Source organism: Rousettus aegyptiacus, unplaced genomic scaffold (assembly GCF_014176215.1).
Source record: "Rousettus aegyptiacus isolate mRouAeg1 unplaced genomic scaffold, mRouAeg1.p scaffold_m13_p_5, whole genome shotgun sequence".
Classification (NCBI taxonomy): domain Eukaryota; kingdom Metazoa; phylum Chordata; class Mammalia; order Chiroptera; family Pteropodidae; genus Rousettus; species Rousettus aegyptiacus.
Genome location: NW_023416308.1, coordinates 107236689 through 107525046, shown reverse-complemented (window position 1 = coordinate 107525046; position 288358 = coordinate 107236689). Strand labels below are relative to the sequence as shown.

The 288358-nt window shown below is 48.4% G+C and overlaps 2 protein-coding genes and 2 long non-coding RNA genes across 12 annotated transcripts; 3 read left to right on the top strand and 1 right to left on the bottom strand.

The window, feature by feature from the left end:
• The first annotated feature begins 110597 nt into the window (after window positions 1–110597).
• Window positions 110598–149862, top strand: SYT13 (synaptotagmin 13). The gene is made up of 6 exons (XM_016146807.2): window positions 110598–110818; window positions 135803–136028; window positions 138544–138678; window positions 140141–140442; window positions 144236–144365; window positions 146243–149862. The coding sequence occupies exons 1-6, from the start codon at window positions 110636–110638 to the stop codon at window positions 146545–146547; spliced, it is 1281 nt and encodes a 426-aa protein (XP_016002293.2). The 5' UTR covers window positions 110598–110635; the 3' UTR covers window positions 146548–149862.
• Window positions 149863–159620: 9758 nt separating this feature from the next.
• Window positions 159621–241837, bottom strand: PRDM11 (PR/SET domain 11). 6 transcript variants are annotated; one of them, XM_016146811.2, is made up of 8 exons: window positions 241534–241837; window positions 206460–206584; window positions 206002–206105; window positions 205142–205404; window positions 184533–184600; window positions 169421–169608; window positions 164831–165457; window positions 159621–163687 (listed from the first exon to the last, which is right to left on the bottom strand). In XM_016146811.2, the coding sequence occupies exons 2-8, from the start codon at window positions 206576–206578 to the stop codon at window positions 161523–161525; spliced, it is 3534 nt and encodes a 1177-aa protein (XP_016002297.2). In that variant the 5' UTR covers window positions 206579–206584; window positions 241534–241837; the 3' UTR covers window positions 159621–161522. The 6 variants fall into 6 exon arrangements, with proteins under 6 accessions (XP_016002297.2, XP_016002298.2, XP_016002295.2 ...); XM_016146812.2 differs by lacking the exon at window positions 241534–241837 and adding an exon at window positions 207699–207750; XM_016146810.2 differs by lacking the exon at window positions 241534–241837 and adding an exon at window positions 207181–207684 and having other exon boundaries at window positions 161523–163687.
• A 4188-nt stretch (window positions 241838–246025) lies between these two features.
• Window positions 246026–248071, top strand: LOC118602821. The gene is made up of 3 exons (XR_004950839.1): window positions 246026–246072; window positions 246171–246395; window positions 247831–248071. It is a non-coding gene; the product is annotated as an uncharacterized LOC118602821 (long non-coding RNA).
• Window positions 248072–269923: 21852 nt separating this feature from the next.
• On the top strand, window positions 269924–285583 carry LOC107511880. 4 transcript variants are annotated; one of them, XR_004951039.1, is made up of 4 exons: window positions 269924–270099; window positions 275208–275323; window positions 276251–278325; window positions 280454–285583. It is a non-coding gene; the product is annotated as an uncharacterized LOC107511880 (long non-coding RNA). The 4 variants fall into 4 exon arrangements; XR_001597150.2 differs by having other exon boundaries at window positions 275208–276379; window positions 276739–278325; XR_004951038.1 differs by having other exon boundaries at window positions 275208–276960; window positions 277689–278325.
• The last annotated feature ends 2775 nt before the right edge of the window (window positions 285584–288358 follow it).

Here is a 288358-nt window from a genome sequence, read left to right as displayed (position 1 = left end):
TATTCTTTTTCATCAGTAAAATGGGGATGATGTTGACTCTCTGGGAAGACCATTGTGATGATTAAACAATGCAACGTGGGTGGCGCATAACAGGCACAGTATACCTGGTCCTTTCACTGCTCCAAAAATAATCCCAGAGTCTCAGATCTGTGACCATTACTCCAGCAGATAAATCGTTCCGTAAAATAAATGCATTAAGTGCCTTCCTAGACACTTAATGAAGATTATTGGAGTTTGAGAAATAAAGTATGGATGCTGGGTGGCAGCTAGGTTCACTCACTGGGCAATAACTATCAATCCTAATGATATTGGAACTAACAGATGAGCATTTAACATGTGACAGGGACTGTACAAGCGCTTTATATACATTAATTCATTTAGTCTTGGCAACAACACTGTGAGATTGATGTTATTCTTTTCCTCCTTCTACAGAAGAAGAAACTGAGGCCCAGAGAGGTTGAGCAACATGCAGTTATACAGCTGGTTAGTGGTAGGGCTGGGAGTCAAACTTGACTGGCTTCGTGCCACAGCCAGGACTCTGAGCCTCAAGGCCATACTGCCTAGAAATGGCTTGTTCCACTTTTCCAATTTGAAGGCATTTACATCGCGAACTGTGCTGCAGAAATACACCTTGCTGAGCCTCTCTCTGAATGGTTACGGCAGTCTTAGGAGACCAGGACTACTATTTCCATCTTAGAGATGAGGAAACCGAGATAACAGTGAAGGCAAGAATCTTTTCCAAGGTGACACAGGGTGGATGGTGGAGTTGAGATTCGAGTTTTGGCAGAGCCCGTCCTTAACTATAACGTGGGTTATTACAAGTGGGGGATGGTGCAGGTGCATGCGTTTTAGAAACTGCCCAGGTATAGTCCTGGGATGGCAATTAATCTTCAAGCAGCATAATTTGATTCCAGGACACCATGCAGTGCAGCTGCTCAGACGTCACAGCTCTCCCTACTCCCAGGAGCCCCCATAAGATGCTCCTCAGTGCCCCCAGCTCCTCCTGCCTGTCACTCAGCATCATGGTCTTCCTCCCCGCACCAGAGGCTCCTCATGGGGCAGGACTCAGCCTCTTGGGTTCAGGGGCCCCCAGCAAGTCCTCAATAAAATTCAGGGGAACTCGATAAAATTCGGAGAACTCGAAAGGGAAAAACGACATCTCTGTTCACTGATCTTAACTGAAATCGAGCACTTCCTTAGTTGTACGTCGCCCATAGAAATAACAGATAAATTCTTATTATATCATGTGGTTGCAGAAGCCTCTAAAGACCGTTTACACCTATCACCACTTCGAAGTTATGGTGTTTATTAGACCTGCCTCCAGATCTCATTATTTAATGCCTTAATAAAGAAGCTCACATATGGCTAAATTATAAATTTGTGTTTTTAATATTTCGATACTATTTTTAATATAATTAGTGCACTTTTCAATCCTATATATTTTTATTGCATGAATTGAAAAACAGTATTCCCAGAGGAGTCTATAGGCTTCATCAGATTTCCAGAGAGTCCCTGGCTCATGAAACATTTATAGCAATCCTTTGAGGTAGGACTCTATTAGTGTCTTGTATAATTCCTATTTTATAGAAGAGGTAACTCAGGCACAGAGAGGTCAAGAACACTGCCCAAGGACAAACAGAAAGTATGTAAATGAAGAGCCAGGATTTGAATCTAAGGCGATCTAGACCAGAGCCTACCCTCTCCGCCAGCACGCCGGTCCGGCCTCCTTGGCTACCTCGCAGGCCTCCAGACCATTTCTCCATCTGGCACTTTCTTGACTGAAATGTAATTGATGCTTCATCATTTGGTTCTCCCCAGAGGACTCCAGCACCTTGAGGGCTGGGACTGGTCTTATTTCTCTCTGAATCCCTAGTATGGAACCTAGTGCTGAGCCTAGAAAATCTTCCAAAAAACTGTTTTCAAATGAATAGTGTCTCCAATCCATAATGCCTTATACTTTGTGCAAAGATCCTTTTTTCCTGGCAGAATTTTTACAGCACTTAAGGAAAAAAACAAAAACAAACAAACAAACAAAAAAAACCCAAACCGAATAATTTGTCCACATTTTATAATGGCATTTGTACAGTCATGCGTTTTTATAGTGCTTTTGATGTTTCCAAGAATTTTTTATTCCTTTGACTTGACCTGGAGTGTAAATTAGTGAGGACAGGAATGAGGCGTTTCGTTTTGCAGAGAAGTAAACGAAGGCTCCAGGCAGTTGGTTTCTGATGGCAGATCCCGGGGGAGGCCTGGGTTCCAGTCCTGCTCTACCACCCTCTGGCTGACGTTGCGCAAAAGCCTCACGTCTCGGAGCCCAGCGGCCTCATCCATAGAACTGGGACAGTAATAGCCACCTTATGGAATTGTTAACAGGATTGCATAAGAAGATGTGTGCTGTTCAGAAAAAGTTCCTGGTACATCGTAAGGATGCAGCACTCTATAGCTCTTTCCCAATATCAGTGGGAGGATATTATTATGGCGTTAGTATTGTCACAGGGCTAATGCGATTGAGACAGCGTGCTGCAGCGGCATTAGAACTGGATTCCGATTCCGACGCAGCCACACACCTGGAGGAAGACCCTTTGTTCTCTTGCCCATGGTTTCCTGATCTTCAAAACAAGGGGTTGGGGACGGGATCAGGACTCAGGGCTCAGAACCCCTTCACATGAAAGTATGTGTGGAATCAATCTACAAAGCATAAGTAGAGCTGCCCAGTTTAGAGACAGAAGAGACCCCTCACCCTTCACCCTTGGGGCACTGCTTAAAGACAGCTGGGACAGCCGGTTTAGTGAGAGGTCAGCATCAGAGAGTGAGGGTCAGATTAGACCTGTAGCCTTGTCTCGTTTGGTGTGAGGAGTTAAAATAAAAGGTGTATGCGAGGAGGCAGAGTTAGTGGCTTTCAGTGTCTTTAGAAGGGGTTTTGCTCCGGACAGTAACCCAGCTGGATCCATGTTCAAGCTTCCCCGACCCCATGCTTGAAGCGTTTAATGTTTAAGGAGAGTTGGGATCTCCTCCGCTCATCCTCCACCCACCCCCACACCTGACCTGTTTCCTTCTTTCCTCTGACTGAATCTCTTATGATTATAAGCCTTAAAGATTCCTTGTAGCATAGCATTGGTACAAAAGGCTGATGACGCAGGGCCTCTTTGCCAAGGGGTCTCCCTTGGGAGCCAAGTAATGATCAGAGCTGGTGGAGGCCCCTCCCACAGACGCATCCATGGGCCCCATATAAATGGCCTCTGGTGCTTTATACTGTTAACCATGACAAGGGAGCCTAGAACCTTAGGAGAGAAGATAGTGGGTCAGCTCAGGCCATAACGATGCCAAGGAAAACCCATTGAGCAGATCTTCTTCTCCAAATGACTTTCCTCATGTTAAATTGCCTTCTATTATTGCTGGGAAAAGGGTTTTTCAAAGAGGTTAACACGCATTGTAATGAATATGGTGTAATAACGTTCCTTGTATCAAATTAAAATTCTAAGAGTGCCACATGAAACAAGGGCATTATGAACATCCAACATTATGTATTATTATTATCGGACGGTTTGATTGCCCTACATACTGGGAATAAAAGAAACGTCTCCAAGTTCTGCATTTGAATTGGCAAGCATCACCCTCAGAATGAGAATCTGGGCAGACCAGGAGCACGCCCACCTGGCTAAGCATGGACCTGGGATATTAAGAATTAGCCTTATGATAAAGCAGAAGGATAACGGGACTGACAGCAGCACTGGTTTCGTGGAAGCAGCAGAAAAAGAGGGGCGTGTATGAATTTGGATTCCAGTGGCTCTGTCCCTGTGCTGTGTGACTTTAGGGGGGTCACCTCACCTTTTGGAGCCTCCATGTCTCTCCACCCTGTTACTTAGTCCTGGTTAAGGACTGTTGTGTCGTAGAGCAGTTACAAGGATAAATTGAGATTATAGATGCGAAGGCACTTCATAAACTCTAATGAGCTATTGAAGTCTGGGGATCGAAGATAACCAAAAGGTCTTTATGTTGAGTTCTTCCCTATTCCCACCCCTTCCCCACTTCTGAAACCCAACTACCCTCTATAATATTTAATAATAGTAACCCACATTTTTTTAAACAATTGCTAAAGGCCAGGTATGATTTCACTCAGCTCTGCTATAACTTTATGTGGTGAGTATTGTTATTAACTCCATTTTATAGAGTAGGAAACAGAGGGTGAAAATGGCTCATTGGGTGCCCAAGGCCACAGGACTGGTAAGTGGCAGGGATTTAAATCCAAGACTTTCTGACTCTAAAACCTCTCAGTTCTTATGCTATATTTACCTCTAAAATATGCCTGGCAAGCTGCTTCCAAACTGTGCTTGAACACCTCCAGGAATGAGGGGCTCGTTTATACCCCATATCCCTGCCCTCACAATGAGTGCTCTCCCCCGACACATGAAACATCATTACGGTGATATTATTATCTGTAAAATAAAGCAATTGGAGTAAATATTCTCTTAAGGTCCATTCCAGAAACATCATTTTAAGAGCACCAGCCTTTACAGACAAATCCAACCTGGCTACAGAAGAAAGGATTAAAAATCTCTATATGAAAATGGACCATAGTGAGTAAGAGGTGTGTATGAATGGGGGCAATTAATCCTCTTTTGCCAACCGTTATATATAAAAAAAAAAACATTCGCTGGAGAGGAGGCATTTATTCCCTGCAGACACATGGTGCGATTTTGAAATATCTCCACAGAAGGAAAGATGACTGAGGAAATACAAATCTATTAAATGTGCAGGGCTAAAGAAAAAGGGGCTTCCATAAAAGGATCTCTAAACCGTATCAAAGGCTTCTGAGGTCAGAGAGGGCTGTCAGAATACTACCAATTAGAGCTAAATGGGAAAGCGGCTTAAATCTCAAAATTAAAGATGAAGAGCTGCAATTAACCTGTCTTCTAACAGAAAACATAGCCCTTAATGCTCAGCGTAATTTAATATTTCAAAATTATGACCACAAGCATCTAAGGCTCCTGCTCAACAATATAAAACAGACAATAAAAGTCTCAGTGGGCCTTTGGATATCATGGGTGAGATGGCGTAGGAATAATGCCAGTACGGGGTGACTCTGAAGTCACAATGACTGGACTGGCACAGGCACAGTTAGAGCTCCCCTCAGGACACGAGTCTGCAAGGCTCAGCACTGTTTTCCAAAGACCCATTCTCTGGCCAGCGGGAACCATTTGATTTGTGTTTTGTGGGCTTTAATAGGGTGGATTATGCTGATGTGAAGGGAAAAAAAAAAAAAAACACCCAGGCCACGCTTAGAGGGTGCACTGTAAAGCAGTGTTTCTCAACCTTGGGGAGCTTGGAAAACGCCTCACCCCTGGGCCTTCGCACAGACCAGAAGGCCAGGGCATCTGGATCTTTTAAAGCTCCCCAATTAATTCTCACTGGCACCTAGGGCTGAGAACTGCTGCTCCAAAAGATTGTGGGCTCAACAAGGAAGAGAATGTGGATGTTTGGAATATGGTCAAGTCTTGATGAGACTGGAATCAACAGGATGCTACCTGACCTGCTGGCGGTGAGCGGGGCAGATGACAAAGCGGGTGCAGGAGCACAGGGAGCCGAACAGGGCAACCACGTAGCGCTTGGCCCCTGGCAAAGTCTCGTAGGCTTTTTACACCAGGAGTTTGGAACCGAGGGCCGAGAATCCGGGTTTCCGTGCCGGCGTTGAAGATTTGTGGACTCACCAAACATGCGAGGTCCCTTTCGACTGTTGGCCTTTTCTACGAAGAATGGAGCTGAAGTGCCCTTCTAGAGCCTCCAAATCCTCTCTCTGGCCCTGATCCAGCTTCCCCTTCATTCTCCATGACTCTTCTCCCATCGCCTGGGTGACAATGTGGGGCACGGGGAAGGTCACCAGCTCCGCAGACAGATGACTTGATGCCCAGAGGCACCACTTACTGAATGATCTCGAGCAAGAAGTTCTCTTGGTGAGCTTGCTCTGTTTCTTGTCTACAGAATGCAGATAATAATAGGACCCGCAGATGAGGTTAAACAGGAGGGAGAAAGGGACAACCAAAGAGACTGGGGATAGAGACACTGTGACTCCCCCTGGAGCAGAGAGGCCTGTCACCAGCATCAGGGGCCTCAAGGAAGCCACATGAGCGCTGAGTTTCCCTTCCCATTACTGTATGTAAGGACCACTGGAGATGGGGTCAGAGGTCGCTGATGAAGCATTCAATCTGGAGTGATACCCACTTGTGCCCAGCGACTGTGCAGGCCTCTTCCAACCCACCCCAAATGGCCACGTCCAAGTCCAACAGTCTAGGACACTTGTAAACCTTGCCCCGACCAGAAGGAGGGGGCTCTGGGCCTCCAGAGTGATGGTGGTGGCATGAAGAAGAAGACCACGCCCTGACCGAGGTCAGACCTTAAAAAGGAAAGAAGCAACGTGAAACCTCCCATCTCGCAAGACAGCTGGGGAACATGGCAATAACGCCCTGAGTGCCCAGCAATTCTGTGGGCTGGAGCTTTGCTGTCACAGCCCCAGCCCTCCTCCTCCCGAGTTTCTCGTGGCCGGGCTCCAGGGGCCTCTCCGATGCCCCGGCCGTCCTCCTCTTGCCCACAGCCCTCCACGCTCGTCTCTGTAAAAGCGCTGTCCACACTGCCTTATGCTCACGCCTGTGGCCTGTTCTCTCCTGTGCACGGTGCCCCTTCGAGGACGGGGCCTGCTCTTTCTTGCATCTGCCTCCCCTTGTCGGTGCACAGCATGTCCCCGCAGGCTCTCAGCAAGCTGTGGCTGGCTGCATGGATCGTGCTTCCTGCTAGTCAGCTGGGCCCGCTGGTGTGATCACCTTGATCTGCGGGATACGTGAAATCCAACACCTGGACTGGCCCCTGTGAACTCCCCTTCCCAACGTGTCCCCCACCTCACTAAATAACAGGCTTCTCCAGCCATCCTGGCCCCGCCACAGTCAATAGCTGTGGGTCTTAGGTAAGTCACTGAACTCCTCGGAGCCTTAGTTTCCCCATCTATAAAAGGGGACAATCACCCTTGCCTCACAAAGTCAGTCGACGATATCATAAGCTGCCGTTTAGAAGGAAACTAACACGGGGCCTGGTGACAGGAAGCCAGAAGTCACTGGTTTCCCGTTGGGGGTCTTCTCTTCCAAATTGTCAAAGCATATGGCTTTCATTCGGCCCCACTGGTTTCCCTCTTCCAGTTTTTAGGTAGTATAGGGCTCCAGCTCTATCCCTCTCCTGACCCCTTTCACTGTGAGTGGGATGCGAACCAAACTAGGTCTCCTATAGGTGTCCCAGGACCCTTGTCAGAGGGATGTCAATTTCTCCACAGGACCCCTCTGAAGAGTGAGGACTCTTTGCCTCCTCGCTGTCACCTTGCCAGGAAAGACTGGTGTCGTAGAAGGGTACCCAGGGGAGGGGACACTTGGGAGGAACCTAAAACTGGTGCTGGTGGTAGTTGGGTGTCCCCCACCTTGCTCTGGATCCCAGCAAAGACCCTGAGGACCTCTGAGCTGCACCCCCAGTGGCTAAAATCGCTCCTTTACAGAAACAGTTTTCACAGACAAAACCAGAACAGTAACTTGGAGTGGTTTTAGGTCAGAGAACCAAACACTCAGAACGGTACAAAGCAGTTCTGCTCCAGAGAGCATGGAAGGAAGACACTAGATCCCCTTCTCCCCCCGCCTTCCCCCAAAGCAAGACATAAGCAGCTTGGATGTTCCAGGGCTTGGCCACATCAGCCGTTAATGGAGGGGCTGCTTCTGCCGCCTGTAACCCTAAGACACAAAAGGACCCAAAACTCAACACGGTGTTTTTCCGATTCCCAGGGTATGATGACCCTCAAGGGTTTGTTTTTCCCTTCACAAATCTAGTCTGTCCTCCTGGCAATGCAGAGAGGTGGGTGAACATGATTCTTTGCTTTGTTTTCTAGATGACTAGGTGGAGGCTCAGATCGTAAAGAAACTCGAGTCTGGTCACCCACCTAGTGAGTGCTGGGCTGGGATTTGAACCCCTCTCACCACCAACTGGAAACTTTCCCATTGCGTCCTAGAGTTCTGGGGGTTCCGGGGAGGGGGAGGTTGGGAGTTGTAGGAACGAAGAGCCAGCAGGATTTGGGCTTATTCTACTTCTCTTTCACTGGCTGTAGCGGTTGCACGCACAGAGCAGAACACTTGAAGGGCTGTGTAGAAAGCATGGGATAGGAGGAGACTAGAAACACTTGTACATGGGTTAAGTTCTGTTCTTGTTACATTGGAGATATTTGTTCCTCTTACATATCAATTGAGTTTCCACATAAGATTTCATTTAAAGAAAGGGATAAACAGCTTAAAAATAATTGGAAATCAGTGCACCAAACCAAGTCAGTCTGCTCCCTCTGCCTACTAGATTGGTTTGTGATGAGGCGGTTTTCCCTGCAGAAATGTAACAACGAAATTTACAATTCTGGCGTGAGGCTGCAGGGCAGAGGAGAATGCCAGCACCAGGGGGTTGGGGGCAATGCCTCTTTGCTGAATTTGAATTTATTACCTTTAGTTATTAAAAATTGGGCATCAGCCCCCTTGATATTAGCAAGATTCAAGCATCCACTTTCCAAGACAAAGCTCCGATGAAGGTTTTGTAAGATTTGGGCTCCAGGGTGTGACCCTCCAGGCAGGTCAGCCCCTGTTCCCATGCCAGTGTCTCTGACCTCCAGGCGGGGCTGGGGCCGGGACTGGCACTGGCCGGCAGACCGCCTCGGAGCCCTGTCTCTCAGGCCCTGGGTAATGGGGTTTTCCCTCACCCAGGCAAAACACGTCAGACTTGGGCATCTCGGGTCAGCCTCGGACAGACGATCTGGCAAGGCAACTTCAGAGAGAGGCGGAAGCTTTGGGAAGCCTCTGAAGTTGCTCAGACAGCTGCAGAAGCTAAAACAGCAATTTCCTCTTGGTGGCTGGACATGGTGTTCTCAGAGGAACACGTGGTCCCCAGGTGCTCATGGGCAGCCCCTGTCATTCCTGACCTTTCCTGCTGCTTTGCCTGCTCAGAGCCAGAGCAGTCCTGCTTAAGAGCAGGCGATTTACACAGTAGCAAGGGCCAAGGCCAGGGCCACTGGGATGAGTAAGACATAGTCCATCCTTCTAGGGAGCAAAGGACGTGCCAAGAACCTTGGCGTCACCAGCGGGAGTTCTGGAAGTAATGACTATGGTGGCCACTATACTATATTGAGGACTTACTACGTTCTAAGCACTCTATGCTCATTACCTCATTGAATGATCATTACTATCTAATGTAAGGTGAGTCTTGTTTCTAGCTCCATTTAAAAGATGAGGAAACTGAGGTTCAGAGAGGTTTAATCAAACAGTAAGTGGCGGAGCAGAGACTTGAACCCGAGTCAGCCGCCCAAGCCTTTACTTTTGACCAAGCTCCACTGTTTAGACCTTTATGCCTGGGCTCCTGCCTTAGTTTACCTATACCATACATTCTCAGAGGGGGGCAATATCGCCCCCTCCCCAAGGGGCAACACTTGATTTTTTAGGGAGTGGCCAAAAATCTGACTTTTTATGTGTAAAGCACACTACAGATATATAGCATATCTGTAATAATAAAATTTGTGTGTGTGTGTGTGTGGGGGGGAGATGCAATTAAGGAAAAGTGCCTGGAAAACATAGCAGGTGCTCAGTAAATAGTCAATCCCCTCTTCGCTGCACACTGGAGCCAAATGTGAATCGGTCTCGTTGGAAGCTTTTGTGCACAAGCCCAATCTTTGCCTAGTCCCACCTAGCTTCAGTCTCAGTCCTCTGGCCCTTGATGCCAAGGCCCTGGTGGGCTCCATGTCTGAGTCTGTGCCCATTAAAATCCAAGTTTAAACCCCAACATCCCTGTTCCTTCTTGGAAGCCTCAATCCCTCCCTCTTTCCCTCAGAGGTGCCTGTTGGGACTTGTTACAGGTTAAACAGGTACAGGCTTAGCTCAGCTCAAATGAAACTTGAACACTTCGGGTCATTGTTGTCAATTCTCCCAACACAGGGAAAGAGGTAATTGTCAATTAACAAGCCCATCAACTGAGGCAGGAGGAAAATCAATAACACGGACCAATACAGAGTGTTCTAATGCCAGTCAGGATTCCAGGAGCAGGCGCCTTTCAAATAGGTACATGGAGTAATTGGCTTCTCCCTTGTGACCTGTCCTGCGGACTCTACAACTCTCCAATTAACATGTACCGTTGACAGACACACAATTATTTGGGTTCGCTGTGCCCCAGCCAGTGTTTGTTCAATCAGAACTTGCAAATACATGGAAGGTGCACAGAATAGCAAATGCGGGCTGGCTGTGGGGGGAGCCAAACAGTGAGTGGGTCTTAAAGAAACCCTGGACATGGACTCGCTTTTCCAGAAAGCTGTCCTGGGTCTCAGCTCAGATGCTGGGCAAAAGCCTTGTTCTGGCCAGCCCCTGACTGGGCCTGTCTCCGTCTTCACTGAGGAACTCAGAAGATGCTGGCTTTGGCTTGGCCAGTGCTATCCCCCACAATCTATCAGAGAGAAAGGGACCATTCCCTATCCTGTCTCATTCAAGTCAAGAAATAACTGCAGCCCTTACATAAAAGGGTCCTTCTGCCTGGAAGGCCATTTCTCATCTCTTCCACGTAGATCATTCTGACCCATTCATGTCGGCCTCTGAATCCTCAGGTGTTCTTCCCAGTCCTCTCCAGGTTGGGTCAAGGGCCCTTTCTCATGCATCCATGGCACTCTGGGCTCGTTCCTCCTTAGCACCTACAACCTCGAGTTACCTCCCTGGTTCATCTCCCAGTTTCCCTCACAAAAGAGTAAGCCCTTTGATATCAGGGACTAAGTACCATTTATTTTTAAACATCAGCACTTAGCATAGAAGGTGTATAGTAAGTTATTGTTGGATGGATGGATGGATGGATGGATGGATGATGGATGAATAGGTAGATGGATGGATGGATGGATGATGGATGGATAGGTAGGTAGTATAAAAAAGAGTAGGTAAGTGGATGGATGGATTTGTGGGTATCTGGAAGAACAGGTAGGAAAATGGGTGACTGGTTGGGAATGAAGATGAATGAGAAGGTAGAGAATAAGTGGGGAATAGATAAGTGTTGGGTGGATTGAGAGGAAGAGTAGACGAATGGTGGGTAGAAGGATGGGAAAAAAGACTGCTGGGGTGTTGGATGGATGATTGTGGGTACGTATTTGGAAGGCTATTTAGCATGGTGGTTAGGATTATAGGCTATGGAGCCAGATGTCTTGGGTTGAGTCTTGACTTTGGTATTTCCTGGCTGCGTGACCATGGGCAAATGGCTCATTCCCTCTGGGACTTTGTTTTCTTATCTGTAAAGTGGAAATAATAATAGAATTTCCTATAAGTTTATTGTGAGGACAAAATTATACCTTGCTGCTTATACCCTTTCCAGCCCCCACCTCACTGAGTCAGAGGGTTTAATGGAAGGGAATCCAGAGGCCACGTCCTTTGTCATTAGAGAAGCTGAAGCACAAAGCAGCGAGGCGACCAGCCCCAGTTTTTATAACCAGGAGCAGCAGCACTTGGATGACGCATCTATCCATCCACGTGTACATGCACATGACTCATTCAGCACACACTTATGCGCACCTGCTGGGTGCCAGGCACTATGCTACATCCTGGGGTTACAGCTGTGATTAAGACAAACTATTCCTGTTCTCTGAAACCTCACCAACCTCTAGAGAAGACGGCCATATTTGAATAATTTGCTTTAGTGAAATGTGTACAAATAAAGAAATTAAATGAACTAAAATGAAAACTGTGAGAGCTGTGAGGGAGACATTCATAGTGCCGGGAGGGTGGGGGTGGGGGCGAGGGGTCAGAGACTGCTCCAAGGAGGAGCTGACTTTGAAGGTGTGGCCAGAAGGAGACTCCTCTAAAACAAATAACAAACAGAACTGTAATAGGAAAAAAGACTCCTTTCAAAACAGCAAGTCAACCTGAAAGTTACTTAGGAATAAACCTAGCAAAAGATGTGCCTGATTTTTTTATGGAGAAATTTATAAAGCATTACGGAGGAAATAAAATAAACACTGGGCAGACTGAGAGGACAAGGAGAAATGAGGAGGGAGAGAAGGCGAGAGGCTTCCAGTGCCCATGCCAGGGTCACTCTGTATGGACTGAGCTAAAGTCAATGGAAAAAGCAAAGAACAATTTGGATTCTGGGCTCTGGGCACTTGAGTAAGAGTTTCTTTCTGGTAATGGGCTGTACTTTCATGCTCACTTGTTACAAGCATAGCTAATGCACATGTAATTTTGTAAGCAGCTTTTTACCCACTTAACAACATAGCATGGATATTTCCCATGTCATTAAATAGTTCTTGGTAAAAATATATATATAAAGAATGATTCTCCATGATAGATAAGCATGGGTGTTTCCCCTACTTTAGAAACGAGAACAGAGAAGGGCGGGGAAGAAAGCCAACGTTTATGCAACATCTACTACATTTAATTCTCACACTTATACAGAGGTGCAGACTTTTCCATTCCTTTTGCAAATGAGAGCATGGGGATATGCAAGTTTCGGCTGCTCATTCATAGGACTGAGACTCAAACCTGGGTTTCTCAGGGTCTTGGCTCTGTGCTGCTTCTGAGAACTGTTAGTGGGGACACCTATACCTGTTCTCCCTTGTTTCCTCAATGCTCTGTGGAAGGATATTTGTCCAACCATTCAACACATGGATGCCGAGTGCCCGCTCTGCCTGGCATCGTGCTAGAACTTGGGAGGCAGCGGGGAATGAAACCAAGATCCTGCCTTAGTTTCCTAGTGCTGATACAACAAATTACCGTAGGCTTGGCAGCTGGAAACAGGGAAAATTTATTGTCTCACAGATCTGGAGGCCAGCAGTCTGAAATCAAGGTGTTGGCAGGGCCTTACTCCCTCTGAAGGCTCCAGGGGAGAGTCCTTCATTACATCTTCCAGCTTCTGGTGGCTCCTGGCTCTCCTTGATTTGAGTCAGCATCACTCTGCTTCCTGCCTCCATCTTCGCATGACCCATGTCTTTGCGTCTCAAACCTCTCTCTCTCTCTTCTCTGAAGTGGCACCATTTATTGGATTTAGGGTCCACTCTAAGTCCGGGATAATCTCGAGACCCTTAATTTAATTATATCTACTTAGACTATTTCCAGATAAGCTCAAATCACAGCCACAGAGGGTCAGGATCTGCACATATTTTTTTGTGGGGAGGTTGAGCGGGGAAGGACACGATTCAACCCATTACACTGACCCACATTGGAGTGGAGGAAGATAAACATATAACACGTTAGACGGTAATAAGCGCTACACCCAAGGGTGGGGGGAAGGACAGAAAGAAGTGGGAGCGCGTGGGGGCGGGCACTGGAGCTCCAAGTGGGAGGCTCACGGAAGGCCTCGTTTAAGCGAAGGTAACATTTAAGCAAAGATGCGAGGGAGGTGACAGAAAAAGCCATGTAGGTATCTGCACGAAAAGTGTTCCAGGGAGAGAATACGGCAAGTTGAAAGAGCCTCGAGGAGGGAGTGTGCCTGCAAATAACCAAGCCTGGAGAAGAGAAGGAGGGAGTGAGTGCAGGTAGCGACCAGAGACCAGACGGGATCTGGGAAAGCCTTGTGGAGCAGTTTCTCCAAGTGAAGTGGGGGCCTCTGGAGGGCTTGGAGTCGAGAAGTGAGTATGATGGAGGAATGAAAGCTGCCGTGTGGAGGCCAGTGGGGAGGCAACTGCGAAAATCCCAGCCAGGCATGTTGCCTTGGACCATGGAGGCAGCAGCGGAGGCGGGGAGGGTTGGTGGCATTCTGGGTACATTTGGGAGCTCAACAGGATTTCCTGATGGATGTGAAATGTGAAAAAGAAGGGAGACGTGCTGGATAACAGCAAGGTGTTCGGTCTGGGCAACAGGAAGGACGGAGTCGCCGTTGACGAAGTTCGAGAAGGCTGTGGGGGAAGGGTGGGGGTGGTAGAATTATGGGAAAGATAAAGAATTGAGTTTTGGCCGTGCCGGGTGTGAGATGTCAATTATAAGGAGATGCTGGTTGGGCAGTTGGATGTGAGTCTGGGGTTTGGGGCAAGGTCTGAGCTGGACATGAAAATGTGGGAGTTGTCAGCATAGAGACGCTATTTAAAATCACGAGTGGAGTAAATCTAGATAGAAAAGAGGCCTACGGAATAACTTTTACAAAGGATACCCCAACATTAAGAGATTAAAGAGGGGAATCAACCAAAAAAACCTGGGGTGGGGCAGGGCATGACCAGCGAGGCGGCAAGAAAACCAGGGAAGCAAGGCATCTTGGAAACCAGGTGAAGAGTGATTTAAAAAGGAAGCGGCGGCCGAGCATGTCAAATGCCGCTGTCGGGCCAAGTAAGATGAGCGCGGAGGGGTGACTGCGTGTCCTTGGGGACAGCGGTTCCTCTGGAGTGGTGGAGATGGGAGTGGACCCGACTGGGATTAAAGAGAGCGGGAGCTGAGAAACTGGAGGGACTCACGGAGACGACTTTAATGGGCGTCTTGCTGTAAAGGGGAAGAGAAACGTGCAGTGGCTCTGGGGAAGATAACGGGGTCCAGAGGTGTCTGAGAACTTTCCCGGAAGAAGAGATAACAGCATGTTCGTATGCCGATGGACTGGCACAGTAGAGAGGGGAAACTGGCGACACGGGATAAAATAGAGAAAAATCTCTGGATGATGCGCTCTGGGGTCCAGAGTGTCTGGATCCGGAGCACAGGGCTGGGGAGGACTTAGACTCAAGGACAGTCCATCTGCTAAGAGGAGGGACGGCCGAGAACCTGGGCATAAGTGCTAGAAAGCAGGGATAAGGGTGGGCAGGAGCTTGTGGAAAGTCTCCTCCATCTTCTTCTATATTCTAAGTAAACCAAAGAAAGGCCTTAGGCTGAGGGCGGAGACGGAGGAGGAAGCGCTAGAGGTCTGTGGCCAGGGGCGAAGGCAGGTCTGGGAGAGGAGAGAGTGGCCGTGCTGGGGAAAATAACACGATTGGAGGCAGCGTTAGGGGCTCGCCTGAGAGAAGTTCGCTCGGTGCTCCTTAAAACCGTACGTGAACAAATGAACGATTTTGAGCTCCATGCGGGCAAGAAGCTCTCTCTTTGGTTACCGTTGTGCTATGTTCCTACACGGAGCGTGGCACTTAATACATGCTTATTGACGAATGAATGAATGAACGAACGAACGAACGAGAGTGTGATCAGCAAAGGAAGGGGTTGTCTGGACTGTCTGAGCGTGTTTCTCTTTCAGCCACCGTAATCCGCTTCTCTTGGGACACGGAGTGAGACCCCGGGCAGCTGCGAGACCACGGCACTAGCCATATTGCGGGAAGTTAATTAACTCCAGGGTGTTTCACCTTCTGTTCTCAGCAGTGGAAAGCAAACCCCTGTTCCTGACAACCTCGATTAGCTCCCGCTTTCCTTGGACTCCCCCACCCTGACTGGAAGTCTGCTGCTGAGGTCTTCAGGCCACGGCTCCTCTCCTCTCGGGAGGTAAGATAGCCTGGATTTCCAGGAAGCCTTCCTGCCCTTTCAGACCCGACAGGCGCTCCCTGAGCTGGGTGTTACAAGGACAGCAGCAAGATGACCCCTCTCAAGCCACTCGAGCTGGTCAGTCTGGACAGCGAGGCGCTGCCCTGGGCTCGCTCCAAAGCGCAGGCTCCCAGCCCTGCCCACCGCACCGCCCCCCCCCCCCACACACCTACTGCCACAGGCCTCTTCATCCTGCAAGAAGCCCCTCTCCCGGGCTCATCTCTAAAACGAGACCGATAATGCCTTTCCCATTACAAAGGCTACAAAACAAGGCAGAACAGCTACTATTTATTGAGCAGTAACGATATGCCCAGCACTTTACACCATCTTCAACCTCCACAGCAGTTCTATGAGACAGGTATCATTAGTCCCATTTATAAATGGGGAAGCAGGTTCGAACAGGTGCGTGAACTTGCCCTTGGGCACTCAGCTGGTAAATGGCAGATCAAGGGTTTGAACCCGGGTCTGTGTGACTCCGAGGTAGCTTTCCCTCTGTACCTAGCACATAGAGGGGTTTTTTTTTTTCTCTTCTATTAAGTATACCAGCAATGATAATCTCAGGCAAAAAGGGTGAAGTGGTTTTTGTTTTTGTTTTTGTTTTTTTTACTAAACTGCTCCCCGCCCCCCCCCCAACCCGCCTCCACTCAGAAGGTATTGGGAGGGCTTTGTAAAGGAGGGAAGGGGGCATTTGAACTGGGAATTTAGAAGCCACTGAAGGCCTTGGAGGAAGAAAGAGATGTGATCAGGAATCAAATCGAAAGAGGGGAGAACAGGTGGTAAGGGAGGCCAGCTGGGAGGCTACTACCCTGACTGGCTGCTGTCATAGCCCAGGCAGAGATGAGGAGACAAGGAGTCAAACTGCAAACAGGCCAGCAAAAGGCACGGAGGGCAGGCCCTTGTGCTCAGCTGCCTTTTGGTTGGTAAGCCGAACCATTTTTATAAGGCAGCTGGAAGCGCTCTTGGGCAATCTCATCTTGAATGGCTGCATTTCATTATAATTTAAGTCTTTCTCAGTCTTCGTCAAAGAATATGAGTGTCTTGAAAAAGAGAAGAATCTTTTTCCTCAGGTGAGGGGAAAACACACCAGAGCTTTCTCTTCTAATATAAACTAGACAAGAAGATGCAGCTGAACTTGGCAGCGCCTGCTGGGGCACGCTAATAGACTCGACGAGAAGAGAATTGTACAGACAGCTCCAGAGGGTGGTGGGGCAGAGGGAGAAAGAGGCCCCAGGACTGCCCGCCCCAGGTGGGCTTACAGGGAGCAGGGATCAGGGTCGCAGCAGAAGCAGACATGGGGCTGGGATGGGCTCGGCTTCTCATCTGACTGGAAGCTTCTCTGCCTGGAGACTAAAGAGATAAGACCCCTTTCCCCAGCATCCTTCCTGGTTGCTTCTCAGTGATCCCGTTAATTGTGGAGGCTCTGGGGCTGGAATGGAATTCATAGCGTTTCCTGCATGGGAGCTCTCAGTGGAGGAGGAAGTGACCTAGAAACATTTAGCCGGAGGAGAAAAAAGAAAAAAGAAAAAAAAAGAAACCCACGCAGGTCTGAAACTCCCACCAGAGGCTGGGAAGGGGTTGGGGGCTATTCTGTGAATGTGCATGTTTTAAAATATTTTCTCAGGCAATTAGACGTCCCATGGAACACTTGGCTTATAAGAAGGTGCTGTGCTTTTATGAAATCAGGTTATTTTCCTTCTGCCTTTAATAAAAACCAGCACTGGTCTCTGACTCACAGGCTCAAAACAGCCTTCGCTGGTTACAGAGGCTGGGATTTCAGCGATGGCACAGGCTGGAACTGTTCTCAAATAGGAAATCGAACACTGGAGACAGAGAAGGGGAGGGAGAGGCCCCGGGGCGGGGGGAGGGGCGGGGGGGGAGGAAGAAGCAGAGCAGGAAATAAATGCCGAGTTAATGCTCAGCAAGGGCTTCATGGCTGGCACCCCCAAAACACTACTCAGATCCAAGGGTGAGGGAGCGGGGGTTCTTGATTCCCCACCGGCAGCCCTTTGTCCCATGCCAGCCAACCCTCTGCACCGCGAGGCTGCTCATCCCAGCTTCTGTCAGAACTCCTGAGTCTCCAGCAGATGCCCTGTCACGCTGAGCGGAGGCTGTTACCTCCGCAGGCAGGGCGTGGTCACTCGGAGTTGATAATGTGGCTGCAAGGCCGCAGGTCAGCTGGGGCCTAGAGGCAGGGCTGGGGGTTGGGGGAGAGCCCCAGAAAAGGCCAGAGGTGGCTTCTAAGAGAAGGTGTTCTCTGTTCCATCTTCTTTTCTCTCTCTCTCTCTCTCTCTCTCTCTCTCTCTTGCTTTGTCTCCCTCTTTCTATCTTCCTTTGAGTCTCTGGCTCTTTTTATCTCATTATCTCTCTCATTCTTTGTCCCCTTCCTTCTTTCTCTGTCTGAATCTTTTATTCTCTTAAGAAAAATGGCTGAACTTGTTAAGCCAGAGATCAAACACGCCAACAGGCTGCATGTGAAGAAGGGAACACTGCTTTAACTTCTGGCCTCTCTTTCTTTGCGACTCAGTGGGACCTCATGGAGGGGACAGGCAGGGAGGGGGTGGAGTGTGGGTGAGAAAATCAATGAAACCATGTCATTTTCTGGCCCGATAACAGGGGCTGGAGGGGCAAGAAGCACAGGGAAATCCAATAAGGGCCAGGGACTTGCTCTGACCAGGGTGCTCTGGACGACTGGTGAGGCTGCCACCCCACAGGAAACGGGTCTCTTAAAGGCTACAATGTCCTAGCGAGTCAAAGGCTCTGAAGCTGCTGCCTAACATCCAGCCGGTTCCCTCTGCCATTGCTCGAAGTGAAGTGAGGCATCTCTAGAGGGCGGGGACAAGTACAGCAGACCCCTGAGCTAGGGGCATTAGGAATGCCATTTCGTTGAATCCTCCTAGCAGCCCTGTGAGGGGTATTATCCTCATCTGAAAAGTAAGTGAGACTCGGACAGGGCACAGAATGTGTCCGATGCACCCGGCCGGGAGGAGCAGGGCCAACTCACTGGCCTGTGCTTTTCCAAGTGGTTTTTATTCCTGAAGCAGATGGAAACGTGGCCCATGGCACGCTCAAAGTAAAAGTGATCAGATGAGGATGCGTTTTCTTAAAAAAGAGGCTCAGGCCTGCGCCCATAGGTGACAATGGAAGGAAGAGGGGAGAGGGTGGGGTATGAGCCTGTGGAAGGAAACTGCCCTCCGGAGTTTGCTTTTTAGATGTAGGTCCAGGATGCAGCTCACTGGCCTGTCCATTTGAGAGATGGAAATATTCCGTTGCTCTGAGGAAAGGGGAGGGGAAGGAGGAAAGGACAGACAGACAGAGAGACAGACAGAAGCACAATTTCCCCACTAGCTCTCTCCCGCCCCTGGAATGCTGGCCCATGGGCAGCTAAGAACATTTATCGAGCCTACTGTGTGCCTGTGTGCTTCTCACCATTAGAACAGCCCCGTCCTTATTTTACAGAGGAGTAAACTGAGGCACAGAGAGTTAAGCAATTTGCTCAGGATCACACAACTAGTAAGTGGATGAGCCAGGGCCTTCACCCCTTCTATCTTCCCTGGCCCCAGGCTTGGTGTGCGCGTGGAGCTGGGGGCACTGCGGTCAGCGTGGGGGGACACAGCACCCAATCCACTCAGCTCTGAGGCTGGTTGGGAGCAGTGGAGGCTGAACCAGGCCCTGCCACTGGGAAAGGAAGAGACGAATGACACAGCCCCAGCTGCCCCCTTCCCAGCACCCTGCCCACTTGGCGAAGTGTCATTTGTAATAGAAGCAGGCCTGTGTCAGCCGCCTCCCCGTCAGCTTGCTGAGCAGACCGCAACAAGCATCTTCTCCAAGGAGTGTGACGGAGGCTGAGCATGGAGGTACAGCAGGCTGAGCAGAGAGGCAGGTGTGGCAGCTGCGTGTGGAGGGGTCTGGGGTGGGTAGGGACCCAGGGAGTCTGTGCTATGGCTCCTGACCGAGGGCTGTACACCCTTACACCCTGCTCTAGAATGTACTTTGGCCCCAGCATTATTGGCTGGAGGTAGAGGTGAGGGCTTCAATGGTGCCACCTGGACAGGCCCTGCGGGGCAGAGAGTGTCGTCTTTGTGAGAGGAGGACAGGGTACAGGCAAGTCAGCAGGGCTTGCTTCTTGCACCAACATGTGAGCTATGAGCCGACATAGGACCATGAAACATTCATGTGACGTAATAGCACTCGCCACTTGGCTTCGATATGAACCCGTCCCACAGAACAAACGCTCACCTCCGAGGTAAGCCAAGGTAAGCCACCTGCATTCAACTCTCACACGTTTCTAAGAACAAAACTGGGACATGTGCTCCTTTTTTTTTTTTTTTTTTTGATGTTTGATATTTGATGTTATTTATCTAACCCATGACTAATATGTGATTTTCACCTATGTTAAAAAAGCGTTTGAGCCATTTTTATTTTTTTTTAAACCAGGAGATTTATATCCAAATCAGAAGGCCTGGCTTTCCCAATTCCAACTGAGCTTCACCAGCTGGCACTGAGTGGGGCACCCCATCCAAGTAGGGCAGGGGTCTGCTGGCTGACCATGAACTCTGCCCTGCCCACTTTTCTCATTCCCACTGCCCGCTTGGCCTATAAGCCACAGGGTTTGGAACCTGGGTGTGGCACATGCCTGTGGCCCCCCATAGCAAGCTCCTACTGGTCCTTGTCAAACACTCGGCAACTTCTCAGCTAAGAAAAGGGCGAAGGCAGCCTGATATAAGCAGGGAAGACTTATCTTGGGTCTGCCTGTCACTGCCCGTCTGCAGATGACAGATGATGTATTTCTCCAAGGGACACCCAGACTGAACATGCAGATCCTGTCATGGTGGCAAATGGAGTCCCCGTGGCCTGCTTCTGAGCTGCCAGGGAAGCCTCTTGACCCGTCCATCATACTTAGAGAGTCAGGCTAGGCTGTCCTGGGGTTTCACAGCCAGGCTGGCCCTCTGCAGTGGTTGCCGTGGGAACCAGACCTGGGGCTGGGCTGAAGAAGGCGGGGTCTTAGCCCTGCACAGGTCTCATCTCCTTTTTCAGTTGTTCAAGGAGTGTTTGCAGAGCACCTGTAATGTGCCGGGCCTTGCATGAGTTGCAAAGAAGAGACTAAGATTCAGTCCCTTGCCTTAAGAAATCCACAGTTCAGGGAAGAGATAAGGACAGACCACACATGACCTCCTATCCTGGCTGGCTTTCTAGTTCAAGGTCAGGGAGAGGCCCCAACTAATGCTAAGGGTTGAGGAGAGCCCTTTGGCTGAGGCGAAATCAAGGAGGTTTCACGGGAAACATGGCTTTTGAATTGGGCCTTGAAATGTTTCCATAGAGAGTAGGGGTCAGAGAGGGTGTTTGGGCTGGGGGTGGGCTGGGGGTGGGGAGGAGGCAGTGGGCTCCAGGGCCTATAGGAGCCTGTTCAAAGGGGTTGACCCGCACGACTTGTTAACGTGGCTGCTACTTCCTCAATGGTCAAACAAAAATGGGGAAGATTGGGTTGATTTCGGGGGCAGCGCAGAGAATACAGGATCGTCCAAATTTATTTATCCGCAGGCTCTTTTTGTGCCCTCTCCCTTTTATTTGCAACAGGGGGTGGGGGGGGGTGGGGGCGGAGCACTCCTTGGGCTGGGGAGGGGGTGGCAGAGGAGGGATGGGCAAAAGCCTGGAAGGGAGGCAAAGCCAGGTGGTGCAGAACCTCAAGTGCCAGGTAACAGCTTTTCTCAGCAGGTAATGGAAACAGGAACGTTTCTGGGCAGAAAGTGGCATTATCAGGTTTGCTAACATTTAGAAAGATCGGGGGGGGGGGTGCTGCTTAAAGAGGATGGAGAGGAAGAGTGGGGGGGGGGTGAAGGCGCAGGGGATAAGGAAGAAGGAGGCTCAGCCCTGGAGCAGCCAGAGGAGGTGAGAATGACAAAGCAGGTGGCTGGGGATGTGGAGAGGAGCCACAGGAGGAGAAGCACTTGCCGGCATCTCTGTGGGGCACCAGAACCCCGCTGGTTTTCCTCAGGGAGGAAAGTGGCCAGCGGTTCCCTTACCAGGAACGTGGGGTGTTCTGAGGATCTGAGAAGGCTGCCCGCCCACGTAGGAGAGCCCCTCCCAAAGGGCAGGAATGACCCTTGTTCTCCGCAGGAGCAGAAGGACTCCTGAGCTATGTGTACTTGACCTTCTTCTGTGCCTTTATCTCTTCAACTAAAATGGAGTAGGGACAAGCCATCAGTTCTGTGAGGATCAAGAATACCTATGTAGATACTCAGGAAAAGTTGTTTCCGTAGGGCTTAGGCTAGTAGCTTCTAAGGTTCTGCAGTCAGGCAGAGTGGGGCTCAAACCCTACCTTTGCTCTGTGCTAACTGCTTTGATCAAGTCACCTGACCTTTCTAAGCCTCAGCCTCCTCATCTGAAAATGGGCTAATGATAGTATTCCGCTGGGGAGTGGTAAGGATTAAGTGAGAGATTGTACTGTATGAGGTACGAGTGCCTAACACAGTAAGTGCTCAATAAATATTAGCTATTATTAATTTTAATACTAATGGGGTTTTATACTATTTGTAATAAAAGTCCAATTTCGATTTCTATTACAGAACTTTAAAGTGCAGTTTTATTGCTGTCAGGTGCATACAGTGACCCCTATTGGGCTACTACAATATTGGCAGATTCTTTGGGGAGGCAGATTTTTTGGGGGCTGTCTTTAGTCCATTCAGGCTGCCATAACTGAATACCTCAGACTGCATGGCTGATAAACAATGGAAGTTTTTTTTATCTTTTTATCTCATAGCTCTGGAGGCTGGAGAATCCAAGGTCAAGGTGCTAGCAGATTCAGAGTCTAGCGAGGGACCCCTTCCTGGTTCATACTGGGTACCTTCTAGCTTTAACCTCACATGGGGTAGGGGGACAGGCTCGTTTATAAGGGCTCTAGTTGCATTCATGAGGGTTCAGCCCTCATGACCTAATCACCTTCCACAGACCCCACCTCCGAGCACAATCCCAATGGGTTTAGGATTCAACACGTGATGGGGGACGGGGCACGAACACTCAGTTCATAGCAGGCGCCTGCGTTAATCCCTGGATAATAATGACTTACAATTAATGACACATTCCTGTATCTTAAAAGCTGCTTCTCAAGTACTTGAAAGAGTTTCTCCAGTTACACAATCCCCAGAGCCATTAGGATGTGGACCCTGATGCTTATTTGCTGACCCAGTCTTTTTACTGAGCAGCACGGCCAAGGTCCAGGTCAGACGCAGTCATCACCAGCCAGGAATGAAAGGCAGTCAGGAGAGGGGCTGAGGAGGGGCCCACCCACTGATAGCATCACTCAGAGGAAGGGGCAGACAGAGGTCTGGGGAACCCCAACAGCCTAATCCTGGCCGTTGAGCTCATGGCTCAAGAGTCATGGCTCCACTCTCGTGGTGATAAAAGCCCAGGCACCTGGAGTCTCCTGCTAGCCAAGCCTCCAGCCACCTGCTTCCGATGACCTGCAGCCTGCTGCAGCAGTTAGTTTTCTACCAGAGTCCGTTTTTGCTTCCCTCCAGAGTGGTGAAGTTGAAGGCAGGCACCCAGCAGCCCAGCTAGACTACACTTTCTGGCCTTCTGTGCAAGTAGGTCGAATTCTTGCCAATTGGATGTCAGTAAAATTGATGCGTGCTTTGAGACAGAGCCTTTAAGACAATGGACCCATCTCCTCCTTGATCTCTTCCCCACCTCCACCTGCCAGGACATGGCTGAGACCCGGCTTCACCCATGAACAGATCTATAATACCCTAGGAAATGTGGAGAAACAAGATGAACCCGAGTGAGGAGGTCTATATACCCAAAGCGATGACACAAAAAGAGAAATTTCTTTGTTATTTTTTCATGGAACTGGATTTGGGGGAGGAGTCTTCTGTATTACAGCAGCTTAGCTTCCCCTAACTAATAGTTCTAATGAATATGACAGAAGAGAATAAGAAGGTGGAAGAAAAGTCACTTTTGAATCTAGAACCGTTGGTTCCCCTTCTGTAAAACAGAGGTAACATCTAGTATTATCAATTTACATATCTGACATTTTGCATTGAGCTTCCACTATATGTCCAGCATGAGAGAAGGGCTAAGGATACAAAGAAATAGAAAACAACAATAATATTCCAGCTCCCCGACCCATCCCAGTGGAGCCTCAGTGAAACGTCCCGGCCCACCTCCTCCCGTCTCACCGCGCACCTGTGTTCCCGCTTCGCTGGGTCGACACCCTCTTCCTGAACAGGCGGTGAGCTTTCGTGTTGCTTCCCTTTGCTCACGCTTTGCCCTCTGCCTGCAGTATCCTTTCCCTTCTTCCTCACTGGCGAAACACTCTTCATTCGTCTAGATTTCCTCTGTGGCAGGGTGAGCTCTTCCTCACTGGATCATGTCACCAGGAAGGCGCACAGCCCTCTGGTATCTGTTTGGGCTCTTCAGTGTGTCCTATTAACTTCGAATGCCCGTCACTGAGCACAAGGGCTGGTAAAGAGCGAGCTCTCAAAAACGTTCATTCGGCAAATGCTGACCAGGCCCCACACCAAGGACAAGAGACGTGGCAGTGAAAAAGACACATACTTTTGCCCTCGGGCAGCTTATATTCTAGTGGGGAAAACAGACATTAAACAAACACACATATAAGCAAATATGTAATTACACATAGTGATGAACGATGTAAGGAAATGAACAAGGCATAGTGCTAGAGCACCTTGGATGGACAGCTGCCTTTAGAAGGGAGATCAGGGCTGGCCTCCCGGAGGAAGTGCCACTTCAGCTGAAACGTCAAGGGGGTGGGCTGTAGGAGGATGAAGGAGGTTGTCTGGGGGTGGGGATGGTGCTCCAGGCAGAACGTACAGTATGTGCAAATTCTCAGAGATAGGAAGGAGCTCCATGTGTGGTTATAGAATACAGAGTGGAAGGGATGGCAGGAGATGGGGCGGGGCAGTGTAAGAATTCAGGGTTTTATCTCCTGAGCACCAGGCAGCTACGTAAGGGCTTTAGGTAGAGGACTGACCTGATGTGGTTTCCATAAGCAGCGGGGCGGGGGCGGAGGGAGATACTGCAATAGTCCAGGCCCTACGTGGTGGAGCCTGAGACTCAGAGGTGGTAGTGGGGAAGGAGAGAGATGGGCCGGGACGGGTCGTGGAAGTAAGACTAAGGTTCTAGAGGTGGGAGTTTAGGGAGATGGGAGATTCAAAGTGGATTCCTGTAGGTTTCTGAAAGAAGGGAAGGTAGGGTGCAAGAGAAGAATGAAGAAGGGAAGCGGGCCTGTGTCTTTAAGAAGCGCATCTGGAAACCACTCGGAGCCGTAACTGGTGGTGGGTAAGGGAAGTCGAATGACTGGGCAGAGCTTGCAAGGGAACGAAACCATCGTCCCTTTAAATAAGCGCTTCCACAGCAGAACGAGGGAGAATAGAATTTGTTAAAGACACGCCTATAAAGAATGGAAGCAACCTGCACATCCATCAGTAGGGGGCTCGTTAAATACATTAAGGGGCCTCTCTAAACAGACTACTGTGCAATCGTATCAAAGAACAAAGAAACTCGATGTGGATGGATAAGAGTCTTTCTCCAGCATACACTGTGAAAAAGCAAGGCATAGCCGGTGGGTATAGTATGTGACCATTTGTACTGGAAGGAGGAAAATACACAAATACAAATATACACACACATAATATGAATATAATTTCTTCTTGAATGTAAATAAACAGTCTCTGGGAAGCACACGAGAAGCAGAGAACATCGGTTGCCTCCAGGAAGGAGAACAAGAAGAGACTTCTCACTCTATATCCTTTTGTGCCTTTTAGATCTTCAACCATGAGAATAAACTGACTGATTAATAATTATTATTAAAGAATATATTTCGGCTTAAAGATCGACCAGATTTGGGGGAGAGCTGAACACGCGAAGGCCGTCAGGGAAGACTTCCACCCACTCTGATGAGCTCCACCACCCACTCCATCCCCTTCCTATCCCAACTTCCATGCCCTCCCCTACCCTGGTCCCGGAAGGCAGCGATGAGCTGGGGGACCCCTGGCTCTTTGTCTTCATGTCCTATAAAACCAGGTGTGACATAGGACTAAGGCACCAGTTGCGGGTTTCTACAGTTTTGATTGTTGCTCTTCAAATTGATTTTTTTTCCTTGAAATCACCTAATATACAGAAAACATATGGTCAGTTCCACAGCAACAAATAGCCTAAATCAACCCCCTCCAAGGTCAGAATTCCAAGCCAAATAGTTTCTGCTGAAAACAGCTTCATGTGTCACCCATAAGGGGCAGCCTTTCTTGCATCCTTGAGGATCTAGAGCCTGGTGGACCCAGGGAGCATCCAGCCACTGCTGGGGAAAGAGAGCCAGAAGGAGGCCCCTGAATTCTGCACATGGGTAGCTCCTAACGGACCCGTAATGGGCCCCTGTGCATGGGGTGAGGCACGAGATGGTAGAGAGAAACATATGACATTATTTGCAGGACCCAAAGCTAAATGAAAAGGAAAGCATTAGTGTTAGCTCAAAACGTATAGCGATTTCAAGATGCAAACAGTAGAACATTAAACCAGACAGAGGACCCTTCTGAGCACAGGGCCCTGTGTGACTGACTGCACAGGTCACACACCGTGAAGCAGGTCCTGCAACCAACCTTCAGCGTAGACAACCCAGGCAAGGCTCAGATGATGTTGAGAGACATCTAAGGTCACAGGGCACCGTAGTGGAGGCACTAGGATTTGAACCCAGCTAGAGCCCATGCTCCTTGCACAACACTGCCCTCTATCAATAGCGATAGCCAACACGGCTGCTCACTTCACTGAAGGCCCAGTCCTATTACCTGTGGATTCATTTAATGCACGCGACCACCAGCTATGTATTATTATTATCCCCATTACACAGATAAGGACAGAAGCACAGAGAAGTTCATTAACTTATCCAAGGACACACAGCTAGCGAGTGACAGAACAAGGGTTCTCCCCCAGATGCTCTGACTCCTAAAATCTACTCTCATCTCCATAGTCTCCCTGGAGAGGTGGTTCAAGGGACTGACATCAACCCCGCCAACCAGAGCAGACAGGTCAGACTTGGGAGCAGAGGGGAAAGGCCAAGAAAGGGTTTTACTGTGACCAGTTTCTAGGTTTGTCCGGGACAACTCAGGAAGTTCTGCCTCATCATAGGCCTGTGGAGCAGGTCCCGTACCCTCTATAGGAACACAGGCACGCCACCCACCTCCTCAATGATAGCCTCAGGCTGATGGGACAGCAGCCAAAGCAGAGGAGGAAACAAATAACAGAAAATACCAATAGAAGCTTGAATGTTAGCTTCTCGCCCCAGATCTTCCCTCCCATAAGGACGGGCAGTGACTAACACCAAGGGGAAAAAATCCCCACCGCAGAGCCTCCCACAAGGAGCGCCCCCATGCAATGAACCCACAAGCAAGCCCAGTCCGCAGCCACCTGCGGGGGGGGGGGGGGCCCTGCCAGGGCGATGAGACTCTGAAGTGGAGGTGAGGAGGAGGGGTTGGCACCTGGTGGCTTAGGGCAGGAAACTGGCATTTTGTGCCTGTGGTTAGTGGGGAAAGAATGTACTTTCGTTGGAGGCACAGTGGACCCTAGAGAGGCAAGAATGAGACTGACTTTAAATCCTCACTCCTTCTCATCTTAGTTCCATGGGAGCCCTGTGCGAAAGTGTTTAACCACACAGTTTGTTGTATCCTTACATAAACCTTAAGAGATATAACTCTGTTGTTATTCCCATTTTATTGACTGGGAGGCTGAAACTCTGAAACGGTAAGTAATTTGTTCAGGAACCACCAGATGACAAGGGCCAGAGCTAAGATCCTCAGACAGGTCTGGCCAACTCCAATGCCTGAGTGGATAGCCATTATGTTACCCAACGATGCTAGGTAACCGGAGTAATTCCCATTTCTGCATCTAAAATGAAGACGGAGTTGCTAAGCAAACCACGTGGAATGGTGTTAATGTTAAAACGGAACCTATAAGTGGAGTTCCTAGCACAGCAGCTGGTACATAGTAAGTGCTCAAGAAATGAGCTGCATAAAAGAGCCAGCTTGGCTTCAGGACTCTCACACCTCCCATATCAAGTGTGAATCCGGTTGTAGCTAGCAAGCTGTATGATTTTTAAATTTATTTTATTTTTTTTTATCTCAGACACCCAGAGTTTGGACCTTACAATTCAGCACATTAATGGATGTAAATGAGATGCAAATTAAGATGTTCCCAAATAAACAGGAAACCAAATATCTCCTCTCCTTTTTCTGGAGATGAAGGGGATGGGCTCTCTCAGAAGACAATCCTGTGCGCGTGTCTGGCTGATTTATCAGTCACCACCAGTTCTCCCAAATGATGGCATCTCTGAACACTTAACCACGGCCAAAGTGATTTCACGGGCTGGATTCTGGGGACTCCTTCTCCCTCTGTGGGCCTTCAGGAGCCGGGTCCTCACAGGTCTTGAGAAAACCCACTCAGAAAACTTGGTGAAATTAACTCTTGCTCAGGACTCAGTAACTGAGATTAGCTCCAAGTAGGAGCCCTACCAGAAGCATCCATGTGACAGCAGAAATTATGACAATCCTGGCTATAGATACAGCTCTGTGTGCTGTGATGAGGCGCAGAGGGGCAGGGTGCTAACGACACATGAATGCCTACAGGTGACATACACAGCTAAACCAGGTGGGTGGAAGGAAACATCAAGGCAGCCCAAGGATGCTAAGTGGCGATGGACCCTCAGCATCTGGGAAGCACAGGGGCTGGGGCTCATGGGCTTCTTATTTATAAAACCTCTAACATAAGTGCTTGCCAACCTTTCCTGGGGTCACGGACGCTCTGAAGTCATGATAAATCCAAGTGCAAAGAAAAGCCATGGTGTTAGAAGATATTTGCAACTCAAATAACTGCAGAGAATTGGTGTCTAGAATATGGTCAAATAATAAAAACAAAAAATAAACCCTATGTGAATCAATCAATTAAAAACATAAAATTCAGTGGGAAAATGGGCATTAAATTTAAACTGGACCTTACAGAAGGGAAACTCTAATGCAATATATAAAGTGCTCAGTCTTGCTAATCATCAAAGAAATGCAAATTCAATAACGTTACCAATCCGCGCACACAGAAATGAAAATGCCTGACAATATCAACACTGTTAAGCTGCGGTGGACCTGGAACTCTTGGCCGCCGCTGATGAGAGTGTAAATTGGTATAGAAACAGTCTGGAAAATGATTTGGCACCGTCTGGTACAGCTGCATGTGCACATACTCCATGATCCTACAATCCCCCTCCCAATTATTTTCCTTAGAGAAACTCTTGCATGCAGATAACAGAATGTCCACAGAACACTGATCATAAAAATCAAATCCTGAAACAAGCCCGAATGTTCAGAACCCGGGTAGCAGTGTGTAAAGTAAGACTATAAAGCCGAGGAAAGGAACAAAACCTCAGGTTGGCACTCAACAGGGACAGATCTCAAAGCGAGGTACTGTGTTACTCGGGAAGCAAGTCCGAATATTTGCAGCATAAATTTGTCAGTAGTTCAAAAACAAGCACAACCAAACAATACGTTGTTTAGGAATAGGTTCATAGGTGGGGAAACTATAAAGAGAGCAAGAGAAAGGTGGTTTTAAAAAGTTAGGATAGTAGATTAAAAATCTGGGAGGAGGAGGAGATACGATCATAGAGGGGCCACCAGGGCACCCAAGACGTTGTCGGCGTCCTGTTTCTCAATCAGGACTGGCACACAAACGTTTGTTTCATTATTTTTTATATCGTACGGTACATTTTATATACTCTTCTTTGTGTATATTTCATAAGAGAATAAGCATGAAAAAAAAATAAATCGATCTTCCTTCTTTCTGCCATTAAAAAAAAATCTGATGAAATTTACATACCCTACTTCCAGAACAATTAAAAAAACATCCAAAAGGCCCATTTAAATGCAGAGGGCGCACAAACCCTTTAGAGAGGCTTTGTAGGAAGAGCTCATACAGTTGCTACAGTCTACAGTCGATCCATACCCTCATTATCCCTGGACGTGAGCAGTCACTTTGAATCCTTCAGGAAGTGCTGTGGCTCAGGGACCAGTATGGAGAGGAATGTCTCGGTGCTGTCAGAACCGAGCCAGCATACCTAGAGAGGAGCTCTCCACATCTGCACGGCACCCCCACAGCCAACCTCAACCCCCGCCCTCCCTTCCTGGTGGAGCATTTCCAGCTCCAGGGTGACAGCTTTGACCAGCACCCCTAATTGCGGGGCCTTCTGCAACCCCCGCAAAGGCTCAGTCCTTTGGGAAAGAGAGAAGTAAGGAAACACCAGAAGGTAGCTAATTGCTTGTGTTACAAACAGTAATCTTGCTTTTTAAACCTTACGAGGATAATGATCTGTTTTTGGTGTATTAAGGCTTAATTGTTTAAGTGAGAGAATCAAAACCAACTTCGAAACAGGGGAGCCTAGAAGCAGAATGCACATCCTGGAGAAGCAATGTGGTGAGGCGGGAACAGAAGACCCACCATGTGGCTTGGGGAAACCACTTCCTCCCTCTGGGCCTCAGTTGCCCATCTGTTCAGTGGAGGAGTAGCTTTCTAGAAGGTACCTAAGTCATCCCCAGCTCTGACATCCCAGGGATCTGACTACCAACTTCATTCTCTCCTTTCTGGAATTGTGACATGAACAGCCCTCCTCGCCACAGTCCAGTGCCTGATACATGGTAGATGCCCGACTAATAAAATTGTTGACTCGAACTATACCTGTTCTGGTTTCTTCACAGGACCTATCATGGCTGTGAGCCCTTAACTGGCCCTCAATATTGCTTTACTCATCTATACAACGAGGAGTGCCGTACAGGGCCAATGTGAGAATTAGATAAAATATGTGAAAGCTCATGCCCAGGGCCTAGCACACGTCTGGTTCCATCTAGTTGGTTCCATCTTTCCTCAAACTTCTTCACTGGTCACCTGAAATAGTGCTTCTCTTCTGGCTGGGCCTCTCTCTCCCCCAGCACACACAGAGCAGCCGCTCCATCTGCAGAACTGACCACCATCCCACCGGATGGCCAGGCTGTACGGCAGGCAGACCCTGATGCTGGCCAATTACTCTGGATGGCCAGGAACTCAGGGCGCAAATGGAATGCTAAGCCTCTCCAGCCCGGGAGCCCTGAGAGCCTCTGTTTGTTAGACACCAGTCCTAAACAACTACTTCCAAGCCCTCCTGCCTCCTCCCTCGGGCCAAGGCCACACATAGTAAGTCAAAAGTGAGGGCAATTCTGACTGGAGAGTGATTCTGTTAAGGTGTTGGCTTTAAAGAAGGCCAGACGTAGGGGAGAAGGACAGAGAGAGAAGAGAGGAAGGAGGAGGAAGGTAAAGAGAGACACGACGTGAGACGACACACAGATGATGCCGTATTAAAGTGTCCGCTCGGAACCTGTATGATTTTATTAACCAATGGCACCCCAATACATTTAATCTGAAAAAGAAAACAAAAGAATTTTAGGGACTTTAAAACCGACATTTAGGAAACAAGAAAACAAAACTGTTATTCTAAATAGGTTACAATTCTAAAATAAATCCGGAGGATTCACACACACACACACACACACACACACACACACACACACACGTGCATGCACAAAGAGAGGAAAGAAAAGAAAGCGGGGAGGGAGATGAGAGCATAGGAAGAGAAAAGGATGATTTCAGGTCCTGGCAGTGTGAACTGTGGATAAATTTCCTTTGTAGGAGCGGCCTGCCTTGGCCTGGATCAAGGAGGCTGGGGTCAGAGTGTGACTCCCACGGGCCGATTGTTGGCTGAGGCTGCCACTGCTTCTCCCACACTGCAGGGGAGACACACATTCAATCTCTGGCATGCAGACTGCCGAAGGCCCGGGTCCAGGGCTCAGAATGGGAATGGCAAAGGGAGGCTGCCGCTTCCCTACAGTACAGGTCTCAGCTGCTGCCAGGTGGCTTCCCCACACAAGCCTGGAGCGGTAACTGGGACACTGTCACCGGGGGCACTGCACTGTCCCTTGAGATTTCCTTACGTCCCACCTCGACCTCTGTAAACAGTCTCTTTATTAAATTCTCCTCAAGCCGAGCCATCTGTGTCCTGCTGGGACCCACCTGAAACAAACACATAGTTTGTGATCCTCAAGTCAGCCCTGCCTCCCAGTTATGCTATTTCCAGATAAGAAAAGTGCAGCCCAGACGCTCAGAGAGGGGAAGTGACTTGTCCAAGGTCGCGCAGCTGGTAACGGAGGAGTTGGGATTAGAATCTGCATCTGCTGGGCTCCAAAATCTGGCATCTTCACTTGGGTTTTCTAGTGGCGGGGGGGCAGGGAGGGGGAGCTGGACCAGGCTGGGTGTCAGAGAGCTCCCAAGTTAACACTGTCACCACCTACCTGGGTTTTCACTAAACTGGAATCTCAGAGGCAGCCAGGAAACTGCCTTCCTTACCCTCCAAAGTCCTGTCACTCCCTTCCGTCAAAATACCTCCATCAAGCCTTTCCTTCATCCTTCATCCCCATTGCCGGTGCCCTGGGTCAGACCCTCCCTCCTCCCCTCCTTCCCTCCTGCCAGGCCATGGCCAAAGCCCCCCCGGCTGGCCTCCTGCCTCCATCAGCCTCACTACAGTTTGGGGTGGGGGGGTGCAAGGTCTTTCCGGAATGCCCACCTAACAATGACATTCCTTTCTAGAATCTGTCTCCGCCTCCTCACTGTCTATGAGATAAAGTCCAAACTCCTTGGCATCAGAACCCTTCCCAGCCTGGCCTCTGCGGGCCTCCCCCAGCCAGTCTGCTCACCACCCCCGCATGGCAGCCACTGCAACGTTTGCAGTTAGGCACGTGCCCTCCTCTTTCTTGCCTCCTGGTCTTTGCTTAGCCTTTCTTCTCTACCTGGAGGCGCCCTTCTTGAGCCCTCTCTTCCCAGTAAACTCCCACTTATCTTTCAGGATCAAGCTGAATGAAGCATGATTAAGGGGGTGCATCTCCTTAGTCCCTGCCCACACCTCCCCTGCCCCGACACACAGAGACCATGTCTCCCGTTGTTACTCCCCCACCCCACCCCGAACCTTTGTCCCTGTCTGTGGTGTGTGTGACATTTTTTCCTGCTGCCTCAAATCCCTCAGAGAGTGAATCATGGCAATAAGCTGAAAATAAACCGCGTTTCTCTTTCCTGGCATCATAACTGCTATTGTGCCTTTCTCGCTTGCCGTTCCATGAATATTGAGGGCAAGGGTACACCTTTATTCTCTATGTTGCCAGGCCAGAGATCAGGGCCTGGTCCCCAGCAGTGCTCAGTACATCCTGCTGATGAGCCACTAAGATAAATGATCCCTAACTAAATGAATGAGGAGCCTTCGGACCTGGGGCTGCTGTGTGGCCTGGGGCAAGTTGCTGAACCTCTCTGTGCTCCTTTCCTTCCCCTGACGTCTGTGTAGTCAGATCTGTCTCTTGCTCATAAACATTTAACCATCCCTTTTCTCCCCCTCCCCAGAGCCCAAGCCCTCTTCCAAACGCTAAAGCACTTTGTATTTTGTGTTTATCCAGAGCTTTCTTTGAAATTCTCCTCTTCGAGTTTCCCTAAGTCCTTCTGCAGTTGATTTATTGGCGCTCAGAGGAGACCGCGTTGGATCACAGAGGTGCCGCTGGCAGAGCCTCGGAGCCCCCACGCGTGCCCATGTGAGCTCTCTCACCCATAAAGGACGCTGGCTCGGAAGCAGTCAGGCTGGGCTGAGAGAACACACTGGCCTTCTCGGCACCCCCAGGAAGGGGACCCTGACTGCCCCGGAAACCCAGCTTGGAGGATCCTGGACAGCACTGTGCCCCCTTCACAGAGTCATCAAGCAGGGTTTGGGGCAACGAGCATCACTCTGCTCTCCTGAGGGGCGGGCCTTCCCTGCCTCCCCTGGCCTGCCAGTAAAGACGCTCCCCCTCCCCGAGATGGACATTATCTAGAAGCAAGGCTGTGTGAAATATCAGGCTGGTGGAGGACACCCCCTGGGACGACCTGGCCTCCCCAGTCGCCTCATTATAGCAAGCTTTCCCACGCACTGCCTCCGATTCACAGAGCCAGGAAGCTGGGAAGCCAACCGCTTACAGTAACACGGCTTATGATTTATGGTTATGATTACGATTCCTTTCTTTCTCTATCTTTTTTTTTTTTTTTCCAAAACATCTGATTTAACGCAGAAAATTCTATCCAGAGGAGCTGTGGGCTGTAAAAATGCAATTGCGGGGGAAAAATGTCGCTAATGGTCTCTACTAGTAACACGAAGATCAGTTCTCAGGGCTGTAACTGGGGCTTCTCAGGAACTGGCCTGTGACCTTTCTGCCAGTGCCTGAAAGAGACCTCAGCTCAGCCCCAGCCTGGAAATGCAGCTCCAGAAGCCCGAGCCTCCCTTGAAGGCCTGCCTAGCAGAGGTTCTAGAGCTGAAAGGCAGCGCCCCCCCCCCTCAACCAACTATGCCTCCCATCACCTCCAGGCCCCACCTGGCCCACCCTGGCAGAGATGGGTGGGGCAGGGACCCTAGACTGGGGGCCAACAGCCGGCAGCTGGCAGCAGCTTGCTTCCGGGGCTTTCAAACGCACCTTTTTTTTTTTTTTCTCAATTACAAGGTTAATAACCCGACACAGAGGTGTTTTCAGCTTCTCTAACTTCCATGAGCAGTGTTGGATAATGGGAGGCCTGCTGGGTTGCGCCCAGAGCGCCCGAGTCAGGGACTTGCTGCGTGAGCCCCGGCAAGTCCCTCTCCCCCCAGGTTTGCGTCTCTGTAAAACGAGGAAGTAGGACAAGATCCCAGGGGATTCCAAGCCAGCAGGACCGGCGGTAGTCTGCCACTTCTCTCTTTGCTGGAATGTAAGCTCTAAGGGGGCAGGATTCTCTTACCTGCTATGTGCCCAACACCTGAGGCAGTCACTCAAAGAATATTTAATGTATGAATTCCACAGAGCGGCAAACCGATGCCGTGAAGGTTCAGGGGCAGAGGTTCCAGAAGGAACTCAGAGCAACTGAGAGCCCCAGCTCAGGCGAGTCCTTTTCCAGGGCTCCTCTTCCACCCCACCTCCCACCACCACCTCCACAACCTCCTCCTTCTTGCTCAAAGAAAAGTCACATTCCTGAGGCTGATGCTCTCAACCCCAGGTTGGCCAGAGGGGTTGATTCCCCAAGATTCCTGCCTCCCACATCCTGACAAAACAAGTAGGCCTGGCCTGGGTCTCAGGCCCCAGGAGCCACTGCCCCCCTTTAGAGAGGCTCAGCCCTGATTTTGGGGGTTGGGTGCTCCAAGCCCACATCTGGATAGGCCTCTCAAAGCTCTGGCTGCTGCAGCAAGCAGAAAAACAAGAAGACAGTTTCCAAAAACCAAATCTTTGCCTTTGATGGGTTGAAGATCAGAATGCATAAACAGATTAAGGAGATCTCTAGCCAAAGGAAGTTATGAGACAAGGAGTCTTGACTGATGGGTATTAAGCGTCCTGCTGCCCAACGATGAAGTTTGAAGGCGCTGCAGTGACCTCAGGGGCTAAAGAGGAGAAAAGAGGACCCAGCAGTGTTCTCCAGATCCAGCTAGTCTTTTCCTCTCCCCCCTCCCCGCCCCACCCTCCCACTCCCGACCCCCACCCCCAACTTCCAGGCATCACTTGGCAGAGGAGGCTCAGGCTCTCTCTTCAGTCCAGGCCTCTCTCTGGAGCTCTCTGGTAAATTAAATACCTGTCCCTCCTGCTCCTCCCTGCAATGTGTCCAAAATCAAACTGGACATCACCACTCAAACCTGGTCCTCCAGGGGCCTCAAGACTAGGCTTTGGGGTGTCCTCATAGGCTCTTCCCTCGCTCTCATTCCTTGCTTCCAATCTTCTGTGAAGCCCCGTGGATTCATCTCTCTTAATCACCCTCAATCTTCCCCCTCCCCTCCATCACACTGGCCTTGCCCCTGTCTGGGCTCTGTCGCCCCTCTCCTGAGAAACTTCCTGTCAAGGGTTCCTCAGTGGCCTCCCTGCCCCCAGTATGACTCGCTCAGCAACGAAGGGCAGACCTTCAGCTGAGACGCTGTTTCGAGGGGAATGAGATCGTGAGTGGGGAGTCTACCGAGGCCGAGAGGACAGTACCCAAAGGAGGGAGCGAGGCAGGAAGGTGGGCTTGCTCTTCACAGCCATGGTGAGACGAGATTGGAGAGACAAGAAGCGGAGGATGAAGGAGGAACTCTCAGAGGCCCCTCCTGACAGCCGCCGGTGGGCCCACCTCAGACAAGTTGCTCCCTGGAGACTCAGGCCAGCAGGGCTGCTACTGGCCAGAGTCTAAACAGCTCCTTCCCTAAGCACACACGGGGGAAGAGATGAGAGGTTAGAATTTATCAAGCATTTACAGGGCCTGGGGACTCTGAGGATGTGGAAGCTCAGAGAGGTTGCGAAACATTCCAAGGTCAGATTGTAGGTAGTAGAGGCCAGATTCAGAACGACGTTTCTTTAATTCTCGTTCACTGCATATTTGAAGTAGCTACTTCAAATACAGTTTCTTCACCTTCAAATACAGAAATGATGATGATGATGATGATGATGATGATGATAATTCTGCCATCTCAAGGCGGTTATGGGGATCAAATATGATGATGGATATGTAAGTTACGGCCAAGAGCATGAAAGCAAGTGCTCGGTGAGGGACCTGGAGCCTAACCCTGGTCTGGAGGTCTCAAAGCTTACCTGACACTGCAGTTCCTCCCGCCATGACCACCACATCACTGACCCCATCTTTTAGGCAAACCACATAATAGGAGGAAAGTGGCAGAGCCCTAGGAATTGAGACTCCTGCCTCACAGGCTTCTAGGGTCTAGGGCGGGGTGACGACTCAGAGCAAAAAGCTGGAAGCAGTAGCAACTCTACAGATAACACGAGGGAGGGCTGGTCGTAGGCCCGTTCCTTCGGTCTGGGAGGGGGCATACACCATGCCTGTGGCTGACATTTTCTAGACCACCTGGTCCACCCAGCGGAGACGATCTGTACCTTCCTCGGCCCTCAGGCAGGGAGGGCCGGGGACCATCCGAGGCCTGGGAGCCAGTGTGCAATTTTACAAATCGCAGAATGAGAAAGGGTGCCGCCTCATCCCTGCATTCCGAGAAACAATCTGGTCTTTGCAACAACCAGTTGTTCATGACCGTAGAAAAGTGTACTGCTGGAGACACCATAATTTAGCGTGCTGCAACAAGGGAAACGCTTATGACAGGGCAGCGAGGGAACAGCGCAGACAGCAAAATGGCACATTCATTCTGGCGACACCTACTTAATAGCCTACCCACTCTGGAAGGGAATCGGCCAACGTAAAAGCTGTTTTACAGGCGGTTCTTTTCCAGGGTTCTTCAATGTTATTGCTGCACTGTGTTTTGGCTTTTGTGTTTAAATTGTGTTTTGGACCTTCCCGAAGCTGTAACAACCTTTCAGCCTCCTTCGCAAACTGCGAAAGTAACTTCTGGGGAAGAGGAGGCGAAAAGGGGGCCGAGGTGGGTTTCAGGAGGGAAGCAACCCGTAAAGAAGTGAATAGATGCGTAAATTGGTGAGAACTCGGCCACATCCTGTTTGCGCCTGGTGAGCTGGGGGTGAGAGGATTGTCAGGGAGAGGGCAGCTCTATCCCCAACCAGGCTCCGCAGATGTCACGGTGCCAGGGACAGTGCAGGGACCTCTGTGGGGTCGGCCTTGTTACTGGTGGCTTACCTGTGTCAGGGGCACAGGCTGTGTAAAGCCAGAGCCCTGCCTAATTGCTTTTCATTTTAAAATCCTGCTAAATACTAAAGGAATCTCCCACCATCATTCATTCCCAAACTACTCACTCCAGTGGCTCAGGGAGAGGAGGAGACACCTTCCCCTCAGGAGAGAAAATCACATTTCTGTAGAGGGTGCCTTCAGGACTCTGAAAGGGGCGGGCGTGGCCCCTCACTCCAGGATCCCAGAGCTTGGTCCAGCACCTGAGGCCAAGTCTTGACCCTGAACTAGAGGTTGAGTGGCTCAAGACAGCAGGCAAGTCTCCTCTGGGATGAGACAACCTGGCATCAAGTCCTAGCTCCTACAAGTCTCACCTGTAAAATGGGGCTGCTAGTCCCTGGCCTGCCCACCTCCCAGGATCCTCGCGGGGCTGTGGGATAGGAGCGTGGGTGTGAAAGTGCTTTGGCGGTGGTTAAAACCTGGGTGTTGTTTGTCCCTATGTGACTGGCAGGCTCCGCTTGCCGAATATCACAGTGTTTGTGGAATCCGCACCAGTCCAATGCACGTGGCTCCGGATTCTAGCTTGTCTCCCTCCACCGGGGAGGTGTCCTGGCAAAGGCTGCCAGCAATCTGGGCTGATAGAAAGAAACAGAGTCTTTTGGGAGGAAGGATGGATCATCGACCACCATAAATAAACAACTAAAAATGTCATTCCGAGCACTCCTTCTGTGCCATGCGCTTTACAGTCACTGTCTTTGCTACTCTTCACCACAGCCCCAAACACTGTGCTTTCGTAGACAGAGACATTGAGGCACAGAGTGATTAAGGGCACACACCTGAGATGGACTGACTCTGGCGGGCACACCCTCCACCACTAGGCAAATCGCCTCTCTGTTTTGGCGGCAGCCCCCGTGACCCACGGGGAAGAGGGCATCTCTATTGCTCTATCTCTTCAAGGAGAGTTCGAAGATCAAAGAGGCTCTGGGGCAGATGTGGCCACTGTATCAGTTGTTGCTGCATAGCAAACCATCCCCCAAATTAGTGGATTAAAAATAATAGCCCGTTATTATCTATTGCGCGCAACCTACAGTGTAGCGGGGTGATTCTTCTATTCCCATGGCGAGGTGTAGGTTGGCGGTCGGCTCTGCTGATCTTGGCTGTGGGCTGGTCTGGGATGCCTTGTGACAAAGGCAGAGGAGCAAGAGGGACAGGCAAGCTTTGCTCTCCTCAAGTTTGCTGCTGTTCTATTGCCTGAAGTAAGTGACAGGGCCAAGCCAGAATCAGCATGGTAGACATTATCCAAGGGCCAGGATACAGGGAGGCACGAAAAACTGGGGCCACTATTATCATCAGCCACCGCAGCCCTGTTGATAGACTCTGTCTCTGCCGATTCTATGAGACCATCCAGGGAAGGGTCACGGGGATCCCAAGGAAGCTTGCCCAGTCTCCCAGACGATGCCCTTATAAGCAGGGGGAATCTTTCTGTTTCACAAAGAGCCGGTGCCTTTATTCATCTGCAGGACAACCCCGAGAGGTTGGACCAGGAGGCTCTGTCACAGGTGAAGAGACCAAAGCTGACAAATGAATGGTTAGTCATAAGGCTAGAAAGTGGTCAAATCTGGTCACTCATTCATTCCACAAACATGGACTCAGTGCTTACTCGGTGCCACGCACAGTCCAGGGTGCAAGGGCAGTAGGGTTGATTGAGACCCACTCCTGGCCACTGAGGAGCCTGGGACCCTTGCCAAGAACCTTCCCTTGGGCAGCATGGAACCCTTTCCAAAGCCTCTCACATTCACTCTGACGTGCAGTTCCCACCACAGCCGTGGGAGGTGGGCGGGCTTGGGCATTTCTCCCTGTTTACAAATCACAATGCTGCTTGCCTGGGGTCACATGGCAAGGTGCATGGCTGAGTCCGGACTAAAACCCGGGTCTCCTGAAGCCCACGTGGACATTTTTCAGAACACCAGCCTCCTGATTAGCCTAATTCCAAAGATCCTTTTTAAAAAAAAAAAAAAGACCTTCAAAGAAGTCCTGTTCCCCTCAACCTGTGCCTGCGCTTTCTCGGGCCCCAGTCTCGGGCCCCGGTCCCCGTCTCGCTGCAGGATTCTGTGTACCCCTCCGCCCTCGCCATTCACTGGCTCTCATTCTACTGGCGACACAGCCTGCCGGAGAGAGGGAGGCACTGCCGCGCGGATGGGGTTAACTTTCCAGAGTCTCTTATAAATATTTCATGGAAAATATCTGCTGAGATAACCCCAGACTGTTGATGTCGACATTATTGCACCTGCACATTTTAATTGGTCCAAGAGAGCTGGCCCATAATTGGTGCCTGGAAATTGGCACAAACCTGACTTGGTTGTAAAAGGGAAAATTGGGCTCTCCAGAGAAGTTGGTGTTTTAACTCCTACGTGGCAGAGGGATGAGGAAGGTTGGGTGTGAGTCTGATAGGGAGAGGGGAAGAGGGGCAGGCCGCCTGCCCACAATGTGCTGAGCCCCCAGGCTAATTGAGCCAATCACTCTGCTTCCTCTGGAGGAGGAAAGGGGGCCCGCTGGGCTGAACACCTGGGAGGCAGGTGAGTCGGCTTGGGGGCACAGGCTTCAGGGCAGGGCGTCTTAACCTTTGCTGTGCCCTGACCTCATGACTATTTGTTAAAGACTGTGGACTTCTTCTCAGAAAACCGTCTTTAAGTGTATGAAATATGCAAAATTATAAAACAAGTGAATTATAGTTTAGAAAAACAGTTATCAAAACATCTTAAATTGGGCTACAGCCGCGTATGTGCTTCTCGCTAATGCATTAAATTACAAGACCTAAAGTCAGGTCTAATAACTGCTATAATTTCAAAAGAGTGATGAGTACACACGATATTTCAAGATCTCTGCCACAACTGTGAGATGAAAATATCTGTGATTTCGATTGGTGACAAAGTCACAGCTGTTGCTAATATAACTGTGGTGTGTTGCTTACATTCACACTTGAAGGAAATGCTAAATTTCAGCTAGAGGTGAATGAACATCGGGTTGCGTTTCTCTCCCACCCGAGTTCATAGACGCTACGTTAAGGATCTTGGCCTCAGAGCCTGACAGCTCCCATGTTTACTAGCTGGGAGGCCTTGGCTGCCCCAGCCTTGGTTTCTTCATCTGCAAAACGGGCTTTGGAGGACGGCTGAGTTGGCTTTTAACGCTGCTGTGCTGCTTGGGTGTGCCTTGAGAAAGTGACCTGACCTCACTAAGCCTCACTTTACTCATTTTATAATACCTCTATTTTAGGCTGTCCTGGGTGGGGCTTGGGTGAGACAGTGCAGGCAGAGGGCCCAGCAGAGATGTGCAACATATGGTAACCCACTGCAACCCCAAGGGCGAACCTGCTGCGTCGGCATCCAGCCCGGGCTGCCCAGTGTGGCAGGCGGATGTGGTGCGCACCGACCGTCCCGGCCTCTGAAAGCTTCCTGCCACTGCCCAGACTAAGAGGGCCCTGGAACTCTAAGACACATCATCTCCAGGCTGGGCTTGCTCTGGGACGCTTTCAAGTCGTCAAACGACTGCGATGAGGAAGCCAGGCATAGGCCCACGTGGCGACTGGCGTGCCCCAGCCTTAGATGGAAGTGCCACCTTTAGGATTGTACATAAATTTCCAGCTCTCGCACAGCATGTGCCATGGGGTCACCTCCTCTTCCATGCTCTGTGTGGCTGAAGGGCCTCTTGTGCAGGCATCGGGCCTCACCCTGACTCTGTGCTAGTGGTGGGGGTGGGGGTGGGGAGGCAGGACAGTCCTCAAGAGAGGTAAGTAAGGTGGGGGCAGCAGCTGACCTTTGCCTCACTGGCTCTCTCTGAGCTTCATCTAGACACAGAAGGTAGAAGGGCATCTCCTGTTTTGGAGCATCAGGAATGGTTGCCATGGCTACCTCCCTGTTCTGATTCCCGCCCAGCACAAGTACCCCCTGTCCTTGATTGGCAGCTGTAGCTCTGAGCAGCAGCCCCTCCCTGTCCTCCTCTGCTCAAAGATGTAAAGGCATCCACAGCCCCCCTTGTAAGCTAACACTTTCCTTCCCCTGATCCTGGGGGAGCCATCATTTCCCAAGAGACTTCCCCTGGCACATGCTGTGGGCCCTGGGGGGTGCCATCACCTCATTTCAGAGGCATGTAGGCCCCATTAGTATATAAGTGAGCAGAGAGATGGTGCCTCAGGGGAGCCAGGGCTATGGGAAGTTGCTGTGGGAACTGACTTGGGCAGGTGGGAATATCTGAGCACATCCTACAGGCCCACACTGGGTAATTGGAAGTGGGGGAGGAGGAGGCCAATGGCCCTTCTACCTGATAGCATTCCCTGCCCCTGTCCCAGCCCAGCCCCTGCCGCTGCACCTGTCCCTGCTTTGACCCTGCCCCTGCCCTGTCTCTGCCCCAGCCCCAGCCCCAGCCCTTGCCCCTGCCACTGCCCCAGGCCTCTGGGCCTTGGCAGGCTCCTGCTCCTCAGTCCTCACAGCCCCTCTGGAAGGAGGAAAAGGAGGAACCAACGCCTGCTCTGTGCCAGGCACAGTGTCTTTCTTCAGGACCTGCTCATACCACCTCACAGTGACTCTCCGAGGTGAAAAGTATGCTGTTTGAGTCCAATTTTACAAACAGGAAACTGAGGCTCAGTGAAGTTAAGTGATTTGCTTAAGGTCATGGAGCTAGAAGTGGAAGCACCAGAATTCAAATCCAGGCATCCCTGCTCTTGAAGCCTCCCTGAACCGTGGAATTCCCACCCTGAACCTGATCCCCAGCAGCCCACCTACCAGTTACTGAGATGCGTCTTGGTGCCGGCCACTGTCTGGGCTCCAAGGGCATCACACTACAGAAGTGGGGAATGAGGCTTAGCAAGGTTATATTGCAAGCCCAATGTCACACAGCTAGTGAGGAGTGGGACTTTAACCTGGATTATCTGTCTCCAAAAACAGTGACCTTAATTCAATTTGATAAATACTAATTGAGCACTTACTATGTGCCCAGCCTTGACTTAGTGGGGCCACAGCAGTAAATAAAACCAAGACATCCAACCCCTGGTCATGGAGCTTACCTTCTAGTTGGGGGAACAGATAAAAACAATAGACAAAAGGTAAATCACCTACACTAGAAGGTGATGAGTGCTAGGGGAAGAGTAAAGGTGGGCGGGCAAGCCCAGAGTGGGGAAGAAGGGGACAGGCATGAAACAGGGCAGACAGGGAGGCCCCAGTGTAAAGGTGACATTCTAGCAAAGACTTAAAGCAGGTGAAGAAGTGAGCCAGGTGAATAGCAGTCCCTGGCACATAATAGGTGCTTAATAGGTGTTTGCCAAAGAATGAACTAACCCTGAGACCCGCATGGCAGGTGGGAATTGCGTGCTGTCCGGAAATGCTAACGGTTACTACGTATTAGCACTGATATGTGCCCACGCTCCGCTTGGCATTTTCTGGACTTTACTCACATGGCTTATTCCTTTATGGTGCATGTAGATATGATATTCTCTGCTCAATACTATTTGTGGACTAAAAGGAATGCAGGTGAGAATGGAGTGCCTGGCTTGAGATGAGCCCCGGCGTTCACGCCTCCCCCAAGATGGCTCAGTTCTGCTCTCTCTGGGACTTTTGACGTTTCTGTAAGGGAGAAAACTGCCAACCACAGAGATTCATGCTGGGCTAAGACCTGTGGGCAAGCCACACAGTCTGGGGGCAGGGTGGGGATGGGGGTTTTGGCTTTGTGGTTGGGAGCTAATCAAGGGGCTGGGCCTCTGGCTCTGAAAAAAACAAAAACAAAAACCAGAGACCCAGGTGCCCTTCAGGTTGGTGGGCATTTCCGCACAGCCTGGCTCACTGCTGAGAGGCCAGCAGAGATGGTATTTTTGAGGTCAATGCCCAGCGAGATTTGGGGGGGTGGTTGGAACATTATCAGTAGACTTGGCTCGCAGGGGAAATCCTGACGGTGCTATAAAAACGTAAACTGTGCTTTCCTATAATTAGATACATATTTATTTAAAAAGGTTATAATTTCCTACTGGTTTGCTACTTGATAAACACAGAGGTTTTTTGTTTTTTGTTTTTTTTCTTAACTGCAGCTCAGAAAAAAAACAAATCCAGGTTTGGACGTGAATAGGAGTGTCATGATGATCCCAGGCAGCAGTTTTCCTCCAAACCCCAACAAACCCAAGAGCAAGATGTGAGTTGGGCCGCACAAGATGTGGGGGGCAGGGGAGCAGAGGGCGAGAGGGAGGACTTGCCGAGTACTGCTAAAAACTGGAGTGACATAATTACTGCCCTGCAATTCCTGTCTTTGGGCTTCCACACATGCACCACCCTTGGCCTAGAATGCCTCTCCATAGCTGCATCTTTAAATCCTACCTATCACTGTATGGCTGAAATGCCACCTCCTCCAGGAAACCACTCTGGATCCTGGCTCTTGGCAGAGCTCTCTCCCACAGCCTGGACTACTCTAAGGCGGTTGCCACAGGGCATTGTAGTTACTTGATGTTAAGTTGAACTGTGTCCCCTCTCAAAAAGATAAGTTGAAGTTCTAATCCCTGTTTCCTGTGAATGTGACCTTATTTGAATATTGGGTCTTTGCAGAAGTAATTAGTTAAGAGGGTACCATACTCATTAGGGCAGACCCTAATCCAATACAACTGGTGTCTTCATAAGAAAAGAAGAGACATAGAGATGGACACATGTGGAGAATGACATGTGACAAGAGAGGCAGAGACTGGAGTGATGGAGCTGCAAGCCAAGGAAGGCCCGGATTGATGGCCACCAGAGGCTAGGAAGAGGCAAGGTAGGGTTCTACCCAGAGTCTCAGAGGGCGCGTGGCCGTGCTGATACCTTGATTTCAGACTTCCAGCCTCCAGAACTATGAGAGAATAAATTTTTATTGTTTTAATCCACTCAGTTCATGGTACTTTCTTTCAGCAGTTATAGGAAACTAACCTATTGGGGGACAGGCCTTTTGTCCTTCTGAGAGAAAGTCCCTTAGTTACCACAGTGTCTGGCCACAGTATAGATGCTCAATAAATACTTATTAATAAGAGAAAGGTGGCTGGATGGTCAGTCCATGGAGAGGAGGATTCACATCTGGCTGGTCTTTGTGTCCCCAAATTGCTTAGTGTGGACTGAAGCACTGTCTTAGTTTATGTCTCTATGGCATCCGGTCTGGATTACCACAGTAGACTCCCAACTGATCTCCCTGCCTCCTCTCTTGACTTCCAGCCACTTCCTCAAGTTTTGCTGAACTCTTAGGTCATCCCAAAGTGATCTGACTTCCCAATCCCTTTGCCTTTGTCGTGCGCTTGGCCTAGGGTACCCCCGCTTCCTTGGCCACCAAGCAAACTCCCAGCATCCTTCAAGCTTCAGTTCCAACCTTCGCTTCTCACTCGCTTTCCTGAACTGCCGCCCATCCTTCCTGGTGGTAAGGTCAGTTTCCTGCTCTGCGCTCCCTGCAGTTTCTGTGTATCCTGTTTCTAGGACAGCTCCTAGCCATCTGAAGGATGGTTATTTGTTTACTTGTCTGTCTGCCTGCTGGCCTATTAGTATTTGAGGTGAAAGACCCTTGATTTCTCACGTCCATGTCCTGCTGCTTTCCAGCAGAGGAGAAGCTGGTGGATGCCTGAGAGATGACTCAGGGGATGAATCCGGGCTGAACGTCGAGGAGGAATGGTCCATCCTTATCTTAGGGGGCTTGTTAGATGATTTCCACATTTGCCTGATGCCCTTCCAGGGCCCAGGGTTGCAAAAGACCAGGCAACTTGTGGGGAGACCCAGTGGAAGAGCCAGAAGGGGCTTTTGAGCAGCTTTCTTGGTTTGTTCACAGGTCTGAGATAAGGGACCCAAGATCAGAGGAAAGGAAGAGGCTTGTCCCAGGTTATATTACTCATATGGAGGCACATGTCTCCCCCTCTACCCACTAAGCCCAAAGATTTGACTACAGCCTTGGGTCTATTTACTTAATAAGGCTCTTCAGCATTAGGGGCTAGAATTGAGATTTGATGGGGAAAACAGGAGGGAGAAGAGTATCAAGATCTTCAGGAGGAGGTGAGAGCTTAGATTTACAGCACCTGCTATGTGCCAGGCCCCAGGTGAGCTGCTCTGACACTTTATCTGGAATTCTCAGTACAACCCAGTTGGGAGGCACTATTTACAACTAAAGGAACAGAAGTTCGGCTGGTCAAGCTGGGATTCGAACTTGAGCCTGCCTGACCCAAAGTCTATGGACTTTCTATTACATTACGATGGCTCCTCCATGAAGGGCACCAGAACCAAGGTCAGATCTTGGTCTCGGAGGGAGCCAGTCCAAAAGGGCAGCAAACCCTATGTTTTCCCAGGTGTCTGGAGAACATCCTGTAGTTTGTGTTTTTCAACATGGAAGAGAAAGCTCTGGAGTCCCCAGGCTCTTAAAGAAACCCCTCCTTCCAGTGGAGCAGTTATGGCAAGAGGAAGGAGAATAAGGACCCAGGCTGGGGGCTCAGACTTGGAGGATTCCATCTACAGGGTGATGTGGCTAACGTAAGAGCCCAAAGGCCACATTAATAGGTGTGGAGTGTCCAGAAGGAGAGAGGTGATTTCTCTGTCAGGCCTTGCAGGGACCAAAAAAAGTCTGAGTAGAGTTCACTCCTGAGACCTCACATTGAGAGAGACATTGCCTGGTGAGGGCCCTGGGGATTTTGAGCCCAGAGAAGACCCAGAAGGAAATGAGAACCGTCATCAATGCCTCAAGGGCTCTCCAGTGGATGAGTAATTATACAGATTCCTTCTGGTTCTAAGAGCCGGAGCAAGGACCAGCAGCTGGAAGGCACAGGAAGGCAGATTTTACATCTCTCCTCTTAAAACACGAGGGGCTCCTTCAGAGGGGGTAAGGCTGCCATCACAGGAGACATTCACGTGAGATGATAAAAAGATGAGTTGGCATGAAATTATGGGTTCGACCAGGTGCCTCATCCTCGAGAGATGATGAGAATGTCTGGCTTCGGGAGAGGCTCATTGCTCCACTCTCATTCTGAAATTTTCTATGGCAATACATTAATTACTTGCTAAAAATTCAAATGCCCTCCTCTTTTGAATCAGGAATTTCTTTTTATAGTGGTGGGGGGCGGGGGGTGTCTAAAAATCTGCATTTAAAGTTGATTCTGATATACAACCAAGTTTGAAAATCTTTGAGGTCACAGGGGGCAGCAACGTCTGTCAACCCCTTCCCCCAATCTCCATTATAGAGATGCTCAGTGCCTCCCACTCAGCCCCACAGCCCCAGGCCCAGGCCTGAACTACTGCAGGCCAAGAGGCCTTGACAAGTGGAGGCAGAGGTTACATTCCATCATGACCCTCTGGTGAAGCAGGAACTAAGTCTTGATATTATCTGGCTTAGAATAGGGGTAGGAAAAAGTACCCCTGAGGTCTGAGATATTTCTCTGTTATGTTTGCCAGTAACAGGGTATGAAGGTTAATTTCATGTGTCAACTTGGCTGAACCATGGTGCCCAGATATGTGGTCAAACATCATTCTGGATATTTCTGCGAAGGTGTTTTCAGAGTATATTAATATTTAAATGGGTGGGCTTTGAGCAGAATGTCCTATGTAATGTGAGTGGGCCTCATCCAATCAGTTGAAGGCCTGAATAGAACAAAAAACTGACCTCTTCCAAGCAAGAGGGAATTCTGAGGCAGATGGCTTTGGACTTGAACTAAAGCATTGGCTCTTTTCTGGGCCACTCTAGCCTATTGGCCCATCCTGCAGATTTTGGACTTGCCAGCCTCCATAATTGTGCGAACCAATTCCTTTAAATAAATCTATTACACACACACTGTTGGTTCTGCTTCTCTGGAGAACCATGATCAATACACAGGGAGACAAAGCAAGGCAATCGATAGAGGAATCTCTTGCAGCCGAGCTCTCTGGGCACCAGGAACCAGCAGGCATAAAGGAGGCATGGAGAATATGAAAGCTCATGCTGACAAGCCATTCCCCTCTGCTCTGAAGTCAGGTTCAGAAACTCAAGAGTGCTGGCAGGTGGGGAGATGCACACAACGTTCCTCAGAACATTTTGGGAAATGAAGAAAGAGTTGAGCCAGACACCCAGTAATTGGGGATCCAGTGAATGGGCTGTAACAGCTGATTGTGAGAGCAGCCCTTAACCTGTCTGGACCCAGAAGGGGATGCAGAAAAATGGGGGATGGAGGGAGGGAACCACCAGAGAACCTGGAAAAACTACATAGCGATGGAGACCCATAGAGGCCAGCTCCTAAATTGCCATGAGAATGAAGGTGAAGAAGGTTCATAGAGAATGTTCTCAAACCTTTGAGATCTCAGACTCCTGAACCAAAGAGACCCAGAGGGTCCTCCAGTCCAGCCCTCTGCCTCCAGACTGTGCAGCTGGCAGCCCTGACAGAGTGATCTTTGTACTTGGAATATTTGCAAAGAATATCAGGGAGGGAAGGAGAAATAGAGGGAAAGACAGAGAAAGGAGGGTCGTCCTGTGGCATAAGGATGATAACCTTAGTAGCTTTTGAGCACCTGGTGGGTGCCAGGCACTGAGCTAAGAGATCTCCACGCATCATCTCATTGAATATGGACAATGATAATACACAGGGGGTACTGTTACTATGCCCACTATACAGATGAGGAAACTAAAGTACTAGTGAAGTAACTTACACAGGCAGAAAGTGGTGGAACTGAAATTTATCCCCAGATATGCCTGATTTCAAAGACTTCATTCTTAACCACTAAGGAAAAAGGAAGAAAAGGGGATGTAAGAGATAGAAAGAATATAATCCTGCCATTTGATGATAAGGAAGCAGGCCCAGGGAGGACAAAGAACTTTCTTGGCTTCTGGTGGCCGGTGGTGCGGACTTGATGTAGAAGTGGTCAGTGAGGAGGCTGGGTGCCGGGTCCACCATGGAAGGCTGCGAAGCTGCATCAGGGGCAAGCAGGAAAGGACACAGGGAAAGGCCCAGGCCCGGCTGGCCCACCAACCCCAGCGAGTGGGTCCTCAGGCCCTGGAGAAGGACTCCTGCTAAACCTACCCCTCCCCTCCCCACAATGCTGGCATTCCGCCTTTAATGTTCTTTTGGCTTTCTCCTCGAAATACAAACACTCCAAGGAGGCATGGCACATTGGGGATCAGCTTGAACACCTTCATGGGTGCATCTATCTCGTGACTTTTCCAAAAGTCTGGCACCTAGAAGTAGAAAATAATTGACCTAATTTCAGGCTACACCACTGCATAAGTTGCAGACGGTAAGTCTGAGGAAGATCCAGAGAGAGAGCAGGCCTTGGGAGGAGGGAAAAAAGAAGGAAAGAGCTGCTAGATCCACCTGGAGCTATCCCCCGGGCTCCTCAGATTAGCATCTGGCATTTCCGAAATCTTTCCTTCCCAGACCTGATCCTCCTCCTTAGCCAATGGTGCTGAAATTCTGGAAACCATCCCGAATTTGCCCTCTTCCTCATTCACCTGGTCAAAAACTGTGACCTGCCAATTCTGCCTCCTAGATGGATCTCTAATCCTTCCACTTCTCATTCTTGCACTGCTCCCACTGAGACCCAGCCATTATCTCTCACCTGGACCAATGCTACTGCCTCCTACCTGTTCTCCCAACCATCCATTTTTCACTCAGCAGCCCAAGTTGATTTTTTAAAATATAGGTTTAGTCAGGTCCCGCGCCTCTTAAAGACCTGTCCATGCCTCTCCATTGCCTTCAGAAGAAAGTCCAAACTGATAAACAGCGTTTATTAGGCCCTCTGTGATCTGACAGGTACCCACTTGCCTGATCCCGCTTCCTGCCACCTCCCCACTCCAGCCACCTAAGCTCTTTGAGGCTCCCTCCCTGAGAGCTGCTCTCCCATACCTCACTGGATTTGCACAAGCATGCCACTATCCTAAATTGCTCCGTCTTCCTTATCCCCTTTCCCTTCTGCAGAATTCATTCTGTAAGACATAAGCCAGGGATCATCACCTCTGGGAAGTCTCCCTGCGTCTCCCCTCATTACCTCTGCCCCAGGCGGATGCCACAGCCTCTTGGCATCAAAGACCGTCTGCACACGTCTCTACACTGTTTTAATTATGTGTTGCCTTGTCCATCTCTGCTAGACTGTGAGCATGTCAGCTCTTTAAGAACAGAAATTGTATCTCTCTCATCACCAGTGACTAGCTCTGGGCTTGCCATGTAATTACGGTCCGATGAGTATCTCTGGAATGAAAGCAGATATATAAGCAGCCATAATGCCAGGTAGAAGGTGGTGAGAGATGGTATAATGAGAGATACAGAGAGGGGGCGGGGGTTGAATCTAAGTGTTTCAGGAACTGCTGGCCTTGGAGAGGGGTCCTAAAGCATGGGTAGGGTTTTGACTAGTAGAAATGGGGAAGACAAGAGGCAGCGTGAGGGCTCCGCCAGTCATTTGTATAAACACACTGCAGATGTTGGCATTGCAGGCTCACAAACAGACTTTAGCACCCAGTCCACTGGGGACTCCGATGTTTCACTTCCAACCACGATAGTAGCAGATCCAGGTCTCCGGAGCAGACTTTCTTTGGGGCTACTGGAAGAAGAAATAGATTTGGACATTTTAAATAGCTTGGCCAGCTTCTCCATTGTTCTGATTTGCCTTTATTCACTGTGCAGCTTGTTCCCACTCAAACAGCTGCTCTTTCCCATTTCCTCATTTTATTTTCTGTGGACCCAAGGCCTGCAAGTAGCTAAGGAAACCTGAGTCTCGGAGGAGCGAGGCCAAGCCTTCCCTGCTGCTTCCTGAGCCCCTCTGTTCTTTGGGGCTGTGTGGAGACTGGTGAGGAGACAAGTTTCTGTGCTAAGAAGAGTATTTAGATGTGTTGACAAGATCTCTATAGTAACCAAGAACTTGAAAAAGTATCGCCAGAAAAGTACAGACTAGAAGGCGTATTTTATCCCAAATTGGTCCCAAATTGGTCAGTCAGAAAGCTGGCCCGTGGGCTGGGGGCTTAGCGTGCATATGTGCAATTAGAAGCCAGGCAATCGACAATCGTGCCCCTCGGCTGACTGGCGCTGGGAGCTTAGCTAAGCACGGAGGCTCACCTGGTGCCCGTGAGCACAGGATAGAGAGATTTGCCTTGTTGGCAATTCAATCATGCTTTTGATCAAAGATCAAAAAATAAAAACAAAACCAGCAACAAAAACAGAGAAGAAAAATGAATTAAGGCAAAATGGTCAAGTTGGGGGGGGGGCGGGTACTTGTGGTATCTGAGAAACTAAAGCTCACTGTTTCTGGAACCCACTCTTGGGGGCAAGAAAGGGATGAGTGAAGAAGGTGAGAAAAAGGGAGGGAAGAAGGGAGAGAGGGTGGGACATTTCTGGAGCACTTACTTGCTAAACACCAACTTTTGCCTAAATTGGGACACCAAAGGGCAGAGTGATTAAGAGTGGGGTCCCAGAACCAGTCTACCTGGGTTCAAAGCCTGGCACTGTCTTCTCCAATTTTGTGTCCTTGGGCTCTGCTCAACCATTCTGAGCCTGTTTCCTCAGCAGTAAAATACAAGTCGTTATGAAGATTAATTGAGCAAATGCATAAAGTTTAGAACCCAACCTGGCACATAGTACATGTTCATTAAGTGTGGGTTTTTATTATATTAACTTATTGAGTTTTCACAATAAGCTATGAAGTGCATGCTTTCATTCTCCTTGGTTCTCAGATAAGGAAAAAAAGCTCAGAGAGAGCAATTCCCTGCCCAGGCACCCAGCTGGTAAGAGCCAGGGACAGGGTCAACTCCAAGTTGGACTGTCCCCTTACGCCTGGATGCCCGTGGTAGGAGCCTACTCCACCTCTGACGATGGGTGATGACCAAACTGATCCAGGCTCCTGAGCTGTCAGTCCTATAATGAAGGCTCCACCTACCTCTGAAACATGACCCCCACATGATGGGTTTCATGGAATAGAATAGACTTCCCTCAATGAACCCCTCACTCTATTCTCCTCGCAGATGTAGGAATCATGGGCCAGAAGGGACCAAACAGCATCCTGTGGTCCTCCCTTCTTACCTGGGATGACAGAGTAATAGGCTGGGAGTCAGCAGATCTGTCACTAGCCTAGTGGGTGACCTTAGGTAAGTTACTTTCCCCATCTCTATAATGAAGGCCTTGGGGTCAACCATCCTGAGCTCTCTGAGATTCTGAGTTTACAATTCTGAGGGTCAGCGTGTCATGTCTCACATATTAAGATGAAAAAGTAAGCTTCTCAGCCGGCTGACCACATGAGAAGTGATAACCCATCCATCAAGTGCCCGTTTAGCACATGCTGTACATTCGATGGGCTTTGAGAAAATTTGGGAGAGCAGAGAGGTAACCACTGTTGACACACTCCAAGCTCGACGCCTCCATACACAAGAGCTCGCTTAATGCTTACAGCAGGCAGGTGCCATAGGCGCTGTTTGTGATCCCGGTTTACAAAGGAGGCACCCGAGACCCAGGGAAGTCAGTTCGAACCAATAGAAATGGCCTTTGAATCCAAGTATTTCTGACTCTAAATCTATGCTTGTCACAAGATTCCAAGCAAACAAGAAATTCCAAGCAAACAAATGATTTCCTTTATTTGTTCTTTTTAAAAAGCGCCTGGCCTTTCAGAAGCTGCTCTCCCACAAGATCTCTTCCACCTGCAAAGCAGGAACCGAGATCCAGTTCGACTTTACAACTCCAAACCCCGGTTGTCCTGGAGCCACACAAAGTCTAATTGTGGTCTGCAAAGCCCACGTCGGAATCTTTAGCACATGGCTGGCTGCTGCCTTCTGAAGCCAGCCAAGCCGGAGCCTGCCCGGGGGCAGAAGGATCATTTCCCTGGCGGCCCAGAACCCACTCCCCAACATGTTTCCCATCTCCCACGGTTGTGCCCTATCCAGGGCTCTTCTCTGCATGCAGTTCACTGACTATCCAGCACCGACAGTGTCTGTGTGCGTCTGGCCTGGTGCTCTGTGCAGCAGGAGGAGCCACAGCCCCTTCCTGCCCGAGGAAGTGCAGCGCCCACCATCTTCCAGGAAGAGATGGGGGCTTTGGAGTCGGGCATATCTGGCCCCCAGCCTGGCTCTCTGCCCTTTGTTAATCCTGGCCAGTCACCCCGCCTCTCTAGGCTTCAGCTTTTGTATTATAAAAGTCGGATAATATTTCTTCTAAGGGTTATATACAGATTAATAAGCACATTGCTTTAGATCAGGTTTCGTGGAAGCACCAAAGGGGCTGCTGGGAGTGGAGTGAGATACAGGTGGTGAGGGGCGGGCCCTGGGCACCCCACCTGTCCCTACCAGCGCCCCTCGGGGCCAGTTTATATGGCTGGGTTCCGCCTGTGATTTTGGATGGAGGAAAGGCTGTGCAGCTGAAAGAAAGTCTAAGACTAGCTGTGCTCGTTATTTTGGGACTCAGCGGACACATAATAAATGTTAGCATTTTACTCTTTTCTTCTTGTCCCCTATTATTCTCTCCCCCGGCTTCTGTATTGGATGGCTCAGCTAAAAACCAAACCCAAATAAATGGAGCGAAGGCAGCAGGAACAGCGCAGAGTGCTTTCAAAATATCAAGTGAATCACTGGGGTGTGGAGTCCACAGTGGGAGCTGGGGGCTCAAGGAGGCTGTGACCCAAACACAACATATCATGTCGCAGACTCAGGGGCAGCTCCACACCCAGGGCCCCCTGCGTGCGATGAGCACCAGAAAACAAGTCTCCCAGGAAACCCGGGCACAGGCTCCAGCTCCCTGCCACTCACAGCAGGCTTTCCCCCTCTCCCCGCACTCCTGAAGGGAGGATGCAAAGGGAAGCAGAGCTCTGAAGTTGTCTGAAGGGGCCCCAGGAGGCGGAGAGGCCTGATTAGGCTAACTCGGCTGTTTCCTGCAAATGAGCGGAGCCTGCTGGACTGTGAGGGCCCCCAGAAGGAACAGAACCTGCTATCCATGCTGCCCAGTTTCCACGGATAGTTTCAAAACACAGACCTGCTCGGGAGCAGCTTGTCAATTGGAGCCACAGCGCCACCTTCAGGTTAACTTTCACCTTGCATTCCCCTGCAAAAACACCGGCTGCAGGTAATATGCCGGGCGCTTAAAGCAAATCCACTAAACCTGAGAGATGCTCTGTGCTGATGTGCTCCGACAGATGAGCTTGGGGTGGAGAGAGAAAGGTCGTTGCTAACAAGCGCATTGCAACCAGGCTTGTCAGAGTCATGCTCCAGGTAGAAAATGGCAGAGCTGGAAGCCAATCCTCCATCTTAGAGATGGGGAAACTGAGGCTCAGAGACCTGTCCACAGTGGCATAGTGGGATGCAGGTAGAGCTAAGAGCAGGCTCTTGAAGCATCCATGCCTCTGGAATTGGATGGGTGTTCACCTGTTAATTCCACAATAACTTACTATGTAAGAGACAACCACCATGAGCCTGCAACACTCACTAGAGTGGATCCCTCTCAGAAATGCCAGGAGATGCGGCTGAGTTTAGAGGCTGCAGCTGCAGATGGGAAAAAGAACATGGGCTCCATGAAGCCTGAGGAGAGGCCTCTGCTCTCACCGTGCATGTGAAGGGATCTCGTTCCCATTGCTCACTGAATGGATGCTCCTACGTTAGGATGATTTGTGTGTCCCTTTGTCTAGATGAGGACTTCTGGCCAAAGACCAGACTTTATGCTTCCTTATGTCTCCAAAACTCAGCCAGAGATAGGCACAGAGCAGGTAGGCGCAGAAAATGATGGCTGATAGATGGATGAACGGGTGGGTTGGAAGTGAGGTAAGTCCAGGGGGTGGGGTCTCACCCTTCACATCCTTTATATTTTAGGACATAAAGGAAACATACATCTAAGAGCGTCCACTACCATGCCAAAGGCAAAACAGCTCACTGTAAACAGGCACGTGAAAGGAGTGGTGCGTCGGCATCAGCCGTCGGCCCCTTCCTCCCGACCACTTCTTTCTCCTGGTTTCCCAGGGAACCTGTTGGAACTCAGACAGTGGTTCTCGAGGTATAGTTCCTGGACTTCCTATACCCGAATCACCTGGAGAGTTCATTAAAACACAGGTTCCGGGACCCTGCCCTCAGAGGTTCCCACTCAGTGACTCCGGGGTAGGGCCTAGGAAACCTGCATTTTCAATCAGCACAACTCGAGTGATTCTGATGCATAGGCAAGTTTGGCAAACGCTCACTGAAGAGGAATGGCATACGGGGACATGCTGGAAATTGCCTTTGCTGACTGGTCCATGCGGAGAGGCTGAAGAATTGACTCAAAGTCTCGGAGATATTAAATGGCAGAAAGGACCTGTTGAGTCCTCACACACGTAGAAGCCCAGAGAGAAGGCAGGGCCTCTAACTGCCCCCGCCCCCACAGCATCAGGAGGCTGGCACGCTCCCTGAAAAAATGGCCCTCCCCTGCTCCACAAGCTGCAGCGAGCAGGGCCTGCCTTGTGCTCCCGTCCCCTCACGAAGCCCAAAGTGGCCAGGCTTACTGAGTGTTTACCAGGGCAGAGGAGCCAGCAGCTGTTTCCAGTGTCTGTTTCTACCTAAACACGGCTCTCGCTCCCAAACATAGGCTCTGCCAGACGTTACCAGACCTGGAACACTAGCCCCAGTTATGTTCTGGCTGGAAAGGGCTCAAGGGTGATGACGGGACCAGAAGGTCGTTCTGGACCGTGGAGCAGCCAAACATCCTGGCAACCAGGGGTGGGCAAGCAGCTCTTCCGGGCCAGCTGGTGAGCTCCTGGAATGAGGAGAAAGGGCCCATTGGAAGGCAAAAACAAAAAACAAACAAACAAAAATACAGCATCACCCAGACCCTCGCTTGTCCTTGTGAGCCAACAGTCACATACGGGCCCTTTTGTTGAGCACCTACTATGTGCCGGGGCCTACATTTGGTGCCTTACTATTTTGGTTCAATGTCATGATAACCTCAAGAGACAGGTAATATCACTATGCCTGTTTCACAGATAAGAAAACTAAGATCCAGAAAGATAAAGCGATTTGCCCAAAACCCAAGCTGGCCAGACTAGGCCCGGAGTCAGAACTTGAATCTGGGCTTCTCCGCTTTTTCCAGGCTTCTTTGCTTCAGGCTGAGCTGCCCCTCACGCGCCCCAGGCTGTCTGATCTCCCTGCCTCTGCCCACGCTTATTCCCCAACACCGAATGCCTTGGCCCCCAACCGCTCCTGAGCATAATCATTCTGGTTCTTCAGACCCAAGTCATAGTCCTCTTCTTTCCCACAGCCCCTCTGAGTCCCACCTCCCATCGGGACGGAGAAGTTAATCACTATGTTCCCACAGCACATGGCTTGGGCTGGTGTTTAGCCTCCTTTTTCTCTGCCTTATAATTGTTGATTTCCATGACAATCCCCCTAAATCTCAACCTCCAACACCCCGCCTCCCCAGCACACCATACCCCTGCCCACCACACCCTGCCTCCAGTGCCTAACTCGGGCTTTGAGGCTATGCTTTTGGTGCACTGCACAAGTCCACGACCCACGTAGACTGAGTACTAAATGAATTCACCCACCACTCCCTGGCCAGTGGCTGCTAGTCAGTACTGAGGGCACATGGTCTCTTCGCCTAATGGAAGAGCACTGAATTCTCAGCTACAAGACCCGGGTCTGAGGCTTGGTTCTGAAATTTATTGATTGTGGGACTTTGGCTAAGTCACTCAGGTTCCATCTGAAGAATGAGTGTGTGGACAAAATAGATGATTTCTATGTCCCACTTACCGTGCACTGAATGGGGCATCCTATATCAGGCATTTGCATCTTTATCAAGGATCTAATCTGCCGAGCCCTCGGAGGGCCTGCGGAGTGCCTGCCTGCGGGACACTGAGGCAGGCTCAGCTGGAGCAGGGGCTCTGACAGGGTGTGAGAAGAGACGAATTTGGGTGGGTTGGTTGAAGGGACCCAGAGATGCCAGGAAAGGAAAGCGGACCTGATTTTATTTATACACTAGGGAGCAGACAGGGTTGAGGCCGCCCACCTGGCACTGGCGAGGGCGGGCGGAGGTGATGGAAAGGGAACCCAGCCCTGAGACACCACTCAGAAGCCCGCTTGCTGTAAGAAGCCTGGCCGTCATGGGATGAGGTTCTGCGCCAGTACGAGTGGCAGCAGGGTTGAGAAAGGAGAAGTTCTGGAAACATCTCAAAAGAAGAATCTCTAGGATGCAGTGATCCCAGCATGCATGAGCGAGGGAAAAGCGAAGCGAAGGTGGCCCAAAGGTTGGATCCCGCAGTGGTGATGTCTGGACAGTGATGGACAGATACAGAGGAAAAGGCTGAGAGCCTAGGAGCCTAGTACTGAGGGGAGAGGGATAGGGGGAGGGACAGGGAAAAGAAGACCTGGATTCCAGGTTCCGTTACTGCCCTTACCTTGAGCAGGTCACTGGTTCACTCTGAGCCTCTTTTGCCATCAATGAAATGGGGGGAGGGAAGAATCCTGCCTGCCTGACATGGACGTTGCAAGGCGTTCCTACATTAACATGAGTAAGGTGCCTGTACAGGGTAAGCCTCAGAAATGCTGACTATTAAAATGGCTATGAGTTTGCAATCAATTTCTACTCTACAGTGTAATAATAATAGCTACCATTTATTGATCACCTGCCATGTGCCAGGCACTGTGATAAGCAACCTGTTTATACTTATGATTTGATTTCTTCCTCACGACAATTCTATAATTTTGTGGACCGTAACACTGAAAATGAGAGCAATCAGGCAAACTTTCCTAAGAAAGTGTACAGCTGGTAATTAGCATTCACCTCCAACAGCATTTAATGGGCACCTAGCGGGTACCGGGCACCGGATGGAACACAAAGGGGTCTAAAACCTGGCTTTGGCCTTCGAGGCTCCTGATGACAGCTACCAGCCGACAGAGGAATGGGCCTCTTTGAGCTATTTGTTCTGGAGCTCCATTTTCTCTGCTGCGAATGTTGATAGACGGGACAAATATCTTCTGGCTTGACTGTCTGAGAGCTGGGCACTGGGAAAGGATGTCAAGCCTCGAAGCCATTGTTCTCGATCAGACGCTGCACCCGCCCGCCCTCCTTTCGTCCAACTTTGCTGGGTGCTATTATTCAGCTCCGAGCCATCACCGGGAGCTGCAAAGCAGTTAATTACAGAAGTATAATCCCCTTCTTCACAAGGAGCTGATCTTCTAGGGTTGTGAGAAGATAAGATTTATGCCTCTTTCAATTCCTTTATTCTCTCATCAACATAGATTCATATTTCAGTTTCCCACATCGGAAACAAAAAGGAAACCCGCTCAGCCCACTGCTGCCTGAGAGAGATAAATTAGGCTACACAAAGAGCCAGTCCTATAAACTCAATTTCTTTTCCTTCCTTTCATGTTTGTGATTATAAACAGAGTCAAGGGCAGTTGAAATATATCCCTCTGCCTGCCTGCCTGCCTTGTCCTGCTCAAAGAGAGGAGGCAAACGCAGTGAGAACAGCCCATGTGGTATCATGGAAAAGATACGCCTCCCCCCCCCCACCACCCTCCAATCCAACGCCGACCCAGTGAGCGGATCAGATAGAAGGACCTTTGTCTCCTGCCATTCTCTGGTCACAAAATTGTTTCAAAAAGGCCACAAAGAGGAGCTGGATGCTGTGCTGCTGTGAATGCTTTCATTTTCTTGATGGCAACGCGTGAGATGCTATTTGCTCAAAAGAAAAAGCCTTATGATTTGGCAGCCTGTGCCAGGGCCCCCGGCCAGTTTCAGAAGTGTGTGGACATGGGTCGCCAGCAGATCAGACTACAGAACAAGGCCAATTTTAGCAGCTCTGAGGAGCAGATTCCAGGCTCTTTGGAGAGAAAAGACCCACTTATTGGGGACTGTGAGCCCCCGTGAAATGATATTATCCTCCTACAGAGGACTCGGGATGGTCGTTTTGATTATTGTCACTGCTGTTCAACTGCTTTGGTTACTTTTTGGGGCTTCGCTGGTATTATTAACTGTCAAAAGTTCTATTGACAAATGAGGATCAAGGGACCACAGAAATAAACTGGCTTGCCTGAGGAAACAGAGCAAATTTGTGGCAGAACTGGGAACAACAAAAGGTCTGATGATAACAAGCAATTGGGTACTTACCGCAAAGTGCCAAGGCGCTGTGCTAGGCGTTATAGTATGTCATCTTCCTAGCAAGAAATAAGCATTAAGAAATAAGCATTATTGAGCCTTACAGGTAAGGAAAGTGAGGCTCAGAGGAGGACGCACACTTGCTGGAACTCACATAGGCAGTAGCCAGCTCCCAGAGCCCCTGCACTGAGCTGCCGTGCAATGCCACCTCCCCAGGGACTCCTCCTTCCACCGCGACTCTCCTTGGAGGCTTTTTTGCAACTTTTTCTTGGGGGAAGGGAAAATCTAATTTTTGAAAGATAATGAGGAAAGGGAGAAAAAGGAAGAGAAGATACTGAATATAAGAGCCAAGTGGGCCTCTGTAATCAAATGTCATCCCACAAGATATAAGACAACCTTCTTTAATAGACTTTGAGATTCAATTATCCCTTTAAATTTCCAGAAGACTTGTCATTGTCTAAATCATTTTCTCTCCCCCCCCCCACTGGAAACACACCTTTATTAACAAATTGAATATAAAACAAATCATGTTTGAAAGTTGCACAGCTTCTGAGTCATCTTCTCAAAAGACGTCCGCCTCAGCATTGCTCAGCAAGGTTTATAAAAGCCTTGGGCACTGCGTCCAGTTCAAGGCCTGGGACCTGTCTCACAGGTTAGGAAGCGCACGCTGACGCCGAAGCTGGATCCACCTTTTCCACTCTGTGCTTTCAAAGGCCGTTCTTCTCACTGCTCCTGGCCACCCTCTCTCAAGCCCTCGGAGGAAGCAGCGCGCTTGACTCCGCCTGGATCATTACAGTTATTTTTTTCTGCAAGCCTTTCCAAGTGTGATATCACAGGTGCACATGTCGACACAGAGTTTTCTAATAGCTGCCAGAGGAAGGACGTGCCCAGCCCAGCCCTGCTGTCCGAGGAAGCTGGGCTTTCCCACGGAGGCTGTACCAGCCTCGCTGGGAGACAAAACCCAACCCTGCACAGGGCCCGCCGACAAACCGGCTCCTAAACCTCACTCCTCATTCCACTTCTCTCTGCTACTTTTTCTTTTTTTTAACTTTCCTTCTTTTTTCCAGTTACGAAAGTAACACATCCTCGTTGCAACATATTATTCAGTAGAGTTGTATAAAGTGAAGGTTTCCTCATGCTTCTCTGACCCAAATCCACATTCCTGAGTGAGCCCGAATTACCAGCAGCCTGATGTGTGTCCTCCCACGAATTTCTTTTGGTTCATGTAGACATTAAAGTTTCCCCTAATTCTGATTTGTGCCCACCCCTCTCCATTTTCTATACAAATACGGGATCAAAACATCCATGCTTCCCTACAACTTGCTATTTAAAATTAACACAATTGCATGGACATCTTTTTAGGTCAGTCAAGAGATGTTGGACTCGTTCAGTTTAGTTACATTGCAGGCATGAGAGTACGTATTTTGACTGCACTGTAACTCTCCAAACCACCCTATGCCCTTCACTCTTCTGAATATCAAATTATACCACACCTGACCCCTCATATCTATGAAAGCCAAGGTTTCCCTCTATTTATACACTCTATCTCTGGCAAGGCCCTTTCTAGGCTGACACAGCCTTGGGGAGAGAACCCCTTACTCATATGATGTTCCCCAAAGCAGCCCCTGCCAAGATAGTCCCGGCCTTTCAGGCAAGTCTCAGAAAGACTTGTAAAAGCAGGCTTCGCTGCCATGAATTCCGGACTTCCTTCTGGCCATGTAAAAAGAACATAAAGCATAACTAAACCCTTAAGACGTCACAAACAGGCATGCAGAAATATTATGCGTAATTCTAGGCATAAACCCAATACCCGCCAGAAAGGCTTAAGAAAACAATCCTTGAGAACACAAAAAGACATTGTTTCCCAAAGAAAGACTTATATAATTCTGCCGCTGCATTCTATCAGAGAGGAATGAGGATCGAAGTGCAGACAGACTGCAGAAGATTTCTGTGCTCATTTAAACTGAATGCTAAAACACCCTGGGTCTGAAACGTTTCAAAACTGGAAATAAATTCTTCAAGGCAATCTGCTTTTCTAGAGCTTTTAAGGAAGTCACGTTCAAACAGTTTTAGAAATCAAAATGAAATCTCACAAACTGTATTAAGAGTGCGCATCCTTCAGAATTAGTTATTCCATTTCTAGGGTTCCATCCTAAAGAAATAATCAGCGAAGCCAGCGATGATACACATAAAAGAATGTTTATCCCAGCATAACTTATAATTTTGAAAACAGAAAACAAGCTAAATGGTCTACAACAGGGATATGTAATAGCACACGGACTATTTAAAAAGATATTAGCAAAATGTTGACTATTAAGAATAAATGCTTATATTACAATGTTAAGTTAAAAAGAGAGAGATAAAATTGTATATTAAAACTGCATCAAAATATTCATAGAAAACACTGGGATGAAATACGCCAACATATTAATAGTGGTTTTCTCTAAATGGTAGAACCACGTGTTACGTTTCTTGCTCTTTTACTTTTCTGTGATTTATAAATTTTCTAAAATGAGCTTATATTAATTTTCATAATGGAGTAAATTCAATAGCCTTAAACCACATATAAAAGATAGAACTGTCCCATTTTTAGGATCTGGGATTGGTATATATAAGAGATGGAAGGATATAAGGCCAAGGATCGTTTGGGTTGGGGGGAGTGACAGAGAAAATCCTCACTCTTCGGCATCTTTGAGAGCGTGGGTCATATAACGCAATACCTTCAGCAGAACAGCAAGCGCACAGAGACAGCTTAATAACTTCAAGTTGACGACACCGTCAATGCACCTACTTTGTGCCAGGCCCTTGGAGCAATGACCAACTTTGTGTCCATCGTTGCATATGACTTGTAGCACATCAGATTAGCTTTGTCTTCCTTCCGTTGTTTTCAGAAAGGCAAACAAAAAGAACAATGAACAAGTTGAGATTTGCGGTAGATGTCAAGAAAGAATATATTGGAAGTAGCCCCAGGATCTTCAACTATGCTAAGCATGTGGTTTTTTTTTTTTCACTAGGAGTAGCTCTGGGGGAAAAATGCAGCCAGGTAGTTAAACTAATTAAGGCTTGCAATTACCCTGCTCTGTTTTGAAAGTTCTTGACTGATGGGTGCTCTCAGCAGAACCAGTAAACGGTTATTAATCCATTTGTTCAACAAAAATTTATTGAATACCTACTATGTGTTAGTGCTATTCCAGAAGCTGGGATAATGCAGTGAATCAAAGTCCTTCCTCTGACGGCACTTACATTTTAGTGCAGGAATAGGCGATAAATAAAAATAGACTAGTAGCAGCCAGGTCATGATCACTGTTATGGAAAAAAATAAATAAAGTAGACTAAGGGAATAGAGTGACAAGAGATAGAGTATTAAGAAAAGTCCTCCCCAAGGAAGCGATGTTTGAACAGAGAGCTGAACAAACTGACCGAGCGACATGAATATCTAGAGCAGTGGTGTCTACGTTGAAAGAACAAGGGCAAAGGCCCTGAGTCAGAAGGTGCAGCAAGTAAACCGATCTGGCTAGAGCACTGTGAGCAAGGAGGAGAATGGGTGGAAACTGAAGTCAGGGATGGAGCCAGCAGCTAGACCATGCAGGGCCTTTCAGGACGTGGTAAGGGGCCGTTGGATGGTTTCGGGATGGGGAGTAAATAATCTAAAAAGATTACTCTTGCTACCATGTGTGTGGGAGGTAAACATATAAATAAGAATTTGGACTAGGGCGCTGTGGCAGAAACCCAGTGTAAGCTGATGGTGGAGATGGTGAGTAGTAGGATTCAAGACATATTTTGAAGATAGAGGTCACAGGATTTGGGGATAGACTAAAATGTGAGCAAGAGCAAAAAAAGCATCAGGGAAAATTCTGAGGTCTTTGGCTTAAGAAACTGAGTAAGCAATGGTGCTATTTGATGACATGGGACCACTGAGGGAGGAGTGGGTGTTTTGTTTTGCTTTAAGGGGCATCGTGGATGCCGTTGGTACCCAGCCCACATCTCTCAGGCCTTACCAAATCTGTGCACACTGGTTGGTTCTACCTGCCAGTATTTGCATCTCTTTGCCTGGGATCTTTCTCCCAAGCTGCAGAAACCACTCTGTGTACCCAGCACACCTCACAGGAGCAGCCCTCAATCACTGACACTCGGAAGTTGGTGTGTAGATAACCCAGGCCCCTCCCCCAGGTGGGATGGGACGAACGTTTTGACATGTGTGCTCTACACCATTTCCCAGGGTTCGCCAGGGGAATTAAACTCCAATCCCCCCAGTAGCAGCTAGCTTGATAATACATCCTTTATTGGCCTTTTCCCCTTTCCAGCTCATTCTTTCCAATTCCCTACCAATGGTTCCTGCACCTTCTCAATAAATTACCTACGCCTGAATTCTTGACTCTGGTTCTGATCTGGGGGAGTCTAAACTGAGACAGGAAAAACAATAATATCTTCCAATTCCTCATACTCCATTCTTCTTCAGCCTTCTAATCTCATCTGGCCATTCTTTCTCACTGCCTCTACCAGAACAATGGTAGCGGGGTCACGATAATCAGTGAACCTCAGTCACACGTGGTAGGGACAAAATGGAGCAATTTGGATTACCAACTGATCTCCCCATCCTGATCCCCAAGCCTGCTGACGGTCAGTTTGCCTTTTCTTTTCCACTGAGCATAGCCACCCCACCTTGCCATCTCATTTTCAAAACCAGCACGGAATGGAAAGAACAATGATCTGAGAGCATCTAGGGAGATGTCAAAACGCAAGAGGCAGGAAAATGACAAACCTTTTCTTTCCTCTCCTTCACTGGACAGTTCAGCAAATGCCCTGCGACATGAAGGCCAAGACTATTAGCAGCAGCATCAAATGCTATTTATTCAGCACTGACTCTGGGAAGAACTAAACTCTCTCATCAAAAGCCAAGGGGCAGAGAGACCTGACTTGCCATATGCCATATCTCTTAGGGAGGGCATGCTTGTTTATACCGTAGCATTTCATATGTCACAAATGATTCAGAATCATCACTTTCCACTTTCCTTCTGTTGACGTGGATCGACTGTGGGCGGGGGCAGTTACAAAAAGCAAAAGCTGTGCAAAGATCATTTGGTTTGAGCAAAAAAAAAAAAAGAAAATGCTTGCTTCAAATGAACTGCTGTCAGCATCTGCCAGGCACAATGTAAATATGATCATGTTTTCTATAAATGGGAAGACAACAGCACACAGTCTTGTTGGTGGTGAGGATGCTGACTCTGTAGCTCTGGCATACCAAAGAGGTACCGAAGACTGGGCACAGGCTTCAGAATCAGGAGGATCTAGGATCCAACTCCATGTTAGCCATTTCCTAGTTGGTGAATTTGGGCATGTTATTGAGCCTCTTTGAGCCTTGGTATCCTCATGAGCTAAGTGGAGAGAATTTGCCCATTTCATAGGGTGCCTGGGATGAATAAAGGCCAACAGCAAGCAGAGCAAGCATGCCGTATATGTTAGTTCCCTTCTCTAGTTAACTATTTGTAGCTGAAGACAACCGAACAAGTCCAGCCTGACTCAGTAAAGACCTGAGAAAAATCAGCTCAGTGATTCTCAAGGCAGGGGAATTGCAACTTGGAAAAAAAGGATGACAGCCATGAGTAAAGGTTCTTCTGTGCCTCTTCTAAAGGCCTCCTGTGCTGTAATATGAGCTGTTCTTAAACATGTGTCTTATATGTCTGCATCAGCACTGATTATAGTGCTTTGCACATAGTAGGGGAGAGAGCTTGGTGCTGTGGAAATTGCACACACACTTTTGAGTTAGACAGGCTTGAGTTAAAGTCCAACTTCTGCCACTTGCCTTGGGGCAACTTACTTCCTAAAGCCTCAGGATCCTTATCTGTAAAATGGGTAATAATATCTACATTAGAGTGTTATGCATGTGCACTGAGATAACAGATGGAGAGCCTAATACAGTGCCTGGCAAACTACAGACACTCCAAAAATGTTAGCCCCAATTAACAAATGTTTGCTGACTGAACTCATGCATAAAAAGAACCCCGCTCAATGAGCAGTGTACACTCCTGTCTCTACAATAGAAACATGCCATATCACATTTTCCTTTATGGTTATTGAGATGTAGCCACAGTTTTGTTTTGTTTTGTTTTTTAATAGTGGCAAAGGTTTCTTCCAGTTTGGACTCTGTGCAGCATAATCATAGCAAATTCTGGTTTGTTCTTGGGATGTATATGGAACACTGCCCACCTCTATCTGAACATTTTTTTTAATCTTTCTCTGTCTGACTTAAATACTTTCTAGGTTCATCACAGCAATATCTTTTTCCATCCCCTTCCTTTTCATATGATTGGGTCTTGTTTTCTTATCCTTTTAGCCACTCTATCCCTTGGTCACAAATAATACTGAGGGAGTCTCACGGCCTCTCCCCTCAAATATATTGATTAAAAATGGATCCTCCACTTCGCAGTAAAAAAAAAACCAACAAACACCACTTATACTAAGTGATCAAGGTCAACATCGCCAGTGACAGACCTATTGGCACTATGTACCCCCTAGTATGGTACACTGGGGAAGACACATCACTTCTGTGGTTCTCTGTCAGAAACTTCAAAACCCCAGCCTAATCGTGAGAAAACATCAGGCAAATCCAAACTGAGGGTAAGTCTATAAAATAACTGACCACCACTCTTCGAAAGTGTCAAGGTCGTGAAAGACAAGGAAATAACAAGGAACCGGTACAGACTGGAGGAGTCTAAGGGGCCATGAAAGCCAAATGCAATGTGGGACACTGAATTGGATCTGAGTAAGGTTTGCCATTGAAGTTTTTTTTTTTTTTTTTTTTTTTTTTTCATGTCAAAGGCAACTTTGAAGGGGAAAAGGATTGACAAAGTTCCAACGGTGGGGCACGTGGGAGAGAGAAGGCTAACCCCAGGAATTTGACTGACCAGTTGGAGGTGAGACAGGTTTAGGAAAGCATTAAACCTGAGCACCAAAGGTGCACTTTCTCTCCTTTTCCCTATGCCCTCAAATCTAACCGAGAGTTAGAGAATAAATCTGAGCCACTTGGGTACAATCTCATAGCAGTAAGATATGCTTTTGATATTCTCATTGGTTCTCAATATAAAGATTAGATGGCATAATATGCTAAAGTGCTTTTTAGACAAAATATGTCATTTAAGTGGAATTGCCATATTGGGATGTAGCCTTAGGTTCGAGGCTGTCCAAAAAGTAAGCTCCTGGCTCCTCAGGGAAGAGGGGACCCCACATACATAATTTCAGTTAAGTTTGAGTTTTAGTTACGCAGCAGTCTGAGCTAGGTTCTCACTTTATATTTGAGGAGGACCAGGGCCCATGGAAGGAAAGTTGCTCAGGCCTACCCCATGGGGTGATTTGACAGAGCCACTACAGGATGCCATGCTGTCTTCTCCACACTGCTAGTATTTACTGCAGCCTTGTTATCCTGGCCAAGAATGAGGCCAGCTTACAATTATTACACTGAAGTCAACACACAGGCCCCAGACTCTTTTGACACTAAAGGCTAAGCATCTCTACCAGTAAAGTGTTCAGTGAGATGCAGGTATGGAGCAAACATTGCGAGTCAGTATTCTTTAGGCCAGATTGTGACTATATGTGTATAGACACATGCTTGTGCAAATTTTAGGATTTCTAGAATATATTCGTAGAGTTGTACTATCTAATTTCCATTTTTTTCCACTGTCCCCTTGCCCAGCCTCCCCAGTGTTTCTCTTGCCTCCCTCCATTCTGTATCCTTGTCCACGTGTCATGCTTTAGGGTCCACTCTATGTGATATTTGGTCCCCTGACCTTTCCCAGCCTTTTTGTTTTGGTGTACCTCAGACGAGAAATGGCCTTGGTGCCAAAAGAATCTATTCATTCATGTATTTATTCATTCATGCATTGGAGACTATTTGGGGCCCTGGGGATATGGTAACCCACAAGAAAGACAAGAATTTCAATTTCACGGAGTTTGCATATTAGTGGGAGGAGATAGTCAATACACAAAGGAAGAAAGATACAAGAAAACAGCAATAATGAGGAGGGTTGTGGTAAAACTGAATCCGGATGATGCAATAGGGAGTAACAGAAGGCTACTTCAGCTTGGGTGGCAAAGGAAAGGCCTGTTGGAGGAGGTAACATTTAAGTTTAGATGCAAACAAGAGAGATCCAGCTCTGAATATATCTGAGGAAAGAGGGTTCCAGGTAAAGGGAATAACGAGCGTAAGGGCCCAAAGCAAATCCAAACTGGGCAGATTGAAGGCAGTGTGGCAGCTCATAGTGAGTGGAGGAGCAGAGAGTGCAGATGAATCCAGATTCATGCAGTATCTTGTAGGGCTCAGCAACTGGTGTGGGAAGACAATCAGTGGTTCTAAATAGAGCAGTTATGGAATCTAAGGGTTTAAACAAATATTTTGGCTGTTGCGTGGAGAACAGACTAGAGGTGGTAGAAATGGGTCATGAGGTTAGAAGCAGGAAGAACAGATTAAGAGGGGGTTGCAGTTAACTAGGTAAAGGATGACGTTGCCTGGGTTAGGGCGGTAGAGATGAAAATAGTAGGTGGATTTTGGATATGTTCTAGAAGAAAAGCTAACAGAGCTGTTGATGGACAAACTGTGGGGAATGAGAGAAACAAGGAGTCGAGATCGCTCCTGGGTTTCTGCCTTGAGCACACCGATGTGTGCTGGTGCCACTGAATGCAATAAGGAACCCTGGGAGAGAAAGAGGTTGGAGGTGGGAAATGGAGAGTTTTACTTTAGACATGTTAAGTTTGAGATATTTATTAATAAACTGACCGAAGCCCCCTTCTAATGCTTTATATGTATCACCAAAGGACTATGAGATCTCAGACATTGCCTTCCTTTTCAATTTCTTGGTAAACAGGAACAAAGAGAAAGATAACTGAATAAAATATGCAGTCCTTTGTAAAACACTTGTATGTTCAGAGGTTTGGTAGTAGAGCCACATCCTTCCTGGGCAGGCATAAGTAGCCAATCAATCACCGTGTCACACTAAGCAATTGTTCAGGGGGTAAATTAATTAAAAATTTAATTCCATGATTTTCATCTTAATCTCTTTTCCCCATTAGCTTCAATCGATGCCCATGAATACAATTCAGCAGAACTTTTCATTTAGATAAATGAGCAGGGTACCTAATTAGTCTGTTTGTTATGAACCAATTGATAACAAAAATTATGCTAATTACTAGAAACCATTTTATTATCAAACAAAATGTCCTTTCTGTTACACTTGCCAACTGTTCCAACTTGCTTCTCTTAACTTTCAGAAATCAAGTTGTAGTGTGATGTGCAGGTCAACTGCACTTGAGAAATGTCTGCTCACCCTTGCCTTGCATCATAATACAAGCAATAGTGAAGGGCTTCTGCCGCACCCTGCGAAAAATAAAATAATTTTTAAAGAAATCGAGCCAGAAGCCACTTAAAACAATTAAGCAAAACTAAATGTGGGGATGTGAGAACCGGCTTGAGGAAGGGCAACCTTTTTAGCTTGTTCCAATGCCAAGGTGGTGGCTCACTAGGTCTCTGGAATCAAGGGACATTCATTTGGTGACCGTTTTTCTCAACATCTATGGTAAAGTTTCTACTGTTTTCAAGTCCCACAGCACCTCTAAGGATGCCCAAATCCTTAAGTTCCTTCGGTAAAAGTGATCTTCATTTTACAAACTAAAATCAATGGCTCTGGACTCCTGCAGCCTTTTCAACACCTCCAACAGTGCTCCACTTGGGTTTTCATTGCCATTTCAAAAAAAGTGTGAGAAGAGTGAAGAATAGGCCTATCATCAATGAAACCCAATAAAGAGTTCTCATGCTGGACATGGCCTCAAAAACAGGAAAAGAGTTTACCATATAGTCCCATATAGGTAGTGTGGCTGGGCACACTTTATAGGTAAAACTTAAAGGAAAAGAAACCTGTTTTCGGGCCGCAGAGACCTGAATACAAACACATTTTATGGCTGAGCAAGTCCTGGCTTCTAAGATCAATGTCTCTGCCCACACATTGCATCTGCCACTTCCAACGGCCCAATAAGGATCAGTTCTGGGGTGGGTTTTCAACACAAACTTATCTGACCTGCCTCCCATCACCTCTGGCCTACGTCCCTCACCTCTCCTCCCACCCCTCCCCTTAGACACCTGGACAGCCCTTCCCCTCGGCCCCTCCCCCCTCACCAAGACGCCTCTGTGGGTAGAGCCTCCCGGCCGCTCTGCCAGGCTGTGCTGGAGCAGAGACAAGAACAGGGTCTAGGAAAGGTGCAGACACTCCCCAAATTTTTAGCTTCCAAGAGAGGAAGTGACCTAACTCCGCAACGGAAGCAGAGGTTGAGAGAGGCTCCAGTGCATCGCCATGTTGTGTGTGGCCGATAGATGTTACTGCCCTGAGACTCTGAGTTCCAGACTCACCAACCTTCCTCCTTCCTCCTTCCCTCCCTCCCTCCTTCTCCCTCTCTCCCTCATCCTCCGTCTCCTCTTTCTCTTTCTCTCTCTGTCGTTCTCTCGTTCTGTTGTTCTAACAAGTATTACTGACCTCACTAGGTGCCAGGTACTGTGCTATGCACCAGAACCTATTGAACAGGACCCACAGGGAGCTTTCTCTCTAGACATTCAAACTGCCTGGCCATGGATGGACCCTGAAGGACTAACCACAGGGTACTCGCTGCGGTTTGAAGCGTGAGGCCCATGAAGCATGTGAGCCATCTTGCTTTGGGAGTATCCTCAGAGGCTTGTTGAACTTCGGTTACTTGGGCTAGGGAGCAGCATGGTGAATAGTAGAGGGAGGGTTGGAGAGATAGTTGGGAGGTAGGTGGTGGTGGATTGGATGTGTGAACCGTGTAGAGTTGGGCGACTGCCTGGTCTCGGCTGATAGCTGGATGGATGGTGGGGTAGCACATACTGGAAGGAAACACAGAAGGAAGAAGAAATCTGTAGGAAGTTTGATTTTAGACCTGTCGAGTCTGTGGGGCCCCCTAGAGGAGAAGCTCAGCAGGGATGTGCCTGTTTGGATCTCTTAGGTGAGAAGCCTGAGCTAGAAGTGTGTGTGTCTTAGATTTGTGTATGGGGGTGGGGATGGGGCAGAAGCATGGGAAAGAGTACCTGGCGGCGAGAATACCACTTGGGAAAGAGGCTCAGAATGGTCTGAAGAGCTTCCCTCCTTAAGGGAGAGGAAGAAGAGCAGGTAGTCATCGGAGAAAAACGAGGAGAACATAGTATTTTAGGAGAAAAGGAAAGAGTGCCTCAAGGAAGAGTGGTCAACTGGGTCAATTTTCCTAAAAAATTAGGTGAAAACAGAAATGCCATGAGTAAACAAGCATTGCTTTTAGCTAGAGTAGGTTCATTAGGATGGTGGGGAGGAGGCCAACTTGGGATGATGAGAAAATGGAGACAAATGAGCATAGGCAGGCCTTCCAGATGTTGCCTATGGGGAAAAAAAATAAAAAGGATACTAGAAGGAAGATGTTAATGTATCTTTATCACTTAAGATTGGAGAGACATACACTTGCTTAAATATTGAGGAGGAGAGCCAGGGACTTTGGGTCTTCATCGGCCCACGACCAAATTGACCCATCCCCAAGAGCAGTTTATGAGAACCGTTCTTAAGAAGGCAGGAAAGGAGGAGAAGGTATGCAGAGCACGTGAGGTGGAGGGGGTGGCCTCAGGTAGTAACTCTGGGAAAGGAAGGAAGGTGGGGTGGAGGCAGGCACAGAGAGATTCTTAGGGCCTATGATGTTGAGGAGGTTGTGCATTTCATAAATCTGGGTGGGGGGGGGGCCCTGTTGTTTGCAGTGTCATCTTAATTTTGAATAGTAATCATGACTATTTCCTGGCAGATGGTAGTAAAGAGCCTTGAGGGAAGGATGCTTCTTTCTAATTCACATGCAGTGGCCATAGCAGATATGAGTAGTGGAATTTTAGTGCTGGAAGTTGAGGTACTTCCTCTCTCATGGTGTGTATTCTGCTTGGAAAAAGGAGATGAGCTCATTGAAAGAAGGGAATGGTGTGTCTGAGAGGCTTGCGGACAGTGGAGGAGGTATGCATAATTGTTGCAGCTGAGGAGAACGCAACGAAGAAAAAGCAGATTTTAGCCATGTAGATTTCAGACAAGTGAGGTCTGTTTGGACAATGGATGAATCACCAATGTTCATATTATCTCATTGTATTGAGGCATTTCTAGTAAACAGAAGTAGCTTTATGCCTCTGGTATAATGGCTTGGCGGGCATATTGGGGTAGTCTAAGCTTTACTGATCATTTTGTTTCCCACTGCAAACTTGTTTTTCATTTATATTGAAGAACAGTAGGATGCTGCCACTATTTATAGGGAAAGAGAGAGAGAGAGAGAGAGAGAGAGAGAGAGAGAGAGAATGTGTGTGTGTGTGTGTGTGTGTGTGTGTGTGTGTGTGTGTGAGAAAGTGGAACCAGAGGCAACATTTTAAGAAATGCATCAGAAATTCTGCTTCCAGGAAGATGGAATACATGTACTTTCCATTTTTCTCCCACAAAGTACAACTAAAAACTCTAAACATTAGATATACAATAAATGTAAAAAGACTCTGAAGGGTGGAGAGAAGGCAATGACTAGAAATGTTGGGACCCCAAAGCAGCATGGCGACAAGATATCTGGGTTTTCTTTTTGTATCATGTGTCCCAGACTTGGAGGTGAAGAAGCCAGTAACCCAGAAATGCTAAGGGATATAGACACCCCCCTCCCCTAAAAAAGTGTATGATTCCAATTATATAAAATTCTAGACAATTCAAACTAATCGATTGTGACAAAAATCAAACCAGTGATCACCTGGGAATGGGGGAAAGGTAAGAAAAGTTAGAATAGAAAGATTATGAAAGGGCACAAAAGGAATCTTTTGGGGGTGATGGATGTATTCATTATCTTGATTGTGGTGATGATTTCATGACTGTACACGTATGCCAAAATTTACCAAATGGTACATTGCTAAATGTTCAGCTTATTATAGGTCACTTAAAGCTTCAAAAAGAACTCACTGCTGACCCCCATCCACTCATCACCTTTGTCATGAGCATTTGTGGCAGGTTCGCCCCCTCTCCCGTGTGCCTTCCGATCCAATTGTCCTCCATTTTTCAGATGGAAGTACCAGGAAACTGAATTTGATGTTTATCATTCCCATGCATGATTTTCTATTTTACTATGTAAATCGTTCTCTGTAAACATATGACACTTTTCATAAATGGAATATTCTGTAACTTGCTTTCTTTGTTTGACATTATGAATAAATTAGTTAACTTTAACAAAATGTCAGGGCAAGTAGTAGTATTACCATTTTACAAATGGAGAAACTGAGGCTCGCCACGATGAGGTAAGTTGCCCAAGATGAGCAATGAAGCCAGAACCGAACCAAGTGTGACCTAAGTCAAAGTCAGAGTTTCGAAAAGCAACCACGGGTCCTGCAGCGGGCAGCGAGCTCTCCCATGGTCACGCTTTCTGGTCCTGCCATGAGCGGCGCCCTTCCCGGCCGTTTGCGCTTCTGAACCTCTCCGATTTGCCTGGCACTCAGGTTGGGTTGGGCCCCTCCTTGCCATACCCAGCTATGCTTGCACCAGAATCAGAGCCCAACCCCTACACCCTGCTTTTTGCTTGTTTGGCTTGGTTCTTCCTGCCCTAAGCAACCCCACCCCTCTTTGCCTGCTTGGAGTTCTTAATCTCTGTTATGCCAGGTACCCCTTTGGCGGACTGGTGAAGCCTCTGGGCACCTCAGAATAATACTTTAAAATGCTTGTGAGACATAAGATTGTAGTTATATTGAAAAAGTAATATCAAATCATTTTTTAAGTTGTGAGAGTAATATATACGCTTCCTTATTGATGCCTTATGTAACAAGTTCTAGCAGTGGGTTTAATAACCCATTTTGAATGAGCACAAGCCTAGACTTTATTTCAACATACTGACAACAACTAGAATGTGATATATAAGTACCTGATTTCTATTGATGACGACAGGGACCGATAACCTGACTATGGTTTGTTCTACTTTCCAAGTGGAAGTGTTAAATTTCACTTAAAAGTTGGTGAACATTAATTTATTTTTTCTCATTCAAGTTCACAGACCCCCTGAATTCCCGCCATGGACACGTTAGGGGGCCATGGAGCCCAGAATAAAAGGCCCTGGACTCGCACCTCAACAGAGAGCAGAGCCATGAGGTGAAGGATCTTGGAAGCTGCTGGTTTTGCAGCCAGACAGAAAGCTGATCCCAGGGCCCTGGGTTTTATGTTAAAGACGGTTGTCTCTCCACGTCCCTGATCAAGAGCTGCAGCAGGGCCCCTGCACTTCTTAACAGTCGAGGAGCGTCCAAAACAGATGCCCGATAAGAATAACTCGTATTTCTTAGATTTAGGACAGAGCATGATATCAAAGGCCTGAGTAAGGCTTTGCAAATTTTCAGTTGTCAGTGATCTAGTCTCATTCTGCGGGGGCATTTGTTACAGATACATTTTTTTCCAAAGACGATTATTTTATGGCTTAATGTGAAAGTAACCCCCCAGCAGACTGCCCCTGCTTTCACAAAGCCCCCGGCCAGGACCCCTCTGGTTCCTGGCCTCAAAGAACACCTTTCAGCTTGCCAGGAGCCCGCGGGGTCTGCTTTCAACAGATGAGCACTGTGTTTTGTCATTTGTGAGGCTCACCGAGTTTGCAGTCCTGCTTTCCATCTCCCTGTGGTTCAATTAACCGCTGACAATTCCTTCCAGCGTGGCAGGGCCCCAGGCCCTCTTCTCTCGGCCTCATTATTTTATGTATTTTGAAATACTGGCTTTTTAAGTTAAAGGTCAGTTTTACTACTGTTTTTGGTGAGAGAGGGAAGCATACTTGTTCTTGGTAGGAAAATTAGAAAGTACAGAGGAGGAAAAACCTCCAACGCTGCGGTACCAAATTGGACCCTATCAGTGGTACCCGAAAATTTCAGCTCTTTGTCTTTGTCAGCGTTTGGTATTTTGTCACTTTCCTTGTAGCCATTATCTTTAAATTTGCATCGCATGTGTGTATTAGTCCTTTGGCATCCTCTTTTCAAAATACCTGTTCAAATCTTCCACACTTTTTTTTTTTAATTAATCTGTATGTATTCCTATTTCCTTATGATTTGCAGAGATTTGTTAGAAGTCCTGAATATATAACAGTATGATAATATTCCTTTGTCAGGTAGGTATATGAATTGCAAATATTTTTTTCCAAATCTGTGGTTTGCCTGTCGCTTTCTTAATCCTGTCTTTTAATGAACAAAAGATCTTAATTGAAATAAAGTCCAATTTTTTTTTTCCTTTGGGGCTGGTGTTACTGTTAGAGTTTTTAAAGAACGCATGTGGCAGCCACACTGAAGTTGGGCTGCATTGGTGCAGTTTTGTTCTGTGTATCATGTTCTGCGTATCATGTTCTGCGTAGACCTTGTGTTGCTCAAAGGTATAGTGTTCAGAGCAGCTTTGTTCAATAAGCAGATAATGCAATTCACACGGGCAATTAAAAATTTCCTAGTCGCCACATTTAAGAAAAGCAAAGCAAAGCAAAACAAAATAACCCAATCCAAGTGAACTTAACTTCTTTTTGGTGGTATATTTAATTTGATCCAATATATTTTGGAACCCTGGTCATTTCAATATTTAAAATTTTTTTCTTGTTTCAGTTTTAAATTCAAATTTTACATAACAAGTCACGTGAAGCCTCATTACAAATGCTTAGTAGCCAGTAGTGGACAGCACAGGTTGGGAGGTTGACAAAGAGCTCTGCAGGCAAATGCCCTAGGTTCCAATATGACCCTGTCACTTAATAATAATATTAGTTAACATCTGTGGGCTGTGCTTCCATATCAGGCTCTGTGCAGAAGAATAAAGATACCGAGTACTTAAGGCATACCAGGTCCTATGCATGCATTACCTCCTTTAATCCTTATGAAGGTAATATTCTTATAAAGTAATATTCTTATCATCTGTGGTGGCTAATTTTACATGTGAACTTGGCTAGGCTAAAGCACTCAGTTGCTTTGCCCAAAAACCAGCATAGATGTTGCCATTCTTTAGATATGATCAACATTTAGACCAGCAGACTGGATGAGGCGACCCTCCGCAACGTGGGTGGTCTTCATCTAATCAGATGAAGGTCTTAAAAGAAAAGACTGAGATTCCTCAAAGAGGAATTTTGCCTCCAGACTGCCTTTTGATTTAAGACTAAAACATTGACTCCTGCTGGAATTTCCAAACTGCTTGCCAGTCCTGCAAATTTTATATTTTCCAGACCCCATAATTACGTGAATAAATTCCTTAAAATTAATCTCTTTCTCTCACTCTCTTCATACACACACACACACACATACACATATACATATACACACACATATATACATATATACACACACACATACACACATACTATATATATATAATATATATTATATGTATACACACACGTATATATATACACACAGGCACATATGACACACATGTAGGATGTATATCTTATTGATTCTGTTTCTCCGGAGAACCTTGATATACCACCCATCCTAACTGTCCTCAGCAGGGAAACTGAGGCGGCCTGGCTCCAGAGTCCATACTCTTAACTCTTCTGCTGTTTCCAGCCATTCAAAAAACTGCTTAACGTCTCTAGGTTTCAGGTTTTTTTATTGGTAAACTAAGACAAATAATAGTACCTACACGGAAGGGTTGTTGTGATGAATGGTCAAGATAATATAACTCATCCAACACATGGTAAGTACTCAATAAACATTATTGCTATTCGTTGATGCCTTCCATCTTAAAACACTGAGCAGGACTTATTACTGGTTGCATTGTAGACATCAAAGAATTAAAAAGAAGGACAAAGTTTAGAAAATGTACTATATTATACTTATTAATGATCTTTATTACAGACTCTTTGAGAATAAATTTTGCCATGCCCATGTTAATAAACATTGTCATTTTTTTTTCCCAAGGCGTCCCTACCATGTGCCCAGTGTTCAAATTCCATCATCCATTAAAACCCTGACATTAACCCTACTGGGAAGGTGCCATTGTCATTTCCCAGTCCACAGATAAAAAACTGAGGCTCTGGGTGACTTGAGAAACTCACTCAGCTTCTAAATGACAATCAGGAAAATAATTCTTCATGACCTTCATATCATCAAACCATCAGGTTATTTGTTTTCTTTATTCTTTATGAAACGGTGTGTACATGAATAGAAATTAACATCAAGTCCTTGTGGGGAAATTGAAAACTTAATCATCCCTGCTTTCTCATTTTTATCTGCTGCTGGATGCACGCCTTGTAATTCGGCTTTGAGACTGTCATATAATCTCATAATGTTTTTTGCTTTGCAATTTTGTGCCGGTAATCCTAAGGAGGATTTTTCATATTATTGTGTATGATCAAAATTGAATGTAGCTTGTAAAAAATGAATTGTTAATAATGGAGATAGCCTTGTGTTCTTTGAAAATATTTGCTGTTAGATGAAAAGAGACTTCAAATGTCAATATATTTCATTTTGTTGGTTCCCCCCCCTTCATTCTTGTATTTTTTTCCTCATACATTTCAAATTGCTGTAATCCACAGATTAATTTTAAGGCATTTCTTTGAGTTATGTTCATAAATGTCAGATTATTTTTGCATGTTTTAATTCGTTTTTCTCCTTCATTCTCCTTTCTTTAATGTCAGTACTGTATAAATCCAGTTTAATATGACTTTCATTTGTGAGGCTTAACATAGAAATCATTGTAAGACTGGACCAAACCTCCTTCTGTTTTTCAATAATTATCTTTTTTCTGTCAAAATGAACCAAATGAACCAAGCCCTCTAGTCTGAGGATTTGCTAAAAAAAAAAAAAAAAAAAAAAGTCCAAAAATAGAAATCAAAGCCCAGGCAGTGAGCTCAGATTGTATGTAAGGGCTCCTTTATCTTTGCACCCACACTTCTGTGAAGTGTCTTCCGTAAGCTGGTTATGCTGGATATGGAAGTGAAAGTGTGTGTTCTTGAGCGGTAACTCTACCATGTTTATTCTGGGGTGGATACTGCAATAGTTCTTGACCTCAAGGTCTTTAACTCCTGAGCCCTGGTACTTCTATGTACATGATTTTTTTGCCCAGCATAATTATATTGGGTTATTTTAAATAATATACACTCTAATTTATATTGTTTGTAACTGGACCATTAACAGATGAATTTCGTTGAAAGGGCCGTGTAATGACCTAGAATGTTATTAAATGGCACACGCTCCCCTGAGTGTAGATAGCCCCTCTCTCTTTTCGTGATCGCTTACCTTTCTCTCATTTTTACGATTGATGCTTTGCCCTGCTTCCAATAGCGAAGAGAAGACAGCGGCAGAACTAAGGACAGCGAGCTCCGGAGCATGTGGATTTATTATGCTCATATTACAATCTATACATATTCATTAAGCTCCTGCTATGTGCAAAGCTTTGCTCTAGACCCTGTGTGTGAAGATCAGCACATTCCCCCTGAGGATTCATCCCTGAGGTATAATTTACCACTATTTTTCCTGATGTTAGTTAAGCAGTGTACATCCATCGAGCCTTAAAAAACGTGCATATCCTTTAATCAGGTAATTCTACCTTTAGAAAAGTAACTTAGGTAAGTAAATGAGAATGTGGGTAAATATTGAGCTAGAAGGATATTCGTCACAGTTGTTTAGAATAATGAAAATTAGGATGGTCCAAGAGTAAAGGGTGGATAAATTAGGGTGTCTGTGTGTCCATACAGGGGGAGATTACATAGCCATTAATAATGAGATTGTAGATTGTTGACACTGAAAAACATTAATTATATATTGCAGTGTGAGGATGACTACATGACCATATCGCACTCGTAGGAAAAAGGCCAGATGGACACTGAGCAAATGTGAAGAGTAGCTTTCGTAGTATAGTAGAAGCATAGGTGTATTTTTATTTTCTTCTCTTTGCTTCCCTCATGTGCACTTTCTAACTTTTCTCCAGAGAGTCGGTGTTACTTTTGAAACCAGAGCATTCTATAAAAGTTATTTTTAATAAAAGATGAATTAGAGAGTCTGTCCATGGGCCATTACAGGCTGTGCAGGAAGGATGCACTCTGGTGGACATTCAGTGTTCATGGAGCCACTCCAGATGCACAGAGCCACTCTGCTGTGACCCACTGTCCTCCCTCATTAGCCCTTCCTGCCCTGCCCGTGGATGTGTGTCCAAGCTTCAGAGAGCCACACGCTCCTTCTTGCTCCCTGAAAGTTATAGAACAGCCAGCTCAGCACTGGCCCCGACAAGCCTGAATTTGCTTTTCCTCCTGCCACAAGAAACCTCGCATCTTGGTGTCTGACTCTGGCCTCCTGAACCTGGCCTTAGCAAACCTCTACCAGGCAAGATCTGGTTCTTGAAACTTCGAAACTCTGAGCCTGAAAGGGACATAGAAAACATCAACTCTGGAATATGAGATCATCATGGCTCTCTGTCACCTCCAGAGCAACATGACTTTGGGCTTGGCCACATGACTTGCTTTGATCAATGAATATGACATGACACTAATTAGTGAAGATGACATGGTCATACCCTTGAACTGTGTTTGCACGTTGGGCCTATCTTTATGCCCCAGTGATTGCCATAAGAAGACATGCTCCAAATAGACATCACCCCTTCACCTGGGCACCAAGGTGAGACCACTGGCCCAAGGAAGATGGAGCAGATCTGAACCCAACCTGTAACCTGCACAAACTGGAACCTGGAGCCAGGAGTTCAGCTCAGCCCAGTCAAGTAACAGATGACCCAGTCACCATGAGTATGAAAATAAAGGATTTTAATTTTAAGCCACCGAGTTTTGTGGTGGTTGTTATGCAGCATTGTTATAGAAATAGCTGACTTATACTGTTTCCTCTCTTCTTTCTTTCTCATTTCTTTCTCATTTCCTTCCAAAAATATTTGAGCAGCGACTATGTGCCAAGACTTATGCTAGGGTCTGGAGATACTATAACAGTGTATAGACAATCTAATTTTCATAACAACCCTGTGTAATAGGTCTTATCGCAGTCATCTGTGTTCTACAGGTAAATCACCAGTGTGAGGCCACAGAGCCAGCACGTGGCAGAGCTGGAGGTGAAATCCAGGCAAATTGGCTCCAGAATCCCAGCGCACACCCATTCTACTCCTGGCCTCTTGTGGTCACTCCGATTCATCAGTGCCGTCTCAGGAGGGAAGGATCCCAGCCTGCGGATTGGCTGTGACCATGGAAGAAATAACATGCATAAAGTAGGCTGTCAAGAGGTGGCTCCCTCCCATTCCCTCCACCTCTCCTTAAGTTTTCAGAGATTTACCTTCATCAATATGATTATATAGGGCAGGAGTTGGTAAAATACCTTCTGCAGGCCAAATCCACCCACAACCTATTTTTGTATGGCCCACAGTTAAAAATGGCTTTTACATTTTCAAATAGTTGGAAAACGAACAAAAGTAAACATTTTTGACACCTGAAAATTATATGAGATTCAATTTTTTAATTTTTTTTTTAAAAACAGACTTTAATTTTGGATCAGTTTTAAGTTCACAGAAAAATTGAGCAGAAAGTACAGAGAATTTCCATACACCCACTTCCCACTACCACTCCAATTTCTTCTATTATTATCTTGCATTAGCTGGGTACACTTGTTAAAAGAGATGAGCCAACACTGAGACATTATTATTAACTGCAGTCCATAGTTCACATTAGAGTCTACTCTTTATGGGTTCTGGCGAATATATAATGACATGTATGCACTATTATAGTGCAATACAAAACAGTTTCACTGTCCTAAAAATTCTCTACATGAGTGTGTAAGGTCCACCTATTCGGCCCTCTCTTCTTCCCCCCAAATCCCCGACGTCCACTGATCTTTTACTATCTCCATAGTTTTACTTTTTCTAGAATGTCATCTAGTTGGAATTATGCAATAGATAGGCTTTTCAGATTGACCTCTTTCAATCATAATGTGCATGTAAATTTCCTTTATGTGTGTATTTCTGCGGTTAGTTAGCTCAACTCTTTTTATTGCTGAATAATATTCCACTGTCTGGATATACCACAGTTTGTTTATTCACCTACTAAAGAACATCTTGGTTGTTTCCAAGTTTTAGCAATTATGAATAAGGCTGCCATAAATCTTCGTCTGCAAGTTCTATGCGCAAATTTTCAACTCATTTGGCTAAATAACAAAAAATGCAAATGCTAGATCATGTGGTAAGTGTGTGTTTAGTTTTGTTAGAAACTGTCAAATGCTGGCAAAGTGGCCATACCATTTTGCATTCCCATCAGCAATAATTGAGAATTCTTATTGTTCCACATTTTTGCCAGCATTTGGTTCTCGTCAGTGTTTTGGATTTTAGCCATTTCTAGTAGGTGCATAGTGGTATCTCATTGTTGTTTTAATTTGCAGTTCCCTAATTACATATGAAATTGATCATTTTTTATGTGCTTACTACCATCTGTATATTTTCTTTGGTGAGATGACTGTCCAGATCTTTTGCTCATTTTTTAAATTGGGTTGTTTGTTTCTTTATTGTTGAGTTTTAAGAGTTCTTTATATATTTTGGAAATAAATTCCTTTATCAGATGTATTTTGCAAATATTTTCCACCGTTTGTGGCTTGTCTTTTCCTTCTCTTAGCAGTGAACTTCAAATTTTAGCATCCACAAAAAAAATTTATTGGAATACAGACATGCTCATTCGTTTACTCATTGCCTATGGCTAATTTCATGCTGTAACAACAGAGTTGTGACAGAACCCAAAAGCCAGAAAACCTAAAACTTCCAGAAAGTTTCTTGACCCTTGATTTAAGGCGTCATCTCCATTCCGTCCTTAATGAGCCTGTCATTCCCAGAAAAGCAGTTCTCATGAGAAAAAAATTACCAACTTCTGGAGTTGCCAAGTTGAAGTGTGTCGAATTGTGGCCTACCAGGCCACTTTCTTTTTCTTTTGTACGATTATTCTTTCGTGACTTGTTTTTGACTCCGGAAGCCCTTTCTCAAGTCCCTGTGCATGGAGGGAGGACCGGTGGGGCAGCCTGAGCTGTCCCGCCTTTGCAGTTACCTACCTGTTCCCCTGACTCTGCGTGGGTCCAGCCTAGTGTCTCTCCCTTCCCCAGGTAGGGCTCCTGGAGCCACGCCTTCCGCTGTAAGGAGTTGATGGCCCCCTAGAGGTGAATCCTTGTTATTACAGCGATGTCAATTCTGACGGCAGGCTAGCCAGCTTTTCCTGTCATTCTCTGCTAAACCAGCCCTCACCACCTGCCCACTTTTGTGTTTGGGATTGGTTTTCCCTCCAAAGTTTTGAGGATCGCATGCTGCACATTTCTCTCATCCTACTCTCTCCTCCCAACAACAGTAATCAATTCCAGCATGGGGATGTCAGATAATTGAAACACACTCTGTGACATTTACATTTTTCAATTTCTACATAGCTGCCAGTCTGATTCCCCCTCCCCATATTTTTTGACTTTTCATTTTTTTTTTCATGCCTTTAACATTTGGTCCTATGTTTTTTTCTTTCTCCAAATAAATGAAAAGAATGTACATCTAGAAAAACATAGGCAGATATACGCTCTTTTTCTTGCTAAATTTTTGCTCTAACTATAATGGCGTGACAACAAGTGAAGAGAAACAGAGAGACTTACACACTCCGTCTGGTCTTTCCTCTCCTGCCAGTTATTTTTGATGGCTTGGCATTTGAAGTAAATCAGTTCTTTCCTAACAAGCAACTTCTGCATCCCACAGAGCATGGATACTCAGGCAGGCCATAGCCTGCCTGGTTCCTGGGTGTTAATAAAATAATAAGTATTACTTATGGAGCACTTACTTATTATGTGCCAGGACTTTTCTAAGTATTTTCTATTTAGAGGCGCCGAAAAGAAGGCAAGCCAGGTGGCTTTCTGCCTTGTCCTGCCTTCCCTTAGCATAGCTAAACTAATAGGTTGATCAGCCCAGGCTCTGAAATCAGGTGGAAGCAAGTAAGGATGAGAAGTGGGTGTCCTATAGGCCACTGATTCCAGAAGGTCGTGTCAGAGGGCAGAGTGCAAGAAGCCTTAACTGACTGAGCTTGAGAAAATCTGACCTTGACATTGTGCCTCAATTAGCAAGATTAAATTTCTATCCCCAGGGGAGATGGGTTTTGAGAGTTCGGTTTTGTTGGTGAGAAATCGATGGGCTCTAAAACATATGCTTGCTGAATAAGAGAAAACATCTACGATATTCTTCGTAGAATATTTGAGCAATCCAGAATGTTAGCTAACATATGGTGAGGATGTGCTACATGCCAGGCACCAATCACACGTTTTGTGTGGGGTTTAGGCCTTAGTTGCAGATAACAGAGCCCACATTAGCAAGTTCACATCGAAAGAAATCTAGTAAAGTTTATTTATTAGGAACCTCATGGACACTCTAACAGGACCAAAGAATCAAGCTTGAATGCTTCTCAGGCTCAGAACAGTTGGGCAACTCTGGGTCAACAGAACCCTAAAAAAAAGCCTCGATTCACTGTAAAACTGTTCTAACAGAAGGCGCTGCTTCTGACACCCGCCAATAGCCACCCCATGGTGTTTGAGGCTAAATGTAAAAATTCCTCCCCATTTCCCCAGAAGATCTAGCAACTGTGCCTCTGTGCTTTCCAAAAGGTCCAGTCGACCTGCCTGTGGTCCAGTCTCCCAGCCCGCGGCCACCTCTTGCACTGCTCACTTCCACGTCTGAGCCGTGAGGGAGTGCCAAGGATCGGTGGAAACCAGGCCATGTGCCCGTACCCGGTAGCTGCAAAGTAGTCTGAGGCACTGGGTTTCCAGCTTCCCAGCTTTGATAGTACAGAAAGGCAGTCTGGAGGGGAACGGAAAGGTGCCAAGTCAGTCACACATGCACTAAAATGTCCATTTGCCAGGTGAAGAAACAGGTGCAGAGGAATTTCATCTTTTAATTCTCTTTGAATCTTGATGGCCAGGAATGAGCCCCACCCCTCCTTTTTGGGGAAACTAGAATTCACTTCCCTGTTTTCTCTTAGCATACAAAAAACCCAGGTATAGCATGTTCAAAAAGCATCCTCAATAAGGAAACACACCCCAAGATCAAAAAGAGTTCAAGGACATTCCTTCATCTCAGAAGCACTGTAGCCTGACATCTCTTCTGCATTTTCTAAGTTACCATCTGCTTTCTGAATAGAGCATGTATATTAAAACTTTGTTCCTCTCTTGGGACCTCTGACCCATTTTTTATTTGCCGTGTGAATTCTTTTGGCTTTCTTTCCATTCTTATGATGTTTTCCTTTGTGTCTGTAACTGAAACTCCCAATCTTTCTAGCAAGAAGGAGGCTACAGTTTCTGATTAAAGTTCTTATGAAATTGCTTCTCAATTCGCCTACAAAATTGTCCCCATTTGATACTTGAAGCTATGTTTCTTCTTCTAGTAGCTCTAGAGACCGATAGCAGCATGGCAGGATGCATTTCCACCAGAACAATGTAAGAGTTTGACCTTTCTCTCAGAGGCCAAACAGGACTTCAGTCTAACCATCCTGGTGAACCTTTAATCTGTCTTGATTCAACCATGAGCAGGCTTGACTGACAGATGCCCCAAAAATTCTCCTGTTTCCTGTTACTCCTCCTCCTTCTTGGACATGTGGGCAGAGTGGGGCTTTCATTAAGGATTGACATTGAAACACATCATTAAGAGCAAGGCCTCAAACCAAGCAAAACTCAAAGAAGGTTTCGATAAAAAAAAAAATCCTCAATAAAGGAAACCACTCACAAGTACATTTTAAGTTCTTGTGGGTTCAAGTCAACAAAGAGTATTCAAATTTCAGTTCTAAGAAAGATCATACAACTGGAAACTAAAGATGCTATTTGTGCAAGAGGTTTTAGAGATTTGGGCCGATGTAATGTCCTCTGTCTCCTTTCTTCCCTAACATAACTATGGTTTTGTTTTTGCCATTTGCCCAAATCTGTTCATCTTAGGAAAGATGGGTCCTCAGCAGCACCACTGGGCTAAGACAATAGTTTGATCCCATCTCAGTGTCTGGTTCTGGGTTTGCCATGTGACTTAGGTGTGGCGAATGGGATAGAAGAAGCCTCCGATAGGGCTTCTGGGAAATACATTCTACCTGGATAAAAGTCCCATGGCAAGAGAAAGTCTTTTCTCTCTTCTTCCTGTCTCGAATGCTGATTGTGACTCATGGACCTGAGACTGCCATCTTGTGACCAGGAAGAATTGCAGGGATGTAGACCCAGAGTTCGGTCGTTTTGAACTTATTTTTATTGGTTAAGTCAGGGGCCAGGATCAGGAAGCTTTTTCTGTAAATGGCGAGATGGTAAATATTTTGTTTCCCAAGCCAAATACTCTTTGCCTTTGTGATGTGAAAGCAGTCATAGACAATACATAAACGACTCAGCATGGCCGAGTTCCAATAGAACTTGATTTATAGACACCGAAATTTGAATTTAACGTAATTTTCACATGTCAGGAAACATCAAGAAATTCTTTTGATTTTTTTTCTTAGCTCGTGAGCTGTGCAAAAACAGCTGGCAAAGCAGATTTGGCCCCTGGGTTGTCGCTGTCACTGGGTTTTCACTTACTGGAAGCTGAGTGACTTCTAGATGGTTTTGTCTTCCAACCTTCCATTTCTCAAACGAAGAAGCTGAGATCCAGAGAGGTGACGCTGTCAGTGCTAATAAATCTAGACCCCAAGGTGCTCGGCTCCAAGTCCGGGATGTTCCCAGCACACAGCACTGCTTCCTGCTCATTCACACACAATCTATGATTTTTTTTTTAAGGCTGTGACACATTTCTTTATGTATGTGATTGCATTTCATTCACACAAAATATATCGAGAGCCAAGAGGGCACTAATTTATATTGAGGACCTACCACATGCCAGGCACTTGACCTTATTTAATTTCATAAAAGCGAGGGAGATGTTATAGTGCCCCTGTCACATGTGAGGCTGTGGAGGCTCTGAGAGGGCTTCGTCATGCCTAGATTCCCCCCCCCTCCCCCCCGGAGTAGATGGGCACGGGTCTCACTCAGCCTTTCCTGCCGCATCTCGCGGGGTGTACCCTAATGACGAAGACGTGGCTCCTTTGCTTTGGCCACTGACTATGTTCAAGGAAACCCTGGAAGACAACACAAAGACATTTCCTTTTCTTTCTAAACTTTTATTCTGCTGTGAAGTGGGCTGCTTTTTACCAGTTTTAGTGGCGCTAGAAACAAGACCAAAAGATTCAATACAGCGACATTCATCACTGAGGCCACTAGAGGGCAGCAAGAGGCCTTTACAAAGCAGCTTCGCTGCCTTTTCTCTCTGGTTCTGTTGGGACGTTTATAGGAACATCAGGGGAAGAATATGGTTCAGCTTCTTATTCCAACATCTTCACTTTTGTGATGGGAAAAAATGGTATCCCACAGGTTCGGGTTGCTTCTCTAGGATCAGACACCGGATATCGTTAAGTCGATAAACATTTAAATATTCATTAGGCCACGCGGGGTCAGAGCAGAGGTGGAGACGTGCCACTGCGGTCAGGGAAGGCGCTGTCCCTGCCTCCACGGAGCTTGCAGTCCGGCGGAGCACGCGGACGACGAGGAGTTACCGAATCAACTAAGTTATCGGCGATCGCGGGGGGGGGGGGGGGGGGGGGGCGGGTGGAGGGGAGAGAGAGGGAGGGCCAGGAACAAGAAATGTGCGCAAGTGGCATTTACCCCACGACTGAAAGTGAAAAGCAACCAAGCTTTCAAGGCGCTGAGAACAAAAATTCCAGGAATAAGGGGAAAAAAGCAAGAGGATAAGGGCTTGACTTGTGCTGGACCTGCCAGACCAGCAGAGTGGCTGCATTGAGTCCAGAAAGGACAGAGAGGCGATGATTCAAGGACACGATAATGACCATGTACTGGACATTCCCTAGGTGCCAAGCACTGTGCTGGGTGCACTTTCTCACCGCACCACCACTGCAAATCTACGGCTTGCATAGTATTGTTATCCCCCTTTTACAGCCTCAGAGGGGTTAAGCCACTTGGCCAAGGCCACACAGCCTGCAAGGGGCCTAACTGGGATTTGAACCACAGTCTGTTTGACTCCCGGACCCAGGCTCACACTCACTATCCCAAACAAAGGTAGAATGAAGATTAGAAAGAACCCTGGGATCCTGTCTCCTGGCTGGGACTCTCTTCTCTTTGCCCTACAGAAAAGCATCTTTTCACTGTCAGCTCCTGGGCGTGGGGGCAGGGGAGAAGGCAGAAGTTAAACATTAGAAAGGAAAAGCTTTGCTAGAGATTATCGAAGGCCAGGATGAGGTTCTCCAAAACTCACATCAGCGACTGTCCCCTTTCAAATACGGTGTTCGGTGTTCGTGAGAACAAACAGCCCTCTGACCATAAACACAGACTCCTGAGAAGCAGAGGAAGGACACCTGGTGTGTGGGCACACTGCCTTGGAGCCTAGAGAAGTCAGGTGGCTGCCTCTGGGCACTGAGCTGACATCCCAGTGCCCCTGGGGAATGTGTAAAATTGCATGCACGGGCAAAATCCGCCCCAGATCTACCTAGTGGAGTCACCTTCCTGACTGTTGACAAGTGAAGCAGGTGTCCTGGATGACTCAGGCCCACCGGCGTTGTCGGCTGTGGTGGTGGGGGGGGGGGACGCTTCGGGAGGAGAGAGGTGCAGAGCAGAGCGAGCTGGGTCTCCTCCCCCGGCCCAGCTCCCAGGCTCCCTCCCGCGCCCAGGAGCCTGCGGCAGCACACCGGGTGCGGGTGCGTCAGTGCGTCGGTCTCGCTGCCGCTTCCCCCGCTAAACCGCTGCAACCTTCGGGGCACAGCCTCGTCATCCCACAGCCGCCGGCGACACCTTCCCCAGAGCTCCGTGTCTCCTTGCTCTCCTCTCATTCTTTCCTAGAATCTGCACGACAGAGCTTACTAATTTTTTCAGCAGGACAAAATCACAGCATTTGGAGTTAGAAAACCGAGGCTTGAGTGCCTGGCCCTACCTTAGGCACATCATCGCATCTCTCTGAGCTACTCTTAGCCAGGCCCAGGGCTCACTCAGGGTAGCAGTGGTGAACAGGTCTTACCACCCCAAAAGCTACCATTTCAATGTCTGCATCCAGAAAATGAGTATCATAACAGTTACCTCTCCAGCGGGCTGGAAACGTGATGCAAAATTACACACACAGGAGCTGCTTGTAAATGTGAACGCGCCATCTAACTTTTTTTTCCCCAATGGTTTCTCCACGGCTGCCTTGTTTTCCGCATCTGCAAAATGGGGGTAGGACTGTTCACTTATTTCCAGTCCGTTCCAGCAGTCTAGCAGAGCAGAGGCAGCTCAGGCCCCAGCTGGGAGCGCAGTCTCTGGGGCCATTGTGTCTGGTTTTTCACCCTGGTGCTGCCTTTTCCTGCCTTGGGGGCCCTGCGCAAGCTGTCTGAGCTCCGTGCCTCAGTTTTCTCATCTACGAAATGGGAGACGATGACAGGGTCCACGTCCCAGTGCGGTGGAGGGACATTTCGTTTCCTAGGACTGCTGTAACACATTCCCATAAACTGAGCAGCTAACAACAGAAAGGTATTCTCTCACGGTTCTGGAGGTCAGAAGACCAAAATTAAGGTCTCGGCAGAGCTGTGGACCTTCTGAAGACTCTAAAAGAGAATCCTTCCTTGCTCTTCCAACTCCTGGTGGTTCCCGGGGCTCCTTGGCTTGTGGCTGGGTCACTCCAACCTCTGCCCCTGTCTTCACACGGCCTTCTTCATGTGTCTGTCCTCTGTGGGTCTTTTATAAGGACTCTGGGCACTGGATATTGGCCCTTCTGGATAATCCAGGATGATTTCGAGTCCTTAACTTAATCATATCTGCAGAGACCCTTTTTGTCCCAAGTAGGTCACATTCACAGTTCATCCCCAGGGATTAGGACATGGGCATGGCATTTGGGGGCCACCATTCACCCATTACAACCAAATAATGCCTGCACGGAGCATGCTCAGCACAGAGGCAAGAACATTGGAAGCACTCAGATGACAAGTGCATCTCTGGTGTGCATCTTGAGGTTGTGTCTGAGGTTAAACTGTGGGGACTTGTTTGACACAAGAACAGAAACCAAAGTGTAGAAAGATGGGTCACACTTCCCTTCAGGCCTCCCGGCTGGTGGCCCAACTTGACACACAGCATTTCCCAACATGAACAAACCTGTTTCAGCCTTGAGACTCCCCAAGTTCTCTCTGTTCTGAACATACTTTTTGCAGAAACTTCCAATTATTGCAAAGTCTGCATTCTGCATCACTAAAATTAGACTCAAGGTGTCCATTGGTCAGAGGCTGAGGAAAGTAAGTTATAAAGCAGCCCACCTGGCGGGAGGGGGTAAAATGGCAACCAAGGCGGTCTTGATGGGTCATCTCGTTAGGCCTCAGGCCGAAGTCAGCTTGGCCTCATCAAGTAATGTTGGGCACCAGGTCTAAAGGTCAAGGTAGTGTTTCACTGAAAAGAAAGGAGACGGGTTTCACTCCCAGAGCAAGTTCTGTGGCTGGGCTGGGTGGGGTGTGTACACGTGCCAGGGGTGCATCTCACTGAAGGCAGAATAAGAAAAAAACCGAACGCCCTGGGCCTGAGGAGGGCAGAGGGGCCGGTGGAGGCGCGTCTGGGATCCCGACTCTACCACAGTGCCGTGGAAAGAGAGAGGACAGCCGCTCTGGTTCTGACCCCAAGGGACCTTGTGGCCACTCAGAGCCTCGATGTTCTCAGCTGTCGAATGGGGGTCACAGCAGGAAACACTCCTGAGGGACTCGGTGCGGTGGGCTACATACGCAGGGCCAAATGGTGTCTATTGTTATTCCTGCCGCTAGCAGAAGGGCCGAGCTGGAGCTGCCTGCGTCTGGGGTGGAGATGAAGCGGACTGGGCTCCTCCGCGTGAAGCTCACAGCATGCCTGAAAGCCCAGGCGGGACTTTAGCGCCAACTGGGAGGATGCGTTCTCAAGCCCCTTAAAGCGCCTTCTTTCCTGACTGGAGGTAAATCAGAAGAGTGATATTTCACGACTGTTGTGAGACCCTATTTTTACTCCTAGTGGTTGAGGTCCTTGTGGGAAGTGTCATTTGAGTTGTGATGGCATTATGGTGTCGATGTCATTGTCCCTGGGCTGATGGGGCTGGGTCGTTGCCCAGGGATGGAGAACATGTCCAGGATCCCCCAGCTCTGTGCAGATCTGCTCAGCAGGAAGGAAAACCCACGCCCCTCTCCTTACCACACCAGCTTCCGGAAACCCGGATCCCCAGTCCCGCAGTCCCCCGAGGCCAACCTCAGCCGATCTTGGTTTTATTTCAGAAGAAGCTATTTGCTCACCTGGCTGAAGGGAGACTTGTGAGTTAAGAAGGCAATATCATTTTAATAGCTCTCTATTGTTCCGTGGGCTCAGAATGACTGCTGGTTTCCATGTCTGGAGAACTGCTCTCCTGCCTCACAGCATGATTATTCTTTTAAAGTTGGTTAGTGCAAATCACCCTCACAGCCACCCGTTAGGTTTATGGCAGTAAACCTGCAGGGCCTCTACCACAAAGGGAACATCTTAAAACAACGAAGAGGGAAAGAAGAGCAATACACAGGAAAGGCCATCAGACTGATGTTCAACCTCTCTACAACCCTAATGGAAAGAGAAGACAGTTGAAGAGTGTCTTAAAGGTGCTGAGAGAAATAACTGTGAACGTGGAGTCCTGCAATCAGTGATCTTTCAAGTACAAAATCAAAAAAAGAAAAGAGATCACTTGCTCCCAACAGACTCCCTCTCTCACCAAAAGAGTAGAGAGAGTCTTACATCTTCCTTTCTGATTTGGATGCCTTTTATTTCTTTTTCATGATGAATCATTCTGGCTAGAATTTCCAGTACAATATCGAATAGCAGTGGTAAAGTGGTAATCCTTGTCTTGTACCTGTTCTTAAGGGAAAAGTTTTCAGTCTTTCACCATCGAGGATGATGTTAGCTGTGGGTTTTTCATATTATTGTATAATATGGTGTATTACATTAATTGATCGTCTCATATTGAACCATTTTTGAATTGCTGGGGTAAATCCCCTTTGGTCATGGGTGTATAATCCTTTAAATATGCAATTGGTTTTGGTTTGCTACTATCTGGGTAAGAATTTTTACATCTATATTCATTAATGATATTGATCCTTTCTTTACTTGTGGTGTCTTTGGCTTTGCTATGAAGATAATGTTGGCCTCGTGTAATGAGTTAAAGAAATTCCCTCTTTTTTGATGTTTTGGGAAGATTTGTACCCTGAAGATGAAATGCATTGCTGAAAAATGTTAGAGACCTAAGTCAATGGAAAGATGCCCTGTGTTCGTGGATTGGAAGACTTAATATTGTTAAAGTGGCAATAATCCCAAATGATGTACAGATTCCGAGTCCAAAATCTCAGGTGCCTTTTTGGCAGAAATGAAAAAGCTTATCCTAAAATTCATGTAGAATTGCAAGAGCCCCAAATAGTTAAGCAATTTTGAAAAGAACAAAGTTGGGGAACTCAGACTTACTGAATTCAAAACTTATCCCAAAGCTACAATAACAAAAGCAAAGCTACAATAACAAAAGTGTGGTTCTGCCATAAGGATAGGCATGTAGGTTAATGGGATAGAACTGAGAGTCTAGAATTAAACTGGGTTTCCAAGAAGGTTCCAAGACTATTCAATGGAAGACAAATAGTCTCTTTAATAACTAGTGTTGTCACAACTGGATGTGCACATGAAATAAAATAAAGTTGGACTTCTACTTTATACCATACATAAAAATGAACTCGAAATGGATCAAACCTGACTATAAGAACTGAAACTACAAAACTCTTGGAAGAAAGTACAGGAATAGTATCTTCATAACATTTGACTTTGCAATGATTTCATAGATATGACATCAAAATCGCAAGTAACAAAATAAGAAAATTAGTAATTTTATAAAAATTAAAAATTTTTGTGCATCCAAGGAGACTATCAAGAAAGTGAAGACAACTCCAGAATTGAAAAAAAAATATTTACAAATCATATATCTGAGGGTCTAGCATACAGAATCTGTTAAGAACTCATACAAATCAACACACCCCCCTCAAAAATAAAACCTAATTTAAAAATGGGCAAAGGACTTGAATAGACATATCTACAAAGATATACAAAGAATCAACAATCACATGAAAAGATGCACAATGTTGTTATTTACTCAAGAAATGCAAATCAAAACTGCAACGAGATACCACTTTACACCCACTAGGACAGTAAAATTAATAAAACAAGAAAATAGTAAGTGTTGGAAAGAATGTGGAGAAATTGCATCACTCATAGTTGCTAGTTGGGTTATAGAATGGTACAACCACTGTGCTTACCAGTTTAGCAGTTCCTCAATAAGTTAAACATAGAATTATTATCTGACTCAGCATTTCCATTCTTAGGTTTATACCCCCAAATAATTGATAATAGATGTTTAAACAAAACCTGTGCACAAATTTTATAGCAGTGTTATTCATAAGAGCAAAAAGAAAGAAACGACCCTAATGTCCATCAACTGATGAATGGATAAAATCAATGTAGGATATCCATGCAATGAATATTTAGCTTTAAAAAAGAATGAAGTACTGATACATGATACGACGTGGGTAAACCTCAAAGACATCACGCTGCCTGAAAGAAGCCAAACATTAAAGCCACATATTGTATAATTCCATTTATTTGAAATATCCAGCATAGGCAAATCCACAGAGACAAAGGCAGATCAGTGGGTGCCATGTTCCAGGTGGGGAGACAGGAGGGATGGCGGGTGATTGGTAATGGGCGCAAGTTTGCTTTTTCGGGAAAAGAAAAAGTTCTGGAGTGACGTGGTTGTGACAGCTACACAACATTGTGAATGTACTTAATGCCACTGACTGTGCACTTTAAAATGGTACATTTTGTTATATTTACTTCACTAAATAGTTTTCCGATAACTGAATCAAATACTTAAAAATATTTTTCTTTAATTTATGCATCCACATTGACATAACTGGTTCATGTCTTTCGGAGGAATGATTTGACTTTGAAACAAAAGCATATTGGTTTCAAAGCTGTGCTCAAGTTAAACAAATTCAGTAACTCTTGTGTCAACTTGCTATTATTAACTGAATTCCAAGAAGTAGTGCATACTCTAAATTTATCATTATCAACAAAGTGTTCTTCATATTTTTTTTGTGCAACCCTACCCACACCTACAGCTGTACAAAGTTTCAGAGAGGACAGACAGGCTAAGCCAGTCTTGGGGGTGGGTCCACTGTATTTACTCATTTTGACAAGCCCATGGGTGGTTTTTTTGTTTTTTTGTTTTTTTTTTTTACTTTTCCCTTTTGTTATTATTTTCAATGACTGCACTATAAAATATAAAGTATTTTAAAAATAGGATATATGAGCAGGTGCAAATAAAGGAAGCCAGAACTGAGGGAAGCATGCAAGTTCCCTCTGCCACCTTTGTCATTTTTTCAAAGGCAACACAGGTATTCATAAGAGCTGGAACTAGGCCCTGAACTTCTCTAAGCCTGAGCTTCTGGGATACTATAAACCTCTACCCCAAACAGGGCAGAGATAGAAGATGCCATTCTCCTAGCAACTCTACGCAAGAATATGTACCTTTCATTCTGAGAAACAGAGACTTCCCTCCTCAGAGGATGTACTATAGCAGGAGACTAATAGATTTTCTCTAAGTGAGTTGACACTTAGAACCTTTCCCCTAGGAAGGGTGGGGAAGGACTTTCTGGCTGAGAGAAACAAAACAAAACAAAACAAAACAAAACAAAACAAAACAAAACAAAACAAAACACCTCTTCAAAGACAGAGGCCAGGCTGTGCTGGGGACCATTGAGCGCTGGAAGTCTATGGTTTTACGGAGCATTTGAGACCACAGAGGATGAACCCCACAAAATTTCCAGCTGTTCCTCCAGCCAGTGCCCATGCGGGTGTTGAATTTCAGTCAAGGTGAGAGACTGTCCCTTGTTCCAGGCCCCCAAGGAAGGGCACCCTGCTGGCCCTAATCTGGGGTACAGGAGAGGGAAGTAGGAATGAGAGTAAAGAGGAAGGTGACCCTGGGATGGACTTGAGCTTGAAGTAGGGCTGGAATTTGCACAAGGTTCCAGGGAAACTCCTATCTCAGTAAAATAGAAAAAACAGCTAATTAAACCCAATGAAAGTAGGAAGGAAGTAATAAAGACAAAATCGGAAATAAACACAATAGAAAGCAAACACGCTAAATAGAGAAATCGATTCAGCCTAAAATTGTTTCTTTGAAAAGATTAGCAAAATGTATAAACCTCTAGCAAAATTGATGAAGAACAAAGGGAGAAAACATAAATTATTATAAGAGACAAAAAGGAGGACATTGTTACAGATTTTATAGACCTTAAAATATATAAAGAAGACATTATGAGTAACTATTTGAACCAATTTTTAAAATCTTTGTAAAATGGGACAAGTGTTTTTTAAAAAGTGATGGACCTGCCAAATTACCAAAGGAATAAATAGAAAAATTGAATTGTTCTGTATCTGTTAAATAAATTGAATTGATTAATAATAGGCTTCCCAGAAAGGAAACTCTGGGCTCAGATGATGTCATGAGAGAATTCTTTCATAGGTTTAGGGAGAAAATAATAGCAATCTTACATACATTCTTCTGGAGAACAGAAAAAGAGGGTGACATTTCCCAACTCATTTTATGACACCAAATAAACTTTGCTACCAAAACTTAAAAAGGATATTACAGATTTAAAAAAAACCAAACTATAGTGAATTTTTTTAAAACTTAGATGCAAAAGTAAAATATTTTTAAATAGCAAAAAGTCAAATACAGCAATATATAAAAAGAACAACACATCATAGACAAGAGATCTCCATTCCAGGTACACAAGTTTGCTTTAACATTTAAATATCAATGCCATTCAAAATATTGATGTGCCATTAATCACATTGATAGATCAAAGGAGGAAAAAGCCATATGACCGCCTTGACAGACGCATCAAAAATTGTCTGATAAATATCAATACCCATTCGTAATAATAAAAAAAAAATTCTTAGCAAACTAGAATGAAAAGCAACTTCCTTAACCTACAGAGAACATTATATTTAATGGGGAATTTTTGAAAGCTTTCTCCTCTAAGATTGGGTATAAGACAAGGATGTATGCTATAATCTCTTCTATCCAACATTGCATTGTATTCAACATTATGCTAATGATATAAGAAAAGTAAATGAAATAAATTATGTGAATATTGGAAAGGAAGAAATGAAACATTGTTTGTAAATGATATGATTGTGTTTGTAGATAACGCTAAAGAATCTATAGTTAAATTGTTAGAATGAATTAGTAAGTTTAGTAAGATTATTGGATTCAAAGCCAATAGGAAAACTCAATTATATTTCTACGAACTAGTAATAACAGACAGAAAACAAAAATTTTAAAGCGAAACCTTTTAGGGTAGCACCATAGAACATCAAATATCAAGGCATAAATTTAATAAAAGGCATGCAAAACCTTTTCATTGAAAACCATAAAACATTATGGACATAAATTAAAGAAGATATAAATATTGCTAAGATGTTCGCTTTTCCCAACTTGATCCACAGACATGTGAGAAGGTGCTCATTTTCTATCAGTTATCAGGAAATGGAGAATAAAAGCACAATGAGAAACTATAGCTCACTTACCAGAATGACCCAAATTAAAAAGACAATACTCAATGGATCGACCCAAACATTTACACATTGCTAGTGGGAGAACAAATTGATAAAACGACTTGGAAAACTGGCGGTATCTACTAGAGCTGAACACACACCTATCCAAAGACCTACAATTCCCTTCCTAGGTATATGTATATGTTCACCAGGAGATATGTACAAGGATATTATCAACAACACTATTAATAAGAGCAAAATATAGAAAACAACCCAAATACCACCATTAATATATGTAAATAAATTGTGGAGGATTCATGCACTACGGGATATTATCCAGCAGTAAGAATAAGTGAACACTCTTGCTATACACAATAGTGTTGATGAAGTTCATGACATAATGCTTATTGAAAGAAACCAAAACGAGAATTGAGGGGATAGAGAACATTGTTCTAGATTGGGAAAGACTAAAGAGCCTTAAAGCCAAATGCAGCGGGTAGAATCTGATTGTATTTCAGATCTTTTAAAAAAGCTATATCATATATTTTGAGGATATTGGAGAAGTTTAAGTATAGACTGTGTGTTGGATGAAGTTATTGAATTAATATCAATATTCTTAGGTGTGGCAATAGCGATGAGGTGGAATAGGGAAATATCCTGTTCTTGGGATGTGTGTGCTGAAGTGTTTAGTGATGAATACCATGATGTTTGAAGCTCACCTTTGAATGGTTTGGTGAAAGGAGTGTGTGTGTGTGTGTGTGTGTGTGTGTGTGTGTGTGTGTGTGTGTGTATTAATACAGAGAGAGATGGAACCAGAGTAGCAAAACGTTAACAGTTGGTAAATACAGGTAAGAAGGTGCATGAGTAGCCATCAAATCATTTTTTAAGTTTTCTAGGAGCTTGAATTTTTTTCTAAAGAAAGTAGAAAAAAAATAAATGTAATACTTATCAATTATAGAAAAAATGCTTAAAATAAAACATAAAGAAAGAAAAAAATTAGAAAGTCCAAATAGACTTTTTATGGTTATAATTTAAAAATAAACTACATTAGTAGAACAGAATATGTTATCTGTCTTCATTCAGTATTGAATTGAAGGTTCTAGACACACAGTAATAAAAGAAAAAGAAATAAAATAAAGATTGAACAAGAAGAAACAAAATTACCTACATAGAAAATCCAAGATAATCTACAGACAAATTATTAGAACCAAGAACCTTTGGCCGAGATTGCCACATATAAGATCAATTAGCAAAATAAAATGCATTTCTATATCCTAGCACAAAAGAGATAGAAAAAGTAATTTTAAAAAGATTCCTTTTATAATAACAATAAAAATAAGTAAGCAAAAAATAAATTTTGTAAAAGATTTACAAGTTGCTTTATCCAGCAACTAGTAAGACTTTATTAAAAAACATTAAAGGAAACCACAGTAATGAAAAGATAAGAGATGTTCATGTCTGGTAAGATTTGACATCATAAATATGTCAATTTCCTCCAGATTAACTTCTAAATGCGATTCAATTTCAATCATAATCTTCAAAAGGGTTTTGATTATACTTGACAAATGGATTCTAAAAATGTGTATGGAAGAGCAAGAATAGCTAAGACAATTTTGAAGTTAGTAGAGTTTGTCCTGGCAAGTATTAAGATTTCATATAAAGCCATATAATTAAGATCGTGTGGTATGGATGCAAGAATAAAAATATGGATCAATAGGACAGAACAGTGAACCCAGAAAAATGTATGGAAGCTTTATATTCCCACGTGAACATAAGAGGTGACATTGTAAGTCAATATGGGTTAGTCGATTAACCAATTATCTTAATGAAATAAATGAAATTAGCTCCCTACCTCCAACTGAACACATAAATAGATCCCAGATGGATTAATGACTTAAATGTAAAAAAAGTTTAAAACTTCTAGAATAAAATATAGAAGAATATCTTTTTTGACTTCAGAGTTGGAGTTGTTTTCTTAAAACACAAAAAGGTATGAGCCATGAAAGAAAAAAATGACAAATGACTATCTTAACATTTAAAATATTTGTGTACTAAACGCATCATAAACAAAGTTCACTGGTCATCCTTTATTCATTCTCAGAACATTGGACAAAGAAGACTCTGTCCAATGTTCTGAGAATGAATAAAGGATGACCAACTTTCTCCAACTTTCTCCTTGACAGGTATTAAACTGGGGCTCGTCCAAGGTCACCAGGAGGCTCCTGACTGCCCGTTCAGTGTACCCTTCACTGCACACAAAATCTCCTCTATTGTATCCCCAGAGAATGTATTCCAAGAAATGATATTCCATATTCAAGACACCTGTCTGTCTCAGAAACCCAGTGGGTTCTACATGGCTCAGGCTCCTGCTCTTTCTTTGCCTTTTTTTCTTTCCTCCATCTTTCTTCCTCAGAAAGGCACTGAGCACCTGGACCAGGCCTAGCACAGTGTTTGGTGCCTGGAGATGTAGGAATGAACAACATATGCTCATGTCCTTAAGGTAAACTCAACCCAGCAGAGAAAGGCAGGTAAGTTGTAACGAGCACCTAAGCCAGTCTTCTTGTTTGAGGTGGATGGCATCCCACCCCATATGAGAGCACAAAATTGCTCTGACTTCACTGGAGGCCACGGTAGAGGGGCCTGGCACAGGAGCCAGGGGCCCTGAGAAAGAGGATTAAGGTGTGGGCCACACTTCTGAGCCCTTTCACCCCCATAGCCTGAGCAAGGCATAGTCAACAGGTGAGGCTTTGTTGGGGATGGTGGCTCCTGCCGTTCCCTTGCCCTGAGATGGGCCCGCTTAAGCTTCGAGTGGGGAGAAGAAGAGGTTGCCGCCCCTCTTTCAAAGCCAAACTCACTGAGCCCTTGAGACCACCAGCTCCCAGCACAGAGCCCCGGCCTGTCCTTAGGGACAGCCTACCCCTCTGGCCACTGCTCAGTGAACAAGCCAGGCCTGTCAAGACCATAACTGAGGAGGAGCAGGTCAGAGGAACCAGGGTGTGGGGATGAAAGGGAGAGAACTGCTGTCCAGGGGGCCTGTGCTTTATTATGCTCATTAACCAGCACCAGAGGCACCAGGCAGGAGTAGGGCCTGGTGACCAGGGGGTGTTTACGGGGCTGTGACAAACTGTTACTTTGCAGCTGGGGGTGCAGGCAGGAAATCAAGGGTTTTATGGCTCACGAAATGTCAATAACAATTAAATTTAGTTGGAGATTCCATAGCCCTCCACAGGCCTGAAGCGCTAAACTAACGTTAAGTAAGAGAGTAAACCATCCCACCTTCCTCTTGGAGAAGCCCCCGTGCCAGATACTCGAACCTAAGTTCCTTACAGTGGGGGCAGGAGGCCCAAGTCACTTCAGTTTAGTTCAGTTATGTTTTGTCCCCCCAAGGAAACAAAGGTTTAGTGATTCTTTTGCCTAGAGTGAAAAAAGCCTACCCCACCAAAGGGGCTAACTAAAAGGATAGATCACTACAATATTAATTGCTTGCATGTTATAGATTTTTACAGTTTTTAAAGGGTGGTCATAGTCGGCCTTTCACTGGGCTTTCATTACAACCCTTGAGGGAGGCGGGGATCGTCACACTCATACGGATGAGGAAATTGGGGTTCAAAAGGTGGAGGAACTTGCCAAAGTCAAGAAGTAACTGGTTCGTTATGTTATTTTGGGACTCTTTTTGGTTGCAAATCATAGCATATTTTTGCAAGCTGGACAAGTCAAGGGAAAGAGAACGTAGGAAGGTAGTGGCCGGTGAACCAAGGGTTGTGCTCACGTCGGGCAAGGCTGAATCCTGGAACTGCTGTTTCTGAGTCTTCGTCTCTGGGCCCTTCTCTCCTCTGAGGGCTTGTGTCTCAGGCAGACCCCCTCCTCATGGTGGCCCCTGGCAAGTACAGATGTGAATAATTCTTAGTGCCATAAGTCCCAATTGGAAGAGCTTCTTTCCCCCTTTGGTCCTAATAGAAGTCCCAGGATTGAATCTCATTGGACCGAATGGCCAGTGGGATGGAGTATGCTGACTGTCCAGGTCTGTGCTGTGGCCACTCAGGAGGCTGGAGGGCTCTGCGACCTGACATTTGGAGTCTCCCTGTGAAAAGACCGGCTCCTTGCCCTGTGACAGTGAGACCAGGGTCGCCAGTTAAAGTTCCTCATAAGTTTTTTATTGCTTTATCTTATACAATGAGTGAGCCCCACGGTAAGAAAGAAAGAAAGAAAAAAACAACTTTGCAACTTGGGAGGAAAAATGTATAATAAATAAACGGTAAAACTGACTCTAAAGGAAATGGAGCTGGTTCAGGTAAAAAAGCAGTAGTTTTCAAAACTTCTGCAGAAAGCTTTGAGAAGATGGTACAGCCAAGTAAACCAATACTACTTGCTATGAAGATAGAACAAAGAGCTCTCAAAAAGTAGAAGGATGACTGGCAAAATGAAAAATTCAATTAAAGGGTTGAAATGTGAAGTCAAGGAAATCTCCCAGAAGGTAGAACAAAAAAAGACAAAGAGATAGAAAATATGATAAAAACAAGACACATGAAAGATTGATCCAGGAGGCATGATATCTGACAAGTAGGAGTTCCAGAAAGAGAATTGGGAAGATGAAGAGAACAAAAGCCTTCCCCAGGGCTAAGGACACAAGTACTTAGATCGAAAGGGCCCACAGAATGCCCAGCGCGATGAATGGAAAGAGCCCCACACACACTGTGGTGAAATTTCTAAACACCGAATATAAAGAGCAGTTCTTAGAAACTTCCAGAGAGAAACCAAAAAAACTGGCCAAAGGAATAAAACTCAGACTGGCATCAGAAACACTGGACCATAGGAGAAGAAAAAGAGCTTAGTCTTTTAAATTGTGAGAGAAAACAATTTCCAATCTAAAATTCTGTGCCCAACCGGTCAATTGAGTTTAATAGAGTCTGAAAGTAAAGGAAAAGACATTTTCAGATTTACCAGATCTAAGAACATTTGCCTCCCACACTTATCATCTGAGGAAGTTACTTGAGGATGTGCCTCAGCAAATAAAGTTCTCTTTCTTGGACTAAATGAAGAAAGAGAAAAATATGATACACAATCTATGAAAGTGATTAAGGAAGATTCCAGAATTACAGCTACGAGAGTAGACCTGGACAAATAGAGATTTCAGAGATATTATATATTCAGAGAATTTGGTACTACATCAAAGAATATGACAAGTAATCAGTGCACAGTAAAAGTGAGGCAATGACCCATACAAGAACTTAAGGAATATAAAAACCCTGAAAGGTTTAATATAAAGGGGAAGGAAATGAACTCAGAGCCAGACTGCCTGAATTTATGAAATTCAGCTCTGGAACTTATCTGCTGTGTGATTTCACACAACCTTCCCTGTGCCTCAGTTTACTTATCTGTATGACAAGGATGGCATTAACACATCATAGGATTGTTGCACACATTACACCAATTAATATATGTAAAGTAATTTATGCCAGGTCTGTCATTTAGTAAGAGCTCAGTGAATTTTAGCCATTATTGCTATTATGAGATGTTCTAAAAGAATCTACTTTGGGATGAAGCCAACCAATCAAAATAAAGAACCCACAACTGGCAAAACTGCAGAGATTATTGTGTCCATTTAATTGTAGAACAAAGGTACTAGTTATGGTCATGTTAACTACCTTAACAAACACAGCGAAGGTTTATAAGGGCTCAGACATGATAGAAGTTAATTTCTGGATCACATAAATTCCAGCTGTCCTCTCATTGGTGGTTCACGGTGCAAGTATCTGCCATCTCGCAGCCCCACAGTGCTCGGCCTGGGCACCCAGGTGGGCTCGGTTCTCAGGTGTCCAGCCCATGGGCTGGGAAGATCATTCGCTGCAGCTTTCACAGGCCAGGCCAGCAAGTGGCACGCAGTACTTCTGTTCACAGGCCATCATCTAGAGGACAAGTGCATCCCCTTTATATGTGGGAAGACGATTTGGTAAACAACTTCTGTCACAAGAGCCTTTATGGTGTCAGAACGAAATGTCTATGCTTTATATAAACTTGAACAAAATAAATAATAATAATAACAACAATAATAATACTCAGAGGTGGGGAAGGTAGTTGAGGTCATTATTAGTGGTACTAATTTTTCTCTTCTCTCTTAGAAGGACATTAATCTGTTCTGCTTCCAGTTAAAATATGGAGTTAAGAAAACTATAATGGCTCTAATTTTTCCATGTTGATTGTTCATCTTAAAAATCTTTTATATTAGTATCTTATAGAGAAGAGCATTTATCTGAAGTTCAGAAATTCATTGAGCATGACCTCAATTTCTTTTTCTTCTGTTAAATTCAAGTAAAATTAAATGTAGTACTTTAAACGTTTTTCAAATGCATGCGTATCTTGATCGCAAAGCTTACTTTGGACTTTTCAAAGACGAGGTACCAACTCAGCTCAATACCCCTGGAAAACTCAAGTGAGACTCCAGTAACCTCATGAAAATCTCCTGGGCGAGGCTCTGCGCCCCACTCCCAAGGCCCCTCCGTCAGCCACTATGGTGTGGACTTGTGGGAAGGCTCATGAAAATGTGGTTTCCAAGGACAGCACCCCGAGTCTGCCTTGTACACTCCTGGAGTTCTGGGTTTCACTGCTCTGTGGGAGGAGCAGGGAATGGAAGTTGGGGCCTCCTTGGTTCCACCAAAGGGAGAAAGGGAGGCTGGGCCAGTGTTGGGGAGGGGGGCTGAGGTTTGCTGGTGTGGATTCTCTTCTTTTTAAGAATTTAGAAATGCTGAGAGGTAGCACTTTTCAGGGCAGGAAGTAATCACTAAAAACAAAACAAAACAACACAAAAAAATCTGGAGAATTGTTGGAATCAGCAGACTTTAGAAAATTTGCCCTAAGTGCTTTGCAAAGCAACCCTAGTGCTGTCTCCACCCCCCACCAGGACAACTCAAAATTGCTGATGACAGAATAACCTGGCGAGGTCTCCCATGGCCCCTGCCTCCAGAGACACCGAGGGGAATGAATCTCTGCCCTTGATGGCTGCTACATGACAGTTCTCTGATGGCTTTCCTGGTGCAGACTACAGGAGCCTTCGATTCACCCTCCTGCCCACATACAGACCCAGCCTCCTGGAGCTCACTCCTGGAGCTCCCTCTACCCACCACCAGGCTTGGGACCCTTGCTCCCAGATTCGGTGACTCCTCAGGCAGGGTATCAGGTCTGCAACCAAACCGTGCACTCACCCAGCTCCACAGACATCTCTCCTACCCTCTGGGAACCTTGATTGTTACTTATTTGTGTCAATCATTTCTTCATTCAGTATTTATTGTGGACCAAGCACTCCGCTGTGGTCTGGGATATAGTGGTGAACAGATACATTAACACCTGCCCTCATAGAGCGTGCATTCTAACCAGGACAGGGTTCTTAACCTCAGCACGATTGACCTTTGGGGCTGGATAATTTTTCTTTTTGGAGAACAGAGCCTGTCCTGTGCATTGTAGGATCTTCAGCAGCATCTCCACCCTTTACCAGTTGCATGCCGGTAGCAACTCTCCCCTCCTACCCGTGACCACCGAAAATGTCTACGATATTGCCAAATGTTTCCTGAAAGGCAAAATTGTCCTCAGTTGAGAACCACTGATTGGGGAGACACACACACACACACACACACACACACACACACACACACACCTAAAAATACCTTTAACACGAAGCTCACCATAGAGAAGGTATTAGACAACCTCTGGGTGCCAGTGGTTGCCACTGGGACCCAACTAATCAGAGCTGACTTTTTTTTTTTTTGCTGCCATTAACATTATTTTATTCCCTTTGACTTGACAACCTTAATATCAACCATCCTCTCCGCATATTACAGATGAGAACACTGAGGCTTACAAGAAGCAAAGCAACTAGCTGCGGCTATTACGTGAGTAGCTGAGATCGGAACCAATGACCCTGACTCAGCCTCTCTAGAGGTGCGGCCAAGAAATCGGCATTTTGTGATCTTTAGTCATGTTTTTTTTTTTCCATAGCATTAATTCTTCTCCTCCGAGTTAGAATCACTTCCAAGCCTGTTGATTAATATAAAGCGTAATGATGATATTGATGACACAATAAACATCTTGTCATTTATTAAGCACCTAGCAATCTTCAAAGTACTTTGCATTGATTATCTGATTTGCTTTTCTCAATAATCCCCCAAACCCCTCTGGGGTTTTTGCTCTGTGACACCAGATGGGCCCTGGCTTTGTCTACAGAGCTCTTCAAATTCGCCAACTTGACTCGGCCTCTGAGACTTCTTCTCTGATATGCAATCATCTGCTTCAAAAATAAAAAATCTCTCCAAATCCACTGTGGTTTGAGTGAGGAGAAAAGAGATCATCTCTCATGAGGACCCCTTAGGCCCTCAATTTACCAGCCAAGAAATAACCCTGTGAAAGATCTGGGCGATGGCAGAGAGAGGGTCTGGGGTCTCAGCCCAGAATGGCCACAGCATTGGTGTGACCTGGGCAAGGCTCTGCTCCTCTCTGGACCTCAGTGTCCCCAACTATTACCATCGGTGGCTTCATGGGAGCTTGGGGGTGGCTTTGAAGCTTCTTACAGGTGTGTGGTGTGTAAAGCAGGGAGAGGGGGCGTGGCGATGAGGGGTCCCAGGGGACTCTTCTCCCTCCTCTCCCTTCCACCAGAGCATCTTGCCTTTTGTTTACAAGTCAAAGTTCCATAAAATCTCTGAGGGAAAAATGGTTTTCAATAACAACCATAAAAATGCTTCTTCTGCACCATACGACCTCTAGTTTTCCTTTCAGCCCTAACATTTCCCAGGAAGGGTAATAATTTCCAACAACTCAGCCCTTACCGCCTGCCAGGCGCTAAGCTGAGCACCTCACACCCACTCTAGTGCTCAGTTCTGTTCATTGGTAGATGGCAAAACTGAGCCTTCTCGAGATTAAGCTGCTTTGTCACAAGCCGTCATGCCAGTTCCGGGCAGGACCTGGGTTCACTCCAGGTGCCACTGGCTTGACCAAGGCACAGGACCACCTTCCTGCTTGCATGACCACTGGCCCAGGCTATGACACAGATCGGGGTGTCCAGGGGCTCCAGCCATGGCTCCTCTCCCTCTGCCCAGCCCTGGAGCAGTTTAAACAGTGACAGTGGTGTCTGGGCACCTCCGTTAGGTGGCCACAGGGGTGGGAGTGGCAGTGGTGGCGGGAATTTGCAAAGGGGCTATGGATGAGGGCAGCGCAAAGCCTTGGGGCTTGGGTTAAGGCCCGCAGGCAGGGCTGGTGGCCAGGGTCAGGACTCCCATTTCTGCTCGTTCCATACTTACTGAGGTGCTATTATGTGTTAGGCACTGTTCTGTGGCTGAGGATGATATATCAATGGATGCCTTCCAGGGCCTGAATTCCAAAAGGAGACTCGGGCCACGAACAAGACAGGTTAGGGAAATTATAGGGACTATTAAGTAATATTGAAAGTAGGGCAATAAAGGGAAACAGAGTTATGGGGCAGAGTGCTGGTCATTTTAGATACCGTAAGCAGAGAAGGCCTCATGTAGAAAGAAGGTGAAGTTGGAAGTAAAGACCTGGAAGGGAGGATCCATTTCCCCTTACATCCTCTAGGTGGCAGCATCCTCCCATTTGCGGGCCGGCACAGTGAGGGCCCTCTTCCCAGCCTTAGAAGGAGCTCTGCCAGAGAAGCTTGCTTAAGTCTGACCCTATGAGAACCAAAGCTAGTCAGCCCACGTGAAAATTCTGGGTAAAATGGGGAATCCTGATGCCTGAAGAATTCCTAAGATGTGAGAATTACTATGTTTTTTGATCTGAGTGCTGCAGAGACAGGTGTGTTCACTATGTGACGATCCTCTAGCCCTAGTTATGATCTGTGCACTTCAACTTGTATGTTAGACTTCACTAAAAAGTTAAAAATGACACGCACACACACACCTCAAGGACTTTCTTTTCATCTAAATCATGGTTGCCATTCTTTTCCCACCCCTTGCTGATTAGAGCCCTGTCCCACCTTTCTTAAAGTTTGTTAAACACATCAGCACAAACAAAACGCTCAGAGCCCCGCCGGTCGTGGGGGGAGCACGTCACAAACGGTAACACCACTTCGTTTTGTGCACACACGATGCATCATCTATGATCTCCAGTCTTGCTTTCTTTACAGTGGAGGAAGAACCTACAGACACTTGCCTAGTGATCTGATGGGAGAATCCTAGAATTCCACGATTTTCCCAACCTTTCTCAGTTACCTTGCTCAGACTTTTTAACAGAAGTTCTAAAAGCAACTTACTTGTATGAGTCTTTCTAAAGTACTCACCTCAGTTTTCATAGAACTAGCTTGCCTTCATGCTTCTTTTTTTATTAGTTGACGTATTAATTAATTAAACTATATAATTGAATAATGAGATTTTCTGACATAAGACAATTTGGAGACAAACACAATTAACCCTGAGTACACGACTTAACTGGAAGGGGAGGAAGGCTGAGGGTAACTAGAGAGGAGGCTGCTGGCCCTGAGGCTTCATCGGGCTGTGGGCATCAGGCAGCAAGTTTTCCAGGAAGGGTGGAGAGCTTGGGCCAGTATGGAAAGTTGGTTCAGTGGGGGTTGGGTCAGAGAACTACAACCGTTCCCTTTTCTTAAGCGTTGGGGTCCCCAAGATTGATTCTTACACTTACTAATGGCCTGGCGTACCCATCAGGCATGACTGGAAGTGCATGGTAAGGCTCCCTTTGGGAATTCAGAACAATAATCAGAGCCATTTATGGTGCAAATTCTGTGTACCAGACCCAGTGCTAGGTGCCTTACATACGTACCCTCATAATAATCCTGTGAAGGCCAGAATATCATTTACCATTTAAATCCATCAATCGGTTAGCTCTCGCTGTGTAACAAGCATTCTAAAACATAGTGACTTAAAATGACTCATGGTTTTAATTCAGTTCATAATTCTGCAGGTAGCACTTGGGGGCGCTCAGCTGAGTGATTCCACTTTCGGCTGGTCTCAGTCATGTGTCTGTGATGTGGTTCCAGTCAACTGCTCAGCTCTGCTTCTGGGAGTTGGTAGCTCTGGGCTGGGGGGATGGAGGCAAGGGGCTAGTTGATCTCTCGTCCTCAGGCAGGCTGGCCTAGGCTCCCCCCCATGGTGGCTGGGCAGGATTCCAAGACAAGGAGTAGAAGCATCCAAGGTCTCTTCAGGCCTAGCCTCAGAATGGGCACAATGTCACTTTCGGCACAGTCTTCTAGTCAAACCAAGTCACGAGGCCAGCCCAGATTAAGGGGTGAAGCAATAGACCACCTACTTCTTTATGCAGGCATAATATTGCAAAGAACATGGGCACAGGAAGGAGATAATTGCAGCCATCTTTGCAAACAATATAGCATACCATTTTTACAAATGAAAAAACTTAAGCCCTAGCAAGTCAAGCTGACTAATGTGTTCAGGGTATTTCAACTCATCAGCAACAGAACTAGAACGACACATACCTGTGGGACTTTAATATCTGCTCTTTTCACTAAGCTAAGCTGCTTTAGTAAGAAATTAAAGGGCCTGAAGCAAAGAGGATAATTCTCATTCTTAAAATAACATCAGTTGAGCATCCTCTATTATTGATACAGCATTATCCTCTAGGTCATCCTCATAACATCCCCAGGAAGAAGAGATGATCATCCCTACTTTACAGATAAAGAAATTAAGGCTTAGAAAAATTAAGATTACTTGCCAATGGGTCATGTAGCCCTATGCACATTATTCTTTCAGTCATACGAAAGACTCCTCATCGGGGTCGCTGACTTTCCAGAAAACCCCACACGGTCCTCAAACAATTTAGGAGTACATACAAAGTTTTGTATGTATTGCACTCAAACTTTTTTTTCCGAAAAAGGAAATCGCTTTTGTTAGATTCTCAGAGGAATCTATCTTCCCCTGCAAAGTTAAGCACCGCATCTTACAAGTGCTGATCATCCCCCAACCAGGCAGGCAAAACCCTCCAGACGAAGCCCCATAAACTTTATAGCTTCTAGAAACTTAGAGAAAAAGGGAGCCTTTAGACCAGCTCTGAGAGAAATCGGGTGGGGTTGAGGCACTCTGCCTCTGAGAATCAGAACGCGTTATTTCATCTTGTGCTGAAATGGAATTCGGGGTTTGAAAGATCACTGCATTGTTGAAAATGACCTGCCAAGGCAGAAGGCGACCAGCAGTGGTCAGGAAATGATGCTGCAGTTTGCTCCAAGTCTAGGCTATTTCTCTACCTTTTACTGGCTTGGATTTCTGTATCAGGGACCACCAGATGCAACCCCTCTCTCCTTTCTGCCTTAAGATGTGGCCCTAACATTTCTCAGAGCCTGAGAGTGTGCCTCACTCCTGGGCCTCTACTGAGCTCCTTACCTACTCACCCGGCTGCCGGTGTGTCAGCTCTCTGGAGTCTGCATCACCTTGCTGGTGCTCCGGGATCTCCACCCCCTTATTCCAGGCAGCTTCTTCCTGTACATCCTACTTTGGGCAGGGTCCAGGGCTTGGCAAATCCGCAGTTAGCAGTGGAGAACCAGTTAACCTGGAGAACCACAGAGTCATCGAATGAGAGAGTAAAACACAGAGCCGAAAAGTGCGGGCCAACAGAGAGAGTGACTTGCCCCCTACACCTGCCCTCTCCTCACGCTAGCAACAATTTCAGCCTGCCATCCGGCCGCACATGTCTAGAGGGAAGCTTGGCATCCTTTCTGCTGGATGCTTGCTGCAACCTCCCCTCTAGTCCACCAGTGTCCACTTTGTCCCTCTCCAATCTATACTCAATGTCGCAGCCGGAAGGATGTTTTTAAAACAGAAATCTGATCGTCTCATGTTCCCCTGCCTAAAAATACTCAATAAACTTTCATCATGGGTTACAGGCCCCGTTGGCTGTCCCTCGCTTCTCCCTTTAGGCTCATCGTGCACAGAGTTTCTCCCAATTGTATGCCGAAGCTGGTTCCTTCCAGCTTGCAGAGCCAATTTGTAACTATTCAGGAATTTGTTAATAGCTGGAAATTGACTGTGGTGTTGATTTATTTACACCAGAGAAATCAACAAATACTAAAAATCAATCCCCCACCCCTACCCCATGTCCCAAGAGCTGGTCGACCAGTACATTGCTACTAGTGCCCACTGTGTAATTCCATTACAGGGTCCTTGCACGTACTGGTCCTCTGCTTTGAACATTCTTTTTCCTTCTTTGCTGAGTTAACTTTACTCTGTTAGACCTCGATCCAACTGCTGCTTCCTCTGGGAAGCCTTCCTTGCTGTCTTGGAGCAAGTCATATCCCAACCCTGAACCTGTCCTTCTTGGCTTGTATCACAGTAAGACTGCTCTTACTCATGCTTCTCCTCTTTATTTTCCAGGTTCTTTTGTTGTTAGATTTGCCATATAACCAATTTCTGACCCATGGGATGGGGTGGAAACTCTGTTTCCAGCTATGAGCTTTGAAATGTCAAAAGTGGCCTTCGATGAGCTTTCCCCATATGCATGGTTGGAAGTAGAGGATTTACAAGACAAGAAAAAAACCCAGGTTCCTGAGTCACCGAATGGAGATGAGCGGCCCAGATGAGTCATATGACCCTCCTTGAACTGTGACAGAAGCACGAGAAACTTTTATTGAGTTAATCCTTGAGGTTTTGAGGTTATTTGTTACTTCAGCAGAATCTAATCCACCCCAACCCACAAGACCTTCCCAGTTCTGTCATTCACTCCTTCTTCCATTCAGCAAACCACACTCTCTCTGGGCCTCAGTTTCCCCATTGGTAAAATGGAAACATTCTACAAGGTGACCTCTGAAATCTTTCCAACATTAAAATTCAGTTATTCTGCTTGTGTATTTTTCTCCCTTCTGCCTCGCATGATATGTAGACACCATAAATATTTGCTAAACAAGAGAACCTTTTATATTTGAAACGCTTTCCTCTAGGTAAAAGCATTTTCATACCTTAGAAATTCAGAGTGTTTACTCAGATTATTTAATCATCCAACAAGTAAAATGTCAATCAAAATAACAATGGTGACATTCTGTCAGGAGGCTGGGGAGCCTTCGGAGATCTTCAGCCTTGCAGAAGCTCCCCCCTGAGCTTCTCGCTCTGTCTGCCCTCGGCAGTCTGGTGGCCCCAGCATTTCCAATTATTTGCAGGCCTCAGCCTTAGGCTGTCTCAACTGTTCCACTCGGCTGACTCTGTCAACTGCCTTTCTCAACAGAGACGATCTTGTTTTTCAAAGACACCCACTAATGCCTTTTCTTAGAAAATTGTCATTAAAATCTACTGCCTGTTTATCAGTCACCAAGAAGCAAAAGTTGCATCTGTGCTGAGATGTAGCTGAGTTGACCCACAGTCCTAATTACTTAACTGGGTTTCAAATCTCCCGAGGACTGCCCTAGCCCTGCCATGGTCTGACTGTGTGTGAAAGGGGTGAAAGGCAAGCTATTCTTCTTGGGCTGGGGTCCCTCTTCCCGTTAAAGATGAAGGACACTGCAGCTGCTGTCATCTATGTAACCATAGTAACGGTGGACCACATGACAGGTGTCTGATCTCCATCAGACAATGTCTGACATTAAGTATTCTTCATCCTTCCCCTCATCCCCACCCCAGATCCTGCTATGTGGCATTGAGCTTTCCCAGGGGAAGAGCCCAGGTTTGGGAGATCTGGGCTGACATCATTAATTAAACCTCTTATTTCCCCTGAACATTTTGTATTGCTAGGCCCAGGAGCCAAGAAAAGCTCCCAGGGAAGCTCTAATGAGACAGAATGCTATGTCTACTACCAGGCACTGAGGGGCTTTGGCTCCGCACTTGGCAGCAAATGGGACTCAGTAGGAAAATGTGCCTGCCATGCAGCAGGCACTAAATAAATACCTGTGGAAGAGTCGATTTAATCAAATGAGGCTCACTTAGCAAATGAATTCCTTCCAAATCACTGGCTGTCCTGCACGAAATGATATGTCATTCACTCTTTCAGCAGTTACTGAGTGCCTGCTGTATGCATCCATGAGTGGCTCTAAAGAAGTTCTAGAACTTCTGAGCCCAGGCCTCGAGAGAACTGGCAGCTTCTGCTTCCTTCCTGTTGGAACCCGGCCGCCATGCTCCAGCCACATGGAGGAGAACCAAGGTGCGACGGTTGACAGCCCAATTGTGCTCTCAAAGGCGGCCAGCGCCAACGGCTTGCCGCGCAGCACACCATCTTGGATGTTTCAGCCCAACTGATCGCAGCCTCAGAAGACATCACACTGAGCAGGAAAACCACCTAGCTTAACCCAGCTAACCCACAAAATCATTGTAAGTAACAAAACACGGCTGACCCTTGAACAACACGGGTTTGAACGGCGTGGGCCCACTTATGTGCAGATTTTTTTCAATAAATACTGTAAATATATTTTCTTAGATGATTTTTTAAAACATTTTCTTTTGTCTAGCTTACTTTATTGTAAGAATACATTATATAATACATATAACATATAAAATATGTGTTAATTGATTGTTCACATTATTGGTAAAGCTTCTGGTCAACAGCAGGCTATGAGTAGCTAAGTTTTGGGGGAGTGATATGGGGATTTTCAACGGTGTGGGGTCAGCACGCCTAACCTTGCCCATGGTTTATTAGGCAGCGGCAGATAACCGAAATGCTGGGAGGTACCACGGCTGCAGCTCAGCAGAAAGGTTCTGGCTAAAACAATCATGCATTTGGGAGTCTTCGGCTTTGCGGGAGATCATTTGGGAGTCTTCGGCTTTGCGGGAGATCGAAAGCCCTGTTGTAGGAGGAATTGTTTACACACCTTCTCACGCTGGCCCAGCACGCCCAGAGCACCACAGACTCACACAGCAAAATGCTTGTCGAATTAAACACTCCACATAACGAAAAACACCCCAGATCACTGTTATCCGATCTAAGACAGTCCTCCTCATGCCTGGAATTCTAATTTCTCCTCATTGTAGCATACTTCTTTTATTTCCCCCACTCTAAATCAAAATGTGGACTCTTGGCTGCTGCGTTTGAAAATCTTTGTGCTTCTAAGGCAAGTCCCTTCTCTGAATGTGAGGGGTGGACTTGGAACCTACGAACCTGAATTTAGGTTCAGGATGACTGGATTTTTCTAGCTGCCCCACATCCCCTCCCAGCCTTGTCTTCCTCATCAGTACATGGACATAAGAGTCCCTGCAGATTAAATTAGGTATTAAAGGTAAACTACCAGGTCCTCAAGGGAGGAGGTGATGCAGGTAGAGACAGAATCATGTCAATCATCTTCTCCAGGGGCAGGTACAGCCTCAACTCCAGATACCACACCAATTCCCTTTGGCCAGGCACCTGCCCCTTTCACAGGCTGGGAACACCTGGCAAGATCAGGAGATGGGAAATCTCCAGCTTTTTGTATTTATGTTTGAAATATTCCCTGAAGACCCCAAATTACGGCCTCCTCCGCCAGAGAGGGTGAACAAAGCGTTAGGAGCCCTTTAAAATGACCTCTACCCAGAAGGCCTGGGTTCGAGCCCTGGTTTGCCGGCTAAGGCAGTGTGACCTCCTGCCATTTTCGGGTACAAGTGTCTTCGTGCCGAAAGCATGAAGAACCGCCTAAGAGAATCAATCCTAAGGGTTCTGCCACCCGAAAGGCTCCAAGGCTCTAGCTGGGTTGGGGGCCGAGTCACGTGCTGGCGGGGGGGGGGTGCTGGTTGACGTAGAACTGAGTGCGAGCGCACCAGCCAGCCTGGGTCCGGCCCCCTCCTCTGACGTCCTCGCAGCCGCCCGCCCTCCCCGCCCCTCTGGCGGCGAGAGAGCTGCTGGCGCGCCCCGAGCTGCCTGGCGGCGGGCGGCGGGCCGGGCCGGGGTGCGTGCGCGGCGGCGGGACCGAGCCCCGCGCCGCGAGCGGGCACCATGGTGCTATCGGTGCCCGTGATCGCGCTGGGCGCCACGCTGGGCACGGCCACCAGCATCCTGGCGCTGTGCGGGGTCACCTGCCTGTGCCGGCACATGCACCCCAAGAAGGGGCTGCTGCAGCGCGACCGAGACCCAGACCCCGAAAAGGCGAGACCTGGCGTGCTCCGGCCCGCCCAACAGGTGAGCAGGGTGGCACCGAGGCCTCTCCGGGAGAGGGGGTGTCCCCCCTGGCTGCGGCGGGGGGCGAACATGGGGTGGGGGAGCCGTCGCGGTTCTTCTTTGCAAGAAAGAGCATGGCGGGGAGGGGGACGGCGGACGTGCATGAGGACCCGCCGAGGGGTCCGGGAAGCCGGCGCGCGGGCTGGGGAGGGAGGCTGTGATTAGGTGGCGGTAGACTTAGGGGGCGCGAGAGGAAAGGGGACAGCGGGGGCTAAGGGGGAGGAGGTGAGAGGGAGTGGGAAAGGGTACTTGGGTGGGAATAAGGGCTGGGAGTGGAATGTGGGGGGCCGGGAGGCTGGCAGGAGAACGTGCGTCGGGCGCTCAGAGGGGAATATGGGAGGGGGCTGCGGGGAGACGCGGGAAGGGTATTGTGAGGGTTGAGAAAGGCTGAAAGGACTTGGAATCATGTGGAGAATGAGAAGCTTGCCGAGTTGGAGGGAGGAGGAAGGGGAGTGTGAAAGGGAAGAGAAGGTGGGGGAGGGGGATTAAGGGCTGGTGGAGGGAAAGCACGGACTGAGCCGAGAAGGGGGAAATCCACCGTAAACCAGAGGGGAGGGGCCGCCGTCCCGGTGGGAGCCGGAGGGAGGGCCGCTGGGCTGGGAGTGCCCGGGGTCTGGAGAGGCAGGCGAATGTGGAGGGGCCTGAGGATCCTGGCCCCCGCCAGCACCACGCAGCTCCAGCCAGCCAGAGGGGCTTGCTGCGGCCTCACCCAGGGTGTCTCTGAAGATGTCCCTGGAGACCGGAGGGATTTATACCCCATGCATTGGTTGTCCCCCGAGCCCCTTTGAGCAGGAAATGGGTGGCGCCCCATGGTACAGTAGAAGGGGTCTGGGAACAGCTTTGGGAGGAACGCCCTCGGTGGGCTGTGAACTCCAGGACACGTTTCGCAGGTGGGAAGAGCAAAATGTCCTCTGGAGGAAAAGAGTCTGGCTAGACTATTTGAGAAAGGCTGGCCCTGGGCAGGGACATGACTGAACGACTTCCCAAAGCCCTTAGGATGCCCCATAGAGCTTACCGCCCCAGGAGTGTCGCTACAATGCTGGGATTCCATCTTCCTTTCTCCAATCAATTACCCACATGCTCTGAGACCCAGATGTGCGGGGCCGTGTCAGTCACTGTACAGAGCGAGGGAGAGGAAATGGCTGCTGTCCTTGAGGCAATTACAATCCAAGAAAAGTGACATTGACACTGGCAGGAATAGGAGTCTGGGAATTGTCTGGGAAAGGGGGGGGGAGTAGAGGGCTCCCCACTGGCTGGGGGTTGAAGGAGCCCCTCTCTAGAAGTTGTGCCCTGCTGTGTCTCAACCTTGCCTCCAGCCCAGTACACTTGAAGGACGACTCTTCAAGGGGGGTGGCTCTTCAGGCGTTATCCCTTCCCTTCCCCCTCCCCAGAGATAAGCACTGGGAAAGGTGATGGTGTGAATGACTCTGGGATCTCTTCCAACTCTTTGTCTTATTGAGGACCAGTGGTCCACACAATAGCCAATAATCTGTTAAAGACAAACAGATCATGACTCTCCCCAGCTTAAAATCCTTCATGACCTCTCATTGAGTGTTGAACAAATCAGCAAACCCTAACGTGGCACTTACCAAGTGCCAGGCACAATTAAGCTTTACACTTAATGCACTTAGCAACTCAGCGAAGGGCATATATGGTGATCCCAACTTAAAGACGAGGAAGCTAAGGCTCAGAGAGGGTCCTTTCCTCAAGGTCACACAACTAGAGAAGTTTTGGACCCAGATTCTAGCCAAGCTGGGCTGATTATGGGGTCTGCGTTATTAGCCTCACCTGCTTGGTCTGGCAGCTGACTACCTCTCTGGCCAGATTCATGCCAGTTTCTCTTTTCGTTGGCAGTCTCTGCCTCTCTGCATTTATTATCCTTAAAGACACCAACCCCTCCCATGTTCTTCCTGCTTTTCACAGAGATGGCTGCTCTTTATTCTTTAGTTCTCCTTCTGTTTAAATTTCACCTTCTCAGGGAGGATTTTTATCTACTGCTGCGTGTAACAAAGCACCCCTCCCCCATGCCCTCTCCATATGTTCCTTCCAAATTCTTTTATAGTACCTGTGACAATTGGATGTGATCATTCATATCTGCTGGCTTGTGTATTTATTTCCAGCACCCACTCAGTACCTGGAAACCAATAGATGCCCAACAGGATGTTTTTGACAAATAAAGGCATCCCAGTCTCCAGCCCTGGGGGATTATTTTCTGAGTGATTTCTTCACATGTGTACACACTGTACCAGGCCTTTGCAAGCCAGTGCTAGCTCAGCAGGGGCAGAGTAAATGTTTGGATACGTGAGACCCATCTATCCACATCTCACCTCCCCAACCCCTCCTCCCTGCGACAAGGATTTGGGAAACCTGGGGCTGAATGTAAAGGCGTGAAAGTGATGAGGCTGAGATTTCACAGTATTGGCTTGGCTGCTATCCTGAGCTTAGACTGATTCAGCCATGACCCAGATAGAGTAAACAGAGAAAAGACAACACAAGTGACATTTCAAAGAAAGTAAAGGAGGTGGTGTTATGGGTGGCAGGTGACAGTGGGTGGTGACATTGTACATGTTGACAAGGAGGGGAAGAGTCAGGAGAGGCTCTCTGAAGATGCTCGTTGAGGAGAAGATGTAGCGGCTGGGGAACAGGGCTCTAGATTCCTGTAGCCACTGAGAACTGCCGTGTCTGTGGGATACAGTGTGACTACCCAAGTCTCCAAAAGTGGCTGGTGTGGTTGCTGGAAAATGTCCTTGGATTTGCAGGCCGTACCTGGGAATCTGATTTCCAGCCCTAAATGGTTGGACGCAGTTGAAGTTTGTAGTGATTTTGAAAAGAACTTCGAGGTTTTCCAAGGAGTTCTTAACCTGAGGTCCACACATACCCCCACGAGGGTATTTAAAGGGTTCATGGTCTTGGAGAGGAAAAACTTACATCGTTAATACCACTAACCTCTAACTGAAACTTAGCATTTCCTGTGAGTAGGAATGTAAACAACGCATCACAGGAGTATTAACAATATTGGTGACTTTGTCCTCAAGGGAAATCACAGGTAGTTTCGGCGCACACTGCAGCTGTTATAGATACTTAACAATATTGTTTATGCTCGTCTCTAATTCTAAATCATGATGCTTATTAAATCCCCTGCTAGATCCTGTTATTTAATGAATGAATAAAGAGGCACACATGTAGCTATTTCACAAATTGAATTTATTAGATGTTCCTTTGTAGTCTTATGTCATTTCAGCTTTTCCAAACATTTAGAGGAAGTGTCCATAGGCTTCCCCAGACAGCTAAAGGAATCCATAGAACAAAAAAAGGTCCAGAGTCTCTGCTAACCGGGAAGTGGGAGAAGGTGAAAGCCCTCAGTCACTTATCACCTTCCACACCTCCAGCCAGCTCCCATTCGTAGTTCTTTGCTTTTCTGAAATACACTCTCTGGATGCTTTATTCTGCCCCCTTAGACGACCCCTCACCCTCACCCACATGCAGTTTGTTGGACGGACACAAGGGGTTCAGTCTCACGATGCCTCCTGCCCATGGTGTGGCAGGATCACTTGGGAACTGCCTCGCCTATGTCAGCCGAGCTTTGGAAGCTGGGTTATTATGCAGTCGCTGGGCAGCTGGAGCGGGGAGGCAGAGGGAGAGGCAGGACGCAGAGTGTGTGCCCATCTCCCCTTCACGGCTGCTTCCAGATCTGTCAGTGAGAGGCAGCCAACGCGTGGGTTCTTTTCCCCTGGATTTCCTTTTCACGCCTTGTCTGCACTCACCCCACTTCTGGGTCCTTCCAGAGGAATCCTTCTTTTGGGCCAAACCGAATAACTATAGAGTGAGCTCTTTTCTCACTGCTCGTTGCCCCAGACACCCATCACTTAGCAGGAGCTGGGGTCCTGTTTCCAGAACGCTTCTGTTTCAGCATCCGATTTTTCTCCTCTCAAAGTGTGTACCTCACTGTACCCTTAAGTAGATATTCTCAAATGTGCCTCCGAGGTCCCCGGGGTGACACCGATGCTTGTCACCTTGAAGCTAACGCGTGATCAAAGGCTTTATTCAAGTTGCTTGGCCCCTCAGCAGTGGTCCAACACATCGTGTACCCACCTCCCCCAGGCCCCACTGCCGCTTACTACCAAACTATACAATCCCACCCTCCTTCCAGCAGAGTTGAAGAGAGCAACGTGGCTTTTCATGGAACACTGTCTTAGTCTATTTGGGCTGCCATAACCAAGTACCACAGACTAGGTAGCTTATAAGCAACAGAAATTGATTTCTCACAGTGCTGGAGGCTGGGAGGTCCAAGATCAAGGCTCTGGCAGATTCACTATCTGGTGAGAGCCCGCTACCTAGACGTTTCTCTGTAACTTCATGTGGTGGAAGGGGCAAGAGAGCTCTCGGGCTACTTTTATGAGGATACGAATCTCATTTATGAGGGCTCTACCCTCATGATCTAATCACCTTCCAAAGACTCTCACCTTCTAATACCATCAGACGGAGGTTAGGTTTCAATGTATGAGTTTTGGGGGGACACAAACATTCAGACTGTAGCCAAACACTAATAGATCGATTCTAAGTTTTTATGAAATAAATAAATGCTGAATTTGTATCAAACAATATACTATGTATAGTGGACTCCCCGCCTCCCCCTCCAAATCAGGGAACGTGTCTTTCATTTTTCTTGTATCGCTGCCAATATCTAGTGTGATGCTTGGGCCATGATAACTCTTCAATGTATTTGAATTAAATCCTCATATTGTGACATGGCATGGAATAAGAGAGGGAAGACATAAAGAACTGTTAAGGTTCCGTTTCCACAAGATTGGAATCCACACCCAATTTATTTATGGTGCTGTTACTGGGGGCAGGCAATGCTCCTGGGCTTTTGTTTATAAACTGTCTCTTGATGTGGGCACTGGTTACACAAGTGTTTTCACTTCGCAAAAGAAAATCTATCCAGCTCTACATTTAAGACTCATGTACTTTTCTTTAGGTAGTTATACACCAGTAAAATTTTTATTGAAATTTGTCATATTGCGACAATTTGTCATATTGCTTGTGAACACTAACTTAGTATCAACCAGTAATGTTATTAATGGGAGGACTTTGGGACCATAATCAAGAGCATGACCTTCCTTTATGTGATCCGTTATGTACTGCCTCCCTAGCCTGGTCTGCCTTCTGCTGCGACTCCTGTAGGACTAGGGCCTCAAGACCATCAATATGGCCCTATCAACTCTCTTGCCTGTTCTTGTCTTCCTCAGACCACTGAAGTAACATCCTCTCAGATCACTTGTCTGAATTCATACTTGGCAGAGTGAGGATGCATCAGAGCCCAGATGCTGCATTTTATTAGCTAATAAGAAGTTTATTCGTTAAAGATTAAATGTTAATGCCAGGCACTGGGACACTTCAATGAAAAGACAGGTGTGTCTTTCTTTCTGGTAAGTAGGGAGACAGACCAACAGAGCCAGCAATTGCCCTAAGCGTGTGCAGTGCTACATGATAGGGGAGGTATGGGGGCCATGGGACATCCCCACCTTCAGCCCAGAGTAGAACTTTCTTCGGTTCTGGTTGCCTGCTCCGCCAGGGTCTCCCCTGTACCTCAGTGATCACAGGGGGCTCCATGAATTACTAACACCACTCCTGGAACTGCTTCAACTCTGCGCTGCTGTAAGGTGGATTCTCACCCTTTAATAGGATTCATTTCTCAGCCGATCTCCCGGCAGGTATCTCCTATTCATATAAACAAACAAAAAATAGATCCCATTCCCACAGAGTAATATATAATAGTGATAGTATAGCTAACGTTTATTGAGTTCTTTATATGTGCCAGGCACTTTCTAAGCATTTTAACCGTATTAATTTTATCCCCACAACAACCCTATGAAATATGCGTAATTATTATTTCCATTTTACACATGGGAAAAATGAAACACGGAATGCTTAAATAACTTATTCAGTGGCAGATCTGGGAATGAAATTTAGGAAGTCTGGTTCCAGAGCCCACGCTTTGACAACTAGGCTGGAAATTAGCAGAAAACACTCATCAGAATATTATTGGAGCCTCTGTTTTTCCAATACGGCATAAAAGTGTCTACAAATATGCGTTGTTGCAGGTGAGCTTCAGAAACCTTTCCCAAAGCTTTGGATTTCTTCCCCGCCTCTTGTGTCTACTGGGTTTCAGGCCCTGGGTGCAGCTCAGGGCCCTCCAGAGAGATTTACACAGTAGACATGTTTGGGCTGGTTGCTTAGCAACATGGAAGACATGAATTTTTCACCAAGAAATTAGCATAGATTATTTCAGGGAGAGGCGCACACACCCACTGGAAACACTAGGCTCTTGGAAACACTCATAATGAGGCCCCTAAGTCTGTGTCCATCGATCCCTTTCCAGTGTCAGGTCCTGGACCTGTCACATCTCCTTCCCTTTCCTGCGCATGTAGGTAATGCAGGTGCATGGCTCTTCTCTTCATGGGATTGATGGTTCACTAGCACCTTTGGTTAACTCCAGGAGAAAACATTGCTGCATCCTTGGAAGTTTTCGGATTTTCAGATAGTGGCCCGGGTTCCCGTCAAGTACCTGGCGGTACAGGAAGGGGAATGGAGAAGCCATTGTCCGTGGTGGAAGAAACACCTGAAAGAGAAATCAGGGCGCTTAAGACAATGCTGGAAGGAAAGGCAGAGGCCAGCGGGAGAAATCAGAATAAATGGAGACGGGCCCGTACTGTCCATGCGATTTGACCTGCAATCTCCTAATAGCCAGTGACAGTTCATCTCCCATTTCTGCCTTTGTGTTTCTGTTGTCACTACATCTGGAGCTTTTTTCTAGCTAACGAACATTGAGCAACCCCACTTGGAGGATGGACGAGGATAGCTTCACAGAGACAGGTTTTAAGAACTAAGGGATTCTGTTCGTATATGCCAGAATCGACATGTGCATACAAAGAGCCCCCATAACCAATTTGGTAAGAAATAATGTTTATAGATATCCAAGGAAAACAGATAAAAGGGTAGATGTATTCCTCCCCCACCCCTTCCACCCTCAATTATGTTTATTGATCACATACTTTGTGCCAGATACTGTACTCGGGGGTGGGGAATACAGTAGTAATGCCCCCTCCTCGATGACACAGTGACCCGTTGTCAGTCCTCATGAAACTTACGGTGTAATGGGGAAGACCAGAGTTAACAGAAGAAGAGCACAAATAAATAAACGTGTGCGATGGTGATCATGACCTGAAGGGAAAGTTCAGGTGCGAGGTGGGAATGGCGCAGTTCAGGAGGTCGGGGAAGGCCTTCCCGGAAAGCGATGGCCGAGCCGAGAGCTGGAGTTGGAGGGGGAGTGGGGTGGAGCGCGAGGGACTCTACACAGAACGAGCTGCGGCAAAGGCCCTGCGGTAGAATGAAGCCTAATGCTTCAGAGGGTCCAGGGAAAGGCCTTTGAACCTGAAGAGCAGAGAGTGAGAGGGGAGCCTGGGATACAGTGAGGCTGAGGAGGTAAACAGGTGCCTGGGCAAGCGGGGCCTTGTGGACCATGGACAAGTTCATTCATTCATGTATCAGACATTTATTAATGCCTGTGTGAGGGGCATTAACACTTTAGGCGTGTCATAAGACGGCAGGGTTCTTTGGAAAAGACAATAATGCTGGAAAAAATAGAAGTCAGCAGGAAAAAAGAAAGACCAAATATAAGATGGACTGACTCCATGAGAGAAGCTTAGACACAAGTCTACAGGAGCTGAGCAGGGCTGTTGAAGACGGGACATCCCTCATTCCTAGGGTCACTGAACGTCAGTGGCACATAGCACATACACACACGTGAGGCTCACCGACCTGCGTACTGGCAATATGAAGATTGCCATTATTTCCAAACTTTTAAAATTGAGGCAAAATGCACATAGAAGTGGCGATTTGAAGGTGTATGACTCAGTGGCATTTAGTACATCCATGTTGTGCAATTACACCTCCATCTATTTCTAAAACATTTCTTCACCTTCGAAGGCAACTTCCTACCCATGAGGCAGACACTCTCTGTTCCTCTCTCCTCCCCCAGCCCCGGGTGACCACCCATCTCTTTTCTGTCTTTATGGATTTGCCACTTCTGGACATTTCGTATAACTGGAATTATGAAACACGTAGCCTTTTGTATCTGGCTTCTTTCACCTGGCATGATGTTTTTAAGGCTCATTCTTTTGTAGCAGTTATTAGTACTTTATTTCACTTTATGGCTGAATACTATCCCATGGTATGGTAGATCTCATTTGGTTTTCCCATTCGTTGGTCAATGGACATTTGGGTTGACTCCACCTTTTAGTTATTGTAGACAGTGCTGTTGTGTGCATTCTTCTATAAGGATTTGTTTGAGTACCTGTTTTCAGTTCTTTCCCGTGTAGACCTAGGAGTGGAATTTCTGGATCATATGGTAACTCTATGTTTAACTGTTTGAGGAGCTGCCAGACTGCTTTCCACAGCGGCTGCACCATTGGCCCCTCCCACTAGCACTGTATGAGAGTACCAATTTCTTCATATCCTTGCCAGCAATTATTATTTTCCTTTTTTAACTTTTTATTATAGCCATCCTGGTAGGTGTGACATGGTATCTCATTGTGCTGTTTTCTATGCTTTTAATTTAAAACGTAATCTAAACCCTTTTGTTTAAAACATTCATTAGCATCTGGCAAGTTTTTAACAAACATTCGCTCTCTGCAGTGAAGGCTCATGACAGGGAGTCCCCAGGGGCACGGCCCTGAGACACCGCGTGGTTCATGAGCCTCATAAGATGGCGAAGTGTGTGGCAGTCCTGGCTTTCTTGCTCCACCAGCAAATTTACACCTGCTGTTCCATCCTTTAAATATGTTGTGCATTATACTGTTGACTTTCCCACCCTTTTCCTCGAAGCTTTAGCTCCTTGTGGGTCCTGATCTGCTTCACTCAGGTACCCGGGGGCCCTATAAATCCGGGTCCAATTGAGGTGATATTGACTATCCTTTCAATATTATTTTCTTACAGATTGACATCACCCAGCCAGCTGCCATGCTGGGAGGAGCCTTGATCCCTTAAAGTGTCAGTTCTCTGCACACACGCACACAAATCTTCCCACCAAGGAGTTTCCTAAGTGCTAATTAAGTAAAGGGTGTTTTAATTGATGTATATTATAAAAAAAAACTCCCAGGAGACTTGTACATGATATTTAAGGGTGTTACCGTGATATGCAGTGATGTTTTGGGAAGTGGGCTTGGAATGCATTATAATTTTTCTCATTTAAAATAATGGAATACGAGTGATTGCTATCTGAAATTCCCCAGCCGGCAGGTTTCATGAACAGATGAGAGTCAAATAATGAGGGGTAGTTGCATAGATGAATATATGCGTGTCTTTGTGCATATGCATCTATGAATATGAACAAGAAAAGGGGGAGCGGCCTCCTGTGGGAATTCTGTGAAATCAAGTCTTAGTCCATCTGGCATAGACCCTCGGGTATTTTGACATATTTCCTCGACTCCCCCCATTCTCCACTCATTAAGTCCAAGACATACTTTTTTTCTTCATATGGAGACTGAGCAGGGCTTGGCAGATGGCAAAAGAGGTGAGAAGAAATGTTGCATGACAGCATGAGTCCGTGAACGAATGAATGGATAGATGAATGCGCAGAAGGGCATTCATGGGGCCGCCACCTCTACTTGTAGCCAGAATAAAAATCGCAAGGACAGGAACACAGGGGAAGGCGTTGAGCTTGCTGAAGAATCTCTGTGCCTGCGTTTAGTGGCACCGCAAGGCATCAAGACGAGCTCGGAGGGCGCAGCAGCTTCATTTTCTGGTGGTTCCCCTCACTTTGACTCTGCCGTCACTCGGCTAATATTGGAGACCGTTTAAAAAAAATCTTCAGCTGCAAGGCCAATGACATAATACCCAAAGAGACTACATTTGACTTGGAACAGCATAATAAGCCACACGGTTTGAGACTTGCTGCTAAAAAAAGGCATAATGAAGGGGAGGTAGGTTATTGAGGCAGGATAGTGAAGACTTCGCTTTCAAATAGAGTGAAGAATAATACTTTTGAGGAGGACAGCATTTGAAGAAGAAAGTAAGGCTGGGGAAAAGCTGTTTGGGCAACTAGAAGAGTTGATGGAAACTCTGCACATGTGAAATAACTTCAGTTAGCTCTGAGTTGATTCTGTGTGTTCAGGGCCTTCTCCTTTCTCACAGTGCACCCCCAAGCAGCCTCCAGTGCATTTTCATTTCCAACAAGTCACTTCACATAAACGAAAGGGCAAGGCTATCAGAAAGACATACAGTGAAGGCAGTGACGATACGTTAAGAGACGAAACTCCATAGGAAAATATCAATGTGACCCAGAGGGCTTTTTGGTACATTCTCTATAAACGTGTCATTTAATGATCTCGTCTCTTATATGAAATAGAACAAATCTTTTAAACGACAACGTGACTGTCACACTTTGAGCAACAGCCTCATCACAAAACACACAGAGACAGAAAATGGAAAGGAAAAGAATGAACACAAGAAGAGGTAATCCGCTTGTTACCAAGGTTTGCATTTGATTTTGGATACCCACCGGAATTAGTTCTAGGTAATAACAATCTCGTTTTCTGAGAATACTCAAAAGAGGAAATTGCCTCTTAGAATAAAAATATTCATTTTATGATCAAGCTACTGAGATATAATAGGAAGCAAAGTAGTCTTCTCTCCCAAACCTGAATTTGAACTCAGGCTTTACCACTTTCCAGCTAAATGACCTTGAACATTCTGACCACCACTTTTCTCATTAATAAAACAGAGATGATAATAATAAGGTTCTCTCAGGTAATCATAAAGGCTAAATGAGGTAACACTTTTGAGAGCATCCAGCAGACTCAGTACCTAGCTACTATTCAGAGTATATTTTAGGTATCTCTGAATCCTTTTCTTATTTATTTTTTTGCCAAAGCAAAGACTTGTCTGTAGGTTCACTACGTAGGAAAAAGAAAGTTCATTAAACATATTCCAGGTGTGAACAATGAAAGGCTTCTGTTAGTATAGGGAAGGGAGCATGTAGGATATTCAATCATTCAAAACATTTCTTGATCCCCTACTATGTGCGAGGCACTGAGTTTGCACTGGGGACACCACGGTGACCAGGCAGGCAACATCGCTGACCTGTTGCAGCTCATATTCTAGGCGTAGAGATGTGGGAAGTGAGGAAACCAGGGAGAAGACATGGAGAGAGACTAAGGGGCTTAGGCCACTGTGATGATGGTCTAGAGAGTTGTTTGGGAAAGAAATTGACTGGCTTCGTGTGTGGGTTGGGTGTGGGCTTCGGGAAGAGGGAGGAGTTGGGGGTGACAGTTTTTCACTTACCCAACTGGACGGCAGTAGCAATTAGTGAAACAGGGAACACTCAGAAAAAAGATAAGGTCATGAATTTTAAATCAAGAATTAGTTCACTTATGTGCAGAGAGAGTGTGAGGGGTCTTTGAGCTATTTCCATGAAGACGTCAGTCGGGCTGGTGGTTCAGCAGGTCTGGAGCTCACGCCATGGCTGTGATGTGCAGTGGGGAGCTGGAGATGTGTACCAGGCAGTCACTTGGAGGAGACAGCAATTGCAGCTGTGGCATGGCGGGGAAGGCCCAGGATTATTGAAGAATGAGAGGAAAGAATTCCCTAGAACAGGTCTGGATGAACATCAGCATTTAATGAGATGAGCAGAGGTGGCCAGAGAGAAGGGAGAAAAACCTAGAGAATGTAATGTCAAAGTGGTGATGATGATGATGATGATGATGATGATGATGATAGAAAAAGTTTTTTAAGAGGAAAGCAATTATCAACTAGGAAGCCCACCAGTGAAAAATCAAGCAAGATGAGACTGACAAAATCCATAGGAATTAGACCACGAAGGTCATCGGTGACCTTGGAGACCAGTAATGACCTTCAGAGGGCCAAGGGACTCTGTGTTGTGGGGTGGGTGGCAAGTGAGAAAATGAGGACGGCATCACGTACGGGCAATTCTTCTGAGATGTGCGGCTGAAAAGGGGCAATGGCCGAGCAGGGGACAGGAAATCAAAGGAACATTGAGCACATTTGAAAGCCGATGGGAAGGAGACAGTTGAAAAGATGAACATTCAAGAGAGAAGGAGGGAGAGATTGCAAACAGCTAGCGTAAGGCTCCCACCAAGGCAGGGGGGATGCGGTGCAAGGCTCTGATGGAAGGACTGGTCTTGGGAGGAGGGAGACAAGGGTCCTCCTGCAGTGTCACTGGTCGGGTTGGGCCCCAGGAGCCATCCAGGCGAAGGGACGCAGGTTTACATGTCTGTTAGCAGGATGCTAAGGATGCTAAGGGGCCACGATTTTTTCTGGGGTTCCTTTTTCTCTATGTAGGAAGTCTGAGGAGACAAAGGAATTTCTATATAGGCTTGAGGGAGAAGGGAGGGAAACAGTACTATTAACTGGCTGGACTGAGAGCCTATTTGAGGTTGGTGACCATGATTCATCACAGAACCGTCTGTCTTGTTGAGTGACTCTCCTGCAGGGCAGGACTATGGGAGGCAGGCATTGCAGTGTAATAGGTCCATCCGATGTCGGAATTTTATCACTTGGCATCAGGAAAAGGACTAGGAGGCAAAGGGGGTTTTAGACTCTATAAAGGTGTGGCTGAAATGATGGCGCATAGAATGGAATTGGGACAGTTGCAAAGTGAGGAAGGGGACAGAGTGGAGGGCTTCCTGGTCCGAAGCCTCCTTCAGGTAGCAGAACAGCTGTGAGGGGCTCTGTCCACCAGCTAGAAGAAAGGGGCTGTGCCATGGGCACCCTGAGGACATATGCCACCAGAGTCAAAGTGCCAGAACTATTCTTTAGTTCCCTCACAAGGTAGGCAGTGGTCGGGATGAGGGTGCAGCGGTAGAGTCAATAACTAACTGAATGGACTTAAGATTGTTATTATTAAGATGAGCAGATGAGTCAGCAGCTGGGTGGGTCTGCAGTCATGTGCCATATGGTGTTTGTGGAATTCCTCTTTAGTTTAGGAAAACATGAGAGCCTGAAGGGCTACCTTGAATCCGTAACCTCTGAAGCCCACAGGAGGCTCATTGCAGGGTGCTTCCTGTGAGTCTGGTTGTCCCGGTGACTTAGCGTCTGGAAAGCTGGGTCGATGCTACTGGTGGGTGTTGAGTTCGCTGGGCCGCAGCCTGAAATCCAAGCGATGTCTACAAGTGCACAGATCGTTCCCAGTGGAGGCACACTGGGGCCCTCGCCTCTGCTAGAACAGAGGAGAAGGGGTGACTGGCTGCCGGAAAGAAATCAAGCTCCTGAGACTCCTACGGGTAGCCTTTGGGAGGCTGCACTAATTGCCACAGTACAGGAAATAGTTATTGGATTAATAGTATTAATAATTAAATTGTCATTAAAACAACTATTGTAAAATGATTCGACTTTATGTACTAGGTGAGTGGCAGACACGAAACACTCAGGCTTTGGGTTCCGGTTTCTATCTGCCCCTTGCTTGCCATGTGATGATGGGCCAGTGACTTAACCTTTCTGCGCCTCAGTGTGCCCATCCATTCATTGTCATTGTCACTGAATTGTTGTAGGCATTAAATCAGATCACCCAGGTAAGGCAGTACCTGGTCCCTTTGTACCCAGAACCACTCTCCACATCCTCCTCCCCTCCCCACGATGTCCAAACCTATCCCCTTTTTCTATGCCCCCTGCCCGTGCCCTGGCCCCAGAAGGCCAGGTCTAGGGATGTGAACAGTGCCCACTTGCTCCTGGCCCCAGGACAGTCTCCATTCCTGTTGTTATCCTTAACTCTCCACACTTCTGTAAATGTCTGCTTTATGAAATCTTCTCAATAACCCACTTTGTGCCATTTGCTCCTCCAAAATCCTATTAATAGGGCACTCAGCCAATGTTAGCTATTATTATCAACCCTAATAATAATAATAAAGGGAGAATCTGCTCATCAGAGAGAGTGTGTACGAATTGGCAAAGGTCAGGGCCAACAATGATAAAGCCCTCTGTTTGCACAAGGCTTGATTGTTTCAAAACTGCTTTTGTTTTTCCATTTGATCCAGCCTTTAGCCTGGTGCTCTGCACATCTCCGAGCTTTTGATACGTGCTTGTCAAACAGACACACCTGCTGATCAGAAGGTTCAATTATTATTCTCATTTCAAAAAGTTTGAAATGCACTAAGGAAAAATATTTGACATCTATAGTAACTTGAAACCAAATACTCTAATATTACTGACCTTCGGTGATCAAGTTGCATTTTCATGACAACACTTGTAGACTGTGGCAACGTCGACTCAAATGATAGAGAAGGGAAATCCAATAGGTTTGCATCTTGCATCTCGTTTAAAAGAAGAAACAGCTGCCTCTGTGGGTGATACACGCCAGCTTTGAGTCTGCCACTGTGACAGCCAGGAGGGGAATGTTAGAAGCAGCCCCTTAGTGGCTGTCTCTTGAAATCTCCCTGCTGACCGCTCGTGAAAGTCCCACAGAAGACCCAGTCTGTTGCCCAGACATTGCTGTGGCTGTAGACATCTAATGATGTTCAAGGATGATGCTTTTTTGGAAAAGGAGACCTGAGAGGTAGTAACGGAAGTACTTTTTCCTTGATGCAGCTCTCTTTTATTCTTCCTTCTCTTTACACATCATCCATCCTTAAGCACTGTCAAATCTTCCTTGGAGAAGTCTCAAGCATTGCTGCTTTCCTTTTTCTCCTTGACAGGTATACCCTGGCTTGGTCCCTCACTTCCTCCCACCTGGATTACTCCCACTATCTCCAGGCTGGTCTTGCTTCCAGTTTCTTCCACTTTAGTCTCTCCCGCATGCACTTGCTAGTTTGATTTGCTGAAAATACTGTTTTGCTCATGACATTCTTCTATTCATCAACTGTCAAAGTCTCTACACTGTTTATAAAATAGAGTTCACACTTGTTTGCTGGGCATTCAAGGCCTTTCATGGCCTGGCCTCACCATTCATTTGCAAATCCATTTCTCCAACCCCACCCAGGCTTTCTCTTCAGCTGGTTTGCCAGACTCACCATGCCCCTTCTGTACCTATGCTCCTGCCTTTTTCTCCATTTGAGATCCTTCTGCCTCTCCTATTGGGCTGAGGCTGTCCTCCAGGAAGCCTTCTCTGATCTCACTGATGATGAGGCACTCTTCCTTAGGTCTGCTGTAGCACACAGTGCAGCATTTGGCTTTTTAAGACTACCTTCTACGCTTAGTTATTTTTTTTAGAAGTATGCATCAGGAAAAAATATAGCTTTATTCCTGTGTATCAATTCTTATTAATTGGTAGCAGCTTCCTGGAGCCCTGGGCTGAACAAGCTGTGTCTGAGCACAACAGGAAAGAATGCTTTAATCAGTCAGTCATGTCCACCATGAGCATAGTAGAAGAGTTGTAACATGAGCACTTCATATTTCCCATTCATGGGGCGGTCTCCATCATTGGACGGTTAACTTCCTGAGAGCAGGGACTCACGTATTCATGGATCTTCTGTGGTCTCTAGGGTGGTGAATACACAGTTAGCAGGCAGCAAGTCCGTGCCGATTTCTGTTTGGCTAGAAATCTGAGGGTTGCGTAGTTGAACGGTTTTGGCTTAAAACCAAAATATAAGGAGAATCTAGCAAGACAGTCGCTATCCTGTTTCAAGTCACACTTTACAACTCTGCTGTTTTTTAAATTGCTGGGTTGGAGATTGATGTGCTTTCCAACTGTCTGCACGTAAGTGGATGGATGTCTTCGATTAGTGGTTCTCTGGGCTTGTTTTCCGCACTGCATCACCTTTGAAGGATGGTATCCACACAGTCGAAGTGTTCTACAGAATTCACCTTCTTTCTCTCCTACTCGGAAAAGCTTATCAGAATGCAAATGCATGAAAGAGGTATCGCTATAAGAATCACCTCGAATGTGCTCTAATCAATTTTTCAATAGATAAAAAAAGTATCAAATGTCAGTATGTTAGTTGTCAGTTGTAAAATACTGGCACGATACTAAGGTTAAAAACTGTTGCCTTTGCCAATGGTTTCATCAATTAGCTAAACATCACAGAATCAAAAAATCCTATAGCTGCTCTGGAAGAAGATCTTGAATTCGATGTCAAGGAAACTGGCATATGACCAGATTCTTCGGCCTTTAATACCAAAATGACTCCCCTACATTAAAAACCCAGCCCCCACAAATGAGGAACTGAAAAAAATGTCTATTCAAATGGACACTGTTGGTTAAGACTACAGAGACCGATATTAAACACGTGTGTCCTGTCTTACAGAAGTTATTGGTGATGCAGGGCTGAGATCTCCCTCCTAGACTCCCTCATAGACTCAGTTTAACAGAAAGACTTTTAAGGCTCTAGTAAACCAACACATTGCAGGGGGATAGGGGCGAGTGGAAATTTTGGAAGTTAAAGGCTGGCTGAAGGACTTGGCTCTGAGTCGACCCCTGCTGTGGTGGCTGGAGATGGGAGGATGCGGATGGGGTGGATGGAGTGGAAAGGCTGTTTTTGAGCCCCATATTACTGATCAAAGAGGTTTTTTGTGACCTTTAGAAATATCCCAGCTTTTAAATAATGTTTATGATGAGTGTTAATAAGGTTATGACATAGTCTTGACATTGCCTTGGCTCATGTCGAAATGCAACACATTTTAACACAAAGAGTGTCAAGCCCAGATTCAGAATTTAGAATGGTAACAAAGCTGATGCCCAAACAGCTAGGCAGTTAATTAGAAAACCCAGGTAACTGGGCGGGGGAGAAGATTGGGGTTATCAGTCTGACGATGAGGCACCTGCCAGCAAGTCAAAAACAACGACCTGGACATTTCCGTTTTTGCCTGTTTATCATTAGTATCCAGAGACATAGCCCCCAAGGCACTGTGTGATGGAGTGTGTGCTTAGCAGCACTGGCTTTGGGATGGAATTGGGTTCCAAGCCCAGAGGTGTCATACATTAGTTGTGGGATCTCGGACAAGTATCAAACTTTCTGAGCCTCAGTTTCCTCCTCTATAGAGTAGAGAACAGAATTAGATTATTTTTATTTATTATTATTGGGGCATAGAATAGAGAAAATATTAGGCACTTATCTATAGGGCTGTGTGAAGATTAAATATGATAAAGTCTGTAGTGCTTCCAAGGCCATCTAGCACACAGGAAGTAGACAAGAGATAGTGGCCATATTACCTGTTCAGGCCTTTGACAAAGTCGATGCAGGGACTACCTACAAGAAGTAAATCTCTAGACAGGACCTTGCCATTTTGTGCATTCCGGTCCCGTGGAGTTTTGTTTTGTTGAATTCTGGTGTTGAATTCTGTTTCCTCTGGAAATGCTGGAATAATGGCAATACTGGTCGTCTCTTCTCTTCTGAAGGGGCTGTAAGCTTTAGTTATTCTCTGAACACACCACAAACTTTAAAGCCACTGCCTTGGCCCAGAATGCCCTTCTCCCACCTCTCCATCTGTCAAACTGCTGCCTGGGCTTTGCGGGGGAAGACATTCTGCCAGAAGTCAGAGCCTCTGCATCTTCCTGAAAATCTCCTCCCCTCAATACACACACTCACCCCGTAGCCTCCCCAGGCAACGTTTGATGTGCTCCTGCATACTCTGGTCTGCATCACAGCAGCTACACTAAGCCCCCACTGCCCACTCCTCCCTACCCATATAGTGTGTGAGCACAGAGACCAGTGTGTTCCGTGTCCTTAGTAATGAAAAGTTTCTCAGTATCGAACGATGATCGATGGAACGAATGAATGGATGGCTGGATGGGGTAGGAGAGTGGAGATGGGTCATCCTTTCCGTAGCCCCAGTAGGCTCCTCCTTAGATCTACCCAAGACTTTAGAAAGATAAGATTATTGCATTTTTGCTTCCTTGGTTTCACCAAATCAGGAAGTGGCCGAGCTGGAAAGCTTGCAGGCTCCACAGCCCCATGCCTGGGTTCTAATCCCAGCTCTGCGTCTAGTTAACTGTGTGACTTCAGACTTATATCCAGTGTGCCTCAGTGTCTGCCTCTGTAATAACTCCTTCTTCATGAGGTCATGAGGTTTAAATGGAGCCCTATGGGTGAAATGCTTACAACTGAATTTGACATATAATTTATGCTAGATGTGATTCCTCTACCCCCACCCCCAAATTAGTTCAGAAAGCCTTTCCTGGCCCTCAAATTCCTAGTGGACACAACTCCCAACCTACCCCCATTTCTATCTGTCCCTACCTCGATAGTACTTACTCTTACCTGAGATTGCCTTTTTGTATCTGCTGGTTTCTTGCTCCCTACTCCACTGGCCATGCGCACTCACATTGGACAATGTCATTCCTACAGCTGACCAGCATCTAGAGATTTAATAAATCTTGAACAAACGATTGGATGAATGACAACCAGCAAAGAAAGAGTTTGCAGGGAAAGCCTGGCTGTTATTCCCAGCAATCTCATTCGTACTAGGTTGGGAGGTACGTTATCCGACTGAGAGCAGGGTTAACCCATCAACAGACCTTCTAGTCCATGGCATCAGGTATCATCTTGGGGGCAGGGACAGTGCTAGATCAACCACCAGCTAGCCTTTTTAGATTTTAAAATAATCACAGAGGGGAAAGAGACTAGCAAGAGGCGAGTCCCCAGGGAAGGGGATTTGAGAAGGAATTGGGGCACAGACTTGTAATAAACAGAATAGGAGGTGCTGGAAGGGATAACAAAAGAAGATGCTGTGGCTGAGTTGCCATGGAAACACTGTTTAGTGTCTGGACTGGAAGATAAGCTGCTTCTTCAAAGCGAATTTCAACTTTGAAGTTTGAAATATGCTCTCCTCCTGGGCCCTGACCCTGTGGATTGGCTGATAAACAGCTAAGACGTAGAGATGCTGGTACCATCAGCTCCCTGAGAGCTGCAGATCTATTAGACAAATGTTTGTGGGGTGCCAAGAGGACTAGACAGAGAGTGGGGAGGTGGTGCCTGTGAGCAGTACACCATACAAGAGGACATTTCTACATCTACCCAACCTGGATTTCTGGGCCTCCCCCAAATCAAGGTGTTCCCATGTTAGCCTCAGAGAGTACCCAACCTGGAGAGCTTCTTAGACATGCAGATTCCTCGGGCTCCACCTAAGACCTCTGAGTCAAATCCTTTGGGGGTGGGGAGTGCTCTGAGAATCTGAATTTTATATTTCCTCAGGTGAAACTTCTGCACATCAAAGTATGGGAACCAGTGCTTAAAATCCTGTTCTTCTGGCTAAAGTGCCCGCAAAGGCAGAATAAGGGATGGTGGGCTGGGTGTCTGTCTAAGTGGCACAAAAACATGGCTGAGCAGTTAAGTACGACTAGAAATATGAGCAGGTGGGCGAAGGGGCTGGGAGAACAGGAAAGTGGGTCAACTTAGGGCTCTGCAGTGAGTCAGCCTGGGTTTGAATCAAGCCTCTGCCACTCACAAGCTGGCTATGCATCCTCATCTGTAAAATGGGATTGATTATAGTAGCACTGCCTGATAGGGTTATTATAAGGATTCGTCGAGCTCATACCTGAACAGTGCAGGGCACAGGTGGGCAGAACCACAAGGTGGACGAAGCCGAGACTCCAAGTTTGGAGAAGAACCAACAGACTCTTCAGACTGTGAGAAATCAGCTTTTGTTGGTCAGCCACTGAGGTTTGGGATTGTTGGTTACACAGCAGCTGGCCTTCCCTGACTAATACAAGGCTGCTAACAAGTGGCCTGCTGGCCATGAAGGTTCAGTCAGTTGTGGGTGTGTGCAAGGAGGTTACACAGAGGGAAAGGGCAGAGGGGATCAAGGCTTTGGTTTGTTACGAGCTTCTATGGCTGCACCTCAAATTATCTCAGAAGAGTTGTTTATATGGTTAAAGGAAAACTTGGACAGAGGGTTCTTTTTACTCATAGACTCAGCCTCTAGTAGTTGGTCCTTCCCTGGAGGCAAAATGACTATTTCTCGCTATTAATTTCTAGCTTGACTTATTGCACGTCATCCAACTTAGGGAGAAAGTCCTGCCTCTCCACTAGGAGAGAGCGTTTGTGGGCGGGAAGCAGGCGGGGTGAGCAGAGGGAGCGTGGTGCCAGCCAGTGTCCTGGGAAACATCCCAAGTCACAAAATAAACAAGGGAAACTTTTTATACTAAAACAATCATATGGAGTCAAATTCAAAAAGTCACATGGATTTTAAAATAGAACTGGAAAGATTCCCAATTGCTCCAGAAGACTTCCTGTTCCCTAAAGTAAGTATCCCCATTTTACAGATCAAGAAAGTGGAAGTATAGAGAGGTTAATTAATCAGAACCAAGATCACACAGCAAGTAACTGGACTCTAACCAAGCTGTCTTATTTTAGAGCTTGGACTCTGACCACCAGGCTATAGTTCAAACTCGTGTGCATGTTAGCATGTATATTTACCAGTATTGGAGCCCAGAGTGACAGAGGCTTGTGGGTAACTTCCCTGGCCCAGCTCCTCTCTGAGGGGCTTCATTGTGCTTGGCTGCAGACCCTAGCCATGATGGCCTGCGCTTGGCATCATTTAAATACTCTATGTCCAACCTTCCCGTCTCCTTGTTTAAAGTTCAAGTATAAGGGTCAAAGCCATCTGTCCCCTTTTCCAGCTGAGTCTGCTTCCCCCACTCCTGTGTAACTTCCTGGGTGCTGTGATGCTTTAAGATGAAGGCCCCAGTGTGGAAACTCAAATTAATAAACAGTCCTCAGGTGAAAAAGTTAATCATGTCACAAAAGGGGTCGCCTAACATCTCTGCTAAGGTTAAGTATTGTTTACAGATCATTAACTACATAATTAATTTCTTTTTTTTTTCCATAGGAAAGGACAGCATCTGTCTTGTCACTTCTGTGTCCCTAGCACTTAGCACAGGACCTGGCCTACAGTCGGGCTCAATAAATATTTGTTCATGAAATGAAGGTGTGGGCTCCCCGCTCCCCATGCCATCTGTCTCAGCCTGGCTTACGGGAAGCTGGACTTTTCGAGCCTCTTCCTCGGGAGGAGCTGTCCAGGGATGCAGGAGGGAGAGGAGGAGGAGGAGGGAGGGTCTGCACAGGATGCGTTACTGAGCCTGAGCCGCCTCCAGTGGGGGTCAAGGGCAACTGCTGGATTTCAAGCATCATCCTCCAAAAGGTCACTGAAGACACTGTTGGGAGGGGCAGTGAGGAGGACAAGAGAAGAGTTGGTGTTTGGTTTCCAGCTCACAGTGGTCGTAGTTCTCCTCATGGAGTTTTAACTCAACACATCGGGGTTGTCCTGGGGTGGACCCGCAGTGTCCCTCTGTGTCTCACATATCAGCAGCTACCGAGAAGCCCCAGGGCGGGTGACAAGAGGGGTGGGGCACGGGTGTGACAGCGAAGCACTGTGGGGCTGCCCCCTTGGGAAGCCGGTGGGAGTCCTTGTAGCGCTGGCTACGGTGGGGAGGAGAAAGTGGTCCAAGGCCCCAGAGACAGGGGAGACAGGGCGAATCCAAGGAGACATGTCGGAGGGATCTGATGCGCCATCCGAGGGTGTTTCTACTGTACCTGCAATGCCGAGCCCAGCAGGCATTCTCTAATTATTGAATACCTGCCTCCACTGACCCATCCTTTATCTGTATTTCCCCTCTTTTCGGGTTTATGGGACATTTAGAGATTTAGAGAGAGAATCTCACTTCCAAATCCTGCCCCTCGTTGAGGTAGAAGGCTTGAGCACGGGTCCTTCTGTAGGGGCCTGCTCCCATGAGGGTCTCCTTTGTCCCAGGCGTCCTTGCTCTCCACCTGTAATCCTTTCCTAGGCTCCCTCTCTCAACTCCCGAACCTCTTTTCTGCTTCTTGGGCCCCGAAGTTTAAGCTATTTAAGTGGAAACATAGATGCATTTGAAGGATGTGGTGGAACCAGGGTTTTGAAATGCAATAAATAAAATTGTCCAAGAGAATGAGGCAAGTAATCAGCTGTGCTTTCACTACTTGAAGAGGCTCATGTAGCAGTCATCAGACTCTGCTCTCGGCCCGGGCGAGGGCTATAAATCACCCCCCACTAAAAGCAGCCATTGCACGTAGGACCTCGCGAAGGCAGGGCAAGGATGAACAGCAAATGGGGATGCCTTTGGCTGGCTGCAGAGAGGTTCTAGGGTGGGCGGCGGGGGGCTGCCAGACCCTAAGCAGAGTTTCTCTGTACCAGAGTCATGATCTCCTGTGATGCTCACTGAAAACGCAGTACATCAGTTTGGGGTGCTCTTGCTGCAAGTCACAAAGACCCCAATACAACTGTCTTAAACAGAAAGAATAATGTTGCTCATGTGATTCGAAGAGCAGAGATAGGACAGATTTGGGGCTTGGTTGGCTCAATGACGCTGTCATTGGAGACACAGCTTCTGTCTCTCCGCCCTGCTGTCTGTGCCATCAGCTTTCTCCTAAGACTGGCTTGCTTTGCAGTCACAAGACAGGACAGGATTTCTGTCCAGCAGTGGAGAGAATCCCTCCTTCTGCCGTGGAATGCGAGTCCTTCCATTGTGTCTGGGACGGCCCTGGGACTCCTTGCGTAGGGAGCACAGCCTTCCTCCCCACTGCTCTCTCTACCATCCCATCCGTCCTTCAAGGTCTAGCCCATGCCCTGGCCCCTCCCTGGCCCCCTGGACCCCTCTGCTTGCCCCCTGCATGAATTGTCTTCTCTCTCCCAGCAGTCCTTCGCACAGACTGCCGGCTGCCTGCTTCTGTGCCGTGGTCCCGAACTGCCAAATACACCTTTTCCTTTACTCTCTTGCTTGTGATTGTCTCCCCAGCTCACATGTACTGACAAATAAAGAACTGTGTCTCCCACTTCATTGTAGCTCAGAATGTGGGAGTGGAACAAGCCTCGAAGTCACCTGTTCCTTTAGGTGACAACTCAGAAAAGTAAAATGACCTGCCAAAAGCGACTCAGCTCCGGTGGTCGGTCAGTACTAGAACCAGACACCTTATTGTTCAGGGACACCTTCGATGGAGCAGAGGTGCAAAGGGGACCTAATTTTGCAAATGATATAGGCCCTTCCCCGGTAGGAACTAGTTACTATGTATAGCAATGGCAAATAATTTTGACCCGTGAGCGCTGTGCCTGGCAAAGGCTCAAAGGCAGAAGAAAGGTCGGAGTCGCTGGTGCAGTGGGTTTTGGAGCCAGGCTGACGTAGGTTGAATCCTGCCGCCACCCCGACTGTCTGATCTCAGCCACCTCACTCCATTTAAGGCAGAAGTGCTTTTTGTGCCCACACGTGCCAGGCGCACTCGGCAGAGATCAGGTGTGACTTTGCTTGGGTGTTTCGCAGTCTGCTGGGCAGTGTTACTTAGAGGAATGAAGTGCTTAATGCCGCCTGAACTCCTTAGGGAGTTCTGAAGAATACAGAATGTAAAGCAACCTGCATGCTGGCCGGCAGGAGAGTCCGGCTCCTGCCTCTCGCCCCTTGGGCCCTGCTGAGCTTTCTCGTGCATTCCCCATCCGCTGTCCAGTTGATGAGCATCACTAAATGCACCTGTCACCGAGGTCCAGTCTCCCTCACAGTTTCGACCAGCGCAGGGTGTCTGGGATTTGTCCTTGAGTAGTGAAACAGTGAAAACACTGTAAACAAGAACTTTGAAACAGTAATATTTAAGCACCGTCCCACGCCCCACGGGATCAGTGCTGCGTCCGCCCCGAACCCCACGCTCCCCAGCCCCGGGGCCACTCCTGCCACTGGGTAGAGCAGCCTTGGCCCCTGGCCAGCCCGTCCAGAAGCCGCAAAGAGAGAACAGGCAGGAGGACCAGCATGGAAGGCAGGAGGCTTTTTGGGGGGTTCTGCCCGCCTCGGCTTGAGGACCCTTTTGTGGGCTGCCCACCAGGGCGTCTGAATTTCAAGCTCCCGATCTGGTCATTCATCTTCCATTTCCTGGGGACTGGGCAGGCCCCTGGTATTGCTACCTGTTATATACTTTGAATCACTCAAGCAGGAGAGATCTCAGTGCCTAATGGAGGCAGAGATAGAAGATTCCACTCCTGCGTGAGGCAGTCCCGCATACATAAGGCTTGACAAGCAAGCGAGTCTTTGTGTAAAGAAAAAGATGCCCCTCCTTCCACATGGACTAAGCCCTTCCCCAGGGCACACGGCTGGGCAAGTGGTGCACAGACTACATGTCGGCCCCCACTTGCCCCTCATCTGGGGGCCTTTTGGTGCACAAACCATACAACTGAACATGGCAGCCCTAGCAACAGGCATGTACTACACGCCCCTTGTGAGCAGACACTGTGCTAAGTACCAGGAGCAAGACGGCGTAATCCCTATGCTCAGGAGCTCGTACGTGAGGGGGAGAGACTGTCCACAAGCAAGCCAACCTGTGACAAAAACAATATAGGGCGAGATCGATGCTGTAAAACAAAGAGTGGGATATGGTGACAGGGAGGGAAAGGCTTGGGGGAGCGGTGTAATTTGGAACAGTGGAGGTGAGGGCGGGTGTCTGGGGAAGGGGCCGGGAGCCAGAAGCCAGAGCCAGAAAGGGTTCGGCCTGTTTGAGAAGCAGGGAGTTTTGGTGGCTGGAAGGGAGTTTGGCACGATGTCAGAGAGGAGAGCAGGGCCAGGCTGGGCAAACGCTTAGAGGTCACTGCAAGGACTTTGTGCTCCGTGTGCTGGGACCACCAGCATTTCTGAGCTATTAGGTGGAAAAGGGGAGGGGGAGAGGAGCACGTTAGCGGCACCGGGAGGAGAGAAAATGAAAATGCGAGTGAGGCAGAGCCAGAGAGGGCGGCCCACCCGAGGCAGGCCGGGCGGAGACCCGCGCTCAGCCAGAGGCTGAGGGGTGAACAGGGCCGACGTCTCAGCAGACCCCGGCGTGGCTTGTGATGGTGTGGATTCTGGTGGGGCTGGAGGTGACGTTTTGCCTTCCCATGTCACGCTCCTCAGAGCCCTCCCATAAAAAGTCGGGTCATCACTTTTCCCACCTGTGGGTGGCAAACAGGCAGGAAGTCCTCTCGTGGACTAACCGGTGTGATTCGGGTTTGCAGTTCAACATTAAAAAATCCACGGAGCCCGTCCAGCCGCGAGCCCTCCTCAAGTTCCCAGACATCTATGGCCCCAGGCCAGCTGTGACTGCCCCAGAAGTCATCAACTACGCAGACTACACGCTGAGGACCACAGAGGAGCCTGCTGCACCTGCCAGCCCCCAGGCCCCAAATGACTGCCGCCTCAAGAGGCAGGTCACAGAGGAGCTGTTCATCCTTCCTCAGAATGGTAGGGGTCTCCTGCCCCTCACACTTCCATGAGTAACAGGAGGTTTGCTGGCATCCGAATATGCTGGGTATGGCGCAGCCTCCGTGTTTGGCATCTGACACTGGGCAAGCAGGTGGGCGCAGAACCCGGAATTACGGTCCTTTATTCCTGCTGCCGGGCTGCCACATTGCTTCTCTCCCAGGCCCCCGGATTTCCACTAGGAAGTGGAGCATTCCTTTGAAGTCATGTGTACAACTGTGGAGAGGGGATAGAGTCATGGTTGAAACCATGGGTTCAGAATCATGGGTTAAATTCTCTGCCGTTTTATATACTTGTTCTGTGGTCTTGGTCATGTTGCTAACTTCTTTGGGCCTCAGTTTCCTCATTCATAAAATGGGATCATACTCTTACCTGCTTGGTAAGGTCGTTGTAAAGCATAAATAAAATAATGCATATAAAATGCTTAGCTCAAGACCTAGCACAAAGAATTTCATTAAAAAATGTTGTTGTTATTATTATTATTATTATTATTATTATTATTATTATTATTCTATTCTCCTCGTCAGCATCGACATCAAGAATGCGACACCGTTAGCTGTGCAGTGCTATGCTGGGGGCTGGGGCAGACATGAGAAGCAGTGACCGCCCCAGACCCAGAGGACAAACAGGCGTTTATACGGAGGCGAAAAATACAGCCTGGAGAACAGATTGTTGTGTGGTTTGGGATTTCGCTTTGTGTGTTTGGAGGCAGAGATAGTGGAGTCAGAAGCAGCCTAACCAGCTTGACACTGACCCCACTCCTAATGCACCCCCTGGCCAGTAAACGGGTACCCACCCCACCCCCAGCCTGGCACAGAACCACAGCGATTAATTAGCCTGGCATTTCTTCACGAACGAATTCACACAGTGCCTGTGGCATGAACGAACCCTGGTTGGCTTATAGCTTGCGGGTTTGCCGGCCCACATTTTAAATAGATTTAAAATAAACCCATTGAAGACTTGAGAGCTAAGGTTGGAGGGTGGGAAACAATTTGCTTGATGACCCTTGGGGGTGCTAATTATAATCAGAGTCATGGGAGGGCTCTCTTTTCTTGGGAGTCCCAGGTGTCTCAAGACTCAGGTGAAGCCAGGATTGCACACTCTGCACCAAGGAGAGCAGGAGAGCAAATCAGAGTCTGGAACTTTGAAGAATTCATAACACAGTGCCGTCTTCTCCTGCTCATGTTTCCTCATTCCAGAGGACAGCCAACAAGTTCTGATTCCACAGCAAGCTATCGAGAGTTGATTGGCTCAGCAAACATTGACCAGAGGCAAGGGAGCACAGGGGAGGAGGGTGACCAGATGCTGCCCCCCACAGAGAGGATCCAAACCTACTGTCGGTAGAGCCCAAAGTCCTGATTCTTGAAAAGCTGAATCCCCTGCTGCGTTTCCCAGCGGTGCTGGCTCTGGTTTGGTTTGGTTTGGTTTGGGTTTGAAGGCTGAGGCGGTCTGAGGGCTGAGCTCTCGGGCTGCCAGTCAAGCCCCTTCTGACACTGGCCTTGCCGCGGTGGTCCCTGTCCTGCCCTCAGACACCACACGGGTCCCCTGTGCCTGTGTGTCTCGCTTTGCACATTGCTCACATCCTGGCCAATCTGTTCCTTGCTTAGATGTACCAGGGAGGTTGTGGCTGCTTGCAGGAACCCAATAACGAACCATTCTGGAAATTAAATAGCCCTTTATATTTCTGCCTCCTAAATTAGTTCTGAAAATCAAATTTTTTGAAATTCCAATTTGCTTAAAGTAGCGTCTGTGGCAGCTGCTTGATCCTTTAATTCTGGTGTTATTTTGAATAATGAGAATCTTCCAGATGTTTGGCTTCTGTTCAAGTGAGGGGCAGAGCGAGAAGTATCTGTGGTTTTAGAAATTTCTGAATTAAAGGTAAGGTCATTCATTCATTCAGCGAGAATTTATGAACATGCACTAAAATCCAATCCACTATCCCTGGCCTTGCCCCCAGCACCTCCTCCTGACTCAGTCTTCGACAGTTACCTTCAGCCATGATTTTCTGGGGAGCAGGCACTGGATTTTGTGGGAGAGGCGAAGCTGCAGATGAGCCAGGATGGTTTGCCTGAAGCGGGGTGACCAGAACCGCACAGGGTGTGAAAGCTTTTCTTAATGAAAGTTCGCCATGGGCCAGGCTCTGTGTTAACTACTTTCCTTACTTTTTAAAAATTTAATGCTCATAGTAACTCTGGGCAGAAGGAACTGTTATCATCGTCATTGTAAAGATGAGGAAATTGAGGTTCGAAGAAGTCAAGTAACTTGTTCAAGGTCACATAACTGTTATGTAACAGCTCTGTCTGACTCCAAAGCTTATATCTTGACCACCGGGCTGTGATGTAAGGCCCAGGACCACAGGTGCAGCCGCCATGAATTTGCACCTGGCCAAGAAGCTTGAGGTTTCGTTTGGCGGTGTAGGAAGCATAGATGGGAAAGATGTGATCTGGAAAATAGGACCCCTGCGTGCATGTCAGTGACGGCTGTACCTTCTTAACAGGTGTGGTAGAGGATGTCTGTGTCATGGAGACCTGGAACCCAGAAAAGGCCGCCAGTTGGAACCAAGCCCCCAAACTCCACTACTGCCTGGACTACGACCAGCAGAAGGCAGAGCTGTTTGTGACTCGTCTGGAAGGTACGCTGTCAGTTGACTTTCAGGGGCTTTTGTGTGTCTGTCTTCCCTGGAGGAGCTGTGCAGGTGAATGGGGGAGCATCTGAGCTGGAGGCATCCCTGGGTGCTAGATTAGCACTCTGTAACAAGCAGACCCTGAAACATGTGATGCTCAGACACATAGGGCTTTTTTTCTCTCTCACGTAACAGTTTAAAGTGGAGAGTCCTGATGGGCAGACGTCTTTCCTCCAAACGGTAATTCAGGGACCAGACTCCTTCCACGCGTGGCTCCATAATCCCCTCGTGCCTCTTGTCATCTGCATCTAGCAGGTCAGAGGAGAAGGAGAATAGGGAGAGGGCACAATTGTTCCTTAAAAACTGTAACTGTAAGCTGTAACTCAGTCACATGGACACTCACTGCAAAGGATGAGGGGAAACGTGGCTCAGCAGGTGCTCAGCAAAAAGAGGATATGGGATTTGGGGAATGGCTAGCCGTCTCTGCCATAGGTGACTTTGACATTAGTCAGGGCTCTGTGCTGGACACAGAGAGGGTTCGAGTGGTCAGCATCCCTATAACCAGGTTGTCCTGATGAAGGGGTCAGGCTGTCCCTGGTCTCCCTACTCTGACAGTTCATCAGCAAACGAAGCTAAGACTTTGCAAAGGAATTGGGGCTAACAGTGGGCTCCTGCATGGCTTCTGGAAGCTGGAGGCTGTGGGTGGGATACATTGGACTTTTGTATTTAATTTAATTTTTTTTTTGAGGGATCATCTTTCCTTTTTATTTTCTAAGATTTTAAAAGTATTTTTTATATACTTTATTTCATTCGGTCTTCACGGTGGTCCCATTTTGCAGATTAGGACACTGAGATCTAGCAACATCAGGTGACTTGTCTCAGATCACCCCAGGACTATGCTCAGGTCCCCCGAAGCTCAGTTCTCCTCTTCCTGGGGAACGTCAGCCACCACTTCTCACGTTACCATTCAGGAACCAGTCATCAAAGCACCACAGTGCAACTTCGCACATTGGGAAGCATTAAAAACACCAAGTTTCAGGATATAAAACTGTTCATGAGGTAGTGGTCCAGAGAGTCACATTGCAAGTGGTTGTGTAGCAAACATTTGAAGTACAGAACAAATGAACTATGGTGTCAGCACTAATAGAAGCCAGCAGCAGTTCGTGAGCCCTGGTGCCTTGGGGAAATCTCCGAGTCGCGAAGTACGGAGGGTTCTGGGAAGCACCAAGTCTTGTCCCCATCCTCCAAGGAAGACCAGGGTGTGCTGACATCGGCCCCCTTGGAAGATCTCCCATCTCTAAATGTCTTAGTGAAAGGTGATTGCACAAAGCCAGGGAGGTCAGCCCTGGGGTCACACCCAAGGTCATGACCGTTGACCCAGATTCCACAGCTTAAAGCAGGGCAGTGACTCTCTCCTCCTACCTGGTCCTCGAGAAGCCCCATGTCTGTGTTGCTTTGTCCTTGGCTGCAGCCGTGACCAGTGACCATGACGGAGGCTGTGACTGCTATATCCAAGGCAGCGTGGCCAACAGGAGAGGCTCTGTGGAGGCCCAGACGGCCCTGAAGAAGCGGGAGCTGCACACCGTCTGGGAGGAAGGCCTGGTGCTCCCCCTGGCGGAGGACGAGCTCCCGACAGCGACCCTGACACTGACCTTGAGGACCTGCGACCGCTTCTCCCGCCACAGTGTGGCTGGGGAGCTCCGCCTGGGCCTAGATGGGGTGTCGGTGCCTCTGGGGGTTGCTCAGTGGGATGAACTGAAGACTTCAGTCAAGGTAGGGTTACCTCTCACCAGGAAAGGTAAAATGACCAAGCTGGGGGACCAACTAACCAGAACAAGCCGCAGAGACCTTCCCAACGCAGGCGTGCCTGTGTGTGCGTGTACGTGTGTGTGTGTGGAAGGTTGGAGTCTGAACAGAGTGCAGGGCTGGAAGAGATCCATAACCCAGCATTTGGGACTCTTGGTGTCTAGTTTTGCTTCTACCTTGCCATGCAAAGACCTTTCCTGCCATCATGGAAAACATATTAAGAGTGTACGGGCTCTGGTGTTGACAGTATTATCCCTATTTAAATTCATTTCTATTCCCTGTGTACCTACTATGTGCCAGACACTGCAGGGGAGATGAGCACCAGATAACACTGTGGCTCCCCCGTTTACAGTCAAGGGGACCGAGGCTTAGAGTAGTTCAGTCATCCAGGCAAGGTCTCCTCTCTGGGACATGGCAAGCTCGGCCTTGAGGCCGGGTTGGCCTGGCTATAAGTCCTGCGTCGTGCCCATGCCACGTGAGTGCCTGACAGCGTGCGAGGTGCCGTCAGCAGGCGCCTTCCTGACGGGTGCTGCAGGCGCAGGGAGTATACTTTCACTGCCCACCTGCTCCCATTTTTCCTATGTCTCTTTCTTGTCTTATTTTTTCTCTCTTTCCAAGGCTCAGAAAATTGATAAAAATGGACGGTTACTCTCAGCTGGAACTAGGCTGTTCCAAAGCACACTCTCTAAATAGTGTGTGATTTGGGATTTGTGCAGAATCCCAGCCAGGGGCCCTGCACAGAGGAACTAACACTTTGGTTTATTCATCTGGTAAACCATCTTTCTCTGGAGGTGGAGGGGCTCCCTTAGGGCTCTGGAGATTTTAGTGCCACCCCCAAAAGGGCTGACCTCCAGCCTATCTAGGCAGAAGTCTCGGGCACCTAATCTACTTCTACCCTTTCCCCTAAAAGAGCAAAAATCGTTCATTCGTTCCACAAATACCTTGCCCGGTTTCCACCGTGCCAGGAGCTGGGGACATAGCGGTCGGTCGGTAGTTAAGACGAAGCCTTGCCCTCAGGGCTCATCCGTTCTGGTAATCCCCACACTTGTCGTTGTCACCGTTGCACAAATATACTCTCACTTCCACTTGGCCTGCAGGCTAGCTTCCCACAAATGTAAGCAATCTCAGCGGGCAGCCTGCAGTCAGTCGGAGGAGGTGACAGTCTCGGCGCATGCGCAGGACAGAGGCCTGGGGCCAGGCTAGGGAGGCCCCGGCTCCGGCTGGAGGATGCGTGCCGATGCGAGCAAGGCGGGCAGAGCTGTCAGTCACTGCAGCCCAGATGTGTTTCTTCTCTAGGCCAGAATGGGTGGACAAAGGTGCCAGCGGTGCCCCTCAGTTCTCACCGGAAGACACTCAGCCGAAAGTGGCATGTGCGTCACCAGAGACCATAGAGCAATTCACTCCAAAGGCAGCTTGAATGATTCATTGACAGCTCAAGAGGAAGATGGGGGTGGGCAGGAAAAGCCATGAAAGCATGGAGAATGAGAGAGGGCTGTAGGCATACCTCGTTTTATTGTCTAACTTTATTGAGCTCCACGGATGTTGCTTATTTTTACAACTAAATGGCAAGACCCTCCACCTGCAAAAAGATTATGACTCATTTATCATGATACTCACTTTATCGCGGTGGTCTGGACCGAACCCACGGTACCTCTGAGGTTTGCCTGTATTTTTTTCAGCAGATATTTGAAGCAGCAGGGCTGAGGGGCAGATGCTATTGAACCCTCTGATTGTGATGCAGCTGTCTGGGCCTCTCTGGGGCTCTTGGCACCCCGCACAAAGGTGATGAGCCCTTCATAGGCTGACAAGTCCGGGCTCCTCTCACCTGGTCTGAGGGGGAGTCGAGTGCTCAAGCCTAGTCACCCTGTGGCTACGCCCCAGGCCAACCGTGGACCTCCCATCAGGTCCCTTAAGTCAGCGGGGGGGCGGGGGGGGGAGAAGGGGGGTCCCTATTCCAACTCTGCTGCCACCCCTCCGGATACCTGGACGCCTCCCCGGGTCTCGGTTCCTTTGCGTGAAATGAGAAATCCATCCACTGAGGACTCTGGAAAGCCACAGGCTCAGAGCTTGGGCTTTGCTGTCAGACCAGACCTCCATTCGGAAAAGTAGTTTTGCTACTTTCTGGCTACGCGAGCTTGCAATCCATCCACTGAGGACTCTGGAGAGCCACAGGCTCAGAACTTGGGCTTTGCTGTCGGACCAGACCTCCATTCGGAAAAGTAGTTTTGCTACTTTCTGGCTACTGAGCGTGCCTTCTCTGAGCATCGGGGTCTTATGCCGAAAATGGAAATAAGATCAGTGTCACTCTGAGGGTTGTTGTCAAGATAAAACGAGGTGTCTCACCGTTCTTTCTCATAAATATTTACCATGTTTCAACTGTGTGTCAGGTGCTGGGTTGGCTCTGTGGAGCTTACAGCCTCGCGGGATAGATAATATAGTTACGCCTGGCACATAGTAAGGGTTTAATTAATGTTAGCTGCTGTTATTCACGCCGTTACCAAAGTCCTGGCAGCTCCCATATCATTTCATCTCATGACTAGACGCCTTGGCTTGTTGAATCAATAGGGTCATGCCGAAGAACGTTTTCCTGGATGAAATATGTGACTCAGGCAGAGGAATGGCGGGGTCCTTCATCCAGGCTCATTTCCAAAGCCTAGACTGGCCCTTATTCACCCAGAAACAATGTTCCCACTTAGTAATCACAAGAAGCAGCCATTGTCCTTCCTTAATAACTGACGGTGATCAAGCAAACAGTTACACAGTGCTTAGTATGTCAGTCAGGCGCTGTTCTAAGCTGTTACATATTAATTCATTTAACTTTTACACCACCATTGCTTGGAGATGTTATGATTCCAATTTTGCAGATGAGGAAATGGGAGCTTGGGAAAGTCAGATAACTTGCCCGAGGTCACACAGCTAGTAAATGGTAGGATGGGAACGCAGACCTGGAGAGTCTGGTTTTAGAGTCTATATTCATAGCACCCCCTTTGGAGTGTGACAGATGTCTGCCTCCTGTGGAGGCTCTTGTGGTCATTTTTGTCTCTCAATGGGTTTCTTGAAATGCCAAACAATTTCTCTTCGGAATTTCAATGGAGACACTCCGTAAAGCTGCAGATGGGGACAGAGCGTGTTGGGCACTTTGCAGAGGCCTCCGCACCTCCTGCCGAGCGCGGTTATTGCCCGCGGTCTCTGGTGCATTAACCAAACATCATGCGCCCGCTTTTTGTTGACATAGTTGGCCATTCTGCTGACCGAGCAAGGCCCTGCTCAGCATTAGTACATGACATTATTGACTCTCTCAGCCCTGCAAGGGCTAGAAGAAATGATCTTTCCAGAGTGATGAATCACAACTCCCCACTGCCCCAAGAACCTGACTGATCAATGCAATGATTCTCTGTGTTCCCTGGGACCCTAGTATTCCATAAAGATGCCCCAGGAACTGGGGGGCGGGGGGAGGGGGATGAAGGATGAGAGGAGACCCTGGCCCTCTGCCCCTGCCATATCCAAGAGTGTCATCTCTTTGATCTGTTTTATATGTTGTTTGAATATAAGATATTCGGAAAATTGCATTTTGTCACACATACCACATATAATTCTTCTGTGCCCTCCAAGGGAGGAGGGTGGAAAAATTGATGGGTCAATGGTTTTTAGGACTCCTGTTGGATTCAAGTTCAATGTGACGGCAGCCTCAGCATTAGTCAATGTGGCAGAGGCCACCCCTAAATGAAGCCCTGCTCCTGTATCCTCTCTTCTGTCTCAGGAAACTTCTGCAGGAAGCGGAGAGGTCCTTCTCTCCATCAGCTACCTCCCGGCTGCCAACCGCCTCCTGGTGGTGCTGATTAAGGCCAAGAACCTCCACTCTAACCAGTCCAAGGAGCTCCTGGGGAAGGGTGAGTGAGATGCGAGAGGAGAGAGCCAGGGGCCCCCTGGCCTCTGGGAATGTGTGCAGAGGGAGGTGGCACCTGGGAGGCAATTGGGGACCGGTGAGCAGGGAGATGGGACGTGAGTACATTTGTGGAGTCAAATGTACTTAGCTGTGTCCTCCGTCCCAAGTTCACGCACCAATTTTTAAGGACACGCTTACTTCTTTAAGTCCATATGGATTTACTCCTGGGCCAGTCACATCAGTCAGGGCCCAGGAATGAGCTCATACCTACCTGGGACTCCCAACCTTGAAGATCCACCATGAGAGGAATAAATCTTACCCTTGGGTCATAGCTAGCCAAGAGTCAGACTGTAGCCATGGAGCGGCGTGTCTGGGCTGTAGAGGAGACTTGGCCCAGCCCTTATCACCCGGGCCTGGCTGGACCCACCTTACGGTCAAGTGTCGAGGACCCCAGGGTCTCCTCCTCCCATCTCAGCTAGCTACCACCGTGTTCCCCACATCCATCCCAGTTTCTTCTCAGCCTTTGTCAACCTGCCACCCCCATACCAGCTGGGCGTGGGTGACGGCAGAAGGTATGTGGGTGCATGGGCTGAGGCAGCCTGCAGTTGAAGGTGTCTGTGGTCCATTTACCCAAATAAACTCTTCAATATTCTGGAAGCCTTGGTCTGTCCTTCTGGATATTTCAGCACAGGCCCCAAGTCTCGGGGACCAAAGAGGCTCTCTTGTCAGAGCAGGAAAGCAGCACTGGTTAGCCGTATGATACCTGGACCCAGACCAAGTGCTCACAGCAGGATATAAATAAAGAGATATTTATAGCAGGATACAAATAAAGAATTGCCACTGCATTCAGAATCTTTGAGCAAAAGCTCTTGGGTGAGTGACATCGGAAGAGCTGGCCTTGCTGACAGAGTCCCAAACCAAAGGTCAGAATTCAACGCTTTTTCCTCATCCCCTCCAGACAATTCTTTGCCTCTTCTTCTTCTTCTTTTTTTTTTTTTTTTTTTATAGCTCCTGTCAGGACAATTACAGCACAACACTTTGTCTCTCAAATATCTGCTCAAATAAGAAACTAACTGGGGGGGAGGGGTGATAATTATAGCAATAAATACAGAGTAACAATTATTCTAACATCAGCTTTGGGAACGTTGACCCATGAAATAGCACTGCAGGTCCTGAGCCTTGTGATGTACTCGAAAGCTCACCTGGTGACCCATTTTCCTAGAGGCAGGGTTTCCTACGGGGCAGCTTTATTTGTGCAGTGCACGCGGGGGCCAAGGCAGCCTGCTCTCGCCTTCCACGTGAAGTTGGGGTCCTCCAGTAAAACTTACAAAAGAACAGAGGTGGAGAACGCAACCAACCAGCAAGTGACCTGCTTGCTATCTTAATAACAGACAAAAATGCATGAAGAACCAAGGGGACGAAGACGTGGGGTAGCTCAGTTTTTCTGGTCTGAGTTTACAATCCACCTGCAGGATGTCAGAGCCATTGTCCTGGGCCTGGTTTGATGTAGGACATGAAGGCACTTGGAAGGGCGCGTGGCACATGGTGGTTCCCTGGCTGTATTCTAGCATGACATAATCGTGGGCCACCCAGTGACCAGACCTATATCTTATGCCATTGTCTGCTTTTCATACTGGAGTGTAAGTTCCATGAAGCAGGAACTTTTGCTCATCTAGAGCAGTGTCTGCCATATGCTGAACATTTAATAATTACTGAATGAATACGTGGCCCATTGCGGGAGGACTCTCAATGCAGATCTTGAGCCAGAGACCCTATCTTTCCATCCCCAAGAGGAAGCATCATCCTAGGCCCCATGCCACATCCCAGAAGCTAACTCTTGGCCCTTCTCTCCGTCTCTCTTTCTCTTCTGTCCCACTCCAGATGTCTCTGTCAAGGTGACCTTAAAGCACCAGGCTCGGAAGCTGAAGAAGAAGCAGACCAAACGAGCCAAGCATAAGATCAACCCCGTGTGGAATGAGATGATCATGTTTGAGCTGCCCGCTGACCTGCTGCAGGCCTCCAGCGTGGAGCTGGAGGTGCTGGGCCAGGAGGAGGAGGGGCAGAGCTGCATGCTGGGCCACTGCAGCCTGGGCCTGCATGCCTCGGGCTCCGAGCGCAGCCACTGGGAGGAGATGCTCAAAAACCCACGCCGGCAGATTGCCATGTGGCACCAGCTGCATCTGTAGCCAGCTGCCTGGTCCACCTCTCTTCTTGGGCACAGCTCCACCCCTCCGGCCTAGCTGTCTTCTGTGACCTCCTCCTTGTGCCCCATCCTCATCCTGACACCCAGAAGACAGCCATGTTTGCCAAGGCCAGGACCCCATTCTTCTCTCATCACACTCCCATTCTAAAAGACAAGCAAGGCAGGGCAGTGTGTGGACCTTTGGGTCACACTGAGGAATGCATTTTGCTCATCTGTGTCATCGAAGAGACGTTTATCGAATGCAGCCCATGTGTGGGTTTTGCAGGTGGGGTCAGGCCAGGTGCAAGGAAAGCTGAATTTGGGGAATTAAAAAAAAACAATGTGGCTTTTAAAAAATAAGCATTTAAAAAATGATAAAGGAAATAAAGGTATACTGGATCAACTCATAGAATTAGAGATTGTCAGGGCGGGGTGAAATCTTAGCCAGAATTAAATCGAGCTCTCGACCCAAGGCGGCGACCCAGCAGTTCTCAGACCTTAGTGTGTGAAGAATCACCAGCAGATTCCCCAGGCCCACCCAGAGACCTTCCAAATCAGTGTTCCTGGCCGGACCCCAGGAACCCTCTTTTTAACAAGCACGCAGTGGTTTTAATGCAGAGGTTTGAGCACCGCACTCAGAGAAACCCATTCCTACAACATTCCAGACAAGTTTTCACAGTCCTCGTTGGGGCCCCCATACCCTGGTTCCAATGATGGACAGCTCAGCCATCTGTGTTGTGAAATTTGGGGACCTCTGTATTTATTTAATTATTTTAATTCTTAATATTTCATTCGTGCTTTTCGGATCCTGCTCTTGGATTGAATTTGTACTTTTTATTGAATAGCTTTGTTGTTTTATCACAAAATCAGTTTATATTATACTTGGGGAGAACTTCGCTGACAACATATGAGTCATTGGGCATTAGCTGTCATGCCTTCCTGCATCACCAGTGACCCTCTGAGACAGACCCACCCATTCTCAGCATCCTAGCCACTCCGGGAGAAATTCCACTGGGGGAACATATTAATTAGTCTACCACATCTGGCTATGTGGAGGTGAAGAAGGAAGGCAACTTTAAATAGGAAATAAAGCTTTTGCAAATTTGCCTCCCCCTTCGGTTTTCAGGGCCTATCACTTTATAATCAGTAAATAATCAGCAACTACGTTCCGGATTCCTAAATAGCTGTCCGCATGATTAATTAAATTATGAGCCATGCCGAGCGGGTATAATATTTGCCCATGAACCAGGATTCCTGGGTTCTGTTGCTGGCCACCTGTGAAACAGGACCGATGGGATGGCAGCTCTATCTGTGGGAATGATGCAGTAGACGAAAGAGTGCTCAAAAGTTATCGGCTGATCATCTTTAAGCTTCAAGATGGCAGCCAACAATGCCTAGAAAGCGTCACAACCCTTCCGGGCATTTCCAGAATCATGGATCCTGCATTCGAATGCCTCAATACTGACATCCAAACTCTGAGCCTTCTGCTGTCCCCCTAGTCCCCTGATCTAAAAGAAAATTCCTAAACAAGATGGATAAGGCTATCCTTCAACCTTCAACAAGTCAAATCATTCTTGGCCTCTCCCCAGGACTCTGAGCAGGGAGCTTATCGCCTTTAGTCATTATTTTCCCTTTCTCTATAGAAGTAGGAACACATTAGAAATAAGTTCTACCCATCCTCTGAAGAAACAGAATAAATATCTAATTCCTCTTTAATGGGAAAGTCTTTCGGATAATTGGAAATCCTGATCTCTAAGGTTGCCCACCTCCTGCCAAGGATTTTTCAGTAAAGCCTTTATTAGTGATTTCCTATATCACATTTTTGAGACAGTCTCCCCTCCACCCTCCACCACACTGATCTCTCTTTCTTGGTTGGCATGGTTAAAAGAGAACAAAACATTCCCTTTGTAAGCTGGCCAGTACTCTCTTCTTGGTAACATCTGCTACTGCGATCTAGAAAACTCTGGATTCTAGACTTAAAATCGGGGAACATGGTTCCACTTCCTTCTAAATCTAGGCACCTGCCTACAATCACACCAAAGGATATTTGAGATGGATTGGGTGGTGTCTCTGATACCAGAAATATCTACCCTACCTATGGTCATCTCACCATGAGGCATTCATTTCTTTGGATCACAAAAGTTTAGTTTTCCAGAATCTCCAAACTAAAGGTTACCCCTGATAAGAGTGAGATGCCACCACAGAACATCTTAGCAGGCATGTTTAGAAATGAGATAGATTTTGCAGGGGGTTTTGTCTGTTGTGTTCACTGGCGTATTCCAAGCGTCTAGAATAAAGCTGGCTCATTGGCCCTCAATGAATTTTTGTTGAATGAATTAATGACTAAAGGGTGGATAACAGAGCAGACAGAAAAAGACACTGCAAATGGCATATAAATCAGAGTGCTAGCTAATGTCTCGTAAAGGAGTCAGAAATCTGGTGGCTTAGAAATTCATGACGTTGAGAATTACCTTTCACCTAGTGACAATTCGTAGTTCTCTGCGTAAATGTAATTAATGGTAGAAAAGAATATAATTGCTATGCTATTCCACCCGAACTCCATCTTGGTGAATTTTATGTTACCCAGAGATTAAAATGCCAAATCAAAAAACATCAGTAATCTTTGCATCATCTTACCTTGTACCAGATACATTTGCAATTTACTACTAAATTAGAGTACCTCAGTCTGTGTGAGCGCATCTGATCTTTTTGAAAGGAATACCTTGTACTTTGCCAGAGAGCATTTTCTAAGAAGGGCATGAAGCCAAGGTGAAAATAAAGAGAGAAACCATGTAGACTGGACTGATGGCCACAATGTGATCTGGTTCTTTCACAGATACTGTAATGTGGATAAAGAATTGGGAGTCCACTCTCATTAATCTGTGACTCCACTTATTATGTCAACTCAATATATATTTGTTGAGTGCCTATTGATCAAGACCTTGCACGCGTCTGTCCATTTCAATTTGAGGTATGACTCCTGGTGTGGGTTGTGTGACAAGCCACCCCAAACGATGCTATGTAAAGAGAGCCAGATGGAAGAACAGTTCTTCAAGGGCAATTCCTTTGGGATGTAAGGAGTCCCAAGTGGCATGTGGCTGCAGCCTAAGCGAAATCGAGGGGAGGACCAAGAAAAGAGTGATCTAGTCTTTGTGATTTGTTTCTGCCACCCATGTTTCCTGTTGTCAATGCCGTGTGTGTTCGTTTTGTAATTATGAACCGAAGCACAAGAAGACGCATGAGACATTGTAGTCATATGTCTGGTGTCACTCTTTGGAGCAAAAAACTTTCAGTGATAAATAAATAATTCCCAACCGAGTTCACTGGTGTTTTTTTTTCTTTTCTTTTTGCTTAATATTTTAGACATATAAAATGCAGAAAAATAATTCGATAAACACTCATGAACCACCATCAAGTTTTATAAAACTTGACAAATACAGTCGAAGTCCCCTCAGCCCCTTACTCAGGACACCACCATCCTGAATTTTTTAACTCTTTACTACATGTGTATCAAAATCCTAAGCACCATAGAATATTTTCATGCATTTTAAACTTTATGTAAATTGTAGCGTACTATCTTTGCTCTATGTTAAAATTTTGAGCTCTATTCAAGCAGATATATGTAGCTCTAGATCATTTGTTTTTCACTGCTATATAATATTCCATTGTGTAGATATACTACAATCTCAACCTGTTGTTGATGTGTATTTAGATGTTTGCTTGTTTGCTTTTTTGTTTGTTTTTTGTTTGTTTTTGCTATTACAGGACTACCGTAAACATTCTTGTGCATGTCTCCTTGTGCACATGTGCAAGTTTCTCTAACATATCTATCTAGGAGTAGAATGGCTGGATAATAGAGTGCTCTGTGTGTATGCATGCACATGCACCTCAATGATCTTGCTTGAGTACTGAATCAAAGAGGCTACATATATGTAGGGATGCGAGCATTACTGGGGCTTTAAACCCATTCTTGAGAAGAAAAAGCAGGTGGAAACTAGAGACTCGTTTTTCTTTAATATTCCTAAAAGAAATACTCCCATCACTGGAAGAGTCAGTGATGCAGCCAGAGGAAGCCCTGTACCTGAGATGGTGGGCAGGTACAAGAGGAATCCTGGAGTCCTGTTGCCTAGGCCCTCCTGGTGGCCTCTGCAGAAGAGGATTGGGCTGGTCTCTGGAAGAAGAGGATTGGGCAATACGCTAGAAGCAGGGCCTGAATTTTAGAGTCAGCAGGAAATCTGCCAGGTCACGTAGAATTAAAAGCAAAGTTTTTAGAAAGGATAAATAAATGACCCATAAAACCAGCCATGAGATGTCTTCATTTTCCATGTCTGTGCATATAATTCTCTTTTGTATTTTAAACATATTTTAATGACAACCAAGATTTTTATTTTTATAATAAAATAGGAGAAATGGGTGGTATTCCACATAGCCAAACATCATACAGACTTTCATATGTAATAATGCATATGAAATGGCCCACTAGAGCCCAAAACTAATATTTGAGAGTCTGGATTTATATAAAAGAGAGATGGAAGAGGAAAGAAGTATTCTTAATCACTTTATACAAGGCTTTCCACTGAACGGCCTTAAATAAACTCAGCTCCTGCACATAAAGTGGACTCAAATCTAGAGAACTGCGTGTAGGAGCTGAGACCCTATAACCATCTCGGCTTTATTTCTGGGCTACCTTCATTGCCCTGGGCAGGTCATTTGACTCTGGACCTCAGTTTCCACTTCTGTAACATGAATTTGAATCAAGCGATCACTAAGGTCCCTTCTAGATTTAACAGATTTAACATTCTGTGATTCTGTGATCTAGACTGGCAACAACATACCTTGCACACATCTCTGGCCTCCAATCTCTTGAGTAAAACAAACTAAACTGACATCCATGTGAACTTGCTCTTCCTGCCCCATGCCTGGTGATACTCCTTGGCATCTTCTGACAGTCCTTCCTGACAGCCACCCACTCCTCCAGACAATATGCAATGTCACCTGAAGCTCTGAGTCAGTCTCTTCTCATTTCCTTAATTGCTAATGGAACCGGTGGTAATTTTCCACCCAAGAGTTTCTATATTTTTAGAGCCAATGGGAAGCACCACTGTTTCTGGAGCTCGGAACCCTAGCATCTGTTCTGTCTCCCTCCCAGGGCAGACGCCTGGCAAGGAAAGAGCCCCAGAATGTGGCTGTGAACGGATTTCGGGGTCGGGCACTTTCTTGGGGCAGGTGTTGAAGAACTGTCCCAGTGCTCCCATCCTTCTTCTCCTGCAGGTGAGCCAGCACAGATGGTCCCTCGGCAGCTTCCCCAAGCCAGAGATGGAGGCAGGAACCTACCTGAGAGAAGGTGGGAGGAAGCCAGTCTAAGGGCTGGAAACCAGACATTGCAATGGAAACGGGTTTAGTGGTGGCCATTGTGTGCTCGGGGCCTTATTGCAACTCATCCTCAGCTGGGTGTGGTCTCTCTCAATGCAGCCTGGGCTGGAGCATGGTTTCCCTTCCCCACTTCCCAAAACTCTTTCTTGGTGTTTCAGGGCAGCCTGTTGGCAAGGGGTGATTGCAGAAATCCTGTTTTAGAAACTCAGGCATACAAACCAAAGACAGGCAAGGAGAAACCTGTTTTTCCAGCCAAATACAAACAAGTAAACAAACCAACAGAACCTCTATGCAGTCCCTTTTCCCTCAAGAGCCAGGTGAGATGAGTTGTTGAAGCAGAAGTTGCGTGAGGATCTCTCTCCAGGCTGAGAAGGAAGAGGTGATCTCCATTCAGGCTGAGGCATCCACGCCAGCTGTCAGAATGGGTGTTAGTTGTTCTACGTTAAAAGCCACAGGCAACCCTTCACTCGGGGTAGCCCCAGGAATTCTGGACGAAAGAAGAAAACCTCATCACCGTCCAGCATCTACTTCATCCTGATCTAAGAGGTGACAATGACAATGATAATGATTAGAAATAGCATGTAAGAACTGCTGCTCTGTACTCAGCAATGAAGACAGACTTAGATAAGTGGCTTGTCCATGCTCTCTGAGCCTGTAATCTGGTACATCTGTAACCCTAAAGTCCAGGCTCTGACTTACAGCCCAGGGTCTCTCTTGAAAAGATAACAGATGCAAAGGCAATAGCTTTCAAATGTTATCTGGAACAACTGAGAATCGCTAAGCTAGAAGAAGCTGGGAAAGTTCTCTGGGGGAATTAGGAGACACCTGGCTTGGGGGGAACATTATTCAAGGGACAAGAGGAAGTTGGAGGGGAGGAGGACTGAAGAAAGAACCTCAGGGGTAACCTCCGGCTCTGTATAGAGAAAGGGCAAGTTCAAGGCCGGATGCAGCCAGGGGCCAGGTACAGGGTCATTGTGATCAAATAGGAAACCGGGGCCTCTGGCGCAAGCAACACGGCATTGCTGGGATCGCACTTTTATCAGATGCTGTTTATAGTCGTTCATCCCTACATCCCTTTGATAACCACTGTTTATTAATAGGAACTGCACATAGTGGTATTAAAAAATTGTCCATTTTCCCCTGTGGGCACAACAACGTAGAGAGGTAAGACCGGTTATAGAATAACTGCCCCCCTCCCCAAACACTCACGTGATATACAGTTGCAAACTGAGATAATCGTTATGAGGGAAATGTCAGGAGATGTGATGAACAAGTCCCCTGAGGATGGCTCTTTAGAGAGGGTGGTCAGGAGAGACCTCTCTATTTTAGGCGACACCTAAAAGATGAGAAGAACTCAACCATGCGACCATCCCAGGGAACTATGCCAAGCAGAGGGCACAGGGGACTGGAGGGTCCTGAGGTAGAACAGAGCTTGGTGAGCTTGAGGAACAGAGGGGCCAGCATGGCTGCAGTTCCGTGCAGAGGACGCAGACGAGGCCGGAAGGTAGGCAGGGGCTGGATCGCGCAGCGCTTATGGTCACGATCAAGACTTTGGATTGAACTCTTACGACAATACGAAACCACTGGAGGGTTTGAAGTAGAGAGAGTGCCGTGACTAGGTCTGTGTTTTCAAAAGAGCACTCTAGAAATTGTCACATAGCAGCCCTTCAGGTCTTCAGGCAGCAAGCCAGTCTCCTGAGTCTTCTCTCCGAGGTGAACTCAACTTGCTCTTTGAACCTTGGAGAGGGAAGCAGGGGAGCAGCTAGGGAGAAGAGGGAGGGGAGTGGACTAGATCTCTTCTCCTTAGCACATTCTCCAAACCCTATTTTGGGGAGACCAACCTCCCCAAGTGCAGATGAAAGTGCCAAGTCACTTTCCTTTCCTTGCTTCTTGGCGCTGAAATTATCATCAGATCTCAGACAGGGCTGCTGCATGGCCAGAAGTGGGGCGTGGCTGACCCTGATCCACCTGGGCTGGTTAGACATGGACAGCTATGACCCACGATCCTTCCTCCCCTACTCCCCGTACCCTGGGAAGAGAAGAGAATCAGAACATTCCATGGAGACTAAGGGGTGACTTTTACAACAGGAAGCCTCTGAGTGACTGAGGGGGCTTCTGGGGCCTGAGAGGGAGATGGCAGGCACTAAGAACACAGAGGCTAAAGGAAGGGAGGAGGGAAGGCCACTGAAAGGAAGCCAGACCCGGGAGAAGCAGCCGCTGGGAGCAGGAGGGCTTAGCATCTGGGAGGAAAAAATAAACACTCTTATCTCTATCTCATTGAATTTGTACCCATCTTCTTTCTAAAACAATTTGGGCAAAACATCACTTGTCATCCACCCCATACCAGTGCCATTAGCAAACTATTGGGGGAAAGACCTCTCCCCAGCGACCCAGCCTGCAAGCGGAGAACCATGAGAAGCAGTGGAGGGAGAATTAGGAACCTTTTATCTACAATAGCTCTGTGTACTTTCTCCAAGAGATCCTTGTGGGATGAACACATTCGGAGAGATAGGTAGATTTATTTTTAATGGTTTGGGCTACACCTCCTTTGGCCTGACCAACAGGTGAGGCGTGTAAGTTACCTGCTGGAAGTAGACTTGAGTGAGAGCAGCAGGAAGGGGCTTAAGGCCTCTTTTAAATCCTTTCAACCTGGCAACAGGCAGACTCCTAACTCGACATCGAAGCCTTTTTGATGGACCCATCTGAATTGCCCTAAGTACAGGACTGGGATAGAGGCAAGAAGGCAGAGATTCAACCGTGGTGAGTAAATTTAAATGCTTTTATTAACAATCTTCTTACATTACAAGGATAATATGACAAAAGGAAAGGTTCTGCATACATATTATGATAAACCAACATAGCTCTATTGGTATCCAGTGTTCTAGGTCCCGTCACACAGGTACTATAAAGCGTAGTCTGCAAAATAATAACGAGTTTTTTTTTTCTTTTTTAAGAAAGAAAGTATTAACATATTAATATGTATGTGATAACAGACTCCTAAGTATTTCCCCCCACCCCCACTTAATTTTTCCTTTGTGATTGAAATGAAACGGTTCAGCAGCGTGAGGGTGGAGAGAAGGAGAGAGACAGGGTCTGCAAAAGACTGAATCGGACTGCTGGCTCTCCCGGAGAGACAGAAGTGAAGACTGAGGGGTGTGGTGTCGAGGGCAGCCTGGCCCTTGTCTTTCTGTGAGCAGTACTGTAACCAGCTGTCTTTTGGACGGAGGGCCCGGTGCTCTCGATGCCCCGTGGCTGCGCTCTCTCTGAGGTACAGTGCATTGTGGGATTGCTACCCAGGGGTGCCCATCCCCTGGCCATGGGTCTGATCCACCGCAGTGGGAGGAAGGCTCGGGCTGGGCCTGGTCTCTTTCGAGCCAGGCCCTAGAGGGTGTTCCGAGACCCGGTTGGCAGCTAGCTGTGGCTCATGGAGACCCAGGCGGACGGGGAAGGAAGAGGAGGTGGGCATTGGCAGAACAGACCCGCCCCGGACAGTAGGTACAGGGGCGGGTCTGCTGGAGACTGAGGTCCGTTGATAGGATTGTGGAGAAGGGGGTCAGCGGAGGCTGGGGATGTGAGATAAGTGCCTTTGGAGAGCCAAAAGGCAGAGGCTGGTCCAGAGAACAGAGGACAAATCTGCCCCGTCTCCCTTCATCTGCAGCCCCATCAGACCCCCGCCCCTGCCTCCAAGGGAAAGAAACTACTGAGAGAAACCTAGAAGCGAAATGGGCTTCTGATCCTGTCAGGGCTGCACGCAAGCCCTCTGTTGTGCTGCCAGCTGCACCAGGGCCCCTTCGGGCCCCCAGGGATCCCCGCCAGCTAGGGACGATAGCAGGTACAAGCTGAGGAGGGTGCTGTGCCCGACGGAAGAGGACGAGCTTGGGGCATCCGGCTCAGCCTCCGCCTCGAGTCACAGAATCAGAACAGTGTATGTGAACTAAACCTGCCTGTTACAGTGGCGGTGGGGTGAGGGGTCAATAGGCCTCCGTGCAGGAGAGGAAAGAGCGTTGTCCTGAGTACAGCCAGCAGCAGCAGCTGTGCAAAGTGGGCTGGGCCAAAGCCCTGCATCTGAACTTGAATTGCTACTGAATTTATGAGTGTGTGGATGTGTCTCTCCCGCCCTTTTCCGTTAGCTGATGCCCCCTCCCCTGGCCAGAAAGCCTCTGGATGGTGGGCAGCTCTTGGCTGGCAATGCTCATGCTGCCCACTTCCCTTCTCCAGTGTCTGGCAGACAGTGGTGGAGATGGTGAGGGAAGCCAGGGTGACTGTACTTCAGAGGTTTGGCCTCTAGGGGGTAGTAGAAGCTTATGAATGGGGAGGGGCAGCATCCTTCCTGGACCACTCTGGGTCCAATTTGCACCTTTCCTATGGCCACCAATGCTGCTCATTCCTGGGGTGGGGGAGGGTATTGGGGGGAAATTGTGCAGTGGTCCCTACACCATGGGTCAGTGACCACGTCCTACAGCCAAGCAGCAGTGACCATCTAAGCATAGGCTTGCAGGAGGATGTAGGGGGCACTTCAGCTGGAGCTCAGGGAGTGAGTATCTCCTTCCAACCTCAGACCAAGCCTGCGGTGAAGGAGGGAAAGTGCACAGAGAGGGCCAGGACCCAGCTACTCCTCTCTCCAACACTCCGGGGAGGAGGCCCCATTCCCAACAAATCCTGCCTGCTTAGCTCCCTCACCGCCCCCTGCAACGGCTCCGCCTCCTCCCGCTTTGCACAACACAGGCTTTCCCGTTGCTTTCCCAGCTCTCTATAGACTCTATTTTTATATCTATTTAAAACATAGAAATGTATAAATATATAGGATATTATCTATAGATATATAGATGTGATTCAATCTCTTACTCTGTGTGTATACGTACTGTATATGTCCATATATACAATATATATGCTGTAGCATTTGTATTATACACTGCACATACCCCTGCTTCCATGCCCGCTCCTAGGGAGACTGGATTGCATAGGTATTTCCAGGGCATACCACTTGAAGGGATTGGGGTGGGGGGGAGAGCCACATGGAAAAGGAGGGCCGTACCATTTTCCTCCCCAAAGGGTAATTTTTCTCCCTCTGGCTAACACACAGAGATCACCTCAAAGGCTCCTTAAAATATCACAGCTCTACCCACTCACCTAAAGCACCCACAACGGCAGGGCAGAAACAGGGCCCTGTGTGTCTCTTGACATAATATTCCCTCCTCAAGACCAGACTAGAACCTAAGACCCAGCACCAGCCCCATGAATCCCATGCCTGGAATGGGACTGTCCCACGCTCACCTGTCCTCTGAACACACCCTTCCCATCTAAGGAAGCCTGGCCTCCCTGCCTCCACTGTCCCCAGCTGGCCTGGCTGGGACTGCCACTTGAAGTGGGGGATGGGATGTGAGGTCCAGTGGGACTAGAGCCATTCTGCCCAAACTGGGTTTCGGCACCAAGAAAACACACAAATTCTACTTGGAAATCAACCCAGACCACAAGCCAAAACCAACTCCTATGTTCCTACAGTGGGTGGGAAGAAAAATGAAGGGAGAATCTAGAAGTCCTATTTCAAGCCCCAGGCCGTGTCCTGGACCCTGTGACGCTGCCCGTGACCAGCCCCGCAGCCCAGGCTAGGCCGAGTTTGTAGTCCATTTCAGTCTCTCCAAGATCATTTTCAGCATTCTACATACTTTTTCCCATTTCTCCTTCTTGGTAACACTTCCAAACAAATGGAAACCATTTAAGCATCACCTTAAACATGACCTTAAATAATTACAAGGTCTTTCCTCCAAATGAAAGGGTCAACATAAGCAAGCCAAGGAGAGGGGGCCCGGCAAGATAACCCAATGTGAAGACATGGGGGACTGGGGCCAAGACCCCCAACTACCCTGGATTCAGGGCCTAGCGCTGACCTGGCCCATCCAGGGATCCTCGAGCTGGAGCCTGTTCTCACTCTCAAGTGAGCATGAGGCAGTAAGGACCCACCCGGCACTACCGAAAGTTGTCGGCAGTCAAAAAAAAAAAAAAAAAATCATATTCAGCCAGGCAGTCAACACTTGGGGATTCTGACACAGCAAGAGGTATAGACAGGGCTGCGCTGTCTTCAGGTTTCACAGATATTAGACGGCAGTGGGTCTTTTTTCTCCACTGAGAAGCAGACCATTCTAATCACAAGGGCTCCTGGTTCCCAGGCTCTGCAGTGCATCTGCTTGGCACAATTGGCCACAAACCTAATCTCGCTTCCCACCCGCTCCAGAAGCCAAAGAAAGTCACTCATCAGCCAGCCCAATTAGGACAAGTCTTAACCCTAGAGACACAAACATTTTATTCTAAGCCAATGGTTGTCATTCCTAAGCCAGGGGCCGAGTTAAAAGGCTCTGTCTTGTCTGAAGCCACCACATTTGAGATGCAAGTGCCGCCCAGCCACAGTTTTTTATACCCATCGAAGGGAGGTTAGGCCAGCCAAGCATGTGGTTCCCTGGGCTAGACCTGAGGGTCCCATCACCCCGAGTCCTTTTCAAGGAGGCAGAGAGTGGGAAACGCCTGTGAGAGAAATCACAGGTAATCGCATGCAGCATTCACAGGACAGCCGCTCTGAGCCTCCTGGGGCATCCAGGCAGAGAAAAGCTCCTGTGTAAACTGCAGTGGTGTGTCACCCTGATTATTCCCTGGTTACCATCGTCCCAAGGCAAAGTGGCCTTTGGAGTGTCTGACCGGCCCGGGCCTAGCTGGATTCAGCAGAGGTCATAAACATCCAGAGTTTTTGAGAGGCGCCCTCTCAAACTTCGAGACCCTCCAGAGCTCATCCTCTTTGTTCTGGACCCTAGTTGGGCAGGTGGCCACCTGTAGCCACACGCTGCTAGCAGCAGCTCATGCTTCTAACCCAGAGTCAGGTCACTGGCTCCCAGCTCTCTCAGAAGACACAGGGTTGACACTGGCATTGGCCCAAAGGATCATTTTTCCCTCTGGATAAAAACCGAGCTAAGTTTGGCCATGGCCTCTTGAGAGGAAACATTCACAGGCCAGACCAGATGCTTGAGCAGATACTAATAAGCCTCTCTTCCTAGTTTGCAAAAATGAGTGGTCTACGGGGATGACTCTCTGCAGAGGGTCTCCAAGTAGTGGGTGGGGAGGAGCGGGGGCGGGGTGGAGGGAAGAGGAGGTGTAAGGCATCTGTTGGCTAGAAGAAAGGATCCCAACCCACTGTTGTTGAGCCCACTGAGGCCCACCTTGCCAGCCACCTCTGCCTTCAACCCATCTTAGTCTGTGCGTGTGGTGGAGGGGAAGCTGGGGAGGAAGAGATGGAACCTTGTGCTTTGCAACAGCATCCCAACTGACCACAGTTACTGACCCCAATGGGAGGGGTGGGGTCAGGGGAGGAGACATCAGCTTAAAGTGAGGAAGCGGAATGAGGCTGGGAATTTCAAAGCATCAGAAAGAGCCTTGGGTCTTTCCTTGCCAGTTTCTGCTGACTCTCTCCTTGTTGAGAGGAGGATGGGGAAGGAAGTGCCGCTGGGGAAGGGGGTGGGGGTGGAGGGAACGTCACCAGGCAGGGGTGCATTGATTTGTTGAAGAAGGCAGCATATGAGGCCTGGCAGTGGGACAGTCAGAGAAAACCAGTTTTTGTTGTTGTTGTTGTTTTGTTTTTTTAACATGCTACATCACTGTTGAAAACAAACAAAAAAAGTTTCAAAAATAATATATAATATATATATATATTTATATAATGAAAAGCTATCGACTAGCAGCAATGATTCTAAAGTTATCTTAGCACCAAGACCATGGGGGTGGGGGAAGGGGCCTGTGGCGGGCGGAGGGGCTGGCAGGACAGGAAGGGGAGTGACATGTTCAGTGTTGATGACGTTTCCACTACGGTTCTCAACGGTGGCATGAGGCCTCGGATAGAAGACAAACCAAGAAGGAAGGAAGCCACCACAGTTTTATAACGTCTAAGCCAAGCAGGTTGGGGACACTGGGGCCTTGCCTGTGGCCCAATCACACCATTCTTTGCCCACCCTCTGCCAGCTGAGAGGGGTGGCTCCCTAACTGACCATGGACAGTGCAGATCTTCCTCCCTCCCCCACGCGTGACCTGCACCCACGACACTGGATCTCCGCATATCAAATATGCATAAACCAGGTATGGAAACACGAACAGAAGTTTTTAACAGCTCACGCACATATTTTTAAAAACTCCCTTGCGAGGTATACTGGTAGTTAAATGAACAAAAGAGCATTGATCTGACTCCTCTAGCTTAAACCACTACTTGCCCCAGGGAGTAGGCAAGTGGCTATTTCTAAAGCTTATATCTTGGTTGTGTGTGTGTGTGTGTGTGTGTGTGTGTGTGTGTAGGCTGATGCCTCGAGAGTCCTACTTTATCCCTTGTTGATTCCCTTCTTTTAGGACATCTCTACCCTGTTCAAAAACGGAAGCATTCACAGGCATTGACACACCGCCAGTTTCCCACACCTTCCTGCCAGCCTGCAGGGCTGGTTATCAGCCTGTTGCAGATGAAGGACTGAATGTCTAGAGACTCTCATTTGAGTTACACATAATCCAGGGCACAACTTGCATTGATATCTCCTGCCGCTGAACTACAGCAGGCATTTCTCGATTATTAAAGGGGGGAAAAATACCCCCAACACATTATATGATTTTAAAGACAGAGTATAAATAATCCCTGTAAATCAAATATGTATTTTCCATTTTACTTGCTTTTTGCCCCCAATCACTGCCCTTTGGGGTCTGTATTTCTTGGCTCTTCATTTCTCCAACAGCCCTGGATCTGAATAGAATTACATTATGTTATCCCACACCATGTAAAAACAGGAATGCAAAAAGCTCACTCCCTCTCCGTTTCCCAGAATTTCAAGCTCGGTTATTCAGGCGATTTTGCCTTCAGTATAACAGGTAAATATCTTGAGGATCCAGAGGTTTGGAAGGGGTGAATCAACAACCCAAAGACGGAGAGACGGCAGAGGAGGGGAGTAGTGGGTGTCACAGTTTGACTGACACTTATGTTCCTAAGACAGTGAAGGAATGTTTGTGAGGAAATGAATAAAAATCCCTCAAGGTAAAGTCAGGCGGGAGAGAGAGAGAAAGTCAGACAGCCTGATCCAGATATGCATGCCACCCTATCCAAAATCAGAGATTGGATGCAGCCGGACCAGCATGTCAACGAAGAGGCGGAGGAATCCCCGTCATAAAACCAAACAAGAACAGGAAAGGCAAGGACACAAACCCCAACCCAAGCCCCTCAAGCCCCGGACAAAAACATGAACAAAATGAGCTACCTAAAGGTGATGACAGAGACCCGTCATTTTAGCTTATGCTGTTGGTTGACCATTAGGTGGGAACACGTGTGGTCCCAGCACATGCTTCCGTGAATGAAAATGAGTTGCCAAGTATGTTGCAGCTGCCAAATTTTGTAGACAAGAGTCAGTTTCTGACATTATTCCTTTCTGAAAGCTCCCAGTAGCTTCTGGTGGATGTGTCACCTTGGTTTTTAAAAATTTTCAGTGTGGGTTTTTATATATATATAATATAATATATTTATATAATATATCAAAGCTTATGAGTATAGATTAAAAAAATATTCAACAGCTTAGTGAATTCTGTGACGCCTGCTCCCTAAATGTCTGGGTAAAACTCTGCCCCGTGGTCCACGGTCTGCAGCAGGGGCTTCTGTTCCAGCGCAGACATCCTGCTGAGGACCTCGGCGGACAGTGAGTAACTATTGCCAGACTTCTCCTCAAACCAGCTGTCCAGGGCTCGCTTGGCATCGAAGTTGGCAATGGGCGGGCCATTTACCGCGATTGTCAGCAGGTCACTGAGCTGCTCCAGGGTCAGACGGGAGCGGTGGTTTTTGCGAACTCGCTGCAGGGCACTGCGGCCCTTCTCGCAGCAAGCGGTGGAAGTGGGGAGGACCTTGAGGACCTGGATGATCTTGTTCAAGAGCGGAAACCTCTGTTTGTACTTGCAAATGTGGCCGATCAGGTCTTTGAAGCCATTTTTGGTATAGTAATCAGCCTTGAGTTCTCGCCACTCCATCAATAGACTCCCCCGGGGGTCCAGCCCTTCCCTACAGACATCCCGGGAAAAAGTTGGGATGGCCTCCAGGTGATCAAATATCTGAACCATATCCTCCTTGCCGTAGCTCATGAGCTCCTCGCTGTTCCGGGGCCAGGTGGCCAGGTCGAACACCTGGCAGGCCTTCACGAAGATCCGGCTGCGGGAATCAAACCTCTGAGCCAGGATCACTTGGGTCTTCTGGCAGATCTTCTCCCTGATGGACTGGAACTTGGCTTCGGCCACCCTGAGGTTCTTCATCGCGATCCCATTGAAGCTCTCACGGAAGTTCTCCTCGAACTCCTGCAGGTATTCCCCCGGGGAATCGGCCAGGCGGCTGATCTCCTGGATGGCCTCCTCAATCTTATCATCCACTTGGGAGACCAGGAGGTACTCGCCCTGGAAGATGTAGGCCAGGCGTGAAAGCACAGCGATCACATCCAGAAGGAAGTAGATGAGCTTGACGGACTGGTAGTCCATGAGGAACTGCAGCAGGGCGAGCGCGATGGCCGAGGCGTCTGCCCGTTGGGTCTGGCTGCTGACGTCCTTGAGGTGGGCCACCACCTCCAGGTAGTCCTTGATGAGGGCGTTGAGGACGTTCTGCTCACCGATGATCCACCTCACGGCCCGGATGTCCCCCAGGAACTCCGTCTCCTCACAGAGGGTGGAGGCCGTGGACCGCAGCTCACACATGAGGCGCGGCGAGTACCGGTAGAAACTCAGCAGCTGCTTCAGATTGTTCTCCAGCTCCTCCAGGCAGGGGAGCTCCTTCCCACTGATGGCATCCAGGATTTCCAGGTGGGGCCGGTGCACCATGAAAGGGAGGCACAGCAGCCAGGGCAGCGTCTTGCGGATCGTCATGAACATGCTGGCGCGCAGGCTGGCTGTGATGTTGGCCCCATCTATGCCCAAGCCAACGGTTGGCTTCTCATCCTGCAACCGGATGCCCAGGGCAGAAAAGGCTCGATCGAGAGCCTGGAGATAGCTCTCTGTGCTAGAGAACCCCAGTTCCTGCAGGGATAAGAACTCCGTGGCCGGGGGCCCATCACTGCTGGTGTATTGGACATAGACGGCCACCGTGTCAGCCAGCAGGTCATCGCTCTGCCCATCCAGGATGATGCTGAGGCAAGGTGACTGGCGGATGCGCTCCACCAGGTCTTCCCGCAGAGCCCGGGCGATGTGATGAATGAGGATCTGGCAGTCTCCCTCGTTCATGTACTGATCCACCACCTTGAGCTCACACTTCCTCAGCAGCTCGGCCAGGGGCCGGAAGTCCAGGTAGGGCCTGCCCTCGAGGGCCAGGTGGTAGGCAGTGTTGAAGAGCAGGGTCATGTTGCGGCACATCTCCTCGGTCTTCTCGGGGTGCATGCGGAGCTTGTACAGCTGCAGGCACTTCTTGTGCAGGTTGCTCTGGCTGTGCAGCTTGATGGTGTGGATCTTGAACTGCTTGGAGCCGATGATGAAGGCCGAGGTGCGGGAGGACTGCACCGTGTACTGGCGGCACACGTGGCACCACATCTCGTTGAGGGTCGGGGAGTACCGCAGGAACCAGAACTTCTTGAGCCACTCCTGCTTAAAGCGCCGGATTCGGCGCCCGGCGCCGGATGACATCTTGGAGGGCTCATCGGTGGCCGTCATCATATCGTTGGAGACGGATTCATCCGCCGAGTCGACCTCCTGGTCATCGTCCTCCATGATGGCGGGGCCGGAGACCATGCTCTCTGAGGCTGGAAGACAAATGGGAAAGAAGTATTTACACCTAGAGGGAAAAACAGAGGTTTCTAAAATGAATGGGAAACGCTGCCTGAAAGGTCGGCGCTGCCCTGTGTGAAACATAAGCCGGTTCCTAAGACCGACTGAATCCCAGCCTCGAATTTATTTATAAGCACTGCTCTTATCCACTTGTGACTTTTCCTCTTTGTGGATTATCCACAGCCACCACCTCGCCCCAGGCTGCCTGCCCTCGCCGTCCACTAGTGGGCGCTCCGGGCACTTCGATGCTCAGCATCAACGGACCAGCACCACCAGGAGAGGAGAGAAAATCCCAGGGAGGAGCCAGCACCTCAAACATCCCCAAGTCAAAGAGCGAGAACATGGGACTTGGTTGTCCCATCGCTTACGTGGTCAGGGGACATTCGCTGCCCTTGATCGGAGGCAGCTTTGGCATGGCTCCAGGTAATGTGAGGATCCGAACACAGTTTAGTTAAGATGCATGCTTTGAATATCTGAAACACCCCATTCTGAGCTAAGTAAGGGATGTGGTTGAAATCGGAAGTGCCATGTAAGTCTTCTAACTCAGCTGCAGATGTGTACTGAAAACCCTTCCTCATCGTCAGCCAGCTCTAGGAGATCCAGTCAGCTGCAGGAAAAGGCAGAGGCCTGCAGCCGAACCCCCGAATCCCAGTCTTTCTCAGACTCTAGGCAGGAAGATGGCAGAAGAGCAATTTGAGAAGAGAAAAACGAGGCTGTGTTCCTGGACTGGGTCTGGGAAGACTGGGGGCCCTTCCTGACAGGACACCCTGCTTGGGACTGGGTTGAGAGAAAGATTAGGTTTAGAAGTTGGGCTTTGAGGTCAGACACCACTAGGACCATCATACAAAGGCAATAGGTCAAGAACACAGCACACACCCCTTCTACAGCGGAACTTCCTTTATTGACAAGGAGAATACAGGGCAAGACATGAAGCACCCACTGGAGCTGCAACGCAGCCTGTTGCAGGCAAGCACCTGGGGGCACGGGCTGCGGCCAGGGCTCACCTTCACGTCACGTGCCTCAGGTCTCCCCACAGGTGGCTCCAGCAGAGAGTGCCAGGCCACCCTCACACTGCCCACTGTGCGCTCTTCCCTCCGACAACATCCACACTGACTTACCTGCAGGATCTGAGAACTCTGGGAGCTCCAGTACCTGTGCTGGCAATACGGGGGGCTCAGGAAGCTTCCCAGACTTAAGCATGTCTAGTTCTGCCTGGAGTTCCCGGACCTTCTTCTTGAGGCGAATACAGTTAGGGCAAAAGGAGGTGGTAGGAAGCTCGTGAGGATCGGACGCTAGGGAGGCCTCGGCGGGACTGTCGGCCTTGAATGACGAAGGCTCCTCTTCTTCATCCTCTAGTGGGCCTGGCTCTGTGGAGGCCCTTTGGGGGGTCTTCCAGTCCCCTTCCTCCTGGGTCCGGCTGATGTTCTGCACACCATGCGACATGGTCATTGCACACCGGCTGTAGGCATCGTCCTGGTATTTGGGGACTTTCCTGATGACCAGCGAGGTGCTCAGTGCCAGCTGGTGGGCTTCTACTTTTGCAGATTCCAGTGAGGCCTCCAACACATCCTTGAAAATGAGGTCAATTTTCTTCTTCTTCGTCTGGGGGTGCACGTCCCCCTCGTCAAAGCCACGCTTGTAGGGACTTTTGCCCTGTCTCAACACGGGTAGGTGAATGGGACCCCTCAGGTCCTCTGGGTCATCCAGAGCCTGCTCAGACTTCTCCCTCTGCAACCGCTTCTCTCCTAGGAAGGAAAACCAGGGTGTGAGGAAGTGGGGAAAAGCCCCGAGGGGAGAAACCAGCAGAAAACAAAGCAGGCCTCCAGTTGGGGAGTTGCTTGACACATCCCTCTGGGTCTGGCCTCAAGGGGCAGGTATGACAAAAAGTGAGAGGTGGATTGCTTGGTGGATCATGGGGTCTGGAGTCATAGGACCCAAGAAAGTGGGAAGAACTCTCTTATAAAGAGACTGTTTCAATGGAGCCTTATGTATATAAACTCTACATGAATAAGTTGAAAGAAAGCTATAGGGGAAGGTAGTTCTTTCGAAGGCACCTGCCATCTTATCACCCTAGAAGATGACATCCTACCCAATCACATGGGCAGGTGGTAACATATCTGAGGCTAAGTGCGTATGGATTCCCCACCCCTCCAGCCATCTCCTTCAGTCCTAGCAATCAGAAGACGGCAGCTTTGACCTGGTAAAAGGTACACACAAAACACAGAGTCCCACTCCTTCCTCCTCCTTCATTTTCTGGAGACAGCCCACTTAGGGCAAAGTCCTCCTCCAGCAACCGTCCTTTCTAATTCTCCCAGTAATAGGAAGACTAAGAACATGTGAGAAAGCACGACCTGAGCTTCTGTGGTTCTCACTGATAACTAAGGCGAGAAGATAACAGAAGACAGGGATACCTATGGTTGCTGTGGGCTCCAGCAAGATAAAGAGCAGCAGCCTCCACCAAGAAAAAGAACACGATGACCATGCTGGCCCAAAGCATTCTCAAAAGATAGCTGTGTTTCCTTACCTGGCAATGCAAAGGACATTTCCTTTTCTATTTCTTTCTATCATGTACATGACTTCCAAAAGCCTTGGTGAGCTCCCCAACAATAAATTATTTTAGCCTGATTCTTTAAAATGGTCGACATAGTTTCATACATTGCTACGGAAGTGCAGACGCTGCCTGGGGGAACAGATTGCTAAGGGGGATCCTTAGGAGGTCCTGACAGCAGCCTGTGGAGCTAGGACATCTCAAAGGCTTCCTAGATCAGGGGCAGGCCCTGGGAGTGTGACTCTGAGGAAAGAGTTGACTTGTAAATATGCTGTAATTAGGCTTCCGATAGCTGCATTTGATACCTGAGGGAAGGACAAGGGACCTCCCTGTGCAATCCAGATGATCCATGCAGTGACCAAGCCTTGGCTTCCCACAGCTGGCATAGGGTGCTGTGCCCTGGCCTATGTATGACTCCAGATTTCCTACAGGTAACGAGTAATGGGTAACATAAGCAAGTAACCTATTCAGGATCCCCCTCTTCTGAATGCTTAGAGAGCGACCTTATTTATCTGCAAAGCTCCTGAAACTCAGGTAGCTCCATGCAGCCAGCATTTCTATAACAGCTGAGGAGTAAAAAGGGCGGAGATGAAGAAAACTTTAAAAAATATATTTGTAACATATTTGTAACATATTTGATCAGAATCTCTAAAAGTCAAGGACTACCCTTTCACCTTCTCACGAACCAATCAGGCAGCAAACAGCTGAGGATGTCTGGAGATCAAGGCTATTTATCACCAGGGACTGCTCATACCTCTCTGCTCAGAGTCAAGGTTATTTAATGTCCTAGGATGAGCAGGAGATCTCTTTGGACTCAAGCCTTCCAGGAAAATCTATGGGTCAAAAAACACCTTTAAGCATTGTGAAATTGATTCTAAAGCCTCTGTAAAACATGGAGGTCACACACCACAAAGTGAATCAATGACTCAAAGTAGATCAAATAACATAAATTCTTTGAATACATGTATTAGATGCATCCTATTCTTAAAAGAGAACCACAAAGGAATAATTTATAATCTCTTCAGGAAGCAACTCCGAGCTCCAATTAATGTCCCTCCTTAATAAGGACTAATAATTCATGCTCTGGCCTTTATCAGGACTCCAGCTTCTAATTACAAAGAAGCCTTCTTCCATGTAAGAACTTTAAATGCCTGAGTATGGGGGATCCCCCTTCCAGAGCAGGACTGGCACACAGATCTAAGATACTGCTACCCATTCCCAGAGTCTGCCAAAGCTACGGGCTACAGAAACACATGTCTAAAGGCCACTGAGCTCCATGACTGTTCCCAAAGGCTTTAGGGCCAAGCCCCCCACTGCTCTGGCCCTGACTCAACGGTGGTTTTCAGTTTCTTTCCTGTTTTCTACTTCTCAGCCTGGCCAGGAAAAGACAGTCCTTCCTCCCATATCTTCACATGTCTTGGTGCATCTCATTTCAAGTCTGTCTGCCACGCTCCTTTGAACCGCTCCCGAAAGCTCACTCCCTTCTCTGAGCATTCCCCTTGGGTCTCAAGGTTCTCTGAGAATGATTCATCTTGAAGTGCTTTGGAGAAGACACTGAGGGAAAAAGAACATTACAAATCCAGAAGAATTCAAGATCAGGGCCCAGGGATGGAACCTGTGTCCTCAGATATGACTTCTCTTGGTTTTCTTTTCTTCTGGTGGTATGACTCTTTTGGACGTTTCTTGGCTGTCTTCATTCATTTCTTCTTTTATCCATTCAACAAAGAGCACCTACGATGCATCAGACGCTTTTACGCAAGGCATCTCCAGGAGTCAAATGGAAACCACGGCAATGTCATCATGGAAACATGCCTTTCCAAGTGAAATCAGCATGTGCCCGGCCCCCAGATCCGAGGAAGACAAGAGATGAGTGTGTCTATTGGGCTTTTCCTCTCACTGCCCATCCAATCACCAAATACCTTTTACCAAGTCAGGCAGCCACTGTGCACTCAACATCCACCATCTGCTTTGTCGTTTTGTTTTTAAAGATAGCTTAATTTCAGTGGGTCACCCCCACTGCCCCCTTTTCATCTTTTCCACTCATATTCCAAATGAAGCTTTATTTCCAAGAAGTGGGTTGGTTGGTCAGGACTATGATACAGTGGGGCTTGCGTTATAGCCTTGGCTCCTGGGACCAAATGGATTCTGGGTCTTTGAATGTGTGGTTTTAGTGCAAAGAAGGTCCCTTGGAAAGAAAGACCTGGAAGCACCAATGTGCCCTGGCCAGGCTGAGGATGAAGGAAAGAAGCAAAGGGCTAGGGGCCAGGGAGTATTTTAAACCCCTTTCGAATGGCTCGTTTAAACAGAGCCTGGATGGACACCTCACTCACCAGGCCACCACCCACATCTAAGGTCACCTTCTACCTCCCTCCGCCTTCTTGTTCTAATAGATATTGTTCTTTCACATCATGCCATTAGGACTTTCAGGAATGAGACCAAGAAGCAAGGAAGAAACTAGTTTTGTCTGGGAGGCCATATAACATTGTAGGTGAGAGCTTAGACCTTGAACTCAGACAGATGTGTCTTAGAAACCAACCTCTGCCCTTCCTAGCCATGGATCCTGGGTGAGTCACTGGATTTACCTGATGCTCACTGTCTACATTTGTAAGATGAAGATAATAATCCACATGGGATCGTTAGTATTAAAAGTCTACTATTGAGGGCACACAGGTCAAGGTAGACATCGCTCTACATGTGTTATGTATATCACCCAGCTAATTCTCTTAGCACAGGTACTTGGCAGGTGCTACTGTTGTCATGATTACAAGTGATACAGCAGAACATCTGCTTAACACATATTAAGTCCTTAGTAAATGTTACCTATTATTGCAGCTGTTTATTATTATTGCAGTGGCAGTTTATAACATCTTTCCATCAATTGGAGGGGGAAAATAGAATCAATTTTGATTAAACTTATGTACTTGGCTTTGGTGACTTGTCTCCCCGTAATACTCTGAAATACCTGTAACAGGGTTTGGGAGCCCATCTCTCAGGGAGCAGAACATGCTGTGGTGGCCAAGTCCCTGCCCAGAGCTGCTGCTCAAACCTGGACCATCTGTTCACCTGAGTCCCTCTGGGTCTCCCCATTGCATTCCTGGCCTCCCTTGGGGCTCAGCAGTGGCTGGTGTGGCCCTCACCTTGAGTGTGGGCACTCACTCACCTCTGGTCAGATTTCGGTGGATGGTTTCCTGGGACATGCTGTGTAGGCGCTTCATATAGTCCTCGCTGTACCAGACCCGAAGCCGCTCCCCAGGCCGGATGTCCCGGCACGCCCGGAAGTAGATGTGCTCGCTGTGCTGGAACGCCAGCAGGTTCTGCTCCCTCTCCTCCCGGGAGATGACCACGTACCTGGGGGCGAGGGGGACAGGTGAGAATGCACGGGCCACACCTTGGCGAGTGCCTGCTGGTGCTGGACACGGTATTCATAGGGGTAGTGGTTAAAAGTCCACAAGCACATGGGCATGTGTGAAAGTCTACAGGGCAAGCTGTTCTGCTGAGGAAGGGAACACCAGCTAGAGCCAGTCCCTTGTCTCAATAGCACTGTTTTGTGTGACCTTGAGCAAGTCTCTAAACCTTTAAGAATCTTTGCTTTCAGAGATTAGAAGAGGCTATCTCCCTGCCTCCCTCCCAGGTTCTGCTAAATATAAGATTCAACACCAGATAAAAGGTGATTGCAAAACTGATAGATCATCTCATCTACTGTCCACTAACTTTTAACCACAGCGGTCCTGACACCCGTAGGCCTCTGATGGTGGTAGGGTCCTTAAACTGTTTTCGGTATTTCAAAGACAAAGTAGAAATAATCCACGTGAAAAGGGTGACCAAGAGATCAATTAATAAATGCTAAAGATCAACATTTTTTAATGTAAGATTCCAATGGGAACAGAAGAAGATAGTAAGTAAAGGCAAGAGAATGGTTAGCAACCACTCGTTAATCTAAATTATTTTAAGGTAAGGAAACTGAGGCTCAGGGAGGCTAAGTGATTTGTCCAAGGTCGCCCAGCTTAAAAAAAAAAAAAAGGGAGATGGAGCTTTAAAATCTTTGGTTTTCCCACTAGAACTCATTGCTCCTGTGCGGACATGGAACGAACCGACTCGGCAATACCCAGATAACCTTTAAAGTTCTGTCAAACCCTCGGAATCTGCTGCCTTCACCCGTTCTCCCAGAAAGGACAATTTTAACAGTCCAAAAGGTGAGATAACATAACATCTGCAGAGAAGGGAAGGCGTACATATCAAAAGGGCAAGACGAAATTATTTGGAATTTCAGGGTTCCGTACTACACAGCATTTAGGAAATTTGAAGTAAAAAAATAAACTATTTTTCCTTATGCTATGATTTGTCTCAAAAGCCAGGGAAGAAATCAAAGTCTGTCGGACTGGGGTAGTCCAAAGAATTATATATGGAGCAGCCTAGGGAAAACAGTAATTCACAGAAAAAAAAAAATCCATATGGATAATGAACACATACATGAAAAGTATTCGGCATCACTAATAAGAAAAGAAACACAAAGTAGCACATTGTGTCATTGGCACAGATTGTTCTTAACGATAATATCTTTATTTGTAAAGGTGGCGAAAAAAGGGTCTCCAAACTCATGGTGGTGAATAAACTGGCACAGCCCCTTGGGAAACAATTGGCAATATAGACTCGAACAAGTATTAGAACACTGTGTTCATAGCAGCATTATTCACAATGGTCAGAAGGTGGAAGCAACCCAAGTATTCATTAATGGATGAATTGGGTAAACAAAACGTGGTATATACATTACAATGGAATATTATTCGGCCATCAAAAGAAGGGAATTCTGATATATGCTACATGAACGAACCTTGAAGACACATACTAAGTGAAATAAACTAGTCATGAAACAAGATACTGTAGGATCCACTCATATGAGGTACTTACTTATATGAACAGGCATATTCATAGAGAGAAAGTAGAGTGGCGGGTGCCGGGGGCTGGGGTACGGGGGGCGGGTAAGGGGGAGTTAGTGTTTAATGGGTGCGGTTTCAGCTGGGGAAGACGAAAAGAGTTCTGGAGAAGGATGGGGGTGACGGTTGCACGACAACGTGAATGTGCTTAGCGCCAATGAACTGTATTTAAATATGGTTAAAATGGTGAATTTTATGTGTATTTTATCACAATTTTGAAAAATTAAAAAAAAAGAGACTAAGATGCGGGCCAAGTACGCGAACTCTGCATACCACCACGCTGCCTGCCCGTATACTGTTTATAATAGTGCAAAAGCAAAAAAATCTCAATAGCTAATATTAGAGAAATGATGTAATAAACCATAATACATTTATACTATGGAATGTTATTCAGCTCTTAAAAAAAATGTTTTCAAAGGCTCTTTTATGATCTGAAAAAATGGTCCCGATATAATGCAGAGTGAGAACAATAGATCTGAAATCTATTTATACTATGGTTCCAAATATGCTTTAAAAACGAGCCTCAATAATCTACTTGAAGGAAATATACCAATGTTTTTATGCCAGTGATTCTCCATTACAGATGGGTCGACTTCTTTGTAATTTTCTGTACTTTCCAAGTTTCCCTTAATAAGCAATTATTACTGTTAGTTCCATTCCCACTCCCCCCCAAAAATGGTAAGATGAACATTGACTACAGGGTGGGGTGGCAGGGGTGGCAGTCACAGCAACCAGGAGCATTGCAAATCTACATTCGTTGGAGCCCCAGGCATAGCACCCCTCACATACATCCTGCCCCTTCTGCTCTGGGCAGCCCCCTGTGCACTACTCGGCTCTGCTCAGCCCTGGAGGAGGTGACCTTACATGGCGACCACTCAAGCTCAGGGGCCAATCCATTGTGGCAACAGGATGTAGCACAGACCCCAGATGGCGGGTGGGAAAAACAAGAAAGATGGAAAAACAAACACTGGCTTTGGCTGCTTCACCCATCTGAGAGAAGCGAGGCATGAGCTCCACCAGGAGGGTGTGGGATGTGCAAGATTTCGGGCATTGCGATGCCCACATCTTTTGTCCACATCTTAGATGCCCACATCTTTGCCCTAACACATCTGTGTTCTCGTCAACATCTGGCAAAAGGGCTGATCTCCCTGAACTGTGAAAACTGTGACCTCTGACACCCAGACATCTATTATTAACAGAATTCAGGGAAAAGGAAAAGAAGATCCCTGGCCCAGATAAGTCTTCCAAATTAATACTTCCCAATCTAAACTCTAGTTTCAGGAGTGTGCCTTTTCTCCATATCTGAGTTGTTTTCTGAACGTGCATAATATTTTCCAGTCCTCGATTTAACATGAGTCTTGGACTTGATATCCAAAATTCATCCACCTTGCAGTCAACATTGAATGGAACTTAGGAAGATCCAAACTTTCCTACCCCCAGATACGGAAGGCAAACCATTCATCTTTTTCCTCACAAGGATCACCTGCATCACAGAACACGAGGAAAGAATATGGTTCTCTTTTTTTAGTTTCTAAACAGCCATCAAGCTCTAAAGACTAGAATTATTTTCCATGGCAACTTTAAAAGAAAAACTGTGAGGAACACGTAACTACCACGGATTTGTCCTACAGAGCAAATTCTAAAATACGTCAGATGGTTTAAAAGGCAATTTCCCTTTCCGCCTCCTGGTGTTTTTCTACCCAATGAGAATCAATATTTAGGAAGAGAACCCCAAATCTTTGTATCCACCACAAAGTAGCTTCAAAGACAGATCAGAATTTGTTCAGCATCTGATTGTATTCGGTTGTTTTGAAACTTGGCATTTGAAACATGATACATATGGCAACTCTCAGTGAATAACATAACAGACCATTCCCCCAAGCAGATGTTTACTATATAATACTTCCAAAGCAAAGTGGAGCCGGCTAATGTCTCAACGCCACCTACTGCACCTTCCATCAGGTACGCCCTTCCGAGTATTTCACAGTAACACTCAATGGCTTGATCCACTCCCAGACCCTTCCGTCTCCGCAGGACAATCCCTTTACGAACCATGCCTGTCCCATTCCATGGCTGCAGGTAAGCAAGAGTCCTCTCTGGCACAGATGGCTTCCAGCTATCTCTTTACTGAGCCTCCAGGTCACTACCTTGTTGGAGAGGTCAGAAGGCGGGTGGAAGATGCCTAGCACAGGCTGTTCTGCAGGATTAGTGCTCATTTGATAGTGTTTCAAATCAGAGCCACAGAGCTGGGGACCTTTGAAGCGATCAAGGGGTGTGTGGTAATGGTGAGGGGTGTGTCATGGACGGAACCTTGCATGACGAGAATGGATTATTTTTATCCTGAACTCTTTGCTAACTTTGGGTACTGGATAGACAGACACAAAAGCAACACTTCTCAGACCTTACCCGCTGTGTTGTATCATGCGCACCATATTTTCTAGCTGGGTCAGGAAATGACTACCACTTCCAATTTGAGAGAAAACAACTCACATGGCATCCATTTTCTTGTAAGGGACAGATGAGGCCCAGGCTTAGGTACTCCTGCTCGGTGGGTATGCCTCCAATGAAAAGGAAGCTGCACCAGTCACAGAGGCAGAAATGGGAAAAGGCTGACCAAGGAAGGGCTAGACTCTGTTCCCACATGCATTTAGATCTCCAGGCTGGGAGGGTCTTTGGGTCATGCAGCACCCAGCCAGCCCTCTGTGAGGCTGGAGGCCTCAGACTCCCAGAAGGGATTCCCTCTCTCAGGCTGAAATTGGCTGCCCATTTATTTCCATCCACTGGCCCCATTTCACCTTCCTGTTTTGACTTGCTAGTCCCACAATCCCCACTGAAGCTAAGAAAAAGAACCTGAAATCTTTTCCATCCAAAGCTGACCAGTCTTTTCATCTCTCTGTCCCCTTTGCATCCAACTTGGCCCCTTCCTCCTCTGGACCAGAGGGAGAGGCCAGCCTGTCACTCTTAGCACCTCCTCTTAGATGGTAAAGACCCCATGCCCAGTTTCACAGCATTGCGCATCTCCTGGAAATTGGAATCTTGATTTTTTGGCCAAGAATGCGAAAGGATGACCTAGATTCCAAGAGGTAAAGAGAGGCTGGAACCTTCCAGAAAGGGGATAAATCCCTTGTCTGGACTTGGGGATCACCTGCTTAGGAGAACCTCTCTGTGTGACTGGCAGTAAGCCAGGGCAATGCACCTGTTAGGAGGACCCCTCTCTGCCGAGACTCCAAGAGGAGTCAGAGGAAGTGGCTTCAGTTACCTTGAGAAGTCTCAGATCTAGATGGGCAAGGCCTTGCCTGTGACAGACAGATACCTGGATCAGTGGGGAGGTGTCCAAAAAAAGGCTCATGCCTCAGGGTAGTCCCTGAGGTACATGGCAAATAGATAGTCTCTGACCCTTCATGAGTCTTCTGCCAGAAATGGTGATTTTTTTTTTTCCAGGACCCCTAATTTATTTTTGGGGAACAAAAGGAAAAATTCATTTAGCAATACCTCATTTTTCATGAGAAGAGAAATTAAGTATAGCCGAACAGTTTCATATGCGGATGCTTTGTCTCAGCCCATCACTCCCTTTCTTTTCCTCAAAGGACCTAGCAAGGTGCCGAATACAGGGCATCTGAGAGCTCACGGCATCTGGGAAATGCCAGGGGCACTGGAGTCCCTCTCACTAGCATGCTTTCCCTCGGTCATTTAACCCCTGCTTTGAGGACCTTGAGGTTTTCACGGGAAGCGAAGAAAGAACATACACCAAAGAAAGATCCTGGAGACTGGGTGTGTTCCAAGTGTGAGATCAATTTCTTTTTATTGCCATCTTAACAAAAATACTTGGGCAGGCAATCTGATTCCAGCATCGGAGGGCAGGGCAATGACAGGCAATAATCAAGCCACTGGGCTGTCGGACAGGGGAGTGTTCATTTTGGGGGAGCAGGAACCCCCAAAGAACCACAGAATGGGGACGTGAAGCCAAGGCCATAAGGACACTGCGGTTGCCCTTCTAGTCTCCCTATGAGGGACAAAGCTTGGTCTGGGTTTAGAAGCAGCACTCCAGGAATGGCACTGGGTATGGCAGTCCTCCCAGCCCCTCCATGGCTCCGGGAGTAGGCGTGGGAGGGTGGAGGGCTGGGGTATGAGAATCTCTGCCAGGGCGAGCCTTAGGCCAGGAAGCAAAGAGGACACAGAGCTGAGCTGCACCCATGTCAGCGCTAAGCTTGCATCCGCCGCCCCTCACCTCCCTCCCTAACTCTAAGAACCCAGCACTCTCCCCACACTCCGCAATGAAACACGGGAGCTACAGGTCTGTGTAGCCGACGCAAATGCATTGCAGCCAAGGCAAGCAGAGGCGAGGCATGCTGGAACCTGGGCTCTGGGTTCTTTTTGAAGCCAGAGGAGGGGTCTCCTTCTGGGTCCCAAGACTGGGGCCCTGCCTACCCCCAAACATTGGCTGTCAGTCTTTGTGCCAGGGCGGGATGGGGGATTCACCTTCTAAGTGTCGCTGCTGCCCCATCCCCCGATACCCAGGAGAGCTGAGGCAGGGGCAGGAAAGGAGCAAACACCCCACCCAATTCCAGATCTAGCCTCCCACAGGAAAGCTGGAAAAATCCACAGACCTGGCCTACAGTCCTGTCCCCTTCACTAACTGCTGTGTCACTTGTCATCTATGAAATGCAGATGATGATGGCAATCATGAGGATAATAATACCTGCCTTGGCTGCCTCTCGGCTGTCCTGAGAACCCATTGAGATCGCCCACCTGTAAGTGCAGGGAAAAGCATCCAGTGCTCTCACTAAGAATGCCAGGTAAGGTAGTCTTCTCCTTCCTCCGACATCATCCCATTCTTCTCCCCATTCCACAAAAGGCAAGCACAGCAGCTGAGCACAGGCACACAGTAGGGCAAGCAGAAGGCCAAGGCAGGGGTACCACCCGCCAGGGTCAGAGCCCTGGGGGAGGGAGGAACAGAGCCCTCCTGGAAGGGCTGAGCTCCACCTGCCCATCCTCAGGCCTCGTCCCCTCCAAAAGCAGCAGAATCAGGGCCTAGGAGGCTTATGCAGCAGCCCTGAGGATGGAAAGCAGGGTTCTATTTGGATGCTCCCCACGCTTGGTACCACCTTCCCTGCAAGACCTGTTGCCATGGAGTGCAGACCAAGAGGAGGCTGACCTTCCAGGCCAAGCAAGCATCAAGCAGGGATTCTTTCCTGCATCTTGAGCATCTGCCAAAGATGAGAGAGTGGGCCTGAATATATGCTCTGTTAGAGCACAGGGCAGCCAAGCTGCACTCGGTGAGGGGATGACAGCCCCCCTAGTATCCTACGTTGGTCCTGGACATGAGAGACTGGCTCCTGTCTCAAGGCCAGACACCCCTCCTCCATCTCTCTTCCTCCTAGTGCAGACTGGTCAGGTTAGAAATTGTGCTTTCTCTTCCGAGACCTGGTAGTCCGTGCGGGAGCTGGGGCTGGTGCTGGGGGAGCCTGTGGGGGCTCCAGTGGGGGAGCCTCGGCCTGGTGGGTAGAGCCCATGGGGGCTGCCCCGGCTGGCCCCTGCTGAGATGCCTGAACCCCATCCCGGATCTCTGTCAGCGTCTGGCACATCTGACTGACACGGCTGGTCAGGTCGGCCATAGCCCGACCTATCATGTGCATGCTGTTCGCCATGTCCCGATGCACGGTCACCAGCTCCTGGCAGAACTGCTGGAATAGCTCAGTCTGCTGGGCGTGGGCATGGAGGAGCTGCCAGTCCAGGCCCGTGCCGGACGAGCTGGGGTGCGACCGAGGGATCCTGCAGGTGGCCTGGGCCTGGGGCGAGGGCCGGTGCAGGGTCTCTGGCTTGGGGCCCACTGTCTCAGACTGGTCCGAAGAGGAGGATGAGCGGAGAAGGGTAGGCCTGGCCAGGCGGGCCTCTTCTTCCAGTGACCGCTGCAGCGGCACCCGCAGAGGCTGCCTTGAGGGCCCAGGCGCCTCCTCATCTTCATCATCTTGGAGGACAGAAACAAAGAAGGGCAAACGATTACAATGGGGAGAAAGCGGGCACTGTGGACTTGGATCCACCCTCCACAAGTACCCTAGCATCCCCCTCCCCGCCACCCTTCAGCTTAGTTTGACGCAAGCCCACTGCCCACGCACCCATGAAGAAACACCTGCTCCCCAAATCCTTGAGGTGTGTGGGCCAGGCACCCCTGGGGAGCGGTTTGAGCATGAGCAATGCCCAGGTCAACTGTCTTTCATGGGGACAGTGGCAGTCTAGTGTGGGAGAGCCCCCAGGTCAAGGGACTTGGAGATGTCAGTGACAGCATGTCAACCCCAATCACTCTCTTCATCTGTGACTCAGTTTCTGCAAAGCAAAGATAATCACTGCTCTGTCTACCTCCCCAACGACTTGCCCACCTAGCAGGGTTATTAAGAAGACGACACAGAGAACAGATGCGAAAGCACTTGGCAAGAATGAGGGACACCTGCCCAAAGGAACCGTGATGCTCTGAGTTCCAGCCTCCTCGGGGCCATTTCCGAGTTGTTTGGGGCCACCTTGTGGCCGTGCTGGAATCTGCGACTTTTAGTCCCTGCTGGGGAATGAGGGAGTGGGGCTGACATTCATTGACAGGCTGGGGAGAGGAGAGGCAAGGGATGGTGCCAGAACGGAAACCCAGACAGAGCTGCGAAGGGCATGTACCTCTGCAACCAGCCCTGACAGGCCCCCTGCGGTCCCACAAGATGGGCTTCCTGGACAGATGTATTGCTCCCACCCAGGAGTGCCTGATGGCATGGAGGGCCCATCAGGCAGTTACTTGCAGTCAGTTGCATGGAGAGGCCCAGACCCTGCACATACAGGTCTCAGCAACCTTGTGATCAAGAGATATAAGCTGATCCCCATGGAAGAAAGTAAAAATATACCAGCTGACCCTACCGACAGGCACACCATCTCTGCCTATTCCTGAGAGGCTGAATTCAAAACTATCTCCAGGGAGGTGATGGGAGAACAGACAGCTTCATCTGGCCCTGGCCCAGTGCCTCCCAAGGGGCCCATGATCTCACTTGGGCCTAATGCCTTGAGACCCTTCCTGGTGGGATAGGAGCCATCCTCCTTAAATTGGGGATACCCATCCTGGAATGGCAGGGATGGAAGGAGCAAACAGGGCTGAGGTGATGCCGGTCCCTCCTTTCCAGGGCCTCTTTCCACCACGCCCCTGGCCAAGTGCTGTAGCAGCTGGCCGACTAGCGGGGAAGGAAAGGGGGGGCTGGCCCAGCCGGCGGTGGAGGATCCTGGGCCCCCTGCCCAGCCTGGGTCACATTTGCTAACCTCATTACCTTTGGTCCCGGAGAGATGGAAAAGTGAGCGGGGCAGTATTTAGGGAACAGACTTCACTGGGTGCTGGGCCTCCTTCTTTTTCTCATAAATGGGTGGAATCGTCCTGAAATTTAGCAGAACAATGATACACTAGGAGCCTGGGTTCGAGCCTTGGTTCTGGGGCCACCTCTGTTTCTGGAGCTAAGATGCCTCCTCATCTGGGTAGCAAGGAAGTCAGACTAGACAGTCTCCACGTTCCTTCCCAGTCCTAAAAATCTGAGTCTGTATGGCCACCTGTCAGGAGCCCTGGCCAAACAGGAAATTAGCAGATCCCAGTGGCAAGGGGCCTGGAAGGGAAGGCCGAGTCTTTGTGAACCACGGTCCTCCGGGCTGGCCAGCGGCCGGCTTCCCTGGAGCCCTCCTGCCCTGCTCGGTCTCTCTCAGAGGCCAGATGGCCTCCAGTTGGGACTGTGGGCTGAGGGTGAGGGGCGAGCGTGTGCAGAAGCAGAACCGAAGCGGATGCAGCCCCAGCACAGAAGGGCCTCGATTGCTCCCCCTTCTGGTGAGCCCGACTAGAACTGTAGCCCCAGCTTAGAACTATACAGGACTGGGCCGGGAGGTCCAGCATCAAAGTCTGTCCTGAGACACAGGAAGCAGAGGGGAAAGAGGAAAACTAGTGCTATGGGGGCAGTGTGAATGGGAGGGGACAACGTGGGCACAGAGAGCGAGATCCTAGAGAGCGCGAGAGGCAGAGCGCGAAGAGGCAGGAGGCGGCGGCCTGGCACAGGAGTGCAGAAAACAACACAGAAATAAAGACGTTAGGAATAGACAGAGAGAGGACTAATGGATCTTTCTGTGGCCTGGGCCCTGATGACTTGGCTGGCTTCCTCTCACGCCCCCTCCTCCTCGCCTGCTCCATTGGGCTTCCCCGGCTCCTCTCTGTTCCTGGAACGTGCCAAGCGCCTTCCTGATGCGGGGCCTTGTACATGCTGTTCTCGGCCTGCGAGGCGCTCTCCGCTCCCCTCCCCTCCTCTGCGCCTCATGCAGCCTCAAGCCTGGTTAACTCTTACTCACCCTTTGCATCTCAGTTCACTTGTCTCTCTCCAGAGAGCCTTCCCCAGCCCCCCGTGGAGAGCCTGTTCCACCGCAGCTTGCTCTCAGACAGGGCTGCTGCATCATTTGCAGCGCCAAATGCAACATGAAAGTGCAGGGCGCTTTGTTCAAAAACTATCATGAGTTTTGGGGAAGGGAACAGCTGAGCATTTAAGCCCGTGTGGGGCCCTTGTGAGCTCAGGGCCCCAAGCGATGGCATGGGTCGCACGCCCATGCAGTCGGCCCTCGGGACTCCTTGTACTGGTCCTCATTCTTTTATTACACATTTCCTTGCACAATTATTTACTTAAAGTATGTCGATTCCCACGAGCCTAGGAACTCCCCAAGAGCGGGGCCGGTGTAGGTTGTATACACAACTCTGCCTTCCCAGCTCCCAGCACAACTCCTGGCACAGTGTTCAGGAAATATTCTAGAATGAATGGACGGAAAGGGGTGGAGAAGACAGAGTGGGACACGGAGGGAAGAATGGAAAGACGGGCAAGACAGAGAGGGACGGGAGAGGAGGAGAAGGCGAGTGGATGGGAACCGGCCAAGGAGGAGGCCGGCGCGCGGGTAGGAAGGGCCCGGGGAGGGGAGACAGGCGGTACTCACAGCTGGTCGAAGGGCTGTCCGTGCCGTCCAGTTCTCCCCGGGGGAAGCCGCGCCCCGAGCGGGCGGTGAGCAGCGCCGACTCGATGGCCCTCTCGCGGGCAGTGAGCATGACGGCGGGGCCCCTGCCCCCAGCCCCGGGGCCCGACAGGGACTGCTGCATGAAGGCCAGCTTGTCCTTGGTCCTCCGTTTCATGTCATCCCATCTGTGCTTAATGTCCTTGACGGAGCGGGGGACCTGGCTGACGGAGGTGATTTTCCGAGCTATGCCTTCCCAAATCTTGTCCCTGTCGGCATGGGACAGCCGCATGGTCTCCCTCCCAAAGAGAACTGCTTCGTGGTGGGTCACCTCGGTGACCAGAATGTCCAGCTCCTCCTTGGAGAACTTGGGCTTCCGCTTACGCTCGGCCAGGGGCGCCACATTCCTTGGGTTGAATATCCCACAAAGCACAATTGGGTAAATGACCCTCGGTTCGGGTGGTCCTCCTTCCTAATGCCGGCCCCCAGCCGGGGAGCCAGGAGGCGCTGGGGCACCCTTGCCCACACGCCACCACCACACCCTCTTCCTACTGAGAGGTCCTTTCCACCACCCCTCGGGGGGCGGGGTGCGAGGCGGCGCGCGCGGACGGTGGCATTGGACCGAGGCCGCCGCCTCGGGGGTCAGGCCCTGCCTGGCCTCTGACTGGCGGTGCCATCAGGGCAGTTCACTCGGCCTCTCCCAGCCTGGGCTCCCGGTCCAGAGCAGGAAGAACCACCCTACCGACCCCGACCCGGGGACTGTCACTAAGGAGGGAAAAGCACCAGGATGCAAAAGAGCTTGAAAGCCCTCAACAGGAACAAAAGATGCTTGCTGGGGTTAGGACGAGGCCATTGCTTCTGTCAATGGCTCGGGGGGAAACAGTTAAACAGGGAGACTATTCACAGTGGCCTTTCGTGGTGTGTGGCCTCGATGGTGACGCCCGGAAGCAGGGTATGGTCACAGAGAGCTTATTCTGTCCCATGGCTCTCTTCTCTGTCCTCACCAAGCGCCCACCTCGGGGCGTGTGCAGGCTCCCCTCCAACTGGAGCGCTGGCCGGCAGCAGCTCCTTTTTGGCGTAGGCTGCTGTGCTGTGGCCTTTTGGCAGCTCTTGGGGAGAATGTGAGAAGCCCATGAGTGCCCACTGGGAGACAAGTTCCACTTTGATGGAGACTGGGAAAGACCTGAGCTTCCATCTGCATAGAGCAGCCAGGGGTCCCAGACAAGGGGACAGCGTGGCCCTTCCCCATCTCTGGCATGGTCCCTGCTCAGGCTCTGGAACTCGGTCTCTCCACAGTGTGGTTCTGTCTACACTTAACAAGTGCCAAAAGGTCCACCAGAGAGAGAAACCCAGGGTGTGGAGAGTGACCTAGGACCGAATCGCTCCTCTGGCTTCTGCCAAAACTGCAGCGGAATCCAGGGGCACGAAGACCCTTCAGCTCTCGCCTCCTCCCCACCCCCCACCCGGAACCCCTCAGCCCAGGAGGCAGGAGAGCAAGGCCGAGGCCTGGACTTTACACTCAGACCCAGGACTACAGGCCAAGCCTCCTCTGCAAACCCATGTCTGTAAAACGAGGGTGGCTTCCAGGAGGACTGCACGCAGGGGCGTCTCAATCTCACCACTATTGACATTTGGGACTAAAAAATTCTTCGTTAGTCGGGGAGGGGCATGTCCTGGGCAGTACAGGAGGTTTATCAGCATCCTTGGCTTCTGCCCAAGAGAACCCGGTAGCATCTACCTGCAGTGTTGTGACAACCAAATGTGTCTGAAGGCATTGCCAACCGCCCCCAGGGGGCACAACAGCCCCTGGTCATCGACTACCATGTTCACGAATGCAGAGCACCGAGCACAGGGCTCACTAAGATAAAGTCAATGCTCACTGTGTGGGTGCCCGTTCTCTTCCCAGCCCATCATTTATTTTTGGAAGAAACTGACTCCATTCAATCATCCACAAGACCCCAGGCTGTGACGGTGCAAGTGAAGGTGTCTGCAGATAAGAAAGAGCTGTACTTTAAAGAGAAAGGCGAGTTTCTAAACTGACTTTCCCCTCCAACTACCACCAGAGGGGCACCTCCAAGGCAACGGACCACATGACCAGCCCCAACCCAGTCCTTGAGGCTTTAATGAGATGAGCGTCCAGCAGCTGTGAGTACCCTGGCATCATCTTGGGTCAGAATGGGGGCTGAAGCAGGAACAGGACAGGTCCCATGCTGGCAAGGTAGCGGCAGCAGAACCCACCCCACTCAAGGCCCAGGAAGCCATGCTTTTCCTGGTCCCGTGTGCACAAGCAGAAAGAACACTAGCCCAGAAGTCCAGAGATGGCTCTGCCCCTGAGTACATGACCTTGCCCTGCTCTGGGCCTCAGTTTACCACTGCAGCGTGAAAATCGGCATAGAGCAGTGGTTCTCCACACTGGTGGTGCGCCAGAATCAGATTTAAAAGACACCAATACCCCGGGCTCAATCTCAAGCCACGTAAGTCAGAATCTCTGCGTGCCAGATGATCGCTCACTTAGTTCAGATGATGAATGCCCATCTTTGGACTGTGGTAAACCACTGTCCCCAAGCTGAAAGATCCGAGATGGGTAGAAAAGTGGACCAGAATCAGCTCTACCCACCAAAGCTTCTGGAGCCTTGAAAGTGACAATGCGGAGAGGCCTGCCATCAGAATGCCCTCAGACATACTCTCCTTGTTTGCCTAGAGCCAGGCTGCAGTAACAGAGAACAGGAGCACAAGCCAGGGGTCTGGGCCGTTCAGCCTATCCGATGGCCTGCCAGACGCCTGGTCCCCACTTCTGTGTCTCTGCTCACAGTGCCCTCAAACAAGACCCTGGGCCTCTGCTCCAAGGCCCCCTCCTCTTCCATCTGGGCCCTTGGAGCACCTCGTCAGTGTCTCCATTCATCAGAAACAGCAATTTCCATGGTGGAAGGTGTGAGCCCTGGGAGCGCTGGGAAGGCAGGGCCAGGCCGGGCTGACCCATCGAGGGTGCCCAGCTCAGGCTGTGACTCCCAGTAGGTGCTCAGTCATGGGTGGTGAGCTGCACGTGCTGAGCGGACCCGCACCCAGTGGTTGGGGAGAAGAAGGCAGTTAGGAGGATGGATGGTCTTCCTGGAGTCACTCTCCCAGCATGGCTGGCCGGATTATGTGTTTGGTGGGGTGCCATCCCCACCAAACAAGGCAAGGGCTGCCCGTGCCTCGGTGCCTCCATTTCTGTACCCGTTAAGTGGCAATGAGAACAGCTGCCCTAACAACAAAGATGATGAATCTTAAAGTGTTCTGGAGAGTAAACTGCAGCCCCATTGGTCAGAGGCTCTCAGGTAGGAGCTCAGGTGGGCAATGAGGCCACAGGGAAGGGAAAAGAAGACATCATCACGGCCTCCTCACCTCAAACCAACTTCTCCTCACTTATTGGAAAGTCTCAGAGTTTAAATACAGCAACTTCCTCTTAGAAAGTCCCTAACTGCCCTCCCTCCAAGCAAAATCTCTCCTCCACCCACATGTCCTCAGCCCACATGGGATGTGGGACTGCACGCATGCTCACAGAGGGCCTGATCCACGGTGCAGCTGTGCCCCCTGGGTCCAGCCATCGAGGCCTCCCTTTCCTCCCAATCCAGATCCGAACCCCCATCACCGCTCCAGAGTCCCAGAGACAGGCCGCCAAGAAGGTAGTAAGGCAAGTGTGAGCTCCCACACCCACCCACAGACACCCCTGGGCAGGGCCCCAGCACACTGCCCAGGTCAGCAGCACAGAACCGAAAGGGAAGCCTTCAAGGCTGCAGCCTCAGCTCAGCTGACTCTGGGCAACCCTGGGCCAGTCTCCTGCTCTCCTTGGCTGGCCATGAAGGATCTTTCTGGTGCAAACTTCTGTCCCAAACTCTAGACCACATTAAAACCAATCTCAAAAGTACTTATGCCTGGCTGAAAGCACCACTGAAACAGCTAGACTGTGCCAGAAGCATCTCTCTCCATTTAAACAACTGCTGTGGCTACATTGGGGTGCGTCCTGCACGAGGCCCAGCAGGATTCTGCCCTATGAAAGGTGTCACAGTCCTGAGTGGAGGGACAAACCTTGCCCCAGTGTGGGAATACTGCCAGGAGACAGGGGCACAATGAGAAATACACACAGTCTTAGGGGTCTCCCGCAACCTGTTGGCCTGGTCACAGGCCTTCTCCAGAGCTCCCTGATGGAAGGCTGGGGGTGCTAGAGGATTCCTCAGAGCTAGACACACCCCAAACCCTGCAAACAGCAGTCCTGGGGCCTTCAGCAGCCTCCACCACAGGAGACCCCATAGGCCCAGCATGCTCCCTTGGGCTCCCCGGAAATCGGCAGAGAGCGGGACTCACCTCATCCAGTTGGCTTTACTTTCATCTGACCCATCTATGGACTTGTAGCGGTTGTTCTTGTCCACAATCTGGAAGACAGAGAGAGTGTCTAGAATGGGCCACCCTAGAAGAGGCTCTCATGTCCCTGGGCTGCTCCTCAAATCAGGGCACGGGGCCTGCCTCCATCTGCTACTGCACAGAACCTTCTTTTTGCCCTCAGGCTGAAACCCAAGCTGGGGCTAGGAATTCCATCTCCCTCCGCTGTCTCGATGGAAGACCCGGCAACATAGCCAATAAGCCTCACATTGCAACAACAGTAAAATCCAGTCTTTCCCCTTTCTCTCTTTACTGTGGAAGACAGAGGCGCCAGCACCGGATCACTAGGTGTATGTGATCTGAAAGGGCTCCTCCTCTTCCTAGTCTCTAAACATTCAAGAGCCTCAGTGTTGGGGCTGGGCCCCTGGGTCTTCTGTAAAACTGTTATTATTTCATCATCACTCATGAATCAAAGTTCAGCTGGGTATGGAATTCTAGGCAGGTTAAATATCTGCCTAGAAGTTTGATTTTCTTTCAGTGCTTTGAAGATTGCTAAAAAGATTACCATAGGTTTGGAGGCAATCTACTGCTAGTCTAATATTGTTCTTTTGTAGATAATCTGTCTATGGTAAATTTTAAGACATTCTCTTTATTCTTGATTTTCTGCAGTTTCACTACGTGATTTTGAAGTAGAAACATACTTTAATTCTCCTCATTCCTTGACAAGTGCATTACTTGATGAGGACTTATATCTCTTAAATTCTAGAAAATTCTCAGCTGTTATGCTTTTGAATACAGCTTCTCAGTCATTTTCACCAGTATCCTCTTGTAGCATTTCTATTAAATATATATGTGTGTAGTTCAATCTATTCTCTGTGTCTTTTAACTACCCTTTCATATTTTTCTCTTTCTCTTTCTGAGCAGTGCTCTGGGAAAATGTCTCAGAACTCTCTTTCAATTCGCTAATTCTCTCTTTGACTTTACCCAGTCCAGAGTTTGTCCATCTGTAGAGGATCTTCCTTTCTTTTCCTCTCTCTTTAATGAGTACTTTTAACATAATGAATATTTTTCACTCCCAAAATTTTTAATTGGTTCTTTTTCACATCCACCTTTTCTTATTCTGCCTCTTTTTGTTTCATAATGTCTCATTCCTTTTTTATCCTTTTCTGACAGCTTTATTGAAGTACAATTGACATATGTTGTACCATTTGATAAGTTTTGACAAATATATACACCTGTCATCACAAACAAGATAACAAACATATCTATTACCCCCAAGAGACCCCTTGTGCCCGATCTCTTCCTCCAGCCTCTCTTCATGCCTCCCATCCCCAGTCTACAAGCAACCGGTGACCTATTTTCTATTACTTTGTATTTTCTGGGATTTTATATAAATGGAATCAAATGGAAGCCAGTTTGTCTTGCTTCTTTCATTCAGCATAATTATTCTGAGATTTGTGTCCATGTGTGTATCATAGTTCACTACTTTGTATTGATGAGTAATATTCTATTGTTTGGACGTGCCACAATTTGTTTTTCTATCTACTTATTGACGGACATTTGGGTTGTGTCTAGTTTTTGACTATTATAAGTAAAGCTGCTAAAGGAATGCACTTATAAATCTTTGTATAGATACGTATGTGTTAATTTCACTTGGAAAAATACCTAGAAGTAAAATGGCTAGATCATGTTTAACTTTTAAGAAACTGCTTAACTGTTTTCTAAAGTGAATATTTTACACAAAAATATTCGTATTTTGCACCATTTTACATTCCCACCAGCTGGGTATAAGAATTCCAGCTGGTTCACATCCTTGCCTTGGCATAGACTGCCATTTTTATTTTAGCCATTCTTATAGGTCTGAAGCAGTATCTCATTGTGGTTGTATTTGCATTTCTCTGATGACTAATGATGTTGAGCATCTTTGGTACACACCTCGATATGGACAAATCTCAAAATAATTGTGCTGAGTGAAAGCAGCAAGACAATGGCTGGCTTCCATTTGATTCCATTTATATAAAATCTCCTGTTACAATATTAGGTTTTGTAACAGAGCCCCTGAGTTATAACTGGGCAACTGGCTACCTCTAATAACAGAATACATTTCTTGGAGTTCTCTCTAGCTAAGTTCTGGCCAATAGGACGTAGGTCAAAGTGTCATTTGTTAGCTTCCTGAAAACTTCTTCAGAAGACTGCTGATGCACGCCTTCTACCATTCTGCTGCCTGGAATGCAGATGTGATGGCTGGAACTCTAGCTACCAACTTGGACTCTGAGGATAACCCAAGCATTGAGATAGTGATGAGCTGGATTGAGCTTGGTTCCCTGAGGACTTAGTGGAGCAAATCCACCCCACCAGGCCTAGAATGTATTTATAAAAGAAAGCATAATTCCGATATTACTTGAGCCACTGTTATTTTGAATCTCAGTTACTCACAGTCAAACCTATTCCTCATATGGATCCTAAATGTTTTTTTAAAATCCATTTTTAGAATACTCTACTATTTTTATTTTAATTAAAGTGAATTCATTTGTAATTGACTTTTGAAGGCTGTCTTTTTAACATTAATTTTCTCCATTTGTTTTGGAGATTTGGTCTGGAGGCTCATCATGTGGAGGAGTCTGTCTGCCCATGTGTTTCTTTCTCTTTCTCTCTTTCTTGTTTTAAGCAGTCAGCCTAGTTTCATTTTCCACCTGACATGGGGCACTTTTTTTTCATATTGCCGTACAGGAGCTAAAAGTCATGGTCACCTCTTCCTGCTGTAGACTAGAGTCCTATGGGTCTTTGCTTTAACTTTTGTGTCCACTTTCTCTTCTCTCTCTCTCACCGTACCCGCCCCCTGCTCCTCCGTCTGTCTGTCTCTTCTTGCAATAGGTTTGTTGGTAGAGTGGGCTTGGACTCAAAGCATGAACTCTCAATCCATCTGGATGACAAGCCCCCTTGTCCCCTCCACACACAATTTTATTTTTTTAATTCTTCCATTTTAATTTTAATTTTTAATTAAATGTATGGGTTGACATTGGTTAATAAAATTATACAGGTTTCAAGCATATAGTTCAATAATATGTCATAGGTATATTGCGTTGTGTGTTTGCCACCCAAAGTTAAGTTTCCTTCCTTCACACACTTTCTTTACCTATACTCTTTCTCTGGATATTCACATCCATTCCAATACTCTCAATTTGTTCATTACTCACAAATTTTTATTTTATGCCCCACATGTGAATATCGAATTTCCCACATGACATCCTCCTCCCGCCCCCCGATGTCTCATGGGCATCTCAAACTTACTTTGGGCCTCACCCCTAAAGCTGTACCTCTCTCATTTCCCCCAGCACAGTATTAGAAACTGCCATCCACTCGGGTTTCAAAAAGACAGTCACCCCTACCCAAAACCATTGAGTAACGTACTTTAAATGTGTGCACTATATGGTATGTGAATTATATCTCAATAAAACTGCTGTTTTAAAAAAAGAAGTTACCCTTCATCCTTCTTTCTCTCAACCCCCCAATATCTAATCCCTCAGCAAGTCTTCCAAGTCAGATTTCAAAACTGCTCCTCTCTCCACAATTTCTTGCTTCCACCCTGGTCTAAGCCATCATCAGTTCTCTTCTGGACAACTATGAGAGATCCTAACTAACCTCCCTGATGTCATTCTTAACTCTCCATTAATTTTCTTCTAAGCAGCCAGAGGAATCTTTTTTCGGCGTAAACCAGATCATGTCACCTACCAGATGGCATCCACTGCACTTCCAATAAAACTCATACTCGGGGTCACAGCCTTCAAGGCCCACAGGACCTGGTCATTGGCTGCTTCCCAAACTTCTCCTGGCCTCTCTCTGCCTTATACTCTTCTGGAGCCACGGTGATCTGAGAGTGAATCCTCACACTGGTCTGGATCACTGCCTACAACCTCTTTTACCTGACTCTTTTAAAAAAAAAATAATAATCATGAATAATCACATTTTAAGCATCCAGAAATTATAAATAATGGAGCCAATAGCCTGGTACCCATCAGCTAGAGACAACAAAAATTACCACTAGCCATATTTGATCCAGACTCCTCCCTCTTCTTGCTTCAAGAAAATACCAAGATGTAGCTGAAGACCATCTCTGCCTCCAACTCATCCTCCTGCAATCCCTCCCTCCACGGGTAACCACCATCCTGAAGCTGGCAGGGAGCCTCCCCATTTTCACTAAAAACAATGTACAGAACTAGTTTACACGTTTGTAAAGTTTACAGAAATGGCATCCCAGTGAATATATCCTTTTGAACCCTTTTCCCACTAAATGTCCCATGGCTGGTCTCTCCTTCTGGGTCTCAGTTTCTGTCACCTCCTCAGAAGAAGCTTTTCCTGACCTGAACTCGAAGTAGTTTCTCCCCTACCACACTCTGACCTCCACACGCCTGTCCCCGACTCGGCATTATTTCTATGACACATCCTAGTATATCTTTTTTACAGACCAAGTTACAGAGTACATTTTTGTTATTAATGGAGTTTATCTACTTGTAGATTTGGAAACTCCCTCACTAGACCACAGCTAATGAAGGCAAAGCACATGTATTTTAATTGATGCATTAAAGCAGTGGCCTGGCCCAGTTCCCAACACAGAGCATGGCATGTAGTACAATATTGGCTGAATGAAAGAATTACTGAATAAAGAATCTTTTAAGGAAAAAGCAAGTTAATAAAAAAAAGTGTATAGAGTGTTACTATTTTAGTAAAAAGGAAATGAGTGGTATGCTGGGGCTGGCTTGTACTGGCTAACGAGAGACGATCATAAAATTTCTGGAATTTTGTGAACCAGTTGTTAAACCCAGCTGTTATTAAAAATTAAATTATATAAACTTATAATTCAACAAGTTGTATTTTTAAAAAGGTAATAAATACTCAAAGATTACCACTTCCTAGTAATTTCACTACATTTTACTATTATCTATGTTCCTGAAGGTACTAGAATCTATTGTATCTGCCTGTACAGTAGAAATACTATGTAATGGTCACTACTGTATATGTCTTGCCAACTGCTCATTCAGTAGCTTGAAGTCAGCCATGGTGGGAGCATTTGCACCCAAGAAATTGGCATATACATTCCGTGCTACCACCGGCAAGTTATTTGGCATTTACCAGCACCACACTATGCCTGTGTTTATATGTGCTTAGACAATCTGGGAGATACATGTCAAACTCTCGACTCCAACTACCTTTAGAGAGGAGGAAAGAGCCAAGCGGGATGAGGCTTTTGTTTTATTTGTCAACGAGACTACACTGCCTTGTGGTGTAAAACTCTCAGATAGAAAGAGAACGCACGCGGCCCAGGCTTTCCATCCCGGGCAGTCTCTCCAGATGATTCTCTAGTCTTCAAGGACCCGCCCCTGAAATCTCACAGAACCCTGTCCCTTATCATAACACCAGTCCTAATCACCCTACAGTATCATTTCTGATTGCTCCTCTGTCTCCTGGGGGAAAAGAGAAGCATCTGGAGACCTTGAAGCCAGTAGCAGAAGCACCTAGTGGGTGACAAGAGCCATGGAGCCAGAGGAAGTGGCTAGAGTCTCAGCTTCATCACTTATGAGCGAGTGGCCTTGGGAGGTAACTTTATTGGCCATGCCTCAGTTTCCTCATCTGTAAAATGGAGTAAAAACCAACCTTGCAACACTGCTGTAATGACTGATGTGGAGGGCACTCAACAAATGGTTGCTATTACCATTGTGATCATGATTGTGATTATTCATGAAGGGACCAAATGTTAGTTATGATTAATTCTGAGCACTGGGAGTTTCGTGGGTCAACACTGGGTTGCTGTAATCAGCTTTTTTTATACCTTCAACTGGGCAGCGGCCTGAGTGGGAGCTGTGGGGGACATAGGAGGACCTAAGACCTCATTCCAATCTAGGGATTAGCTGAGGGATATTTCTTGGTTTATCTTTCCCACCAATGAGAATTTTTCTCAAATTATCACTGAGGAAGCAGCTATAGTGACAGGCTCTGGGGATAAAATGTTGATCCAGGGAGAGAATGTCTTTGCTTTCATGAAACTGACAGTTGAGGGGGATGTGAAGAAGGCACTGTGATATCCTGTGAATAGCACTGCACTGGGGGATTCTGAGAATATGAGAGTTCTGGAATATGAGCACTCTGAGCTGGAGCCCTGTTTCTAGTAGTAGGTTAAAGACCTTCTTGGGCGATGTAAAAATCTAACCTGAGGTCTTTGAAAAAAGGAGAGCAAGGGTGTTCTAGGCAGAGGGAACAGGTAGGATCAGGCTGGGCATGTGACCATGTCACACGTCACCGATGGGCCCGGGCTACCCTAAGTAGAGAGCAGGATACAGGCTTCCAGTCCTGGGACTGAGATGGTCCTGGCCAGCCAAAGGCAGATGCTCAGGACCAAACCTGCAGAAGCCTGACCTCTCGGAGCCCTCCCTCACCTTCTCCTTCGAGGTCAACAACTTGGCCCCTCTGAGCTTAGCATTTCTGGGACCAGCCTAAGCTCTGAGCACTGTGATGCGAGGACTTTGATAACCTGGGCCCAACCAGAGAAGGTTGATCAGCATGATAATAGGGGTCCCTTAGCCTGGAGAGGAAGAGGTCAGAGAAAGCAGAGCCATCAGCAGATGTGAGAAGGACCTCCGCCTAGAGGAGGCGGGACCAGGACCAGCATGCACTTTAAAAAACACAAGCCTGAACTCCACACAAGGGAAACGCATGCAGAACAGTCCTAAGATGCATGTTCTAACATGCAGACCAGTCTTACAATAGAATGAGCAGCCTTTTGAGGTGAGCTTCTTGTTACTAGGAGAACTTGAGTGGCAGCTGGATGCTTCTCTATCCGGAAGGCAGAAGAATGAATTTCCTCACTGAGGGCAAACCAGTCCTAAAGTACCTCTAAAAGTCTGTCCAAAACTAAGATTGTATGCTTCCACGTGGACAGATCCTCAGAAAATAATATGAATGCATGAGTTTTGGCCCCCTGGGTTACCCAAATGCTATTTCTGACCATGGTAATAATTAATAAAAGCATCAGTAATAAGACATCAACAGTTGCCTTTCATAGAGCAATTTCAGGGGTGCCAAGTACTATGAAATACCATCTCATGAATTTTCACAACTCCATGAAGTAGCTATTATTATTATACCCATTTTAAGGATTAGGAAACTGAGTTTTAAGGCTATTAGGTAACTTCCTGAGGCCACAGAGGAAATGCTGGGGAATCTGGAGTTCATACTCAGGTCCCCGTCAGTGCAGCCCATACTCTTAAGTACCCTGAGAGTGAGGAACCTAATCTACAAACTCTCTTCTAATGATCTTGTCAGAATCAACCAGGAATGTCCTGGAATCCTCTCTGAATGTCCAGCTTTTCCTCTGGTTCAAGCAAATTTGCTACATGATGATTGGCATTTAATAGGGAGGAATATTATGCTTTGAGACAGACTGTCTGCTGCGACCAACGGTTCACTGTTAGGCTCCCCTAAATGGTGACATAACCAGGAGACAGGATTTTCAAAAACCCGATTTGCTTGTAACTTTCCAGGAGCCCATTGAATCCATAAAGCATTTTGATTTTCAGCCCTGTACCTCCTCTTAGAGCAAAGCAGTTACAAAAATGATTCATGAAGCCATGCATAAGTGACAAAGTGCTTTCACACATCACATCTCTGAGCTCCTCCCAGAACCCTAGGAGGCAGAGAGCATCACCTCTGTTCTCCAGCTACTTCCCAGTCCAGCAAATGGAAATGCAGACAGATAAAGAGGCCAGCCTGAACATGAACTTGAACTCTGGGCTCTGCTATGCCCAGAAACATAGAGTGAAGAACACTTAAGTTGGAAGGGGGCCTCTGAGATGATTCGGGCCTGGTTTCCTAACCTGGTGTCCACAGACAGAATTCAGCACGGGAAAGGGGTTCCTCAAAATGTGTGTGGCATATTTTTGACTATTGATATATAACTTGCTAGGTGACTCGAAAATTCTCAAAAACTATTATGGAACTCTTCCCCTCCCCTTTAACTGATAATGGAATTGGTACTTCCTTTTATCATTTAAATCTATCTCCTATCAAATTTCAATAAAGCCCTGGAGACCTGGTGAAGGAGGCATGTTTACATACAATCCCAAATTCTGCATCCAGCTTTCCCATTCTGTAATTCTACTCACAAATCTCAGCCTTTCTTGAACCCCATGTGAAGCTAAGGAGATAATAACGCTGGCTGTGATCGGCTCAGCACCTGCTATGCACCAGATGTGCAACAAGCATGAAGGCTCATGATAACCCTCTATGTTCCAGTAGACTGGGCAACCCACTTTGTGGATGCGAAAACTAGAGCTCAGAAAGAACGAGTGATTTGCTCAAAGACACACTTTTACCACAAGTGGTAGGAAAGTCTGAGTCCAGAGCCTAGTTAACCATCTCAGACAGCTCTTCCCTTCCCAAGTCCGCGTGTTCTACCAGGACTCGGAGCCAGTCTCAGAACCAACCACCCTCTGCTCTGCACACACATGGCCTCACTCTTCTTAGCAATGAATCTGGCTGCTGGTGAAGCCGGTGAAGTGGGCCCTGGGGCAAGAACGAACCCTGTCTCTTAGTTATGCTTTACATGAAGGGTGTCGGGGCAAGGATAGGAGATTCTGCCCATCTGGGAGCCAGCAAAAATGCAAATTCAAATGGGCCCGTGACTGGAGAGAAAATAGAAACAAACCTTCAATACCACGCTACAGATTTGAAGGGTCTTCCAGATCAGCATGGCAGGGAAAGCATTTGACAGGGCTGATATGAGCTGTTCAATAGACAACCTGTGCATTCATCATGGGTGGCTCTCCCCCAGTAGCCAGGGAAATAAATATAAGGTAGAAAAAAAAGCAGAGGAAAAAAACCAAAGATCCACAAAACCACTTTCTACCCACGAGGATGAAGTGAAGACACTGCTTCACACCCACTAGGACAGCTAGAATCAAAAAGGCAGATAACAAATGTCGGCAAGGCTGTGGGGAAATCAGAGCCCTTATACATTATTGGCGGGAATGTAAAATGGTCCAGCTGCTCTGGAAAACAGTCTGTAGATCCTCGATTAAACATAAGAGTTACCCAGAAATTCCACTCCTAGGTATATACCCAAGAGAAATGAAAACATATGCCTGCACGGAAACTTGTACACGAATGTTTAAAGCAGCATTATTCATTATAGCTAAAAGGTGAAACAATCCAACTATCCATCAATGGTTGAATGGATAAACCAAATGTGGTATATCCATGCAAGGGAATATTAGTCGGCCATAAAAAACGATGCATGCTACAACATGGATGAACCTTGCAAACATTAAGCTAAGTGACAGAAGCCAGTCACATACTATATGATCTCATTCCTATGAAATATCCAGCACAGAGAAGTCTATAAAGACAGAAAGTAGATTAGTGGTTGCCTAGGGCTTAGAGAGGGAGGGGGAGGGGACGAGGTGGGGTGACAGCTAAAGGACAGAGATTCTTCTTGAGGTGATGAAAAGGTTCTAAAATTGACTGGTGATGGCTGCACATACCTATGACTATACCATTAAATTACATAATTACATAATGGGTGAAGTGTATGGTATGTGACATATCTCAGTTAAGCCGTTAAAAAATAAAATCTGCCAAATATTCATCAGCAGCAACCAGACAAAACAACAACAACAACAACAACAACAACAACAACAACAACGAAAAGGAAACAATCTTCTTATACCATGGGCTTGAAAAGAATTCCCTAGAGAAACAGGAGGTTTCCATACAAGTAGACAAGACCAAGTTCATTTAGACATTCATGTCCAGGGCTGGAGAGTAACAGCTTGAGCTTTGGTTTGAAGTGCTGGCTCCACAATTAGTTGTGAAGTCTTGGATAAGTAACCTGGCTTTTTAAGCCTCAGTTTACCAATCTGTAAAAGGGCGATAATAATACCTATCCTATAGTATGGTTGTGAGGAAGTAAAGAGTTAAGACACACAAATTCTTTAGTGCCCAATAAACAGCAGTTATTGTGTTATTGTTGTTTTCATGTACCAACCCTCCCTAGCATTTGCTGAAGAACCTCTGGGGTTTAGGGGTACTGAATTAGGATCTAGAGGTGTAGATCAGACAAGACCTCTCCTGGAAGAATTTTCAAACACTAGGAAATCTGAAATCCCCTATTATTAAAGCTAGGAAGTTTACTAGAAATTAATGTTTCTCAACCTAGGATCTTTGGACATAGTCTTAAGGTCTGAAAGTTCTAAGAATTTTTAATTCAATGTTTTCATGTAAAAAACAATATAAGGAATCACCATGAAATTTGCGGTGTGACTGAGTTGGGAACTGTGGTAGACTGAGTTCTTGGTCCCAGTTCTCTCCCCTTCCTATCGTTCTGGCCAGATGACTCTGCAGTAGACCCTATCTTATAAGTAGCCTATAGTACTTTGCTCCTTGACCTTGGATTCAGCTAGGTGACTGATTAGCCAGTGAGAAGTTAATACACACGATGCAAGCAAAGGCTTGAAATGTGCTGGTGAAGATGAGCTTGCCCTCGGGGGCTTCTGCCTTCGCCAGGAGAAGAGCTTCCCAAGGCAGCCTCTGTCCTTTTATTCCGGGTACAGGACAAACACACGGCACATTTGGCACATTTGGCTCCACTGGGAGGAGCCACACTCGCTGCATTGGAGCTTGAGGCACAGCAGCCCAGCCACTCCCAGATAAATCAACCAAACGGGAGTCAACCAGCACATGCATGGGCAAGAATAACTCATTGTTGTTCTATGCCAGGGGTCAGCAAACTATGGCCTGTAGGCTAAATCCGGCCCACCATCTGTTTTTGTATGGCCCATCAGCTAAGAATGGTTCGTACATTTCCAAATGGTTGCAAAGAAATCAAAAGAAGGCTATTTTGTCATGTGAAAATTATATGGAGTTTAAATTTCAGTACCCATAAATAAAGTTTTACTAGAACCTGCCATACTTATGGCTGCTCTCACACTACGATGGCAGAATTGTGCAGTTGTGATAGTATACTATATGGTCTACAAAGCCTAAAATATTCACCATCTAGCCCTTTCCACAAAAAGGTTGCTGACTCCTGTTCTACAGTCATTAAATTTGGAGGTAGCTTGTTACACAGTAACAGCTGACTATAAAACACCAGTTATTACAACTTAATGCGAGTCCATGAAAAAGAACAAACCTAATATATAAACGATGCATTCTGGCAAAGAAAAGACCAAGAAACATCATGGCAGTTCACTAACACAAGATTTCTCAGTGTTTCAAATAGAGACAAACAAAGAAAATAAAGATATCACAGAGCACACAAGAGCACAGGAATGTCTAAGGCCAAAGAATGTGTGTCTCAGTCGTCACTACCATATTTATCTTATAAACAGCAACTTAGTTCCAATAAAACATCATCCAACACATCAAGGTGATGTTGTTAATTTAAATTCTGTTGGTTTGTATAGTTCTTGCTCATTATATATTTCTGAGCCTGTCACGGTTTTATAGTTGTTTAAAAGCTACATGAAATGTGTTTATTTAGCTTTATGCTTATACCTTTTTGAGTTAACATTAGAATAAAAGTGATGTAACGTTGGGACCCCATGAATATTATAAGTTACTTGAACACAACACAAGTGTAAAATACAATTGCAGTAGAGGTGTTGAGGAGACAAAGAATGAGGGTCAAGTTAGAAGTGATTTCGTATGGGAACATTGAACAGTTCGGACTAGATTTTCATGCTTTACTTTTGCTCCAATGTAAAGATTTTGAGAATTATCAACTCAGTTCCAGCCAGGACTAGTTCACCATCATATCATATTTTGGGGGGAATCCTTGGTTTGGTCTGTGATCCAATAACCAAACCACCAGCATTTATAAAATAGTTAGACAAGTCCAGCACATTTAATGCTTCTGGCATTAAGAAGAAAGTTAGGATGGAAGAACATATTTTTATTCCTGAAAAAAAGCTGATATTGAATTAATAAGGTCTTAAGATTCATAACATCTTGGAACAGGAGAAAAGTGACTTTTTGCTGGCATCATCTTCCACCTTTCCTTCTAAGCACACTCTACTTCTGCTCTACTCTATTACCATTCCCCACCTCAATATTATATGTGTGCCCCTGGGCCTTTGTACGTGCTCTGCCCACTGCTTGCGATTATGCGTTCCCTCAATTCCCGACTCCGTAGGCCACTCATTTCAACTCATCCCTCAAAACCTGGTGCAGGCTGAGAAGCAAAGAAACCCCAATAACAATGCACACACCTATTGCCCAGAGATTCTGGTTTCTAAATACCATTTTCCACTAAATTGAATCAGACCTCCTAGGAGAGATGGCTGGAACAGCTTTTTGTACCAGTAAGGAAATGCTAAAATAAGAACAAGAAGCCAATCGGAACAAGCTCCCACTGGCCAAAACTAGGGCAATTTAAATATCAAAAAGAATAATGACAACTGGAGTAGAACACAGTGAAGAAGAAAAAGAATTCATGAATCTATACCGATACTGAAAATAATTTTTAAATGGCGGATAGGATAGGTGGAGAAGAAGTTTGAGCAGTCTTTTTAACAGCAGAATATCAAGTAATAAATGTAGGGGAATGGTTAAAAATCATTTTAAGCTGTGACTAATAATTGATACAAGCAAGAATCATCGATAGTTGCTAAAACCATTTGCTAAAAGACAAGGCAAACCAACATCACGTGCCTCCTGATGTCTACGGGGAGAAAGAGACAACGTCATCCGTGCCAAAAATCTATAATCTGAGTCTATCATGAGGAAACAATCAGACAAATCTAAACTGTGGAACATTCTGCAAACAACTGGCCTGAACTCTTCCAAAGTGTCCCTATCACCAAAGAGAAAACAGTTCCAGGGGGAACTGTTCTAGACTAAAGGAAACTGATGAGACATGACAACTGAATGCAATGTGCCATGCTCGAGTGGGTCCTGGGGTGGGGCAGGGGACCTAGAAAGTGCATTACTCAGAGCACCTGGGAAAATCTGAACATGGACTGCAGTTGAGACAATATGGTATCGATGGTTAAATTTCCTGAGTATACTAATTACGTGGCGTTTATATAGGACAGAGGTAGGTGAACTACTGTAACCTGTTTGTAGGTCAAGTCTAGCCCCCATCTGTTTTCATACAGCCTGCGAGCTAAACATGGTTTTTGTATTTTTTTTAATGGATAAAAAATGTTTATCATATAATAATTTCATTTATGTGATTTTCAAAGTTACGTGAAATTCAAAATGTTCACTGTTCATAAATAAAGTTTTATTGGAACACAGCCACACTCTTTCATTCATGTCCTGTCTGTCTATGGCTCCCTTTGCCTTAACAACAAGAGCTGAGTAGTGGCGACAGAGGCCGAATGGCTTGTAAAGCCTGATGTGATGGCATCTCAAAATGGTGTGGAAAAAAATAAACAAAAAAGAATGTGTGTGTACATGTGACGACAGGTATATACAGAGACATAAAGCAACTTTTACAAAATGTTAGCGATAGGTGAATCTAGATGCAGGGTCTGTGAGTGTTTATTTTACTATTCTTATAACCTTTCTACAGGGTCGGAAATTTACAAAATAAAGAAATCAACGGACAAGCATGAAAAGCACTTGCTCACGCTGGTGCACACACACATGCCTGACCTGTCTCAAATGTTCTGTCTTTTGTTCCTGGGCAGACCCTTACTCTTCCCTTCTCTGAGCTCCCCGACACTTGGTAAAACCTGCCTGTTGGCGCTCACCTCTTGGGGCACTGGCAAAGTCCGCTTACGCATACTCCCGCCTAGTCCAGTTACTCAGGGGTTTGCTCACTCTGTTCTGGAGGGCCTGCCACGACCTTTTGCACATCCAATTTCAAGTTTTAAAATACAGCCTCATTTTACGATGGAAGCCGGGATGGAAAACACCGTGGTACCATTTCGCGTCTGCTTCCCCCCAGAACAGCAGGAGTCTGGCGGCTGGAGTTGAGGACTGACAGCGGGTGAGCAGTCCCCCCACACCGGCCACCTTATAAGGACCTCCGGGAGGTCTGCCGTCCAGTATCAGTACCCAGAAGGGCTGACCTCCTCGGGAGCCACCTGGGACTTCTCACGTTTGGGACAGAATGCACTGGTCGCTGGCCAGGCTCAGCTTTTCCCAGCGGCTGCCAGATTTGGACCCCATGCAGCTAGAAGTGCACACATTGGTCATTCGGGTATACATTATTAGCCTCATTCCTGGCTCCGTTTAGGGCCTCCGCCCTTGTTTTTCTTTCTTCTCTCTCTCTCCTCCAGTTTTAATGTGCTATCATGTTATATTTTATGTGTCCTGCTAGGCTGCCCGAAATCCCTTCTGGAGCAAGACTGGGTCTAAGAGCAAAGCTTAAATAGGAACGCTGTGCTGGCCTCCTCTCCTCTGCCCCTTCACCAAACCGTACGAATTGGACGGCACTCCTCAAGCACCTCGTGCCTGCAGCGTCACCTCCGCCGAGCCGTGTCTGAGGGTGGCCTGGCAGCCCTGGCAATGATTTGTGGAGTCTGTAATTGCCAGTGAGATGAGAAAGCAGAAGGAAGGGCCTTTCTTTTCTAAGCAGCCAGTAGTGAGTGCAAAACGCTTTCCACTCAGGCCAGGCCCTGGGGGAGAGCTGCAAAGTGGAGATGGCCATTTGGTCCATCTAAACCCAGGCCGTGTCCCTACACCGCGCTGCACGCAGTGGGCCTAGCTTTTCCCCTGATTAAGGGGAGACGGAGAGGGCGCTTGTGCTGGGCAGGAAGGGAGAGCAGAATAAGAGTCAACCAAGGCCAGGAGGTAGGAACAAGCAGGAGGAGTAAGGGAGGTGGAGAGGCGGAGAGGAGTGAGAAACGGACTGAGAGCGTGGGTTCCGGAGTCGGACTGCCCAGCGCAGTGACTCGCCAACTGTTTAGCTGTCCGCGGAATGGCTCACCCTCTCCAGGCCTCAGTTTTCTTGGCGGTGCAGTGGTTAGAATAATATCTACTTTGCAAAGGCATCGTTAGGATCCAATGAGATCATGATTATCAAGTGTGAGTGTGAACCCAGACACAGAATCAGTGCTCAGCACACGTGAACGGCAGGCTTCCCGTTAGCACCACCATCGCTTCTACTGGAGTAGAGCGCCCACACTGAGGAGTGGTGGAAGGAAATGTGTCGTGTTGGATGCGGGCCAGAGCTTCCGAAGGCAGGCAGAAGGTCAAGAAAGGACAACATCAAATATGGCTTCGGGACAAATGAATGCAGCTTATTTAGGATGTGGGGCTTCCGGATCCTGGTCCAAAATCAGTGTTGTGGTTCAGCCTACCTTTCCCCCAACCCCGTCACCATTCAGCTGAACCGCCCTCTGAGACACACACACACGCACACGCACACGCACACGCACACAGATGGGCCCTGCTTTCTTTGAACCATTTTGCACATCTGTTCTCTCCAGGCCTTCAGTACCTCTCGCTTCTCTGGATCACGAAGGTCAAAGCCTCCACATGTTCCTTCGACCTCCAGCCACTCCCTCCCCTCACCCAGCCTCCTGCTGCAGCCCTAAGGCCCTAGGAAGGACCCTCCCGGGGAGCAACATGCTGGCCGCGGTTCCCACCCCGGTGGACAGAGCTGGCTGCAAACTCCAGGGCTTCCTATCCTCACTTTACCGCAGACTCCCGACCCACCCACACCAGGTGGCAAGCCTGGGGAAGCTGTCTGCTTTCCAGACCCCAGCTTGCAGGGCTGGGCTCTCCCCAGGTGTAGACTCTGACTCTGGTGTGGGGAGGAAGGGATCCTTACAGCCCTTTCCTAGGTGTGGCCCTAGATTTCCTCCCCTGAGATTTTTCCCGCAGGCTGAGCAGCCGTCACTCTCCTCTACTGAACTTTTACCCATCCTCAAGACCCATCTCCAAAACGAATTCTCCTCTCCCTGTCCCTGGAGCCTTCTGCAGCATTACAATCACCGGCAACACTCTGCCTCCCTATTACTTGGTTGGGAATAAGCCTCCTCCCCTTCCACCCGCCTTGGCCTGTAGCTGTACCACAGGCTCCCGAACAGGGAACCTGTGGATCGCAAAGGTCAAAGCCTTCACATGCTCCTTCAGCCTCATGCTTTTCTGTTACACCCAGGGCCCCCAGCTCAGGACCTAGTTAGTGGCTTCGGAGTGGCTCTGTGTCTGTGAGGGTGGACACATAACCAAATTCACTGCTCCATTTCTTTAGTCATATCTGTCTCTCTGTAAAAGAACTCCTCAAAGCCCCCTGGCATCACAGAGAGGCACGATCTCTGAAGGAGCCCAAGTCTACCATGTATCAGCGATGGGAGTCGGGGCCGCCTAACCTCTTCGGTCCCTGGGTCCGTCACGTGAACCAGAGGGGCAGCAACCTCCAACTGCAGGACTGTCGTGAGGAGGAATGCGGAGGCACCCAGCACAAAACAACTGCTCGCTGAGCAGCCAGACTTCTAAAACGAGCCAGCTACCCTTGCTGGGCCCCTCGCCTCTGCTCCCACTCACACCCCAGGCCACGGCAGTGGGGCTTTCGCTGTGAAACTGTCCCTGCCAGGACACCGAGACCTGAGCCAAGTGGCTCTCGGTCCTCAAGAGTCTCACCCTCCGCAGCACTGACCCCACCGCCCGCCCCCTCCCAGGGCTTTGGTTGCATACATTTCTATGCTCAGCGTTCCCCTACATCTAGGCTTCCGCCCTGGGCTGCAGACCCACATGCACCAATGAGCCTCTGAGCAGCTCCACCTGGGCATCTCGTGGGCACCTCGAACTCTACTCCCCCCAACCTGAACTCACTTTCTCCATTCTCCTCAATCTCAGGCCGCCCCTCTGCACCTCTCCACACAGTTTAGCAGATGTCCCCCCGAACACATAAGCCTACTAGGTTAATTTCCTACCGCTGCCGAAACATAGTGCCACAAACACAGTAGCTTAAAATGACACACATTTATTAACTTACAATTTGGGAGGTCAGAAATCCTAAAATCAAGATGCCAGCAAAGCTGGGTTCTTTCTGGGCTCTAAGGAAGAACCTGTTTCCTGGCTTCTAAGGAGGATCGCCTGCCTTCCTTGGCTCCTGGCTCCACCCTCCACCTTCAAGGCCAGCAGAAAAGCATCTTCCGATATTTCTCTTTGACTCTGACTCTCTCGCCTCTGCCTCCCTCTCATAAACGTGCTTGCAGTTAAACTAGGCCCGCCCCAATAATCCAAGACAATTTCTCCATCTTATGATTCTTAAGCAAAATCACAGATGCAAAGTCCTTTTAGCCCTATCAGATAACAAAGTCACAGGTTTCAGGAATCAGTACATGGACATCCTTTGGGGGGCGGGACACTATCTGGCCTACTACACTTGGCCCCCTCCATCTGCTCCAAGCCTTTTGTATATCCCTCCAGCGACAGAAACATGTTGAGCCACCTTCTTTCCATATCCCGTGTCTCCGTCTGTATCACCTCCTCAGGTAATATAAAAGCTTATTCCATGCCTCATCTCCACTCTGTGTTCGACCATTTCTTCATCAGGACTCCTCCCACTGGGCTTTCTGAGGATGTTAACGTTTCTCTCATTAACAAACTCCCTTGACCCCATGTCTTCCTCCAGCCGTCAGCCTTCCTATTCCCTACCTCTCTCTTCTACTTCTCACCTCTAATCAAACTTCTGAGAGTTGGCTCTGCTGATCACCTCCGTTCTAACAAGGTTTCCATCTCATCACTCTTCTGCAGTATCTCACAGTCCTATTGACAACTGAGGCCCAATCATTCTTTGTCGTGGGAGGCTGTCCTGTGCATTACAAAAGGTTGAGCAGCATCCCTGGCCTCTACTTTCTAGCTGCCGATAGCACATCCCCATCCAAGTTGTGATGGGCAAAAATGTCTCCAGACACTGCCAAACGCACCAGGAGTAGGGGAGGGCAGGAGCGAATTTCTCCAGGTTGAGAACTACTGCCTTACGGTAACAGCTCCTACTAAAGTCTCCGATGACCTCCCTGGCATTAAATCCAACAAGCGCTTTTAAGCCCTCCTTTTGCTTGTCTTCTCAGCAGAATTAGACACTGTTGGCCATTCTGGCCTTCCTGCCTCTCAGGCTGCTCTTGCTCTTTCTTTGTCTCCCTTGTAGGACCAAACTCCCCTTCTGAATCACTAACGGTGGAAGTTCCTCAAAACTGAGTCCTAGGCCCTCTCCACATGGCTCTTGATCAGCTCGTTCCCCTGGGGGCTGCCCTCCACAGCCCCGGCACCTCTCACAACCTCTGCACAGGTGGCTTATGAAGTGACATCGCCAAACCTCCCTTCCAAGCTCTGAACCCATATATCTAACCACCTAGTTGACATCACCACTTGGATATCTTGACGTCACTCCAAATTCGACAAGTCCGAAACCAAATCCAGGATCTCTCTCTCAACTCAGTCCCCTTCTGGAATTCCCCATTTCTCAGAGAAAGAGAAATTCCTGACCTGTTGGGAGAGGAACACTACAGGAGTTGTTCCTGACACCTCCCTCTCCTTTACTTAGTCTACTTCTAAATCAAATTCCTTTAGTCTCTGAAACAGTTCACAAACCACTTTGCTTTTCTCCATGTCTCTGCCTCTACCCTAACCGAGCCACTAGCATTGTCCACTTAAAGAGAATGACCACAGCCCTCTAACTGGGGTGTGGGCATCCATTCTTGACCAATGCCTCTCCACTCCATTATCAGTTCTCCAGGCTGCGGCCAGTCACCCTTTCAAAACATTAGTGAAACTTCTCATAGTTCTTAAAGAACTGAAGTCCCCTTCTGGCCCACTGGTTCCTATACGGCCAAGCCTCTGCCTCCTCCTTCAGGCCCTTGTGTTGGCTGCGCTCCAGACACACTGACCTTCTTCCCAGGCTTAAACGTGCCGTGCTCCCTTCTGCCACATGGCCTTTGTGCGTGCTGTTCCATCCATCTGGATGCCCCTCGCCAATCACCTGGTCAACATCCTCTTCCATCAACCACAGCCCAGCTATCAGGAAGCCTTCCCCCTGGCCACGCCGATTCCCTTGGCTGTTCACTTTTCTCCTAGCTTCGCTTTCTCTATTACCTTTCAGAGTCATAATTTTCTATTTATTTATCTTATTCTTTGATTTATTACCTCTTCCCCACAGTAAACTCAGTGAGGTCAGGCCCACCATTATACCCCAGGGCCAGCCCCTGTGCCTGGCACAAAGGAGACCCTCAAGAAGTGTTTACTGAATGCACAACAAATGACCTTCCTACCCCCAGCCTGCCTTTCCCTACTGTCCCACATCCCCCCATATCTGTTCGGATTTGAGTTCTGAGAATCATCTCTGATAATTCTTCTTCCCCTTCCTCACCTCCACATTCCATAAATCAGTAAATCTTAGGAATTCTCCCTAACTGTCTCTCAAATGTGCCCACCTCTGGGACTTGAGTTTAAACCACCATCTTCCTTTACCAATTCCCCACCACCCCAGCTCCAAGGCACCTGCTCCAGAGGAGGGCTTGAGTAAACCCCCACCTCAGCCTACCATCTGAAGCCCAATTCTCCATTCTGCAAACTAACCGAGTCGCACCTCTGCTTGAAATGCTTCAGTGGCTTCCCCCGGCCCATGGGAGAAAGGATGCACTGACCCTGGTTTATGAGACACGGTGTGATCTGGCCCCTGCCTCCCTCTCCTGCCAATTTCTTGCCACGCTGCCTCCCAGGCTCATTGCTATCACCACACCAGACTTCTTGGAGGTCCTCTCTCTCAGCTGTTCTGTCTGCAGGGAGCATTTTCCCTTCCCCTCTCTACTAGTGCTATTCATTCTCCGAGGCTCAGGCTGAAGGAAATCTTGCCCAAACGCCTCATGTAGGCCAACAATAATTGTAATAATAATAGCTGATATTCACCGCATGCTTCCTAGGGGCAAGCACAACTCCAAGAACTTTACAGTATTGATTCATTTAATCTTCGCCATTGGCTATGATGATCCTGTTACGGAACAGGCACAGAGGTTAAATGACTCATCCGAGGTCACATTAGATAATAAGTAGCAAAGCTGGCTGACATATGAACTTGGGCTCTGGGCCTCAAATTCCAAACACTGTGAACACTGCCATCTCCCACAGTTCCCAGAGTATCCAGTATTCTCCCTTCATTAGCAATTATCACATGTGCACATACTTGTTCAATACCTGCTCTCCCCCATCAGACTGTCTGCTCCCTGAGGGTAGGGACCATGTCTGTCTTGTTGAAATTTTACCTCCAGCACCTAGCCCAGCACACGATAGTATTGCCTTTTTTTGGCTGAATGTCATACTCTGCATCCCTCCAGCTCCAAGTCACCTGCTCCAGAGGAGGGCTTGAGTAAACCCTCCATAAATGCCACCGAATGGCCTGCTAGACACGCATGGGAGGATTCATGGGGAAATCACCCCACCACTGAGTCTGCTGACTACTGCCAGATGAGCTCCTTAGCATGGCCCTCAGCCACCAAGGGGTGCAGTCACTTAGCCGAGGCAAGGGGACAGCAAGATCCATCATCAATGTGTCCATGAGTGATGGCCACAGCGGACAGCTCCCCCTGCTGGTTCCCGTCCATGTCCATCAGCACCCTCTCCAAGGGCACAGCCCTGGGGACACTCACCAGCCAGGAGAAGAAGCCAGCTGATTTGTCCTGGGTGGAGATCTGCCCCTCATAGGGGCCGAAGATGTGGCCCTTGGGGATGACCTCATTTATGCATCGCACGTCATTCTCCCCACTGGCGTCCTTGACCACCTCCATGCCCTGTGGGATGGTGAGGGCGGCCCGGTCTGGGATGCCCACAGGCACCGGTGTGTCAGACACAAACACCGGGGGACCATGGTTCGGGCACTCATCCACAAAGTACTCTTGGCAGGACTCGCAGACTGGAGGGATGGAAGGAGGAAAGAGAGCCTCAGTTGTTTCAGGAGGTAGGACCCCCATGGAGGAGGCTGAGGGGCTGATGGGAAGCCTGCCCTGAGGACAGCATAGGGCAGTGGGAAGCACACTGCATGGCTCTCCAGAACCCTAGCCCTGGCTCCATCCCAGCCAGCCACAGGCTCCTGAGTTTTCAGGAGTGATAACCCAGTACCCTCCCTGGGGGCTCAAGGACAGGCCTGCCAACACTAGGGATGCCAGTAGCTCCCTTTGTTTCAAGTCTGAAAATGTAGAAGAAAGAATACGCTCTGGAGTCCAATGGGTCTGGGTTAAAATTGCAACTGTGCATTTGGTGGACTGTGGGACCTAAGGCAACATCCTTAACCCTCATCAAGTCTCAGTCTCCTCACTTGGAAAATGGGACCAATAACTGCAACTTCAGTGGCTAATGGGGAAGATTACCTGCAGCCTGGACCTGTGTCTGGTACATAATAGGTGAGTGCCTATCATTATTATTACTGCTGCAAATTCTCTAAGCGAGATGGGGTGAGGGGTCAGGGGGGTAGGGAAGAGTAGCCCAGGAAATAGCTCCAAGCTCCACTTACACCAGAAGTCCACTTGCTGGAAGCTTTTGGGCATGATGAGGTCACGCTTTCCCTTCAGTTTCTTGGGCTCCACTTCCATGGCTGAGGGGTCTGGTCTCCTAGAGCTGGCCAGGACAGGGATAGTAAAGAAAGCAAAGAAGCCATCAGAGAGAGAGAGGTTGGTGAGCAGAGAAGCCAAGGATCTGGCCAGGAGGCCATGGGGATGTGGGGCAGGGAGGGGAGTCACGGCCAGCCTGCGGGGTCTGCGCAGGGGGTAGTGGGAAGGAAGGAGTCCTGAGACCTGGGCCCAGGCATTCTTGGGCCACCATTTGGGTTTTTCTAGAGCTTGTCCTCACTTCTGGTCCCAGAGCAGGGTAAGGAAGGTGGGCAGGGAGTGGGAACTCTCCCCAGGGTCTCCCATCAACCCAGCCCAGTGACGTCTCCCTTCTCCCTCTCTTGTCCCCACACAGGGGCCTCACCAGGGCTGGCCATACTCCTGGTCGCGGAGTGGTGAGCAGACCTCTGTCTTCACCACGGTCATCATGTCCCCCACGGTCGCCTTGGTCTGCGCCAAGCACTCCTTCATGTTCTCAGTCATTCTGTCCTGGGGACGGGAAGGCAGGACCAGCGCAGGAAGAAGATCAAAGAGACAGGGGAAGAGGGGTGAGTGGCGAAGAGGGCAATCGGGGGTCCTGCGGAGTCTGGTTACCCTCCCAACCATCCCCAGAGGAAGCGCTTGAGAACACAGACAACAAAAACAGCTGTAGCCCAGCCAAGAGGAAATGCCATTTCTATCCCAGGCTGGTCCTGGGGACGACTGGAGCCACCAGCCCCATGGGGTCAGGGGCCAGGGGCAGCTCAGGCCAGAAGGCAGGACTGGACAGCACAGCCTGGACCCCAAGACCAAAGGGCAAAGGGTATGAGGAACCCACAAGAACCTCAGCACAAAACTCTGCAGTGGGGAGCAGGGGAGGGATCGACTGAAGTCCAGCTGGGGCCAAGAAGGGGCGGGCCGACTAAGTGGGCCCTAAGCGCCTGGCTGCACAGCCCCTTGCCCGGGGGCTGCCAGGGAATGCAGCCAGGCTCGCTTTGCCAGCTCAGAGCAGGTACAGGCGGGGCTTGGGGGGCTTGGTGTGGGCCGGCCCTGACTCCAAGCCCCACCCCTCGCTCTGTAGGGGAGACTCGCCAGTCGCAGCTTACCGCCCTCCTCCAGCACAGCGCCGGGCCTCGGCCTCTCCCTCGGCACCCCAGGGTCCGCATGCCAAGCCCAGGGCACTCACGGGCGAGGGCAGCGCGCAGCTCAGGCTGGGGCCGTGCTCGCCCCGGGACTGGGTGAGCGGCGTGTGTGACTCACTACCGGGGGCCCCGCTGGCCACACCCCTGCTCCTCGGCTAATCAGCCCCCTGCTCCCCACCGGGGCCCCAAAGCCGGCGGCAGCGGGGAGGGGTGCGGGGGAACATGACGGCCTGCCCCCTCCTCGAAGCCGTCCGGGACGGGGGCGCGCAGAGGGGGCCGGGGGCTGCCTGGGCCGGGCCGAGCCGCTCAGCTCCAGCCCTCCGGGGTGCCCCCAGCCCCCGGAGTCCGCGGGTCGTCCCGTCCGCGTGTCAGGCGGGGAAAGTGTGAGATGCAGTGATCAGGCCGGGGCGGCGCAAGGGCCGGGAGAGGGGCGGCGCGGGGGGCCGGGGAGGGCGCGGGCTGGCTCGTTCCCTCTCACCAACCTTCCCGGCGGGGCGCTCCCTGCCCGGCCCGGCCCGGCCCGGCCCTGCCCAGCGCCCGCCCCCCGCCCGACAGGCCCGGCATTCCTTGCGGGGGCATGTGGCTTCTTGCCGGCCCCGGGGGCACGCAGTTGGCTGGCGGCCGGGAGGGGGGCGCGCGGGGAGCGGGAGGAAGCGAGCGCCCAGGAGGGACGGCAGGAGGGGGCCCCCTGGGAGGAATTCCAGCCCCTCCTGCGGGCGGCCCCCGCGCGGGCCGAGGGGCGCTGGGCGGGCGTCTGGTGCGGGCGATAGCACAGGGAAGGCTGGGCCCCGCGGCCCGGCGGGCGGAGGGGCAGGTCTGTGAAATGCGCGAGCAGCGCACCGCGCGCCCGCCCGGCCTCCCCCGCCGACTCAGCCCCGCTGCAGCGCGGCCTGCGGGGCCACCCGAGCGGGCACCGCCGCCCAACTTGCTGGCCACGCCTTGCACGCCCACCCCCTTCCACACCTGCGCGGCCTAGGGAGAGGGAGGGGCGTCTGGCAGCGGCGTATCAGGGCTCCACGTTTGGTGCTTGGCCGACCGCATAGTCTGTGGATGGCCCACAGTTCCCCTGGGACAAGGCAGGAACCTAGGGCTGGAAGGTGTCAAGTGACTTGCCCAAGAACACCCAGTCCATTCCTGGTGAAGTCTGGACTGGAGCCTGGGGTCCTCTCTGGATAAACTGGAAACAACCCCCAATTCAAGCGTAAGGTTTCAGGTCTGATTTACCTCCACGCCATACCCTTAGCCCAGTCCTCTTCCAGAGGGATCACCTGGGTCACCCTAGGGTAGGTTCAGGCCACAGACCACATGCCCAACTGCCAGATGGGGGCAAAACCCTATGGATCTGGAAGGAGTCACGAACACCCCTGTCCCTGAGAAGCACTTCTCACTCAGATGGCAACATTCACACACAAACATCCTGAGGCATTTAAGTCTAGTGGTTAGGAGACTGGGCTCTGGAGCAGCAATGCCTGTCATCAAATCCCACTGATTAGCTATGTGTTAACACCTGGGCAGGTGTTATAAACTGAACGTGCCTTTCCCCCAATTCGTTGATGCCCTAACCCCCAGTGTGCCTGCATTCCAAGGAGGTGATAAAGGTTAAGTGAGGTCATAGGGTGGGGCCCAGAGGGCTGGTGCCCTTGTGAGAAGAGGACACACCAGAGGCCACTCTCTCTTCACTAGGTGAGGACAGCGGCAAGGCCCAACGGTCTTCAAGCCAGGAAGAGAGGCTTCGCGGGGAACTGAATCAGCTAGCACCTTTATCTTGGACTTCGTAGCCTCCAGAACTGTGAGAACTAAAAATCTGTTGTTTAAACCACCCAGTTGGTGGCATTTTGTTGTGGCAGCTGAGCTGACTAAGACGGTAAGTTATCTAACTTTCCCATGCTCCCATTTCTTCATCTGGAAAATGTGGCAAATATCAGATTCTGTCAGAGATATTTGCTGTATTAAATGCCCCAGGATGAGTTTGGAAGGAGCGAGGCACGATCTGCGCGCCATCCACTGAAGAAAGCTGATCGGAAAGGTGGGCATGAGGGACATCATTAAGGCAGGTGGGCTTTGAATTCTCTCCACTGCATTGGATTTTTTTTTTTTTAAGTCAGTCATTTGCACACTGGCACTATATTAGAAACAGACTGCTTGGGATTATTTTGCACTGGGCCACCCTGCTCTGGCTCCTCTGCCCTCCACTAGCCTCACCTCTCCGCCATGTGCCACCCTGCCACAGGGCCTTTGAACTTGCTGTGCCGTCCACCTGCACACAGCTGGAAGGTCCTACCCAACTTTCGGCCTTCACTGTCCCCCCTCCATAATACCCTCTCCAGCCTCATGTCCCTTTCCTCATGGAACCTGTCACACTTAGAACAGTCTTTTGTTAGCCTGATTATTTGATTGATATCTGTTTCCAATAACAGATTGCAAGATTCCCAAGGGTAGGTTGCCAGGTCCTTTTGCTCACGGTTGAGTTGCCAGCACTTGTAACAGCACCTGGCACCAGGGCAGAACCAGTGAAAGGTAATCAAGGAGCTAGGGCATCAATTTGAAGGAGGCATGCATTCTTAGGGTCATGCACTTAGTTGCAGGAATGGCACCCGAAAGTGAGTGCCTCCTTAAATTTTGTCCCCTAGGTTACTTGTTTGCCTTACCCTGGTTTCAGCCTTGCCTAGCCTGAAGCATATTCTCAATAAACATTTGCCGAATGAATTAATGACCCATGTCATAATTCACTGCCTGCCTCTAATATGTCCTGCTGGCCCCAATGGCAATCTCACCTCTGAAAGACACCTCAAAAGGGAAGACAGGTGTGTGCGGAGGTATTCTATCAAATCCTCTTCCCTTTAGGGTGTTCTCTCAGTGACCTCTGCCAGGCAAGGGGGGTGAGTGTGGGAAGTGTGATGGAATTAGACTCGTGAGGCCTGGAGCCTGAATATGATGTTAAGTTGTAAAGTATGAGCTGTGTGACCATGGGCACGTCACTTAAACTCTCCAGCTCTTAGTGTCTTCCTGGTAAAATGGAAATAATTATAATCGCCAAATTATCCCCCAGAAGAATAAATGAGGGAAAGGCAGGGGGAGAGGGGCAAGGCCTTGGAAAGAGCCGGATGCTCTGAGTTTTTAAGGAATATTAACATTGAACTGGCTGCCCAGAAGCAAGGGGCTGAGGAGAGGGAGGAGAGAGGGGGGATAGAAGGAAGAAAGACTAAAAAGGAGGGAAGGAAAGGAAAGTAGGCGATAGTAAGACAACGAAAGACAGAGGGGAAGAAGGAAAAAAGAGGAAAGTGGGAAGGAAAAAGAATGTAGGAAAGGAAAGAAAGACAGAGACCGAAGAGAAAAGGCATAGCGACATTTTTCTAAGCCTTAAGTAGTCCTGGGGAAACCTCCTTCTGAGAAAAGCGTTCGTTTGTATCTCAAAGTAGAGATGTCTACAGGCCACTTCCTTTCATGTCTTATTTTTCATTTATATCCCACCTTCATCACTCCAAAGAATTATGATGGTTTATAGCTCAGACACATACTCAGTAGGACAGTTGAACAACCAGAGACCGCGTGGAGAAAGAGTGATACCAAGAATTATACCACAAATCTGTTTTAAGTTGGTTAGTGATTTAGCTTGCCATACTTCTGAGATTCCTGGCAGCTAAAGCAAAAAGGGAAACAGGATGGGTTACAGAGTACTCATTATTTGACACCTACTTATGGATTGTCTGTATAATTAAGTTCTCTCCATTCTTGGAGGAGTCCAGTTGCCTGGAGAACCAGGACCAAGCATGACTGATGTGCCTCACAAATCCTTTCTGTGTCTGGGTGCAGGGAGGGAAAAATGGGATATGGCAGGATAAAATGAACTTCCATTTGGGAAGAAACGGGGGGATACAGGCTTATGTCCTTCACTGAGTCAGGTGAAGTTCCAGAAACCATTTCGGCAGACTGCTCTGGCCCTGCTTGCCCAGTGAGGGGCTTGGGGGACGGGGGTCAGCAGGCCTCACGGAGGACTCCAAGCTGTTGGCAACGCTCCCTCTCAGCTGGCTCCTCTGAGTCTGCACACATAGAGATTAGGCATGTTGCAAACCCAGCAATGAGATGCAAACTAAGAGGAGGGGGCAGAATGGAGCTCAGGAGCCTGCAGCTCCGTTTTCACCCTTGGCAGTGTGCCAACGTCCTGGAATGCCCAGCAGCCAGTGTGGCCAGAGGACGTGGTTTCCCTGGAGGCTGGCACCATGACATCTGGCAGGTCTGTTCTGTTACCACCACAGCATCCACTGTTGCCCCCTCTGATAACAAAGGGATAGGAGATTAGGGAGCTGGCCCAAGTCACGCACTGACCTGCGCTGCGTATCTGAGGCCCAGGTCTCAGTCTAGGCTATGCCAAAAACATTGTAGGTGACCCAGAGCAAGGTCTTGCCTTGCCTTAAGCCTCAGTTTCCCCTGCTTGGAGATATAAGGTCCAACGTGGATCTTGACAGTAAACCATGGGGGTGATGGTGGGGGTGGGAGGAACATGGAATTATTACAGGGATTTATTGAATTTATATGCCCAGCAAGCACTGCTTTTAGAAAGAAAAAATAATGCCTTGAACTTACATGTAAGATAGATTTGCAAATATATGTAGATACTTTTGTGATGAACGAAAGATAAATTTATTAAAAAGTATTATTAAATTCATAGAGGCTTTATGTCACCGTGTGTTTTGTTAATCAGCTGATACCAGCACGGTCATTCACAAGCTAAATTGAGGAAATTAATGAACCACCCCTGCACGGTTGATTGGTTTCCCCATCTGTTGAATGGGACTGAAGTCAGAACCTATCTCACAGGGCTGTTGTACATAGCATAATGCATGGCATCTAATAAGCACTATGTAAATGTTAGTCCTTATTATCATTCATTTTATTTATTATTTTAAAAGTATAACAGATATCAGGTGGGCACATTGGTGAAAATGTTTCGACATTAAAAGAAGGCCTTCATAGCAGGTAATGCCCTTACTAGAGACACACTTTTAATAAATTTATACTATTAAAGATGCTCATTTCAATCGGGGGCATGGGATAGGAGAAAACGAAATAGCGTGAAAAAGCAATTTGCAAAAGAAAAATGACAAATAGCCAATATGCTTTATGGTAATCTGCAAAACTTTAATACTCAAATAAATATAAACTAAAACAAATATCGTTTTTCCTCTATTAAGTTGGCAAATATTAAAAACCTCAAAAGTATGTTTTTAGAGTAGGCAAGAGCAAGAGTGTGGGGGAAATATCCTACATCCCCACTCGTTTTAATATAAATTGGTCTATCCTTTCTGGAGGGTAATTTGGCACAATATATCAAAAGCCTTGAAATGAGCAAACCCTTTGAAGGAGCAATCTCCAATACAGGAATGGATCCTAAGGACAAAATTAAGTTGCGTGCAAAAATTTGCCCACAAGGCTGTCTCCTATGACACTATTTTTAATAGCAAAAAAAACCCCAGGAAACAATATAAACCTCGAATACAGGAGAGAAGCTCATATGTAGCATATAATGAAATACTAGGCAGCAATTCACAATGCTCCGAGAGAGTATTTGTTGACATGGAAACACATGCTTAGCATATTATTAAATAGAAATGAAAATTATTATTAAGCGAAAGAAGACAAAATGAAAAGACCACATACTGTATCCTTTCAGCGACATGACACTTTGGAAAAGGCGAAACTATACAGACAGTAAAAAGATCAGCGGTGGCCAGGAGTCGGGGGTGGTAGGGGTGGATGACTAGGAGGAGAGTGAATATTCTCTGGATGATACTGTAATGGTGGATACATGTCATCACACGTTTATCCAGATCCATAGACTGTGTAACACCAAGAGTGAACCTTAATGTAAATTGTGGACCTTGGGCAATGAGGGTGTAATAATACAGGTTCAAACATTGTAACGAATGTCCCACTCTGATGGGATGCCCGTATTTGAAGAGCTGTGACGGGGGTATTTGGGAACCTAAAACTGCTCTTAAAAAAATGTCTATTTTTTAATGAAAGTTATGAAAAGATAGATACAGAATAATATCATTTAAAATATATTTGTATAGCCATGTAGATTTGCACATATAGCTCTGGGAGGACACATTCTGAGGTATTGATCACTGGTGGTTAGTTGCGGGGGAAATCACGTTAAAGACAGAATTTCTATTTTCTTTGTTTTGCTTGTGAGAAAAACAAATTGCTTAAAAATTCTTTAAAGGAACTCTTTATACTCATTTAGAATTGCTAGAGGAGATATCTAACTTTCTTTCATTGTTACTCACTTGTCATTAAATGCTGAGAGCCAATCAATTGGTTAGGAATTGGGAGAAACCCAAATTAGAGACCAAATACCAGGCATATAAGTTGTATTTGATACATATTTGATGACTAGATGAATCAATCAATCAAGTGATTGCTCAAAAAGGGCCTCAGTATTTCTACCACAAAGCATCTCTGCTTTTATTTTTCTTTATGCTTCCCATTTTGAAAGATTTTCTCTACTAAACAGACCACATGCATTGTGTAAAAACTCATTCATTTTCATCCTTTTTCCTAACACATAGGCTATATGATAACCAGGGCAAACACACTGGTTAGTTGCTATCATTCTATGCAAAAGCAAAGAATTTTGGCATATTCGTTCACTAGTCCTGCTAATTAATACTAATTAATAGGGAACTGTACAATATTCATTAAGCTTCGCTGTGTTTTTAAAATAGCTCAGTGGAAGATACTATGCAGAAACAAGAATAAACAAACTACGACTACATGCTATAGTATGGATGAGTCATGCCGAGAAAAGAAACAAGATCCCAAGGAGTACATATCATATAATCAATTTATATAAAGTTTAAAAATAGGCGAACTGGGTGTTAGAAATGGAAATGTTAGTGGGGACCATTAGAAAGGGGCAGAAAGAGGGCTCTAGGGTGCTGGTCCCCTGGCTATGGTTAAGTTTGTGAAAATATATTGAGCCTTGTTTTTGAAAGGGAACAAAGGTTTGCCACTCTAAAGCTGCCTTTTGAGATACTGATTTTTAAGATGTTTATTAAAAAACAAAAGACGGAAAGAACCTGTGACCCTGCCCTCTTTCCTACCCAAGAAATTCAGACAGAAAAACCTGCTTTAGGGAAGGAGCTTGGGCTTGGTCACCTTATGAGTCTTCACCTTAGAGTTAGTCAGGTAGACCCTAAGCCTGTTAGCTAGACACCGCTAGTGTCCCATTGTTTCCGAGTGGCCAGAAAGAATTTTCTTACCATGTATGGTCCCGCTCTTTCTCAACTACCTGTAAATCACCCATTCTCATTTCTGAAATCTAATAGCTCATCCCCCACTTTTTTCCTTTGTCCAAAAATGTCATGTATACCCAATGTTGCCTCACTGTCTTTGGGAATTTTCATGCCTGTGTGAATTCCTCATATGCATGTATTCAAAGTCTCTGTTAATTTGATTATTAACCCAGCTAAAAGAACTCAGAAGGTGGGAGGTAAGTACTAATAATTTCTTTATCTCCCATGCTTTTATAATATGTGCATTTTTATGTGTATTGACATGTTAATAAAAAGAAACAAACAAAAAAATACCTCAAGGGTCCTGAGGGCAAAGAACTCCCGTGGGGGAATATCTGACCCTCTGCAGCCCCAGATTTTGCATCTGGGGGGACTGTGGCAGATCGGGTTTCAGTCCTCACAGAGCAGTTCCCACTGACCATCAGCAGTGTGCTGGCAGGGGGCAGTGGAACACATTCTCCCAAGGTGGTCCCTCCTGCAGAACCTTTTAAAGGTAATAGGTCGATGCCATTTTTGGTAAGACTTTGATAAAAAGAGGTTGGGAGACGCAGTGTAAAGGGTCTTGAGTCAAGTGGAGAAGGTGGTCAAGGGTAGCGCATTTTTTGTGTTTGCTTCTCATAGTGGACACTACCGGTAGCTTACTTGGATCCCATTCATTCTTTCTTCCCCACTAACAGAACTGGACATTGTTCGGGTGCCACAGCTCCCTCACGGAACCTACTGAGATTCTGGAGGAGCTGAGCCTACCATCAGCTCCAGGAGTGGGCTCAGATTAACCTAAGCCCGTTACGGCTATACCATTCATTCACCTTCCAAATTATTAGATCATGAACCTGACCTTCAACCAATCAGCACTTGATGATATCTCCCTCCCAGGTCAGACACCTGACCTACTGGGACCCATCAAAGGGAAGGGAAGGACTTTTATTTCACGGCTCGAATGAGAAAGCATGCAGCCACTGCTGCAAATGACAGCCACATCCTGCATGCAGCCACTGCTGCAAATGACAGCCATGTTCTGCAGAAGACCTTGTCAGGAAGCGCCTTTAGGTGCTAGGACAAAGCTAGAACAACAGAGCAGAGGGAAGATGTGGTGTAAAAAGAAATGTATTTTGGTCTTTGTCCCAGTTCCTTCCTGGCCCAGAACTCCTAAAACTCTTGGGATTTCCCAAGTAATTGGAATGTCTTTTGTTATTCATAAAGACCCTCTTTCCATCACACCTGAGTTTCTAAAGAGGTGACTTAGGATGGGGCCCCTACCTACCCTCAGGATGGAGTTAGTCACCCAAAGACTGAGTGATTAGAGTTAGAACTTTCAGCTCCACCCACTGGTCTCTTGGGAGGGGAGGAGGCCTGGAGAGTGAGCTCTACAAAAACTCTTTAAAAAATCGAGGTGAATTGACATATAACGTTATATTAGTTTCAGGTGTACGACATAGTGATTTGATATTTGTATATATTGCAAAATGATCACCACAAAAGTTAACATCTATCACCATACATAGATACAGGTTGTTTTCATCTTGTGAAAAATTTTTTTTCTTACAAGTAGAACTTTTAAGATCTATTCTCTTAGCCACTTTCAAATAAGCAATAGAGTCTTATTAACTATAGTCACCCTGGGACTTATTGGATAACAGGAAGTTTATACCTTTGGTCTCCCTTCAAGCCTTTTATTTTACCTACCCCAGTACCCCACCCCACCCTCACCCCCACCCGTAGCCTCTGGGAACCACCGATTTATTCTCTGTATTTATGAGTTTGTTTTGTTTTCAGATTCCACATATAAGTGAGATCATATGGTATTTGTCTTTCTGTGTCTGACTTATTTCATTTAGCATAATGCCTTCAAGGTCCATCTGTGTTGTGGCAAATAGCAGGATTTCCTTCTCTTTTTTATGGCTGAGCAATATTACACTGTATATGTAAAACCACATTTTCTTTATTTATTCATCCCTCGATGGACACTTAGGTTGTTTCCATGTCTTGGCTATTGTAAATAATGCTGTAGTGAACATGGGTTGCATATTTTTTTTTTGAGCTAGCTTTTGTTTTCTTTGGATAAATACCCAGAAGTGAAACTGTAGGATCATATTAATTTTTTGAGGAACCTCCATACAAAGCAGTATCCTCACCAACACTTGTTATTTCTTGTCTTTTTGAGAATAGCCATTCTAACAGGTGCGAAGTGGTATCTCATGGTGCTTTTCATGTAGGGAGGAGGCAAGAGAATTAAAATGTTAAATGGAAGCTGCATTCAGAGATGGCACTATGCCGATCAGCCCTGCAGCCAGGCCAGGAGGACGCCTGCAGGACAAAGGAAGATTTCTGGGGGGATTGCTAACAACCCATTTCCCACACCTGCAAAAGGGGCCAGGAAAAACAGTCTTTAAGTGTCTGCCCTACACAAATAAAATCATTCATTCCCTATGGCTAAAATCATGGGGAACCTATGGATTAAAGGCTGGGAACTGCCAGCAGGTCTTTCAAGCGACATACTTTTCCCCTACCTCTTCCCCACTGTATGCCCATGTCAAAGGAAATGGGTAAACTAAGTCTTTAAACTATAACTCACTAAAGAATGATATATAAACTGGATCCCCGAATTGGGGCATTTTTTCCTTGTCTTGGGTTTCTGTCTTTGCTTTCTCTAGTCTTTGCTTTTCCCCTTACTTAATAAACTTTCCTTTTGACCCTAACTTTGGTGTATGTGTTGACTTCTTACTAAGCTCTCTGCTAAAGAACCTTCTTTCAGCGCAAGGGTTGGTCTATCCCTGACTTGGGGACATTTGCCCTGTCCTGCATCAGTTTTGATTTGCATTTCTCTGATGATTAGTGATGCTGTGTATCTTTTCATGTAACTGTTGGCCATCTGTAAGTCTTCTTTCAGAAAATGCCTATTTAAATCTTCTGCCCATCTTTTAAAATCAGATTGATTTTTGTTGCTATTGAATTGTATGGTTTCTTTATATATTTTGGATATTAACCTCTTATCAGTTATATGATTTGCAAATATTTTCTCCCATTCTGTGGGTTGCCCCTAAAATTATTTTTAATTGATTAATTAATTATTTTACTGGTGATATTGGTTAATGAAATCCAATAAGTTTCACCTGTATACTTTAACAGTAAGGTATTATATGTTTACACTGTGTGTTCACCTCCCATAGTTAGATTTCTTTCTGTCACCACATATTTGACCCTCTTTACCCCGTCTACCTCTGCCCTCCCCCCACCCCCTACCCTCTGGTAACCATTAGTCTATAGTCCATGTCCATGAGTCTCTGTCCTGTTTATTTGTTGCTTTTAGGTTTATATCCCACATGTAAGTGATATCATGTGATTTTCAATTTTTTCTGTCTGGGTCATTTCACTTAGCATGATTATCTCGAGGGCCATCCATGTTGTCACAAATAGCAGTATTTCATCTCTTCTTATAGCTGAGTAATATTCCATTGTATATATGTACCGCAGCTTCTTTATCCAATCATCTATCATGGACCCTTCGGTTGCTTCCATCTCCTGGCCAATGTGAATAGTGCTGCTATGAACATCAGTGTGCAAATATCTTTATGAATATGAGTTTTCAAGTCTTTGGGGTAAATACCCAGTAGAGGGATTGCTGAATCATATGGTAGATCAATTCTTAAACAACAAGATTCAGAGAGTTTCCTGGTTGGTGAACACACCCAGGAAGAGTGGTGTTGGACAAGCCATGACCCTGTCCCCATACCTTGCGTGTGGTATGTATGTATCCCTTATAATAAACCAATAGTAGAAAGTAAAGCACTTTCCTGAGTTCTGTGAGTCATTCTAGCAAATTATAGAACCGAGGGGAGGCGTTATGGCAACCCCTGACTTACGTTGTTCAGGAAGTACGGGTACTCCTAGGACTTGTGACTGGAGTCTAAAATGGCGACAGTCTTGTGGGACTGAGTCCTCAACCTGTGCTAAATCTAGATAGTTAGTTTTAGAATTGAACTGAATTGCTGAACACCCAGTTGGTGTTGGGAAACATCTTAGAGGCAGGGACTTAACTGACATAGTTAAGATGCTGAATCAACTGGTCCTGGACTCTGCCCTACTTCTACACTTCCTGTTACATCTCTTTGTTACCCAAGCCGCTCTAGGACAGGGTTTCTATTAGGTGCAGCCATAGCCACCCTTTCTGTCCTACCAAAGGTTTAGGCCCCACGTCTCCATGGTTCCACTCTGGCTGGGTCCAGAATTCTGGCTGTGCCACAGTGAAGTGTCCGCCTTCATGGTGCTTTGGCCAACAGAGGGGCAAATCAGGTGAACCTCACCCTCAGCCACCCATCTCCCCTAAGCCCCAAGACCTGACCTGAAGCTATGTCCTGAGCGTGCGCTCATACTCACGCGCTCTCTCTCTGTCTCTCTCTCTCTCTCTTTCTCTCTTTCTCTCTCATGCATTGCTGCTGTAGCGTGAACTCTACCTCTGTGGGGACAAATTTTCATTGGCAATCTTTTGAAAATGTATGTAACCTTCAATTCTGCAATTTCACTTCTAGAAATTTTTCAGAGACATGCGTAAGAGTATTCACTGTAGCGCTGTCTGAAATAGTAAATGACTGGAAACAACCAATGTGCCCATCTGGAGGTTAAATAATGATAGCAAATCCACACACAACAGGAAGCCGTTTCAAAGAAAGCAATGGAACAATTGGCGCTCCCTCCTCCACGGTCACCACCCTGGTCTGAGACACCTCTCCCTTTGGCCCGAAGGGCTGCAGGGGCAGCTTGACCATCTCTCTTCTTTCACTCTGCCCCTCCTGTCCATTCTCCAATGCAGTCAGGGTGAACCTGTCACAACCTAAGAGACAGATCAAATGGCCCCCTGCTCAAAACCCACTACAGCGTCTCAACTCACACAAAGCAAACTGCAAAGCTCTTTACAGAAAGACAAATGCCAGCAGACACGGTCTGCCCCATTTCCCCTGAGACCTCATCTGCCAGTGCCCCCTCGTTCCCACCACGGCCACAGGAGCTGCCTTGCTCAGCCTGCAACATGGCACGTTCTTGTCTTGAGGCTTTGCACTGGCTGTTCCTACTCTGCCTGGTAAGCTCTTCCCCCAGATACCCACAGGACTGGCTCTGACTCCCTTCAGGCCTTTAGTCAACATCGCATTCTCTGGCCACCTATATAAAACTGCAACTCCCTCGCCCTCTCACACTGTCTACCTTCCTTCCTTTTCTGCAGAGCACTACTTGCCATCCAATTTGTTTGTTAATTTTACTTGCTCTTTATCTCCCCAACTAGATTGTAAACGCTAGGAAGGCAGAGATGTTGATCTGTTTTGTCCATTGCTGTACCCTCTGCAACAGCGCCTGATGCAAAGTAGGCACACGATAGTCATTTGTTGAATGGATTACATAACGAACTGGTGGTGAAAACAAAATTGCGAGAAAAAGCAGTGCATATAATTTGAGAGGAAGCAGAAGATAGTGGTTGAGAGAATGGATTCTGGTGCTGGGCTGCCTAGGTTCGGCTCCCAGCTGTATCGCTTACCGCTGTGTGTTGTCGGGGAGGCTCCCTAACCTCTCTGTGCCTGGGGTTGTTCACAGCACCTACCTGGTAAGGATGAAATGAGCTGATATTTGTAATATACCTAGAATGGTGACTGACACAAAGTGAGCTATATAAATGTGTTTTCTAAAATAAACATGCCCCATTTTAGTAAAATAAAATAGACACACACATTTATATGTGCTCGTGTGTGTGCAGAATAGCTCTGGGCGGTGACAGCCACTGCTCATGGGACTGAGGGCTATGGGGGAGAGGGACTTCTCACTGACTTTTATACCAGGTGTATGCATTTCTGATTAGAAAAATAGAATAATGCCTGGCAGTTATTAATTATTGAGGCTGGGCAATAGGTACATAGAAGTTTATTATATTCTTCTATATTTTTTGTATAATAAAGAGTAAAAATTACAATTCATTATTAATAGTTTAAAAATAAGTCCCAGGCTGCCCAGACACCTCCCCTCAGCATGCCTGTGAAGGGAGCGGTAAAGGAGGAGAGGGCGTCTGCTGATGGACGGAGAGTGGGCAGAGGGGCCTCCCCCCAACCACCTGCTGTCCCCCTGGAAGGAGAGACCTTGAAGTCCAAACGAATTCCCTGAGGCCAATGGGGCTCTAGCATTCCAAGCACCAAATTGAGCACAGCCAAATAAGGCTTGGGGGAAGGGGGCATGTGCTTGTGGGGGACCAGGGTCAGGCAGGCAAACAGTGTAGTCTCTGGGCTGAGGCTTCCAGGGGCTCAGGGGGGCCACACTTGGAGATAACAAAGCAGGAGGGTAGGAAGATCCTGGGTGAAAGAGACCTGGATAGAAGATTCATTTAAGGGTAAGCAGAGCCATCCTGCACTGATTGCTTGCTGGTGCCAGGCAGGTGCAGGGGACCAAACACGGCCTCTGGCTTCCTCAGCAACTTGCCACCATGATGCTAATGCAGATAAAGCGATCTGCCCCCAAGCACAGCTGCAGCGCTTAAGGGGCAGGGCTGGGGACAGTGTGCTCTTCCATCTTCCTGCCTCCTACACACTGTTAGAGCTGAAAGGATAGCCAAGACCTCTTGATCCAAGTCCCTCCTAGACGAGGAAACTGAGGCCCAGAGGGGAGGTGACTTGCTAAGGCCTCCTGGAGGAAGGCAGTGGGAGACAGAAACCCACGGCCATCCAGTCTGTGCTCAGAGTCCCTCACCGCCCCCTCTGCCCTGGGACCCCTCTCTGAGATGTTCTGCACATTGTAGCGCCTACAATCCTCCTAACCCACGGAGCTGGAGTCTCTTAAACGAGGTGAGACCCTGGCGAAACACCAGGTGGTGTTCTGGCCTCAAGGAAAGGGGTCCCACTGCCTGCACCATGAGGCCAGGGAGGTGGGGGGCGGGCGCGAGGGAAGGCCTGTGGAGTGAGGGGCTGCAGGGCCATCAGGGCTCCAGTGGGCCCGGCACCGGCCTTCACTTCTGCAGCCTCCTTCTCCTCTCTCCTACCCCTGCCCTTCTCACTGTTTTTTTTTCTCCCCAGTCTTGCCCGGAATTAAAAGAAATTTCAAGCCACCTAAATCTTTACTTCCCAAGGTGCGGTCCACAGACCAGCAGTGTCAGAGCTTGTTAGAAATGCAGAATTGCTAGTTCTACCTCAGACTTCCCCAAACAGAGTCTCTCCAAAAAGAAGAGATGCCCAGATGATTTGTAAGCACAGTAGAGTCTGAGAAGTACTAGTCTAAACTGCAAGATGCTCAAAGCCACAGTATATATCACCACTAAGCAGGCATTAACACCTCTAAAAACTCACAATCAGGAAGCCAGGCCACCATTCTATCTTTGGACAAGTAAGGTCTACACACTCTGTGTGTGTGTGTGTGTGTGTGTGTGTGTGTGTGTGTGTGTGTGACGAGAGGTGGTCTGCCATGGGTTCTGAGTGGCCCTACTGAGTACGAGAAACTGTAAGTCCTCAACATCCTCTGACCCTGAGCCATTTCGGTAAAATCAAGTAGGTCAGAGATACCACAGCAAGAATACTGTGCAAAAACTCACTCCCCAAATAAGGGGAACTGGCTTGTTTACGGTTTGCTACAAAAGGTACCGAGTCCTTTGCACCGAGTTTCAGGGCAGTGCAACCCACGGTCTGCACAGTCACATCTGGGTCCATCATGTTACCCATGGGACCTGGGGGGCGGGGGCAGGTAACCGGTTCTGCCGTGAGTAATAAACTCTTGCCGATCCATGGAGTCTTAGCCACATTTAGCACGTGTGCCAGAAGATGGGGGTTTTCCCCTGATTACATGTGTACATAGAGGTGTCAGTGTACATGTCATTAGTGACCATTTATTAAGAATTAATTGCGTATCTTCCCATGTACTCATGAAAAGGCTCGTTCATGTGGGCTCACACTAAGATTTTGATTTGAAGGGACGCAAAGGGAATCTGGCCTTAACTGAGCGCCTTGCTTTGTGCCAGGCCTTACGCCAGACGTTACACTTTTTTATTGTCTTACTTAATCCTCTCCACAACCTGCAGGGTAGATTATACCCCTTTTTTTACATGGGATGAAACTGAAGCTCTACCTGCAGCTCAATCTCAAAAAAGTATCAAAGAAATCATCTGGACACGGGCAATAAAGAAGTAAACAAAGAGTCAGATGTTTCTGAAAATGAGGACAAGCTGGTGTGATCGCTAATGATCATAATTAATGTCTACCAAGCTTGCCCAAACAAACAGGTGTTCTGGGGCTGCTCAGGCCAAGCCGACAAGCTCAACGTTGTGGAACTGTGATATTCCACGAGGGAGGTGAACCTGGCCAGGATGGAAGACTTCCATCCCAGTCCTCCAGGATGGAGGCAGGAGGGCCCCGGATGTGGCTGGTGCCAAGCTCTGTGCAGGTGTTGCACGTGCATGCTAGAAGATGCCCACCCATTCACTTGCGGTGTGTTTGCATGCTACGGAGTGCCAGGCACTGTCCTGTGTGTCAGGAACCCTGGAATGAACTAGGCACCCACTCTCCTAAGGCTTCCGGTCTGGGTAGAACGCCTGTAGGTTTTCCTGCTTGTCATCCATTCCCCCTCCTGGCACTCAGTCCACCGGTGTCCTTGGGGGGCCCCCTTCTCCAAACACGCCTCTCTGGGAAAGGGGAGTGATCATGGACCAACCAATCAGTGTTCCCATCTGAAAATCATGGTGAATGGTGTAGGGAAGGGTATAGGGCCCAACCAATCACGAGCTGCGGTTTGGAGGCTCGGAGGAACCTGCTGGAAAGAGAGACTGGTGAAAGAATAGAGCATCAAGTACGATTCTGCTAGCAGCCAGCCACTGTGCCACCATGGACAACAGCCTGTCTACGGAAGATCTCAGAGTAAGAAGGACAGACCACGTCCCGCTCGCACTGTGCGAGCCCCTCAACCCAGCTGTGCCTGAAGCTGTGATGGGCTTGGACTTCTCACTTTGCTGAGCCCCTAAATTCCATTTTTGCCTAATCCTGCTTGACTTGCGTTTCCGTCTGATTGTATTTAGTTCTTTCGACAACCTAGTAAGTACAGCTTTACTTGTTTTTCAGAGAGGAAGTGAAGGCTCAGAGAGGGTAAGTGGTTTGAACAAGGCTGCACAGCAGCTGTCCGGAGTCTAAGTCAAAGTCCGTGCCCTTTCCACTACTTCACAGTGGCAGTCTAGTACGAGGGGTGACAAACCGCAAGTGGGGGGCGGGGGAAAAGTATTCTCTGGCAGAGAGTGAAGGGACTTTCTGGGAGACGTGGCCACTGAGAGATAATCAGAACAAGAACCTGCTCCAACCAGGGACTGGGGCTGTAGGGAGGTGGCAGAAAAAAGGATCCACAAGTTACAAACTGGCAGCTGGGTTTTTTTTTTTTTTCCAATTTTTATTTTCACTTTAGTTGCCAACTTTGAAGAAACAGAAGATTTTGTGTAAAAACATGGATGCTCAGCTTTTCTGGAAAATCAGAAGCACCAGAAACACCAGGCAGACAGTCTCCCATGGCAACAGTTTTTAGGAGCCAGGTGGTGGTGGCCCTGCTCAAGGCCCTTCATCTCCAGATCGTCAGCTGGCCTGTGCCAATTGGGTACATTCCCTGCCTAGGCTGGGCATCTGCGTTGGCAGCCAGCACAGCTGAGACCAAAACACCATGTAGACATTGTCCTATAAGAACCCAGACACAGGTAAGATGGGGTGGGACCTCGCTGGCCTCCCAGACCATCCACTCTGGCCGTTGCTGAATCTCCAATGCCCAGAACGGTTCCGGACACCCAGTAGGGGCTTGATTGATACATATGGCTGTCCCTCAGTATTCGCAGGGGATTGGTTCCAGGACGCCCATGGGTACTAACATCCTCAGATGCTCAAGTGCCTTATATGAAATAGCATAGCATTTGCATATTGCCTAGGCATATCCTCCTATGTCCTTTAAATCATCTCTAGATTACTTATAATACCTAATACAATGTAAACACGACATAAATAGTTGTTCTGTTGTACTGTTTAAGGAATAATGACAAGGAAAAGTCTGTATATGCAACCATAGTAGGCCTAACTACATGTCAGCAACAATGTAACTTACTTTTTAAAATATTTTCCATCCCAGGTTGGTTGAACCCTTGGATGCGGAACCTGCTGATAGGGAGGGCTGACTGTACTCAGTGAATGGAAGAAAATGAGAGGGTGTGAGCCGGAAGCTTCCAGGACTACTTCACAGTGACCCTGTGAACCCACTCCCAGGGGCGTGGGAGGAGAGCGGAGGGAGGGGACAAAGCAGCCCTGTAGCCCACTGGCAAGACGCAGCTTGGAGCGGAAGCTGGAACGTGGGCTCCGAAGTGAGACTGCTTGGGTGCACACCACGGCTCCACCTCTTCTAGCCGTATCAGCTGGGGAAGTTATTTCACCTTCTGTGCCTTCAGTGACCCCTCCGCAAAATGGGGACAATAACTATCAAATAGGGTTTGTTGTGAGCAAAGTGGTGTAAACAGTCAATAAATATCAGCATCGCCTCCTCCACTGATTTCTCGACCTTGAATAAATTGCTTCCTTCTCTGAGCCTCAGTTTACCCACCTGTATGATGAGGCAGTTAGGTCCTGATTTTCTGTGAGGACCTGCCAGGTCTGGCATTGTGACTATGAAAATCCAGCATTTGTGTTAACTTCTGGACCTGTGCCACAAAGAAGCACCCCAGCAGATCACGAGGGTCTCTCTGCTAAACCATTCCACTGCTGAGGTCAAAACAGACACGAATGACCATCATGGTAAAACCATGTGATTCCAAATTCCTTTAGATTTAGCCCAGTTCCAGCCCCAGGACCTGCTGTGGCTCATTTATCCCAAATCATGAGGATCTCTCCACAGGGACACAGCTGGAAGAAGTTGGCCTCAGGGGCCCTTCCTGGGGTCCCTGGGTGTCCTGTCCTTGTTTCTGAGAGCACGCGAGCAGGGCTCGCCATGGGCGTTTCTCTGTAGCTGGGGCCCGGGCATCCACTTGGCAGGGATGCTTCCATTTCTCTCACACGCCCCCAGATGGGAAATGATTCATGAAAACCAAGAAGGTAAAATTAGCCCAAAGGCTGCCGAGTAATTTATGCAGCCAACAGCCTCGGGAGGGAGGGGGACGCCTGAGCTGCCAGCTCACTGTGGCCTCCCAGCCTGGCCACCAGGAGCCTCTGTCTCTGGGACCTTCTATTTCTGGACGCAGCCTCCAGGGCCGTTGGCAAGGCTTATGGAGCCGTCTCTGATCCCCGTCCCTCCACAGTCAACAGACCCATGCACGCCACTGGGGACCCGTTAGCGTCAGCAGGTTGCTGGGGAGAAATGTACGCATTTCATCCTCACCTCAACCTTAGGAGGAAAGTTTCACCGCCCCTATTTCATAGGTGAAGAAAGTGGGGAGTCACGGGTAAGTGGCAGAGCCAGAATTCAAACCGAGATCTCAAGAACTCTAAAAGCAGTACCTTCCCCTGCCCCAAGGCTGGGTGTTGTCTGCCAAACCTTGAGGTCTCAGAATGGGGCGAGGGAAGTAGACCCAGCGGAGATTTCCTGGCAAGCCCCACCACACTCTGGCATTTGTTAGCCTATTCAATACCAGAACCTCGTCCTCAACTCCAGGCCTAGTTGTCCCAACTGGCAAGGTGGAGGGCCCCCAATATCCTAGTATCTTAAAAAGGGGCTGAGATAATGCCAGTGTGGGCCCCAAAGCCTACATCAACCCCCTTAAAGGAGGGAGAAAAGCAGGTATCAGTGACCCTCATGGACTCATTTTACAAGGCCCAGAGAGAAGTAACTTAACCCAAGGACACACAGCAAACCCGGGGTATAGTCCAAGGATGGACTCGCATCTCCTGAGCCCTGCAGAGAGCCTGCTGGCATAGTCATTTACAAAAAAGAGCAAGTACGAGTGGGAGATGAGCCCCTCCACACAGGGGAAGCTGAGGTGGGGGCCACCCCTGAGACCTCCAGGGGCCCCCCCGATCTGGTTCTGCCCACAGGGCACACGTGAACAACTGGAGAGGGCTCCTCAGAAGGCACAAGTGAGACAGACTGGAATTCTGCTCCACGTCTGTAGGAATCCGGGCAAGTCGCCTCTGCTCCCTGAGCCTAAGTGAAAGATGAGTTCGGAGGTTGATGAGAAAATGTATGTTCAAACCACCCCCCAGGCTGTGAGAGTCTCAAATGAGCGGTCATGGTGTTCACCCTCAGCCCCTCTGGCTCCTGGCTGTGCACAGAGGAAGCCCAAGGCCAGCCGCAGGTAACACGCCACCACCACCCGCCACCGCCACCCACGCAGAGAGAACTTGCCTCTGTCCCCTGGGGGCAGGCGGCTGAGCGCCAGTACAGCAGCTCGGAGCACCACCCATTCCTAGAACACGGTTCATAGCAGCTCAGTGGCACTGTCTCCCCAGAGTGACCACAGCTGCCATGGCCCAAGCCCTGAGCTTAGCACTTTCCCATATCACCGCACTGGACCCTTCCCATCGACGCTGGAGGAAAGGTGGCTCGGTCCTCGCTCGCTTTACGGTGAGAAAACTGACATTCAGAGAGGCTGGGTCGCTTGTCCAAAGCCTCACATTCATTCATGAAGTTAATCTGACGAATGTATACTGCCAGCCATGCGTCAGGCATCGCGCCCGAAAGAGGACAGGTGTGCTGCGGCCCTGCGGCCCGCCTGGCTGTCAGAGGCACTGCGGGGGCTCACACGCACCCTCTGGAGCCACACTGCGGGGATCCAAATCCCAGTTTCACCCCCGCGTGACCTTGGGAAGTCACTGAGCCTTGCTGTGCCTCAGTTTCCTCAGCTGTAAATGGAAAATAATAATGGTATCTACCGCGTGAGAATTTTTCGATGATTAAATGAAATATTACAGGTCGAGACTTAGAATAGCACATAGTAAGTGTTCAATAAATATGAACATTTATTATGGAGCCAGGACCCAAGCCCACATGCCTCTGATACCAACGACCATGCTCCTAACTCAAAGCTAGGCCAGGTCACTGCCTTTGGTGAGGTCGGTCAGCAGCATGACTGCTGAGGGTTTGTGTCTAAGAGGTGGGGGGTTTGAGTTTCCCTCTGACATGCCCCAGCTCAGACCAGCCCCGGGCCTGAGCCTTGCTTTCTCCAATCTTAAAGAGGGCCCCGTGCCGGTTGCTCTCCTGCCTGTCTGGGAGAAGTGCTCAGAGCCCCCAGGGTTGCCGCCACCTCTACCACACTATGGGACAGCCTGAGAGGGCAAGTTCTCTCCCTAGCAGGGCAGATGACCTCAGCTGAAGAGCCACACTGTGTCCCCTACCACCTCTGGCTCCTGGGAGGGTTTGTGGCTGACGCCGGAGAAGGGCTAGGCCCTGGGCCCGCCACGGTGCTTCTCGCCTCTCAGGAAATAAGCCCAACCCTCTGTCCTCACTGACCACACATGCCACTGCCCAGAGGGCAAGAGGGCAAGTGGGGCCACCCTGCTGGACACCTTCTGCCAAGACTATCACATTGGGTGGCCTTGCGCAAAATAACTAAACAAGGGCCAGGTGGCCTGGGTATATTCCCAACCCTGCCAATGGCTGACCGTGTGGTTTTGGGAGTCACTTAACCTCTCTTAGCCTCAGTTTTCTTATCTGTCAAACGGCCTTGGCCAGCCTGCCTATTTCAGAGGTGGCTAAGAGAAGCTGGTTAGATGGTGGCATAAAGGTGGCTTGAAACCTGAAAGGGGAGGGGGGCATGAGGAGAGGAGCAAAAAGGCCATCCTTTCCAGCACTAAATATACAATCACCTGCTGTGATTTGCCCCAAGGGCTAAAAGGCAAACCCATGCCTGGACCAGCCGGTGTGGCCCAGCGAGGCTCCAGGCCTCTCAGGGGACCCACGGCAGGCCCGAGCTGCTTTCTTCTCCTGCCCACCACACAGGCCAAGGGATATCAAATCCCCAGCCACAACAGGCCCCATTGAGGGTTGGTAAATCTGCCCAGGGTGTGGGGTTACGTTACCGGCTCCTGGCCACTGGGTCATGCTGACCTCCTTCCCTCTCCGTAGGCCTCAGTCCAGAACCTGAGCAGAAACCTGATGCCTACTACATTCCCAGGCAGCAGCCTCCGTCGGGAAATCAGTGAGCAGTGGGCTGATGCCATGGCAAAGGCTGGAGCCACCCAGGCTGTCCACTGGGAACAAGGGCCCTCTTCCCACAGAGTAGAGTCTGGAGCTACGGCAGGAGATAATAATGTCATTGGAATTTTGCCATGTGCCTGGCACGGTGTTTTGCCCTTTACACATGTTAGCTTACTTGGTCCTCACAGCAGCTCAATGACATAGATGCTACTGTCATCTCTAGATGACACAGGATGAACTTGAGGCACAGAGAGATTAAGTAGTATCCCCAGAAAGATCAGGATTTGAACCGAGGCATTCAGACTCCAGAGTCCGCTCGCTCACAGCCACACAAGAGCAGGGTCACTCAAACGAGCCTTTTGAGAAAGGGCAGAAAAACCCTACTGTGAAGGAGAAAGGCTCCAGGGGCCACCACCATTGTTCCCAGATCTCTGGGGACTGATGGGGACAGGGAAGCAGACGTTCTCTCTGGCTATCGAGACCCAGGAATAGCAGAGAGACCCACAGGGAAACATTCTGTTCCATGCAAAATCTCAGTGGACAGATTTTAAATATTGTGCAGTAAAAAATTTTAAAATGCAGCTAGCTCCCATAAGCCAGCAGTAGCTACTCTAGATATACCCAGGGAAGCACAAGAATAAAATCAGAATGAACCTAAATGCCCAGCAGCAGGAGAATGGCTAAATAAATGATGGTCCTCTCTAAAACCACTGTTTATCAGTTGAGAGAGAGAGAGAGAGAAAGAGAGAGAGAAGAAAAAAAATTTTGGTAGCTCACTGTTAAACCATGCCTAGATTTTCTACACCCAAAGTTAAGTGAGTAAAGCAATTTGCAGAATGATCTACATATATTACTACATGAAACCATTTGTTTAAATACACATACACTGTGCAATAATGATACATATTCCTATAGTGCGTCAATGTATAGAAAGATCTAGATCTAGGAGGATATATAACAAAGTAACAACTGTGATGACGAACCACAGAGGAAGCTGAAATGTTGTGTTATCAAGGAAAATAATGTTTAGCTTTTTAAATAATGTTTGATTTTTTTTAACAATAAAAATGTATTTGTATATTCTGTACATAGTTAAAACTTATTAAAACAACAGAGAAAGTACACAATGAGCTGCCTTGGGAACCAATGAGCTACTGGTCCCTGGAGCCTTAGGGTCTGCAAGTGTCTGCATCGGGGAGGGGAGATTAGACGGGTTAGAGGATTTGAGAGAGAATTCGAATACCACAGGAGAGGTGGGTTACTGGCCCTTCTGAACCTCAAAGCTTCATCAGGGGACAGCAAGGCCCTCGGTCTCCCCACTGCAAGAGTGGCTTTAAGGAAGCACAGAGCATCAGACCCTGGAGGAGGGAACGGGAGGAGCTGTGAGCCCTCAGTGTGACTCAGTGGCACACAGGCCAGCTACTGAGAGTCCGGCTCCCACTGCCCAGCCTCTCCCTATCCCCTTCCCAGTGATTCCTGGCCAACCCCTGTCCCAGCTGCCCCCAGCCCCTGGCCAGCATGCCCTTCATCAGCCTGATTCTCAGGCTATGTCTCCGGGAGGAACTCACATTGCAGGTGAGAGTTCAGGAAGGAAGAAGGAGGAGAATGTGGGTGCGAAAAGCTCACAGGGCTGACTGCCCCTGACCGTGACACTGAACCCAGGCAACAACTGAGCCCGAAGCCCCAAGAGGCTGAGCCCAGCCCAGCTAGGCCCTAGTCAGGCACTGGCCCCTGACAATGTAACAAGCAAAGGTCAATGAAGTTCTTACCTTCAAGACAGCTATGGGGTTAAGAGAAGGGCGTCTGAGTCTCATCTCTGCCCCTGACTTCCTATGAGACCTTGACAAAGTCACCAAACCCCCTAGAGCCTCAACTTCCTCATCTGTAGAATGGGCTCGAAGTATCCACCTCCCCAGCCAGCCGTGTACATAAAATAAGAGCATCCATGTAGCCTCTGTGAGAACCATCCGGATTCCCACAAAACGCGCAGCCCCATCCACACTGTGGATGCCGTGCACTAGGAAAAGGCGGTGGCGATGACTGAGCTCCCAAAGCAGCCGGACTTGCTGCAAGCCTGAGGGCCCAGGGGCAGCCAGAAAGGAGCCCGTCACTGGCCCCAGGCAGGGACCAGGAAGGAAGAAGGCGGAGGGATTCTCTGGGCAGAGAGAAGGGCACGAGAGACAGGAATGAGTGTCAAAGGGCAGCAGAGCTTTTCTTGGCTGCTGTGCTAGGCCAGAGGCTGGGGTGCTCCTGGAGGGTAGGGAGCCACTGGCAGGTGCCAAGGAGTCTAGTTTCTACCTGAAACTGGGGGTGAGGGGTGGGGACCCTGGGAGCCAGGCCAGGGAGTCCTTGCCTCACCGGCAGCCCATGGAATTAGGGCAGGGGCAAGCAACAGAACTACAGGGAGAAGAAGAGCAAAGGTGTTACTGAGAGAAGCCAACGGCTTGCGAAGAACAAAGGGCACGGCCTTGGATGACTAGATCCGGGAGGTAAGGAGGCCTGGGCCACGCAGAACAGGCTCGGGGGGTCCTGCAAGAAGCACGGAGGTCCCACCTGGTACTGACAGCGAAAGCACCAGCTCTGGGACACTGTGGCAGCGGACAAGCCTGAGGTGGGTTCAGCTGCCCCAGAGCTGCCCTACCCCGCCTCAGGGAAACCCTCAGCAGGTACTGAGTCCAGAGCAGGATCAGCCCCAGGCAGAGAGCCAGAGCGGTCTGAGGAGCCTGGAGCCTCCAAGCATGATCAAGGCCACTTTCAAAACCAAAGCACCTCAATGACTCTTGGCCCTAAAGCCTCCGCCTGGACAGGCTGTGACGCCTGCCCAGCCCCGGCCCATGGATCCCAGGCAGCTGCACTGCCTGCTGAAAGGCAGCCAGAGCCGGGCCTGCTGTGTGGGGCCCGGCTGACAGGGAGCTGCAGGGAGGGAGCAGGAGGCTGGGCCGCAGCGGGGGTGAGGGAGGTGGGGGGGATGGGGCGGTGGGGGGTGGGGAAGGGCGTAGGTGGGGCTGGCGGGAGAAGCACTTCCCACAGCTCCCTCCCCGGCAGGCCGGCTCCTCTCAGGACAGGAGGTTGTGCCAGAGCCAAGGACCATGGCAGCAACTCCCCGGCAATGAGCTGTCTGCTCCCTTGAGTTGGCGCAGGTTGGGACATCAACTGTCCTTCACGGCCTCGAACCAGCGTTCGCTCCTCAGGCCACAAATGCAGGCCGCGGCCCTGGCCCCTCAGAGGACTCATGCAGGAGGGGACTTTAGGCCACTGTCCACTGCTCACCTCCCAAACAGACCCCACATCATCCCGCACCAGGTTCCCTGTGCCTCGCCAACCTCCCGACCTCAGCCTCCCTCCTCCTGGTCACACTCCTGAGAGGGCCCCTGCACGATCGCTTTGACAGCATACCACACTGCTTAGGGCAATGGGGACAAGAGGGTCCCACTGGGGCCAGTCAGTCACACTAGATGCCAACCAGGACAGCCTGGGAAGGCCTGCCACTCATACCAGAGACCCGCCTGACTGTCCAGCCAGGACTAACTCGCGGGACGGCCGGGCTGAACCATGGTGCTGGCTGCTTCAGAAGGCCTGTTCACAGCAGCTCACTCCACTGGGCACCAAGAAACACCTTCCCTAAGGCTGAAGACCAAAAGGGAACCCACACCCACATGGCACCTTCAGTCCTTTAAAGCACCCACTTAGCTGTGATCTTATCACCCACCTCATTTCCACTGCCTCCTGGACGGTCTTTTAAGTCTCAGCTCCTTGGCCTGGAATTCGAGGCCCTCCCAGTCTGGCCCCGACCTGCCTCTCCAGGGCGGTCTCCACCAACTTTCCTCCAAACGCCCAACTCACATGCCGTCCCCCGAACCACAGGATCGTCACTTTGCCTGTCTTTGCACATACTGTTCCCTGTGCCTGGAATGTCCTTCCCTTTCCCTCACTTGGCAGGCATCTCCTCCTTCACGGTTCAGCTCAACATCGCTTCTGGGAAGGCTAACTAACCAGTGCTCTCCCTGCCCCGCCAACCATGGCAGAGTGACTTGCTCCCCTCCCCACCACATCCCTGAGCAAGTAGGGCACTTCCTACCTACAATCGCAATTAGGATCTGGGCCAGAGGTGGTCAAACTGTGGTAAAGAGACTTTTATTTTTTTAAGTTTTCCACTCTGTTGCCAACTGATGCTTTTATAAATTATAATAAAAAGTGACATGGCAATGTCAAGTTGCGATATGAGTCTCTCCACATGTATCCTCCATGTCTGTGCTTATCTTGCTGCGGACCGGTAACGCAGAAACGACGGCCGAGCAGGGGTCTGCAGCCCACCTCCTGCTCCGTGGCACTGTCGGGGCCCTGCACCTGGGGTTCCCAGAAGAACCTGCGTGAAGGGCCCATCGAATCACGTGGTTATACTCAGACGCCCAGAGCCCGAGGAGGCAGGCACTCCATGAACATCTGCTGCCCAAATATTGGATGGGAAGGTCCCAACAACCCTGTCACATGGGCAGTCTCCGTCCGAGGCATCCCCATTTCTCATGGAAGCACAGAGAGGGTCACTGGCCTGATGCTAGAGGGGCCAACGCTGAGCTTCCTCCATCCTACCCAGCTTCACAGGGCAGGCATTTGGAACCTGCGAGTCCTCCAGTCCAGCCTCCCCCACCAGCGCGGGCTCTGGCCGGACACCGGACACCGGAGCAGTGAGGCAATCCCACGCAGTCAGTGGTGAAGAGCGCGGACTCCAGAATCAGACAGACCTGGGTTCAAATCCTGGTTCAGCCTGTCATAGCTGTGTGACCTCGGATAAATCATGTCACTGCTCTGGGCCTCAAGTTCTCCTCTGTAAACTTAGGCTAATAAGGCCGGCGTCATATGGAGCAACACGCTGCGTCAGGCCGGGCCGATACACACCTGTGAGCCTTGTTCAGGTTTGGCTGTTGTTGATATTTATAAAAGGCTGAGGATCACCCAGCCTGAAACTCTGCCCTGGATCCTTCCTTTCCGCTCATCCTCCCATCAAGACCCAACATCTTCTCTATGGGGTAAATTCTTCCCTGGCTGCTAAGTTTCCTTTGAAGATTTCACCTTCCTGTCCCCCACCCCCCCTATTCCAGGCTAAGAGGCTTCTCCTTTTCCACCCTCCCCCTCCCTGGGACACCTTAACCCTCCGCTTCTCTTCACTTTTCCCCAAACACGAGCCGCCTCCGGCCAATCTGGTTTTCTCTCTATAACACGCTGGTCTGAGAAGGGATCTTGCACCGCCCTGAAAAATGCCACCCTGTTTGGGTTAGGGCAGTGAAGGGCCAAGCTGTGAGGTCAGGGATGACCCCAGCCCGCAACCTCCTCCCTACCCACCCACCATCTACCCACCCACCCAGAGCCCACCCTCTCTGTACCTTGGGCCATGACAATGCTGATCCACCCCACTGAGGTCACAGTCAACTTCCCCCACTCCCTCCTGGGGCCGAGGGTCCATTCAGTAGCTTTCTAGGTTCTCAGCCACCCTGGAGGCTCCCAAGCTGGCCATCTCCGTCCCCTGGACATCGAGCAGCAGGATCCCTTCCTGGCCCTTGGGGGAAGGTACCAGATGGTGGGAGAAGCCACTGTGGGAAAGCTGACACGGTGGGAGTGGTTCCATATTTACTCGCTTGGTGATGTCCATACCAGCCCAGCTCAGTGCTCAAATGAAGTTGATCTTCCTGCCTGCTGGAAGATCAGCTTGCCTCCAAATCCACCATGAGCCTGGGAGAAGGAGCCCACTGGTCACTACTCTCTCCTCGCCCCAAGTTCTTTTGTGCATATTAGCCGGGTTATGCTGCCTCTGTCCCCAGGTCTGAGGGAGCTCCTGCCACTGTAGATATCCAACCAGTGGCCAGGCAGCCTCTTATCTTAAAGAGCAGGGCATGGAGACTGGGACAAACACTCTCAGAGGTCCCTATTCTACTCTGATTCCAGGAGGAGGCCTAGGGTGCTGAGGAAGGGGTGCTAGATTTGGGGGTAGAATTTTAGCTTGGTCACTCTCTAAAGTGTACGACCTTAAGCAAGTCACTTTCCCTCTGTTTTTCAGTTCTCTCAGTGGTAAAATGGAGGTCATGAGAACTGGCCTGCCTGCCTCCTGGACTAATGCTAAGGGGTTTGAGAGACAGTGAAGTTGGGGAGAGTGTCCTGGGTTGCCCATATGGATCAGGTGGGGTGGGGAAGAGAGAGGGGTAGAGGGAAAGCTCTAGAAGGCACTGAAGGCTCCAGAAGCCATTACTCAGTTTGCAAACAGGGTTCCCACCCCTCGGCACCCATTCCCGATTTCAGGCTGATGCTAGGGAGCGAGACGGCCAGCAGCCTTCTGCCTCTCTCCAGCTTTGCCCACTCAGCCAGTGTCATTGCAAGGGAGGCTCTTGGTCTGTCCAGATGTGCTTGCCGGTGCTGACCCATGAGGTTCCTGGGATAGGGGGAGAGAAGGGCCTGAAATAGTTATAAATCAGACCCTGTGTTTAGAGGACCTGTTGGGAACTGTTAAAATGAGCAGGCGACCCCAAGGCTTCCTTTATAAATGTGGGTTTCTCACGGTGATTGGAAAGTTGAGATTACGGCTGTGTGATGTGGAACTAGTTACTTAACCTCTCTGAATCTGAGTTTCCTTGTCCATAAATAGATGTGGAAGCAGGCTCATGGGATCGGCGTCAAGTGCCCTGTGCTCGTCCATGTTCCTCTTAAACTTTGGTTTGGAAAACGTAGAGGAAAAAGTTTTCTTCCACAGAATGTAATACAGGACTGACAACGTCGTCTCCATTCGCAGAAATGGAAACTGAGGCCCAGACATGTTTGGCCCTGAACACAAGCCCGTGGGAGGGGGCGTGTCAGTGTCTCAACGTGTGGTCAGGTCACCTTTAAGTAGAGAGACCTCCGTGACACGCTCTTATATCTTGTACCCAGCAAGGGCCACAAGATTATTTCAATACCTTGAGGCATGCCTCGCCTCCGGTCATGACCTCACACCCAAGTAGGTGGCCCCGGAGCCGGCCCACACCACACGTGGCTACTCGGGGCTTCTTCCTCTGGGGCCTACGTGAGGCTGCCACTACCATCACTCCTGCTTTGCAGATGAAGAAACAGGCAACCCCAAGAAGGGCAGCCTCTTGCCCAGTCTCCCGGCTGCCAAAGTGGCAGGACAGAAGTGACCTGGAGGCTCACACCTCTCTCCAGGCCACAGCACTGCCCCCTCCCCACAGCCCCGCTCGCCCCCGCTCCCTCTCAACTCCCCTCTCCCTGCCAAGAGGCCAGCCCAAGGCACTTTGCCATGTCTTATCTGGGGGCACCTTGGCTACTCAGAAACAGAAGCCAGGCACACTAGGGAAACTGTGGCCCCTGGAACTGCACCCTAACCCACCCACTCTGAGCCCCAGTGTGGAGGGGCAAGTCCCAGCGCCCCTACTTTCCCTTTCGCAGTGGCCACCACCAAGCCCACGTCCTCCTCGCCCTCTCTTACCTTGATTACTGCAACAGCCTCCTAACTGGCTTCCCTGCCTCCAGCCTCACACCCAAGCTGCTGCTGCTGCTGCTAATCTCTGGGACTTGGGTCTGATCGCCATATGGACTTTCTCCTTATACAACCAGGACTGGGGTGTTAGTCATATCACGATTATTCCCTTTTTCCAGCCTCATTTCCCTCCACCTCCCCCTTTACACACACTATCCAGCCAAATGAACTACATGAGCCTCTCCAAACCCTCCTATGTGCCATGCCTTTGTGGCAGCCATATCCTGTGCTGGGATGCCTGTCCCTTATTTGCTCTCCAGATCCTACTCATCCTTCAGAACCCAGCTGCAAATCCTCCTCCTCAGAGAAGTTCTCCTTGACTTAGTGTTGACAGCCATCTCTCCCTTGCACCCTTCTGCTATAACCTGTAACTGCGTGGCTCACTGCCCTCCTCCCGTGCCGGTCTGTGAGTTCTGTGGGGGTGAGGACTAAGTTCCACACACATCCCCAAGCTCAGCACAGTGCCTGGCACAGGTTAAGCCCGTGGACACTGACCACCTGCTAAATGAATGAAGGACTGAAGGACGCCCCAGACTCGAGTCCCTCTTACAGACCATTAGCCCCGAGACACCAGCACGAGTGTGGCTGCCCTGGGGAACACCGGCCTTTTCAACACAGATATAAATCTGCAATAGGAAACAGGCTTTTTAAAAATAACAGCACATTTTTCTTTTTTCTTCATTGTTTTCCTTCTCTCTGCATGGCTAATTTTTCCAGTGCAGCCCCCGGGCCAGCTGCAGGGAAGCCCCTCCCAGGCCCTACTCTAAGAACAAGGGCTCTGGGACCCCCAAGAACTCCTGGTCCTCGGCAGGAGTAGAAATGCACCAGACGGTCCTAGACCAGCCCTAGCACCAATGCCACCAGACACCTCTGGGCCAGAAGCCCCCTTGCTCAAACCCCTACTGCCTAGAAACTTGTTCTCCAATGAGGGCTTTCTAACCCCACTTGACATTTCCAAAGGGGCTCCTACTTAGTGGGTCCTGCCCTCTGCCCTCACTCTTAGGGCATCCCTAAGGAGGTGGCATCAGATTGCCAGAGTTCTAATCCTGGCCGTAGCATTACGTAGCCCTGGATTCCTTACTTTACCTCGTGGGGCCTCAGTTTCCATATCTGTGCAATGGAAATAACAATCCCCACCCTGTGGAGCTGTTTTCTGCATAGGGATGTGACATGGTTAGTACCATATCCAGCATACAATGACTTCTTCATAAACATTAGCTGCCTTCATTGTCGTTACCTTGGTCTTCATCATCCCCGGGTCTCCTATATGTGGCTTGTCGCTGAATCACATACTCTCCAGATCAGCAGAGACTTCGAGGGTCTGTTAAATCTCACACTTGCCCTCCTGGAATTTCCTCCCATACATCCCAGAAACATGGTCCTCCTGGGGCAGGGACATCTATGAATTCGGGGAGTGTGGTATTTGTACTCTATAAGGCCAATTACTTTGCCTGCCATGCTTGACACCTCCTTCCAGTTGGATTCACCTGCCCACATCCCAGAGAAGCAACACCCAGTAATCCTGTCCTTAGCCCCCAGCACACAGGAAGCCTAAGTCAATGCTCAGGGACTCATCGAAAGGTGTTTCTCTAGCAGTTCTTGGGTGCAGACTCTGGACATACCGGGGCATGCACAAGCCGACTCAGGTCCTACCCTCTCAGAGCTTATGGTCTGGTGGAAAAAAAAAAGAGTAAGACTGTAATCAATAATCCCACCAATAAGTGTAAAATTGCTACTAAGATGAGGGTTACAAAGGAGAAGTGCATGGGGCCATGAGAGGCTGTCATCAGGGAGGACTTTCCCGAAGAGGTGATGTTGAAGCTGAAAGGCAAAGGATGAGAAGGTCTGAGGAGGAGAAGTGGGATGCATGGTCAGAGTGGAAGGGATAACGCGAGGAGAGCACCACGTTAGGCATAACGTAGCAAGCAGAGGGATGCACGATTGTGTCCCCATAGGGTCCGGAGGGCCACTTCAGGATTTGCCTTTCTCCAAGCAGCAGAGGGAATCCCTGAAGGTTTTTCAGGAAGGGCTTAATAGACTCAGATCTGTGTATCCAAAAGGTCACTCTGGCTGCTGGGGTTGAACCTTCCCAAGTCTGTGTGTGCGTACAGTTGACCCTTGAACAACATAGGTTTAAAAATCTACATGTAAGTAGACCCATGCGAGTCAAACCCGTGTTGTTCAAAGACCAACTTTTTCAACCCACGGTTGGGAATTCATGGATGTGGACGGCTGACTCTAATTGTGTTTTTGCAGAGTCAAAAGTTGTAAGATTTCAGACTGCACAACGGGCAGAAGGGTCAGCACCCCTAACCCTCACACTGTTCAAGGGTCAACTATACTTGTCTCTGCCTGGAACATTCCTCTAGTCCCAGTCAGGACAAACTAGGTTATGCTGCAGTAACAACTAATCCTAGAATCCCAGTGGTTTAAAACAACAAAGGTTTGGTTATCACTCATGCTGCATGTCTATCATGGGATGTCAAGGGGCTCTACTCATGTGATGCAGGGACCCAGGTTAGCAGGAGCCACCACCATCCCACCTAAAGCCAACTGCCACGACACAGGAAAAGAGCACTGTGTAGGGTCCATATCAGCAACTAAATACTTTGGTCCAGGAGTCACATGTCTCACCGTAGTGCACAACTCACTGGCCAGTCACACTGCTCTACCCTAGCACACAGGGATCTATATTCAGTCCTACCATGTGCCTGGATGAACTGGAAGTATTTAAGGGAGAGCATTAAGGATCATCAGACACTTTCCCAGGCCATTTTGCCCTTTGACAACCTTAACTCATTCATTAGACAGCAACTGTTTCAGTATTCCAGAAGGAGGGACCAGCATGAACAAGACATGGAGTGCAGAGAGATTCAGGGGAGGGTGAGAGATGAGGCCAAGGAAAGGACAAGGGTAAGATCACTCAGAGGCTTTTAGGTCATGGTAACAATTTGGTTCTTTATCCCAAAAGCACCGGGAAGACCTCAGGCAGGAAATGGAAGGCCTGATGTGATCTTTGGAATACATCGCTCTGACTGGAATGCTGAGGCATGGAAGGGGGGTTGCAGGTGGACAGTTAGGAGGCTCTTGCTCTTGTCCTGGGGAGAGACAGCAGTGGCTTGACTAAAATGCTGGAGAGGACGAGAGGGAGAGAAGTGGACGGATTCAATGTATAGGTTGCAGTTCCCTAGATCTGAAGCTAGAATAGATTGGGGTGAGGGCACAGAGGCACCAAGCTTTCTGCCTTAAGGACTAGCAGGTTAGTGGTAGCCTCGGCCAAGATCAGAGCCTTGGAGGAGGTGTAGGAAGGAAGATTATGGGACAGCCTTGGACTCTGTATGTTTCTTATGACTATGAGATAGCCAAGAGGGCAGGTGAAGGAGGCAACTGAATCAACAGCGACGACTCCTGACTCCTAGTCCAGTGGTCTTTACTTCCTTCATACTCGCCAATAACCTAGAACCAGGGAAACCTTCCCCCCCACCCCACCCCACACAGCTGTAAGTCCAGGTGAAGAAAGATTCAGATGACAAAGTCTTAACTTGACACTATGGAGAACAAATTTCTGAAATACATTAATCTAAGGGGTCTAGAGGACAGAACTGTAACTCAGGTCAAAACAGTATATAAGTGACGGTCGCGACGGCTGATCAAGGCTTCTGGGACAAGGAAGGGGAGCCCCACATCTTTAAGAATGTCACTAGGGAAGGGAACTAGACCCTGTCTCAGCTGCTCCTTGGCGGTTCTGTCAGTTTGGGACAGGATGGATGTGAGTGGGGCCTGTCAGGCATTTCTGATATTCCCAGTATAGTATGTGTACTAATCCTTCATAAATCATACATCAGCCATGGGTGAGGCATTTTATCTCTGCCATTTCATTTGATCTCAAAACTGCCTTGCCAAACAGGCTTTGTTGCCTTCATTTTAGGAATAGAGAAGCAAAGTTCAGAGAGGTCAAGGTAATAGTGGCAAGTCCATAGTCACACAGTTATTAGGCAGAGAAAGGATTCCGATGGAGAAGCCCCCTTCCGTTAAATCCACTCGAAGGGCCAGGGCTGTATTCCCAGAAGGGAAGTTTTCAGACGCATACTCACAGAATACTCTGCTAGCCCACCTCTCAGAGTTGGTGGGCAAAGACCATGCTCCACTCCCCAGAGAAGACCACACACAGCCTGTTATTTCTGGCCCGCCGACCCCATCCTCACCCCCAATACCTTCCTTCCTCTCAAGGGGAATGTGGGCAAAGAGAAGCTTGGGTGCCGCAAGCAGGATGCTCCATGGAACATTCTTTTGCCCCAGAGCAGACAAAACCCTTAAAGTTTATAGCGTTTCCAAGGATCAAGAGCAATCTCTCATTATTGTCTCCTGTCCCCGCGCACAAAGAACTGGGTGTGTTTCCTTTCAGCCACTCTAAATTATATACCATGGCCTTTCTCCACATAAAGCAAACTTCCTAAGAAGGAAAAGAGGTTTAACATTTTTCTTCCCCAAGTCTCGGCCCATCCTGGGGGAGTCTAAGTCTCTCGAGCCCAACCTGGTTCAAGGTACAGGCAACTTTTCAACCAGCATCGCCCAGCACCCAAGGCATTAGTATTCTCCTTGAAGCAACTTGCCTAGGGGCATGCTGGCCTTGACCGGAGAAAGGTCATTGGCCGCGAAGTTTCCGCAGTTTCTGCATACAAGAGAACCTTGGGGAGTGCAAGTGGGAGGGATGGAGGCTGCACTCCGGAGATTTCCCAAAGAGTCTACAGCACAACTAAGATTTAAAATATATTAAAGAAACGCCCTCCGGGTCGATCGCGTTTAGTGGGAAATCGTGGACCGCGATGGCAGAGGCCCCCCCGCATCCCCAGAAGACCAGAGCCCTCCGCATCAGCCCCAGACGACCAGCGAAAGTGCTCGGGAGAACTAGGCCAGCGGCCGCGGTGCAACCTCCAGCCTTCGGCGCCCCGCCCCGCGCGTGTCACCGCGGACTCATTCCGAACGCTCTGCCCGTGCCGCCGTTCCCATTGGTCGGCGGCCACGTCCGTCAGCGGGCAGAACGGCGGCGCAGAGAAAAGGCTACATTGTAACAAGGCGAGCGAGCGAAGAGCTAGCGGGGAGGAAGGAGGCGGAGGGGCGGTCCCCGAATCCCGCAGCAGCGGCGGCGGCGGCGGCGGCGGCAGCAGCAGCAGCTACCTGCCGAGGGTTAACCCACCGCGGGGCCGGGGCGAGCCACCCCTCCCTGGCGCGCGCCGCCCGGGGCCCCCCGGTCCGTTCGCGTCGGCCCCCGGCAGCCCGCGGCGCCCGCAGCCGCTCGCATCCCCTGCACCGGAGGCCCCCGCGCTCGCTGGCAAACTGCCGAGCGCTTTCCGAAGCCATTTTCAATGGCCACATTGGCTACCGGGGCTGACTCACCTTCCCGGGAATGCTGCGGCAGCCGCGGGGCCCGGGCGGCGCGGGCGGCCCGGCGGGCGGCTCGGCGGAGGCGGCGCGGCCCCGGCTGGCGGCCCCCGCTGCGGGAGCGGCCGCGCTGCGGACGCGCTGGTCCCCGGCGAGGCAAAGTTTCAGCGCCAGCCTCGGCGCGGCGGCGGCGGCGGCGACTCGCTGCTGCTCTCCTCCCCTGCTTTGACCACCATCTTATTAGTACAGGAAATGACATGGAAAACGGAAGAAAGCGGCGTTTGGGGCAGACGCGGACCCCCCAATTCAGGGGCCGGAGCTGGGACTCACCAGCCGCGTCCCAACCCGGCCCCGGAGAAAACTCCCCGGGCCCCCTCCGCCCCCGCCCCGCACGCGGCCCCCGGGGGTAACCTAGCTCCTCGAACCCAAAAGGAGAGGGCGAGTTTTATAATCCAGCCCGCGGAGAAATCGAGAAAAAAATAAATGAAAAAAGAAAAGGTTAAAAGAACTTTCGAACTGGGACACTTTTTTTGATCGGAATTAAAAGTTCTGGAATTTAAAAGTCATTCCGTGAGGAGTGGGGAGGCTCCCTGGATCTCTGGGTCCCGTCGCTGCCCAATTTGAACCAAATGGTCAGGGGTAAATACGTTTTTATTTTTAACCCTTTCGAGGCTCTGCAGCAGGCCCCTTCTGGTCCCGTTTAACCCTTTGAATGCCCATCTGTTTGGAGATACAAACTAAAGTTGTAAAACATTGGCGTCCCGCTGAAAGCTGAGGGTAAGGGGCTTGGGAGTGCGTTTAAAATGTTAACTATTTCCGTGGGGCCGCGGTTTTTAAGTCCGGCGAACGGCCGGAGCGCTTCAACTCGAAATTTGTTACAGGTGTTGAGATTCAGAGAACCGGACCGGCTGGTGTCTGGCTGGCTTGGAACACATATTTAAGCTGTTCCATCTTGCTCGGTTCCTCAGTTTCTCCATCTGTGAAATGGGATTCAACATCACAGAGTGAAAGCAAGGAAAAGACGGGGAATTTTCATAAAGACAAAGTGCTTGAAAGTCTGAAAGTGTTCCTTTGGCGCCTGGAAAATCGACGGGCCATGATGGGGTAGAGGACACCGCGGGATGATGTAACCAGGGCAACCATTCCCGAAATAACTTCTCCTTGGTGTTGTCTGCAAGATACTAGTGGCAGAACTGTCCTCTGCCAAGGAAGGCTGTGCTGGGCTGGCTCATAGACAGGGGCCCATACCTCCCAGGGGGAGGTTGCTGGGAGGGATTCCATCCCAGGAAGGTGCCTGGAACTGCACGGAGAGAAGCTGGCAGGCCTCACCAAAACGTCCATCCAAGCCCTGCAAAAGCTAGCACAGGTGGCCTCAGGTACCACCCTGGGAAGGACTCCTCCCGAGAGGATGGCACACCCTATAAACCTCACTACAGGCTGGATGCCTGGCACCAGGACATAGCTTCTTGGAATTCCACATCTGTTACTTGCTGTGCAATCTTGAGTAAGTGACTTACCCTCTCTGAGCCACAGTTTCCTTATCCATAAAGTGGGGTACGCAAATAACCCACATTGCCGGCTCTGTGTGAGGAACCATGAGAGCATATTTAAAGGGCCTAGCACCTGGCTACTCACAGTAGATGCTCAAGAAACAGTAATTAACACCATAATTGTATGACATTTGATACAACTATAAAAGTTTCCTGAATGTATATCTACTCTTTCCAGGCAGAGTATTGGAGTACCAGGATTAGTTAGACAATGTCCTTCAAGGAAGCCTTGGTCTGGCCAGGAGATGGAGGCACTCACAGCTAAGTCAAATTAATTCAGTAATTAATGCACACTCACCTTCGCTAAACATTACAGAGATGCAAGTGCTTGGGCAGGAGGAAGGGCACTGAGGATGGAGCTATATGTTTCTTTTGAAAAGTAGGATTCGCCAAGGAAATGATATCAGAGGTTGGCCTCAAGAGGAGCTCTAGAATTTCCACCAGTGGTAGATGGCATTCCAGAACAGTGAACAGCATGAGCAAAAGCCCAGAGGAGTCCAAGTGCCCAGGTGTTTGACAGGTGGTCAGCTGTGACTGGAGTAGAGAGTGGGTGGGGCAGAGGAACAGGAAATGAAGCCAGAAAGCCAAATGCATAAAGAGAGAGTGTGGTCACAGCCTCCAAAAAGCAAAAAGGTCCCTAAGAGAATGAGCTGGTAAGTGAGGCCAGGAGGTGATTTCTTCTATAAGCTGTTGTATTGCCGGCTACATCTGAAGAGTGAGGCTGGGTCCTTGCGCATTGCAGGTTGGAGAGTCAGCTCTTTAGGCATCGCATTTAGGGAGCACAGAGACCCTTTGTGGTTCAGGGACCCAAGTCTGAGGACCTGCCACTCCACACTGTAAACTATGGCACATGACTTTTCCTGTCTGGGCTTCACTTTCCTTCTGCATGGCATAAGGAGTTTGTCCCAAGGGTCCTACATTCTGCCCTTAAGCAGCTTCCTTCCCCATAGGCATATGATCAAGACCAAGGCGCAAGGAGGAATCCTGTACAAGGCTGGGAGGGTTGCTGGAACCGTCTCAGAAGGGAAGCTCAAGGCGGCTCAAGGTCGACACAGGTGCTCCGGGTCAGGGTGGGCAGAAAGTGGCTCTGGGGCCTGAATGTAGTCACCAGACAAGTGGTCTGGACCTGGTAGGTCTTGTGAGGCTGTGCTTCCCTCTATGGGCTTCCCTCTGTGAGTGAGTTTTAACTGAAATATAAAAGTAGGGGTGAGGGTGGGAGCTCCACTCAAATTCCCTGAGAACTAGCAGGGGAAAGGGAGAGACTGGGTGAATAGAGCAAGTGATATACACTTTTAGGGACACTACTTTTTGACTCAATAATTCAAAGCAGATATTATAACTATTTTTACAGACAGGGAAACCATGCTCAGAGAAGTTAAGAAACTTGCCCGAGGCTACACAGCTAGAGGTAGGATAAGACTCAAACCCAGGTCTGCCTGACTCTATTGCTCATGGTCTTCTACTCTTGAACATTTCTGGTTCATTGTCCTTTTCCGTATGCAGCCTTTCAACCTAATGGTTGGTAAAATACTTTCCTAATTTCTCCTTTGGGCATATCATGCAAAAGGAGCTGACCAAACATTGTAACGTGAGGTCAGATACTTCATGACCTCCTCCTACAAAAACGGTGCTAACAGCTCAGTCACCTCCAGGTCCCTGTGAGGACATTGAGATGCTCTAAAGGAATGAAACTCAGCTCTTGGGAAGGAAAAGCTAATATGTGGACTTTTTTTAACCTACTAATAATGATGCTCAAGCAGAATATACGTCCAATGAGTTTCAAGTTAAATGCCTCTATCACTGGAGATTCACTTCCCCATTTGATGTAAAACAAGGATGATGTTTATTGCATTAATTAATGACATTCATAAAGCCTCACTGGAAAAATTTTATTCAGGATTTAGTGCCTGGAAAAAACTAACACTGACAACGAGCTGCATTTCCCTCGAGGAACTGGCAAACATCTCCCTTGCTAATAAGAAGAGCTCTGTAACTGATCAGTTTTTCCTTTTTGCACAGGCTGCCAGGAAGCTCAGAGCCAAATTCCACTTCCATTCCCAATAACTTTGGCAGTTGCTTCCTCCTCATTCCTCCCTTCCCGCTTCTAATCCTACTCACTTAGCCTTGTTTTCTCTGCCTTTTATTAAAGATGTCCCCCTTTTTAATTGCAAAAAAATAAATATTTATAATAAATTCACATTTGGAAGAGTTGTTGAAAGGAAGTGGATTCCATGGGCCTTGTGTTAAGCCAGGCACAGTTCTGTTTTGGTCTGGTCTGGTCTGATCCAGCAGCTGAGGGATCCCTCTCTTGGAAGGAAGGAGGGTCTGGCTTAAGACCAAGGGATTCCTCACCCAGCTGCCGATGACAGCTAAGATCAAATGCCCTGGGCAGATCATCATTGCTATTTTCTGCTCTTATGACGAGCTGCTTGCCTCTCTCCTGCCAGCTCCTCAGGAAGCACAAAACACTATTCCCTGCCTATGCCCCCGAGGGGATCCCCCATTAGACCCTCCTGTTGACACATGGCAGGGAACAGATTCCTTTTTTCTGCATAAGCTGTTGTAACTTAACATGTGCCCAGCACATGATTGGAGTGGAGCTAGGGGATATAAGATGGGGGTGAAGGAGCCACTTTAGACCAGGAGGATAAGGAAGGCTTCTCTGAGGAGGTGGCATTTCAGTGGGTGTCTGGACAGATGCGAAGGAGCCATCCCCACAAGAGCTGAGTGAAGACTCCCTCGCAGGGCACACAGCCCATGCAAACAGGACCTAGCTGGGCTTGTTGTGTGAGGCGGCAGAGACCAGTGCACCTGGAGTGCAATGTGGAAGGGGAGACAGGGACAGAGACGAGGGGGACACGTGGGTAGGATCTGGGTCTGGCTTTTCTACCATTTAGATTTACCTGAAGTGCAATGGAAGCCACTGGCAACTTTACAGCTGGGGAGACGCAGGACCCCAATCACCTCGGCTACCATGTACTTTCTAACATGTGCCGAGTGGCAGGTGAGTAAGTAGGCATGTTCACAAACCATCTTATTTAATTATCCCCACATTAGAGATGAGGTTGATGTGGACATGTTTATTTTTTTCTGGCTGTCCAGCAACTGCATGAATGGGATCGGTGCCCTTACAAAAGTAACTCCAGAGGGCACTCAAGCGCCTTCCACCATATGAGGACACAGAAGCCGGCTCTTTATGAACTAGAAAGTTCTCACCAGACACTGAATCTGCTTTGATCTTGGATGTCCAGCCTCCAGAACTGGGAGAAATAATTTTCTGTCGTTTATAAGCAGCCCGAAGGACTAAGACACCTAGCCTCCCCAAAGGTAAGTAAGGCACAGTATGTGATCAAGAATCAGCCAATCAGATGCATCATCATGACCTTGAATTGGAAGCTAGTGACAAGTAGAGGCATGGACTATAAACAGTCCTTTCTGGTGAGAGTGGGGAGGCAATATAGTCAGTTTTCAGGGGCAGGGGTGCCAGTGGCTGAATCCAGCAGACTGCTAGTGCCAATTATAGTACCTGCTGGTCAGTGTTGGGCAGCGTCCTCACTGCACTTACTCTCTGGCATGACCTTGGCTGTGATATTGGCTCTGTGCACACCTCATCTGGTTCTACAGCCTTTCAGAGGGTCATGAGCTACGTGATACCCTTTCAATATGTTTCTCATTTGCTTAAATCAATGTACTAGTTATCTATTGCTGCATAACATATGACCCCCAAACTTAGCAGCTGAAGACAACAAACATCTATTATCTCACAGTTTCTGAGAGCCAGGAATTCAGGGGGCAGCTTAGCTGGATGTTTCTGGCTCAGAATCTCTCATGAGATTAGTCAAGCTGTCAGCCGGGGCTGCAGTTATCTGAAGGTTTGCCTGGGGCTGGAGAATCTACTCCCAGACTTCCTCACATGTAGGGTAACCAACCATCCAGGTTTGCCCCGGTGTGAGGAGGGTTCCCAGGACATGGGACTTTCAGTTGTAAAACTAGGCCGGTCCCAGGCAACTCTGGGGCAGTTGGTTGCCCTGTTCATGTTGGCAGGAGGCCTTGGATCCTCGCTGTGGGCATCTCAATAGGGCTGCTCGTGACATGACAGCTGGTCTCTTCCAGAGTGAATGGGCCAGGGAGGCAGGCAAGCTGCAATCTTTTATAACCTAATCTCAGAGTGATGTACCATCCCTTCTGTCATTTCTACTGGCCACACAGCCCAACCCTGGTACAGTGCGGGGGGACTACATGAAGGAGTGGACCCTCGAAGGGATCACTGGGGGTCATCTTGGGGGCTGGGGACCCAAATCAGCCAGAGCAATTTCTGTTGCTTGTAGCATTAAGACCTAAGAAATTACATAACCTATAGAGGATTGCACAGCTATTCTCCAGAATTTTTAATAATAGAAATAGCCAGGGGAGCAGGCAAAAGAAACCCTCAGCTCTCAGGTGAGTGTTGGCTGTAGAGCAGGCCTTGCAAACCGCCCTCGGTCACAGACAGGGCCTTGGCAGGCCGGTGAAGTCAGAGAATGCGGATATATTGATCTGAGTGCTAGTTGTGGAGCACAGCTTCCAAACCTGAGAGTCTGAGCGATGCCTTCCATTTCGGGGTACTTTGGTTATGTAGGGTGTTGGAACTGATGATGGCTTCTACATCACTCTCTAAGTCTCAGTCTCCTCATCTGGAAATTGGGTTGGGAATGTTGGATCCAATCATCATTCAGAAGATAAAGTGTGTTCCTGGTTTTGTCCTTTTCTTCTTGTCCATTAGAGAAAAGGAGGGGTGGATGGAGATTGAAGCAAGAGAGAGACTGCTTTTCAATCCCAGGAAACTCTAAAATAAGACTCCCAAACACCACGCATTCTGAAACCTGCAGGACCCCATGCAGTTGGGGAGTGGGGGGAGGGGCAAGATTCAGGACTCCTGTGTGGAACCGCATAGAGACAGATTTCAGCTCCAGGAAAGAAAAAAGGACTGCCTAAGAAACTGAGCCCTCTCCTCCTGTCCCCAGCAAAAGGTGAGCTTCCTGTTACTGGGGGTATGCAAGCCGGGGGTAGGGCTCTTCTAGAGGTAATTCATGCCCAGACTAGATGTTAAGTTCGATGAGGTCCAGAGTCCCCTTCATTGGTGAATATTCTTCATCCTAGGAATAATGCTAAGTTGTGGGCACTGTTGTGAAGACAGAGCTCTGGCCTGGAGTCAAGCAATGTGGGTTCTGGTCCCCCCACCTCCCGCACCCCACTGCTGTTTGGCTGCTGGGAAACTACAGTCAGGTCCCACACCTGCTCAGAGCCTCAGTCTCACCATCTGGAAAACAAGGCTCCAGTTTCCACATGCCAGGCCATGAAGCCACCTCTGTCAGAGAACTTGCCCCTGGTCCTCAGGAAAATGGAAACCGTAAAGCAATACAGATCTTTTTTATAAAGCGAAATCTATTCAATTTACCAGACCATCTTTTATCCTGAGATTGTGTGTTCCCTCTCATTTTGGTATTTAAAAGTCCTCTTATGAATCGATATGTAAAAGACGGAGGTAGTTTTGTGACCTCCCATACCAAATTAAAAAGTTAACAAATGTATAGTAATTCCCTCAATTATTTTGAAATGTGCATGAAATTAAAAAATATGGGAGTCACTAGATTAATGATTCCAAATAACTTCCAACGTTGTTTCCCCCTCTTTCCCTCCTTTCTTTCGTCAACTCACTCATCCATCCATCATCCATTCCTGAAACATATATTGAAGATCTACACCAGATACCGGAGCCACCGCCCACGTGAAGCTCACGGTTCCCAGGGAAGACCAACATAAAGACATGTAAACAAATGGATATTTAGGTTACTTCATATTTTTCTCTCATCAAACTGTTGAATTAAATGTGCTTAGAAGTGTATTTTGTGTGCAACTCTTATTATTGTTCCATTGGAATATATTCCCGAGGTGGAAGTTCAGGGTCAGAGCGTATGCCCAGCTCATGTCCTGAAACATTTTGCCAGCTCACCCTCCACAAAGACAGCACCAGCAGCAATTTTCATTGACTTTGTACGAGCATGCTTGTTTCTCCACACCCTTACAATATATATCACCCTCACTATATCTATCTATCTATCTATCTATCTATCTATCTATCTATCTATCTATCTTAATCTTCGGTAATGTGATGTGCAAGTGACATATAGCTCACTGTTGTTTTAAATCACATGTATTATTAGCAAGAGGAGCATATTTTCACATATTTATTAATCTGTTGTGCTTCTCTTATGAATTACTTGATCATATCTTTTGTCCTTATTAAATTAGAGACCTTGTGCATTTCATTGATTTGTAAATGTAGTTTACATATTAAGAATAACAAAAGCCTTTGTAATATATAATGCAATTTATTTTTTCAATTCAGACTTTTTTTGCAAATTTATTTGTGATGTTTTTTGCTATGTGGAAATTTAAATGTTTTCTGTTTTTTTCTTTATGGTACTGTGGTCATAGAAAGACCTTAAGAAAATTATTAAAACATTCTTCTAGACTTTTTTCTAATTTTATTTTGTTTAAATATTAGACCGACCTGGAAATTATTTTGGTGTAGAACATAAAGTAGGGATCTGACTTTTTTTTTTCCTTAACGGATAGCTAGTTGTCTCAACACACTTATAGAATAATTCATTGATTTCTCATTGTTTTACAGTGACATTTGTATATCATGTGATAAATTTTCATATCATCATATGCCTATTTCTTGTCTTTCTGTTATGTACTGTCGATCATTAGTCTATTTGTACAGTTCCAACCCGTTTAAATTCCTATAGCTTTATAATACATTCTAATATTAGTTAGGACGTAGCCCCCATATTCCCTTTTCCTTTTATTTAAATTAACTTGGTCTAATCCCTAAAGATGGGATTTTAATTCTTGGCTGGTATTCACCTGCATATTCTTACGTTTTACGCTTCTATTTCTAGCTCTTGGTTAATCCATTTAAGACATTTTCTGTTGATTTTCTGACATGGGAGAGGAGAGACCTTCATTCATTCACGTTTCGTTCTTCCCGATGCCCTCACCTACCACCACCGTAGGCTCGGTCTCGTTGGGTCTTAAACTGGGTCGTGTCTCTACTCAGTGTTTTCATTATAGCGGCCATGTGAATACCGTGAACTGCTGAGCCAAAGACACCCTGTAATTAAATTTTCTCTACATTACATGGTTTTTTCCCTTAGAGTTCATAATGGACTCATCTTTTTTCATTTGCTTAACTCTTTTGTTAACATCTAGGATTTTACGTGTCTTCCAACACTGGAATGCTGTTCACTACCATGTTCAACATTCTCAAACCTGTTAGATTATGTATCAGAACCTTTTGTTTTTACCTAGAGACTTTTTTTCCTATAGCAGGGATAAGCAAACTTTCTGAGAAGAGTCAGATGGTGAATAGAATAGGCTTTTTGGCTACCTATGGTCTGTTACATAATCTTGGTTTTGGGCATGCGTTTTTGTTTTTTGTTTTTGTTTTACAACACTCTGCTCAGCATGTTCTGAAATTTATTTACGTTATGGCTTGAACCAGCAGTTTGTCCATTTTTAGTGCTGAGTAGCATTCCATTCCATTGATATACCACAATTTCTGCTTCCTTATTTTACTTTCTGGGTGATTTCCATGATCTTGTCTTTGAACACTGAAACTTAAAAAAGTGAAAAGCTCTCCTGTTTTAAATTTCCATCAAGAAACACGACATCTTTTTCTTGGTTTACTATAGCTTCCTTTATTTTTAATGGATGCAATGTTTTCCCCTCCATTTTTTGTTTTGTCTGCTCCTTCCAGTTTTTTCTCCCGATGTATTAGGTTCTCTTTCACAATCCTTGGCTGCCTGTTCAGTTTTGGGGGTGAGGTGCCAAACAGGCCATGTGCGGGCCGAGCGGGTGGGGTCTGCAGCCAGGGCTCACTAGGGGCTGAGGCTGGCCGAATCCCCGGGTGTGTGTGTGTGTTTCCCTTCTCTTACAAAGAACGAGCCTCCCTCTCCTGCCAATGGGTGTGTGTGTGTGTGTGTGAGGGGTGGGACCAGGTGGGAGCTGGGGCTAATAAGTCTAATCCCGGGCTGACTTCAGAGCATTGCCAGATCGGGGAGACCTCTAATTTTGGACTTGAGTGGAGAAGAAGCCGGACTTCTCCTTACTCGTTGTCTTCCAGTCAACACTTTCTCAACCTTCTCAGTGCCTGGTCACTCCGTGTGTCCCTTTCTCTCAGAAAGGCATCTCTAGTGGGCGGCAGGGACAGAAGGATCACCCCTTGACTTCCATGGGTGGGGTTGGGATGGGCAATCTGGGGGTCTCACTGCTTCCTGAATAAGGTTTTGAAAAGGATCCCTATATTGTCAGCCACAGGCTTCACCTCAGCATTCTAAGGGGCCTGGTCCTTCCTGTTCCTGAGTCTTTCCTGCGGTCCGGATCCGGGTGGGCAACTGACTGTCCTTTCCCGTGGACCCCGCTGGGTGCTCAGACTTGACTCTTGCTTCTCTGCTGAGGCCTTCCTAGTGCCTTCCCTCTCACACCGCGTTCTGAGGTTTCCACACTCCTCCTTTCAACCGGGGTGGGTTTTGTTTTGCGTTTTTTCTTCTCCTTGTTTGAGGCTGATCTTTAGGATGGGAAGAGACGGAGGGCTTTTTACCACAACTTAGCAGGTACCTGTTAATCTTAAAAAGAAAACTGTGCCCTCTTGTCCGGTTATTATTCCAGGTAAAATTTAGAACAATGTCAAAAGTTTCCCCTTCTTTCCACCGCCCCCCTCAAAAAATATCCCATTGGGATTTCCTTAGACTTTATTTTTTAAAAGACAGTTTTAGATGTATAGAAAAATTGAGAACATATACCTCTCACCCAGTTTCCCCTGTTTTCAACATCTCACATTAGCATGGCACATCAGTCACAATTAACAAACCAACATGGATACGTTACTATCAACTAAAGTCCACACTTTATTCAGATTCCCTTAGTTTTTTTTTTTACCTAAAGTCATTTTTCTGTTAGGATTCTGTCACATTTAGTCAGAGTGTCTCCTTGGGCTCCTCTTGGCTGCGACAGTTTCTCAGACTTTCCTTCTCTTTGATGACCTCACTTTTGAGGAGTATTGGTCAGGTGTTCTGCAGAATGCTCCTGTATTGTGGTTTATCTGAATCTTTTCTCCTGGTTGGACAGGGATTATGAGTTTAGGGGTGAGGGGAGAAAGCTATTGGGATTTTGATGGAATGCCATTCAATTTATAGTATAATTCGAGGAAAACTGACATGTCCACGATATCAAGTTTTCATTTAGGGATGTGGTGTATTTCTGCATTGTAGTCAAGTCTTCTTTTATGATCTTCATTGAAGTTTTATCGTTTCCTTCTTATAGACCTGACAGATTTGTTGTTAGGTTTCTTTCGAGGTATTTTTATAGCTTTTGCTGCTACCATGAGTAGGATCTTTTTCAATGACATTGTTTTTTTCTAAATAGTCCTTGCTGTTTATTGATTTTTATAAATTTATATTCTGACTAGCTATCCTACTAAGTTCACACACTGTTTGTAATAGCCCTGAGTTGATTCTCTTGAACTTTTTTTTGATAGATAAGAACATCTCATGCAAATAATGTTGCCTTTCCTGTTAAATATTTATGAATCTTACTTAATTGCCCTCTGTTATTGCATTACTTAGAAGCTCCAAAACAATGGCGATTAAGAGTGGGGGCAGCAGGCATCTTTGTTTTAATAGCGATGCCAGCTTTTCACTTATTTTTATGATATTTGTTATAGATTTCTGACCATCTCTTCCTTATATTTCGGAAACATCTTCCTATTCCTATTTTTAGTAGGAATTTATATGAGGAATAAAAATTGAATTTTATCAGTGCCTGTTTTGGTATCTTTCAGAACCAGCACCCATTTTTCCACATTAACTTCTTAACGCAATAATGCAGCTCTGTTTTGTTCTCCTGCAGGCCGCCAATCCGCTTCCTGGCCCGGGCACCCTGTAGGGGAGCTTCTCTGCCAGCCTTTGTCCTGTGCAGCTGGGGTAAAGCTCGCCTAAGGCTCACTACCCTCAGAAAGCAAGGCACACAGGTGGACATCAGATACTAAAGATTCGGGGTGGAATGCAGACTTCTTTGGAGGGGATGCTTCCTGGCCAGGGCTGGTGTCTCCAGAGCTCAAGGATGGGGCTCAGTACAGCTGTCACTGAGACTTCTGGGGAGAGGGGGCTGTTTGTCTGCTAATGGCATCTCAGGATCCCAGAAGAGAATCTCATAGAGCTGGGACTCGTACCCTTAAGGAAGGGGCATTACCCAGCTGGTACCAGTACCTTTGAGGGATGTAACGAGGCTGGTTCCGGGACTGCTGAAGGAAGCTGGAAAAAGCAGCCAACGTCCACTGGAACCCACCGCCACTGCCAAGGTCAAGAGCCATTGCTGGGGTTACACTGACAGAAATGGACATAAGCGAGAAGGATCAAGCCCCTTCTCCCTTTTTCTTGCCTTTTTCTCTCCTGCTAGTCACCCTCAAATGGCAGAGAGCCAGCTGGCGAGTGAGAAATGAAATTTTCAGATTGAGCCCAGTACCACAGAGCAGAGCCTAGAGGAGTAGGGGTGGAACTTGTCTCAAGTGAGGAGACACATCATCCTAACATTGTTTTCAGCTCTGGGGGAACAGTCACAATGTTCATCTGTGGGTGATACTAATTGCTCCTCAAGTCGAATCAAGGTCTCATTCACCTAAATATTTTGTAACCTAAAGACTAAATTGTAAAATTAACCATCACCGGCAATCCTTTAATAAAATCATCAGGGGAAAGGAAGCCATAATGAAAAAGAAATTAGTACGATATGCAAATATGAAGCCTCTATCCATATAAGCAAGAAGGAAATATGTGTTGCTGCAGCAAGTCCTTGCTTCCATCGCTGGCTTCCTTCTGCCGCTCATGCCTCGTTCCTTTTCCTTCAGCCAAAACCTGGGTTGGTTGCGGTGACTCAAATCCTCATTCTCTGAGAGTCTGATATGTCAGTGGTCTGGGTTTTTTTCCTGATCGCTGTAGCTTTACATTAACTTTTGGTATTGGACATGGAAGAATAAGAGGTACCCCCCAGATGGCCCTCTGGGTTCCAGACGTAGTCCACCCGGCACAGAGCAGCAGCCTAATTTGATCATCAGGATCGATCGCACCAGACAGCAGATGACTCTCCTCTTGTGCCTGTTGGTTCGTGGCAGGGGAACCCAGATTCCCTGATCATCAACTAGCTGAACTGTATTACACGGTGGAGGTGTTTCTATCTTGGGAACACAGAGCTCCAAATTAGCGGAGTTCAAAGTTGTGAGAACAAGAAGCAAAAAAAATCTGGAAGTGGTTATTAGCTATAACAGTGAGAGAAGCCACTTCCCCTCCACGTGTTCTGGCCCAGTGACTGTGGATATCAGAGGAATAATGCCTTATATGGGTTGCTGAATGAAATCGTATTCTACACCCTATAAGACAGAACTTCAATTTCAGGATGCTGTCTCTCAAGGAGCATTTAACCAAGTCTTCCAGAGGCCATTCCAACTTTCCAATTAGGCCACCCACTGCTGAATGTAAGATTAGTGATTTCAGTGGGTCTAAATCCATCGAAATGAGCATCTTGGTCAGAAGCAACGAGAGGTGGAAAATTATAATGGCAAATAAGGTACCGTCAGTCCAGAGATGACAGAAAGATTGCAGGCCAAAAAGGTAAGTAAATGTCCAGAATATTGAGTTAACCAAAAACAGTGAGATGATTACACTGAGAAGGGGTAGAAAGCGTGTGAGTATGGGTTTGGGGGAGAAGGAGATGGGGTGCATTATAAGAAAGATAAATCCTCATCTTCTATAGTAAGTCAAAGATGGTGTCTAAGATGAAGAAATCAAGGTTATTTGGAAAGATGGAGACGAAATGGCGGGAGAAACACCCAAAGCAGTTTAAGCGGTTGCGCGTGGGGAGCAAGCGAGGGCAGCCGGGAAGAGGACGGCTGGGTTTTGTAGAACCGTTTCATATATTGCTAAAAAGTGATGTATTATTTGGATTAAAATTAAAGTTACATAAGTAGGAAAAAGAATCTTACTCTTAGAGTCTGGAGAGCTGGTTGTCATTTCCAAGATTCCTGCTGCCTAAGGAGCATAACGGTAACGGTTTCTGAGCAAATCAGAGAAAGGCGCCTCTTCCTTGAAGCGCTTTACCGCCCTCTGCTGGAAAAGTGCAGTAATACCACTACAAACATGGGGTGATTCTGATGTGAAGTTGTCCTTTGGGTTATACAGAGCCCTGGGTTACGAAGTCGTGACCCAGCTGCCAGACAGCCACCAGTCTGGGACACTTTGAAGGGGCCCTCTGTCTCCAAGCTGTGAGGTGAGGTCATTGCATCTGGGTGGCCAGAGCACAGTAGCCTGTCCTCCCTCTGGGCGCTGTCACCCACCCACAGATCAGAGAGGAGCCCCTTGGCTGTACCAGCATGCCAGATGCTTGGAGTCAGGCTGCATGTGGCTTTCAGGGGCATTCTCCAGCATGGTCTCGTCTATACCATATTTAGAAGAAATTCCTGAGAATCTATAGCGTGTACTTGACCCTTTTCCTTGCTCGAATGCTCCTGCAATCCCCACTTCACCCCCGCCCCCCTGCAGGTGGATTCGGGCAGGGCTGGGATGTGGGGAAGCCAGCTCTCCACAAGGACCTTTTACTCAGACCCACACTTTCCCATGCTCACCCTTGGCCTCCACTTTTTGACTTTTGCCTTAGAAGCACTTGTCATTCCCGGGGGAGAAGTTGTCCCACTGGAAAGGGGATGAGCAATTCTTCATGCTAAGCTCAGTGTTGCTAAGATTTTATGTACAGCCCCTCCCAGAGCTGTCTGCATGCAAAGAGCATAAACCACAGCAGTAATAGAGAGATTCAGACGTGGCTCATTTTGGGTCATTGAGTTTCCCTATTTTCTAGAACCCTGACATGCATACGGCCAACTAGCACACCACTGCTGAGAGCAGGTCTCCCAAGGCCCACGTGCCCACCTGCTGCCCCCACAATGCTTCTGGCTGACACAGGAGTGGTGACTTTAGGCAGGCCTAATCACTGCAGTGGGGAGGTGACTAGGGCTTAGAGAGTCTCGTGGCATCAGAGACACAGAAAGGGAAGCAGCTTTATGAGACAAATAGTCCACCCCTTCCCCATCTAGTGCCTTAATCCCTCTACCCTTTCCCTACCAGGAAGTCATCAGCTTACACTTACATGCCCCGCAAAACAAGGAGCTCACTATCTGCAGAAGCAGGGCCTACGGTTTTTGGAAAGATCTGACTCAGAAAGCACTTCTTGAATCTCGCATTCTTAATCTGCCTCATTCTGTCCCCTACGTCTCCTTATTGGGTCTGGCCCACACTCTGTTTTTCCCACGATGGCCTCCACGTGCTTGTGGGTCTCCCACCCCACCCCAGTGGTCTCCTCTTCAGGGAATGTTGATTAATTAGGACTCTTTTACTTGCAAATGATAAAGTTCTGCTCTTACTAGCTGCTTCGGCAGAACAGAGGGATTTATGGGATAGTCAAGGTGTGCTGGGCCCAGGAGAGCCGGGGCGTCCTCGGGGCTCCGCTCTGTCTCTGGGCTCCCTTTCTCCTTGGCTGTGCTGCTTTTACCCCCCAGGCATGTGGGTTCCTGGCACTGCGAAGCCTCTGTTCTATCTGAGAGGAAAGAGGCCGTCTCTCCTGGTGGCCCCAAGTCACTGGCCGCAGTTTCAGAGGGACCGGAATTGAAGGAGGGTGTTTGTGCACACGTAGGAAGTGAAAGATGAGAAATCCTGTCTGCCCGGGGGGTGAGGGCCAACGTTTTCACATGTCCAGCTTGAGTGCCCAGAGGCGCATGGCGGTGACCTGGGGTTTCGACGAAGTCACAGGACGAGCTTGTCATCTTCCTGGAGAGTCGGTTTTCTTCCATGGAAGTAATTTAAAGCGCTATTTTTAGATTTAAACAAAAACGGAAACATCGTGGAGCAGAATGCAGAATGTGTATGTAATTTCGAGACAAAACCCAAGACTTCAAAGAAATTTCACACTTGTGTCAGCTGCTTTGGGCTGGCTGCCTGGCCTGCTAGGTGAACGTGCTCGTTCTCGCATTAGCAGACATTGCAGGGGGTAGTTGAGGAAGTGCTGGATGGAGGCCCTGGGCTTCACAGCTGAGGGGCACGGGGCCAGCCTGGGTCTTCACGCAGCTGCGGGGCAGGTCTGTGCTAAGATGGGTCCAAGGATGTCAAGGACAGCTGCCTCTGATGGGCCTTGGCTGTGCACGGCCCTGTGCTCTTGCCTGGCATCAGCTTGTCCTCATGCCCACTCCTGGCTGAGCCAAACCCCCAGGAGGACCAACCTGCCTCTGGAACCCGGCTCAAAGGCAAGAGCCAGAGCCTAGGCCAGGCAAGGGGTCTGGGGGTGCAGCAGGACAAGCCGCCTGAGTAGTTCAGGAAGCAGGTGCCGGCTCCTCCTCATAGCTTTGCGTGGGGCAGCAGGCATGTGGACAGGGTGATGCCCGAGAAGTTTCTGGGATCACCCAATCACAACGGACTGCAGCCTGGTGCTTGAGCAGGGTCCTGGGGGTCCTGCTGGCCCAGGGTCACCCCTCAGAGTGCTGGATCATGGGGAGATTCGGAGATCCCAAGTAAAAGGCTAGGACAACTAGGGTCACAGTACACTCAGGGGGAATTGGGATGACACTCTTTACTAACAGGTAGGGACATGTTTTGATGTCTTAACAACCAAGACAGCTGCCCTGGCTGAAAACGAGGCTTGTATATGGGTCCGATCAAGCAAGACAAGACTCGGATTCGGCCACATTTACTGAGCACCTATTATGTGCCCAGAACTGTACTGGCAGTGTTCATGGATATTCGAGGTTCAGAAGAGCATGCACAGCTACAAAAGAATACTAAGGTCCTAGGGGATTAACATGGAAACGGAAGAGTGAGAAGCCAGTCGGCAAGTCTGACTCCTCTATCCTGCACCTTGTTTCCCCCCTCAGCTAAGGGCTGGATATTTTTTTAAAGGCAGATGGTGTGGAAGTCCAGCCTCCCGCTCCTGACTTCCTTCTTTTGGCCCATCTCTATTCTCGCTCGTCAGTTCTCCAAATTTAGTTTTCATTGGAGTCGCTTCTCACGGCTGTACACGTGAAAGCATGTGCTACATGTTGTGGGTTGGGGGCGGGGTGAAGGGGCCCTCAAGGGCGGTTTTGTCTGTGCTCAGTCTTTGCTGTACTGATGTAGAACTTGCCCCCAAATAGGCTATAACTCTACAAACTATAATTATCCCCACTTTGCAGGTGAGAGAGTAGAACTTGGAGATGTCATCTGCCCGAGGTCCCACAGATAGATGGTGGAGACCAGGGTCAAGCCAGGCCAGTCCGACCCCACAACCTTGCGCCTGGACTTTGAGTTGCATCCTTCCTGAGATGTTTGTTTGTGTCCTGAGAGACTCGGGCCTGGAGACCCCGGCGCAGACCAGGCGGAACGCCGCGACTCTGATTTGGTGATTACGTTTTTGTCACATGCTCAGCTGGCACCCCTGGTCCCTGGTGCCCATGCTGGACTACCTTCGGTCAGCCCAGCACTTACCCATCTGACAAGCCCAGGTATTGCCAGCCGATCACCATGCTCAGAGACCCTGCTTTCCTGATCTGGGTCAGAAACAGCTTTCTCCTGGCTTTGACAGACCTATCTCACTGCTCCCTGGAGCCTCATCCCCGGAGCCTGGACTCTGCCCTGCGCAGGCTTCCTGCTTGTGCTAAAGCTTTTCCGCTCAGAGCTCAGTCTTCGATCTCTCACTGTGGCGTTTTCCACTCCCCACCTCCTCCCGCCGCCCCCCCACACAGGGTCTGCGGATAGCCCAGCTCTGGGCTGCTTTGCTTCTGGGAGTTTAGGGTTGCACGTGGGAACGCACTGTCTGGTTATTGTTCTCTGTGGCAGATCGACTTTGCAAAGATGGTGTTTCCCATTCACACGTTCTTCTTACAGTGTGACCCTGACGCCACTGCCATCGAGTGGTGTGGCCTCTGCGCAGACCTTCGTGCCTGCCTCCACCAGTAGAGGATGATGCAAGATGCTGCGTGACTTCCACGGCTGGATCTGAAACATGCCAAGCACTTCCGCCTCTTTCTCTCGGGACAATTACTCTTGGGATCCAGCCACCATGCAGTGGGGAAGCCCAAAGTGACATATGCAGAAAGGCCTCATCGAACGGACGCCCAGCGTCCTAGCCAACAGCCAGTGCCAGCCGCTGCATCTGTGAGTGAAGACACCTCCAGATGATTCCTGCCCCCACCCTCAAGTCACCCGCAGGCTCGAGTCCCCATCCGAGGCCCCCTGGCATAGTGGAGCACAGAGAACCTGCCTCCACTGTGCTCTGCCCAAATTTCTGACCCACAGAAGCCATGATCATAATTAAATGGCTGTCTTAGGCACCCCGTTTCAGGTTGATGTGTAACCGGCAAAGCTGACTGAAACAGGTAGATAGTGACAGAAACAACAAAGAAAAAAGAAACTTGCCCCAGGCTGTGAAGGGTCCAGAGGCGGCAGGACCAGAAAGTAGCCAGAAGCCATTTCCTGTACCCTGGTCACCCCAAGAGCTGCCAGAGCCTCCAAGGGGAGTGACTTCACGGCATACCGAGGGAGGCCGGACCTGGGCTAGGGGCTGCCAACCAGGGCAGAACACCTGAGCCCAGGCTGGCCCAGAGCACGAGACCTCCTGCCTCCGTGGACTAGGCTCACTGGGTCTGCGGTGACCTCTCCAAAGGCCCTTTCCCCTCTTTGAGGCTGTGGAAACCTCTGTTCTTTGTGATTCCAGATGGAGAGCGTTCATTCGTGAGTAAGCCCAAGAGGAGGAGAAATGCAGAAGAAAATTTGGAAGAAAACTTGAAATGGGTGACTTCTTACACATCTGAGTTTGAGGAGTAAGATCCTGCTCAATGCCATGGGCTCTGTGTTGCCCCGAAGAAATTATGTTAGAACATTCTGTCCAGAGCCAATCTGACTTCGTGGTTTCAGAGATGCCTGACATTGACCCAGAAGAGATCTTTGTCCCCTTCACTCTGCAGACCTGGAGCTTAGATATAGGCACCTTGTAGAGAGGGGGCTCAGAGATGCTGCCCACCACAGAGGAAGGCTTCAAGCAGAGGCTGGCACAGCCCTGAGGGAGTGGAAGGCAGAACCCGAGACTGGTGTCTTGTCCTGGCAATTCATACAGTGGCCACTAGGTGGCATGCTAGGGCCTTGCTGGGCTTTTGGGACAGGCCATCCTATAGGAGACCTGGGACTGGGAGGCCCAGTGTTCTCCAAGGGCTCTGGTGTCACCCTGGCTGGGAGGAGGGCCACTGGATCAGCTGCAGCTGTGAAAGACATGGCTATGAACACTGATCTGAATTAACCAAAAGGCTGTCACCTGTTCCAGGGTGCCTTGCCCACCTGTCCCTTTTTGGCAGAATACATCTTCATATTTAATCCATGGCCCAAGGCTTCTGGTCTGGACCCCTCACTCCCAGATGTTCACTCCCGTTTCTTTGTTTCATAGGCTGTATTTATACTTTGGGTCAACTTGGGGCCGAAATCTCAGGTGGGAGCTTGGAGGGTCTGCAGCATTTAAGCCTCAGCTTCTTCATCTGTAAAATGGACAGACCTTGCTTTGTACTTCAAGGTTAAGAGGACCAATGCGTCTTCACCTCCACGATGTCACTCAGCTCTCACGCCAAACCCCAAGTTGCGGGAGGGCACCTGTCCTCACCACCATTTCACAAATGGGGACACTGTTGCCCATCAATGAGAAGGCCCTTGTCCCCAGTCACCACCAGAGCCTGGACTTCAGCCCAGCTCTGCCCCCTGCTTTCCCCTGGCCCGCACTCTCATGACCAACACCTTGACCTGGCGCCTTGCTGGGCACAGTGGCCCCCACGCCTGCCCAGACGGCTCTGAGGACCTGCGCCCTGCTCAGCTCGTGCTGACTTGAGGTCAGGCACAGGAAAAAAAGGTGTAGGATATGGAATTAGACAATCCGAAGCCCCTTTTGCCGAGCCTCCATTTTTCAGCTATAAAATGTCAGTCGACTTATGGGATTGTTGGAAAACTGAAAGCACAGCTGTATTTGAAAATACTCGGTGACCACAGCCATTACTGTCACCCTTGAAAGCTCCCTCAAGCTTCTTGCTCAATACCTCACCCAAGGTAACACTATGTGTGTGTGTGTGTGGGGGGGGTATTTATACCCATTTTACAGATGAGTAAACAGGCTTAGGGAGGGCCGTGCATAGGTGCCGGAAGTTACACCAAAATTAGTCTCTCTCACCAAAGCACGTGGTGATCCAGAGAGACTATGAAACAGTTATTTCTCCTTCCTCTTCTCATCCCTCCTCTCACTTTCCTCCTCTTTCTCCTCCACCATCATTCCTCTTAAGGTCCGCTGTTGTCATTTCATAGATTTACCACCAGATGGAGCCAAAGGACTAACCGCAGAGCAGAGGCAGACCTCTAAGACCTTAAAGGCCATGCGCCTGCCAGCAGTCTGTTTCCCAGCTGTGGAGGGAGGGGCAGGGGCAAGTCGCCCGTAGTTATCCTGGGCCCTGCCCAGCAGACACTGCAGAGGTGACGCTACCCTATGCCAGGTCCACTGACGCCCAGACAGACAAGATGACAGAAATGCAGGCTGGAGTTCAGACTGAGATGAACCCCGGGCTGGAGCAAAGAAACCTGGGTTCTAGAGTTACCCCTGTCACACACTCTCTGAGTCAACTAGCAGACCGACCTCAGTGGCGGTCATCTCCATCTACAAGGCAAACTCCGTCCCACCTCAGTCTCTTTGCCTTCGTTATTCCTTTCACCCAACATGCTCTTCCCTCCACAGCTGGCTCCTTCGGTCTGCCAGCCTAAGAAGCCCAGCTCGATTGCCGCCACTCCCAGGAAGGCTTCCCCGGCTGTGTAGTCATTAAATTGATTATCTTGGCTGTCCCCTGTGCGGTGACTCAGTGAGAGGGAGATTCGCGCCCAGGCTGTCGGTGGTCCTGGGTCCCTCTTCCTGTGAATGGCTGGATTATTGAGGTCAGTGGGGATGCCTGGCCCCCCTGGGCTCCCCCTATGCCAGCCCAGAGGCTGGGCTTGTGTCTTCCTTCATCTGCGTCCAGCTGGCATCTGCTGTCTACAGCCCTTGGAAAGTCAGCCTTGCCGAAGGCAGGTCAGGAAGAGCCATCAGGGCTCCTTAATCACACAAGAGCCCAGGACACAGCACCTGGGCACCAAGACCCCAGCTTCATCCAGGTTTGGGCTCCCAGCTCAGGGCCCTCCAGTAGACCCTACAGGAGGTAGCCCAGGTCTAAGGTCTTGGGCACACCCCCTCCCCGGTTGGGAGTTCCTTGCCGGTCCCCAGCTCTGATGGAGCAGACTCACCAGGGACTCCTCTCATCTAGCAAGTGTGTGTGGGGCCGGGGGTGGTGTGGGGGGAAAGGGTCTGGAGAAGCTGCCTTCCCAGGTGAAGTTCTAAGAGACAATACCCAAGCCCTAGCAAATGTCCACTTGTACCCTTGTTGGAAGACAATAGAGCTGTGAAGAACCCAGCAGCTGGGAGTCAGACACTCTTGTGTTCTAATTCCTTCTCTCCCACTTGTCATCTGCAAGAACTTGGCCAACTCCTTAAGCTTCGGAACTTCTTAATCTGAGAAATGGGAATAAAACCAGTTCTTAACTCGGCCAGTTGTTGTGCACATTCCCTAAGAGAACACATGCAAAATTCATAGCACTGACCCGGCGACAGGAAGTGTCTGGACTCAGTCCCAGGGAGAGGGCTTGTCCCACACAGAGAGGAACAATCTGCCAGAGGACTGAGTGCTGATTGGCTGACAGGTATGCAAATAGCCTCTGTGATGTCACCACACTGAGACCCATGGAGGTGAGGGATGCTGCATAGGACTGGCTCACCAGCCAATCAGCAGCAGAAGGCGTTGAGCACCCGTAGGTTGGTGTGTCCCTCCGACCAGGAAGGAGAAGGGGGAAAGGGGTGCCAGTCAGGAGACCTGGGCTGAGCTTGACCTCGAAGATGAAGAGCTGTCGGAGCAGACTGTGCCAAGCCAATGTGAGTTTTTTCACCTGTGCAGTGGGGCTGGTTCCTCTGCCTATTTTCCTAATGGGGTGGGTGTGAGCATCAGGCGAGCTGATAGATAGAACAGGATTCTTTAAGATTCTAAAAATGTGAGGTGCAATAAAAGGTCTCAATCCTCTGGATCCTCTGGGCAAATTTCTCATCCGTGTACCTGGAGGCTTGCTCTTTTGGTAACTCAAACTTTCAATTTCGTTTTAGCATTTATATGGAAATAGTTCTGAAAATGTGACCTATTTCCCTACTTTATTAAGTAGAATATCTTTTGATGTAAGCTGCATTGATGCTTTTGAAATCTACCACATGATATCACTTTATTGTGCTTTAAAAGAAAGTTTTGGTTTCTTCATGTCAGCTGTCCTTCCTCACTGCTATCAGGGGACCTGCCTCTTGACAGTTCTTCCCCCACCCTGTAAAACGTTCTACTCCTAATCTGCTGTGGATTTCGGAGACTGCTGGCTGACACGGTCAGAATTGTATGGAAAGTGAGAGTAACTGTGTCCTGAAGAGCCAAGTTCATGAGCTTTAAAGTAGGCAGTCATGGCAGTGCCTTGCTCACGATCTCATAGTCTGTGGTGATGGTTTAAATCATGGAGTCTGCAACCTGATCACCTGGGTACAAATCCCAGGTCAACCTCTTCATCACTGAGTGACCTTGGGCAAGTCAACTGACCTGTTTTCCTCGCCTGTAAAATGGGACTAAAAACAGCATTTAGCTCATTTACACCAGCATGTGTCAAGCTCCTAGTGCCCCGCCTGGCACATAACAAGCACCCATTTGGGGCAAGCTTTTTTTGCTTACATGTCTTGTAATTATTGGTTTCCAATCTCCCCCACTAGCCCTGAGCTTTTTAAGGGTAAGCCTAGTCTTCATTTATTTGTACTCTTCCTCTCTGGTATCTGGTGAAGACCCAGGCACACCGCAGCTGTGCAATTACCGCCAAATGCGTGAATGGAAGTCAAGTTCAACACTGGCTGGGAGAGTCCTTCTGCAGTATGAATGAATACCCGACACTGTGTGAGTGAGCTTTCCTTGCATGCCGGTCTTCTCTTTGAACCAGATAAGTTCCCAGGTATGAGAGGAGCAAGGCTGTCCCTTTTGTGGGCCGTGGTGCCAGTCACTGTGTCTGGTACACTGCAGCAGGGATGGGAACCTGGAGGCCGAATTCAGGGTACTGTCCACGGTGCTGAAGAGAACGGCCAAGTGACTAATTCCTCTGCCTGAGATGAATGTAGGGGAGTGGAGGAATTTGCTTCGGGGCAGCTAGGAATGGATTTTCATTTCCAGATCTCAGCCAGCACATTCTGTTCTGACATTTCCCTGGCACCTTTGCCAATGACGTGATGTTGCCTGCACGGCTCTTTCCCCTGCCTTCCAAATTCCATCCTCTCCCACCATTGCAAGCATCTCCAGACCCGGATGCATCACCCAGGGACCTGGACGAAAGAGGCTGGAGCACAACTGTCCTTTCATTAAGAAGCCTTAGACTTTTGGCACTGGAAGAGACACTAGTCCCACCCCTTCCGTTTACCTACAAGGAAGCCGAGGCTCAGCCAGGCGAAGGGATTTGTTTAAGAGCACATGGCCCGGAAGGGAGAAAACTCAGGATAGAGGGGGATCTTCAAACTCATGAGCTATTGATCTGTTATGACACGAAGACGTTGTAGTCAGAGATATGAGGGTGGCCCACAGGGTATAGGTCATGGTGTTTTCTATTTAGCTGCAGGAAATGCTCTTGATTTAAATCTTAAAACCAAATTCCCTTGCCCTGCCTTCCTCCCATGTACCTCTCAGCCATCCCACAAAGATTAGTATTGTCATTATCCCCATTTTCCAGATAAGAAAACTGAGGCTCAGAGAGGCTCAGAGACCAGCACTGGGGCACGCAGCTGCCTCCCTGCTGGGGCCGGTGCGAAGATCGCGTGCAGTGAGCAGGCAGGAGTCCTCGGAGCGGGCCTGGCACAGGAAGCACTTGGAAGTGCCAGTGCTCTCTTTTCCCTCTTGAAGGAAACGGTCCTCACATTTCAAAGTGGGAAGAAGCCTGTCTGTTCACGCCACCCGGTTCCTCTGCGATTCTGCAGCCGTGGAGCACGATCTCCTCAGATAACAACGGGAAAGATGCTGGAAATCCAAGCCAGCGAAGTGGTTGCTGAGGGGGGAGGGGTAGGGGATGGTGAGTTCCTTAGCAAGAAGGATGAGAGGAAAGGCTGAACCAGGGGCGTTAGGGGCATCTAAGGATGACTTTTGTTTCCTGAAAAAGTGCATCCGGGTCTGGCCAGCATAATGAAAGCCAACTGGGCTCCATCCAGGGCACCTGGTCTGACATACCAGTCCCACTGCTTATAGCTCTGGTGGCTGAGATGGAGTCACTTGGGATCTCGGAACCTCAGTTTCCAGATTTGAAAAAATGAGAATAACAACTCCTACCTGAGAGTTTTAGGAAGAGTGAATAAGACGATTCACACAACGCATCCGAAACGGTGCCTGGCACGTGGCGGGTGCTCGATGTCTGATAAAAAGGTGCTGGTCTCATCGACTCTCGTCCTTCCATTCTCACCTACACTTTTTTCATCAAGCATTTATACGGCACTCACTTACTCCCCGCCAAGTGCTATTCTAAGTCCTGCTGATCTGGCAGTCAGCATGGTAGGTGCCTGCTCTCATGGAGTTTTTTATATTTTACTGGAGAAGTCAAAAAAAAAAAAGAAGCAAATAATAAACAAGAAAATGTGAGCTATAAAGAATGTTCAACTCTATTGTAATGGAGAGTAAAGGGTGGAGACATTAGACGGCAGAGTCGGGGTGGGCCTTTCTGAGATGCCGATGAGCAGAAGCCTGAACAAAGATGTGGAGGGAAGAGCATTCTAGGCAGAGGGAACAGCAGGGCAAAGGCACTGAGGTCAGCACGAGCTTGGTGCCCCGGGAAGGAAGCCAGCCACTGTGGCTGGAGTATAGGCAGTAAGAGGGGGGGTCACAGACCTGTGGTAGGAGAGGGCAGCAGGCCCCAGTTAGCTAAGGCCTTGTGCTCCTTGGTGAGACACTATCTGTATTACCTTCTCCTAGTCTTGATGCGCCTTCAGCTCTTGGTAACTTCTCTATTTTTTCAGTCTCTTGTTAGGCTGTAATGTCAGTTCACGAGGCAAGACCTTTAACCTAGCAGTGAACCCCCGCCCTGGGTTCTGACCTCAAAATATAAGAACAAGAAGTGTCCTTAGCGTTGCTCTACAAGTCCAAAACTCTCATTTTGTTCAAATGGATCAACTGAGGCCCAGAGGCAGAAGTGACTTACCCAAGGATAGACCACAAGTTAGACACTCTACCAGTTAAAATTATATACTTCTGCAAGGGACAGAAACCCCCCAAATCAGTGGTTTAAACAAGATTATTTCTCTCTCCAGTAAATGAAGAGAGGTAAGCATCTTGGACTAGTATGAAAGCTAATGATCATCAGGGACCCAGGATGCTCCCGATTTGCTCAGGCATCCTTAACATGTGACTTGTACCTCACGACCCAATATGGCTGTCCCGGCTGCAGCCATCATGCCTGCAGTCCAAAGTGGAAAAGTATAAGGGCTGGAAAAGAACATGCCCTTCCAAAAAGGATGTAGCCCAGCTGTTACAGTTACGTTGCACTGGCCAGAACTTAATCACATGGCTATATCTAACTGCAGAGGAGGCTGGGAGATGTAGTCTTTGCTCAGGACAGCTATGGGTCCGGCCCAAATTTGGGGATGCCATTCATTAGGAGATAAGGGAGAACAGATAATGAGGGACAGCTGCCCACAGTGAAGAAGTTGAGACTAAAACCCATGTGTCCTGATTCCCTAGCGCCCTGGGCACTGCCCCTTCCTTTTGCCTGCCCCCAACCACGATGAGAAAATAGCAGCCAAATGTAGGGGAGCCCCTGGAGGGAGCAACCTGGGGGGCGCAGAGGGAGGAGGAGGGGCACCGAGAAGGGCCCGGCTGCTGCCCGCCCGCCCCCCATTGCTTTCTCTGGGCTGGCAGTTGGCCCTGAAGCCCAGGGCCGGAAGACATCGCTGGCACCTCCTGCTGGGGAGGCAGCGGGTGACGCGGCTCCTGACGGCCCCCATTATTCCCAGTGGACCGAGTGGCAGGTTGGTAGGATCCCGCTGTGGCAGCAGGTGGCAGGAGGAGGGAGGTCAAGCGTCTGGCAAGGCCAGTCTGCTCAGCCCGCCCTCGCCCCCACCCCCATGCTGCTGGCGGCTGGACAGAGCGCGAGCGGGACTGGCCCGCGGTCCCTGCCGGGGACTTTCTCTCCCCTGGACACTAAGCACCAAGCGCCTCTTGCTCATTTTCCTCTCTCTCCGCCTCCTTCCCTCCAGTTCTTCCCTCCCCTCTCCCTCGCCTCTCCTCTCCCGTCATTTACCCCTCTGCCTTCATGTCCGTCTGTCCTCGCCTCTCCTCCTTCCTCGCCTTCGCTCTTTTTTCCCATTCTTCTTCCCACGTTTTTTCTCCTTCCTGCCTTTTTTCCTTCTTTCCTGTCAGGACTCCTTCCTTCTCCTTCTCCCTTCGCTGCCCCTGCCTCACCCTCAGGGGGCCCTCCTTGCTGGAGGCAGGGCTGGGTCGGAGGGCATTTGGGAGCAGCCTGGGTGGAAGGTCGCACCTGCGCCAGGCCTTCCCAGACACTTCCTGTTGCCTGTCCAGCACTGGGGGCCAGGAGAGGATATGGCTACCTGCCGGCTCGTGGCTCTAGCCCTTTTCCAGATGCGGAAAGGGAAGCATGCCCATTGAGCTCCAAGTATATGCTAGCTACTTGCATGGCAGTTAAATTAACTTAATCCTCACCACGGCCCACTGAGGCTGGTTATGATTATCCCCATTTGATAGATGAGGAACTGAGGCTCACAGAGGCAGAGTTGTTAGAAGGCGCCCAGTAAACTGCTGGGAGCCAGCAGAAGGTGGATCCGAGCCCCTGCCAGCCCAGCCCTGGTCTGACTCCTGGTCACCAATGGTCGTGCAGAGGCCCAGCCCCTTAGCCTCCACAGAGACCGAGGGCTGAGGGGAGAAACGCAGCAGGAAGGCCCAGACCTTTGCAGCCAATCTTGGCTCGTCGTGGCTGCTCAGCCTCAAACTTTAAATAGCCTCCTCTCCCCCCTCCTTCTACAACAACCTGTCATAAATAAGATGCACGCCCCCACACGTGAAACACCCAGAACAGATGTGACCTCCCACTCAGGCTGCCCGTGTGGGTGGGAGCGTGTGTACATAATAGTGATGGTGGCGGTGATGGTGGTGCTGATGGTGGTGATGGTGGTGGTGGTGGCGATGCTGGTGGAGGTGCTGAAGACGGTGATGATGGTTGTCCTTAAGGTGATGATGGTGGTGGTGGTGATATACAACATACTGTTTAGTCTTACAGAAATATCTAATGTGCCTACTTTACATACACACCACGAAGAAAAGCCAGGACATGGTCGATAAAGATAAGCTGGAACTTTAAGCAAACAAATCAGTCGGGAGGGTCTATGGGAGGAGCTGGGGCTTGTGCAAGATCTCGCACTCCGTGAGAACCCGACAGGCGAGAGCCCTGAACTCTTGTTTGTAATAAAGCTCTACGCTTTGAACTTCCCCTTTCGTTACCTTCCTTTTCCCTTCTGCAAATCCTCCTCCACCCTGTGGGCGGCCAGAGTGGGCACGTGGCGTTGCCACATCTGCATGGTTGCAACCTTTTCCCTTTTCCCAGATAATTCCTTTTGAGTGATGAAACACCCATAGTCAACATTATTTTTCATTCGACATGATTAATGTTGAGTAATAAGACTCTGTCGCTGACAAACAGACAACGTTTCCAAAAAGCCATAAACCGTGTGCATCATAAGACGTAGATCAGGCCGGCGTGCACCCCGGTGGGTGCCGTGGCCCCCTCTTCCTTACCGCTCTTCTGAGGGAGAGCATCTCTCTTACCAGTGATAATTGCAGCTCTGCTTTCGCCCTCGGCCTCCTTGGTCAAAATGCCCACACGCCAGTCTCTGGACAGTGTTCCAGAGCAGGACTCACTTCCCTAGTCCTCCTTAGAATCATCTGGCACAAGGCCAGAGCCCGGCGGGGCTTTCTCTGATTCCCCTCACTGAGGCACCCATGGTCTGCATGCTCCCTTGCAGCTACGAGCTTAAGAAACCTAACATTTTCCTACTATGAGTGTGTTGCTGGTCCGTGGTGGGCGGCTGGAACAGCTCAACATTCAGCCCGGTGGTCACATTGGGTGGGAGGAGTGGGGGGTGCGCAAAGGGCAGGGAGTGAGTATCGGGACTTAATTTGTTTATTGTTTATGAATAAATTCTTTTTAAGTGAATATGCTATGTATATTATTAGATGCGTATAATATGTTTCGCAGTAAAAAGTACAAATTAAAAAGTTAGCATGTAAAAGGAAACAGAAGCCAGTTCTCTGCTGAATGCCCGAGGAATGACTCCGGACTTATTTGAGGCACCGGCTGGAGGGAGACCAACCCCCAGGCCCTGGGCAGCCGCAGCGGGTTCTCAGGGCCTGGGGCCAGGACCCGCTGGAGGGAGACGGTGCAGACCAGCAAACTGCCCTCCGACTCACCCCTCCCCACCCACCCGGAATCCCTGACCCGGGCTCGGGCACCGCCCCGCGTGGAGAGAAAAGGGTGACCTTTGAGTGTTTGTTTAGAGACATCATGTCCTTAAATGGCTGGGTTTTCAAAAAAATGCATGTGCCTGCTGCTAACTTCATCTCCCCAACAGCCAGGGTGACAGCAGCTGCACGCCAGGCTGGAGAGGAGATGGGGGAGGACGGCCGAGCCAGACAACGGAGGAGGAGGCTGGTCCCGAACAGCCTCGGGACCCCTCCGCCCCCACTGCAGGAAGGAAGGGACGAGGCACAAACAGGGGACACGGAGCGCGTGGGGCAGCCCATGAGCAGCAGGTATTCGCCCAGCATGTCGGCGGCGACATCGTGGGGATGTTACCGTGCCTGTCCGATTTTGTCTCCGTTAAGTCTTTTCCTGCCCCTGGGCCTCTCAGCACCTGCTAGTCCTGCTGCGCGGACCACCCGTTCTTTGGCTTTTCTAATGACAAACACCTTCTCATTCTTCAGGTGTGAAACCCACCTGCTATCAAGGCGTTCCCTACCCACAGGTGCCTAAAGGAGGCCCCCGGCCTCCAGGCGCCGCACTGGCCTGCCGAATGAGTGAGCCATGCTGACCGCAGGGTAGCCGCGAGCAGGTTTCCCTCCCCCAGGCGTGCGCCGCGCCTTCGAGCGGGGATTTCTGTTTTATGTTTACTTCTGTAACTACATCAGAAAATCGAATGGCACTACACAAAGTGCATTTACCTAAGCTATTTGAAGCAGCCCTTCATTGAGCCAGTGAACTATAGTCCCTTCATTAGGTTAATCATAGCTATTGTGAACACTCGAGAACGATTTGTGAAGTGTATCTAAGCCAGACGCATGTATTATTTAACCAAAAGAATAACCTTCGGCATTCTAGTTATTTTTCTTCAATGAAACAGCATTATTTTAATGGACATAAGCTCTGATTTCTCAATTGTTAACTTTTGGGGCTAGAAATACAAAATGGAGTCCTTTTTAAATAGAACTGAAATAGAAAGCTTGGTGAATGAGAAACTTTAAATTTGGGGGTAGGAGGTTAATTTTGTTTTCATTTTTTTTAAATTTTTCATTGCCAAGAAAAGCAGTACACAATTTCCTGCTTTTTAATTTCCCAGATGATTTATAGATTCAGCACAATGTTATTTACAGGAAAACATCAGAAGAAAGTAATCTTTCTTCATTAACAAAAGGAATTTCGAAAGACGTTATTCAATTAATTGCATCTGTGGTCACATCTTCCCCAACCTGAAAACTTTCGAGGGGTCCCCTTGAATGCTCTCCTCGAGCCCACGGCCCTTCCAGATCTGGCTCCTGTCGTCCTTTGCTCATCTGCTGCCCCCAGAACTCTGTTTCAGTCCAATTGACTTTCTCTGGTTTCCCAAACAAAACCGCCCTGTGCTCTCCCGCTCCTGGCCCGTTGCGCACACTCTTCCCTCTGCCAGGCTCGCTCACTCTCCCTACCCCCTACTCATACAGATATAGTGAGCCCATAAATGTTGACTCTCACTTCCTTTCATCCTTCTCTCCCTCCCTCCTTCCTCCATCGAGCCTTCTCAAAGACTCCTCTCTGGGTCAGGTCCTGTCCCAAGGACTGTTGAATCAGCCCTGAAGATGCTGAGTTGATAAAGGATACTAAGGTAGATACAAAGAAGGAAACCGAAGGTACGAAGTGGCCGTAAGAGAGGCCTAGATAATGTGGGAGAAGCAGGGAAGACTGCATGGAGGAGGGGGCGATTTAAATAAGTGAGAATAAAGGGATAGCATTCTAGAAGGAAACAATCAAACGAGCTAAGGCACAGAGGTGGGATAAATCCAGGCAGGTCCAGGGGATCTGGCAGGCTGCGGGGCGGCAGAGGGAAGGGGCGGAGTGGATGGAAAGGTTAGGGAGAGGGCGCGGGCCAGATCACAGGCCCAGACTGGGGGCCAGGTGGGAGCGACAGATCAACTCATCCAGTTAACAGGTATTATTTTAGCACTTACACTGCCACTTCGCAGCCTGTCGCCTCTTCCCTGACGGGCTACAGTAGCTCTACCTGCCTCTCTACCTCCCTCCAGCCTCATCTGTCCTCCCTGCATTCCTGGAGAGGGAAGGGGAGACGAAAGCAGACCATAGATGAGGTGAAGTGGGGTGCCTCCACTCCTCTACTCCCAGCCCCTTTTGCCCCCACAGGATGGAGGGGGCCATGTGGTAATAAGCAGCAGCGGCCATCACAGCTCGAAGGTGTGAGGCAGGACAGTTGCACCTGGGAGGTCTGGCAGTCTCCGAGGCTGCCTCCAGGTGGGAGGAAGTATCTGACAGGGGTAGAAGATGAGGCGGGGACACTGGCTAAGCATAGTCGGAGTCCATCCCCTAGTCTGGGCAGGAAGGAACCGCCCATTCCTTCTCTGGCCAGGAAACACCTTGACTTGGGACTCTGCATTTGTTTTGCCCTTTCTTCCTTCTTCTCTGTTTATCTTTTCAGCTAGCCCTGCCTGGGGCTATTTTTGCTTCTTCCTTGTTCAGCTGCCTGAGCAGCCTTGTGGCTTTAATTGGCCCATTTTCTGCATGCTGGAAAGATCTTTTCCTCCTTGTCCCGCTGCCCACCCCCACCAGCCATGGGGCCTGAGAGTAACAGCTAGAAGTGAGGCTCTGGAGAGAAAGGCAGACTGAAACAGCTCAGGAGAAGGAAAAAGGGAGGGAAACAAGAGACTGACGGAAAGACGGACAGAGACAGACAGATGCAGAGAGAGAGACAGGGTCAGCGATAGCGAAGAAGAGTGGGAGCATGAAAGAATAAAGACAGAAATAAATAATTGGGGTAAGAGAAAGAGAAACGCAGGAAGAGAGAGACAGAGGAGCGAACAGATGGATTCATATTCACATTGAATGACGAGAGAAAGAGACAGGCAGCCACCGAGTCCTAGGAGGGAGGCGGCCAGTAGCCAGACAGCAGAGGGCTGCAGTGTCTCTAGGGAGTCTGGGGGCTCCATGCACCGAGGTCTCTCGCGAGTGTCCTACTTCTCTGGGCCTAATTGCAGCACAGGGATGATAGATCACAGATTCCCTCTCTCTGCAGGAGACTGTTGGCACGGATGTCAGAGTGCTTTGTAAATGCTAAGGTCTCTACAAATCGGGGGAAGGGAGAAGTCATCATTCTGAGGCGCGGGGCTTCATTCTTGTTCATCTTCCTGTCTCTTGCCTTTGAAGTGAAGTGGGGAGAGGCCGATGCTTCCCGCACTCATTTGGGGAGAGGCCGATGCTTCCCGCACTCATTTGCCGTTTTCCCCTGTGACAAACGTTTACTGACCACCTGCTCCCTGCGTCCAGCCTCCTTTCGGGGCTCTGAGGATAGACGGTCCCAGGCAGCTCTGCCGCCCTCTTGCTCGAGGCCTGCCCCATCCATGTATGAGGCCATCAGTGAATGTTTAATATTTATTGAATATATTATAAGAAGGAGAAGCAGCTGACATGACCATCTGCACCTGGCATTTGCTGTAGCCAGGGGTGTCCCTCCACCTGGGGGCAGTCAGGGGCAGCTTCCCAGAGCAGGCTTCCCGGAGCGGAGAAGGCGTGGAGAGAGGGTGCGGGAAACAGGGAGATGAGGCGAGGTCTGCACTGTGGGGGAGCCTTGAATGCCAGATAAGGAGTTGGGGCAAATTGGCGGCAATACTCAGTAAAAGAAGAGCCCGATCAAATCTGAGTTTTTTCAAAGAAACCCCACTGGCACAGCCCAGATAGGAACAGGGGCTGGGGCTGGGGTCAGGGCCTGGGGCAGGGGGAGGAGGCTGCGGGGTACGGCGCAGGTGGGGGAAGGAGGGCCTGGACTGGGGAGGGGAAGCCTGCGGTGCAGGCTTCTGCCCTGGGCCGGCCGGCCGGGGGCATGTGGCCTCTTGTGCCAGCCCAGCTGTCTCTCCCTGACCTGCCTCGTAACCCATGTCATGGAAACTCGAGGGCGGCAAACTCAGGTGCCTTCAGGGGCCCGTGGGAGGTAGCTGGGGTGAGACAATAAAAAGTGGGAGTGGTGGGCCCTGGGCCCACCTTGACTGTGCCTTCAAATTGCAATTTTTTGAAAGCAAGATGGCGGTCAAAAGCAATAGCTGACCGGATTTGTCCCCTCAGGCTTCACTAGTTTTCAAACTCCGACTTCACCCCTCCGTCACATTTTACGGGCGGAGACTGAGGCCCAGACCGGGCAAGAAACATGTCCAAGTGCGAGCCCCTTGTGCTCATAGTCCAGCCAGGTTAACACCCCCAGGTACAGATGAGGAAACTGAGTCACGGGGAGGGGAAGTGGCTTGCCTGAGATCACACAGCTATGGGGGAAGGGGGAAGGAGGTGGAAGGAAGAAGGTGGGGGGGGGGGCAGGCTGCTTTCTCGGGCATCAGTCCTTTCAGGAAAATGACTCAGCCCCTTCCATCACCAGGGACTGAGGGGAGGAGAAACCTAGGAGTAGCGAGGGAGCCGCTAATTGCCTGATGAGAAATAATTGGTGGTGGGAGAGATTCGGCTCAATGAGAGGGAGGCTGGGGGTGGAAGCAGCGTGGTGAGAACCAATGGGGGGAGAACGAGGCATCCCCAAGGGGAGGTGCTCCGGCTCCTGGTTGCCGCTGACTGAGGCCCGCAGCCACCAGCCAGCTGCTGGCCAGGGGCCTGGGCCAAGGCTGGGGGCAGCTTGGTCACCCCAGCCAAGGGCCTGCTGAGGTGCTGATTATCTGCGAAGCTGGACCTTAGAGAATAATCATATAATCATCGCAATCAATAATAATGCCTCCCACCTGCTCTGAGCTTTTAACTGTTCAGCCACCAGAAAGGTAGCCTTGTCTCACTTGGAGAGAATGTGCGGTGGGGTTTGCCACTGGCCCTAAGACAGGAAAGAGTCCACAGAGGTTAAGGGCAGCCACTTTTACCTCCCCGAGTCTCAGGTTCCTCAACTGTAAGATGAAGATGTTGTTCTCTGCCTCTGTTTACCTTTTTGGCCTCATCTTCTACATCAGACCTCCCCCATCCCTTCACCCCAGTCCCAAACATACACACTCGGCATCACAATCCAGACCCACAGAACTGCCGGTTGACCCCTCTAGGGTCTCTGCCTCTGTTCTGCATCAAATGCCAATCTGCTCGTTTTCACAGCGAACCCATCTTCATGCTGCAAAGCCCAACGCCACCTTCTCTGTAAAGCCCTCCCTGATTCTCAGCGGAGTTAAACATTCCCTCCTCTGGGCTGCCACTGTTTTGTGTGCATTATAGCAAGACGCTATACTTATATCTTTGCCTATTTCTTTCCCCCTCTAATCTGGAACTTCCTCGAGACCAGGGAAACTAGACTTTACGTATCTCTGTATTCCCAAAGCCCAGCACGAATCAACCACACAGTAAGTACTCAAGAGATAGTTCTTGAACTGAATGATCGACCACACAAGCTTTTGTTTGTCCTTTTCAGTGTCTGTTTCTGCCACGGGACTGGGAGCCTCCCGAGGGGAGGTCTGAGCTCTATTCATCTTTCTCGAGAACCCCATATTTCCTGGCACGGATAAGGTCCTCAGCAAGGACTGGCAGGTGGGTGAATGCGAGAAAGCACTTTGTTCATCATAAAACATGATTTATGGGAGGGGAAAGAAAAAGGAGAAAATCCCTGGATGGAAGAGGAGATGGGCGTGACATCTGGGGTGAGTGTCCTTAAGGCGGGGGGAATGTTTGTCTGCATGGCTGTGCATACGTGTTTGCATATGTGTACCTGGGTGTCATTTGTGGCGTTGCGTGTGCCGCTGTGTAAGGATGTAGGCGTTGTTTACTTCGTGCGCGCATGTGTATTATTGCGTGTAGTGTTCAGATATTGTTGCATTACTGTGTGTGTTATATCTCTGGAGTCTTTGGGTAAGTCTGCATGTGTTTAACTGTGTATGCGTCTGTGGTTTGTGCGGAGGTGTGTGCTTGTGTGTGTGTGTGTGTGTGTAGGTGTAGTGTGTGCAAGGATGGAAGATGAAGTAGAAGGGAGAAGAAAAGACGGAACTTGTGACTGTCAAATGCCAAGTGCAAAGAGCAAGAATGCACAGGTGTTCCAGGCGGAGACCAAAATACCCATCGAATTCCATTCCCACCATCGACTCCACTCATTCTTTCCTTCACTCACTGGTGCACCGATGCTGACTCTGCTGGGTCCTCTGCTGGGTCCTCTGCTGGGTCCTCTGCTGGTTGCACAGGATCTGACACATCTCCTCCCTCTAGTAGCGGCCAATTTCCTGGGGGGATGGCATGTGATAAATGGTCACAGAAGTATGCAACCGACACTGCCACAGAGGGACCCAAGGGATGTGGGAGTGCTAAGGAGGGTCCCCTAGAGCAGTGGGGGAGGGTGGGGAGGGCAGAGCGGGCTTCACAGAGGAAGCATCATCCCCAGTGAGCCCCGGGACAATCGTCAGCCGAGTTTGCTGAAATCCCCACCTTTGCTGTCTCCCTGCCCACTTCCTCCGTCCCCTCTCCCAGCGAGGCCCTGAGGAGGAGAGTTCTATTCTAACTAAGGAGAACCCAGGAGAAAAGCAGCAGTGAGAAAATGGCAAAGGCTCCTGGTACTTCCCCTTTACAGCCACACGACGCTCTGCCTCTGGAGTGCAGGTGGGTGTGCAGGTGGGTGCGCAGGTGCAGACTTATTTGTGAGTGCCCAGCCTGTGTCAGCCTGGTGATTTTTAGAGGACAGAGGAACATTTTTCATTCTCTTTCTCACCCAACCCACAACGCTGTGTGACAGGAGTTTCAGACCTATGTGGCTAGACTGACTTGCAAATTCTACAGCCATGTGTGAACCAAAAAAAAAACCCAAAAAACAAAAACCCAATTTGTTTGACAAAGGAAGCTGGCTGGTCAGCAGACCAGACTCTGGTAGAGAAAAGATTGGACTCTTGAGACTAACGTAATTTTAAATCTGTATTCATAGACAGGCCTAGATTCATTTTTTTTTTCCTTTTTCATTTAAGAAAAAACCTTGATAGAATAAATGAGATGATGATTGAGCCAGAATTCTGCAGGCTTTCAATTTCATGTCGTGCTTCTGTCCCTTCTGGAGCACCCGTGACGCACCAGGCTTCATCTGCAATGCGGAGCCAGCAAAGTGTGGCCCATGGTGACATGCCGGGGCGAGGATATGATTCAGGCCCCGACAGAGGAAGGGCAGAATCTGGAAGAGCCTCATGGAGGAGGTGAGATTTGATATGCACTCTGAAGAGTTCAGCATGTGCAAAGGCCCAGAGGCGGGAGCGGGCAGGTATTTTTCAAAGAGTAGTAAGCAGCACCCATTGACTTTAGACCCAAATGCTGGCCAGTCCAGGGAGGCACGAAGGGGCACGGTGAACTCCAGCGCGAGGACCTGGTGCCAGCCCTGGGCTCCGGTCTTTATGACGTGTTGTGTGGCCTTGCTCCATTCGCATCCCATCTCTGTGGGCTTCTGTATGGGTGAAAGAGCCACATGTGGCAGCGGAGACAAGTGAGACTTGTGCGCTCTCTCACGCCCCTGCCGCACTGTGCCCATGGCAAACACCGGCAGAAACTCATCGCGATGAGCTTTGGCGTTGCTGTTTTTTTAAGAAGCACCATGTGGTGGATGAAATCACAGACTCTAGAGCCAAACGACATAGGTTCGAATTCCAGTCTGCCACACACTAACTGAATCCTGGGGCGAGGTCCTTAACCTTTCTGTGCCTTAGTTTCCTCCTCTGTAAAGTGGAGATAAGGAGACCTGCTTCTTAGTATTGTGTAGGACCGAATGAACTAATAGGTGTAAAGTGCTTAGAACAGGACCAGCCATACACTCTGTGAGGGTGTGATTGTTCTCCCAAAGCTCCCCCCACACCCCTGGAGACAATGCTCGAGGCAGCCACTGTCCATCAGCTGTTCCGCTACCTGATTTAACCCAATCTCCTCACTATAGATTGGAAAAGTGAGTCCAGGGGACAGGGAAGTCCCTGCCTAGGGTCTCAGTGACGCAGCAGAGCTGAAGTTCATGTTTCCTGAATCTGAGGCCAGAGCTTGTTGCTCTACAGCAGTTATGGGAATGTGCTTACGGAAGAAGCCCATGATTGCTCATGATCAGCATGTGCACAGGCCCAGTGTGAGGACCTAGTCCATCTGCGAAGGGGCTGCCTGATCTCCAGGCCTTCCCGGCTCTGCTAGCAGTGAGCATCACCCACAGGGGGCTCAGCACTGAGGACGGGGAGGGGGCGGGGTGGCCAGTACCCCTCTTCTCTGGCAAGGCCTCTCACTCGTGGGGACCCAGTGCATCTCAGATCTCCACTGTAGGCCCCTCCCCATGCTGTCCTGGCTTTTTCCTTTCTCTGTCCCTTCTCAGGAGCTCCAGCTCCGGCCTGGGGTCTGGCACATCTCAGGGAGAAATGCATGGCCCCTCGGCTGGCCCTTGAGGAGAGGGGCCGGGAGGCCAGCTCAGAGCCTGGGTGAGCCGACTCCAGGGGCCTGCTCCAGCCTTCGGAGACACTCCGGAACCAGGTTACCTGGGTCTGAGGGGCCTCAGGCAAGAGGAAGGGGCTTCTGGCAACCAAAACAGCTTCCAGGTAAGCACAGGTGCTTTCAGCCCTTGGGAACAAAACCTGAAGAAATGCTTTTAAGGTGTGGTTCAAACTCCATTTGCACCAGCATCCCTTTGGTGGTGGGAGCAGAGGACGTTCATTAATATTGCACATTCTTGGGCCTTACTCTAGACCTGCTGGATTACACTTGGACCTGAGGCCTGAATACCTTTGTGTTAGCAAGCTCCCCAGCATCCTTCACCCTCAAGCTGGAGAACTTCCGGGGTCCAGGGGATACCAGAGGCGGGGAAGTCCCCAGTCCAGGAACCCTTTGTACTGTCTACACCTGTCACTACACTCCTGGAGGGATACCAGAGAGTCAGTCTGTCCAAGCCCAGCCCCAAGCCTGCTCTCCTTTCTCCCCAGCTTCCTACACTGCTCACACGTTCCCCGCAGTTTCTAAATTCAAAATGGGGGCAGTTGTAGCTGTGTGTCGACTCCCCTTCCCTGGGCACCATGCCTCAAGATGCTGTCTGCTAAGGAGGGGTCTGGGCTCCCATTCCTCAGAGCCTTGCAGGAGGAGGACAAGGACGGCATCGATGGGCCGTGCTTCAGACCAGGGTGGGGGGTTCCTGGCCCAGAACATGCCTCCGACTCTCTGGACACAGCTAGTCCTCTGAGCCTCTCCCTTCTAGAAGTCCCAGCCTTTTCCGTTCATCCCCAGTGTGGAGCCATTATGCTCACCTGCAGAGGAACACCCATGCTGGGCCCTGGAGCTGGCACTGGGGTGGGGGCGGGGGAGCCTGACACCCACTCTGGCCCCTGCAGATGGTCTGATGCCTCATTCGGTCGGCGAGCATTTGTTGAATGCCTGCTGAGTATGGTTGCTGTGCTGGGTGCTGGAGGGGGTGGGTGGGGGATGGGAGACTGTTTGGGGGTGTAGAAAGAAATAGAAGATTGGGGGCGTGGAGAAGCCCACACATGGTTTTAGAACAATCACTGAGCAACATGCCAGGCAAAGCGAAACACACTCATCTCGATACAGTTGGCACGCGCTTCTTGAGCAGGCCCCAGGCCGGGCGTCTCAGAAGTGTGGGGTTTGTGCTGGGATGGAGGGGCATGAAAGAGACAGGGATGAGGAGGACCTGAGTTCTAGTCCTGAGGCCACCATGGACTTGCTGTGTGGCCTTGGGGAAGTTTCTTACCCTCTCTGAGTCTCAATCTTCCTCCCTCTCATCCTCTCTCCCATATAAACACCCTGGAAAATGGCAGACTTGAACTAAATTTGCCTGACACTGAGCAAGGGATGTGGCTTCTTGGTCATCTGAGTAGATACTCTGCTGGAGGTGTGCTATCACCTTGACAGTCGAGGGTAATGGTTAGAAACCCTGTGATTTGGGTCATAGACTCCCATCCTTTACATGTCAGTGTGGCCCTCTGCAGAATCGGCACATCTCTCGCATCGCTGGGAGGAGGATGCTGGCCGAGGAAGGGCTGCCCGGATGGATGCTCAGGGACGTGGTGGGGGATGGGCTGCTCACAAACAAAGTGCTGCTTCCCACTTTGGCTTTTACTCATTGTTAATTGCATATTTACTTTTGAGGATTTCACGTCTGTGAAAGACCGCTTGAGGTGGGAACGTTGAGGAGTAGAAGGATAACGGGGCCCAGGCAGTGTCGGGTGGATGCTAAGCTCCCAGGGCTGCTGGAAGGTGCAGCTCTTCCCTCTGGTTCTTTTTTTTAACATCCTCCCCTGAACCTTTTCTCATCTTTCACCTTCTCTGCCATGTTTGCTCCTAGAGACAATGGGAGACCTCCATTTTGCCCAGTGTTTAGCTAGACCTCTCCTCATAGCAGGTCTTGGGCTAAGCCTGGTCCCTTCCCTAATAGGGTGGCATATAGTTTAGGGGTTTACATATACAGGAGTTACAGAGACTCGTGTGCCAATTTTGGTTGGCTATTCACAGGCTGTGCGATCTGGGAGAAATTACTTAGCCTCTCTGTGCTTCAGCTTCATCTTCCATAAAAACGACTAACCAACTGACATCATAGGGCTCTTATAAAGATGAAATGAGCCAATGTGTATAAAATACTTAACATATACTAAGCACTCAGCATGTTGCTGTTCTCAGGTTAAAGCCACGTGGGCTATTTAATGTCTTCTATTTTCTTAGCTTTAACAGCTGTCTCCTGGCACGGACCAGTCACGCAAGAAATGGTAGGAGTGAATGAGAAGGATCCATGTGCGTGCGTGGTCAAAACAGAAGTGGCTGTGGAAACACGAGAGATGAGGTGTCCAGGGAGAGCCTGTCTGGATGTCATCCGCTGGGGTGGGCCTACAGGTTGTCACGGAATGAGCTGCTCACTGACACTCGCCGAGCAGCCAGTCTTCCTGGCACCAGGGCCCAGGGCTGCAGGGGTACATCCCGTGAGCTATGGGGGTTCAGCAGGGGAGGTGCTCAGAAGGAGCAGGACTTGTGCTGGGTGAAGGATTCTGGCCATTGCAGAGAGGAAGAGTGGAAACTGAGTGAAGTTCTGAGCAAACTGATCTTAGCCCTGGGGGGTTAAAATTCTTCTCCCCCACCCTCCTCTCTTTCCCCCTCTTCTCATCCACCCTCCAAAAGTGATCTTATCATGACCAAGCAGAAGAGAAAATTCAATCTGACAGCATTTTACATGTCTTTAAGAGTTACTGCATCCTAAAAGTGCAAAAGAAAGATTTTTTAAAAATCTGCTTTAAAAATTTTTACTTGAAAGGGTATAAACATGTACATATGGTCAGAATTGGAACATGTAAATGTAAGGCATAGACAGATGAATTGAGTATATGTATTACCAGAATCCAGAGACTGGTAGAGAGAAGGATGGACAAGCCGTTTTTCTTTTCTTTTCTTTTTTTTAAACCCATGACGACAAACTTGGAAACTGTGCAGGGAGACCTTCTGTGGCACCAAAAAGAGCCCAATCAATACCTTAGGAGAAATTTTCCACCCTAAGCCTCCTTAACTAACTGGACTTGTAACTACCCCTTGGGGGCAGGCAACCCCAGTTAACTGGGATGGTGGTTCTCCCTAGTGGGTGCACATTGCTGAACTCCAGGATGATTTGGGGTTATATTTAGACAGACCTATGGGTGTTAACGTATAAAGAATAAGCCAAAATGGGAGGCAATAAGTATTTATTTGGGATTAAGAACTGCAATTTGGGGAGCACAGATTCAAGCAGAAACCCAAACAGTGTCCTAATTTCAGGGCAAGAGCAAGAGGTTTTTAAGAGAAAAGAAAGGGAGTAATTACATGGGTGGAAGAAGGAGATTCCTATTGGAGCCAACAAGCTGAGTTACTCTTTAGCTGTACATGGCTGGTTACTGATTCTATCTTCAGAAAGGGAGTTTATAATACCAGCCCTTGTGGTCAGGATGTCTGCTTTCCTGTTAGCTTTACAAATATAACTGTTTGCAAAACAAAGTTTTTTTGGCCCAGTCCAAAGGTGGTTTTACCAAGTTCAAACATCCCAAAGTTGCAAGGAACAAGACGCGGAAGGCAGTTCCTCTGGTACGGTGGCTCCGACTTCCTTTTGAAATGGCTCCACTTATGTCAACCGTCACGTGGGAATCAACCATAGTACTTTATTTTTCTGTTATGTACTTACTCATAATGCTAAGAAATTTAGGCCTATGAAAGTTAGAGTCTAATCATTCTAATTTAAAATGTAATTGAGTAATCAACTTTGATGTGTGAGTTTAATTTGAAATCTTACTAAGCCCTGCTCGGTAGTAGAATATTTAAGAGAATTTTAGGTTCACCACATACACACATTTAATTTACTAAGTGTAAAAGAATGTTAAGTACCCAGAGAGATTTCGTGAACAACAGGCAAATTAATTAAAAAGAAAATCTAACAGATGATGTTAATAATTTTTTTTTTGAGATATGCCACACACTAAGAAAAGTATCCAGATCACACAGTAAGCCAGAATCAGACTAAGAAATCTAACATTGCCGGAACTTCAGAAGTACCCCAGCCCTCACCCCACACCTTCTCCACTCAACCCCCACCCCCCAACAAGGGAACCACTCACTCGAAACATTAAATTTATATGTAGGGCATGAACTGTTTGAGGCATGTCTAATTAATTATTTACACTTGTAAATGGGACCACATATCATTCAAAGACTTCTTAGAAGTGGTTGCTAAAGTCTGCTCTATATAAACGGAAAAAGATTTGTAAGTGGACTTAAAAGCTTAAGAGAGAACTAGGGTTAAGAATTTGCCAGTTTGATAAATTGAATTCTAGTTAAACTCCAAGAAAACTTTCTACACAGTCTTTTCTGTGCACAACAACCACTGGGGAAATCACCACAAAAGTCAAATGAACAAGCATAAAGTCCGGTTGCAAAGCCATAGTTCAAGGTCCTGAAGGAATTTTCTTTAAATTACACATCATGCGTAGGTACTTTCCTTAGGTGGAGGGTACATCTTGTCTCCTGGGACTCGCTTCCAAAACCACAGGCTTTGTATGTGTTACTCTTTCCTTTAAACAGCATTAAGTTAGTTGCCTATATTTTACTTCAAAATGTTTCAGATAGACGATGTGACATATTGTTGATGTTACTTGTAATCCATATTCTCGAATAGTCAGTTAAAGCAAACAGGAATTCATGGTCCCAGGGTGGGTTGGTAGTATTTGAAAAACTAATCAGAAGCCCACTTGTTCATAGGGACCATTACAAGCCTTTTAGTTGGCACCAGAGAGGGTGCTCATTTGCATAACGGATGCAGAATGGCTTCTCACTGATGAGTACAGAAGTGTAAGGCGGTGTGTATGGATTGACTGGAGAGACAGCCCAGGCACCGTCACTCTGCAGGAACAGGGTCTTAGAATCCAGTAGGTCCTGCAGCCTACAGAAATGCCCTAGGTCCACCTGCCCTTGTGCACGGCCCATCAGTGGAGAATTCCACTGCTGTCTGCCTCTAGAATCTCAGCTGAATTCAGCACTAGAATACTGTTGACTCTGCCTTGGGTCAATCTTTCATGCAAGGAACATGCAACAGGACAGAGACCTGAGGCTTTAAGGAGTTTCAGAGCAGGAAGTTTGCAGGCCTGCTTGCTAATGTAGAATGTGTGCTTGCTAATGAAAGTAAGAGTATGATTCTAAATTTGGTGCAAGGCTTCCTTTCACTGTAATTTACAATCAGGTAGCTAGGCTGTGGGGGAGGAAAATGAGAGCCCTCCCCACCTCTACCTATACGAAGTTATTGAAATCGACTGAAGTGAGTCTCATATTTGTGGATAACGTAGTTGCTTTAGCTGAGAAGCCCAGTGGTGGTGGGGTACGTGGGATACCATGGAGCAGGTGGGAGGAATACCTTTGGGTAGAAATGGTCCTGGCCCCCCCCACACCCCTTCTACTGCTGTCATCTTCAGCTCTGAGTAGGAACATTTGGGGCTCAGTTCCCTCAGACCCTGTGAAAACCCACCCAGGGACTCTTGGCCTTACCCCTGGCCAATCCCATGCCAGGATCTGGAAAGTCTGGGTGGCAGTGGGAATTTCTCTGCCTTAAGGTGGGGCCTGGGGCTCCTGCGAGATCCTCTCTTCACTCCTCTACCTGATGCCAAGTTGGCTGTTCCATCAGCACTCTGACAGCACCCCACAGCCCAGCTACTGACAGGTGTGCATCTCAGTGACAGCATCCTGGCTGGCTTGAAAGGTAAGCGACTTCTCTTTAAAATGCTCCTTGGAGATGTCTTTGAAAAGAGCTCTTTTGAAAACAAGACAGCGAGTACTGTGCACAGCTCGTCCCCTCCCCACCCGCTTCCTTTCTTCCTTCCTCCTCCCTCCCCCCTTCTTTTCTTTCATCGTGAGTGCAGAGCTCTCTAGGCCCAGAATGACTACAAGCCAATCATATGTACATTTTGTAACTTAATTCTGCAAGACCCACTGACTTTTTCTTCGACTTCATGCCTCTTCTGGCCTCTGCCCGCAGCAGAACAGCTCAAACTGGGGCCCTTTTGGTCTAAACAGTCAAGGCGACTCCAGGCAGCTCCCTGACCACACCAACAGTAAATCCTCCCTCCCACACCAAAACATCTGGGCACATGAGGTCCCCTGGAACTTCCAGAACATTCCAGACTCTGCAGCAAGAACAGCCCTTTCTTGAGCAGCCCTCCCACCTGACCCTCAGAGGACCCCTTCCACTTCAACACCCGCAGGTGTTCCCATGGCCTCCCTACCCCCGCTGAGCTCTGGTCTCCCACTGGCAGGGAGGCCTGTATTGTCTTCACATCCGTCCGCTGGTGTCCTGTCCTCTGGGCCAGCCAGACAATCAAGGTCATGACGCCAGCATTTGCTTACTTGGAGGAAAACAGCTCACGCGATGTGGGGAAGGCAGCTGGACGGAGAGGGAGAAACGTAGCCCAAAGTGGGTGGTATTTTGGGAACAGTTTTTAAAGGTAATATGTAAATATGCTGCTCATTAGGATCCTAGTGAGAGACGTTGAAGGAAGTGCTGTCAGATGGTCCTGGTGTCAAATGGCTCTGACAGCTGAACTATCCGTGAGCTGTAGGAAGGTGGTTAAAGGCCTTTTATTTATGTTCAGTGCTCCTCGCTGCACCTTTGCCTCCATCTTCCACCTCTGCCCCTATCCATGCTCTCCTTGATCTCCGCACCTAGCTCTGCCCCTGGAGGTGAGAGGAGACACCCCTTCCTCCCCCCCTCACACACGCAGGGTGCCTAGTGACCACCCGTCATGGCAGTTACTTCTCAATGGCAGGGGCCACTCTGCCTACATTATCCGCTTTCTTCCTTCATCTAATTAGGACCTGGGGCCATCTGAACCCACCCAGATGGGACTCAGACTCCGCACTTGGACGTCTCTGTTCCCTCCAGATTCTGTGAGCATCCTTTAACCCTTAAGGATGTTACAGAATATGAGATCCTGAAAAGAACACGGGTTTTGGAGTCAGAAAGGTCTGGGTTTGAATCCGACCCCTTGAACTCACTATTTGTGTGACTTCCGGCAAGTCACTTAACCTCTCTGAGACTCCATTTCCTCCCGAAACATCCTGGGGGTTAGCACGGTCAGGGACCAAACAAATTCCTTGGCACATCCTAAGGGCTTAAGAAGTAGGAAGGTGGTTCCTTCCTCTCCTATGCCTGGGTATGGAGGGGAGAGACGGCCCAGGGCTGCGTGGTGAATCCAAGCTAGCTCTGGTGCACGGGCTGCCTAGCAAAGCCCACCTCAGCATGGTCTCTAGCAGCCATGCAGCAGGCTGTGTTTCTACAGCTGGAGAGGCCCCAGCCCCGGAGAGCAAACAGGTCTCTGAGTCTCCGCTTCACCCTGGGAGGCAGCTCAACATGGGGGGTGGGGGATGGGAGTGTTGGGGGGGCAGGTAGAGATGGGGGTAGGGGTGAGAACTGCAGTCAAGACCATCACAGTTCTGAGCCAGGAGCTGTCATTAGTTGTTCTGGCATATAATTGAGCTCTAATCACCCTCTGGCCCAAGATGAGTTTTGGGGCCATGATTATCTGTGATTAGCCTGTTCGTGCCTCAGAATGCTGATTTCATACTGTACCCCCCTCTCTCGCCCCAGCCCTTCTGGAGAGCCCTGCCAGAAACACTCAGACAAGAGCTTCTTGCTCAGAGAGACCCACACAGCAAACTCTTTCCTCCACTTTGCGATGTCCATGCCAGCCGCGGCCTGACACCAGGAAGTGAACTCTGCTGTATTGCTCTGGTTCTGAGGGGAAGGTGACGGTTTCCTTTCTCTCCAGCGAGTGAGGGACATAGCCTTATAAAAAAACAAAATCCAGCTGAGGGCAGGTGTAGGGCGCACACTGAAGTCAGGCCGGCCTGGGATCCCACGCCTGTTCTGCCACTAACTAGCTGTCTGGCCTTGGGCAAGTGATGAAGCCCTTCTGGGCTTTTCTCACCTGTACAGAGGATCCCTGCTGCCTCATGAAGTTGCAGAGAGAAGTATATAGGCCGACAGGTCATTAAGCTGGCTAGCTAGTCACAAAGCCTTCACTAAGCGCCTCCTGTGTGCCAGGTGGGCAGCTGCAGATACAGATGAGCAGGACAGAGACTGCAGGCTCCAAAGGCATCCATCCTGAACAATAATAAAGCAGTCTGGGGTGCTCAAGATGAGGTCCAGCAGGTAATGTGGTGGAGTGTCACCCAGAGGTGCTGCTCTATCTGGGTGGCAGGGAAGAGCTCTCAGAGAAGGCAGCATCTGATGGGACCTGAAGGGCGAGCAGTGTCTAGCCATGCCGTGGGGGAGCAGCGAGGACAGAGCCCTAAGAGGTGAATAAACATGGCTTGTTTGAGGTCAGAAGAGCCAAACGGATGGCAGCATCCTGACACGGGGCAGGGGACTATTGTACAGGGCCTTGCTGGCCACCGTGGTGCATGTGGATTTCTTTCCAATCACAGCGTTTGTAGGGCTTTAGAGGCCTTTCAGCGGGGGTGATCAGGTCAGTTTTCAGCTTTAGAAATAGCTCTTAGGACTTCTGTGGTCTCCCACTTGCAGCTTCAGAAAGCAAGATACACACCGCTTGCCTTTAACAGGTGTTGTCCAGGCATTGCTCAGAGTATCAGTTGATTGGCTGACTGGGTAGGTTGGAGGGGTCAGAATGATACTAAAACCTTGGCTAACTTGGCCAACTGCTCACCTGATGCTCCAATCTCCTCTTCAGCATATTTGCTCACACACCTGCACGGACGGAGAACTTATCACCTTTAACAGTAGTGTATCAACTGGAAAACACTGTCTCCGAAAGTATTTCTTACCGTGAGCTGAACTTAGCCTCCTCTAACTCACACAGAGAACTCTCTGAGTCTTCCTACCTCATTAGAGATGCAAAGTGCTCAGCTCCTGCTCTGTCTCTGGCTCCTCCCTGGGGCCCGGAAGCAGATGAGCAGATGCTTCACCTCTGCTCTGGCAGCTGTGTCAAAGAGAGCCCCTGACCCCACAGGAAATATCCGACTGGTATTCTCCCTTCTGAGGTCTCAGGGTGTCCATAACCCCCTCCATTTTTGGCTTCTCTTTCCAGCTCCGCTGAGAGGGCTGAGGACACAGGACAGAGCCTGGAGACCTTTGAACTCACTGCCTTCTGCTTCATCTCTGGAGACTCCCAGGGCAGTGTTCTCTCATGAAGCTGCATGAGTGGGTGCTACATGAGAGCCTCTGGGCTTCCTGGGGTCTGGGTGAGCAGGAGAGCCTCTAAGACCTTCTTTTCTGCCTGGGGTGGGTGTTTTCTGGGAGTTGACAGCTTGCTCCTTTTCGTCCAACAGTAACTCTTTGCCAGGCACAGTGTTAACTAAGCAGGGCCGTCAAGTAGAGCTGCAGAAGTCGTGCACTGCTCAGCAGCCTGCAGTCGAGCAGTGCCCGGCTTAAACACCCACGCTTGGTGGTCCTGGAAGCACTTAGCCTGCTTCGTCTTATTCATTCCTCACCACAGCCCTCTGAGGGCAGTGCTATTAGGATGCCTATTTTATAGATGGAGAACATGGAAGCAGCTCAGGGAGATCGTGTAACAAGTCCAATGTCAAAACAGTTGAGGTAGTGGCCAAGTTGGGATCCGAACCTTCCACGCCAGAGCCAAGGGCTTTGTTGCTGTGCTCTCATTGCAAGGAGACACACAGCAGAGTGTTTCCATGACACAGATTTTGAAGTCAGCCTTCCTTCAGACCCTGGCTTCATCATTACTACCCACTCTACCTGACTTTGGGAATGTTGCTCTGAATTTTCATCTTCTTTTCCGTGAAAGGGAAATGGTGAGTCCTATCTCGCAGAGCTGTCAGCAAGACTCGGAGAGACAGAATTGCTGGCATAACCTGGCACCTTGTAAGGGAGAAATGAATGATGGCTTAAAAAAACCACAGGGTCCGATGGTCCATGGCAGGGCCGGGGCCCATCCAGGGGCAGCACCGAGCCCCTGACACCCACCAGCCTGGAAGAGCAAAGCCACCAGCTCCACTCTACTGCTACATTTGACTTTCCAGCTCCGTCCTCACCTGAGCCACAGAGGAACTTATTTTGGAAACGGCCAATTTCAGGCCAGCAGCAGGGCACTG

Excerpts from the sequence above, each read along its gene's own strand:
- PRDM11 (XM_016146809.2), bottom strand. The coding sequence starts at position 206,701 with ATGGTTGGGAGGGTAACCAGACTCCGCAGGACCCCCGATTGCCCTCTT. Across the intron at positions 184,601-205,141 it reads CTGGCTTCTTCTCCTGGCTG|ATTGTGGACAAGAACAACCG; the intron begins GTGAGTGTCCCC and ends TCTGTCTTCCAG. Across the intron at positions 163,688-164,830 it reads AGAGTTCTCAGATCCTGCAG|CCTCAGAGAGCATGGTCTCC; the intron begins GTAAGTCAGTGT and ends TTTGTCTTCCAG.
- SYT13 (XM_016146807.2), top strand. The coding sequence starts at position 110,636 with ATGGTGCTATCGGTGCCCGTGATCGCGCTGGGCGCCACGCTGGGCACG. Across the intron at positions 110,819-135,802 it reads TGCTCCGGCCCGCCCAACAG|TTCAACATTAAAAAATCCAC; the intron begins GTGAGCAGGGTG and ends TCGGGTTTGCAG. Across the intron at positions 140,443-144,235 it reads AACTGAAGACTTCAGTCAAG|GAAACTTCTGCAGGAAGCGG; the intron begins GTAGGGTTACCT and ends CTTCTGTCTCAG.